This window comes from Python bivittatus, unplaced genomic scaffold, assembly GCF_059951505.1.
Source record: "Python bivittatus isolate LINGU-HERP-01145 unplaced genomic scaffold, Pbiv_v1 ctg000840_np1212, whole genome shotgun sequence".
Taxonomy (NCBI): domain Eukaryota; kingdom Metazoa; phylum Chordata; class Lepidosauria; order Squamata; family Pythonidae; genus Python; species Python bivittatus.
In genome coordinates, this window is record NW_028277113.1 from 41,785,346 (window position 1) to 42,073,703 (window position 288,358).

The following is a 288,358-nucleotide window of genomic DNA, read 5'->3' on the forward strand; positions in this document are numbered from 1 at the left end:
GCAATGGAGCTGGTGAAAATGATTTGGGACTGGACTGAAACTCCATCGTGAGCCAACAGTGTGATATGACTGCAAAAAAGACAAATGCATCAACAAAAGTGTAACTTCCAAATCAGGGAAATAATCATTACATTTTATTCTGCTTTTGTAGCCACCCTCCAGCCCACCCTTTAGTGTGGTGACCGGTTCTCTGCACCTCATGATTCAGATAAATTTAAACAGATTCAGAAAAGGGCAACAAGAATGATCAGAAAACTAGAAGCTAAATCCTAGGAAGACAGTTTAAAGGAGCTGGGTATGTTCAGCTTTGAGAAGAAATGAGTAAGAAGAAATGAGTAGCTGCACTCTTCAAATACCTGATGTTACATAGAAGAAAGTCAAGATTGTTGTCTCTCATTCCAGAGTTCAGAACCTGGAGTAATGGCTTTGAGTTACAAAAAGACAATTCCAACTGAATGTTAGAAAAAACTTCCAAACAGAGAGGTTGCCCAGCGAAACCAATTATTGAGAGTGGTGGTGGACTTCCTTTCAGTGGATATGTTCAGATAGATGCTAGAAGGAATGCTTTAGTGGGAAGCTTCCTTTACATAAATAATATATAAAAGAACTCTTTTACATCCAGCAGTATTGTAATTTGATGCAATACTGAAATTTACTTCCCATCAGCTTTCCTTAATTGTGAGATCTTTTGTTGCTTCACTCTTCCTAGTGCAATTTGATTGTACTAATTATCAGTGAAGCTATACTATTCCCCACCCCAAATTTGTAGTGGGACCATGTGTATAAAGTATAACATTTAGTTGATCTAAGAAAAGTCCAGTGTAAACTTAATCAGTGGTCCTTTTTTTTTTTTTGCTTTTCAGCAAGGCCATGGTTGGAGTTTTAAGATATGCCAATAAACTGCAGCTTATGACCCAGGTATTATATATTTAAATTTAAGAAAAGCATCATTAGAAGGAAGGATATAAACATGCTTTGAAAACACCTGCTCACTCTCTTATACATAACATGCAAAAACAAGTTGATTTCCATCAAGTCCGCATTTGTTTCCCAACAGATAAAACTGGCATCATTTTTTGGCATGACTTGCAAGCTAATTGTCATTCTGGCTGATCCTGTATTGAATTGATTCCAAATTTCTTCTGTGTCCTTGAATAATCAGCAAAATTCAAACAGTTATTGGTTGTTTCTCTCTAAGTTCATCTGCTTGCACAGAATGACTCACTGTATTTAGTCTCTGTGGCATTTTGCTGTCTGAAGCATAACAGGTGAATATACAGGCAGTTCTCACACCTGGGATGAATGCCCTGGGGGATTAAGGGTAGCTTAATCAACTTGGTTTTCACAAGCTGTGGTGGTAGAGAAAACAGAGGTGGGGACTTCCAAAAGACACTGAAGGTTTACATTTCTTTTTAGGCAACTGAGTCCAAACACAGAAATCTGGGACATATCATCTAAAAGTCAAAACTTCAGCTGGAAAAAATGTTCCTCTAGACTTTTTTTAGATCTTTAAACTATTATTCCAGAACGTATGTTGTGAATTTTACCTACATACATTTGTGAATTTCATTGTTGCACATGAATTTAGTAGCATTTAAGTATTTGTGGATCAGTAAAGGTCAGATCCATTTACACAACTGATGCCAATGTTAGAAGGGCTTTATTCCATACTGACATTTATTTTACTAATTAAAAATAATTAGGTAAAGCATGCAGAGCATGCCTTCTGTACTTCTTTTCAGCCCCTTTAAAATAACTCTGCTCTAGTTACATGATTGGAAAGAAGAGGGAGGGAGATTTAACAATGGACTAGTTAGCAACATTCTAGCCCACTACTGAATTGTCTTCCTCTTATAGATACATTGGGATATTTTTCCCTTAAATTGTTTTTTCTCTGCAGTCCATGGCTGGATTTGGCCCTTTTCAGAATCAACCTTTCTTTTTTTGGCCTCTCCTCCTAGACCAAATTTGATCCTATTCTGTTTTCGGAGAGTTATCCTGGTAATGGACAGAGTATCAACCCCTTTATAATTTCTTTACAATATTCTATTGGGTTAAAAATAAAACATGTAGGAAAATTCTTAAAGGTGACATTTGTAACAAATGTTATTTTTATATGCACCTTACCTTAATTTATTCAAGTGTTAATTCATTAATTATTCAAGAACTTTTTTTTTAAAATGTGACTTATTCTGCTATCATTCTTTGATACATACATTCCTCAGATGCAGGTTTCTTTATTGCCAGTTTTTCCAAAACACACCGGGCTTGACATTAATGCATGTGCTCCTGTGAAATTGGTTGAAAACAGAATGTGTAGAACTGCTCAGTGAAAAAAATCTTCACTTTTTTTTTTTACATTTCTAGAAAAATGTATGCAACATGCCTATAAGCATGGGCATCTCCCCATGAAAGAGGGAACCCTCTAATTTCCTGATTTTAGAGAACAGTGCAGCCGTGTGTAGGCATGTTGCAGCCTATGAGCAAGATGCTGTCTTTTGAAGACATCACAAGCCTCTGGGAAAAACTCAAGAGCTTCAGTTAAATAATTAAACCTGTTCAATAGATTTTCTTAAATCAGCATCCCCCTCCCAGAATGCTGGCTGGGGAATTCTGGGAGTTGAAGTCCACTCATCTTAAAGTGGCCAAGTTTGGACAACACTGGCTTAAATCTAAGTAAGAAGCACACATTTCACGTCATCCTTTTGACTGTTTTTTCCCCTGTGAAATGAGATGTAAATCATGAGATTATTAAAGAGCAATCAATTGAAAGATTGCAGCTTTGCATAAAAATTATTCACTTGAAAATAAGTTCCCGTGAATGGGACTTTTCTCGAAATATGTTTGTCAGAGTGCCAGTTATCTCAGTGGCAAAAGCTATTTCCTATATAAGTGATTTTACTCCTTTTTTCCTAATTTGTCCCAGAGTTTTATGTGTATTTTATTGGATATTCTTAATTTAGGCTGTACTGTCATAGGCTGATAAGAAGTATATGAATTTTTTTTTTTTGCAGTGTTACTTTTTCATAAATTATAGTTAGCCATTTAACCACTTTAATAGTATTTTTTTTTAAAAAATACTAAAGAATAATTTTTTGAAGGTTTCTTCTATTTTGTTCATGGACTGGATTCTCTGATTATTTTTAAAGCAAGGAACTATTAAAAATGTAAGTAGCCCTGCAAAATTAAGGTCAAGCTAGAGCTGCTTTGTGGGTGTCTAGGGAGGATGTATGACTATTTATGACCAATGGTACTTTGCTACTGATGAGCACCCATGCTGATTTAATATGATACTGAAGGAAGCAGACCAGCTTTTTAAAACTGACTGCACTGCACATTTAAAATGTCAGTGTCATGTTGATCTGCCATATAAATCTTTCATTACTGCTTTCATTGCTATATGTAAGGATAACTTATTAGCTAATAATCTAAGACAGCCTTCCTCAACATGGTGTCCTCCAGATGGGTTGGACAGCAGTTCCCATAATTCCAAGACCAATCACTAGAATGACAATAATTTTTCATTTGATTATATTCTAGCATGGAGACTTTCCAGAAGAGAAATGTTCATGAGCATTGTAAAAATAATTACTCATATAAAAGGGAGAAATTGGAATATCTGAAAATATTACTAACTGAAATAGTTGCCTACGAATCAGACTAATTTTCCCCATATTGTATGATTGTCATTAAAAATGGATAAGCACTTAAATTTATTTTCTCAGTTATCTTCAAATGTCTTAAGATTGCTTGTGCTAGAGTATGAGATTCAGCAATGAAGTTAAGAGATCTTTATATAAGAGAGTTCAGTATGGAAGGAATTCCTTTGGTCATAAATTTTGTATACAGGATCTCATCATTCATATGGTTAATACCAATTAATAGCTTTATCTATTATGCAAATCCAAATCTGCATCCATAGAAAAGTTCATTTTCCAAAAACCTGGTGTACACATAACTCACAGTTTGATTCATGGGACGAGCCCTCAGGATTAAATGAATTCTAACTTCAATAATTAAACAATAAATAGAATGGAGTCAGAAATGGTCAGTTGCATTTTTAAAAATGAAGCATACCTCATTATCTTCACATTAACTTACAATGGTGGGCGGGGGCTGAAGGATCCCTGAAACTTTTCTGCAGCATGGGAATTTCTGTCAAAACCTTGGATGACCTGATTACTTTTAGATGATGACTCACAGGAGAAGACAGAGTGATGGGTATTTATGTAAACTTCTTATTGTATCTAACATTCTTTGTTCAGAGACAAAGGGGCGAAGATTGGATTCAATATACCTTACATATGAAGCAAAGCTAAAGCATTTGAGTTAAAAGTGTAGCTAAAATGTCATGATAGAGGTTATAGTGACGCATAAGAGTTTTTCTACATCATTGTGTGAGGGATAAAAAATGATTAGAGGTCCATTGCAAACTGGAATTCATAGATGAGAAGCTGAAATAATGCCAAAGAAGTATTAAGCTAAAGAAAATAAAACTATATACAGAGTGCTATGATCAGCATGTAAGGTATTTTCCAGATGATGAAAAATCAAAACTCTATTTGTTTAAAAAGGTCAGGTACAAATTAACAATGCTGCCTTGCTATGGAGAGAATGAAAACGACAGGCTGGTGTCTGTTTCTTTCCTTTAAAAAGTTTGGGTATGGCTCTTAAGCATGATCTGAATTAGGACAATGATGTTAAGTAGGAGACAGCCTTGCTACTGTTTGCAATCTTTTTTCAAAGAAAATATATATTAAAAAGATTGTATTTTTCATGAAATGGAATATCAGAAAGACCTAGTTCCTAAAAATGATCATACAAAATAAAAAGTTATCATCTGGCTGGGGATGGAAAGGAAGGATGCAACAATATGGCCTTTTGCTACAAACTGCCTGTGATGTCCACATATATATCCAGTCCTGTATCCCCAACCATAACAGTAGATGCAGATGACATTTGGGCAAATAATGTTCAAAGTATTGTTCTCCAAGGAACTGTTACGAAAAAGTTGATTTTCCTGCATCCATAGAAAGATTAAATTATCTCAATTTTTTTTTAATTGGCAAGCAAATACTTAAAATGTAAATCAAGACTGTGCTGCCATATTAGCACTGCAGAGAAAACACTGCTGACGCTTAAAGAACAGTACATATTTAAGATTTATAGTGATTTTTTGGGTGGGTGTCTTATCTCTTTTTAAACTTTGTCAGAGTTTAGTCAGTTACCTCAGGAAAGGTCACAGTTTCTCATGGGCCCTACTATAGTAGCAAGGCAAAAACAGACTCTGCTCCCATTTTAAAAAACTCCTGAAATTAAACACCAAGGGTAACATTTAGAAAAAGTTAAACTCTGTGATTCTGTGTCAGTGGCACAGAGGATATTAGTTGGTGTTTTAAACTCTATCCCTATCTCTTAAATTCTTTGGTAGGCTTCTAGAATGAGGTAATTTCTCCTTGTTATAAATTACTGTGAGAAAAGCTAAACCAAAGAGAAACACAGAGCATGGGAACATTAGTTGTACTTCCATTTGGAAAAGAAAATAACCTTAATAACTTAATAACCTTTTCAGTTTGTAATTGAATTTTTTTTTTAATTAGAAAAAGGCCAGTGGAGCTGTGAGATTCCCTTTAAGAACCTGCCAGTAAGCTAAAAGTTTTTTCTTGATGGTAGGGAAAAGTAAAATTACTTTTGAAAGTGAAACTTGACACAAGATATAGAACATTCTTCACTATTTGTCTGCCAACAAAGACTTACCTCTTCAAATAATTAAACCATTATTAAGTGTCAGAATAAAAACATTTTGCCTTTTGTGAAATTCAAACACACCATATCTAGGCTGTAAAACTCTAGAGCAGTGTTGTCCAAACTTGGCCACTTTAAGATGAATGGACTTCAACTTCCCATGCTGGCTGGGGAATTCTGGGAGTTGAAGTCCACTCATCTTAAAGTGGCCAAGTTTGGACAACACTGCTCTAGACAATCATTGGATGCAGAAAACTCCTGCTATCTAGTGGTCATCCATATTTTTGCAGTTCAGATATGAAGGTCCACTCATCACTTTTTTTGCTGTGATTTTTAATTCTGTCTTTACTTACATGGTATAGTCATAAGTCAACTACAATTTTAAAAAATCAGAAAGGTGAAAAAGAGACAGCAAATATCAATACATGAGAGAAAATATGATACAGTGTACCTTAAAAATAGTGACTTTTTTTTAAAAAAAAGGCAGTATCTGACTTGTCTGCATAGCTTGGGTGCCACCACTGAAAAAGCCCTGTCTCTAGTAGCTCTAGTTAAGTATGCCTTTGAAACAAATCTTACTTGCTTTGCAAGTTTATCTTATATTTTGCCTTCCTATCACAGAGTGAAAGGGAATGAATATGGACTTATTTTTTATTTACTTTATTTAAATTATTTATATAGCCACCCATCTTACAACAATGACTCTGGGCATTGCACAAATTTCAAAGCTACAAGAAAATATAGCCCGTGATATCCAAGGTTAAAACAATGACTCCCAAATCAAGAACAACACATCACCAGCACAGCTTTCCTAATCTCCTGGCCCAAAAGATGCACAGTAGCTTCACAAAAGTGCTATGAAATAATTTAGATTGCTGCTGAAACTATGACCATTACACTTAATGACAAACTAGATGTGATATTAAAACTGCATATTTTTACAACTGCTGTTGGAAGCCTCAGAGAACATGATAGGTTCAAGACAATGGGACACAGGGAGGGACGGAGCATTAACTATTTCCTCCTATTCTGAGAGTTAGGATTTCAATGAAAATATTCTTCTGTGAAGCTAGTATATGTATTGGGGAGAAAACTGTTTGTATTAAAATGGTGAAAAAGTTATGTGTGGGTGGGTGCACCTGCAGGCATTTAGATTTTTATTATGGCTGTACAGTGCTTTGGATTCAAGGCAAAAAGATATTTCAGAGCACGTGGAGATGCCAGTGTGCAAGTCCTAAAGCATTTGTGTCTTTTCCTGGGATTGTGCAACTGGACTCTACAGCTGCTGCACAACCCTGGAAAATGAAACATTTGCTTTAAGAAGTGGCAGACATTCACACTCTGAAGAACCATTTTGCCTTTGAACCCAAAACACTGTATATCCAGGGGTAACCACAGGATATGGTTAAAAAAAAAAAAAAGTCAAGATGTCAGATATGATGCACATAAAAACCAGGTAGAGCTTTAGTTGCACCATTGTGGCTATGATTTTGACTTTTTTGACCATACCCTGTGGTCACCCCTATGCACGTGTCTCATTTTTAATAGATTAGTGGTGAGAATCAAAGGATTAAAATCCACCTCCACAGCTCCCAATCCTTAATCTGGCTCTCATAAGAATTTGTTACTGTCCTCCTGGTTGAAGTCCATTACTCTGGCCTACAGATGACTCTGGCTCTCAATTGCTTTCTTACATTTTTAGTTATTAAATCATTTTTTTCTTTTTATTCTTTCTCTATTTTGATATATGTAGAATAGTAAGAATGGCTGAAACACTGGGAAGTTTATTGGACTGATTTTCACTGATACAGAATTTTAAGGATGTGGCTGTTATAATTATTATTTTCATGTCACTAAGTATATAAGAAAAGTTTGGGATATGAAAGAGTGAGAAATACACTGAGAGTTCTTTCCTGTCTTCCCAAGATTCCCCTGAGTCTTCTCTGCTTTCTAAAAATATACCATGCATTTCCCACTTCTCTTCAAACATGATTGTTATAAGATGTTGGTCTTTTATTTTTCTTTTTTTGAAGAAAAGGGACATATTCTTTCCCAATACATAGATTCTGTATCAAAAGTCAGAGTGCTCTGTTTGATGGAATGTTCATGTCCACAGTGATTTGATTAAGGCTGCAGTGCCATACCTAATTACTAGGAGCAAGCCACACTAAATGTAGTACAGCTTACTTCGAGTAGATATGTAAAGGATTATACTGTAACTGTTTCACAATCAACTGGAGCTCTGCTAAAAGGAATGTAGAAAAACTGAAGCTAAAGGAACTAAAAGGCAGACAACAGAAGCATGTTTTAAATTGCTGCCTGAAACATTCTTGGAAATGCTAATTTTTATAGCTTTTGGTAGGATATGAAAAAAATCCACTTCTCTCTCTCTCTCTCTCCCCTCCCTCTATCTCTTTAAATGCATGTTAAAACCACATGAATACCATGCCTCATAGTAGACATGGTTTGTAATCCCAGAAATTACAAGCTGCTGTTTGCATGAATTACTTCTCCTCCTCGATGCCCACCCTCCTTGCAACAATAATAGCTGAACTGTTATTACATTTGGCTCAACCAAGAATACTGTGGAAATGCTGCTCCAAAAGGAAGTGTTTCTAGCGCTGCATCTCTTTCAAGAGTTATTTTCCCATGTCATTTCTGGAAATGTTTCAGGAAACCACATTCCCTTTCTTCTCCCCATCCAGCAGTCTGAGCTTTTCCCTTTTGGAGTAAAAGTCAGATGTCTTCAACAGAAAGAAGTAATGGGAACGGAAAGCTAAACTGAACGGCAAAAAAAAAAAAAAAAAAGTCCATTTAGCACTTTCAACATTTCATTCTAAACTGTGTTTAAGAACAGATATAATTAAAGGTAATGCATTTAGCTTTTATATTTAGTTCTAAGCTGTATTTAAAGAAGCATTTTGTAATTAAAGCTAATGCATTAATTTTCCATTTTGACTGATGAATAACTGTTGATTTATTTTAAATCTTTTGGTATTTCTGCCTTGTACAGCTCCAGGGTAGCTCTGTGATGGTAGAGGAAGAGCATGCTGTAGAGGGTTATAGGGCTTAGGGCTTCCAAGCAGATTCTCTTTTGGGATCTGTCAGCTGTGTGTGGCTGGTCTTGTCACCATTGGGAGCATTACAGGTTTTATGTTGCTTCTGCCAACAAGGGGTTACATGTAACTGTATTTTCTACCAATTTTATTATTTACTTGGGGCTGGGGGATTGTTATTTGGGTTACTTCTTTCTGGGTTTGGCAGCCCTAGGTGCCATGGGGATGACTTTTGCTATTATGCATGCTTTCCATGACCATCCATGAGGTAGTTTTGGCTGAAATGGAATCTTTGTCACTTCCTGCCAGCTCTATGGTTCTCTTGCTGCTCTAATTGTGGAGGGAGCTCCCTTGTTATCAAGCATTCGTTTGTGCTTCACCCTACAACTCTCCTTCATATCTGTTACCTGTCAGCCACCCTATTTCTAAACCCAGGTTTAGCACTCTTTCAGAAGTGGCACTTTAGAACAGTGTTTCTCAACCTTAGCAACTTTAAGATATGTGGACACCAACTCCCAGAATTCTGCAAGTTGGAGTCCACATATCTTAAAGTTGCTAAGGTTGAGAAACACTGCTTTGGAAATAGTGTACCTGACAAGTCACAGGCATGGCTCCACACCATTCTAAACACCAGCTTACATTTCCTTAATTCTTCTCCACTCCATGTTAGGGAGAGTGATTGGTGGTTCTCTTCCATCAGCAGGTGACACTTGGCTGGAAGGAAACTGAAGCCAGGGAAATCCATTAATCAGTCTGCTTAAATTTCCCTGTAAGAGAATAGGGTGTGGCAATGAGAGCAGCAAATATTATGCTGGCATATTGATCTGCTTTCTCAAGACCTGGAAGACAGCAGTTGAACTTGGCTACCTGGTTTTGTCCATAATGTGGCCTTTGGTTACTACCTTTTGTTTCACATGGCAGCCTAATCTGTTTGCCTCTTGTGCTGTTCCTGGCTGTTGCTAAAGCCAACTAAAGGAATTCTAGTTTGGATTGCAGTGGCTTGGCAATGGGGCTGGGTTCACCCTCAGCCCAGACTATGCCTTCCAGGGCCTCGCTTGGTAGTTCCCCTGCTTCTTGCCCTTTCTATCTCTGCAGAGAAGGCAAGCCTTGCTGGCTGACTCCTATGTGTGTGGGTCTAGTTTTTCTGGTTTCTCTTCAGATCATATAAATCTTTCACCTCTTACTAGTGCCTGACTTCTCCTTTTAGGGGTTCTTCTCTCTTCACTAGGCCCTTTTTTGCTTGCTTTCCCAGATCCATACATAGATCCCTCCACTTTCCATTCCCACATTTCCTTTTTTGACACTAATGCAGACCTTTTTGTTAATTTCCCCCCTTATTGTACTATTGCTGCTTCATTAGAATAATTAAAACAAAGGAGGCATGTTGTTCCTCTGTCCCATAGTAGCTCCATAAAAACTTTATACAGTATCAACAAGAACTAATCATTCAGCTTCATAGAAGCTGTAGCTTCATCCCAACATGCCTACATTGCAATTTAAAGATCTTTTTGAAAAAGGAAAGGGAACCATTGCAGTACAGTGGGCACAAGATGGGGAAGAAAGAAGAGTACAGGTAGTCCTCAGTTTAAGAACAAGTTCTGTTCCCAAGGTCTGTCCTTAAGTTGAATTTGTATGTAAGACAGAACAGTATTATTTTATAATACTGTATATGTAGTATTGTGTAATGAACTCAAACCATTGTGTATTTTACTCAAACCATTGTGTATTTAATTCTAATTTTGCTACAATAGGCTCAGTTCTTAACTATGGGTTGTCTGTAACCCAGACGTTCTTAACCTGGGGACTACCTGTATACTTCACCCAGCCTGCCCAGAAACCAAATGGATGGTTGCCAGGAGATATAAAGGTAGAATATAGCATAGTAGCCCAGCACAGAATGGTTATTCAAGGCAGCAAGCAGACACTAGAGGAGAGAGGATGTGCCAGAGGCTGTAGCCACTGACCTGGGGATATCACTAGACTGCTCAGAGAGGTTTATGAAGGCTCAGGATAGAAAACAGTACTGTTGAAGGAGAGCTGTAAAATTCAGGCAGAGGATGTATTTCCAATTGGCTGGGGGTGGGTCAAAATGATATCATCTATTACTCCACTGTCATAGTGGCAATGGAGCAAGTAGAAAGTAAAGGTCTTAGTTTACTTGACTAGAGTTACTTTCATGTTTTTTTATGGTTCTGAAAATGAATGAATGAAAACAGAAACTCAGATAAAAGGATTGGGTTCAAACATCATGCTGTGCCATGGCTTCCTTGACCATGGTTTGCTGACAGCCTGAAATGGATGGGTCTGTGCAACATGCTAAGCTATAAAACATGGTTTACAAAGGAACATATCACACTAAACAAACTTAAATAAACCACACTATTGCTTAGAGCAAAGATGGCTAATTAATGGTCTCAGAATGTGATCAATGAGTTCTTATAATTCTCAGAGTCCCCCAACCACTATTCCTGAAATCAGTGGGAGAGTTAAATGCCTTTCTGAGCAGAGAAACATAAAAAATAATTTAACCTTAACATAAAACCATCAAAATTTCCTCCATAAGTACAGGCCGTGCCATTCAGCCCTCATTCAGTATGATTTGTAAATGGTTTTTCAAGGTATAATACTAAACCTTTCTTTGTAGGGCTACCAGACCTGTGTTACAAAAGTCTAGATGACCACTAAGTGAAAGCAGAGAGGCAGAAAACTCTTAACTCTTTCCTGCCATTTAGTGATTGTGTGGATTTTTGCATCCCATATCTAATAGTTTGAGTGAGGCTGACTTTTTTGATAAGAGAAAATACAGTTTCTACGTTTATTGGCAACTGGCAACCCCTTGTGGACTTTTTGCATAAAAATGAAAAAAAAAAAAACTTGTGATTTATGGCTTTGATGTAGACAGGATAGATTATAGAAAGAAGAGAATCATCATGTAACTTTAGAGAGGTTAAACTATAATTTTAGTTATAACTGCTGTGAAGAATATTGGAAACCACTTTTTTATTCCCTATATTTTTCTTTATAACTTGCACTCTTTTTTCTATTTTCTTTTTCTTTTGCACTTTTAGCTGTTTTTGTCTTTTTTTTCAATTTATCTGTTCTAATTTAGATTGTAGTTTTTATTCTTCTTTTTAAAAAATAATAGTTTGAGTGAGGATGACTCCCAGTTTGCTGTTACAGACAAAATGGCAAACTATGGTTTTTGGAATGGACGTAGTAATTCATATATTGTACTTAATCATAATGCTACTTGATTGTTTTTGGCTAGCATATTGTGTGGTGCCATCCATTATGGTTTAGCATATGTGAATTCAGCCAACTGTTGCTTATTCAACAAATCATGGTTAAAGAGGCAGATGCTCCAAAATTTGAATCATTCTATAGTCCTAATTAACTTTATTTGGTATGCCATATTTACATTTGAGAGATGTTTGTTATTGTAAAATTAGGCAAATTGGTAAAAGCAACCCTAAGACCTTTGAATGCTAATTTTGGATAGTTTTTTTTTAACTTCTTTTTTAAAACTACTGTCACATTGTGGATTTTCTGAGTGGCCACTGATTTGTTTGGAAATACAGGCAGATTTATCTTTGAACAGTATATAGGGGCTGTTTAGTTCCAGCTGTTATACTGTCCATTTCCCTGTAAGTATAGTTCATTACTAAGTGGTACAAAATTCTGCTTCAGTTTTTTATGTATATGTGTGTGTGTGTGTATATATATATATATAGAGAGAGAGAGAGACAGACAGACAGACAGACAGAGATGTTCCCATACATACATACATACATACATACATACATACATACATAAGGAAGGGAACATCATGAAGCTTTTGATCAACTTTCATCTGAATAGATGGAATTGTTAGTTTCACAGGAAAGATGTGGATGATACCAGGTCAAGATAGACTATTGTGCTCTGAAAAGTAGCCCTGTGTGCTATAGAAACTTCTTTTCCATAGAAAGATAGATTGATTCCACTTCAGTTAACTACATTGCAGATTCTGAAATCTGAAGGTATATATTCATTGTGGTAGTGAGGATGATGATGATGATGATGATGATGATGATATCGGTAATAGCTTTGTTATGAAGAAAGCTTTAAAAATGTGGATTTTAAATATGTTTTATTATATTTACATTGTTTTGATTTGACTGCTGGACAAAATCAAAGTTCAATAAATTCTAATTCTAGGTCTAGTATCAGGATGAATATTGGAGCAGTTAGAGACTTCGCTTTTCCTTTATCAGAAGCAGATACAGAGGGAGGGTGAGTGTGCTGTTGAGGAAGCTAAATGTGCACCCTGCCCTGCTTGGCAATCTCTAAACTAGTTGGCTGCTCATAAGCATAGCAGAAGACAACCAGGATTGAAGACACCAGATAGCAAATTGCTTGGCTTATATACATGGAATGGGAAGGGTCCATTTGCTTTTCTGACCTAGCTAGCAAAATATCTTCAGCCAACTCTGAGTGTAAGATTTTCTGATCCTGTAAAAGTGTAAAAATGCACCTTGATAAACTGAACGGTATTTGCATTTCTGAGTTTCTGCTACATCTTCTAGATGTTTGTAGGAATAATTTGGAAAAATAGGCTCATGTAATCTCCAGTCCAGTAGTACTAACACTGGCCAAAACAATTAATGTACAATTATTGAAAAAGAAAGCCACTGCAGAAGGAGAAATACATTGCCTGTTATTTAATGTCCAGATAAGAAGTTAATAAATGGAGCAAAAAGAAAGTACATGTGTGTGTGCGTGTGTGCCTTTAAGTCAGTTTTTTACTCCTGGCAACTGCCTGGACAAGTCCCTGCATTTTTTTTGGCAAGATTTTCAGAAGTGGTTTGCCATTACTTTCTTCCTAGAGCTGAGGGAGAATGACTGGCCCAAGGGCACCCATCTGGCTTTGTGCCTAAGGCAGGACTAGAACTCTGAGTCTCCTGGTTTTTAGCCTGATGCCTTAACCACTACACAAACTGGCTCTTAAGAGTAAATTACCTTCAGTTAAATATAAATAACTCATGGATGATAATGATGCTATCTGTTCAATTGTGTCTGATTCTCGGTAATTCTATGGACCAGCTGTCTCCACATTTTCCAGTGTTGTATGCTTTTTCAGTTGTTTTATGCTCTGGTTGGCATTGGCTTTGATGGTGTCTAACCACCTTGCGTTTTGGCAGCCTCTTTTCCTTTTACCAGTGACTATTCTGAGCATAACTGCCTTTTCCAGTGAGTTTGATCACATGACACGGCTGAGATAAGTAAGGCATAATTTTATGATTTTGCCTTCCAGCAATATGTCTGGTTTTATACACTCCAGAACTTGCTTGTTTGTCACCTTTGCTGCCCAAGGAATGTGCTGGAGCCTTCTCCAACACCACAGCTCAAAGACTCAGTTTTCCTCCTGTAGTTTTTTCATGGTCCAACTTTTGCAACTGTAGGGAGCTATGGGAAAGATAGAGCGGACTAATCTGCATTTAGTTGCCAGGGTGATGTCCTTGCTTTTCCATATTTGATTCATGCTCATAATTGCTGTGCGACCTAGTGCAATTCAACACTTTATTGCTGGACTTCATTCACTGCTTTGATCAATCTGCGATTCTAGGAGAATTTCTTATATGCATTCAATTTCTTCACCATCAATTACTATTTTGACATTTCCATTCCTCACAGTGGTCATGAGCTTGGTCTTTTTGATGTTCAAGAAGAGGCCAAATTTCTTGCTTTCTTCTTTAATCCTTCTGATCAGATGTTTCAGGCCTTCTTTGGTTTCTGAGAGGAGAGTTGTGTTGTCAGCATATCAAAGATTGTTGATGTTCCTTCCTCCAATCTTTACTCTGATTGTTGATTCTTCAGGCTCCAGCTTCCTCCTGATCACTTTGGCATACAGGTTGAATAAGAGGAGTGAAGAATGCAACTTTGCCACATTCCTTTCTCTATCTTGAACCAATCAGTGTCTCCATATGGTGTTCACACAGTGACTTCCTGATTTGTATACAGTGACTACACTAACTTGACCAGATGTGTTGGCACCCCCAGGCCTTCTAGGGCTCTCCACAGCTTGTCATGATCAACACAATCAAAAGCTTTCTTGTTGTCAATAAAGCAGATGTAGATGTTCTTTCGCTATTCTTGAGATTTTCCATGATCCAGTGTAGATTTGCAATATAGTCATGAGTGCCAAGGCCCCTTCTGAAGTCAGCTTGGACATCTGGTAATTCCCTTTCAATGGTCAGTTCCAGATGCTGTTGTATGATCTTAAGGAGAATCTTGCTAGTGTGAGGGATGAGGGCAATTGTGCGGTAATTGGAGCAGTCCTTGGAGTCGCCCTTGTTTGGCGATGGAATGAACATTGATCATTTCCAATCCTGTGGCCATGTGTTCATTCCCCAAACTTTCTGGCACAAGGCTCTGATAGTTGTGGGTGGTACAGGTCTCAGCAATTCTGCAGGGATGGTGACCTGGGGCCTTGTTGTTTGGCAGTTGGCTCATTGACCACACGACTTCTTCCTGAAGGATGGCTGGTTCAATTTCTGCTTCCCTTTCCTCATCATCCTGAGGAGGCTGGGCCTCTTTGCTGCTGGCATATAGCTCTTCTGTATTTTCTCACCATCTGTTCTTGACACCTTGTTGTCAGACAGTTCTTTCCCTTGCTTGGTTTTGATGGTGCTTTCATGAGTAGTAAATGGTGTTTGAATCCTTTTGACTTGCACAGATGCATTCCTGAGGTGGCCCCTCATGCAGTCCTCTTCTAGCCGCTTGCAATGCTGGTCTCAGTAAACTTTGTCATCTTTCCTTGCTGCTCCTTGGAAATCTGCATTCCATCTCCTCACTTCCTCCCATTTGCCTGCTGCTTTGGCTGCTTTTCTTTGCTCGGCTATTCTGATGGTTTCATCTGAGAGCCACTTGCGCTTTCCCCCCGGCTTCTTGTATGGTATGTGTTCAACTGCTGTTTCAATGATGGTTGATTTAATTTCCTGCCACAGTTTGTCAGCCATCTTCCCAGCAGTGTCCAGCAGTTCAAAGCTATTTTTACCTTAACTGCATATGTGGAAGAGATTTTGGTGATGTCAAACTTCTTTGGTGGTGCTGTCTTTTTGATGTTGCATAATTAGACTCTGATCTTAGCCACCAACAATTCATGATCTGAACTGCAATTGGCACACGGATATGCCTTGACATTGAGGACTGTACTGGTCAATCAATGGCTGCATAGGACATAGTCAATCTGATTACGGTGCAGTTTATTTAGTAAGGTCCAAGTCTATAAGTGAAGCTTGTGCTGTTTGAACCAGGTATTCATGATTCAAAATTGATTTTCATGGCAAAATTGTATCAAATGATCACCTGCATCATTCCTTTCCCCAAGTCCAAAGCTGCCAGTGACGCCTGTTTCTGCTTGGCTGCCAACTTTTGCATTAAAATCACCCAGTATGTAAACAATGTCTTTTTGGACACTTGCTTCAAAGTTTTTTCGATGCTAGCATGCAAACCCTCTATTTCGAGTTCCATTGCATCAGTCATTGGGGCGTAGATTTGGACAACTGTGATTTTGAGGGGCTTGACACAGATTCAGATGATCATAATGTGATTGTTTACCGTCAAGAAGCTTTCTACTACTTGGGTGAGTTTCTTGCTTGTGATAAATGCCACTCCATGCATTTTCCTGGTGTCATGTCCTGAGTAATAGCTAGTGAATTCCTCAGACTGGAAATAACCATCTTCTATCCAATGTAGCTCACTGACACCAAGGAGGTTGATTTTCAACCTGGCCATCTTGCATCTGATGATATCCAATTTATCCTGGCTCATTCCTCAGACATTCCACGTTGCTATCCAATGTGTCTTTGTGCAGTGCAGATCCTTGCTTTCACTGATGGCTGCATCAGCAGCTGGGATGCCTGCTGGGTTTTCTCCAGATACGTCATTAATGCCTTGACTACTCACTGCAGGTCCTTGCTCAATAATGACTCAATAGTCAACTTCATATAAGAGACTAAAAAGAGGCTAAAAAGTTATTGTTGTCTGAGAACCTCAAGAATTCATTGCCATTCTTACAAAGAATTACTTGATCAGTCCTTTTATCACAGTCCCAACCAATTCATCTTCCCATTAATGAGAAAAAAGGATATTTTCTCCTGGTATATTAATTTGTTATATATATACATTTGTTATATGAATTCTATTGGTGAGCAAATGTACTCCAACAAAAAGTTGTTGGTCAACACTTTATTTGCCATAGGTAGAGATAAGATTTTCCACATGAATTTCCAACTACTGCTATTGTAAGGATTTTTCATTTTATTGTTTCAATGTTTTGATAGCCTGGGAGGTGAGAATTACATTGGAAAATCTTTATAGGAATGCTCCCTCAAGGCATATTAAACCAAGGTTTATGGTCCCTAAAATGTCATTAATATTAATTGCCTTGGATGAAAGAGAAATAGGTATGATTCAGTAGATAAAACTCCAGTTTTATTTATTTAATATTTTGATGAGGCATCTTTTGTATGTTCAATTTCACTTCTCCCTTTGAAATTCTACCCCCAGGAATTAAGTTTGCAAATCAGGCAGCTCTGTAACCACTTCATCAAATTTATCTTCCACTTTATAAATATGCAACTTCCCAGAAATAGAAGTGCTGCTCATATCAAGTTTAGGTAACAAGAACATCTGCTGGCACATCAAACAGCAAGAGCTATATATCTTTTCCCTCACATTCAGAATATTAATAGGAAGTTTTGCATAATCTGAGTTGGTTACTTCGACAGTACAGTTGAGACAAGACACTTGTTTCCTGTCTCCAGGTCTATTTGTTTTGGGTGCAAATATATAAGAAGAATTGAACTGAAAGCCAAGCTTTAGTTCAAAGGTGCCAACAGTGGGCATACCATGACCCCCTATTTTCAGGACTGAATAATAGCTTTGGTTTTTTTTGTATTGGAGGTGACATTAATCAGAATAGAATCACAGATGCAGCAGCAAAGATATCCTAGTACACAAATAATAGTTCAGAGTAATGTTCAAAGCCTCTTCTTAAATATAGTCAAAATGATAATTGCTTTTATTGTAACTTTTGTTCTAATAGTAACTGAGTAGTAACTGAACCCTGCATACTTAGACACAGATCCACTTCATGGGGTCATGAACAATGAGTCATGAAGTCCTGTTCAGGCATTGTGGGAAATATCAACCTATACATGAACCATAGAATTGTTTATGATGATATTGTCCCACTGTACCTGCACATCTCCCCCATGGCTTGTTCCTGCCTTTTTGTGTATTAAATCAAAACATCAGAAATTAGCTATTACTTGTGTTTACCTGAACATGAGCAGAAGCAGCAGTGTATTTGAGAGTCCTGAAAAAGCAGGATTTCTGATCTCTTAGAACATTTTACACACATTCAAGCCTACAGAAACAGAAGCCCTTCTTGCACAGGAAGTAGGTGACCTTTGAGAGAGGTTAGGAGCATGCCTGTTATATGGATTGATGTTTCTTGTTCAGACAGGCTGAATAGGGCTTCTAATACAAGACTAGGGCTTCTAATATTAGAACTGGTTTTTTTTAGAAGAAACATACTGAGTCCTCCTTTGTCCTCTGTAATGTGCAGAGCAACTTATATTTAGCAGCTGATGATACAGATTGCAGCAGTGCAATATGTATAGTATATATCCATGGGCACAGTATAGTTTGGATAGATTGTACTGAGCGATTCTCTTCATCCATCCCATCCAACATTCAGTTTATTCTGAGATTATTCATCCCTTTCTTCCTTTCTTTCAACATACTTATGTGGATACAGATCACAATGAGAGATCCACTCATCTTCTCTGGTGCCTGTTGTAACCTGACTTGGAAAATGTAGCTAATCCATAATGGCCCTTCACCAAAAACACACAAGAGAAGAGAAGAGACTTCCCTTGTTCCTATCTCCTTCCTGCTTACTGTTGTTCTCAGAGTAAGCATCAGTCAGCTGAGTTACTGACAATAGTTAAGGATAAAATAGGGATAAATAGGGATAAATAAAATCCCTATTTTTTTTTTTTAGTTTGGTATGCACATTAACAATTTTGAAAGAACGTTGTAGACATTCGAAACAAAATGAATAGCTAATCTCTACCTCTAGCTTCACAAAATGCTTTCCAACCTCTCAGCTTAGTTTTGATTTTTGGGTGTCTGGAGGGAATATGCACACTCCCAAACTAACTGTTGGGCTGCAGCCATCCACTATTTTATTATCTATGAATATTTCTGGGGCCTGTGTAGGATCCATTGGAAAAACAGATTATGTTGGAGATTGGTGCTCTGTGCTGCAATATGTTAGCTTCTCATTGAATTATGTCCCATATAACAGTTATCAATGAAAAATCAGTGAGATGGTTTCCTGTCATTTTGAGACAGAGAACACAAAAACTAGTGTAAACTGTAAAAGAGGCTTAAGGTAGTTGAAAAACCTAATCCCAACCTCTCAAATACAAATTCTTCCTTTCTTTCACAGGGGAAAGAAAGAAGAATCCTATTGCCACCTGCCCATTTTGTATCACCTCTCCCCCCACCCCATATGAAGTGTAGTCTCTGCCCATTAAAATGTTGCCCACCATTGATATTTGTATGGATAGGTTAATGGAAATTACAGTGCACAGCCTAGAACTGAGAATGAGACTCATAAAGAAGTGATCTAAATAGCCCCCGGATCATTCTAATCTTTCAGATGATATATTTATAAAACAAATGCTAGAAATTTTCTTGTACATTATCTGTATTTATCTGATATTCCAGTCCATGCATTTTATATAGTAATGGCTCAAATAAAAAGAAAAGAAATACAATGTAAGATAATTGAGTATCATTTTTTCTCATTAATTTGAAAACTTTTAAAAATAAGAAATAAGCTGCAATTCTCCATGTGGTCATTTGGATATATGTTCTATTAATTTCATGGTGATTTCTACATGTGGAACTGAATGCAGCATTTTTTTTCAACCTGCATCATTAGACACTGACTTTAAAAACGCATTCTTATCAATTAATAAACTATTTGGTTTAAATAGTAACATAAGTGATTACCCCACATTCTGCAATTGCCCTTTGAAGTTTATGAACTGGGGGAAAAAAAAAACAAAGTGCAAAGAACAGGTGAAGGATGAGATTTTGTATAAAGCCATGCCTATTCTTTTAGTCCCCCGTATAGTCAGCCAAATAGAATTCAGTCATTCAATATGAAACAAAATCCATCTATAGGATATCCAAATTGGCTTTGTTGGACTATACCTGCAGAGCCTAGGATTTTGCAAATAAATGAATGTACAGATTTCTCCCCCTGTGACCTGATTAAAATGATTACACAGCATTTCCTTTTAATACTCTACATGTGAACAAAGAGATATGCAGACTCTACTGTCAGATGTTCCACATTAAACAGAACCATGCATCTTAAGAACACAGGATTAATTCATGAAAGGTGCAGGTCTCTGGCTCCCTCAAGAATTCCTATCTGAAAACTCACTGTATTTTTGAAAGAATGCACTGGCTGAAAGAAGATACTAGCTGAAAAACAGGAAACCTTGGGCACAATTCACTGGGAATCTCACTAGCATTAGTCCCAACTAAAGGAATGTCATGCATGTCTCAGATGAACTGCCATTCACGTCAGCACCTAGCAAAGAGTTAGTACATTAAATGATGCAGTACTCAGAAGAACAGATTGCAGATCCATTGTGCCACTGAAACCTTTCATTGGAACACTTAATTTGTCACTCTGAAGGTAAAAGATCCAAAATCTGAGATTTGTTAAAGCATATGGCATAAATATTGTATTCCTTTACAGTCGAGAATATCAGCTAAAAAATTGATACTTCAGATATATATATGAAGTTGCATCCTTCTTCCTATAACGCAGGCTCCAGGATTTGTGGGATCTGAGGTCCTCAGAGAGCTCTTCTCTCTAAATTGAGGACCACCACTATTGCTACTCCCTCTGTGCTTGACCAAGAATCCCCATACTTTTGTGGGTCCTTTGCTTCTTCCAAAATCTTTTGACCAGATTACAAGTTGCCCAAACTGTTCCATAAGTATTCTATGAGATTTTTCCAGAACCCATTTTAGTATCAATTTTTCCCTTTGAGCCTCTTCCAAAATACCTTCCTTTAAGGGACTTCTGCGGGAATAATGGTGGATTGAGGACGGTTCCGTTTTCATGGAGCTGATGACCGTGGTGGCTTAGAGGAGCTGGCAAAAGGTCTGGCATTTCGGAACCATCTCTGGACGAAGGAGATGACTGAATCATCCACAAGTACCCCTTACAGAGGCTCCCTCTGAAGAGGTTGCATTTTAGCGATCTCCAGCAGGTCGAGCGCTCTGAGAGTCATGGGAAACATCGAGCCCAAGCTGTTGCTCAGGGCCTTCAAAAGGACGCTAGATTTGCTTTCACTTCCTTTTTTAATTACCACCGGAAATGACTTATTACTGATCTACTTGGACATTAAAAACCTTCTGAAAGGCCAGTTGCCGTACACTGGAAGAATTTCCTTTTATCCTGGAAGAAAGATTTAAATAGATTTAAAGGTTAAAAAGAAAAATCTTAACTTTTAGAAACAGCAATAGGGAGTTAAGGATGCTGACTGGGGACAGTTAAGGGGCCAGATGGATTTGAAAGAATGGTTTTTTTTTTTTTTTAATGGACTTTTAAAATTTTTATAAAAATACAGCAGATGATTTTGGATTTAATTGTAAGAAAACCTATTGTGGGAAAGTTTTGGCTCTGAAAATAAACAGAAGATAAGATTGGGCTTTAAAGGTTAACTAGATGGAACCAGAGGGCAATTAAAGAAAAAGAGATATCCTAACATAATGGAAGAAGATTGTCTTACTATAGAAGGTTTTAAATCTGTTTGGGAACAATGTGTTTAGGAGTTATTTTTAAAATTGGATCTAAAAGAGTTTACAGAAAAAGAAAAGATTCTACTGGGTAAAACAGAGGCTGAGGATGATTTGAATAAGGAGTTTAAAATGGATTTTAAAGAAATACCAGATTATAAAAGATATATGGAAGATATCAAAAATATGTTGTGGATCTGAAAATGGACTTAAAGATGTTTGATTACAAGAGTGACATGGAGAAAGAAGCTGTAATGGATATATAAACTTTTCTGGCTGATGTTTTAACAATTAAAGTGGATATCCAGATTACAAATCAGAAAAATGAGTCAAAATACCTTCCTTTATATGTGTGTTATAACCAACTTCTTTAAATTGTCCTTTGAGGAGAAAGATGGGATACAAATCAGTCAAAATTAAAAAAAGATAAATACAAACTGCCCTGCCTTCTTAATCTTTTCCTAATTATTTTTCCGGGGCTCCTTTCACATTCAAATTTAGTCTTTAGTTTTTTCCCTACAACCCCATTCCCTGAACTTCATTTCTTTCTGTTGCCCCAAGATTTTCCTGACTCACATGATGCTATGTGCTTGCTATAGATAAGGAGATTTGGGTCTGGTTAGAATTGCTTAGGAGCCCTTTGCATGCTGGTTTGAGTTCTACAAGGAAGAAAAGTAGGATATAAACAATAATGCTGAACCTTTCTGTCCATAGCATATTTATTCTTCTTCATACAGAAACTTCATGATTTATACTTCTTTCTTAGGCCAATGAGTGTCAAAACATGGAAAATGAACATGTTATGACATCACAGTAGCTCTACATATAGAGGCATATAGGTGACAGCCAGTTTTTAAAGCATTAAAAGAATAGCTCTCATTTCATTATATATTTCTTTAGTAAAATTATTTGTTTGGGGTTGTATATCTTGCTAGAGCACATTATTCTCATGTGGATCTTCCTGATTCAATCCTGGCATTTTCATTTAAGAGGAGACAGTATTAGGTAGCAAGGCCAGGAATAACATAGGAGATTTTCTGCCTGTCAGCAGACAGTTCTGTGCTTTGTCTGCCATTGGTCTGACTCAGAATAAGGTAGTTTCATTTGTTCCATTCCTTTTATGTAGATAGATTACATCTGTTTCCTAGGTACATCTTCCCATAGGGGTGGTTTTACTCATTTGTATTACAACAAATGCTGAAAGTATTCACTTCTATGATATCCTTCTTGAAAAACATAATGAATTGACTTCTTTGCATCAGAGGCACAGCTAAGCAGTATATTATATATTTATTTTTTAAAACTATTTGAAAACGTTGGCAGATCTGAGCAGTTTCTCATTCTTTCCCTGCAGAAATATTAATCAAACTGCTGGTCTTCAAATATAAAAAGCAGTATAAGATTCAAGTATCACATGAGTAAAAGCAGGAGCATACAACATGAATAATTCAACAATAAATAAAAAACCCCCCACAGTTTTCTTATAAGAAAATATAAAGAATTTAATAAAAGTAGTCAAGAAGTATATTGCAATGTAGTTTTACCCATTTTTGATTACTGCTTTCAATGTAACATGATACTACTCTGTCACTTTGGGTAAATAGAAATGCTTGAATCTAGGCCACCAAGATGTGACTTTGGTTGAAATTCTACTATTAAAATGTTCACTTAGTAATTGAAGTGGGAAGATGACATATTTCCCAAGAATTAGGTCATATTTGAACTGTGTTTCCTATATAATCAAAGTGCTAATCTGGCTACATTTTAAATTTAATGTTTTATCCATTCTGGATCCCTCCAAATTCTCAAAGCCATGCTGATAAACAGCATGCAGTCATATGCCAGTTATATATGTTTGGAGATAGTGAAAGCCATGAACAAAGGGTAGAGAAATATAAATAAGATTAATGAACTGCACACATGTGTAACAGTGAAGGAATCGTGGGCATCTATAGGTCTTACAGAACACAATGTGTTAAACATTTTTATTCATGATTTTAATGATTGTTCCAATGCATAAAAATGAATTTTATGTAACATTTTCAAATATGATTTAGTCAGTGGAGGACTCTTCAGCACAATCTTGTGAAACAAAAATTGAATTTAAGAATTATGATAGTATGCCTTTATTAAAGCAGCAGTAATTTCATTGAGAAAAATAAACACACCATAATGTAGGGAAGCACAGATTGGGCCAGTTGCAATTGCAGTCATGCTGGATAATCACCCAAAGTCCAGCTGTTCAAAATCTGGACCTATCCCTGAGCAGGGAAGTCTAGGTGCAGATGGGAGAGAGTGGGTAGATCACATTTATTACATTTTGCTTAGACTAAACCACAGAATTGCTTGTATAGAAAAGTGGGAAAATTAGGCAAGAGCATCATTGCTGATGTTCTCTTTCCTCTTCAGTTCCTCTTCTAGAGACATAAAAGACCCAGAATGAACATTCACTTTTTCTCTGTCTCTCTGTAAGTGTATTGGAACAGTCAGGCAGCTAGCACCAGGTTGATAAAGTTTGAGCTAGGATATTCTCAACAGATTTTGGGGTGTGAAACTACCCATGTTTAACTAGCTTTCCTTGGTGGTTCTGTTCCTTATATAAAACAGAGTGAATGGCACCAGGGTGCTTTGATTTAGTCAGTAATGTAAATTTAAGAGCATCTCTCTGCAGTGTTTTCCAGAGCAGACTGTAGCTACAGACATCTTTTAAAGGAAGAAGTCTGTCAAAGGCAATGGGTTCATATTGTCATTGCAGGAGGTCACTTTGTTGGTTAGCCTCCCTCTGTGCTGAAGAAATTCCTTTACAGATTCTCTCAACAGTACTCACATGATATATTGGGACACAGTGTGAGGGGTCATGGTATTTACAAGATCTCTTATGTTTTCAGAGAGAGAGAGATGACCAGAAAAGAGATTTCAGGCCCTCAGGCTGAAAAAAAAAGTGTGTGTGCGCGAGTGAGGTGGTTAGCGAGTGGAAAAGAGGGAAAGAGATATTGGCTTGGCTGTCTGAGGAGAATGCAATCCAGAAGGCATATCTAATTGATTGAGAGGGCTTTCATGGTTCTGTGTAAACAGTGTTTTGCACAGTGTAATTCTTTCCTTAATTAAGCATCCTGAGGATTGAGTTAATCAACAAACAAGTGCAGAGAGTCATCACTCCTGAGTAGTCAAAAAAATGCTGTATCTACCAAGATATACTGAAAAGGAAAAGTCTGATTGGCAGGCGTGTCAAAATAAAGGGTTTAAAGCTAGTTTCCAAAGTTCCCATATATTGTAAAGAATTAATGGCCTGGTTTTCTGAAGCATTTAACCTAGTAAAACGTGTATAAAATAATGACTGAATAAGATAAGAGTATGAAAAGTGAGACAGCTTGCCAAATAAATAAGAAAAATGTTCAAAGGCTATGGCTAAGGAGCATTAGACATGTAAATATTCAGTAAATAGTCACCAGAGTTGAAGGCTGAATCTTCATATTTCCAAAACTGGTTTTTGATTACTATTCCTCACCCTCATCCCCCTCCTCAACTATGCATTAACATTTACAATGTTGAAATTGCAACTGTTTCATCTGAAATAAGGATTGATATCTACAGTACCTGATGGAAAGGATTTAGTCCTGTTTATTTATACTCCTGCTTTTCTTCAAGGACTTCAGCATTATATACATAGTACTTCCAAACCCATTTAAGGATCACAACAACCTTGTGAGGTAGATTAAGGTTAGAGAAAATGGCAAGCCCAGGGAACTGAGTAAATTACATGGTAGCTTTGAATCTGGTCTCCATAGTCTTATTCCAGAACAATTACTCTGCTCGCTCTCTCTCTCTCTCTCTCTAACTATCCTGGCAGATCCTCTAATTCTAACTACTGGTCATTTAAATTACCATATGAATTTCTGCATAGCAAGCTAATATGTATATATTAAAGAGGATCAACAATATGATATAGTGACAATAATCCCAATACACTGTAGACACTAAACTCTTGTTCAGATTGCACTGTCCAGTGCAGACTGTAGAACCTGTTATATTAACCACAATTCTGATGAATAGCCAGTCTACTGAAAATTGTCAGTGAAAATGCCTTGATTAAAATGCCAGTTAATTAAAAATCATTGTACTTCTTTTAAAATTTCCATTTATAATTTGTACAATGAATTTTAAAGTTTGAACATTTTATTTAAACCAGTAATTGTTTTTTTATGTTTTAGTCAGGAAGCAAATTCTCAGCCTTGATGCATTGACTCAATCATTTATTTTCGTAAAGAACTGATGAATTCAGAATACATATTTCTTCTTTGAAAAATTATCACTTGCAGGTATGCAACCTTTAAAAAATGCAGGCCAGCAAATGTAAAACTACTGGCACATCCTCAACAGCCTCTAATATTTTAAACTTCTTTTGTATAAGATCACAAAGAGCTGAACCAACTGGATGTTTTGTAACCTTGCCATATTACTTGATATCGTTGATGCACATTTTATGTCATTTAATTGCAGTGTGTATCTTTGGACACTGAGCAAGTATTAACTTGATTTCTACATTCCTAATTTAGTGATAACCAACAGCCAATGCCAGATCTAATATTTGAACATAAGGCTATATAAGTAAAGGCACCTTCAAGTCTAGCTTGACACATGGAGACTCACATGGGCATACCAAAGTTTTCATTTTTATTTACCATTTGTCTCTTGGAGGCTGTGGTGCATGAAACACTCACTTCATGTGTCCATGTGCCCCTTTTATTCTTCCATTCACTTTCAGATGCATTCCTCAGTATACCATAAAATTCTTTCCATACTAACTCAGAATTCAGGTCCACTGAGCTGAATGGGACTCACTTACCGGAATGTGTACAAGAGTGCACTCAAAATATCCCCATTGCATGTGGAGGAAAGGTGAGTAACATCTATTCTGAATGAAGATAGTAAAAAAAAGTTTTTTTAAAAAAAATATTTATGTTGAGATGTATTCTAAATTTTGAAGACCATTATTGGAAAGTCATGGATAAGTTCTACACTGAAGCCTCTTTTGTTTGTGAGATGCTGCAATAACAATAGCTTTCCCAATGAAATTCCTGCTCAGTAGGCATGTGACGAACAATACAGTACAATATGTACTGTGTTTAGAAAATGAATGCACAGCATACGAAACATGTTATTGTGAGAGAAGTAGGAGATCCAAGACAGGATACCTTCTTCTAGTGACCAAGAATTCTGTTGTTGCAGGCTCTAACTGCTGTCTTTCTTTTTTAACTAGAATTTTGTCTCAGAAAATGTGCAGGCATGAAACATTGTTCTCTCATTCTGCATATTGAGGGGGAGAGAGAGAGAGAAAAAAATCAATTCTGTTCTGTACTTTGGGGGAAGCAGAGAACTCTCCTGTTCTTTTCCACTGTCTTTTTGGTGCCTTTGTTCATTCTCTAGTATTGATTTGCTCTAATTACTAAATTAAAAATTTAATCTAACGGAAGGGGAAACTTATTAAATGATTGCCTGGAGAATAATCTTACTCACTATATTTAATTTTAATTAAATTTAAAGATAAATGAAGTCAAATTAGATTTGGGTTTTGTTCTGCCAACCTCTCCTACTTTTGGAATTTGGTTTCCATTAACTACTCCAAGGCCAAATGTTGCTGTTGGTTTAAAAAACACACACACACACATGCACACACACAAACACATGCACGACTTGTATTACCATGCCTTAACCAGTTTCACAACTGACCTTAAGAGAGAACTCAGTATAGTCAGTTTCTTAATAACTTAAGTCAGTTTCCAGTATGACTGAAAACTCCCCAGCTTGATTTTTCTCATTTAAGTAATACATCTTTCCTTATCAGTTCCCCATAAGTAAGAACTGGTAGGACTGCAGCTTTAAAACACATTATATTTGGCAACATATGGAAGCATGTTTACCTGAAAGATATGTAATAAAACAGTGGATTTTTGAGGGGAAATAGCATCAGGTTGATGGATTGCACATCATGTGTTCTATGAGTTCTGTGATGGGATATGAAAGTCATGTAGATTCACATCTGTTTTCCAACTGGGGGAAAACTGTAAGATTTCCTAAAGATAGTGACGTGAGGCAGTTCAGAACTCAGGCCCATTTCTAGGCTCATCACTATAATGGCATTTTTTCAACACTTCTTATTTAGTTCACACACTTTCTGCCATCTCCTAGATTTTTAGATACAGTACATTTTCTGGTAGTTACATAGCATTGCCTGTTCTCAACTGAACATTTGCCTTATTTCTTTGACAGTTACCAACTGTAAGCTTTTTTGAGTGTCTACTGTCTCTCATTTCTACTAAAAAGACATGGAATTTTCTGTCTATGAACCTGGAATAGTAGGGAAAATAATTTGAGAACTTAAGTAATTCTAGACCAGCATTTTGTTCACACAAGTATATATATATTTTCCCAAGGACCCCTATTACCAATAGGGGGTTCTTGGGCAAAGACCCTCTAATGCTTCACCTGCTTACCTCAAAATATGAGAGTGATGTGAACTAAGAGAGTCATGCCGGCTCAGAAGTTGCCCAGATTAACAAGGTCTGTACCAGATGTTGAGGAACCAGGACAATCTTGATGATAAGTGGGCTATTGGAACAAGCCATACATGGATAAGAGAAGAGAATCTGAGACTGAAACTGAACAGTACTGGAGGAACATATGGGAGAAAGAGAAGACACATAACACATGTGCAAAGTGGTTGCAGTATCTGAAAGCAGACCACAGCAATCTCCCAGAACAGAAACCAGTCACCATCACAGTAGCAGACATCCAACAGCAGGTCAAGAACACAAAGAGCTGGACAGCACCTGGCCCAGACATGATCCACACCTACTGGCTAAAGAAACTAACTGCAGTGTATGAATGCCTAGCAGCACAGATGAACCAGCTGCTAGCAGCAGGCTCCGACCCAGACTGCGTAGCACAAGGAAGGACAGTGCTGATCATGAAACCCCCCCCACAAGGGAACAGCACCGTCCAACTACCAGCCAATAATCTGCCTCCCCACAACATGGAAAGTCATATCAGGCACCATAGCCACCAAGCTACAGAACCATATGGGCCAGTACATGAGCACAGCTCAGAAGGGCATTGGGAACAACACCAGAGGCTCAAAACAGCAGTTCCTCATAGATAAAGCAGTCACCCAAGACTCAAGGTCTAGACAGACCAATCTGAGCATAGCCTGGATTGACTACTGGAAAGCCTATGATGCAATGCCACACACATGGATCTGTGAATGCCTGGCACTATACAAAGTCAACAGGACACTAAGGACCTTCCTTAAGAATTCAGTGGGACTGTGGAAGACTGATGTGAAGACCCGGAAGCTCCTCACAATGTATGGAGGTTTCCACCCCAAGTTCAGCACCCAGAGACTGTACACCAGCCAGAAAGAGGTGGAAGGGGTCTGGTGAGTGTCAAAACCACTGTCCTGGATGAAACCCACAGCATCCAAGAGTACATCAGTAAGATGGCACCCACAGATCAGCTGCTGAGAGAAGGGGAGGACATTCAAACAGAGAAAGTGCCATGGCAAAACAAGAACCTGCCTGGGATGTACCATCAACAGATAGCTGAGGTGGCTGACACTGGGAAATCCTACCAGGGGCTGGAAAGGGCTGGACTAAAAGACAGCACTGAGCCACTGATCATAGCAACACAAGAACAGGCACTAAGCACTAGATCCATAGAAGCAGAGGTCTAGCACACTAGACAGGATCCAAGGTGCATATTGTACAGAGAGGCCTCAGAAACACTCCAACACATAGTGGCAGGGTGTAAGATGCAGGCAGGAACAGCATACACTGAACGGCACAATCAAGTAGCTGGCATTGTGTACAGGAACATCTGCACAGTATATGGGCTAGACTCTCCCAAGTCCAGATGGGAGATTCCATGAAGGTCATGGGGGATAAGAGTTAAGATCCTATGGTACTTCCAGATCCAGACAGACAGGCAGGTACTGGCCAATCAGCCAGACACTGTGGTAGCAGAAAAGGACCAGAAGACAGCGGTGGTGATAGATGTAGTGATGCCAAGTGACGGCAACGTCAGGAAGAAGTATGAGAAGCTGGAGAAGTATCAGGGCCTGAAGGAGGAACTAGAGAGGATGTGGAAGGTAAAGGCCAAAGTGGTCCCAGTCGTGATAGGAGCACTGGGGGCTGTGATTCCTAAGCTGGGAGAGTGGCTCCAACAGATCCCAGGAACAACATCAGAGCTCTCTGTCCAGAAGAGCGCAGGGCTAGGAACAGCTAAGCTACTGCGCAGAGCCCTCAAACTCCCAGGCGTCTGGTAGAGGACCCAAGATTGAAGATGACACATCCCACCCATAGGGGTGAGAGGGGATTTTGTTTTTTATAAAGCCAATAAGCAAGATGTTTATTATTTAGGTTAGCAATATTTATAGCCCACCCATTCCTGGTGGATTCCAGGCAGGGTAAAACAAAGTCCAGAAAATATACATTAAAACAGATATAATTAATAACAACACAAGAAAAACAAACAAAACAGATATTTCAAAGGTGCGATTCACTTAACCTGCTGGAATGGTGCTGCTTTAGCTTGTTTTTGAATAAAATGGCTGTAGAGTAAGGGGTCACCCATGCTCTCAAGGGCATAATACTTCATAAAATGGGAGTTACCACCATGAGGGTCTATCACTGGCCAACATCTGATGAACACTGAGGAAGGGAAATCATAATGGGCCTTCTCTAAATTACTAAACTGGACAGGCTGATTTGATTTTGTCAATACATTGCCCAAGTATCCTTTAAAGGTGATAGCCAGTGGAGTAGCCCATTTTCTTCATATTCTCCATCTACCATTATTAAGGACCATAATGCTCCTGATACTAAAAATGGGATTTATTAGCATTATACTCCATGAATTTACTTAATACCATTTTTAATCAGTCCAGATTAATGATTCATATATTATAGTAAGGATTTAACTGTTGAAGAAATTTGTTCTGAATCTCCCACAATTCAGCTTTATCGAAAGCTTCTTTATATGACTCTCGTATTCTAGCATCTCTGTATAGTAAAGAAAAACAGTATTTCTTCTTCCCAATACTTGCATAATTTTATACATGCATACAGTTACATTATAGGTGAATTGTTTCTGATTACAGATTATTTTAGAAGCCTTTTTCAGCTCTACAAATGCCTTTCTGAGGAAAGGAGGAACAGAAACCCGAACTGTATACCAAATCAAATACTTTTGTTATGCTGTATTTCGGACCCACATGATTTAGTGCTTTACAATATTCGTTCCTAGTATAAACAGAATTCAGTCTGTTGAGGCTGAAAATATATGCAAAATTCTGCAGAACATGGCTGTAATAAGATGGATTTCATCACTTCAGTCTACAGGTGGGAGCTACCATTTAAATGGCCATTTGAAGGAAAATTACTGTAGTTGCAAATAGAAAAGTAACAGATTAAAGAGAAAGGTTTTTCCCCAGTCTTTTTTTCCCTTTCTTACGCTAGTTTTCAATTTGGAGAATCATCTTCTTAAATATAAGCCAATAATAAGAATTTTGATTCATTCCTTTCATTCTGAAATGGTACAGTCCATGTGACTACTTAGCTACCATGTCATTGTGGCTAATTTGCATAAATAGTACTTTTGTGGGTGGTGTCAACCTGGGCCTTCTTCCAGCCCAATGGGATTTTGGAAGAAATTATGTCAAGAAGCTTGGGACTATCAGCAGGATAGTACTTTGAAAACTGAACTGAATGGGACAAAAACTGGTGTGAAGGGAGAAGCTGGCAAAAGAAAGACTGAGTTTGAAAATCGGACAGATCAGGTTAGGGGCTGGGGAGAAAAATATTCCAGAATGAAATCCCTTAATGCATCTCAATAATTAGAATATTACTGATTATTATGCTCTGATCTCCTACACCCTGCAGGCTATATAGAGTTGTGACTGAAGAACAAATATAGCCTGCCCTGAGTTGCCCAGTCCATACATACATACAAAGAGATATAGATGAAACATGAGGGGAGAGCAGAAACATGCCACATGTTCTTTCATTACACATAACAAAATACAGATGTCTGTTATGGCCACTGGTACTAAATGAGGTGGAAAGATTTCTAGAAAACATACTATGCACATTTTCCCTACCTTTTAAACATTTATGGAAGGAACTCACATGACAGAAGCCTACATATAGGTACAAATTAAACATTTTAAGGGGATGACTATGCTAGAATTGTCTTTGACAGCTAGTTTCTTTTCTGGAGGACATTTTTTAAATGGAACAAGATTCTCTCAAGGAGGATATCCAGACTGTTGGAAGACCTGAAAGGCCTGGCTGGGGACAGATCATCCTGGAAAAGATGCCAGCCCTTTGAGATAGGCCAGGTCAGGAAACAAACCCCTCAGGAAATACTAGAACTCTAGTTATATAGGCTGAACTAACAGAATCTTGAAAGCCTGATGGTGTTTCGCTTTCTTTCTCTTTTATATCAAAGAGGGTCAAGGTGGGGCAACTTTAAGTTTCTTTCTTACACTTTCTTGAAGTTTCATGGCCTACTCTGACATTTTAAGGACAATACTGCATCTTAAATAAGTCAGTCTACATACAGGTTAATTATTGCTTCTGTTTTTTGACAACAGCTAGTCCTCAGTTGTGTATATATTGATTCTTTTCAGGTAGATGAGATACTGAGTTGTAAGTCAATTTGTAGTGTTTTTTAGTTTTGCTGTTTGGCACATGAATGCCTATGATTACATTTTCATGGGACCTGAAGACCTTTTCTCTATTTAAATTCTTTATTTAAGTGAAAATATCTATATGAAAGAGAATATATGACAAGAGGGTATGAGTTTAAATACATATGTACAAATCTTGGCTAGCTAACTCTTCCTTCAGTGTTAAATATAATAAGCAACTGAGTTTGAATATAATTTTCTTTTATTTAGACATTTCTTACTGAATTAGGAAATAGTATAATAGTGGGCATCATAATCTCCAGAATATATAAGTAATAAACAAAGGTGAAAAATGGTAAAATAATGTTAAATAATTCATTCTTACTTCAGTGTATTTGCAACAAGAGGGACAGAAATTACAATGTATGTACATCTAAAATCTGTCTCCAAGAAAGCAAGCTGAATACTGCACTCATTCGTTTATGCTATAGTAACAACATGTAAATGTTGAAAGGGTAGAAAAACTAAAATATTCACTAAGTGTTGAATCTAACACTAAGTTCACTTCTGCCATATCCCTCAGTGACATAAGTTTCCATTTTGAGGAGGGGGGTGGAATCAGCCACCGAAATGTGAACAGCTTAAAGCCATTACTCTCTCACGATTTTATATTGTAGATGTAATAATTTGCTTAGTTTCCCAAGCTTTTTTATATTTTTCTCACTTTGATTACAATTTGTACTAAACGTGTGCCTCCATGGGGACCTATAGTCAGCCAACATTTAAAAAAGCTGCAGAGCATTCCTTTGGCTTTGAATGCATCAAACATTTTTAAGTAAGTTTACAAACGTATTAAGAAGCTCCACGTCCCTCCATTTTCTGCACTGCTTCTCCTGGCCCCCTTTCCCTCACTCCCAGCCCCCGATCTTTCTCTTGCTGGCTTCTTTCCCCTTCCCTCCTCCTTCACCAGTTAGCAGCACAAATTTCTGTTTGTGCCAGTGGGGTGGCCTGGCGAGACCGCAATTGCTCTACTTCACAGATTGACGAGCCCTCAGATGCCGATTTACTGTACATGGCAGCCACTCTGGAGCCGAGGCACATCTGGAGTGGAGTAAACTTACCGAGAAACAGGGGCCAGCTTTAACTGGAGCCAGTGGAACTGAGAGCAGCCGATGAAAAGCAGCCTTCCCGCCTTCTCCTTCCCCTCATCCCCGGGTAGATTTCCTAATGTAAACAGAGCTGAAGGGGGGATGAACACAGTAACTCTTTGCAGAATGTTTGTTGTTTAATGTTCTTTATCTACTTGAGGTCAGAATAGAGCCTTAGAAAAACAGAAGCACTGCTTTTCATCTAAATAACTAAAAGCCTACATATTACTGTAGGTTTAAAAAAAAAAATTAAATAAAATGGAAAAGAATGGCATTTAGTGTTTATTTGTTCTGTTTTATTATTATTTAGTGGCTAATTTCATCATCTGGAGCTAAATTAGAAGCAAGCTCTTTGTGCTAAAATTCTCAGCTTTTTTTTTTAATATACAGAACACTTCAAACCACAAACAGCATGCAGTTTCTGTTTATAGCTCTATTGTGTTAATGGGATGGCTAAATAGATGCACAGATCCACCATACAAAGTAAAAATGTGGGGCTTTCTCATAAAAGATTACACAGGTTAACCCCCCCCCCCAATATTTCCATGCTTTGTTTTACTAATTGGCAAGCAGCTTATATATTCTTGTGGCAAAAGCTGATTGATTTTTTTTCAGGATTCTGCTATTTGCCAACAAATATAAGTTTTTTAAAAACTAGATTTAATGTAGAATGGGGAATTAGGTATTGTTTTATAGGTAAAGCTAGGCAAATAAAATATGGGAGCTGTGGACAAAAAAAAAAAGGAATTGTAATAGGGGTTTCATACTTCAGAATTATTATAACTACTTGGGTGGAATTTTTGAAATACTAACCCATTAAAGATAATATTAAAACATGCATAGTCAGAATATGCACTCCAGATTTTTGGATTTCAGCTCTTATTAGCTCCAGACAGCGTGGCTCATGGCAGATAATTATGGAATTGTAGTCTAAAACATCTGAAGGATACATTACATTGACTGTATTAGGGAGGCCTACAAAGCACACGAATATCCTCACCAGCATTTAGGAATTTCTTTTCTGTATGGGCCAGTTGCCTTCATATCTTACACTGAAAGAAAAAGTTAATTCAGAATCCCACAAGGATGTGTACAGGCTCAGAGATGTCCATACACTTGAAAGAGCTGCATACTCTATGAGCTTATACACTTGCTAAATAAACGATAGGTACTAGCAACACCAGCCCAATTAATGTGTATATTTAGTTTCTCCCCAACTTTGGGACAGTCCTTTTAGAACAATGAGGCAAAATAAATAACTTTGCTAAAGTTTACTTACTTTACTTCCTTCCCTGGTAAGAAAAAACACTAAAGTGCCAGAAAACAAAGACCACTGATAAAGATAGGAGTAGGAGTAGTTACGAGTTGGAATAATTAAGAAGTACTCTATACTATACCAGCAGGTATAATGCCATACATATCCAGTCTCATGTTGGGTTTATGCCTAGGTAAATTTAATATTTAATCTGGAAAAGTATGTGTTAAATGCTTATATGGCAAGATTCTTGGTAATCAAACACAGGATGAAGAAATAAATATCAAGAATAATTTTATATATTAAATAAAATAGATTAGATAAGTATCTTAGCTTGGTCATTTATTAGACCAAATATCTTCCTAGGAACTCCTTTGTATGTTTACTTACCTGCTATAAATACCTTTCTAGCAGAATTTGTAACTCTAAAAAGGAAATTAAATTATGTGGCTCCTGATTTGTGGGGTTATATGAAGATTTGCCCAGCTGAAGCATAGTATTGATTGATTAGCTGATATAATTTTCTCTTCCTTTAGTTTATACTCTGAAAAGTTCATTTGGGCTTCCCCCTAAAGCCCAGGCATTCCAGGGAGTCTACATTGAGGAGAAATATTTTTTGTTCATAAATTACAGACCATTTTTTTATATGTAAGTAGATTTATTACATATTTTCAAACCTAAACCGTAGGTTTAGTCTGCTACAGGTCTCCTTTTTTTATTTTGGCCAGAAGATTTCCTCCTTATATGAATGATACTTGCGAAGAATCTGGAGAATAGCCATTTATAGTTCCTTTTCTTTGAGCAGGCAGTTCAGAAATGATATAATGCATGTAACATAAAAGGTTGAACAGGAAAACTGTAAGACAAAAATAGTAGAGACAGGCAATCATGATTATTCCATACGGATGAATATAGAAGAACGGTCATTCTGAAAAGCTTGTGTCAGCCATTCAGGAACAGATACTTAATTTCTGTTCCAGACACATGATATGGAAATACTGCAACATCACAGACACTGTGGAGCCATTGCTTTAGAAATGTATGAAACCGCTATCTGAATTTAGTGTAAGACTTCCAATCTGTGAAATGTTTTAAGTATAGTTTTAACTCAGCAAGTGTACAAAAATTATATGTATTCACATTAGTCTTGAGGCTTAAAGCCAAGGAACTTCTAAGTTACTTTGTGGAACATATCCCCAGTATTGAAGTGAGCAGATTTGTTCTGGACTGAAAAGGTTTTCAATATTATTTATTCCTATGGCAAGAAATTATGTAAATGCAGCTATCCATAGGAAGGGATTTTGAAAATGACATGTAAACCTATCCAAAAGATTGAGAGTAATTGAGATATTTGCTGTTCTAGTGAAATGCTGCACCAGGTTGGTGAGCCCCCTTATTTCACACTCACCAACTGGAGTGATAACTGTTCCACTGAAGATGGGACATTGTGTCATATATCATCCAGAACAGCAAGCTAGATGTAAGACAAGCCAGCAGGGCACAGAGTTTTATTGTTCAATGCATACTGATATGCCCCAAGACTTTCTGCCACTTGAAGTGATTGCCCCATTCTGTTTCAGCTGTGTTAAAGTCGTGAAAAGGGTCCATGTCGGTAACCTATGATAGATTGTATCACAGCAGGTGTTTCTGTTTCAAAGGGCCATTCCCATACACATGCATACATTCCCCAGCACCAATGGATACATTGGAAACTTATGATGGAAATTTATAAAATTTATAACCATGGAGGGGCAATAGACTTCTCTTTGATACCCATCTAAGGTCCTGGACTGATTTCTATCCTCTTAATAGTCAGTCACCCTGGTTATTATGGTGATTTTTCTTTCCCAGCTATCCTTCTTGCTTACGTGTAAGGGATTTTGGGACTTTTCTTCAGAAAAGATGTTACACAGAGAAGCACAAATGTCTCTGTTTTTCAAATATAAGCCTCAGTAATAGTGAACTGCCTGGGCAAGCAATTCTCTGTAAAATGTTGCTCGTTTTACTGGAACTTTGCTTCTGATTGGCTCCAGCCAGACTCAAAAGTTCTAATGTACATCATGACAAGGCTATAGGCCTCCATAAATATTCCCAGTCATGGATTTAGTCCCAATTTTGTTCCTAATGTTAATGAGCTGGCAGCTTTAACTAGGCCTCTTGCATCTCTGAATTCCAATAAGGTTTACTCCCCCCCCCATCTCCCATGCAGCAGTTATCTTATCTCACATCTGAGATCAAGTATTTTATCTTTAAAATTATTAAATGTTCTCTGGAAATTAAAAAAACAAGTTAATAATTCTTCTGAACACATCAAAAAGAAATTTGAGTAGAAACAATTTATCCTCTGCAATACAACTATCGGCATACATTTTATTTATTTGTCACATTTATATAGCCACCCATCTCACACAAAGTGACGGTAAATGGTAAACGCTTCCAATATAACTGGGCTGTAATCCTATGTACACTTGTCAGTACATAAGTCAGTGGGACTTATTTCTGAGTAGACGTGCATAGGATTGATTTCTATAATTTAGTTTGTCAGGCTGGTTTGCAGTAAAAAAAATTGGACTATATTTGTCAATTGTAAATAGCATCTTAAAACAAAACAAACCAGACAAGTAATATTTTTCCCAACAAAAATGTATACTTATTGCATAAATTCAGAGTATAATTCCATTCCAAATATAAAATTATCCAAAAATAAAACCACAGTTTAGAATAAGCACAAACTAAAAGAAATTGAGAGATCTAGAAAAAAGACAAAAACTTTAGGAAAGGAAACCACAAAAATGGAGAAAAATGGCAAAGATTAAATAATCTGCTGAGTAAGCAAAGAAGGCTGCAAAGTACAAATAGATGAAAAGAAAGAATAAAAATACCACAAGTTAACTGTCCAATGTCAGATGTAATAATCCCTTTTAGATGAGTCATATTCTATGCTCTTATTAACTAAAATCAGGGTTGGAATAGTAAGGGTGATTCTGTGGTGGAATAAGACTATGATTCCTGGAAATTAATAGGGAAAAACTGCACAACTATTACTGGGTGTGTTCTGTTTATAGCCCTGCGTGTTTTCATCTATATGGCCAGATTCTTCAACAAGAAATCTTTTCAAAGAGTATGGCACACCCATATTAGATTTACATACATGTTTCATTAATTTGGGGAATAGCTACTTCTAAATAGAAAAGTATTAACATAAAGAATCACAAACAATGGAGAAAATAAATTCAATTTTTTGACATTCAAAAGTTATACAAGTTTATTTTATATACAAACACATATTATGTTGGACAGTAATGATATTGTTAATATAGACATCTCTCCTGTATTCAGTGTAATAATCTTATTTTAGAGAAAGATAGAGAATGGGAATAAAGCATTTTGCCAAAGTAGGAGTGAAAGGAGGTGCCACTATGAAGTGACAACCATGCCACCAAGGAAGCTTGAATGCCAGGTAAAAATAGGAGCCAAAGGCAAAGCTGATAAATTTAGAGAGAAAGAAGAAATAATTAACTATGAGTAGATATGCTTCTGAGTGGACCATTGAGAATTATAGAAATAAACTGCAAGTAGGTTCTCAGCTTTCGAATATAAATTTAAATGAATTCAATCACCTCAAATCCATTTAGACATAATCAAGGATTACATTGTATAGAAAGAACCAAAACCCTTTCCAATACAAGTCCTGGCAACAGTAAAGAAAAGATCTGCCTGAGAGTTAACCATTGTTAGGGAATCCCCAGAGCTGTAATTGTTTAGTTAAAAGATGAAACTTAGAACTAAGGCTAGGGATACCAAATCTGGACTAAACAGAATTTTCTATATAGCTTTTCTGCCATCAGGGTTATCCTGATTTTTGCAGCCCAGGTACAGTAGGCCCAAGATTGGGTTCAAAACTTTAGGCAGCAATTTCCCTATGCTTTGGATTCCCTGCTAGACACCGACTATCATGGCCAAGCTGGAAACTCACCCAGAGTATATGATTCCCATAAAGTAGCAAGAAATATTACTACGAGAGTTTTGGACTGAACAACTATTTTATCAGTGGATAACACTTCCTCCCTAGAAATATAAAATAAGTCACTATATTTAGGTAAACTGAATGACAAGATAATTTAAGTAAACCTGTTTTCAGACTTGGCACCTTGGAACAAGACTTAGATTCCTAAATAAGTAGGCTAAAAAAAGTCTTCAAAAGAGATAAAGTCTATGCAAGGTTTTACCACAGGGTAAAGGCGATACTTTTTAAATTGGAGATATTTTGGAGGGAGGGGGCAGGGAAGATGAGCTATTCTGTCCTTTTACCTACATCAACATCATTGGGAAAAATGATGAATTTTGTTCCATTTCTGATATGAAAATACTGTACTTGTGTTCTTCCCTGGTGTTCTTACTAGAAACAACCGTAGCTTTAGTTGTATCATGCAAAGAAAACTTCAGAGAATTCAACTGGAATACAGTATTGCAACTTTATATTGAATGGGGTATTTGCTTTATTAACAAATCAACATTTTTGTCATTCACACTGCATGATGTAGCAACAGGTTTGGATCAGTGTCATAAATAATTATCGTTGTGGACTTCGAGTTGTTATCATACACAGTTTATTTGGCTTTTTCAGTGTTTGGAAATGGTAATTCTCACCTCCTCCACATAAGCTTTTTTCACTCTCTTGCCAAGTTTTTGAAAGGGAAAAATATCTTCATTTTTGACTGAGGTGTTGCAAAAGTTATTTGAGGAGAAACATAGCTGACTACTTGTAAGGACACTAAAAGTTTGCTATGTGGTTCAATTCTAAACAGGCTTTGTAACAAAGTTGTGCAAAACCTGGCAAAAATGAAATGAGCATGTTTCACTGCTGTTCTAGAATTCAACAACACTAGCTACACAACCCAAGTGTCTGTACAGTATATTGGGTAGATATTTGTCAGTCAAATAATAGAGCAACATATTAGGGAACAAAGAGATGATAAATCTGTAGTCAGTGTGTAGGTTTCCTGTTAAAGTTTTCTTACATGGCTTTTAAGTAGAAAAGTGGGATAAATATATTATTAATATAATTAATTAAATAACATTCAATTTTTTAAACTTTTAAAATCTGTGTGTGTGTGTATGTTGTGTATGTATGTGGGTGTATATGACTACATATATATGCACACACACATATGTATGTATGTATAAATTTTATATAGGTATGGGACTATAGCACATAATCACAGTAAAGAGATTGTTGCTAAAGTTAAATGGAGCAGCCATTCTTATAGCATCTGGGCATTGCTGGGAATCTATCTTGCCAGGCAAAAACTGAATGCTTCCACAGTAGCTCTTTCTTATCTTCCATTCATACCCTTTATATGGAGTGTGCTTCTCCTAGTGTTACCAGTTGAATAAATTATGGAATAATTTTGCCTTTTCCTCTATAATATTTTTTCAAAATATTGAATTCAAAAAAGAGTAAAAACTATGCTGGGAAACATGGACTGAATATTTACAAAGAAGATTATATCTGGAGTCCCATAAAATTCCACAGAGGAGGCAGGATTAATATATGATAAAAGCCTTGTCTGGAAACACTCAGAAAATCCACAAATCTGTTGTAATCTAACATTTTCTGTGTTGTTCTCTTGTCTTTTCTCAGATCTGATTTATGGCACATATACCTCTACATCTATGCATATTTAAAATGTATTTCCATATAGCAACTGCCTCCAGTCTGACTAGAGAAAAATCAGACAATTTTTAAAGCTGTTGTGTCCTTAATTAATAACCTTCCTTTAGTGGTGTCATCTACTTCAGATTGTTTCCTTATCAGCAATGGACCATTTATCAGAAAAAGTACATTGTTTCCAAGTGGAGTGAAGTTGACTAGATTAAAAGCTGCTTAATAATGTTCTCTGTTCATATAAGATTATGATAATCAGAAAAACGGAGGCAATAGCATCCTCATTCCATACTACTTTCCATTAGTTTGTACAATTTATAAAATAATGCTGGATCAGGATTAGAAGATTGTAAAAGTGCTTTTGTTTCTCCTACCCTCCCAATGCATGTCAATCTCCATTTTCAAAGAGGGACTCAGAACCACACAGATTCTGATTCTTGTTTGTGTGGACCAACAAACAAATGCATGTGACTTGAAAGCAGCAACTCACCTTAAGATTTATGTTTGTCCTCAGATTAAGTCCATGTGATATAGCACTCAGACAGCACTTGCTGTCAGGTTTTCCAGATCCCGACAGAAAATCTTGATTCCCCAACTTCACACAGCTTAACTTGACTGCTAGGCTTGGATTCAGTTGAAGTCTCACAGACACATGACACAAGTTTCAATAGACTCATTACCCTACATTTCATGCCCTTGAAACTGAGTGGTTGTTGAAATAACTTATATTCCTACCCTGAAAACTTCTGGCTTGGACTTGTTTCTTATACCTAGGTAGGTTGGCTGGAAATTACAAGAGGTATAACCCAATTCAACTATAAGGTACCAGATATGGGAAGGCTGCTCTAGATAATTCAAAAACACTGAATTGGTATGTGTCCCATGCCACTCAAAATAAAACAGAAAATCAGGCAAATACAAGTTTGAAAGGTTCTGTTGCCATGTTGTAAACTTTCTGAGAGTAGCCAGGGTTAATTAGCCAGGCAGCACTAAAAGTGGCCTTGAAATTCGAGTTGTTAGTGTTCTGCTAGCCAAAGAAGGCAAAGGTAGAGATAAAAACATTCCCCATGACACTCCAGGGTTTTGACAGTAGAGAATTGCACATGCCAGTCCAAATGTCAACCTGAATACAGAGCAAGGAACAAGAAAGAAGCATAGGTCTGTACTAGGAGAACTGGTTCTGATGAAAGGGTAAGGTCCTCCAGGCTGCTGTTACATAGTCCCAAGTGCTAGTGTGGCTTGATTAGAGGACAGGTAGTCCTCATTTAGTGCCTGCAATTGGTACAGGTGAAATAGTCACTAAGCAACATGGTCACTAAGCAAACCACATGACAGAGAAAGAGAGAGGCTTCAAAGATTGCTGTATGCTGCTGTCTCATTCAGATAAAATTCTCTGTTACAGTGTCCTGTGCCTGACTCATTTTTCCCCCCTTTTCCCCCCCGGCAGGGCAGAGCGATTGCTTAAACAAGCCATCTCTTCTTGAGCGGCTTGTCTCCTGCACAGCAGCTTCCCTAAAAAGTGCAAACTGCAAGTTAACAAACTCATCTCTGTGACCTTAATTAATTAGTTGATTAGAACCCTCCACAGGCCTGCAGCTGCTGCTTGAAATTGACCAGACCTTAATCAGTTTCACATTGAAAGCTTTTGTTGTCCTAAATGTCTTGGTTGGTTGCAAAGTTACATTTTCATCACCATCATAATTGTGAATGGTTGCTATCCGAGGCAGTTGCTAAACAAGGACTACCTATATTGCTGCATTGTCCCCTCATTGTCCTTTTTACCATGCATAATATAGGTGGCCATATCTTTCATAAGTTTTCTAAATAAATAATGAGACATGTTGATTCTCTTTGCTCTGCCCTTTATAACTGCTATGTCCTTGAGCTAGCTGCCCTGTTGGAAACTGGCTTTTCACTATCTGAATCAGTCTTACCTTCATGGGCTTACTGGGCAATTCTGCAATGTAGCTTATATTGCTTGCCTTCCATTCTGCTTCCAGCTGTTTCTTAAGATAACTCCAAAAAATTCAGTCTGGATTGCAGTGGTTCGGCAACAGGGTTGAGCTGGTGGTCACTATAGACCAGTGTTCCTCAACCTCAGCGACTTTAAGATGTGTGGACTTCAACTCCCAGAATTCCCCAGCCAGCCTGAGGCTGAGGAACACTGCTATAGACTATGGCTACCACAAGACCTGATTGGTTGTTCTTGCTTCTTGCCCTTCCCATCCTTGCAGGAAAAGCAAGGATCACTAGCCAGCTGCTGTGAAGACTGGCCTACCAGCACCTGCCTTGTCCTTTTAGAGATTGTTTCTCATTAGTCCGTGTGTCTTTCTTTTCCTTTCCTAGATACTTGCATACATGGATAACTGCAATCACCTTTCCACATTATCTCTGTTGACACTAAAGCAGACCCCTTTTTTCTTTTTTCCTTTACTGAAGCACTGTTGATCTTAGACTACAATAATCAAAGCTACAAAAGAATAGGTTCTTCACTTCCAAACTTCCTCCGTACATCCACAGACTCTTTACAATAAGGAAGAACAGATTGGTCAATTTCATGGAAACAAAATAGCAATATTATTACCTTGCAATGTAGAGATGTTTTAAAAAATAAAAGGAACAAGAAGGAAGGTTTGCCTTACGGTGAGCAGGAGTAGGAAAGCCAGGGGAGCGTGCTTCACACAGCCTTGGCAGGAATGAAAAGGGTACCCATTGGGAGATGTAAAGGTGGAAAGGAGCAAGAGCTTCTAATATTGAGGATAAGTTACTGACAATAGCAATATTATAAAAATACACATGCACACACACAAGCCAGCAACTGCTGATGAGCAGAGAACATAGCAGTCTGGTAGCCCAGGATCAAATGGTTGTCTAGGGCAGACACCAGCTGCTAGAGGAGGGGCTGCTGTAAGAATGGATAAAGCACTAGACACCATCCACTCCAAAGGGCTTAAGATGGCTCTGGCCAGAAAACAGCAGTTTTGAATTTAAGCTGGAAAACATGGTGCAGAGTACATTTGCAATGGGCTGGGAGTAGGAGGATGATGTCATCCATTCTTGCACTCAGGAAGTGGTGAGGGGCCCATACTGGCAATGGGCCCAGCAGAAAGTGCAGATCTGCCCATTGTCTCCTGGAGCTGCTGCAGGTGTCTGATTGCCGGCTGATGGTCTGTCTGTTTCGCCTCTTCAGCCTCTGACTCAAGATTCAGAGGAGACCATAAGAGTATGCGAGAGGCTTCTGTTCACATTACTTAAAGCTGCAAATTCTCTATGTGGAAGAAATAACAATGTTTAGAAAATACCAAATTCCCATACATAAAGATATGTCTGAGCAGAGTATGTTAATGAATGAAAGGTGTTTGCTAAAAAAGCAGTCCATGTATCTGAGTAAGTTCGTTAGACTTGTGTGTGTGTGATGTGTTTCATATATTTTAAAGTTAGGCTCTCCCCCTCACACTTTTAGCAAAACTGTATGGCCAGTTTTAATAAAAAGCAGCAATAAGTGATTCGTGGCAGTAAAATAAGTAAGACTTCAGCTCCATGTGCCTCTATTTTTTTTTTTAAATGATGAAGTTGCTTGTTTTCCTTAAATGTTCCATTCCCTATCCTGGCTAAAATATATTTGAGCGCATTGATGAGGCTGGTAATAACTGTGGTAACTGTTGAACTGTGTATGTGTGTAGGGGGGAGAGGAAGGAGAGCTGAAAGAGTAAAATAAGTGTTAAGGAATTCATTGTCTGTCCTCCACCTGTTGTTATTCTGGTCCCAATCAACCTGCTAGCCAGGCTGGAGCCAGTGGCCATCTGGAAACACTGCTCTGTTTATAAACTTGGCATGAAGCAGCACTCCCAGGCCCTGACCTCCCACACAAATCTGGAAACAATTACAGCAAGATGATAGGCAGGCAGGCAGGCAGGGAGCGCAGGAGCAGGACTGAGAGGAGGCTGCGAGGGAGAGAAGAACAGAAAGTTCCTTGGTTTTAGACCATGCGAGGACTGTGGATATTTCTGACAGAAATATTTATTCATAACACTTTTGCCAAAAGGTTATCCCATGATTTCAATATAATGATGGTCTACAGACCACTTTAATCTGGCTTTTTCAGTGGGACCTTTTCTATTTATTAGTTCTGAGATTTTCACTCATAGAACTAAGAAATGGAAAGGAGCTACACACCACAACCACAACTCAAAGCAATCTTTCTGGAAGACGCCGCCCCCCCGATCATATGATATTGTTCCTATTCACTTTTACCAGCAGTAAAATCTACCACCCAGGAAGCTCCTATTAATGTTTTTTCCATGGGGGAATGACCTCTCCATCCTGACTTCTGGGATAGAGTGTGGGATCTTTTAGGGGTCCTTATATCAAATTGTATTTATAGCAATACCATATAAAACTTTCACTGTGTGTATCCAGTTGTTATTTAACCCAGTCTAAACTCTGCGTGATGAAGAATCATTAGCCGTGTAGGCTGCTTGCCAACTATGATTTTGATTCAGTAGAGATTTGGAGGGCAGGAGAAGGAGGAGGAGGAGGAGGGAGCCCTTAAAAGAACAAATCAGACAATTCCCTTTCTAGAATAAATTGTAAAAGGACCTTTGTTCTTCCTAAATCTGAGTAAGTTTGCCACAGCAAGTACAGACGCCAGCATGTTGCTTCATTTTTTTGCAATTTGTCAATTTAGTAGAACCCAATTATTTTTTTTAAAGTCAGTTCTTAAAGTAGTTCCTATTTTCATGATTAAAAGAAAGTTACTGTTAGCAGTTATCTATCTATTGTAAGTGAATAGCTGCCTCTTCTTGCATTACATTTAGAATCATTATTGCCTCTCCTTCAGTTAACTTTACTATTCTGTACAGATAAGCAATCACAATGCTATTGAGGCAAACTTCCTAGGAAAAGTTGAAACTGAACCATGGAGCCAGAGATATTTCCAGATGGCCCTGATGTGAGAAACAGGAAAAGCTGTTTCACTTCTTCAATTAAGTACAAAAGAATATAAAAAGAGGCTTGCTGGATCAAACCAATTAGAACAGCACAGTAAAAATGTTAAAAGGATTGAATATTAAAGGATTCTTCTATCCATGCCTCCCAGCAATTGGTACTGGGATGTGTATTACTTTTGATATTCAAGTAAATAATAGTAAATTGATAAATAAGCAATGAATCCTATGGTAAGAACCCTAGTGTCTGCACTGAGCTAGGCTGGTCCATGGAGCAAATATGGGCCATGTTTTCTGACACTAAGCTTTCTACATTCAAGTTGAAAATGTAATAGAAGGCTAGATGTCTGTTTTTTCAGGGTCATTGTCTTGCTCAAACTAAAGTGAAGGAAACTGCTATCTAGATCAGTGTTGGGAGTTGTGTGGACACATCTTAAAGTTCCCAAGGCTGAGAAACACTGATCTAGACACTTTCTCAAGTTGCTGAGGAACAGTAATAGCCCTTCCCTGTCCAATCATACTATATCAGAACAAAATTTTTGACAGAAAACTAGCCATTCAAAAAAAGAAGTCAGCTAAAACTTTCTGTAGATAGTGAGTATTGAGAACCTTCCTATACTCCTTAAGAATCAATCTTCATTCCAAAGTATTATAGGTTCAGGCAGCACATTTGTTTTTTTTTAATGTGTTGTTTTGCCATGAATCACAAGCAAATAATCTGTAAAGTATGTGATATGGAATCCTAATGAGACTAATTCTAGCAAAAGATTGCTAAATATATATTTTTCAAAAAACTATTTGGTTAAATTGATTGTGTCGCTTGCATGTGATATGGATATGATGACAATATATCCATATATTATTATTTCTGAAGTACATATTTAAATGAACCCCAAACTCTCAACACAGATCAATATTGCAATATTTTTAAAGCCAGGAGCATCTGGGAGAGGAGATCTAAACCCAGATTAGCCTCTTTGTGAAATGGTAGCCATGGTGATGCTTGGTTGCCACTTAGGAGATATTGGCAATGCTTGTTGGTGACAAAGTAGTGGGTGCTTCTAATGGCTGATGAGCAGTGCTTCTGGCATTTCTTATATATTTTAAACGGGTAACTTTTAAAATCACTTGATTGGCCCATTAAATATGTGTTGTGACTATTCTGAAATGGAGAGCAGCACCTAAAATAATGGTGGGGAATGGAAGATTTGTTGCTGGACAGGTTAACTATTTATAACAGGGGAAGGGTGGCTGAAAACCTAAAGGCTATAATTTAACAATCAAATTATGAGAATGCTTCCAGCTTCCAAAGAAGCTCCTTTGTAATCCAGGTTGGCTCAAAACAAATTGATCATCCTGGTTTGATAAGATATGAGGAAACAAACTTGGCTGACAAATCTGGTATTGGAACTGGTGTTGGGAACCTCTAAGCTTATAATGCGGAGTGACTACAATATTTGTTTTGAGGCTATATTGTCTCAGGAGTTCATACTAGTTTACACAGGGTTAACAAATGATGCAGATCACTCATGCAATCTGATCTTTTGTTTTGATCAAGGAGGTATTTAGTGATGAGGCTGATTCAAGTCTCCTACTGTCAACCAGATGGGCCACATATGGCTATGGTATATCAGTGGCTCCATTTCATCTCTGTAGGAGCAGAGGATGATCTGCCTAAAAAAAGTTCATTTCAATTGTGTATGAGGCCTTGGAAAGGTTTGTGCTTGGTCCCATCAATATTGAAAAGAAAATGTCACACTTCAGTTTTGAATTCCCCAGATAAAACCATTAATGAAATGCTTTCTACCCAGACCAGTGGTTTACTGTATTTATTCTTAGCCTACACTTGTTGTTCTTTCTTTCTGTTTTTCAGCAACATAATACAAGGCAAAGGCCAAATGCTAATGTCATGGTCTGGCCAAAGGGCTCCTTGAATAGGTCTGTGAGTTGATATTTTTGAAGTGGTAGAAAGGAAGCACCAGGGCAGTGTCCTTCCTGGCTTTGGCTGACTTCCTGTATGCTTCCTTGATGAAATATTAGTCAGAAAGCCCGTTACAATTCATACTCAATCTCTCATGTCATAACTGGATGACTGATATTCTGAGCTTCTCCTTTCTGAAGAGGCATCCTCTTTACTTTCTGACTACAGCATAAATTTACAGGTGGCAAAGGAAAAGGTGAACCTTGATGGAAATTGTTAACCAGGGATCAGGAAAATGATACACTGGTTGGAAATTCTCCTGCTTAATATTGCTACAGCAAACACGGTTTAGTTAACATACAGCAGTTTACAGCCTGCAAGGAGTTTTTTGATTTACTCCATGCATTTAAAGCCCAAAAGCCAACTGCTTTGGTTGACATGTTGCTAGAATCATTATTCAATTTCTTAGGAAATTTTTCCAAACTTGGAAATTCCCATACATGGGAATAATTTTAAAGCAGTAAGAGAAAATAACAAATACAAATAATGGTCAATTTCAGAATATAGTTACAAACATAGGCATCTGTACCTCAAAGTAACCTCACAACTCAGTGAGATTAAAGTAAGCTTTAAAGGAGGGTTTCTTGGATAACAGTTCATTTCCTGGTCTCTGTTTCAGAATATGTTTCTACTAGAAAACACATTACTTAATGCAAATTTTGCAATATGGTTGACAACTTTAATTTTGATTCCAAAAATTATGATACATGAAGTGGGTCAGAGTTACAGATTCATTTGGGCCAAATACTAGAGATAAAGTAAAAATTTTGTGTTAGCCCTTGTGACTGGTGCTGATAGATATAGCGGGCTTAAATGGTTGATTCTGGACTATTACAGTTTCAGCAGTGCCCACCAGCTGGACCAAAAGTAAGAGATACTGGAACTTGCAGTAAGCAACCTCTGTAAGGTTACATCACTACCTTATTTAGCTGCTACTGCTTCCAACTTTTAATATATTCTATTACAACTCTACTTATTTTTCTATTTGTGGGCTACCAAAAGTTGAGATTTGAGGTAGAAGGGCTAAAAGCAGGACCTAAAATTTGTGTAGATGAGATTTCTTTCTGGAGAGGAGCAGGTCTGCATCTAGTATATTCTTGATACATTATTTATCCTTGGAGTCACCAAGAAATGGATCATTTCCAAAGCAAGCCTATCCTGGCTTGAACAGAGTTTCTATTCCATTTATCTAAAGCAGAAACAATTTGTATGTTTATTACTGTTTTTAATAGCTTATTCACTTTTGTTGATGGAGCGTGCCTCCATAATTAAATCATATGTCCTGACTTTAATGGCATACCCTCAGCCTCCTGAACCTACTTTTTGTGTTCCTGGAAATTACTCAGAATATATGTCATTTTTTCCCCCATTTTCATCGCATTAGTGAAACATTTTAAGGAACTTTGTGCTGGGCTTCTTATATCTTTAAATGTACTTTGTATTAATTTCAAGACTATCTTCATCTGTTCTGTTTTAAAATTGTTTCATCTAATTCTGTTCTATTGCTGAACTTAATAAATTCTTAAAGATAAGTCAAATGTGTATAAAGGTACTTATTAGTAGGTACTTTGCTCAAGTGTATATAACACTTATTCAATGTTTGTCTGAACTGTTCTTATAGATTCACCTGCTGCAAGTAAACATTGGACTCTTCTGTGCCACACCCTATTCCAAACCACAATAGACTTGTCCTAATGCAATGTTTTCTCCTGCCTTGTGTCTACACTTCAGCTTCTTTGATTTCTAAGTTACTGTTATGCTGGAATATTTTAACATAGCAATTACACTGATGCCTTCTATTGCAATCCTCTCATATTTTCCCTTTTTTTTTTTAATCTTTTTTTCTTACTAGAAAATCTGTTAAGGAAGGAAAGATGGAATAGCTATTTGGAATACTAGTATGCTGTAACTCTGGAAGAGTCCTAACTTTATCTATTAGTGGTGTTAGCTAATTTCCCCCATATCTCTGCACACCCATCACCTTTTGGGGAGTCTTTATATATTAGCTAATACACTTACAGGGCCTTTTAAAGAGCTGCCCGTTGATTTCACAAAAAGCTGCAAAACAGCTGGGTGTCTGAGGATGTAGGGGTAGGACTTAGGTGTGTGCTCATGACCCTTACCTACTATAATTGTTTTCATATCCAGGCAAATATTTGGGCTATCTGGAAGTAATACTGTAGTATATAAACGTTCTGACATATTATAATTTTGAACAGCTTGTTGATTAAATTAACTCTAATAGGTTAAGTTTAACAGGTGCTTGTTAAATATATTAAGTGCAGCCTTTACTTCTTTATGGTTTTACCCACAATTAATGCACACAGGAAATTCACATGCAACTGTGACAGAATCTGTTAAAAAGATAATTGTTCAGTTGCTATTGACCATTTGTGTTTCTCGTTTACAGGCTGCCAAATCTCTTGGACTAGCTGTGTCTCGGAACAAGGTAGGATTTTTTACAAAGGTGATGGTATTACAGATAGATGTCTAATGAGTTTTCTGGGTTTTACCAGCCCCTGGGCTAATATACTAGCAATTGCTAATAAATGAATAAAGCCAGCCAATGTTAGGCTGGCTAGTGAGAAAAATAAATCACGAATTATTTTTGGTGGGCTGTTTTCACATGGGTGCTGCATTCCAACTTTAGGAGGTAGGGCATGTTTTCCTGACTGCTAAAACACCTTTTCCACTTCATGTAAGTCAACACTTTAGCTGTGTGTATACACTGACAGAAAGAGTGAAACCAGCTCCTCAGAAGTTCAATTTTTAATACTTCAGAGGGTTTTAGGACACAGAAACCATTGCATCATTCAGTTACATAGCATTACATTTTCAATATTACCCAGCGTCTTAAATATTTAAAATAAAATCCCACTTCCAGTAGAATCATAGTGGTGGGGTGTTCCTGGGAGGGATGAATGAAGAATGTTGGAGTGAATGCCAAGAATATATATTCCCAGCAGGGTCACCAAAGGTGTGAAGCTAAAGCAAGCAGGCCGCTACCCATATTGGGCAGCAGTGTTATGGGAGGATGCTGGAGGCAAATGATCACTTTAGTGACAGTGGCAAAGGGATCAATTAATGCTGCATGGGAGAAAGTAATAGTCAACCACTCCTATATTTTTACCAAGAAAACCACATGGATAGAAAATATAAAATTATTTATGATATAGTGCCAGATAATATGCCCCTCAGGCTGGATGGGACTCAGCATGTTATGGAGGAAGAGCTGAGGATCTTTAAGAGTACTAACGGTGTTTATGACGTGGATAGATTAAAGTCTTTAGGATGTGTAGTTGCTGATGTTGCCATGCAGGAAAAGAAAATCCAAAGCTGCAAAGACAAAATTACAGTGGGAATACTGAATGTAAGAAGCATGAACACAAGAAAGCTCAACACAGTGAAAGATGAAATGACACAAATACAAATTGACAGCTTAGGCATCAGCAAATTGAGATGGACTGGGATTAGACACTTTCAGTCAGAAGATCATGCTGTTTATTACTCAGGACATGAAAAACAATTAAGGAACAGCATTGCTTTTATAGTTAGGAAGAGTATAGCAAGAACAGTACTTGGCTACAATGACCAAATAATATCAATTAGACTCCATGGACAAAGCTTTAATATGATCATTCAAGTTTATGCTCCAACCACTGATGCAGAAGAAGGGGTGGATGATTTTTATGATCAGGTTCAATTTGAAATCGACATAACATGCAAACAAGATGTGCTACTTTTGATTGGAGACTTGAATGCCAAAGTTGGAAACATTTAATGAGGAAAACATAGTTGGTTTGTATGACTTAGGAAACTGAAATGAAGCAGGAGATCAACTTATCAATTTCTGCCACTGTAATGATTTTTTCATGGCTAACACTGTCTTCAAGCAACCAAAACAACACCTTTATACATGGACATCACCAGATGGAGTGCGTAGAAATCAAGTTGACTATATTATTGCTAAAAGGAGGTGGAATAGCTCAATTATAGCATCAAAGACATGGCCAGGTGCTGACTGTGGAACAGATCACAAACTGCTCATGTGCAAGCTCCAAGTTAAGCTAAAGAATAAGAAGAAAGCAAAACAATTTCCATGGTATGAGCTTGAGCATAAAGCCACAATTTTCAAGGGGAACATCAGGAATCACTTTGAAGTCCTGAACCTCATTAATAGAGAATCAGAGGAATGGTGGAATAAACTTAAATAAATTATGAAGGATGAATGTGAAAAGAGACTGCCAAAGATGAAGAAAGAGAACAAAGCAAACTAGATGTCAGAACAAACCATGGAAATTGACAAAAATCTCAGCAAGGTACTTAACAAAGAGTTTCAAAGAACTGTTAGAAGAGACAAGAAGCAGTATTACAATGACTTCTGTAAAGACCTTGAGGATGGAAACAGATATGGAAATTCTTTCAAAAAGTCTCTGAACTCAGAAGGAGGTTCTAACGTGAAATTGGTATGCTAAAGGATTCCAATGGACAGATAGTAACTGATTGAAAGGAGTTCAAATGAAGATGGAAGGAGTATACAGAAACAATGTACAGTTACCTTAGAAGATTTTGCCTACTTACAAGAACCTCTAGTACTAGAAGATGAAGTTAGATAAGCATTCTGGTCATTACCAAGTTGGAAGGCTACAGGAATTGATGGAATATTCACAGAAATATAGCAAGCAACAGAAGAAGAATCAGTAAAGCTTCGAACTAAGCTATGCCAGCAAATCTGGAGAATGACACAGTGGCCTATTGATTGGAAGATGTCAATCTACATTCCATTACCAAAAAAGGAGACTTAACAGAGTCTTTTTCATATGCTTGCAAGATAATGTTTAGGATTATCCAACACAGATTAGAGCCCTACATAGAAAAAGAGATGCCAGATGTTCAAGCTGGCTTTAGAGAAGGTTGAGGAATATGAGACATTATGGCTGATGCATGCTGGATAATTGAGAAAGCCAAAGAATACCCCCCCCAAAGTCAGTATATGGTTCATTGTTTATAGAAATATCTTTGATTATGTTGATCATGTCAAGCTGTGGAACGTGCTTAGAAAAATGGGAATCCCAGAACATCTCAGTGTCCTCATGAGAAACCTATATACAGGTCAGGAAGTTACAATACAGACAGAACATGGTGAAACAGACTGGCTCCAGGTTGGTGAAAGAGTGAGACAAGGCTGTATACTCTGCCCTTATTTATTCAACCTATATGCTGAATACATATTAAGGGAAGCTGGATTGGAAGAAGATGAGCATGGTTTTTAAAACTGGAGGAAGAATATCAATGACCTGCACTATGCTGATGGCACTACTCTAATAGCCGAAAATGCAAAGGATCTGCAAGGTCTAGTAATAAAAATCAAGCAGCATAGTGAAAAAAATGGGACTAAAATTAAAAATAAAGAAGACCAAACTAATGACAACAGGTACAACAACCAGCCTTAGACTTGATAATGAAGATTTTGAAATGGTAGACAGCTTCTGCCTTTTAAGGATTAACAGTAAAGGAACAAACAGTCAAGAAATATGTAGCAGACTAGCACATGGTAGAACAGCCATGAAGACCTTGGAAAAGATATTCAAATGCCATGATGTGTATATAGCCACAAAGATCATCACAATGCAAGTCATGATATTCCCTGTGACAATCTACAGAAGCAAAAGTTGGACTTTGAAGAAGTAGGTTGAGTATTGATGCCTTTGAACTTTAGTATTGGAGAAGACCCCTGAGAATATTGTGGACAACCAAGAAAACAAATGGATGGATCATCCAACAAATCAACCCAGAGTTCTCACTCGAGATACAAATGACCAAGCTCAATTTATCCTACTTTGGACATATTATGTGAAGACCCAGCTCTCTAGAAGAGCAGCAAAGGCAGACCAAAGTTCAATCAGTGTGCCTATCTAGACACTGAAGGAATTTTGAATCTCATCTTACCTGCAGAATGACTGCATGAGCCATACCATTCAACCACAGAACTCAGCAGATTGCCAGCTACCCCTTCTGACAATGAACAAGGAAGTGATTGATATGGAATATAGCTGGATGGAAGAACAGAACATCAGACCTGTTGGAATTCCTAGTTTAATCTTTTTTATGGCTTCAGAAACTTCCCTTATTGTTACAGGTCTGTTGACACTGGTGATGAAGTTTATTTGCCAGGCTTTAGATGCTGATCTACACCAGCACAGAAAATCAAGACAAAAGGGTGGGCCTCAGGGTGATTGTGTATACTCGCTAAGGCAGAGTTGGGCTGGCAAGGGGAGGAACTGGTCCTCAGAGAAGACCCTTTTATCTTCTAGTTATCCAATTTAAATATAAATCATCTGAAGTTGTGCTGCTATATATGACAACTGCAGCGAGACTATTATATGCTTAAAAGTAAAAAGGTTTGACCCTAACCACAATGGAGGAATGGTTGGTGAAGATGATGGAACTTGCAGAGATGGCTAAATTAACTTCCTTGATCAGAGGAAGTTATGTTCCCAAAGAAGGATGCAGTTTAATTCTAAAGAAATTGAAATGCTCTTTTATTAGTGTTCAGTTGCCAGAGCCCTAAAGAAAGGAGATCATGGCCTCAGCATGGCATCGGGGCAGGTCACTCACCCTTGAAGGATGATATTGCTCATATATTACCCACATCATAAGGACAAGTACATAAATTATTCCAATGTATATAAAGGAACTGACATCTCTCGAGAGAAAATACATGCATATCTAAAGAAACAAAAATTACCAAGTATTACAGAGGAGCAGAGGCAGAATATGAACAGACCTGTAACAATAAGGGAAGTTTCTGAAGCCATAAAAAAGATTAAACTAGGAAAAATGCCTGTATTATAAGATTCTTATTATAAATGTTTTACAACTGGCATTGCTGGGCAGAATTTCTGTGATTCTTGCCTAGAATGATGTTTTGGTTTCAGACAATACCTGTTTTGACAACTGATGCACAATTTAAACAGTGGCAGAAGGATATATCTAAATTTGTGTGGCAGGGGAAAAAAACCATGAGTTAAATATATGATGTTACAAGATGTAAAAGAAAGAGGATTGGGTTTACCTTATCTGAAATTATACTTTGCAGCTTGTTGTTTAGTTTGGATAAAAGAGTGGGTGTTGCTGAGAAATAGAAGGCTTTTGGAGCTAGAAGGACATGACTTGAGTTGGGTGGCATGGATATTTATGGTATGATAAAGCTAAGGTTAATGTAGATTTTAAAAATCATGGTGTTAGATGTGCCATATTGAGAGTATGGAACAGATACTGTATAAACCCAAGGTTGTGCCTGAAAATACCTTTGTGGCTCTCAGCACAAGAAACATTTTATAGAAGAGAAATGATAAGTAAACACAAATGGCTAACTTATTATGACATATTAGAATTTTGTCAAGGGGAATGCAAAATAAAATCATGAGAATTTCTGGCGGCAGGATACACTTGTCAATGGTTTTCTTATGTACAGTTATTAGAAAGATTTAAAGTAGATAAAATAACTTTTGGTTTTGAGCATTGTAAGACTGAATTTGAAATAGAACTTTGTACAAATGATGAACATGTTATTGCTAAAATGTATAAACTTCTGTTGAAATGTGAAACAGAAGGACAAGAGAAAGAATGTATGATAAAGTGGGCTAAAACTTTTGGTTATAATATACAAATGGAACAGTGGGAGAATATGTAGTTGAAAGGACTGAAATTTACATTGTTATAATCTTAGAGAACTTTTATAAAATGATGTATTGTTGGTATATGTCATTGGAAAAATTGCCTAGAATATATAAAAGTACTTAAAATGTTGGAAATGTAAAGAACAAGACGGGACATTTTACCATGCTTGGTGGATGTGCAAAAAAGCCAGAAAATTTTGGACTCAGTTACATATACTAATTCAAAAGATTTTAAAGATTAATATACAACTGAAACCATAAGTTTTTCTTTTGGGATTGAGTGATAAACAGTTGGAAAAAAGGCATGGAACTTTGTTTTTATACAAGATAACTGCAGCGAGATTATTATATGCACGAAGGTGGAAAGATTCGACATTACCCATAATGGAGGAATGGATAGTGAATATGATTGAACTTGCTGAAATGACCAAATTGACAGCTCTGATAAGAGAAAAAACATTATCTAAGTTTAATGCTCACTGGAAACCCTTTATAGACTTTTTGCATGAAACAGAAAAAAATGAAATTATGATATATGGTTTTGATGATTAGAAAAATAATAGATTATAGAAAAAGTGTAAGTCATGCAGCAACCATAGAGTAAGAGGTTAATTTACATCTATAATTAGAACTGTGGTAAAGAAAATCAGAAGTTACTTCTTTATATTTTTTCTTCTTTTCTGCACTTTTGACACTGTCTTTTTCTCTCTTTTCTTTATTTCTCTTATTATTATTTAAATAATTTAGTATTTATCTTTCTTTTTAAAAAAATTAATAAAGTTATATATAAAAAAGAAAAAACATTTATAAGAACATCAAAAGAATACTGGAAAAGGAGAACAGTTTCAACGTTATGAATGAAATGTGACCATGGGATCCTAGTGTTGTAGGACTCGGGGGCTTGCCTCTATTTTGCTACTTCGTATCTGATATTACTATAAAAAAAATCTAAGTTTCAATCACTTCCACATTGTTTGGATGAGGACCAATAATACTTTTCTTCCTCTGATCTTCTGCACTATTTTCTTTTCACATCTTATTGTCTTTAGGTTTCCAGATTTGGGAAGAAATATAGCGTTTCACCTCTGTCTTGCTTAGGAGATGAACACATTTAGATAGTCAAGAGTTTTCTTTATTTGGGAACCCTTGTCATTTGTTGCAATATATATTGGCATTAGGGATTCATATGTATCATCTTGTTTTGAAGTGTATTTTCTTCAACTATTTTATGGAATTACATGAAGAATAATTGCCATGGGGAATTCAAATATTATTTCAGTAAAAAAGATGACATAATCCCTCTTGTAGATCAATATTCCCTGATTAGTTTGCTTTCACTTTTTTTTTTTTTAAATAACTGCATTAAAATTAGTATATCCCAGAGATACCAGTTTTGGATTTAAGGAGATCTTATTTGAAACCCTAGCTGAGTTTTGGATTAAATAAATCATGACTCATTCCAGTGTTACAGCATGATAGTTCTTCTTGTGAACTTTCCAAGTGTTGCTACATATTTTGTTAGAATGGAAATAATTTTTAAAGGTGAATGAGATAAAGAGTATAAAGAACATTGCTAATAACTACATAGAAATGATTAATAATATTGCTGATTACATTAAAGTTCATGTTGTATTTTAGGTCCTATTTCCAGTTATTGTAGTACCCTGTTAATTATTTTTCTTTTGTCAGATTGATGTTCTGGCTTCACAGTATTTAATCATGGTACAATTTCTGTTTTTTTCAGGCTTGTTATATGTTGGCCTTCTTCAGCTGCATGCCCTCTGGATATCTTGGGACTATAATGTCCAGAATTCCTAGTCTAGTGATTGGATTTCTAGGGAGGGGGCAGAAATCAAGGTCTGAAATTAGTGAAGGAGGGTATGTGAGATGACACACTGAAGCTTAATTCAGATAAGATGGAATTATTGATAATAGATAGGAGGTACCAGTTCAGTATCTTCTGGATTGGATACTCCTAGTAAAGAAAGAGATACCAAGCTTTACTTCTGATAAGGTAGAGGAAACTGTGGACAGAGGTGTTTTACCCAGCATCTCTAGTCTATTAAATATGGGCCAATTTTGTTAAACATTATATATGCTTTGATTATACACAGACCACTTTACTGTGCTATTTTAATAAATAATACTTTACGGCTATAACAAAGGGCTTTAATGTTTACTTGGCGTGGTAGTTACTTTAATCACAAAAGGCTTTCAGGCTTGAGTAATGCAGCATCATGGCTTGATGGCTGAAATCTAATTATCTGACCATATTTTCTAAGTATCATATTAGTTGCATTACTCCCAATTTGTTTATGGGCCATGTTTAGAATGCTGATTGTTCTTCTCTTTAGGACTGTTTCATCCTAAATGAATCTGCTGTGTGCCCTGTGATCACTGGAAGGGACCTTTTTACATCCAGCTCCACTCTATGAGGGCAGAGGTGATGGGTGCAGGATCAGATGTTAAAATCAGTGGAGATCCATGGGTCACCAGATCTGTATATCTCACCTCATTGTATTTACATTTGGGGATTGACATTTCTGAATGCTCTCTTTTATGTTCCATGAAAATAGAAAATGTACACAAGAAGAAAATAATTGGGCTACAATAATTCTTTCTGATGTAATTCTTTTTATCTTTGGGGAAAACATTTTTAAAACTGAGAAGCCATTCAAAAGGAACATCCTTAACTTCTGGCTTGAAATGAAAATTCATTTTACTCCTGAGTCTGCTTTATGACACAGTGAACTTGTTGACTTCTGGGGTAAAGAATGCTATTTTCCCAGATGTGCTATTTGAAGCAATACTTCTATGAGTATAGTTATGTAGATCAACAAGACAAACAACAGTAGTATAAATATATGACTAATGCTACCAAGATGTAGACAGACTATTATAACAGAGAAATAATTTGTAATGACTATGTTGACATGTGAAAGCAGAAGAATAGGCCAAATAGATTGGCCAAGCAGATGATGAATGTGCAAACCTTGCTTTTCTGGCAGTAGAGAAATAAGAAATCCCTCTAACTAACCTGTCAAAAACAGGACATTTAGGATACTGGGTAGTCACCCAGTAATTATATCCACATTTTAAATTCAGTGTCAGAACTTAATACTAAAAGGAAAAAAACCCATTTGATTTCAAAAAACTGTCATTACATTTCATAGGGTAGAGACATTTTACTTTGTATGCTTATCTGATTACTAACATTTTCTGAGGCTTTTTTCCAACACGTCTTTGAAGCTGCTAGACTATTTCTGTATAAAGAAGAATGATAAATGATCCGTATTATAGAGTACTCTGTTCTGCATCTTATCCCTCAACTTAACCTGATGCTGAGGGAAAAACATGGCACAATGATATTTATAAGCATGTGCTGGTGATAATGGAAAAAGCTTTGGCCCTGTTGGTTTTCCGTGGTTGGAAAAAGAAGTACTGTTTTAACTCAATAGATGAATAACAAGAATGCTATGCAATTGCTGTAAGGTAAGATATTCTTTCTTTAAATGCATTTATTTTAAAACTGATTTCAGAGGCAAATTACAAAATAAAAACTGTGAATAGCCCAAATATAGAAATAGATATAAGCTAAATGAATATGGCATGTATCATTCATCTGTGACTCTGACTTGACTTTCCAAAATGAGCAGTCCCATAATAAAAATCATGAGATGTTTCATAGTGTAAGTGCTCTAAAGACTCAGATGGAATTTTATAGCAGAATAGCAGTGTTAAAAGAAAGTTAACATTCTTCGAAGAATCAGCGGGTAAAGTACTACTTGTTATAGGACTACTACTGAAAAAAAGAAACAAAGGCCACATGTGAACAATTAGGGAAATACAGCCTTGGACTTGAGTTTCTTCAATCCACGTAAGGGGCTTTTACTTGAGAAAGAGATAGGGAAACACTGATTTTGCCTTTTTTGCTTTTTCCTATCCTTTCATTACATTCCAGAGGGCCCCTTAACTCTCTAGGGCAAATTTTCAAGTGCGCAAAAGACTGCAGGAATTAGGTGGGGGTGTTGTGGAGCATTAGTTATCCCCTCTATAGTATCTTAATGTAATAGGGGAGATTGCAAGCATATACTGACCAATGAATCAACCCAACAATAGATCAACCACATTAGGTAATATGGATAGGTCTACAAAGAACCACACAACCAACTCTGTTTTTTTGAAACCTTTGTAAACTGCACTAATTAACATGCATGTGGGTGGCCATCGAATTTGAAATTATAGTCACTGTGTCTTAAATTTCTTCACCAGGTACCCCACATGCCAAGCTGCATTTGAAACCATTGTTGCACTGTTTTTTAAAAGCCATTTGTTGCAATGCTTACAATTAAGTGTTGTGCTGGATACATCTTGTCTTTTGGCATGTATAAAAAAGCTCTTCTATTGTGGAGTGTAAGTAGGGTGTTGTACTAGGATCAGGAAGACCCAGGTTTATGTCTAGTTTTTCATGGTATTTATTGGAAGATTTGGAGCCAGTTAATATCTCTCAGCCCAATCTGCCCCACAAGATTATTGTGGAGGAAAAAAATCAGAAGAGGAAATATTATAGAAATTTCTTTGAGCTCCTGGAGTAAGGAAGGGTATGAATCTAATGAATTCATGATATAAGTTCTAAATGTAGCTATCGTTTGCACGCAACTTTCAGTAGTATACTTTTTTCCATATACCATTTTTGGGTGGATATTTGAAGGAAAATTGACTTCTACTGGATATCTGTTAACATTCATAAGATCCAAATGTGCTTCCAAGTGGAATTTGTGGCAAAATTCTTTTGTCTCTTTAATGTTGGGAGATCTATGGTCCTACATAAGGAAGGAACAATGGTTCAGGTTGCTGAGCAACGAAAGCTTTAACAAAGATGTAAGCATAGAGATAACTGGGAAAAGAAATTGTGCTGTGAGTCTATACAGAAGTAGTTGTATTCCATGATCTGTAGAGAGAGAAAAGATAGAGATTTCATAGAACAAACCCAAGAGATACGTAAAAAGTACTTGTGCTATTAGGTAGAAAATAACAAGTTTAAAATGTCAAATAAAAAGCTTTCTCCTTTCACTATAAAGATACAACCTTCTTTATTTAGGAAAACTGTAAATGGTATTCAGAACCATTTGTCATGAAGACTGAAAGCTGTCCTTTAACAATTTCCCATTTGCAGGTATAGAATCTGTAAAACTTGACGGGGTTGGAATTCTTCTCAGACCCGCTAAGGGCAATGAGATAAATCTGACCACAGCTATAGCAAAAAAAAAAAAGTGTTCTTTATGTGTGATTTAGTTTTAGCATATTATAATTAAGTCTTCAATCCTATGCACACTAACTGGGAATAAAGCCTGTGGAGCTATCATTTGAGTATACATACATAGAATCGCACTAATAGTTCATTGTCATCCCCTCTCCACCAAATAAGACATTGTCTTGAAATGGATCAGAATTCTGGAGGAGCTCAGCCAGGATAAATTTTAACTGGAAATGTACCAAATGTTAACAACTAGGAATGTATTTACTGAGAACCAGATGCATTGTGAAATATTCTCAACTTGCAGTCTACTCTAGGTTTAGGTTTAGGGTTTGTTTTTGTTTTTGCTGGATAAACATTGTATGCCATTTTTAGAGGCCCCCAGGGCAACAGTGTTAATAGACTTTAGTTTTGCTACTTTTAGTTTTATTTGTTCTGCATTTTACTATCCTTCCTTTAGTACTGAATCAATCTCCACTTATAAATGATAGACATTTATAACTGACATTCTTGAGGGACTGGTCAAAAGCACACAGAGCAAGGAAAGGAAAGTAGAAGACAAAATTCAAAAGCATGCATTTTTTCCAGATATAATTGCTTTAAAAACATTGTTAAAAATGTTGTCACACATTATTTTATCATGGGAATACTGCTATCCCAGGATATCATTAAATATTTCAGTACGTCAGTCTGAAATCTCAATATTATCTCTCAGACCTCCCAAATTGTTCAGAAAAACTAAACAGGCTAATAAAACAAAACATCATTGTCTTCCAAATTTTCTGCAATCCAATTCCTTGTTAATAAATAAATATGCATCTTCCTTGATCCTCATAATCTTGGTTGCTGAACCTAAAGTCAGGGAATAAAGTAGCACATCACATTATTGTCTCTTGTAGTTTTGCTACCAGCTTCTAAAAATAGGATTATATGTAGTACCAAGGCTTTTCTATTGTTGTCAATGTTCTAAGATCTGTAAAATTAAAAAAAAAAAAGTATAATAGGGACAACTTGTAACATATGCCTAAAATTTGGTCAGAGATACATAATCCACGATGCTAATCAATCTACCATAAGTGTGCACTTCCAATGCTCTTTTGCACAGTTGTGTAGTAGGAGAAAACACCAGTTCTTTCATCAGAGTTGATAAGATAGGACTATTATCCATTCTTCCTCTCTGACAAGCCCATAGCTTCCCTTATGTCCCCAAGGATCAGCAAATAGCCTCACAAGAGAACAATCTGCACTACCATTTTATCATTACGGTGTGATATCTGGATTACTCATAGGGCACACAACATACTTCCCAACCTTTTCTCCTGGTACTCTTCCTTAGTTTCTGTTGTCCTTCCTGCTATAAACTACTTCTATTGGGCTTCTTCATTAAATTTGATTTTACTATTCTACCCCATTCTGAGGGCTTTCATCATTGTAACTCATGGAGGATGGACTTTTCTTCGTCTACAACTACCTCTGATTGTTTTATGAATTAGCCATCACTGAGTTAAATATTCACCCAATGGGCTGCTCCCAGGCATGATACAGCTAGGTAACTTTAGACCCTGAATTTAATGGTCTGACAGAGGTCTTCCTTTATTTGGTCAGTTGGCCTCATTGTATTATCTCAAGAAATGCCCCAGTAATATTCAGACCTCTCTTCATACTTGGCAACTGTTTCTATGTTCCTGGTATGAAGCATAATATAAATTGCATACTACTTTATTGTATAAATATTGCATTATTATTGTACACTGCTTAGAACCCTATTGAGGTAAAGGATTCTATAAATTTTATATCTATTTCAAAGCAAGCAAGCAACCTGTCTGTTAAGACTGATATAAGATTCTGAATACGTGCATTTTAAACTTGCCTTAATTATTATTGTAATTCATGGTTACAAGAATGACCTACGAGACCCCTAGAGGTCTGCAGTCTTCAGCCCCAGATCCTTCATCTTCTTGGACTCTCTTCCTCTTTTTTAGTAATGTTTTTTAAAATTTTTATGTTTTAGGTTTTATGTATGTATGGTTTTAATGTTTTGTGTGAACCTCCCAGAGTCCCCCATTGGGGGGAGATGGGTGGGGGAGAAATTTAATAAATAAATAAAAATTTTGATTTTCTTGAGAAGAAGCATGATTTTATTGCAGAAAAAGACGTGTTTAAGTAAAAATAAGCAAATGAGCCTGGTTGCATCCCCCCATCTATAACTTTTTAAAAATGAAGCAGTGGTACTTACTATCTTCACCAGGGATGTTGGCATGCACTTGCTGGCCGTTGGGCTTGTTTACCCCTGTCCCATTACCTGCTGTTCTGAGTTAGGTGGTATTCTGGAAGGCTAAATTCAGCAGGGAGGCCAGCTCAAGCTCTACAAGTGAGTGTAAGGAGGTTAAACCTTACGGAGACTGAAGCATTGGAAGAGTTTTAAATATGCTGATTATATATTTTATAATTATCATTATCATGAGGCTGAATGGAGATGTAGGTATGGGAAAGGCACAGTTAATTTGTAAGGGTTGAATCAGTAAGAAGCTAGGTACAATCTCTGTTTCAGCTATCGCTACATAAAGGCAAATAATTTAAAATTGTGACTTTTGCTCTCACTTTTAGGAAGGAAATGTAAGATTCCCATGCACAGCTTTTGAATATGATTTTAATATTTGCAATAACTTGTGACACAGGGCAGTTTGTGCTTCCCCTCATTTATGCAACTGTTCATGTAAATTGTCCAATAATTTTTTAAAAATACAAATACTTTGTTTTTACACACATGATACAAGCCTTCCTCTAATTTATATAACTACTCATGTAAATTGCCCAATAACTTTTAAAAATGCATTATTTTTATATACAATATGTGATGCAAGCTTTTAAAATGATATTTCTCCCAAAGTAAAAATTACTACTAATTTGACTTGGGTGTTAGTAGCAAACTTTTTCTAAGCTTTTTTTTTGGGGGGGGGGGAGGGCTGATTTTTGATATGGAAACTTCAAAGATTACCAGAATTTGATACTAATGTTCATTCCATTGCAAAATCAGTGGGAACAGAATGCCCAGATATGCTTCCAACAGAATTCACAACAAAATTCACTACTACATGCTTTTAGTTTTTTACAGTTGTAGTTAGCACAAACATGTAAATCAAATGAGAATAGAAATTCATATCTTAAAATCAGTATCAAAACATTGGCCTAAAATGATGCAGTCTCTCTTGCTACACATGAAATAGCTACTCAGTGTTGAAGCAAGCAGCACATCCTTCTTTGCTGTTGCGAAAAAGACATAGGCAAAAGACTGGAGCACATAACACCAGCTGCAAACCAAATCCCCCAAGGAAGTCCAGACAGGTGGTTTGAATTCTACTGACAGGTGTTACTAGTTCCTGTGTCAAGGACAGCTGGTTTTCTACCTCTTGCACGGATGCTGGAAGTGAAATTTCTTGTTTGGAAGCAATATTCTCAAGCCAAACAAATGTGTTTCTGACGTTGTCTACTTCTTGGTCTCCTCAGGGTGCTCATTATGGCTGTCATGACACTATTTCTTCTTTCTAATTTGCTAGCTTGGCAGCTCACGTTGTACTTGTGGACTAATTAGATTTGTTTTGGCTTCCTTGCATCTGCTTGCTCAACAGTCCAAATGTTGGCACCAAAATGGGAGTTTAAGTTCAAATACTTATCAGTTGGAGTTCACAATGCGAGCAGATGTGGAAGGTTTGCATCTGTGAGATATTTTTGAGGTTGCTATTAACGTATGTTGCTAAAATAACCTTGGCAGATAGAATTAGAAAGAGCTTTGAAAAAAGCGGTATAACAAATTATAAAAGTATACTATGCTTTCTGGAAAAAGGACATGAACCATTGAATGCAGTTAATTTTCTATTTATGTTAATATAATATGGATGGTTAACATTATTATAAAAGAACATTTGTGGAAGCTGCGGTCCTGTATTTTCTTGGTCCATTCTTCCACTGCTCTTTGTTGGCTGCTAAACCTTTCCCCATTACCTGTTACCAGGGAGATATCACTGTTATCTTAGTTGACATCACATTGCTCTCCTAGGTAGAAATAGGGCAAAGTATATCTATCCATGTCCTTGTATCCCTTTCTCTTCATTGACTACCCTAGATAGGGGCAGGGAAAGGTTCAGGATAGTGATGCCACAAATGAAGGAATTGTTTCTACATGTTATAGAAGAGCACTCAGGACAGGGATCTTATTTTTGACAGCATCCCTAAATTTCCCATTGTATAAAAGGTGCTTTTAGGAACAAGACAAAGAATTAAAACATTTGCACCTTTACTGATAAAAAGGAACACAGAATTAGGACCCAGAAGATGTATTTAAAAAGCAGCTGTACTACAAAGTTTTCTCATCATACAACCACATCAATAGATCCTGGCATTAGCCTTGAGCAAAGATCCACAATCAATTACATTTGATGTGAAAGTGATACATATTTTCAGCTATGTTAATAAAAATATAAATATGAAAAAATACACAAATCAATTCAGTTCTTATTAGGCCTAAACAAATAAGACATAATTAACAATTAATTAATTAGAAGGATGTGATAATGTGTTGCTCTATTTCCAAAATAATGTATTTTTATCTGGGCAACAAAGAAGGCAGAAAAAGCTATATATTCTATGTAAATTAAATTTTGGAATAATTATGATTCTTGATTCTTAAAATCAGCCACTGTGAGATAGGACCAATGACTCCAACTGTTCCAACATTCTGTCTTCAACAGCTTCCAACTGGATGACTTGTTGAAGGTCAGAAATGGAACAATACTTAATGTTTTGAATCCACTTTCTCTATAAATGTGGAACAAAGATTTCTTATACATTTTAAACATGGTTTCATTAATATCAAATTATATAAAGCAGAGAAGAGTTTTAATCTTTTCTTTAAAAATATTATTACTATAATATATTTTGATCTGAATTACCATGCAGTGCTGCAGCTTCCTAACCAAGTTGAAAATGTGTCATATATCCTGATTTTTGCATTTAGAAATGTAAAAAGAATATGTCACACTTTTCACATTGAATTAAACAAATTAAATAGTACTGCCTATTTCCTCTTCCAGGAATATATTGTGTACATAATTACTAATTGCCTTCATCTTTTAAAATGTCTGAGAGATTCAGATATTATCTTGAACTTTCCCCAGGGGAAAATGTCCCAATATTATATAACAATGCTGGAAATATGTGAAAATGATAATGAAAATGTGAAATTGCCCAATGTAAGATAAACAACTCAAAACATGGATTGTAACATGGGCACAATTATATTAAATATCAATTAGAGTTCACGTAAATAATATCTATCATAATGTTATACCCAGATTGGTTTTTTTAAAGTGTAGTAATGAAATATATGAACATATGGTGACAGCCAAGGATGACTGTAAATAATAGGGCTGTTCCATCAAATAATCTAGGTAACCATCTACAAATAATTTTTATCAAATTATTATTGAAAGGCTCTGTACTTTACTAGAAGCCTGAAGCAAGGGATTCCTGTGCCAAGTATTACTCCTCTGAGTTTGGGTGCTTAGTGTCTTTACTTGTTTAATTGCATGTATATCCTGTCATAAACTCAGGGTGATGTGCAATGATTTTTAAAAATTATCTTACTTGGAAACATTGATGAGATTTTGAGTTGCTCAGCTGAGTTTGAAATGTTATTTCCTTCAAGTCTTGCAAATGTAGAGTAATATGAATGGTCACATTGTAGAAAATACAGCAAATGTATTAAATTTGGTTTCATTCTCTTTTTATATTTTTAAAATGTTGTTAGCTCCTTTTAGCATTTTATAAGTGGAAGGATGGATTCTAAACTGAATAAATAAAACCTAAAGGTTGTCAGAGAAGTTCCTGCATGCCTGCTTCATATAAGACTCAGAAGCATGGGAAATCCTGTTAAAAATTATACTGTGGTCATGATAACATTCAGCATTCTCCTATATGTGGTTACATTATCATCTTAAACTCTGGTAGTTCTATGAGGGTTGAATGAAAAATAATGCCTCCACCTCCATACTTTTAGTTTAAATGGGATATTTTAATAAATGAAACAGGAAAATAATCCTTGAAATAAACTTTTTTTGTTACCTGTATTTACTACTTCATATAATTACTGCTATTAGCTACACATTTCTGCTAATGATGGACAAGCTTCTTTAAGCTGTCATGAAAGAACTCCAGACTTTGTCTCTTCAATCAGGTCTTGACAGTCCTTTCCATCTCTTTATTTGAGTCACATGGATACCCACAAAGGTGTTCTTTCAATTTTGGGAAAAGGTGGAAGTTGCATGGTGCCAAGTCTGGACTGCATGGCAGATTGGATAAGATGGTGAGATTCAACTTCACAATTGTCTCTTGGGTAGTTTGTGAGGTTTGAAGAACATCATCTTCATCCTCCAAAATTGTAACCATGAGCTTTCCAGCTCATGGAAGGCATCAGGGTTAGGCAAACTGCCATGACAACTTACCTAAACTGAAAACTTGCTTTACCAACTTTACTTGAAGCTGAATGTACTTCCTTATTTTATATAAATGCCAGATCTGTTCCATATTTTACTAAGGTTTTGTTTTATGTTTGCCAACAAGTACAGCACCAGGAAGCAAGTAGAGTTCTGGGTCCCAGGCAAGCCTTTTAGATGCCCCCCCCCCCCCCATGTTGAGAGTGCTCAGGAGCCAAGCACTCCTGTGTTGTGGTAACTGAGGTATGCAAGAGAAAGGGGTCATCTTACCTGGCCAGAAAAATTCTGGACAACCATTGGATGGCAGAAAAGATGACACTGCTGTTGTCTAGTAGTAATCTGAACTTTTGTAGCCCAAACATAGGGAACTCTTTTCCCTCTTTTGTTCACAAGGAAGAGAATAGTGAGAAGTCAAAGAAAGTGGCCAGCAGGGGAAGCTACCACATGAGGAGATGCTTGCTGCCATAGTGGCAGTGGTTCTTCCCTCACTTGCTCCCTCCTTCCTTTTATGCTGCTCTTCTACTACAGCTACTATTTGGGCTCCGAGCTTCACTTCCCATGTGGGCTGCAAAAATCTGGACAACCACTTGACACAGTAGCAAACAGATTCTTTACTGCCATCTAGTGGTGATCTGACTTTTGCAGCTCAGATGTAGTGGGTCTGTTCCACAAATCAAGTTTGTTGAAGGTGGGAGTAAGACATTTATTTTTTTGTTCAATTTATATAGCTCATCACAGATGCATGACTGTGGGTGGCTTACAACAATTAAAAACTACAAAAAGAACAAAGTGCAATCTTAAAACACATAGAAAAGCATACAAAACAATATACAAACTAAATAGCAGAATCCACAGCCAGATCTAAAAAACAGTCTGTGGAGTCCTTGGTGCTCTCTGAGCTTGGTTGTTTGCTTGCAGAAATTTCATGAAATACCTGCAAGCAAACAACCAAGCTCAGAGAGCACCAAGGACTCCACAGTTCAACCCTGAGCTACATATATTCTTTTCTAAAAACAAGTTGTATATTGGTTATGTTGTATATTCAACAAAACCATTGTATAGGCTCTACTGCACATATGGATCCCCATGCCTGGTTGCAGAGCCATGTCTTTAAGGCCTTACAAAAAGCCAGTAAGATTGGGGCCAATCTGATTTCTGGGGGGATGATGTTCATGTGAGTGCCATGACAGAAAAGGCCCTCCTCCTGGACCCCACCAGATGACATTCTCTAGCTCACTGTTTCTTAATCTTGGCTACTTTAAGATGTGTGGACTTCAGCTCCCAGAATTCCCCAGCCAGCCATGCTGGCTAGAGAATTCTGGGAGTTGAGGTCCACACATCTTAAAGTTGTCAAGGTTGAGAAATGCTGCTCTAGCTGATGGGACCAGAACATGCCTCTCCTTCCATATCTAATGGGACAGGTAGATGTAACTGGGAAGGAATGGTCCTTCAGATAGCCCATTCCCATGCCATGAAGGGCTCTATAGGTCATCACCAGCATCTTGAATTGAACCTGGAAGCATACTGGCAAGCAATGCAATTCATGGAGCTGAGGTGTAACATGTGTCCAGCGAAGAGCACCCTAACTGCCCATGCAGTTGCATTCTGCATCAGTGGTAGCTTCCAGATGCTCTTCAAGCACAGCCCAATGACTACTGCATTGCAGTAGTCCATTTGGGAATTTGAGTTTGGTGAGTGCCGTTGTATGAGCCCCCAAGGCAGCCCCCTCCCCTGCCTTCATTATATTTACTCTACTGGTAAGAAATATCTATTCTGAATGTTTTCAATGCATATGGAGGAGGCAACAGTTATACAGATTATTGTGAAGTTGCATTGACAAATTGCCCTGGACCTTCATATGGCTACTAGAAAGTAACTCCCTAAAACTCACTTCAGATTAAACAGATACCTTAATTGTGCTTGCCAAAACTTTCTATACCAGATATGTCTTATATGTTGATCAGGTGGAAACATGGGTCCAATAATTTGTCTTTTTCCATGATTTCCCATTCTCTTATTTCAGGTCTATATATGCATGTTTTACCCATGAATAACCTCCTTAAGCCATCTTTTTTACTGTTTCTCTTAAAACAGTTATATTATTAAAGACGACTAAACTCATAGACATAAAGCTCTCTGTAGATAATGTTAACATTGACAGAATCTGACACAGAGCCTGGAAATTCAGAGCTGCAGTTGGCATCTCTTTCTGAATTCAAGCCACTCTGCTCTTTATTTTCCACAGGAACATTTTTTCCAGCATTAAGTATGGATTTTTTAGTTGTTATTATAGCAGTTATTTAATTGGTGGGCTTTTATTTTCATGTTATTTAAACTGTTGCCCTCTCTGGATGACTCCTATTTAGGAAAAAATGCCCCAGGATATCTAGAGAATATCTTTCAGTATTAGCAGACAAAGCAATTTGCCTTGATAAGGAACAACTATATGCTTGTCCAGTCTACTCAAGATGGAGATGAAGCCATGCAATTTGTTGGACCTACCTATAGAGAGATTGGAAAATTTAAATGCTAGGTAAAGATGTCTCAAATTGAGCTACAGTCCTGGTGACCACGTGGAAACATCCTGTCATCGTTTTCTTGGCAGCAGTAAAGAAGTGTTTTGCCATAACCTCCTTTTGGAATGGTTTTACAACTCCCCAATCTAGCCTAAGAACCTGGATTTCACTGGAGATCTCCTATTCCAGTACTAACCAGGCCTGACTCTGCTTAGCTGTTTTTAAGATCAGTAAAGTCAGCCTAGTGCTTCCATCTGCTGTGGGCATCAAATTACAATTCTTAGCAAAGTACTATATCCTGAAAACCATAAAGAAAGCTTAGGGGTCTGGTTATGCAAATATAGGTCTATCCAGAAAGCTCAGTTAGATTGCCAAACTATGGATTCTATTCTAACATGTCCAAGTTTTTGTTCTGAATTCTTGTTTCTACAATGACTGAATCCTAGTAAATGGAAAGGCAACTTTACACTGTTATTTTTCTTCAGCAAAGGGCACCATTCTTTTTAGCAATTAGCAGATGAAATAAAATACTATTCACAAATAAAGGGTCCAGTAATAGAAGCCTAGTGTGCTTAGACATATCTACAGTAGACATATTTAAATACATGAAACATAACATAGTTAGGATTCAATTTATACTGTTCTTTGAACTGTGCCAAATACAGTCAAGCTTTAAAGAATCCGTACTGCAAAAATGATATCTTTCTGGTCACTTCTTGAGATACCTGAATCTACAAGAGAGAGTTTCACAATTTTTTTTTTCATGTATTCATGGTAGCTTTTTTAGAATTAACTCCAGAATTTGTAAATGATAAATATGAAAAACAGATACCACTTTGTCACTAATTCCTCCACATCATATTTAAAAGTAAGAATAATAATCCCATACTAAGTAACCTTCAGATCCCAAGAAGGCTTTGACCCACCTGGGAACAGCTGACCTCCAGTTTCCCTACTTGAGGACAGTTTTACCTTTGAAATTAAAAACAATTGTTATTAATGGGATATTTTTTATACAGGCTATAATCAATTATTTCCAGCATTTATATCCATGCTGAAGATTCAGGATACCTCTTGACAGAATTGTGCACGTTTAGGTTGTTCTGTTGTTATCTGACACAGAATTACAGAGTTCCATTTTTGTGAAATAAAGTCTTCTTCAAGAGTTGAGTGACTTCTGTGGACTTCATGAATCTATGTATTAATTTTCTTGGCAACAGTACAGAAGCAACCTGCCATTGCTTTCTTCCAAGACTACTACTACTACTACTACTACTTTTCTTCTTCCCATCTAGCTTAGATAAAGCCCTTGTATTTCCTAGAGATCCAACCAGCCCCAGTTCTGCTTAGCTTTCAAGGCCAGACAATGAGTAAGGTATGGCCAACTGCTGAGGCTCCATGTAAGAGGGGAGATAAATATCTTGTGTCAAGAGGCTATATCTGTGCAACATCTATTGTGCAAGTATATTTCTATGTGAAGGTTTCCATTAGTCATCCTTCTCTATATTGGGATGTGTCCTCATCAGTGCATATTGTGTCAAGCTCAATAATGGTTCAGGTATGGACTCTCTTAGTCTTATCTGATGACAATAAAATATACTTTTGAGTTGGGAGAGAACAATGCATCCTGTCTGGTGAAACTTTCTTCCTGTCTGTAGGAAGGCATTGCCTATCCCATGGGGCAAGTGTTCCTTGCCAGACAATGCAAAACAGCCTCTCACCTTTCCTTAAAACTAGAGAAAGGAAATAGGACAGCTGCCAGCCAGAGATCAAGAGGAAAAACATGCCACATCATTTAGGGCTAATAATTACCAGAAATTCTTGATAGTTGCAACATATTCTTAGCATTTTCCATTTTAATAGAAAACATTATTGTAACTATCCCATGACAAATTTTTAAAACTATTGTCCATTATCTCAGATCAATACAAGTCTTATGTTAGCAAGTATAATTCATAATGCAAGTGTAATAAATAAGGCAGCTATTTGAGAATAAATATATTGAATTAACAACATCTAAATGCAGAGAACTGCTGAAAAGCAACCCAACCAAAATGTATGTCTGTGTTCCTTTGGTAAATCACTCAAATGTTGACACTTAACCAGCAGGGTACCAGTGTAGTTTCAGACAATAAAGTTACATTGTCTTTAATTCTGGTTGGTTAATTTGTTGTAGCTTTTTGTTATATGTGGCAAATCTCAACAATATCCATGATAAGAAGCAGCAATGAAAAGGGGGATCAAGATTTGGGTCATTTAACCCTGCATCAGAGGTCAAGTCTAAAATATATAAATGAAGTTCATGGTTAGATAAATGAAAAAGAAAATGAAAAATCGGGGAGACAGGTGCTTGAGGGAGAACATTCTTCTGCATGAAGAACATCCATCTGCAATTTTAGAGCTACTCCAGAATTGACAATGCTCTACTACATTCCCATCAGGGGTATCCATAAGGTTCAGTAAAAAAAGTCAACATGGTGGTCACAATGGTGCAATCAAAGTTCCATCTGGTTTTTATGTGCATCATGTGTGAGATACACATAAAAACAAGGCACAGCTTTGACTGCTCCACTGTGGCCACCATGTTGACTCTTTTTTTACCATACTCTGTGGACACCCCAACCTCCCATGATCTTGTCTTGCTTGGGCAGAAATTTTGTTTTCTGACTCAACTTCAGCATAGCTCAAACTGCAACATTTCTGTTTTATAATTTGCAGTACTTGTATTCCATGGAATCTGGGAGCGGACAGATTTCCATTTTCCTCACCATGCCTCCAGCTGCTGGAAATCAGAGCTCTCTAGTAAGACTTCATAGGCAGCCTTATCAATGAGTCTGATTTTAATCTTTCTAGCTTACTTCTAGGCAATTTCATGATTGTTTTTTTAAAAAAGGAAATGTGTAGCTCAATATTTTCTGTTTATTATAGATACTGTACACCAAACCCTTGCCTCCATCTACTTCCAGACTCTGTGCTAAACACCATCAGTTCTTTTCCCCAACATACATAGAGGCTCTTCACTGAGCCAGCAACAATGATTGGAACTATTATATTTGGCCACAAAGCTACAGTATTGTGCCATCACTACAGTTTTCAATTTATAAGCAGGAAAAAAGATACATTAATAACCAGCCACCTTTCCCTTCATAACAACTCAGTTTTTTTTTTTAAATGCCAGTACATGGCACATACTGAGAACCCATGGAGCAAATGGGTATTTGTTACTCCAAGAACTGCTAGAAGTAGGGCCAAACGATGGTTTTTTTTCACTCTTCTAATGACAAATGAAGAGACCACTGATTGGCTGATGGTGTTGCCTGCCAGTTCTCGGGTGTGTGTATGTGTATAATTTTTTTCTTCTTCTTTACAATTTAAAATGATTTCCTCATACTTAAGCTATTATGATTATATTTCAGTTGTTATCTGCTTGCTGCTGGAATTTTCAGATAAAACAGTGGTTTATAAATATATTCAACAATGTTACTAAATTATTAAAATATCTACAGAACATCATTTATAAAAATAATCTGAGCCTGAAAGTAAAATCAACCACCCGCCACTCCGTTCAGATACTTTGTACAGTTATGTGTGTATAGTCTGATGCTCTATAACTTCAGACTATTCTATTGGTTGTCTTCATTACAGCTGTATTAACTTTTCATGTCCTAGTAAAAGAAGGAAAATAAAAATTAAACCAAAGAATTTTGGATAATAAAGACTATGGCTAGAGCCATAGTAAAACATAATTATCTAATGAAGTACATCCAAAGAATATGTAGCAAGCTTGTCCTCTCAGATGGGACTTTTATCACAATTTTATTTGCATTTCAATTTTCCATGAGCGTGATCTAGTTCTGCTGGTTTTTAACAGAAGAGCTGAGCCAAGCCATTTGTCCATATAACCCAGAGTTAATCAGCATTCTAGGGTTTCAAAGCGAAGTCTTCCCCAGGATTATCTGCAAATGTCTGGGACTCCTCCTGTAGTAAGCATGTGCTATGCTACTGAATTAAAACTCTTCTCTGTTAGATAGGGCAGCTGGATTTACTCCTGTCTATATTTTACTTAATCTTTGTAACCTGGCTCATTCATATGCATAAGTCATCATTATAACAGATAGTTTGTTTCACATACCTAAGTAGGCAGTCACTCTCTTTTTCTCTATAGCCCCCACCCGCATCCCAGTCTTTTATCTGGGTAGGAATTCTACAGAATTAGGATTTGTTTGGAGAGGCTGAAGCTTTCTGATTGGTTATTCTTAGTGCCAATGAAGCCTGGTAAATCCATGTATCTAACTGTTTTCATGATTATGTAGAAATTCCATTTCATGACAGAAATAATACATTCCAGACAGAGAATTTCAGGGTGATAATTATACTTCTTGGGTGGTTAAAGTTACTCCACCTTAGCTGAGTGAACAGATTTGCCTGTTGGCAAAGATGGTAAACTCTTTTGGGTTTCAGCTGACTCTTAAAGGAGGATGGGGCAGAAAATTCAGTGTTAATTGTACTTCAGTATTATTGGCTACATAAGAATAACTGATAGTAGTCCTGTGCATATAACCTACATATTTATGATAAAATCTGATGAAACCTCAGTCTGCCTTTTACTTGTAAGAATTATAACTCCATCCTTTCACAGCAGAAACTGTGATGCAATCCAAATAATGAGGCTATTCTTTGGATGCAACGAGGGCCATACCACAGTGGCTCTTGGCATTGCTATCCATGAGCTTCAACAGAAATAAAATAACACACATTTATATGTTAGGCTTCACACCTCAGCAGTAAATCTCACTACACTTAACCCCTTATTCAGCAATTGGCTTAACTTGGCAGAAGATTCAGAGACAACTAGATTTGTCTTGTACAGTGCAAAATTAAAACCTTAATATAGGTCTGTGACCTAAAGTTTAAACTCTAGGCTTTTTCCTCCTGCCTTTCTGAATTGGCTGTTCTCCTGATAGCCTTGGGGGGCAGCTGAATAACATAACAGTTCTTTGTAGAACTGCTGATTGTTGCCTTTCCATATTCAGCCCTTCCATTATACATGCAGAACATATTGAGTTCATTTTCTATACCATAAACGATCTATTTATACTTCAAAAGCAGATAAATCCATGAAAAATGCATGGGTTTATCTGCTTTTTAGCCACTCTGGAGGACCATTTATGTTGAGCATGGCCTTTTGTTGTGGAACTGAGAAGACAGTGGGCTTTTTCTAGGAGCTTGGTACTTGCTTTAGGATCACACAGGCAAACTAAAGGAAAGTGACTGCTCCCAAGCTAATTTCCAATACAAACGTGAGCAAACACAAATTCATGAAATCAAGTTATAATCTATCACATTGGCCCCTTGAAGCCTGGAAAGTGGATTCTCTGTTGGAATCTTCCCTGGCAGTGCCATTAAGAATTACAAGATCCAAACTATCTGCCAATTGGGCCAATAGAAATCTTGTCATGTTGCAATGCTTGCCTTTAGATTGTTGGATTTGGAAATAATATGCTCCCCCTTTTGGAGGAAGAGAGCAAATAAATGAGCTGGTAGAAAGGTGTCATCATCCTCAATGCTTGTGTTCAGGTCACTGACAATTGCTATTGCAACATTTGAGTATACATGTAGTAAATTAGCTATATAATTGTCAAGAAGGTCCCATAGATAGTTGATGTCATTATGTAGACAAAGTGGAAGGAGATAAATGTTAATAAACAGTTCAAATATCATGAGGCCCGAATTGGAGAAGTTTAGGACCATGTTGGGACATGGCTGTAGCATGAACATAAAAATATTGAATTTAGTGCAAACCATTGTATTCATTCTTCCTAAGGGGCTCTCCTTTTTTATACTAGAAAAACTGTATATTAAATCTGGTATTTTTTTCCATTTATTGCATTAAGTGACTCCCGTATTGATAAGCTGTATGATCTGAGTACATATATGGAGAGATAGAAGCTCAACCCACTCCTCAAACCATATCTAAGTTTAGTACTATGAATGTGAAGATATCTGGAATTAGGTATTCATGGATTAAAAAAGGCAACCTATGTCCATAACAAAGATGCTGACTTGGGCATGCAGACATATATTCTTGTTTTATTTTAGCCCATCACATCTAGCATTTGCTATCATCAGATTACATTATTGTGCAATTGCTTGATTAGTCAGATAAACTGCCAGTAAAAGCTAGTAAAATGTGCATTGCTTTTGAGGTCACAAAGTTGCATGCAAAAGTTGAGGCCAAATTACTTAATGAATGCCTAAGTGGATAGCAGCTGACATAACCTCTACGTGGTACAAGGCTAAACCTGATCTATTTAAATATGAATGCAAACTTACTATTTATGTGCAGTTGTTCATAGTTTCAGAATAAGAAAACAGGGAATATGGCAGATCCAAAAGTTTGGAGGCCCGTGGTCAGTGTTACTTCTTCTTCTTTAACTGTAAAGGCCTCCCAAAGTGATTGATTCATTAGGACTACAGTTACTCAGGTAAAGACAATCTGGAAGATGAGCAAATACCCTGACCTTTCTAAACTTGTAGGCTATGAAAGTTGTTCTTTCTACTTGTGGCAACCATGAGCTCCTCTAAGCAGCTACCTGAGCATTTGAAAATGAAGATAATTCACTCTTACAAAGCAGGGAAGGCTATAAAAAGTACCTAAATGCTTCCAGTGAGCAATTTCAACTGTGAGAAATCTTGTTAAAAAATGGAAGACACAGTACACGGAACTAATGTCCCACAATCAGTGAAGAAACCAGAACTGAAAGGAGCTTGAATATTTCAGCAAGTCAACAATTTGAAACATACATCTAAATCAACCATGAAGTATTTACAGGAAAGAAAGGTTCTGTAATGGCTTTCACAGTACCCAGACTTGAATGTTGTTTAAAATCTGTAAGGAGATCTCAATAAGCAGCAATTTCAAAGAGACCTAAGAATATTTCTTAGAAAAGTGGAGAAAAATTCTAAAAGCAGGAACAGACTCAGCTAGCTACAGGAAATGTTTGGAAGCTGTAAATTCTGAAAAAGAAGTGTTATAACATACTGACTGAAAGGATATCCAACATTTTGCCCCTGCCATATTCACAGATTTCTTACTTTGAATCTGTGAAGAACTACACATAAATACTAAGCAGAAAGATGTGTTTAACTTTGTAGTCTGTAGAGGTGGTGTACCAACTCCAGTTCACTTAGGATTAACTGAAATGTGCAATTTGACCAAAGTGCCTAAACTTTTGCATACAGCTGTATAAATTGTCTGTGAAATTGCTCTTGCCTTTGAAGACATTGATCATATGAAGGGACACAGGGCTGTATTATCCTTTTCTTTCTGATACAGCTTGATTCCTTGCCTCATATGCACTGGCCACAGATGTCTGCAGTTCACAGAGCCCCCAAGGTATTTTATTTATGAAAGGTATACAGTCTCAATTCAGTTTTGATTCATGGGTAAACATGATTTTGTATAGTATAACTTTTTACTTTTTAAAAAAAATAAATCCTAGTAAGAGTATAAAATTTATTTTGAGATTCAAATTCTGTCAGCTTTCCCCATACAATTTTACCCCAATCTTTCAGTGATATTGTGAGTTACTACTAACTTTCCTGTGGACCTAGGAGGGCAGTAATAATAGAGGTGCAGCTTGGGCCAGAGGGAAGTTGCCTTCCTCTTCTCAAAATTCAGATTTCATGCCCAATGTGCAGAAAGTTGTATGAGACAGTTCTCATAAGATCAGCAGACAATAGCCTGAAACCAGACTACCGTATGAGAAAAACAAGGGACAGGTAGAAAACATCCTTTCTGTCGAAAAAGAATGGTTTCAAACCCATTATACTGCATGGGTTGGAGAAACAGACACAAGAATTTAAACCTTGAGTTAACTGTGTTGTGTCTGATACAGAATAGTCATTGGAATCCATAATGGCTTTTCTACAATATAACTGCTTATCAGAAGCAGTTTATATCCTTGAATGCCTGTTGTGCTTGTTTCTAGTCCAGCCTGTTAAGAGGTTTGACAGAAGTGATGGTGCCTGATAGTTAAGTACTGCAGCAAACTACTCAGTGTTACACAAGACATGCCCTTTTTCATGAATAAAATAGTACGTTTTTTATTGAGTGGAAAAATGAATTTTACTATTTTATAATTCTTTTAATCGAGAGCGTTTTTCCTGAGCTCAAAACATGCTTTGCCTCTGCCTTTCTTCGCATTGTTTGTCTCTAAAGCTTCTAAGTCAAATACTGAATCTGAGTAATAAGGACAAAGATTAGGACCATGAAGTTCAAGAGCAACACTGTTTATTTGTATAAGAGAGTTGTTTTCAGTGTTTCTCTCTATATTTTGAGTCACATGCTCAGACTGAAATATAATGGGCTATAATATATTGTTTTGAAAAGAAAAAATGCTTGTAAACAGCAGTACAAACTCATCAAAATGTCCACGTTGTTATAAGTAATTTCACATTTAGATAAACTATTCTCATAATCTTGGCTTTATTGAGAAATGTCTTTTGCTAGACATTTGTCTGTTTTGGAAAAATGAGTTTGAAGACCCAGAAGAACTTGTGCTTTAAAGCATTTCATAAAAGTGAAGGAGATCCTCATTAGATTCTCAACATTTTCCATGTGATATATGAGTATACATATCTATTCTATAAGAAATATGTATAGGTAGGTAGATATATAGCTAGATGAGGTTTAATAGTGAGGGGAGAAAAAAACAACAGCCAAGAAGAGATTTGGCACCCTCCATGTGTGTTTATGTCTTTTATTCCTTACATTTATATAGCCCCCCCCCCCCCATCTCACAAATGTGACTTTGGGTGCCGTATAATAAAAACAACCATAAAAAACAAACATTAAATTATTCCATAATAAAAAGCATCAATATTATTAAAAAAGGCTAAAAAAGAGAATCTTCAGTGTTACAAACAGTGTAGTCATCTCACCAATTCTCCATTTGCAACTGGAACTCCCAAAATTCCTAAATATCAGATTAAGAAAGACTGGTGAAAAAGAAAAATAGCGCAAGACTTCTGACCAGGACAAGTACACAAAAACAAGTAGTTTTGTTTTGTTTTTATATAAAGGAGTACAAATTGACTTTCTCCTAGTAACCTGTGCTAAGAATTACCCCCAGGTGAATACAATGAAAACCTTACAAAAGCAGTGTTTCTTCCTTTCTTTGAGGCCACAAATGGCTAGCAGTGACACAGGCAGAGAGACAAAAGGATCTTTCTTTGTCTAGTGATTTCTGTGTGCTTACTTAAAGCTTTGCCTTTATCCAAGATACTCCTTTATGTTCCGCCCCCTACTCAGTTCTTCAATATTTTTCTCCCCAAAGCCAACATTTCAGGGCTGTTGATAACATCTTCATTGGGTGTTTTAGAATTTCCCACTTTCCCTTTGAGTTTTTATTTCTAAAGAGCTCATGTATGTGTGCATTTGCTTTTACTCCTGTAAACCTTGTTGCTTCTTTCTGCTTGCTGATAAAATCCCTCTTGTATGTTAATAGTGCCTTTTTGTAAGTTCTCCAGCCATTGAAAAGAAAAGGGAGTAATATTTGGGCTACCGCTGATTTGTTCTCCCAAGAATAAACTATAAAAATTTTAGTTAGTATTCCGTAGGAATGAGTATAAATCCGATCCTGGTTGCAGGTGTGAGCACCATTATGACTTATCCCAGATCAAATAGTGTTGGATCTGACTGAAAATGACACTTGAGCCGAGGCTTTTGATTTTGAGCTTTCCTCATTCATTTATGTTTATGAACTGAACTTATATTAGAGTGGACTGCCACTACATCACCACTATATTGAATAATTAATCTACTTTCCTTCACTGCAAAATAGTTATAACTAAAAATAATTTGATTTTCTTCATATCAGTATTCTCCAGATAATACACTATTTCCTCTACTGGATGATTTTAATTAGGTCCACCCCTATTTCCAAAGTCGTGCAAATCACAGCCAAGAGTGAGCGGAGAAACCTTATTTGGACGCTTCCAAATATAAGTTTCTAGGTTGTTTTGTTTTTAAGCTTGAATTACTCTTCTTTTAATGGATTGGTTGCCAGATTTCTTAAAATTGCACATTTGCTTCCTGTTTTCAAGGTCAGTCCATATTCAGACAGCTACCAGACTAACGAAATATGCCTATATTAGACCGGTTTTGTCATAGTGCAGGTGCCTTAATGATTACACACAGACTCATGTGGGACAAAACAGGAGGCAGTTACATTAATTTTAAACAGGGGCTTTTCAATAAGACTTCATGCATTTGTGAGTCAGCTATAAAAAAGAGGCATTGGTTCCATAGGTATGATTTTATTTTGTTGTCTTCTGTCTATTCTGATCTCACAGAATACTTAACTTTTTCATGGCTTGGCAGGACCACATTTATAAGAAAATGGAGTTTTGGGTAAACACAATATGTATGTATAGCATATTTTTCTCTAGTGCCTATTTTCATTTGAATTAATGGGCTTTGGCTGACCCAGTTTGTTTCCAATTACTGGTATCTTTTGTCCAATTGGCATAAACAAATTCCCAAACTAACTAAATTTAATTCAGAGGCCTGGGGGTTCAAGTGCATCCTCAGCCATGAAAGCTCACTGGGTCCCTTTGAGCTAGCCACTCTCTCTCAGCCCAAGAGAGTGCTACCTCACGAGGGATATGATGGGACATAATGGGATATAAAAGCTGTGGGATATAATGAAGGGAGATGTCAATGTAAGCAACTTTACATGTAGATAAAGGGCAACATGCCAGTAAAATAAAAGTGTACATGTCTCTGTTATTATATTTATCATTTATGGTAAGTTTTAATTTAAAGAAATCCAATGATTTCTCTGTGTTCCACCTAAACTACTTCTAAGGTCCACCAGTGGTACTTATATCACCGATTTAGAACCATTGTTCACAACAACCCAACAAGAGGAAAAACATCATCAAAAAGAAGTCAAAAGAGGAGGAAGCAATTTACATATCCTAAATATATGTATAGTGTCCAATTAGAAACAGAGATTAAACTATATTATAGCTATACTTCTTTAAAATAGAAATACATCTCATTGTAAGGAAGACTATGGCTAGAAGAATATATAATCTGCTGTACTGGTGCTAACAATAGTTGGGCAGGTTCAATTCTTTCTCTCTTTTTTGATGGCTCATTACCTTTAATCCAGATTTATATTAGACAGTCCTTTACAGTACCTAATACCTTCAAATAGAGGCTTTTATGTAAAATGGGAGACATGATTACTGTGGCTCATTCCATGCTGTCCTCTAATTCAGAGTCGAAATACATACTTTAAGAAACATAAAGTTGTCATTTTGGTAGTTGTATATGTCAAGTTCTTAGTCTCTTCTTGTCTTTTCCCTCTGTTTCTTTGTGTAACATGCAAACTATTTATTAGGTTGTGAAATTCCCAGGAATGAATGAATGAATGAATGAATGAATGAATGAATGAATGAATATATATAGAGAGAGAGGGAGGGGGAGAGAGAGGGGGTAGGAAAATATAGTTGACCTTGGCTGATCTAGAAAGCTAAATCTGGTTGTCTCTGTTTAGAAATTAGTTGGGGGGGGGGTCCTCTGGAAAATCCAAGGTTGTAGGCTGAATTGGGAAATGGAAAAAAGGAAAAATTCTGGAAGAAGGCAACGGCTAACCTCTTCTGCATGAAAGTCACCAGGAGTCAAACTAGATGCTAAGATGATTTTATTTTTTTAAGGGAAACATATGGCATGTTGAGGGCAAAACAAGGGGTATATTTTATACCAGGCTGGCTGGGGAATTCTGGGAGTTGAAGTCCATCTGTCTTAAAGTTGCCAAGGTTGAGGAACCCTGTTTTATACCATATTTACAGAAAGGGAGAACCTACCCAAGTTTTTGACAACAGCCGTTTCCTTTTCTGCTAACATGAATTTCTGTTCTTAGAATAGCTGGACTAGGAAAAGGTATACTTTAATTCAGATATATCTTAGCTGTAAACTTAATTCAGAAACCCAGCTTCATAGTACCTGTCCATATGTGCAAGCTCCTTCACACACATAGACAATATGAGGTGAAATTTACTTGGCTGAGCATATTTACCAGTTTTATCTTCTCATATATTGGATGGGCAGAAAAAGATTTCTGTCTGCAGCAATACACTTATTATTTAAAATATATTTTAGAGAGCTGTTTTGTGTAGTGGTGGAGGTGCTGGCCTGAAAACCAGGGGACTGTGAATTCTAGGCTCCCTTAGGCCTGAAAGCCGGTTGGGTGACTTTGGGCAGTCACTCTCTCTCTCAGCCCAATGTACCTCACAGGGTTGTTGTTGTGGAGAAAATAGGAGGCAGGAGTATTAGGTACATTCACCACCCTGAGTTGACCAAAAACTATATTAAAAAGGGATAAAAATCTATTAATAATTGTATTTATTTTATCTCTTTGTTGGGAAGGGTGGTGATTGGTGCTTTCCCACAAACCTTTCTTCAGGGGTAGAGAAAAAGAGATTCATGTTTGAATATATCCACATTTTGTGAGAGAGGAGAGCTCAGCCCTACAAGAGTTATAATAGTACATGCTAGCCACACCTTTGGACAGAGTATATTCAACCAATGATCTGTACAAATAATGATAAATTTAAGAAGAATGATCCAGATGAAAACAAATATCCAATCAGTAAAAACTGCAGTGCATTGCCTTTACCTGATCCCAGTTATCATCTGCTGACCATTTGAAACAATGAACATTCATTTCTTGATCTGTCCGCAGATAACAATTCCTGCATCTCAGCTGCCTTGGTAGAACCTGTATATGTGATAGGTAGGTAGGTAGGTAGGTAGGTAGGTAGGTAGGTAGGTAGATAGATAGATAGATAGATAGATAGATAGATAGATAGATAGATAGAATAACCAGAGTTTTCCATGCCGGTTTGCCTTGAATTTCAGACTCTGCTGCTGGGCTCAAGCGTTCCATTCATTTTGATCAATATGTTAACCAGCTGTGTCATGGTGAACAATGCATCCTATCACAAAAACAACAGATTTCACTCCATGTATATCTGACTTGGTGTGACATACACAAATAATAATTTGAGCATATTCTCTGACGGACAGTAATAGTGCTGTCAGGCATAGTTACGACCGTGCATATCCTTGTTCTGAGACTTCCGTGGAAGACTAGGAAATCCCTGTCATTACTCATCACAATTAGGCAATCACTTTCCTTGGGAACCTTCATTAGCAGGTTGACACAACTGTTCTTTTTAAAAATGCAATTCTTCTTTCTTTTGTTTACTGGGAATAATTTGTCACATCCTGTATAGGGCAGCTCTTGCAAGTTGCCCTTAAGCTATTGTCTGGTTGTCTTAAATTTGCTGTTTATAAAAAGTTATTTATTTTTCTAAAAGCCAGGGGCTACTTTCGCAGGTAGTGAAACTAAGTAGAAAAAGATTTGCTAACATAAGAAAACATCTCTTTGTTAATGCAGAATGTCCCTTAGGAAGGGAAGAGACAAAGCTACCTAATATTCATGCAAGTTTAGATTGAATAGCATATAGTTAAAAGGGCATCGCTTGCATTCAGAATCTTGTCAACATTTCACTGAAAATCTTTATAATCATCAGTTAATGGCAAAAAAAACCCTTGCTGCAATTTGGCATGCACAAGAACACTGATTTTAGGAACTGTTGTTCTCCTAACTCCCAACTCTCCAACTACAGTATATTTTGATCTGACACAGCGCCAGCATCCACATCCAGGTGCTTTTATTAAAATCAAGGTATATTCAAAGCTGTGGCCCTGAGCTACTCTGCTGGCATGGGCATTTGTGGGTGAAGGATCATTTTCCTTCCTGCCAGCACACAGCTGAAAATGAAGTAGACATCTGGCATATTAGAAGGGAACAACGGAGACAGCCAATAGTTTTCTAGAAAAGCAGATCTGGTGGATGGGCCTGAGAGCTTATGATTCCAATCTAGCCTGTCCTCAGTTTATTTAAGTGTTTATTTAATTTATTTAAGCAGGGCCCTTCTTGGAACCCTTTGCAGTCCAACATCCAGTTAGAGAAACTTTCCCTTCTTTCTTAGTATCTGCCTTGTAAAATCTTTTTATCAGCATTTGCCTAGGTCTAAAGTTTGAGGAAGAAGATAGGTGACAACCTCTGACTTGGAATGGGGGTCTCTGTTAGGGGCTAAAGTTTCCAAGGCCTCAGACCAGGTTAGGGGGCGGAGAGCTGGAGACGCTGACTTCTCAGTCCTGTAAATAAAGGATGTGATTTGCTCATGCTGAAGTGAGGGACATACCCTGCCATCTTTGGAGGCATTCTGGTATATTGATTGAGAGGGATAGCAGATGGGCTAGCCAAGCATAGAATTCAAATCTAGACACTATGCTGCACCGAACCTCTTGTAAAGCTGTAACAAAGTTATTTCCAGCATATCCCAAAAAACCAAAATTTGCTGACAGGTGTTCTTTGCATGTAACTCCTGTCCCCTGCTAGCATCTTCTGTTTCCTGTCTGTCACTTTCACTTGTTTTTATCCATCAGTCTATCCCATTCTATTTTTATTAGTTATTAAACTAAAAACTAATGGCATAAATATGGTTCATAAGACAAAACAATACAAGATTAAAGATTTAAAAAAGTAAGGAGATTGAGTAATCTCATCTCCATTCCAACAAACATCTTAATCATTATTTCATTGCATGAGCTGAATTTGCAAAAATGTGCTAGACTAACAATCAATTACAAATGTAATTAGAAAACCTCATTTAGATATATATTAGCTTCTCTGGATTGTCCTTGCAGGACTTATACACTGGAAGGAGGGCATCTAAAAACTTCAGTCTGCATAAGTTACTCTAACTTCTTTGTTAACAGACATATAGGAAAGGACTAGCCCTTATGTACTATATTTAGAATTATAGCCTGCCTCTCAAATGGAAGTGTTGAAATTTAGTTTTGATCCATAAATGACTACATTGTGTGCCATTGCATTTGGTTCCAAGTTTTTTGACTTAAGTGGATTGTGAGTCAGTCAGTAAATCTAAGAGACATATGAAATAAAACATAGTTGGAAAGCTCTCAGCATGAGTTGTGAGAAATCCTAAACCAGTTCTCCAGCCTGGAGCCTTCCTGATGTGCTGGACTATTCTAAAGCATGTATGTATTGGCAACTATTTGCCACACACACACACATATGCACAAATATATCTCCAATGTTGTTTCATGAAAAAAAAGAAGGATGCATGGAATGGACAGTGTTATTTTGTCATTTTTTTCTGATACATCATAGATAGATTTGAACATTTAATCGATAGTAGATTCTGAAATACTTTTATCTTGGCCATTCTGGGAATGGAAAGTATAGAATCTAGTCTCTTCTGTAGATTCCCATATTGCCTTGAATGTTGTTTGGCACAGTTCCTGCACCTTCCAAAGCAGCATTGTAGGCAAGGGGAATGGCATTGGAACAGTCATATAGGATATGAGCCTCCAGGACTGTGTCTTAGATGACAGGCAACACTTTGGTTTCATGAGTTGGTTTTCTCGGTGTTTATGGTTTGTATCTTAGCATGTTTCTGACACAAAAGTATTTCCAGATGAATGGCTGATGTCCAAATATTTGCTTTATGGCAATTAGCAATAAAAACAGAAAAGAAATTCTCTCACGGTCAGTCTCCTTTAATCCATTGCACCAGAAAGCTGCAATGGTATTTGCCATCTAATAAATCTGAAATAACCAATGGGCCAATATGGGACAGAGAAGTTAAAAATCTTACCTCCTGTGAGAACTTCTTGGGATAAGCTTTAGTACCTCCTTTTCTGTATAGTTTTTATATATAGCTTTATTTAAAAAACTAATATTTAGCATAAAAGAAGCCACAGGTTAAAATTAAATTAGAAATTAAAACAATGGTGTGGACTAATAGTAATGCTGAGTAAAGCAAAAGGAGCAGAACTAATAAGCAAGGGAAAAATTCACTAAGAGATTGTCTAAGACATAAAGGACAAACCCTGCACTCCGAAGGCTGTCCAGGACAAAGGGGTCTTCACCTTATATAGGAAAAGCTATAACAACGGTTCATGTTACAAGAAAACACTAGGAACATGTTTGCGATGCTGCAACCATATACAGTAGGGACATGAATGAGTGTCTTGGTGCAAGAAGGGAGAAACTCGATACTTTGCTCAAAGCTTTAAAATTCCAGATGGCCACTACAGCTGATAAAAAGGATATAAAGAAAGGTAATGCAAAGCTCGTGTTCTTCATGGGCATTGCTTTGTATGAAAATGGATCTGATGTACCCCATGTATAAAAATTATTTTATTGCCTGCCAGTAAATGCTAATAGAAGATAGGGCTTTGGGCTTGCTTAGGTTCCCTACTCGTTAGTAGTGTTAAATTGGATTAGAACAAATTTGCACTGTCTTGTCAAAAGTAGAGAACAAAAGGATGTATGATTAAAGCCAACAGAGCTGCAGAGTCTGAATGCCTGTCGGTTGGTTGTAAGAAAAGGTCAAGACACAAATTATTGTCACCGATGACAGGCTGCTGAAAGTGATACCTGCTTGCTGTGTTTATGAGTACTCAGCATGTAATACTGTAAGTTTCTCTGTTCCTGCTTTACTGCTGTTATTGACAGTAATCCACATTTGTGGAGAATTTGTGGAGAATGGTAACATGATGAGGGCATGTCATGTATTTATTCATATACTAAGGTTTGTTGATGAAGAATATTTTCTACAGCATCTCTGTGATGCCTCTCATCCATATTTTCTCAGCTTCTTAAATTCCACTCTAATTTGGGTCATGTAGATTCACCCCAAACACAGCAGTATTCACTTCTGAGCGTTGTGTAGTGATTCTATCCACTAAAATTACTCCCACAGACATCATCTTTTTCTATGATTCTGCAAATTTGAAAACAAGGTAGGTTTCATTATCAAATGTTTGTTTTCCTTATAAAAATGCTGACTGGTTTCATGAGCTAGAGAAATTATTATTGCATACTGCTATGCTATATTAATTTAAAGCTAGACATAGGTCAGTGATTAGGGGGAAAAGGCAGTTTAATTTTGCTTCATATTGTTGTATAAAAAAGAAATGATAAACTATATAGAACCTCCCTCTCTTTCTTTCTCTCTCTTTTGCTGTTGGGTTCCTTACAAATCATAGGCTTTTTGATTTGGATAGTCCGAGATATCAAGAAGCTAGGATAGACAACAGAACATTCTGTGATGGGATTTGATTCTCCAGCCAAAATTATATTGCATTATTAACTCAACCTAGTTTTGTATTTGTTTTTTTGTTTTGCTGGAGGGAACTCTATTCTTGTCTGCATAATCCACCTTTCACTTAGCTACTACTTTTTTAGTTAGGCACCACATTGGTAGTTTGAACTTTGTATAATTTCTGATTTCTCCTATTTTTGCAAAATCTTAATCTCAGAAGCATATATCTCTACTGACCATTTTAGTGCAGTTCCATACAAACATGGAATAATTTTCTCAAAGAGTGGTAAGATATTGATATTTTCTAATGTTTTCATCAAACTTCTGTTTGAATCATTTTATGCTGTTTTTAAGTGAATATAAAGAAAGGAAGTTGCAGCATATTTGATATGTAACACACACAGATTAAAGAAATAGAAGCAGATGGCTAAAAATTGCAATAAAAAAACAAAATAAAATGGCTGTCAAGCAATCTGCCCTTGTTAATGCAAATGATCTTTTCTGGGCAAGGATAAAAGAGGTCAGTTTATTTAGACAAGCAATACTTCTTAATAATAACTATAATATGAGCATCTAAAGGCTACTTTATAGTGTTATTCCAATTTTGGAAACCGACCCACTCCCTTTGTTGCTTTTTATATTTAGCCTTTTTTCCTTGTGCTGTGTAAAGTCTGCTGTCCAAATGCATAATATTTGGATCAGTGACCCTAATAAAGAATTTATTATGATTTGATTTGAGCAAGTTTAGGTACAAAACTTCTGAGTGAGTACAATTTATTATTTATTTATCTCATAGCATTGATTTGCTACCTCAACATAATGGTAGCACGTTGTTATGGTACTTTAGCTGCTTCTATCCACCTTTCTGAATTGCTAAGACCCATGTTTCTAAACATGTTACTAAAACAGTGGCAGGGGAATAAAGAAAGATCACTCCTAAATACGTCATACAACAGGGCACTGGAAGCCGATTGCAACTCCCTTATATTTCCTGATTAAGCATGAAATGGCAGGGATGTGCAGTAGTTCTTCAAAGCTACTTCATGAAGCAATGTAACTCTTTTCCTTCTAAGAGCCATGAAGCAGCCATGTACTTTTTCTTCTCCTCTCTTGACCAATACGTGAAATAGCTGGAGGAAACAAGTTGTCAGTGTTGATCTAGGTGAATGAAGCAATACAAAGAGGCAAAATCTGTCACCTCTTCATTTCAACACATTAACAATCAAATTGCCGCTTTGTTGAAGCAAAGCCATAATATCTTTCAGAGGCCTACAAAATGGCTCTTGTAAACCACTAAGACACTTCAGTAAGGTGGCAGTCTAATAAATTTAATAAATAAATAAACTGATAGAGGACAGCATGGGCCATAGCAAGCGGAAAATGGACTTTTCCATTGGCTATAGAACAAGAGCTGTGTGTTTCTTAAATGTAAGTATCTGCAATATAGCAAAATTGAAAGTTAAAGGAATGCGTTCCTTATTTCTGAAATGACAGGAGAAGGGAAACATATATTATTTTACAGATAGGGTGGCCTTTGGGTTGTGAGAACTGCCAGTAGGTGGTGCATTCAGTTTTTCAATTAATAAGGCTGCTTAGAAGCGCTTTATAAGATAAAGGTTTGAGAGGAGCACAGTTGGGTCTCAAAATATAAAACCAAATTGAGAAAGGATCATTTGAACAGTTTGAACTTCAGTAGTTAACAATATTTCAGCTAACATGTTGAAAAGGGAAAAGATAAAAGAAACTCTGTATCAGCATATTTTGGTTCTGGAAATAAGCATATGAAACCAAGCTGCATTTCTTCTTAAAATATGGAATGCTATTAAACAAAACCAATCCCACAATTCTTGGAATTAAGGAACACTTTGTCCTCTATGTAATGCCTGTATTTTGCTTTTAGACATTTGTGAACATCTTTGAGGAAATGCCAAATATTTCGGAAGTGGGGGAGTTATAGTCATCTCTGAAATATTGTGGAGAAATTGGGGTGGGGGGAGATGCTGGCTCAAATGAACATATGCAAACACTATTTTGTGGCAGGTCATTCTAGCTCTCGTTGACCTTGGCATAGTTGCAAAAGTCATATTTTAGATACATTAACTGTCCTTGAACAATTTCTCTAGTGTCTTGGGTACAAACCCGCTTTCTTCTACATGAAATATGCTCAACTATTTCTTTCTTTCTTTTTCTTTTTTACCTCTCCATACTTTGCCAAGATAATCCAGATAATAATTCATGTCCCAGTCACTTGATCTTCACTTCTGATGATTTAGGAGATTGTAGAGGGTTTTTTTAAAAAAAAACCTTAGTATGAGAGAAAGCAAAACATAAAACAATGTTTTATTTTGATATCTTCCATTTGCATCCATAATGAAGTAATTCACAAAGGCATAAAGACATAAAGGACTTTCTTTTTTTAAAAAAAACAGCAACCATGTGATCCATTTTGGGTGCAGGAAAATGTCCAAGTCAAACAGTATACCGTTCAAGGGAGCCATCCAGTATGTGAATTCTTCTGCTCACATGGATTAGCTTCTGCTGTTGAAGTGAAGTTTTAGGTACAGATACAAATTATCAATTTATTTCATTTGCATATGGTGATATATATATATATATATATATATATATATATATATATATATCACTATTTATACCTTATTTTTGTCTGAGAATTCAAGACAGTGTACATAAGGGTCTCTCCTAATTTTGAACCTCCAGAACAACCCTATGGGTTAGGTTGGGCTGAGAGATAATGACTAGCCCAAAACCACTCATGAAATCCATGGTCAAATGGGGACTTGGAGCAGAGTCTATCTAAGTTTAGTACCTTAAACCATTAAACTATACTTCATGTGGATCTTTGAAATAGAAATTTGGAAAAATTTGCAATTTCCAAATTCCATTGGAAATGGAAAAAGGAAACCTCCCTCTCAAATTTCCTGCTTTACAGAACACATAATCTTGTTGAATCACTGTAGATATCTGATCAGTTGTCAGCATAGGGCCTGGTGTAGGTCTTTCTTGACAGTTTTTTCCCCCCATTAGCAATAGTTACAGGAGAATGTTTCCATAATTCTTCCTGTCAAATAGATGTGGCCTTCCAAATATGGTTCAGCTACCACTCCTAGCATCCTGCACTATTGATTTTGCTGTCTGAAAATCATGGGAATTCTAGTGCAATCTGAGGGACTATCTCTGATATTTCTGCCTTTCCTATATGATCAGATAGAGTGAGCTATAGATAGCTATAGATAGAGTGAGCTCCGAGTTCCACAGCTCAAACAATGTCACCTGTCAGGATGCCAGAAGTGTGCCTTTTTATGACACAATGCCTGCCTCTGGAACAGCATCCCCCAGAGATCCATAAGGCTCAGGCGTCGACAGTATTTAAAAGTCTCTCTTTCTCCAGGCCTTAGTTAGGATGCAAGGTGAGCTCCTTACAGGATTCTACATATTAGTTTGAATGTTTCTCTTCTGCAGGTACATCATTCTTCTTGTTTTATTATTATTGCTCTTTTTAATACTGTATGCCACCCAGTGTTTTATGGAGTTGGGTGGCCTTCTACATCTGATAAATAAATACATGCAAAGCCATAGTTAGTCACTGGTTTCTCTTAAGAAGCTTTCTTTAACTACTTTGCTGCTGTTACTCTGATACACATAGTATTACTGATATTTTTCCTTCCCTCAAGGTAAATGTGGAAAACCAATGAATTTGACAGAGGCCAGGACCCAGGCTTCCATACTGAGAATCAGGACTGCATCTTATTATATACTCGGTCACTGCAGCTAGTCCTGGAACTATGGTTCTTTAAAGGAGGCAATAATTTTGAAAGAGGTTGGCAACCCTAGACATCAACGCATTTCTTGAACATAGAGCTTTGCACAAGATGCAACCTCAGCTGAACTTGAATTAAGCAGGAAAAGCCACATTAATTCAGGTATTGTCATTTTATATATGAAGCTCACACACCTCAAAGCTCTTGCAAGACAATACTAACAGTAAATAAACCATCATGAATTCATTGCAGATCCAAATCCAGCCTTATAATAGCATTATTAAATCTTTAGTCACAGTCACTGTGAAGAGCTTTGCTGCTTCGTTCCCATGCTTTTAGTAGGATTTCCAGCTTTACTTTATCAAGGGTGATTCCAACAGCTTACTTTAATTACTTTGCATATATAATACAGTAAGGCTACCTTGCTGTGAAACCTGATGCCTTTTGCAGATTTATGCACTTTTCTCCAGAAAGAAAAATGAGCAGGGCCACAGGGGGGCACTCGTATTAACAGATACTGCCAATAGCATGTCTTTTCCAGGTATGCTGTCTGGTGGCACACCCAATCATGTGGTTCTCCAGGAAATTTAAACAATCAGAGCTATTAGCCATTCTTTATTATTTGATCAGAAGATGAGGCAGTACTTAGTTATAAAGAAAGCCATAAGAGGATGGCTTTACCATTTGATAGATCTGCAGACAATGTGTTGTTGGAATGCCTATCCTGTAGGGAATTGCTTTTTCAACCATTCATCCTGAACAGCAATGGCTGAGCTGTCCCTGGCTACTATGAAAATCTGATAGACTGCATCGAGGCTGAATGACAATATTTTACAAAAGCTTATGTGAAATGTGATTCTAAAGAAGCCTCCAGTTGTGAGGGCTAATGAAGGGGGTATGGGGTGGGGGAGGTGAAATTAATTTTCAATTAATTAGAGACTTAGGTAGGTATTTCCCTTCTATATCAATGATTCCATCCTTCATATTCTATTTGCATAATCAAATAAATAGGTAATACCATGAATATATGATAGACATTGCACAAATATCTGTAGTTAACTGATAATTAGATTGGTTCCATATTTGCATAATGATTTTAATCTGTCAAGAAACCCCACCTGTTTCAACTGCTGTTAATGCTAGTATGACTGAAAAAGAAATATTCAATATTTTTAATATTTCATTAAAAAAGGAATAATTTTATTAAATATTTTTTAAAAAAGAAATATAAAAACGAATACAAACGAATATAACGTAAGAAAAAGAAAAAAAAAACAGAAATCAAAGAGAAAGCTAAAAGTGCAAAAAGGTAAAAGAAAAATAAAAGAAAAATATAAAAAATATACAAGAAGTAGCTTCCAATCTTCTTTACAGCAGTTATAAGTATAATTATAAGTTTACCTTTTACCTCTATGGTTACAACATAACTCTTCTTTGTATAATCTATCCTGTCTAAATCATGGTTTTGATGATTTGAAGTTAGCCATTTTTGTTTGCCTATTATTGTTTGCCTATTATTTCCTGTCTATAAACTGCTTCATGTGCTGAGATCCACAAAGGGGTTTTCGGGCACAATCTGGGTTTGTATCTATTCCATATTCTCAATATGGCATGTCTAATATAATGATTTTTAAAATCCACATTAACCACAAATATCCATGCCACCCAAATCTCAGGTCATATCCTTCTAATTCCAGCAACTATAACTCAGGTCATAGCCTTCTATTTCTCAGCAACACCCATTCTTTCATCCAAACCAAACAGCAAGCTGCAAAATACAATTTCAAATAAGGTAAACCCAATCCTCCTCTTTCCTTTGCATCTTGTAACACCTTATATTTAACTTGTGGTTTTTTCCCCTGCCGCACAAATTTAGATATATCCTTCTGCCACTGTTTAAATGGTGCATCAGTTGTCAAAACAGGTATTGTCTGAAACTAAAACATCATTCTAGGTAAGACATTCATTTTAATCACAGAAATTCTCCCCAGCAATGCCAGTTGTAAAACTTTTATAACAAGAACCTGATAATTCATCTGGTCCGGGCACTTTTCCTAGTTTAATCTTTTTTATGGCTTCAGAAACTTCCCTTATTGTTACAGGTCCATTCATATTCTGTCTCTGTTCCTCTGTAATTCTTGGTAAATTTTGTTTCTTTAGATATTAATCTATTTTCTCTCGAGAGATGTCAGTTCCCCTATATAAATTGGAATAATTTATGTACTTGCCCTTATGATGTGGGTAATACATGAACAATGTCATCCTTCAAGGGTGAATGACCTGCCCTGATGCCACACTGAGGGCATGATCTCCTTTCCTTAGGGCTCTGGCAACTGAACACTAAGAAAAGAGCATTTCAGTTTCTTTAAATTTAAACTGCGTCCTTCTTTGGGAGTGTAGCCCAGTGGAGGGCTTCTGCTTTGTTTGCACTATCTCTAGTTGCCAGTTAGGGTGTGGTAAGACTTGTGCCTGAGATCATGAGGTCACTACCGGGCTAGATAGTTAAAGGCAATGACCCATGGAGGTTGGCTTCTGCACCAATTATAACTTATTGGTGCAAAACCAGGAGCAGTTTTGGATCCATATAGCAAATAGTCATGGGCCAAATACAGCTGCCTACCTTTGTCAAAGGTGTGATCTTTCATTCAGCTAGGAGCTGCACTTAGCTTTTGAATGCTGTGGTGTTGGCCACACTCCAAAAAGTTGGCCCAGACAGAATAAAGTAGTAGTACGGCTGGTATAAAACTAAATTAAATGAAATCAAACTAATTGCCTACAGTTAGTGCTGTTAATCCCTAGGCATTGTAGTTTTCCTCTTTCTTTCTTTTTTTTTTTAACAGGATAGTTCAGCAGCAAATTTTTTAAAGGCTCGTGGGCCATTTCCAAGGATTTTTGGAAGGTTTATTCTGTCCTGGAGCTTCAGATTGTGATAGAAATATAATTCTTGGAGGGTTCTTCTTGAATAATTGTAAGTGCTGTAAAAGGTCCTCCAGAGAAGAAATGCTCTGTTTTGTAATCTGGGCAATCGCTTGTTTGCCACAACTACACTTGATACCTGTGATCCTATGCCAAAAAGGGTAGAATGGGGGCAAAAAAGAATTTAAATGATAAAATTTAAATTTGATTTGAATAATTAAATAATTTTAAAATTGGAATATTTTAACATTAAACATAGTTAAATGAAATGCTTTCAAAGTATTACTACTTTGCAAAACTAAGTTGGCCGGAAGCCTTCTGCAGAACGCTGAAAGGAATGCAGGAGAGGATATGGGGAGCGGCATGTAACTTGCTGGCTACGGGTTGGCTATCTGTCTTCTAGATTTAGTCAAACTTGCTTATAGAGACCAGCTCAGTTGTGTATAGCAGTGTTTCTCAACCTCAGCCACTTTAAGATGTGTGGACCAACTCCCGGAATTCTCCAGGCAGCATACTTAAAGTGGCTGAGCTTAAGAAACACTGATGTATAGGATGGTCATGCTAATGTTTGGAAAAAAATCTCATATGTCCTATGCTATGTATGTCCACATCAGCAGAGGAACCTTAAGCCTGAGTCTGATGCCTTTGTGATTTAGTGAAGGCACTGTTGCTAATCTAATACATAATTAGATCTGGAAAGCAATCATACTCTCTCTTCCTTCCTTTTATAAAAAAGGAAGATTTAGACCTTCTATGTTTTATAGAAGATGCAGAATTTTTATAAACCATTTACAGGTATCTTTGACATGCCATAGTATGCATTAAACAGCTGGAGAATATCTTAGACTCTCTAGCAGTGCTAAAATGAATGAAATGGAAAAGAGTTACCAAAATTTCAAGCATGTATCTTGTTTAAAATATTATAAATCCATAATTCAGTATCCCATAATTGTCCATGGTCAATGGTTATATATATTCAATAATGAACTTAAATATTAGTAACCATATAGATGTGCATTTTTTTTTTCACTGATTACATTTAGACTTAGTTCTTCTGCCTTTAGCATTGCTTCTCAACCGTGACAACTTTAAGATGTGCGGACTTCAATGCTAGTTGGGGGATTCTGAGAGTTGAAGTCCACACATCTTAAGTTCCCAAGGTTGAGAAACACTGGTTTATAGAATATTACATCAGTAACAACAATACACTTAAAAATCAATATTAATTAAAAGAAGCTTATCCAAAATGTTAATTTTAGAATTAGTTTAAAAAGAGTACTAAAAGGACACTATTAAAAACTTGTTGAAATGAACTTGGTTTGAATGTGTGTTTAAAATATGGTAATGAAAGTGCCAACTGAATCTCAACCAGAATGTTATTCTACATTTTGCCTTCATCACTGAAAAGGCCTTGTTTGTCATGCACGATTACCATGGCCTCCAAGACAGATCTTAAAGCCTGCCCAGGTCTTTTTTTTTCTATATAAACTCATTGCTGACATCTTAGAACTGCTTTAATAAACACAGCATCTTTAAAGTGAGAGGTAGCAAATTTTTTTTAAAGAATTCTTCAAAACCTTTTTTTTCATGGCCAAAGGCTTCAGAGAATAGTGATGCCATGACATCAATGGCTTTTTGCCCCCCTCCCCTTTTGTTTTCTGTGCTTTTGAGTTTTAAAAAACTTTTATTAGCATGCCAAGTGTATATTGGAGGCTTACCAAACCTATTCTATTTGATTTTCTCATCAAAAACTGGTAGAAGATGTGCTGCATATATTTGGTCATTTGTTGTTAAACTTTACTGGTAGAGTCTCCTAGGGCTCTGAATGAAACAAAAGGTGTTTGCATGCTGCATGTGGCTGTGGGTCATGGTTATCTGTACCTGCTTTTTCTATTACATTTGATTAGCCATCTGTTTTCAGCCTGGGAAAATAGCAACCTTAAAAAGATGTAGAAGGAAAATATAGTAAGAGGAGTTCTGAATCATCCTCATCATCTCATGTCGTAAACTTTATCTGGTGCAATGTTCTTTTTGACAGACGGATGTGGAAAAAAAATTAACGAAGGATGCATCAGCATGATGTGGCAAAGTCAGATTACTAGGCAAATATCCATGCCATTGCATGCACATTTTGAAAAGCCTGCCATGTTTTGCTGTGATGCATTCATTCTGAATCAAGACAATTCTGAAAATAGCACCTCTATATTATCATTGCTAAAGTAACAACATAGTCTGAAATTTTGGGTTCTCCTCAAGTTTTCCTTTAAAAGGGTGTTTTCTTAGCTATATTACCACCACCACAACCCGCAAATTCATGTACATATTCCTGACTCCTTCAGAAATCACTTTGTCTGTGTCTGATTACTGCAGTCAGCCAGCAACACGACAGGACTTGCTTGTTTACATAGCTCTGAGGGTTATGACAACATATCAGAATGTACAGGTGCCATGCACTGATGCAGTATCCAATTATGATCACCAAAACAGACAGTTTAATAAGGAATTCCTGAGTGTTCAAATGCTCATATCTCTCATTATGCTTCAAAAAATAATCTGCTTAGTTTCTTTTGTCTCTTTCAATTGAAGTATTTTAAAGCATTTTTTAAAAAGCAAATGCAAAACAGTTGTGTTAATTGAAAAAAAAAATCTCATAAAACATGTGGTTAAGTGCAATTTCCTCATAATTGAAGCAGATGTGCTGCCAAGTCCAAGACTATTGCAAAACACTTTTGTTATGCTTTGGCCCATTCAGTGGCATTTCAGCCCATCCTTGTAGCATCAGGAGTGGGTCTGGAAGGTATTGTTCACAGTTAGAATAGATTACAGGCCTATGTTCCAATGTTGTCAACAAGAACAATGCAGATTCCAAATGTACAGTATTGTCAATAGGACCAAATGTGTGGAAGTTAATTCTTAAAAAAACAAAACAAAACAGTGGAGATAAATCTAAAAAAAAAAAAAAAGGAACTTCTAGTTACACCTGGTGTTCATTTCTCTTCTGGACTAATCTCAGGTGATAATGGTGCCTGCATTTTTGCAGTTCAGATCTGGTAGTCTTACAGGAGAAAAGTAGCAAAGATAATTCCAGAAGCTAGAATGATCCAGATATCCAGTGCGTTGTAGCAGTTAAGGTGCTGAACTAGGCCTGGAGGGACCCACATTCAGGACTACCAGTAGTGGAGGATCACTGGAAGCTCACTTTGGGTCAGTCATCTCTCTCAGCCTATCCTGCCTCACAAAGGACTTGCACAGAAATCTTGGAGGAGGAATCTCTGGACCCACTGCCCTGAGCTCCTGAAAGGAAGATGGAATATACATCAAATGAATAAAAGTTGCAGTTGAACTCTTCCATCTTTTTCACCGAACTATTACCACTAACTATTTTATGGGGAAACTTCATGAGCAGGGATGAATTAAGCCAGGAACATCTCAAAATCCAGCTCACTCTTGCTACTTTCACATGGATTTTCCTGTCCTAAACCCTTCCTCTCCTCACAGGGGCATTCCTGCAAATTCCGCCCTTCCCAGGACCACTGCTTTAACTGGGGAGGAGCCCAGAAATGGTTATTCTTAAAACATTACATATATTTTAAATTTATAAATAATTTTAAATATTTATTCATTTTTAAATAAATAATTTTAAATATCTATTCCTTCTTTATTCTGCTTTTATGATAGCTGGTATTTATTGTAAGCCAACTTTGTAAGATTTATGTCTTGAAAGACAAGACATAAGTAATTTAATAAATGAATGATAAAGGAAGGGCAAGAACAAGAGCATGAACATTAAGATTTGATAGTTTGGGGACAATACTTTTATTTCACAAGTTGATGGAGATATTTCAGAAACATTTAATACTGATCAACAGCTGTATGAAAAATGTGACTTACTATAGATTCTCATATCAGCTTCAAATCTGAAGAGTGATTTAATGTTATATAAGAATAGCCCAGTTTGAATACAGGTAGTCCTCGGTTAATGATGGTAATTGGGACTGGAATTGCCATCATTAAGCAATGCAGTTATAAAGCTTTACGATTGTGCTGCTTAGTGATGGCAGTTCCAGCAGTCCTAGCTGCTATTGTTAAGCGAAGACCGCATGGGTCGTTAAGCAAAAACCTCACATAACTGCGGCTTCCAATTTCCAACTTCCTGCTGGCTTCCCAATTGACTTTGCTTGTGGGAAGCTGGCAGGGAAGGTCACAAATCGTGATTGTGTGACTGCGGCTCACTGCGATGTCACAATTGCGAGCCGGGTGCCAAGGGTCTGGATTGTGATTACGTGACCATGGGGATGCTGCAACGTCTGGGACTCCAAGGATCAGTCATAAGTCCCCCTTGTTTAGTGCCGTCACAAGTTTGAATGGTCACTGAATGAATGGATGTAAGCTGAGGACTACCTCTATGTAAGTATGTGAGAGAGTCCATTTGGCCCCCACCTTCTCTCCTCAGTTCATTTGTGGTTCCATAGATTGATATTAAAATTTTCATAGAATCATAGAGTTAGAAGGGGTCTCAGAGGTCATTAAGTCCAACTTAACTGCTGATGCAAGGAATGCATTGTTCCAACATCCCTGTTAGGTAGCAATCCAGCCTCTGTTCAAGAACCTCTAACAAAGATATGTTTGTTTCTGAGGCACTCTCTTCCCTGGTGAAAACCATATCTTGCCAGGGAGGATATGTATATGTATATGTCTGTTTTCAATCAATTATGAACAGCTGTTGGAATGATCTAAAGTTATTCCAGGAAATGACGACTGAATGTAGACATAAAAGACGTTTTTAGGCTTTTATTTACTAAAGACTCTGTGCCCAGTGCTTGCATCATAGGCCTGGTGGGTGGGTGAATGAGAAGGAAAGACAGGTGCATTAATAAGAATGCCTGAAAGTGCTAGCAAAAAATGCTAACACCTCGAGGGCACATTATTTCAGGGAAACATTGTAAGTTGCTGCAGTTAGGTTTTCTAATTTGCTAAGACCTTTTATTGCGGAATAGAATTCTAAACATTTATCAGCTTTCAGGTAATAATGATTCAGCCACATTTTGAACCATCTGAACCTTCAACTTTTTTTTTTTAATGAAAAGATCTGTTTTCCTGTCTGTTGCTCATACTGGCAAGGGCAGTGACTGAAAATATGTGTGCAGGTCAGTGCCTGCCTCAAGGTGCTGCTGAGCTTGAGCAATAGTACATATCTCAAATTTGGCTACATGTTTTTTCCCCCTCTTTTTTTCCTTTTTGGGAGATTGTAGAAAACATGTTTCTGGCTATATTTCATCCCGAGTAAAAACAACCTGTTACACATTGAATTTCTTCTCTTCCTTTTCTATGTGTCCCCATAGTTACCTCATATGAGTGTTGCATTCTATAATCATTAGATAGCTAAGATGTAATTTGTAAGGCACAAATTACACAATATATTCACTGCAGGTATATTCTTAAAAATGCAAATAGCATCAGCTGAAAAGGCTGATGATTATTAGAGATACAGCAGGTGTGGAAAAGTTTACCTCTTTCTTCCTTGTTACAGAATTGAGGAAAACCCCTCCACTGAGGCCTTCTAAGTTCTGATAGTAAAAACCCCATTGATTCATGGGAAATCTTCCTCCCAGTACTAATAATGGTTTCAGCAGAACAATTTTCATAGCATCTCAGGTGGGGTAGAAGCAGGCGTATTATGTAGCTAGTTTTTCCCAGTGTAGGCAAACTGATCTTCCTGAGGAGCACCATGGTGGGTCTGAACCTGCATGCCTACTCCTGACAGCTCAAGCCCTATATCTCTTCAATTTCTTGGAGGAAACAACAACGCTTGCAGTGGGAGGCCAGTATGTAGTGCCATTTGGGGTAAATTCACTTACCTTATAGATCAGTATGGAACTGGGGGTGGGGGAGGACGCTAGCCAGACTTCAGCGCTTGGAGGTGGGGAAAACAGAGTAGTGAATGGGTTGTTGCCTAATAGAATAGAATAGAAGTGTACTGGTTGTTGACTAATTTAGGTAACACCTCTGGGTTATCTTTCTCCACACCTGCTGGAGTCCTGGTACTTAACAGCCTCCTACTTGATGCTGTTTGCATTAAAAAAAAAACAAAATGTGTATTAAATGCAAATGTGTAGCTTTTTTGTTAGAACTGTGAATTTTTTAATATAATTGGGAAGAAGTGCTTTTGGCCTGGGCAAACACAGCACCTCTCTGCTATTCATTAAAGCAGCAGTAGCTTTCTTCAAACTTGCTTAAAAAGGGTGTGGCTGTTTTTAAGGAATAGTAGAAAGGTGTGCTTGCACAAGGCCCAAAACACTGGCTCCAAATCCACAGATGTCCTTCTTGTGTGCTCTGAAGTATTAATATGATATGCAACCAGTCCTGCGTCTTTTCCTGCTGCTGCTTTCTCACTCCTTTAGATTGTGAGACAAAGTTGGAGTACTGATCAGACTTCGGCCTTATGTATACTGCCTGGTTGCTCAATCACTAAAATGGGAAACCTACCATTTCAAAACAAAACAGATAACATCACCCTCTATGAATCCCCCACTCATCATCAAAGCTACTCTAGGGCACATTTTTGTACTGTATTTCAAATATGCACATTTACATGTTATGTTGCCCTAAGTGATTCGTTCAGTTTGGGATAGCACACTTCAGCTTCACTTCAGCACACCTCAGCAGTTCACAGAGTAACCTCACAGAGGCTACTTCACAAGAATGCTCCTTCAATTGAGTCAACACTTAACATGATCTCTAACACCTTTTAGGGCTAACTTTACCATGAATGCCGTAATAGCACAACTATAACACTTTCTCTGTAAAGAGAAGTTTGCTGGTGCACACAGCAAAAATGTTGTTTCTTTACTTACTAATTTTGCTTTAATCTTCCTATTTTTTCCTGTTCTGTTCTTTTTAATGTCCCGTTTCTTCATTTTCCAGTCATCTGAAATAGAAAGGTTTCACACTCCTCCACCTCCCTGTGTATTTGGGAGATGAAACTGAATTCCTTCTTTCTCAGATGACTAGAAAAAAAGATGAAACAATGCACTGCTCAACGTATTACCCTCCACCCAGGAAAAGTAGCCTAGATAGGCTGAATACACACACACACATTCTCATAAATACACGCATATAAAGTTTACATGTCTAGGAAGATCCTCCCATGGGAAGAAAAATAGATTGGTAATTGGTTTCCTAGAACAGAATGATAGAAGGGAACAGCAGCTGAGGACTGTCCAGTGAGAAGACATGGGAGTCTGCTGTCTGCATGAATATCTTGCAAGCTATTGCCACCATGCCTCAGTTGGAACAGGATTTTCTTAAACCAGCTTAGAGTAAGTCAACCTGAGTACTGGAGAGAAGCAACTTAAACAGTAATTGTTGTTATGTCCTAAGTGACAGAAAAGGGTTGGTAATAGGAAGAGCTAGCCCTATTTTTTTTTTTATCTGTGCTCAGTCGTTACCGATCTGCAGGGACTGCTTGGACGAGTCCTTGCAGTTTTCAAGGCAATTGTTTCGGAAGTGGTTTGCCAGTGCCTCCTTCCTAGAGCAGAGCCCAGCTGGCGAGCGCAGGAGGCGGGGTTTCCGTTGCTTCCCGCCCTTTTCGGGCACGCGCAGTTTTTCGTGCTTTACCGGCAACTGCTCCCAACTCCTTTTTTGCAAGGCGCCGCCAGCATTTTTCCTCCCACTGGAGTGAGAGTACCCATTTATCTACTCACGTGAGTTTTCGAACTGTTGGGTTTACAGAAACTGGGGAGGAAACAGGAGCTCATCCTGCTAACGCGAAGGCTGGACTAACTGTTGGGTTTACAGGAACTGGGGAGGAAACAGGAGCTCATCCTGCTAACACGAAGGCTGGACTCGAACCGCTGAAGCGTCAACCATTTCTGGCCGGCAACTTTCAGCGTCATTAAGCCGCTGCGCCACCGTGTCCCCCTAGCCCTATTGTTAGAATGAGGCAAATGTGTCAAGTGGCAGATGCTGGAGCTGAAGGGCAGGGCTATGGAGGTTCCCCAGCCTCTCTGACTCATTTGCTTTTCTCATGGGTGTGGATACTATCCCTTCCTCAGTGCAGATTCAAGTATTAGTCCAATCAGATTGTGTATATAGGATAGGAAGGTCAGCTATTCTCAGGCAGAAGATTTTCAGACAGTCTATTGTGGTAGGCATGGAGGAGGGTGTGGACAGAAGCAGCAGCCCAGGTAATGGATGGACAAGAAAGGAATATGACTAAGTCTGTTGAAGAATTGAGAGCAGACTCAGCCCAAAAGGAAGAAACATAACCAGCACAGAGGAAAGGCTGGGTTAGAATTATACCAGCTTTTCTCTACAGATATATTGACTCCCAGAATTACCCAGCCAGCATAGCCATTATTAGAATTCTGCAATCCCTTTAAACTGGCTTGAATGTTATTCAGTACAGCATAGATCACTGGGGCAAAATTTGGGGGTAATTATTGGCGTTATCTCTGGGTATTATGCTTCTGAAGAAACAAAATCCATGTCTGATATCTAAGAAGTCTTTGGACAGGTATGTTTGGACATCATACCAAGTGAATAACATATTGTGACACCACTGTATGTCACTGAATTAATACCTCAGTAAAATGATTGTGCCTTCATATTAGTTGTCCCTTCAGATTGGCATTTTCTCATTCTCTTACCAGGACTGAATATGAGATTGCTCTGAAATGCCCAAGTCAGAGCACAGACAAAGCGTAATTTGAGGACATGGAACACAAAATGCATACTTGATTTCTATATGCATTTCCAGTATGCTAGAAACAGTGTAAATCTTGTGCCTAAACTGAAATTGCACTTGGAAATGGCTACTGAGAAAATACTGAGCTGTGCCTATTCTCTTCTTTTCCCCTAAACAATGTGTGGATACTATCCCATCCTCAGTGCAGATTCAAGTATTAGTCCAATCAGATTGTGTATATAGGATAGGGCCAACTATTTTATTCTCAGACAGAAGATTTTCAGGCAGTCTATTGTAGTAGGCATGGAGGAGGGAGTGGACAGAAGCAGCAGCCCAAGTAATGGATGGACAAGAGAGAAATATGACTAAGTCTGTTGAAGAATTGAGAGCAGACTCAGCCCAAAAGGAAGAAACATAACCAGCACAGAGGAAAGGCTGGGCTAGAATTATAGCAGCAAAAAGAATTGTATTCTTTTTAAGATAAAGAAATAAAAACTAACAAGAACTAATAATTAATAAATAATTTACTTTAATTAATAATTAAGATAAAAAGTAGAGGGGAGAAAAAAGTGGAGAATGAAAAAGAAAACAAAATCAAATTACCTACAATGGAAGAATGGATGGTGAAGTTGATGGAGCTGATTGAGATGGCAATATTGACAGCTTTGATTAGAGAAAAGACATTGATGAATTTAAATGCTGAGTGGAAGCCCCTTCTGGACTTTTTGTGTGAACAGAAAATATGAAATAATATATGGATTTGACAATTAGAAATAACAGACAATAGAAAAAATGAAAGTTATGTTGCAAACTTAGAGTTTAAAGCAAATTTATACTTATATCTATTGTAAGAAAGTCGGAAGTCATTTTGTATTTCTTTTTCTTTCTGCACTTTTGACTTTGTTGTTGTTGTTTAGTCGTTAAGTCGTGTCCGACTCTTTGTGACCCCATGAACCATATTGCGCCAGGCCTTCCTGTCCTTCACTGCCTCCTGACTTTGTAGCTGTGCCTATTCTCCTTCCTACCTTCATGTTATACTATGAAATTGTACAATGCCATTTTTCCAAGAACATGCCCACTTATGGAGTCTGTAGAACCTTTAAGAAGCTAGTTAAAAAAAAAATAATCAGGTTATGAGAAATGCTTAGGAAAATAAGGATATCAAGTAGCCAAGGCTTCCTGCCCTCCTCTAAAAATCAGTTACAAAATTACAGATGCCTGGATATCCCCAAGGTTATAGAAGCTACTTTATGAAAGCAGAATGTTCACTAGCATTTAAGGTTTTTTAAAATTCTAACTTCACTTTGTTCTTTACCACTACCACCACCACTCACATCCTTGTAAACCACAACTGTGCTTCCAGGCCAAAAAAAATAAGACTAACCTGAAAGCATTTCAGGGGAAGGTAGGTGCAGGGAGAAGAGAGACAAAGCAATGAATAATTGTTGAGAAGCTTAGAACGTGTCCCAACATTCACCACAGGTTTTTTCTTTTCTTGAGGCAATCGGAGCACTGCCTGAATTTTGCACCTGCCATAGGCAAGTGTCTCTGTCTGTCAGTGAAATCACTGGCTGAATGTGTTTCACGGCAGGCCCTGGCCTGCTCCATATCCTGCTTTACCCAAATGATTATATCTCCTTTACTTCTCAATAGCCTTCTAAAAGAAAAGCTGTCACTCCAATATCTGCTATTCGATATTTGGCAATCCGATTAGGCCAAGTAGAAAAGAAATCTCTCGTCTCCTTACCACACAACCCCTTATTCTTAAACCATGGTCGGATTTAGCCAGTTAATCTTTATTTCAGTCTATGAGCAGCCTAAAACAGAGGCAGTCACACAAACAACTATGAAAGAAAAGAACTCATCAGGCAACACCATCTCAGGTGACATCTTGGATATGGATATATAATCTAACAAAATAATATTATTACTAAAGGTGCAGTTCTAATGCTAAGATTATACTAGCATTTAAAGCTAGAAGAATGACCCTAACCAATACCAGTCGGATTGATTATGTTTGTCTGTCCCTGTGACATGATCTGAATGCTTCTTCTTAGGGCTAGTAGTAGTAGCGCAAGCTTATATGATGCTTCATGTATAACTTTATTAAATTTCTGTCCATAAATGAACTAAATAAATATAATCACAAAATTAAGACTCATATGTATATTTTTTTAAAAAAAATCTCTGCATAGAAATATTGCTACACTTGGATCATGGTTTTCAACATAATGTTAAATCTCAGCATTTAGGGTTTGAGATTAGAAGATTTAGCTGGATCAAAATGGTCCATAGCAAAGAGAAATATGTGCTATGTTGCAAGAAGAAGGAATCCACATCAATCCAGTATCTTTCCAAAATCAGAGATGGGGGTGGAAGGAAGGGCTATCTATGCTTCTGCTTCTTTCTCTTTGATGCTGCATTTCTGTAAAACCTAATTACTTATTTTGGCTTGGAAAGCTTAGCTCTTATTGCCACAGTCAGTATATAAGCTTATTTTTGGAGCAAGCCATATGTAACTTTTAGCATGGATGGAAAATTTCACGTATGTAACATTTCTCAGAACATTCAGAATCCCTAAAGAAAATATAAGTTTGTCTCTGCACTCCGAAGCCACATGTCAAAAACATTAGTGTCATAGATGTACAAAATACATTTTATTTATTATTTCTTCTGCAGATAAAAAGAGTATCTTTAATGGGCTTGCCAAGGACTGAACTAATTCCAACTTTCCAAATGATCAGGATAAATTAAGCCCAGATGATCATTTCTAATTTAAATTCTTTATTTATTCAGTTTACATAGCCGCCCATCTCATTTTTACGTGACTCTAGGCGACTAATTCTCCAATTCACATGACAAATTTCAGGTCTATGTCTGGAAGTCAAATCAAATTGTGCAATTCTGACACTGTTTTTGAACATGTTAATATATTTAAGCTCTTGGTAGTTTTGCATCTAGCATGCTAGTCAGAAAATGTATCTACGGTACCATCCATACATAATCAGTAAGGATTACTGACCCTTACTGTAGAACCATATTAGATCATTCCTTTATTCTCAGTGGCTTGTATTCCCAAATAAGTGTGGATAGGAGTACGGTTCTGGATAGCTGCCTGAAGGCATCCTTAAAAAACACGCAGAACCTTGGCAGAAGCCCTTCAAGGGCATGGAACATTTCTTTTTCATAGTTCACTGTCAGAACCTGTTTAGAGTTGGTGGTAAAAGTTTCATTTGGCCTCCCAAATAGTGGCCCAACCTATGGTATAAAACACTCCCAGTTCTATAATCTTGGCATTAATTATACTAATCTTTTTGTTTTTTTGGTAATGTTCAAGCTGTTAATTTAACCAAGTTGTCTAAACTTGAATTGGAAGTGGGGCTGGATTTGTTTCTTTTCAAGAGTCGGCAAAAATGAGCTGAAGGTTACTTATCAAAGGGAGTAGAAGATAAGAGAGGTATGACTGTAGAAAATTAGAAGATATTTGTGATGTATTTTCTCAAATTGTCAAAGGTCTGCTTTAAAGTTAACTTTCAGACAGGTGTAATTATTGCCCTATTTTGTCTATTATCACTAGCACATTAAATATTTTGATGTATGTCTACCTACAGTTATATACTGTTGTATAGTGAAATTTAACAATGGTGCTGTAAACCAACTTGTCTACATATTTTTAAATAGCATATCCAGAAAGAGTTAAATTAGTTTTTTTAATCTGAAAAAAATCTAGCTGTTGTTATGGATGTTTGAAAACAATTGCCTTAAAACAAACATTCCTAGGCAGAGAATTGTATGTCAAGTAACCCTTATTCCTATTTCCCTGGTACAAGAAAAATCTTAAGGGATAGAAGCTTGCTTAAACCAGAGCACACATATCTTCTGGTGTGGTTTGGCCTTTAATACCAAAGTGTAGAACATATTATACCAAACTCTTGAATGGCATTGTGGGCATAAGCTATTTGGTTTATGATATCAGTCTTTCCATTTCTCCCCATTCTAGTCTTAGAACAGGACCAAAAGACTGGATTATTTGTAAAATGATACAAGATTCCACAAACATTTTAAGTAAGTGGGACACATCTATACACTAAATAGATGTTGCTTTATAATATATTCTGAGCCAGTTAAGAACTCTGGAAAACTTGTTCAGAAGAGAGAGAGATGCAGGAATTTGAAGCAAGAACTGAGAGGTGGTGATAAACAAATTCCAAATGACTTGGTAGGTTTGACGAATATTATCTGTTTCTTTAGAAAACTCTCCAGCTTGTGATATATTAGTGCCTGAGTATTAACATGTTTTCACAACACAGTGTCATAGCTCCCCTTGATAATTCCAATTCGTTTTCACCCAGTCTGTACCCACTTTACAGCATCAGTTATGATAGTCATTCCAAAGTTGGATGGGGAACCACAACAATCACATGATGTTTTGCACAGAAGAATGAAAGAAAGTAGTTGACCCAAGAGAAAACATTTTCATTAAAATGCTTGGTCAGGAAGACTTGCCATGTAAATTCAAAGCAATCATTGGACTTCTGACCATATGCCTATAGAACAGTTGGCTGTATAGTTTAAATAGTTCCTATTTATCAAGCAAAATTAAACATTTCTTCAGATGCACCTGCAACAAACTGACTTTGGATATCTGTCTGTTGTATATTGTACTTAACTGTAAATCATCAGGAAAATAGTCCTGAAGTTATGTTGCTGAACTTTGAGCTTGATTAAGGTAACCTATCAAACAAGTAATTGTGAATGTCAACTGTAGCAAAATTCTTGTGATCAGGAGTTAGATGATTTTGAGGATTCATGCACATTCTGCTACCTATGGATAATTTGCAAAACATGCTTGTAAGTATGTGTTTATTCAGCTTGAACAATATACTATTGAAAAAGAACTCTAGCATTCACCACTGCATCTGACTGGGTTAAATTCAAAACTGGTGAATAAAGGAATTCAGTTTCATCCACTTCCAAACAGCATGTCTGTGGGTATGACATTAGCCTATTGTCTTCTGAAGAATGCCCTTGTGCTAATGCTTAAGGAGATTGGGACTGTAGCTGACCACTTGCTGTAAAGAAGCTGGTTGGGAGCCATACTTTGAATAGCTGTTGCTGGGTGAGATCACATAACTGTGATTTTGGGCAATGATTTTATGCCACCCTGTCCTTTCACACATAATGCTGTGTTTCTGCTCTAAGTGTTGCTGTTGGCTGCTTTTCCATCCGCCTGGAAAAGGAGGGAGTACAAATTAAAAAAGAATGCAGCTCTTAACGCCTACACCCAGAAGCTTTCAAAACAGGAGGCTGCTACACCTGTGGGGATAGAACAAGTGTATCAGTGTCTTGGGCTCTGCCTCAGCTCGTCCGCTTTTGTTAGCTGGAATGTGCCGATGAGACAATCAGGTGCAGCAGGCGCGTGGCAGCCTGCTTCAAGACGGCTTCTTTGGAGACAGGGAGAGGTCTCTGACTCATGCACTGTATAAGCTCATGATAACCATTTTCAAATGCTGCGATTAGGGCATCATGAAAGTACAGTACCGTTGCGAATGCTTGTACTGTTCACTGGCTAGAGAAGCAGGCCATGGATGTATCAGGTATGAAAGAAATATTGGGAAAGATAGTGCTTACTACGAAAAAGATAATTGTAGAAATAATTTGGGATACCGCTTTGGTCACCCAAAACAATAATTTAGTATTATTAATCATAAATATAATTCACTGAAAATTTTCCCTGTATAGCCCATTTTTAAAAATGAATGGGAACTTCTGAGATGCTTTAAACAGAGCTTGTTCCAACTGTGAACTTACTAAAAATTACGTTCCATGTTGTTTGGAGCAATGTGGCTCCTGGTATGTTGTGCTAGTATTTAAGAAGTTAGGTTCCAAAACAATGAAATAACAGCAAATTTAAATGTTTATACATTTTAGTCCTTTGAACATGAAGAGAGACAGTGTAGTAATGACAGCATTAGGACTGGTACCAGAGAGAGCCAGGTTCTAGTCCATCATCAGTCATGGAAGGTCAAGTAACTTTAGGCCAGTCGTTTTCTCTCAACAAACTCTATATTACAGGATTGTTGTTATGAAGAAAAATAGGAGGCCAGAGGACTGGGTATACTTCCTTGAGCTTCTGGGGAAAACAGATGCTGATTATTCTTATGTTTAGAAGAGTTTCCACAGGACAGTAGTAGAGCTCAATTTTAATTTAATAATACTTCAGGTATTAGGCATACCTTCAGTTCTTCACATATCCACCTAAAAGAGTACCATGTAGAAGGATTAGAAAAGACATTTGGCCTTATTGTATAAGGCAGCTTCATATTTTGTTGTACTTCACAAGTGAAGGTTAATTTGTTCTTGTTATTCATGTTATAAAGGTACAGATAAAATAAAATTTATTTATATCACAAGTATATCATTACCAGCATTTATATACTTACATGGGTGGCCAAAGGAAAATGTCTACTGCTCTCTGGCTAGGAGGAAAAGCCCTATGTTCATTGGATGACCTTTATTCCAGACGAATAATAAAAATTTAGCAGTCTACTCCTTTTCCTAATCTGTTGGATGGCTTTTTCAGCGGTTACAATATTCAATGAATATGAAGGATAAAGACAGAAAATTAAATAAAGCAACAAGGAAGTAAAATTAAAGGTCTTTGTAAGGGAACATGTAACCAGTATTTTTTATGCCAGTAAAAAGGGGATCATTTTCTAAAAAGTCACATGTTACTGCATTCACCAATACACACCTAATTGTGTTTACTCACATGTAAGACAAATTCTCTGAAATACTGTATACTTTTCAAATTCAATTCTTCACCATAATCCCTAATTCCTATGGGCACAAACCAACTGTAGGCGAGATCTCTTGAAAGGAATACAATTTAGGCAGGAGTCACTGTATTGTTCTGTAGAAGTGTCAGTGTAGGAGGAACTCATGCAAACCATTTGGATTTTGAAACTGTAAAATCCAAATGGTTTGCATGAGTTCCTCCTACACTGACACTTTATATAACATGGATGGCTGATTTGGGTTAATGAAGAATTATTCTTACTTATACATAGCAAGAGAAAATAACCACATTTCAAGTGCAGATGTTCTGTTCCTTAAAAGAGCATTGGACTGGAGACAAAATTGTGATTTTATTGGAAATCTTCATTACAATTTAAATCATTTTCTAGGCACTAGCTGGGATCAAATGAACTCTTAAAATTACAAAACAAACAAACATATCTGGCAAGCTGCTGCTGCAGATGGAAAATGTTTATAGACTGCACCTGCCTTGGTTTTGCCAGTTTTTTAAAGTACTACCTTTTTAGCATGCTGAGTGCACATTATGTTCAAGCCCAGTATTAGGAAGAAAGATTTGCAAGCCTGCACTAGTAGTTAGCAGCAGATTTATAGGAAGAGTCTACAGCTCTGAACAAAGAGCACATAGGCATCTTACTTTAAGTTTGCTTAGGAGCATCGCATAATAGGAAGCAATGTATTCTCATTTTTCAGACTGAAATGGAAGACCAATCAACAGTGCCTCAGAGAAATGGAAATGATGATATAAAAGGGATATACCAGACAGCTATAAAAAGTTCTGGACAAATTCACTCAGCCGAGAAACTTGTCAAGAGAACGGAAGTGATTAAGTTCTGAGCAACAGTATATCAGAAGAATGACTAAAAAATAATAATAATAGAATCTTCTATTCTGCAACAAGCAAGTTTCCACTTTCATAGTAGCATTTTAATTATTTTTCCTTCATAGTGGGAAGTGGGTGTAATGAGTGCTATATTATATCAACTATTGGTTCATAAGGATACCTTCTTTTTCTCTTATTTCATTTTTTAAATTTCAACTTACTGTTTATAATTATAATTGAAATTCAAGTTCTAATTAGAATTTAGCTTTATTCTAACAAATCAGTGCCAGTTGTTCTATTGCATGAACTCCAGCAATGTTCCCCCTCTTTTGTTTTTTAAAAACTAAATGTAAATTCAGCATCTTTGATGCTGCAATCCACATTTTTATTGCACCACAGAACACTATTAATAATCTCAGTCTAAGCAAAAGTTGAGTAAATGAAGGTGGTGCAGGAATTTTCCATTAGCACCATAAATTTTAGTGTAGAATAAACTTTGGGGGTATAGAACTTTATTGTGTCCCAGGAACCATCTGATTGTTCAGATACCCCTCTACAATGTTAGAGGGAGCATGCTACACCATAGAGGGGAATCTGATCTCAAGCCCCATTTTATGCCTCCCTGCTGACCTTCAAGTCTTTGACCTAAGAAATCCTCAAATAAAGTGTGGCCACAGTGGGTTGGGTGTCAGTAAGGGTTACCTGGTTCTCTTGTTTATTACAAAAACATATTTTATGAAAATTACAGTACATTTATATAGTACTAAATGAACATAATAGAATGCATTGCTCACAAAGTACATGTTTCATTCTTGGCATGCTGACACTTTTTTTCCTGGCAGGAGATGCTATAGTTAAGTATCTGATGCAGAGATAAATCTGAATCTCCTGAAGTTACATATTTGTATAACAGCGGGCACTTAATAATAGTGTTTTAATATCATGCAAAATTGAGATGATGATGATGATTTTTTTGCAAGAAGAGAACTCAGCTTAATACTCTAAAGGGTCCCCTCTTTTCTTTTTCTATTTTTTCTCTAGATGTTCCAATGAAAGTGCATTTGTATTTTTCTCCCATTCACCAATTTTGGGATTAATTCACTGAAATGCAGTCTGTATTAGAACACTATTCAAATCTTTTAAAACATTTATCTGCAGGATAACGGGAGTTGTTTAACTTGGTTATAGAATTACATGGAGATAATAACAGAGATTTTCTGTTGAGTCACCCTTGACTTGGATACTAAATCCCCTCATTTAGGATGCAGTATAATTATTCCTGAATCATGTTAGCAGGTGGGTCCAATTAGTTTTGGCAAAATAAAATAGAAAGGTAGGATGGGTTTTAGCTTTGTATAAGAGATATGTAAGGGCAAGGAGGTTCATTCAGAATCCTATAGAACGGCAGGCACAAGAACCCTAAACTTTTCTCTGTTGCAGTGACATTATGTATGGCTTTGCATTAGCTGTATGTAGTAGTAGTTCATACTGTGACTTTTCTGCTTCCAATTCTCACAGGGCACTTAGTCCTATAGCAGGGTATATATGCATTTGGACATTGGACATTTCAGCATGGGAAAAATGCACATAGGGCCCTTTTGCAACACAATGGCTGATGTCCTACGCATTTACTTTTTTACTGTTTCTTGCACTGTATGAAACGGTTCATAGATAGCATATGCTCTGCTGCTTGAGTCACTTACATTTAAGGCTTTTGATTGGGCCTGGGATGCTATTTCAGAATAGTGATTTTTAAACTCTATGCATTTAAATTATGGAATCCTAAACTTGATAGTTGTGCTGTGAAACCTTTATATTTTATAGGAGATTCTAGGCATATTGTACTTTATATGGACCCATGATTGGGCTTATTATATCCCATAATTGCCCAAGTTAACTCAAGCTTGTGTTTTAGAATGCAAGCATCCTCTTTCCTGTCCTGGGGGCAACAAGGTCCATGTGACAGCAGTTCATTTTCTAATGAAGTCTGGACAAGAGCTGGAGCTTAATGAACTTCTGCCTCCTAACCATCATCCTATTGGATGGCTTAAAGGGACAAGCCTCTGGTTTGGAGCCTAATACTGTGAATTTCTATGTTGCTGGGATGAAATGAGGATGATAATCCTTGACATAAAAAGGCTGGTTCTTTGGTGAAGGGGATAAGATCTGGGCACATGGATTCTGGACATCTTTACTTTGGGATCAGAGACTTGATTTCCATTGGCATGATAGTTTGGACTGCTCCCACTCAGTAGTTGGTACTTAGGCAGATGCTTCAGGTAGGGGCCCTCATATTTGTCTCCAGTGTTATTTGTATGATGCATCTGGTTGTCTGCTCCCTTTTGGAATATGGACCCATGCTGTTCTAAACAGGGTCCTAGCACCTCCTTTTGAAGAGGATGATCAAGCTCAACTGCCATTCTGTCAATGCTTGTTTGCCTTTGTATTCAGTTAATAACTCCTTTAGGTTTCTTCATAGTGAACCAACAGCTTTTCCATTTGCTGGCTATTTTTTTCTGGAAAAAATGGTATCAAAGAGCCAAAAGGTGAACTGTGTGCATTGTTTTTATGTTCTGTCTAAGTGGCAGACACACATATATGCAAACACATGTTTTGCTTTGCTATGTTTCAGAAACAAGACCTTTGGTGCATCTCTCCTAGGATTTGTTCTTTTCCAAACAGAGTGCCCTGTGGAAATATTATCCATAGCCATAAAGTAGCATCTATAAAACATTGCATATAAGTAACCCAGTCTTTCATTAAAATGAATAATGCTCAACAGTTGAAAGTACACACTGTCCTCATACTTTCCAGGTTCATACCTGTGACTTCTTGATTCATGTTTGCAAATAACTGCTAATATTTGTTGCAAAGAAACAGGTAACAGAAGGTTTAGAAAGCATCAGAAATCAAAGTCAAACCTCACACACACTATCAATTGGAAGCTATTTTATATACTGTTTCTAAAAGAAGGTGTATCTGTTTTTCTTCCTATGATGTTTTAAACTGCATAATCTGCAATTCTCTTCTAAGACACAGCATCTTATGTGCAAAAATAATAAGATTTGTTAAACATTGTTATGCTACATCTCATTATCAGATCAACTTGGTTTTGGTTAGAATTTATGTTCAATTTTGCTGTAAAAAAATGTATTTACATGGATATATTTTGCTATTAATTAGAAGTTGTATGTGACTAAAGAAGCCACAACCAATAGAATTTTTTCACTCCATATTTGTGGAATAAAACAACTGCTTGTGGTTATTGTATAAAATGCGTTGCCTATGTAAGCAATGGATCATGTTTGAACCATGCATACAAGCAATAAATGCCTGCACAGATGCTCTGTGTAGTGAATATATACAAATAATTATTTTGTAACTGGTCAGAGCATAAAGCCCTCTCTCTGGAATCCCTGGATAATGATATGACAATGGGCAATGTGAATGATATGATTTATTAATATTATTATTATTATATAGTAATTCTCATGCAGTATCTGCTTGCCATAGTTTCAGTTGTTGTAAGCATTTTGAAAAGCATGATCAAGACTTATTGGGTTGGACTTATAGCTGACCATTGGGAAGAACAAATGCAAAATTAATATATAGGTACATTATATGTGTAATACAAGGAGATTTACTTGGGCAAAGTGCCATGCCCTTAGAGTTTAACATTGCAGGTAGGTAGTGGTATTTGCCTGGGACTGAGATCCCTGATATATTACTAAGACATTACATTACTAATACAGTGGTACCTCGGGTTACAAACTTAATCCATTCCGTGACTCTGGTCGCAACCCGAGTTGGTCGCAACCCGAGGCAAATTTCCCCATAAGGTTCAGTGTAAATACGGTTAATCCGTTCCGCCCTCCGAATTTGGTCATAATCCGAGGCAAATTTCCCCATAAGGTTCAGTGTAAATACGGTTAATCCGTTCCGCCCTCCGAATTTGGTCGCAACCCGAGGCAAATTTCCCCATAACGTTCAATGTAAATACGGTTAATCCGTTCTGAAACATATGCATTTTATTTTTAAACCACAAAAACATGAAAAAAAGTACAGTACAGCACAGTATGAAGAGGGAGAATGGGGTGGGGAGGCAGTCCCCCTCCAAAAGGACATCGGGGAGATCTCCTTCAGGGGTTTCCTCTCTTCTTTGCCTCTTAGCTGCAGGCTCAGTTCTGGGGAAAAACCTGTCTAAAGTCAGTTGTTTTTTCCTGCGCTGCATAACCCTCCGGAAATGAGAGAACACGTTATCGTTCATCATATTCAACACTCTGTTTGTCACAGTTCTGTTGGGGTGGTGCTTCTCAAGGAAATCCTGGCACTCATTCCATTTCGCCATGATGGATTGTATCACTTCACTGCTCACCTCCTCCCCGTCCTCCTCTTCCTCAGTGGAATGCTCCTCGCCAAGTGCTTTCTGTTGCTCACTCTGGAGCTCAGCAAGTTCTTCCATGGTCAGCTCCTCCTTATGGTCCTCAACAAGCTCCTCTATGTCTGCATCATCGACAACCAGACCCATGCTCTTGCCCATGGACACAATTTTCTCCACTACCTCTGCATCAGACCCTTCAAAGTCACGTTCAGTGACACATTCTGGCCACAGTTTCCTCCAGGCTGAGTTTAAGGTCCGGCAGGTGACATCTTCCCAGGCTTTGTCAATGAGGCTGATGCAGTGGAGGACATTGAAATGTTTCTTCCAAAACTCTTTCAGAGTCAAGGATGTTTCCTCAGTGACATTGAAACACCTGGTGAAGAACGCCTTTGTGTAGAGCTTCTTAAAGTTGCAAATCACTTGCTGGTCCATGGGCTGCAGAAGAGGTGTCGTGTAGGGGGGGAGGAACTTGACCTTTATAAAGTCATACTCAGTGTCCATATCATCCACCAAGGCTGGAGGGTGTGCCGGAGCATTGTCCATCAGAAGAAGGCACCTTTCAGGCAGCTGGTTGTCAGACAGGTATTTTGTAATGCTGGGTGCGAATACCTCGTGCAGCCATTCCATGAACAACTGCCTTGTGACCCACGCTCTCGCATTGGCCGTCCACATGACAGGCAGTCTGGCCTTGTTCACATTGTGCTCCCTGAACGCACGAGGGGTCTGGGAATGGTACACCAGTAGCGGCTTAATCTTCAGGTCGCCGCTTGCGTTCACACACAGCAAAAGGGTCAATCTGTCCTTCATGGGCTTGTGCCCTGGCAGTGCCTTTTCTTCCTGCGTGATATAGGTTCTGTTTGGCATCTTCTTCCAGAAGAGCCCTGTCTCGTCGCAGCTGAACACTTGCTGAGTGACGTATCCTTCCGCCTTCATGAAGTCCTCAAATTCTTTCTTGTAGGCTTCTGCAGCAGCCTTGTCAGAACTGGAAGCCTCACCATGTCTTGCCACACTGTGGATGCCACTTCTCTTGCGGAATTTCTCAAACCAGCCTCTGCTGGCTTTAAATTCCTTACTTGCTGCGCTGGTAGAGGGGTTTGTCTGCAGTAAATCACTGTGCAGTTTCCTGGCTTTTTCACAGATGATAGCTTTACTCACGCTATCACCTGCCAGCTGTTTCTCATTCAGCCACACTAAGAACCGCTTTTCCACCTCTTCCAGCACTTGTGTCCTCTGCCTCGTTAAGATCGTTACTCCTTTTGCCACATCAGCTCCTCTGATGGCATCTTTATTCTTCAAAATAGTCGAGATGGTCGACCTCACCATCTTATACTCCGAGGCCAGATCAGTCACACGAATACCACAATCGTGCTTTTCTATAATGTCCTTCTTCAGTTCGATCGTCACTTTTTTCTTCAAAGCCTTATTCTTGCCAAGCCTGCTCTGCATTTTCTTTGGAGCCATGCTGACAAGCACACCAAAAACCTTCCAAAATGCCACAAAACACACCACAAGCCTCACCGAACGTTTCCTTGCTACCGTGATCTCGCCCACAGGAAGCCGCGACCGTGTGGCAGCAGGGAAAATGGCCGCGAATCCGGTTCGTAACCCGAGGCAAATTTTTGCGACCGGAGCTGGTCGTAACCCGAAAAGTTCGTTAACAGAGGCGTTCGTAACCCGAGGTACCACTGTACATATATATTCAGAGTCACCCAGTGTAAACAAGATTTGATTGAGTAATGAAATATATATACCACCTCAAACTCCAGGCAGTTTACATGATATAAATATGAGGGGTAGGAAGATCACTTAGGGAAGCTTTGCTTATTTTCCAAATGTAGGGCCTGATCAATTCCTGGTGACTTCCAAAATAGTTTGGAAAGGAATTTTATGTTATAAAGAATACTAAACTGAATAATATGGCCACAACGCAAACACTGCAATTCTGAGCACTGTACAATAAACCAAAGAACAGATACAAAAACAAAATAGGCAATTCCAGTAAAAAAAAAAATCAGTAAACTATTAATAGGTGATAAGGAAAGAACCAATTTTTAGTACCTTGCTAAAAGCTAGGATGGGCTGATACCATTTGAGAAAGGTTGTCCCTTAAACAACCTGGTCCTGTGCCATGTAGGGTTTTATAACAAACATATTGAATTGCCCCTGAAAAGCTATTAAGAGCCAGTGCAGCTTGTGAAGCGAGATACACCCAATAACTATCCATGCCACTGCATTATGGGCCAACTGTAACTTCCAGATAGTCTTTAAGGGTAATTGGCATAGAAGATGAAGTTGTGGAAAGGCCCTCTTGGCCACAATTGCCGTTTACTCTTTGAATAGGAACTGTAAATCCAGGAGGACCCTCAAGTTGTATATAGGATCTGAGTGGGGCAATACAACCCTATCCAGGGCCAGATGGCTAATCTTCAGTCCCCGGATCTGCAGGGCCAAACCCCACAGCTACTCAGTCTTGGTAGGGTTGAGCTGGAACCTGTTCTTCCCCCTCCAGATTTCTTCCCACCTCCACATTCCATACACTGGGATAGAACCTTGATTGTATCACTTTATCGGCCAGCGATATAGATATATAACTGAGTATCATTAGTATACTGATGAAACTGCACCCCGTGCTAATGGATCATCTACTCCAGTAGCTTCATGTAGATATTACAAATGTTTTTTAAACAAAAAATTGTAACATTTTTATTATGAAGAGTTTGCAGGTATGGGCACAAGTCAATTCTGACAGAACCGCCGATTTGCAATTGATTTTTAGAGTTTAACTGGAGACTACATAAAAATTCCAGTAAGATAAAGATTAATTTGCTTGAACCAAAATTATACTTATTATGGAAATAGTTCATCTCTTTTTCCTTTTTGAGGAAATGGAATTATGCACTTCATTTCATTGCCATGGAGAACTGATAAACTCAGCACAGAAAGGAAGTACAGTTCTTTAAAAACAAGTGTATCTCTTTGGAGGAAAAAGCACCAATTTGTAGCTGTATTAGTTCTTTTTTCTTTTTTTTTTAATCTGTGCTCAGTCGTTACCGACTCTGCAGTGACTACTTGGACGAGTCCTTTTGCAGTTTTCAAGGCAAGGTGTTTCGGAAGTGGTTTGCCAGTGCCTCCTTCCTAGAGCAGAGCCCAGCTGGCGAGCGCAGGAGGCGGGGTTTCCGCTGTTTCGCGCCCTTTTTGGGCGCGCGCGGTTTTTCGTGCTTACCGGCAACTGCTCCCGACTCCTTTTTTTGCAAGGTGCTGCCAGCATTTTTCCTCCCACCGGAGTGAAAGTACCCATTTATCTACTCACGTGAGTTTTCGAACTGTTGGGTTTACAGGAACTGGGGAGAAAACAGGTGCTCACCCTGCTAATGCGAAGGCTGGACTCGAACCGCAGAAGCGTCGTTCTTCCACTTGGTGTCCTCTAGACTGTTGTAGCACAAATCCCATCTCTTGCACATATTGGTTGGGAGTGATGGAAATTGTTGTTTACCCCAATTGGAGGAAAATAGGTTGGGAAAGGCGGCCTTATCACTATATCAAACAGGGGTGCCAGGAATATTTCGTGCTAGACAAAAATACATAGCAAAAGATTTGCCATTTGATCACACTCTTTTAACAGATCTTGAACATTGTTGTTTAATGAGGAAAGTCTCCAAAAGGAAATTTAAACCACATTTTTTTCCATAAGGGATATGTATGCACACACAGAACCTCCGCCCCCCATATTTACATATTAATTCCAGGCTAGTTGTGATTTCTGTTGGTACTTCTATTTAAAAAATTGGAAACATGATGCAGTGTTTTCATATCAAAAAGCAAGCAATTGTTGCTGAATATCCTTTTTGGCAGTGAGAGCCAGTTTGGTCTAGTAGTTAAGGCACCAAGCTAGAAACCAGGAGACTGTGAGTTCTAGTCCCACCTTAGGCATGAAAGCCGGCTGAGTGACTTTGGGACAGTCTCTCTCAGCCCACAATGTCGGGCTCGGATGACAAGCCAGTCGGTCAATTCCTGTCGCAACCAATGGATCAACATCTGGTTGATCTGAAAAAAATGGACTGTGCACCTGCGGGAAAAACACCAGGAAGAAAAAAAATTTTTTTTTGGCAGTGACAGATTGTTTTATTTTAATATCAATATATTCTTACTTCAAGGATATACTTTCCTCCATGAAACATGCCTCTGATACAGAAACCAAGAGTTCCCAAAAATTGGTAAAAGGCTATATTATTTCACTTTTAAATGTCATTACATATTCCCCTTTGCTAACTCAGTTGCTTTGCCTTAAGTTAAAATGAATGAAATTATCTCATTCAGAAACAGCCTGCATATCACACTCACCAATGGAAAACTTTCACAAGGAATTTTTATAATAGTAGTTTTGTTTGTTTTTTTAAGTAGGGCAGGCTTGGATTGCATCATACAACAGTTTTTTACATTCATAAAATTGGATATTAGCAGTAATAAGTCTATACATTCAAAGATGAACAAACTTTTATTGAAAAGTTGAAATGTTTAGAAGTTCACGTATGCAACAAAAAACATGGCAACCCTAAGCTGTATCATATGCATTATATATGCTTGAAAAAAGTTTAAATCTATTGGTTTGCTATGAAGAATACTTCCTATTAATTTTGATTAAAACATTTTTTTTCCCTAAACAGTCAGGCACAACAGGGAGCCTGAACGGTACCAAGGGAGGTGTTTCAAAGCACACTGGTGACCATGGAGATCATGTTGCCATCTCTGAAGTGGGGCAACAGCTAGCAGAATTGGTAATAAAAGCATGTACATGTATTTCTGGCTGCTTGCAGGCAAAAGATTCCAAAGGTTTATAAATGGGGAAAAAAAAGAGGATGCATAATTTGATTTCCCCAGCTCAGGTCCAATACAGGGTTGCCCCACCAGTGCCTGAACCTACAGTGGATCTTAGCATTCAGGGATTGAAAAAAATGGAATTGTACATCGCACTAATATATTGTAGCCAGCTCCATGAATAAATTAGTACAAAATGTGGTATTAAGTTGGTAATCCATTTGTGAATTCAACTCATTTGTTTTAAATAAGCAGCAACTGAAAATTTCAAATACTTTAAGAGGAAACTGCACCCAGCAGACCATCTATATCTGTGATACAGAGAATACTTCAGTGCTACCAACAGATTTTTCTACTAACTTGGCCAAGAAGCTTTAGGGGAAATACATTAAAAGAATGTTTCTGCAGCTATTCAATGTGAGCTTATGATTTATCTCTGAAATGAATGTTATTGCCAATAGCTCAGGTTAATTCCACATATGAATACAGCTTCAAAAATACATTTTACTGACAGTTAAATAAAATAGTGAAGAGAAAGAGAATTAAACAGAATGCTTTGTGAATCTTGGAACAATATAAGGGTAATTATTGTTGCTATGTGCATATTAAATATGTACTAAATATATTTTGACTTAAGAGATATAATGAGAGGGGTACTATGCCTAATTTTTAATATCCCATAGCCATAATGACAATATTTAAAACTGAAACTGTGTCTTATGTGCATCATGAACAGTAATGCAGGTGTTCTACTTTCTCTGTTGTACAGTATGATCTGGATACACTATTTTATTTATTTATTTATTTATTTATTTATTTATTTATTTATTTATAGGACTTAATATGTCCGCCTATCCCTTACAATGACTCTAGGTCAATGTTGTCCAAACTTGGCCACTTTAAGATGAGTGGAGTTGAACTCCCAGAATTCCTGGGAGTTGAAGTCCACTCATCTTAAAGTGGCCAAGTTTGGACAACACTGCTCTAGGTGGCTCACAACAATCCATAAAACATAGTAAAAAACAAAGATACCGTTTGTCATTCACATGTCTTCGGAACAGGCAAATATTTCCAAATATAATTTTTGTTGTTAAAAAAAATCCTAGTGGAGAAACATGGCATGAGTAGCTGATTTTAGTCATAGTGGTGCAGTTAGATGATTACAGAAGCCTTTTTTTTTTTTTTTTTTGCTGTTTTCATTTTCCACTCTTTTATAATGAGTTTTATAACCAAGGTTATTTTATGTAAAGTTGTGAGCTTTCCCGATGAACCAGCAGGAAGCTTAAAAGTCCTTTATCTACAGCTGTTGGTCTAAAAAAATTACTAAAAATATTGGGTGCCTGTTTTTTTTACTTCAGCTTGTACCTTCCATAGAGAAAAACATTGAGTGTCTTCTTTGCAGTGAAACACCCTGGGAAACTGGGAGGGGAAGGTAATGATATTTCAAACTCCCACTCCTGAATATCACTAAATAACATGTTTAGTTCTCTCTTTCTCTTTTAAAAATGATTCCTTGATCTGTTCTGATTTGTTTCGTTTACCTGGCTATGAATCTCAATCATGTAGAGATTAACATCCTCCTTGGCTCTTGAATAATAATAATAATAATAATTAATACATTTTGTTTCATAATGTGCTTTAAGACTTGGCTGATTTGTATTGCACACACATCCCACCTCTCCCTTTTTTCTTGTGTAGACCAAGAAAAAAGAGAGTATTTTAGAAAATGTTGCTTTTCCATGGTGTTGAGTGTGCATGTGTGTCTGTTGTGTAAATTCTCCTTGGTGGCAATGAACAAAGTCCTCTTCTGTGGAGGTTGCTCTCCTGTCTCCTTCGGCAGACTCAGTGTCTGTGCAGGGAATTCCTGTTTCTGGACCAAACCCACAGGCCTTCGGCACTGAAGGATGAGGTCAGGCATCTCACATACACAAAGTTTCCTTCTGTTGATAGCTGATCTATGCTCTGGAGAAGCACAGGAGTGGAACACATATACAAACGTGTGTGTGAATGTGCACATGCATGTATGTAAGCTCATACTGTACATCCAGCTACACTTGATTGAAAAAAGGAACTTGTTGCTTTTCTTCAATAAACAAAAAAGACATAGATTTTGATAGCGTCAAACCTTATCCTTCTAATGAGTCAAAACTAGATTTCAATCAAAAGACCTGCTCCAGGCTTATATTGGCGAGGGAATGAAAATGTTTTCATCAAAGTTAAATGTGTTCTTAATGTACACTTTGACAGTCATGCAGGAAATACTCTTAGGATTTTAAGATTTCTGCATAGTTTAAGAAGAACCACAACTGCATTTAGTTATATTATTTACTTAAGTCTAGAATAAATCATCCAAGAAGAATAAATGCAGTGGGATTAATGTCTAGAAAGAACAGAATAGCACCATCTGATCCATTCTGTATGTACAAAATTTACATCACACAAAAGCACGATTAGAGTTCATTTCAAAGCCATCTTCTTCTTTCTTCCTATCTCATAGTTATTATTTGTAACTGCTAAACATTGTTACAAATATAATACTTTTTCAAATGATTTTAAAATGGCTTTTGGCTTATAAGGAGAGGCAGGCTGCACCAGACCAAAGTCATATTTATGCCAGCATTCTACTCCCACGATGGCCAACTAGATGCCTGTGGAAAGCCCACAATCAAACTATGAATGCATATTCCCCAGATACAAACACCCACACACATTTACACATATAAAGACTCTTTAAAAATGGTGAAAATCTAGCTTCTTTTCTTCTCTTGACATTTCTCTAAATATATAAAAAGACTTTTGGCATTTTAGTATTAAACATATCTGTTGACTGCTCTTCCTAGGTAGATTACATTCCCAAAAGCAAAACAGGCAATAGAATTAGTATGAAATTAAATGAGCAATGGAAGAGGAAGAGGGAGCCAAGAGATCTGGACAAAGCTTTGAAATTTATCTCTTCCTTTCTCTATCAGCCCTTTTAAAACAATGATAAAATGTAATTATAACCTGGTAAAAAATACATTACATATATCTTAATGAGTGCTGGAAAAGATTTAAGAGTAAAAGAATATCCATTTACCATTTGTTGGGCAATTTGAAAAACAAATGCCAGTAAACAACATTTATTAGCTGCAGTTATATTTCAGCTGCTTTCAAGGACAAGCTATGACAAAAGTATGGGGCAATGGACAAGTTACTTGGGGATATGCAAGAAGTTTGACCTCAAAACATCTCAACCTTGAAATGTTCTGAGTTGAAACAAAACATGCATCTTTCAAGATTTTTTTTTTTTTTTAAGTTGGAACAAAACTTGCCATTCTGAATATCTTTTTGAATGTTCTGACCGTTCTAAGTGCTGTGGTTGGGCTGTGATTTTGACACTTGAGACATTGCTTTTCTTCAAACGTTTTGTAGCTTAGCAAAGGCTAATCACGCTTCTGCTTATATTGGAATGATGTGGTAGTGGACCATTGAGGGGGAAGTAGTAATTAAACATGGTGAGCTGGAAGAAGACTGCTCATAGCAGCATGCTTCCTAATGTATTTAAACAATTCTTTGCTATGGGAAAGATTATTAGGTAAGCTTAATAAGCGTTATGCCATGTTGTGTTTTCTGAGCAGGAAATGTAAAGGTTTCTGTTTCTGTATGCACTTGAGTACTTTAAGACAAGTGTTGCTAATGCTTTGTGGGTATATAAATGCTCAACTCCATCCAGCTGCACTCTTTCCTGGATCGGGAAGCCCTTCTTTCAGTCACTCATGCCTTGGTCATCTCCCGTATGGACTATTACAACCCAATCTACATGGGGCTACCCTTGAAAAGTATCCAGAAGCTGCAACTGGTGCAGAATGCGGTGGTGTGGGCAGTTATGGACATCTCTGGGGCTGCACATATAACACCTCTGCTGTATGAGCTGCATTGGGTGCCGGCTTACTTCTGGGTCCAATTCAAGGTGTTGGTTATGACCTTTAAAGCCCTTCATGGCATGGGTCCAGGTTAGCTGAGGAACTATCTTGTCTTGGTTACATTGACCCATCCCACCCAGTCTGGCAGGAAGGGCATGTTATGGACCCTGTTGGCTACAGAATTTTGACTGGCAGTGTTTAGGAGAGAGACTTTTCTGCCATTGCCCCACCCCATCCCCTGAGGTGAGACTGGGACCCACTCTTCTGGCCTTCTGGAAGAACATTAAGACCTGGCTCTGTCAACTAGCATGGGGACTCAATGGAGGTTCCCAGTACCGTGGGTGGTTGGTGGTTTGGAGATGCTCTCTCTCCATCTTTAAGCTTTGTATATTTTTGTAAAGATTTTTATTGTTTTTTTAAATCACTTTTTTTTTTAAACTTGTAAGCAGCCTAGAGTTACGTATTCAGGGTGGTGTATAAATTTGAGTAAATAAATAAATAAATAAATAAATAAATAAATGCAAAGGCTATTAGCAGCATGTTAATTTGTTGAGCTTCGGTGTGTGTGGTCTCTCCATGCATTTCCTTATAGCTGTTGATATTGAACTTTTAGACAGCATTTAAAAATGCAAAGATATTTGAGCTATTTTGTTTAATAGTTGTATGTGCGTCCATTCTCTGCGTGCACTTGTATCTCTTTTTTGGAGCCAATAACAACCACTGTATAGAAGAAAAAACATCAGCAATGAGCAACCTTGCTTTCAAGTACTGTGCAATAATAAAGTAGAATTCCAGGAATCCTTATGCAATCTGTTTCCTGATCTAGCTTATCTCAAAGGACTGACATAAATCTTGAAAGCCTCACAGAGTTTCTCTTTTCCCCCTCTTATACCACAGAGTATCAAGGCAGGGCTATCTTGAACTTCTTTCTCACTCCCAGCTCCCTTCAGGGCTAAGCTGGTGTTTTTATATAACAATTGTGGAATATCTTCTTCAAGGCCATCTCCATACTGCTTCACATGTTCTCATCTTCCTGTGCCTGCTTTAGAAGTTTTAGTCTCCATTTTGTGCTTGTGTGCTATTCCATTCTCCTAGACTGAACATGAATTTTGTTTTTCATCAATACAATATTGCTTCAAATGAACTGCACTTCCTAGTTGGAAGGGATCAAACCCTGCACTTGAACTTACAAAGTCTGCACATTTTAGGAGCTGTGGTAGTATTGGATTGTTTATCATATAATCTTTTTCACTCTTTTATGCTGTTGAAAACAGTGGAGGAGGGGGTACAGATGTGATTCAAGAAGTATCTGGAAGATGCACTCATGATTATAGGTGAGAATTGTTGGAAAAACTGCCTCACGTGTTTCTTTTACTTCATCAAGTGTCAGATGTCCCTTTGGGCAGCAGGGGGAATTGCTTTGTATTTTTATGTGTTTTGCAGATGTGGCTATAAGAACATCTTCTACTATAAGAGAGTGTTGATGAGCTATCGTTCTGCAAAATACTGATTGCAATCAGGCTTGCTGAAGGCCTTGGCTCTGTATTAGTGTGTGTGTGTGTGTGTATGTGTGTGATGTGTATGGTGGTATGTGACTGCATATTTAGGATAGTAAATTCATGTACTTTGGCATTCTTCACATAATAATATATGCGCCTCCACCAGAACATTAACCCCATATGTTTCTCCTAGATAATACAGTCTGTATGAGATGAGTTGGAGTAATGATTAAACACAAAGTGAATGGAAGATAAGCAGATATTTGGGAGGGATTTTAGTTATGACTCTTCTCTCTAAAATGGAAAGAGTTCAGCTGTTATTTCAATAGAACCAGAATTTTATTCTTGATCATTATATTAAATTGACATACGTTCACTATACTTGCTCTGAAAGAAAGATATGTAGTGGTTAGGCCTGCACTAAGCAAAGAACAGTACTGCATGATGAACATTGGGAATTGCCTTTCACCAAGTCAGACTGCTGGCATTTCTAACTTTATATTCAACTAGCAATAGCAATTTAGAATATTCAGTTCTTTCCTAACCCCGCTCTCTGAAGTTTTTTAATTATCTTACAGTACTCATAGACCAGTGGAACCAAACCATAGCCAGTGCTGGACTAATTTCCTAAAACATTTTCATATTTTTCCTACTCCCTAGAATAAAGCAAGCTTGTCCAACCTGGGTGCCCTCCAGTTGTCGTGGATGTCAACTTTTGAATTCTCAACAGTAAGCAAGCTGCCTAGAGAATTCTAGAAGCTGAAGTTCACACCACAGGAAGAAACTCAAACTGGGAAGGCTGGCATAGAGAAGTCCAGGAATGTTGGATCAGATAGCTGTCATTATTGTTAATTTATGTCCCTTTTATCTAGGGTTCTGAATTAGCATCTGTCATATCCCAGTTATACTCTTTTCTAAAGGGATTTCTAAAACATGTATTTAGATTTATTAGTATAGAATTAGCATCTGTCATATCCCAGTTATACTCTTTTCTAAAGGGATTTCTAAAACATGTATTTAGATTTATTAGTATAGACAGTGCAATAAAACTCCGTGCTCCAATTAATAAGATGTAAACATATCTTATCTTTTCCTCGCACTGCATACGGTATTCATCTTAGTCTTATTTCCCTAGGAAACACATAAACATATACATGTATTTATTTATTTAGTTATTACATTTTTAAAAATAATGCTTCTTATTGCAAAGAACCCTGGAACATACACATAGAAATCATATATGTAATGCCTACACATACTGTACATACACAAAAAATTTATATTCTTGACTCTTATTATTATCCTTGGAATAGATGATCTTGCTGAAGTTTCATGATTTTGACTACAAAGGAGACATCTTTGAATAGTCTAGGATTGGGGGTGGGGCTGACATTTGCATTTCCTAACCTTGAGCTCAGATAATCTCTAATGTTGTCTTGTGAGAATTCATTCTGTCAAGATTTCTGTCTGGCTTCAATCTGCAATACTTTGATCTTAGTTATCTAACATTCACAGAGCTATTTCATGAAGTACACAAGACACATTTCAAATTGCAAGAATTTTACTTTGTGGTGCTTCTTTCCTTTAAAAATGTGTCATGCATGAACATGAACTTTAGCTTGTAATAAAGTTCAAGGGCTTGACGATGATCAGTGATGAATTTAATGAATATCGCCCACTAGTATGAGCTGACTCAGAAATCATGGTGAGTCAGAGACATACCTCTAAGGAGTCACAATTTCTTACCTATACTTTCTTTGATCCAAAAAGAGTTGTAATAGTAGGTCAAGTAATCACTATGCCTCACCCACTTTCAAACTGATTGGTGGTATGAATGAGACATGGCACAGTAAACCATCCATCAGCAATCCTGACTGATTATTCTAACCACAGGATCTCCGTCTATAGATAAGGTGACAATTCCAGGATGCTTCACACAAATCCCCTTCAAATATTTAAAACATATATGATCTTTGAGTCACCCAAGGTAGCCCTGCCTGAGATTATTTTTTATACAGAGGGACCCTATGTGGGAATGCTGCACATGCTTAGGGTATCTTCAAATGGCTCTAATAGTATGCATAATCTTTCAGAAACATAGATGCTTATATGGTTCCTTAGCTTTCACTCTTGTCATCAAGAGTGAAAGAGTCTTCAAGAGTGAAAGTGCAGGATGTGTACAGGTCTCACTGTAGAATGTTGGTACTGTAACTATAGATGTACATTGCTAGGGGACAGTGAAATGTTCTATCACTATATGCTTTTCCTCTACCAAAGGAGGGCAGTTCCTAGAGCTTGCTTCCTGTATGTGGATAATGTGGTGATGTTTCTGAAAAGGGATTTGGGGCACTGAGAGGCTTTGGAGGGTTCAAAGGTGGGAAAGCAAGAGTATGAGTTCCCAGATTTACACTCCCATTTTTTAAAGCAATAAATTGCAGCTCTGCAATTAAGTCATATTTTTATCAGATTTCAGCAGTGCAATTGAAATGCAGTGCTGCAGCTGCTGCATAATAAATAGATAATATTATTTATTATGTACAAATATCTGTTAAAATAATTTAAAAAAACATTTCTTATAATGGAATATTAGGTAGCACTAGACAACCTGTGACCTGTTGGGTCATCATTTCAGAGATATTTCCTTACCTTAATAGAGAAGCAGAATGACCAAGGGCAAAAAAGCAGTGAGAGTGTGAGCGACTTCCGACTTGCTACTGGCTTTGTCATTGACTTTGCTTGTGAGAAGCTGCCAAGGAGAGTCAGAAATCTTCATTTTTTCCTTCCTTCCTGCCTTCCTGCTTTCCTGCCTTCCTTTCTGCCTTCCTATAGGCTTGCACCATTTGCTTTCCCCTCATGACACTCAGGAGAACCTTGGAGAAGCCTCCTCCTCCTCCTCCTTTTCCTCCTCCTCCTCCTCCTCCACTGGCCTGTGGAATTACCTGGCAGTTTGCTGGGGGGAGGTGGAACAAAGGGAGCCACAGACCATGTGGAAAACTGCACCCCTGCTCCCCATTCCAGTGTGTCCTCAAGGGGTCCCTCCCTCAAGGAAGGAATAGGGCTCACCTGTTGACCACTGGTGCCCCCCCCCCCCCCAGCCAGCCCTACCTCGCCAGCAGGCATCCAAGTCATTCCCTCATCTTTCCCTCAACACCCACTGCTGTTAAGAGATTTCAGTTTTCTGCCTCATTTCCAAAGCAGCCAATCGCCACTCACCTCTTGGGCCTTGCCGCAATCCAATTGGGCACAGGGGACAGAGGGAGGCAGGAAAGAGATCAGGGGTATGCCCATGATGATTATGTGACCTGTGCTGACTACAGCGGTGCAGCAGCACAGGAGTGCTGAGGCAGCCACAAATTTCCCATATTTCAGTCCCACAGGAGTCATGGGTCCTGGATTTTGGACACATTTGAGCCCATTTGAGGTACCTTAGTTCAAAAATTGTTGCCCTATGATGCACTGTTTTGCCCAGTTGAAGGTTACAGGCATCAGAGTTTTAGTAGTATACTAAATAAATAAAAGACCACAATCTCATAATGCATTGTATTCACAAATAAAATATGACTTTTTATGATACTGCACTTTAAAATTAATATGCACTTTTGAATAGCCTCAGGAAAAGAGGAAAAACCTAATTTTTAAAATTAATCTTCCTATATATTTACAGTACAATAATTTCTTATTATAAATGTGTTATTGGTCTAATTTGTCCAGGGGTTGTCTTCCGTATGTAAGGCTAATTATGAGAACAAAGGAGAGTTATGAGTAGAACAAGGAAGAATACACCTTTTCCCATCTACCCAAACACCCTTACACATGGAGAACAAATTCTGAAGAAGACTTAAAATGGTTACTTGTCAAAGGCAACTCTGCAAAAATAACACAGTGATAACATCTAATAAAATAACTTTTAATAAGTATAGGATTATGTGAAACTCAGCAGGTGGCTGTGCCTAGTCCTGGAAGTTAAGCAGAGTTGGACCTGGTTAATACTTGCATGGGTAGTCAGCATGAAATCAGGGCTGTAGACTATATATATCTTGTAAATTAGAAGGCAATGATAAACCATTTGCAAACTACATGGCTTAGTCCATGCACAATAGTTACCAGGACTCAGCTCAACTTGAGTCTTCATATAGCATTAATTAGAACCTATCTTATTTCTCAATCTATTAAAGCCTGCAAGATCATTGGCTCTTACAGAACATAGGCTTCTTCTTTGAAGACATTATACTCACTGCACAGATTTTAATGGATGGTATTAGTGGTGTTGGGAGTAGGGCTAAAAAGCTACAGAGGATAACCCCAGAGGAAGAATTTAGAAGTTGAAGATGATTCAAGTGGTTATGGGGGTAAAGATTATGTAAGACAGAGACCTGATTCTGCAAACTCCTAAGGATAAAATTCTGGCAACTTTTCCATGTGTAAGGATTGTGAAAAATAATATTAAATATATAAAATAAAACTAATCCATAGGCTAAGCAGAGATACTGATTCTACTGTAGTCTCTTTCCGAAAAAATTATATAAGTAAATGTTGATTTCAAATCATGTTTCTCACCAACTGATGTGTTTAACTTTTAAAAAATATTTCACAGCTTATGGCATTTTGAGTTTTAGGTCTAATTTAATAAAAGGCTTCACTGTATTCTTCTGAAGTTTACTTTACCATAAGAAAACATTTCCAAATAAATTGTGAAATCTCTTTGATATGCATATTATTTGTGGGTTCCTTGGCTATTGCTAGCATTAGAAATTTATCTGATTGGGGTTTCCAATGAAAAATATAAGTTGATTGATTACTCTAGCATGTGCCACCCCAGTTGAGTTCTTTTTCTCTCTTTCCTTTACTCTGTACTACTGCTAAAAGATACGTTCAGACTTTTCCTTAGTTTGATTAATTAATTATCTTAACAACTTTGGAAGAGAATAATCTATGTGCCAGCTGTAAGGCAAGAAACAAAGTGAACTCTTAATGGATTGACTGGAAAAATACAGCCATAAATATTCATTCATCACAAATAATCAGACAGAGTACTCCCCTTTCCTGTTAGATTAAAAAAAATTATTTTTACATTTTAAATGTGTATGCCTCAAGATTTATAGAATTTAAAATGTAAATTATACACAGTTAAAAGCATGTGATTCTCATAGTCAGGCCTCCATGATTACCTAAGTATCTGGAAATCTCTCTCTCTCTCTCTCTCTCTCTCTCTCTCCACCCATCATCTTCCTTCCTTTCTTTTGGAAGACCGTACACTCTAATGATCAGCAATATTATTAACTATGCTGACCTAGTTGGTTTGGTTCTGCTGGAGGAGAATCACCATGCAGGGAGCAGCTTGAAGAGAAATGGAGATTGGAAATGTATGGAGTGATATGGGTAAGGGATGGGGAATTAATTGCTATATACTTGTTTTATCTGCATTGTTATTGCAGAGCTATGACATAGAGTTGCAAATTCTACCTTGCCAATTAATGTTACTGTCTTGTTACTTACAAGAATAGTTGAATAATAATTTTGAGAAATTAGAGGAGTATTTAGATTATGTTGCAAGCATGAAGTGCACAGGCTGGGTTAATTTGGAGTAGTTGTATTTTAACCCTATATTTGCTGTGGTTCTAAGAAAAGAAAACCATTAAAAATTCAGACTTTGCAAATTTTATTCCAAATTGGCTCCAAAGAAAACCAGGCAGAAATTACAATGACTTTATAGTAATTATGCTCCTGTAGCAGTGATTCTTTACTGTTTTGGGCCCCAGACTTGCTAACCATGAAGCCAGTTTTGATTTCTCAGAACTAAGTTATTTCCTTTTATCCTCTGAATCCTGTTAAAGCTTTAAGAGATATTATAGTAGAAGGGATGATTAGTTTGAGGTCCATACAAGGAAGTCTTAGCCAAATAGATCAGAAGTGATTTTACTTATAATTTTGTTGCCCTCATCTGCCTTCTGGATACCATCCTAAATTTTCTGTTCTGGTTTCTTATGTTACCCACTATCTTCACTGCCTGTTCCCACCTAAAGCTAAGCAAATAGTAGAAAAAAGTTTTCATAAACATTTGCTCAAATAAACACCGCAATTTGCTTACATGGTACCCACAGATTCTTTTATTCCCTTTTGGCAAATACAGGGACAAGAAAATGTTTGTTCATGAAAATACCTCACTGAAGAGAGAAATCTTGAAGCATATATCTCTGTCAGAGTGTGTGCTTGGCCATCTTGAAAATACCTTTAGAGTTTTGAAGTGATGTACTCAGGGTGCCATACTTGCCCCTTAGATTATTCCTGCTCTGTGGAAAGCGATATTTCAATAGGAAATTAAAACATAAAATAGTGGAAATGAAATGTAAAACTGAATAATTGAGCTGTCACAGTGTCAATCTTTTATATTTATTAAATATAAAAAATGAGAAAAGAGAGATAGACAGAAAGAATTTATGCATGTGTGTGCAGGTATATACAGAGACTAACATGTGATTTCTAAGGAGCCTTAATTTATGATCTGACACCATGTCATTCATTTTAAAACACAAATATCTGATTCTGGTGTTAGCCATACTAGTGCCTATCTATGCAAGCCTGCTCCAGCTGCAGTCTTAACACATCTGGAGGGAACCAGATTTGGAAAGCCTGGTATTCATAGAACTAATGAATATACTAAGCAAAAGATCTTACAGGCAATTGAGGAAGGTCTGGAAGATGCTAGGATGTGGAAGTTTGGTCTATGCTCTTTCCTTCCCGGCCACCTCTTTTCCCCCCTCCCCCACTTCCTAGGGTGGCCACTGGGTCTTTTTCTGATCCATTTCAATTTCTCAAGTGTATATCCATAAGAAATTCTGACTTTTCTGCATTAATTCCCCACTAAAAATATTGGAACAAATAATGTATTTGAATAGCCAATTAAATATATGCTTCTAATTATATAAGGTGCAATTCTACATATATTTTCCTTCAAATACTGGGATTGTTCCGTTTTTATATTTCTCATATATTGTAGTAGTTAAACCAGCGAAGTCTTCCTTTAGCTCAGGAGGAGTAAATGATTTAAAGTCAGGAGCAAATGCTGAACAGATTAATCAAATGTCCTTGGAAGTAAATTGTCAAAGGTAATCCTGATGGCAGCCCACTGCTACTTAGCAATTTGGCAAAGATATTTCACTGTGGTTCGTTTTTTTGTACTGACATTAATTCCTTTTAGATTCCCTGAATTTATCTTCTAACAAGCTTTATAGAGAATGTCTCTTCGCTTTATAAATATGCAATATGCTTCCTGCTATAAATCAATGAACTATACCAGTTTTAATGGATACATTAGAAAAGTGTCAAGTCATTGAAAATGTTGGCAGATCATATAAATACTGTCTAGTTCAGGTGGCTGAATGTGGGTTTTATGAAAAGGATGAAAGATTTACTTGTATCTTTTATACTCGCCATGTTGCTTTGATCAGAATCGGAAGAAATGCTTGTGGAATCTTCTGCCTCATATGCCAGGATAAGTTGTCCATTATGTACTTTGTGTTAAGTGGGACACAACCTGCTGCCCTCAGGCAAAAAAATATCTTGATTTCCAGTCTTTTCCTCAAAGACATTACATTAATATAATGTAATATAAAAAATGTAATATAAAATGTAAGTTTATAAAAAGTATGAATACAGTAACATGCCAATGGTTCAGTTTGCATCTCTTCCATTATTCTATTTAGAATTTTCCATTTATTCTAAAGTGTAATGATAAACAAAACAAACTGCAATCCACTACCAGAGACAGTATTTCAATTCAAGGATTTATTAACTGTGACCGATGACTTGGATTTGTCACAGTGATGTGTTTTGTGCTGCAAAAGTGATATGGTGCTCCTTATTTAGGCTAAGAGGCAATCTTATGTGCTTCAGTGAGATGCTTTGTGATGCTCTGCTGCCTTTACTGGCACTTGCATTTCTATGCATCTCTGTAGCTGGCTGGGAACATCAGGTGCAGCTTCTGCATATTAAATACCTCTTTCAGTTATTGAATGTCCCAGAGGAGGCAAGTGCAATAGCCCTTTGCACTTTGTGTGGCTTCGCAAAGCACTTCACTCAAGCATTCATCAAAGGGAAATATCCCCTGAGTGATTTGTCCAGCTATATTATTTAAGATATGGTTGAATGCTACCATTACACTATTATAAAATAAAAGTGTACAAATACTGAGTTCCAGTTAGTTGTTTAGTAACAGTATTTTGAATGAATGATGTTTCTGGGAAGTTTTCAAAATCAGATCCGCCTATGATATATTGTGGTGATCTCACATTAGATGTTCACCAGGTACAGTCAACTCAATCTAGGTGCACAGGGAACATATGCTGTTGGCCATATTAAAAAAGTTAACATTTCTTTGGCAAAAGCAGCACTATTACAGGAGAAAAGTACCCGTTCATACACTTCTTGCATTGTCATATGAGCTGGCTTGACCTGGTTCTTGAAGGGGTTTTTTTTGGTTATATTAATTTCCTTTCATTTAGCTGGTATGAGCTCAATCATAACAATACACCAGCTGAATCCTCTACCAGAAACTAAATTCTTCCTCGTTATATTTATGCTTAGCTGACGTTTTGTGTCACAGCCTTATCAGAAGGCATCAGAGAGCAGCTTCACCAGCAGCTTATCCAGAAGGCATCAGAGAGCAGCTTCACCAGCAGAAGATAGCTTTTGCATCATAAAGGCCACTTAGGTATCCAATGATGGAATTAGATCAATCAATACAGCAAACTAAAACTGCTAAGTCAGTGAATTATAACTCTGTTCCAAATAGGCAGAATAGCCAGATGAATCAGCAACCGGAAACACCTCTACCTTGTCCTTGTCAATTTTTAGCTCTTATCTGTGTCTAAACTGAGACACTAGTTTATCATTTCCACAAAACCAAGAAGCAAAATTTGTGCAAATGTTAAGGTGTACGAAGGAAAAGATGGAGCCTTATGCGACCTCAGATAATGAAGAACCATGGTGTAGGATGATAATCCTTCAGCAAACATATTTAAGAATTAGCCTTTTAAGATGAGGGCAGTTCACAGTGGCAGCTGTAGGCCAGACAGGCTATCTATCCAGTAACTATTTCTGTATCACAGCCAGACTGGCTAAACCCAGAAAAAAAGTTGTATGCTAAATAGGTTGGCCATCTAAATAGATTAAATACATAAATGTATAAGTAAAATAGTAGTAGAAATTGTTCTCATTCAAAAGAGCCTGGAGCTGCGCAGCCACCATCCAGTTGATCACCTTTCTTAAGAAAGGATTTTTTGGTGATTGTCTGAGACTTGTTGCAATTCTGGGTGGATAGCTGAATGTTCTCTTAACTTTCCTGCAGATGGCTTCTTACAGAAGTCCAAGTAGACAATGGGTTGGATGCAGGATGGCTGCTCTGTTAATGGCTTCTCCACTGGAGAAAGCGGGGACTGAAATAATTTTTGCCAAGGCCTTCTTCTCCTGCATCTTATACCATGGAAGAGCCATAAAATCAATGGAAAATGTCTGTTTTGTTATGAAAAATGATTCGACATCTTACACAATGTGAGCCTATAAATGGTACAAAACAGAAGTAATTAAGAGAATGAGAAATTATTTATGATCTACTGGTGTATCCATTCAAATTAGAATACCAAGACATTTTCACGAGCTGATATTTAATAATAATGCATGGAATTAGAAATGAGGTATCCTGAAAGATGAAATTTCTTAATTCAAAAACAGAATGGCTGTTAAAAACATATGAAACAACTGGCCAATGAACAATATTCAAAACACGACTTGTTTAAATGTAATCCCTGTTTGAAGTGTATGTACTTGTGAAATGGTTAATTGATTAAAGAAGAAATCAAATGCTGGTTCAGTATATTTTAATGTACAAACTGTGATACAGATTGCATTACAGATTACAGTTTTATACCTATCAAAGAGCTCCAGCATCATAACTATGCAGAGATTGTACATATGCTAATTAGATGTCATTGAACCACTGATTGCAAAATTGGTTTAATTTGTTTTGCTTCATATGTAAGTTTTATTTTGAACATCTGTTTAACTGCTTTGTCATCGTTAATCCAGCAGCTATTTATTTAGAGAAATTATTAACAATTAAGATTTTAAAAAAATTAAATACTAACATTAAAGTTGCAAATGGAATGTCTACGCACAATCATTTAGAAGTTAGTTCCAATAAAAGCAGCAAGATTTCCTGCTCTATACCCCTCCTGTACTGCCAAGGAACTGTGTTATAGAGTATAAATCAACCGTATTTGGGAAGATACTTTGCTTACAGGGCTCAAGATGCGTCATGTGACATGTTTACAGACAAAGAGACCTTGTAACTCCAGTAATGTAAAAAGCACATTTTAAGTTATCTAGGATTTTCTACATTAACTCTCTCATGTTCATAAACAAACTGTATGACTGTTTCATTCAGTACTAGGAAACTTTAGTGTTAAGTCAAGAATACCTAAGTTCTATAATGCATTCTGCTGTGTATAGTACATTTCTTCTTGCTATTAATTTACTGTGGCATGGCATGAAGAAGATTGCATCACAATTACAGGATACAATTACAGGAATATTCTGCCTGTACTTTGGGCTGGAATAACATTTGGCTTGGTCTTAAAATATTTTTTTGCTTCATACTTTGACCGATTATAGCCACAAATCTAAAGCAGGCTAGTGATAAAAAAGATCACTACATTTTGCAGATCTAGTGTCTTCTCTCTCTCTCTCTGTCTGTGTAAGAGAAAGACAGAGAAAGAAAGGTAGATTGCTGGGTGTGGGAGAGGGTGAGGGGAGAGCTATGCCAACTTGTCCAGCCATAACATAGATCAGTGTTTCTCAACCTTGGCAACTTTAAGATGTGTGGATTTCAACTCCCAGAATTCTGGCTGGGGAATTCTGGGAGTTGAAGTCCACACATCTTAATGTTGCCAAGGTTGAGAAACACTGGTGTAGATACTTCAGCAGCCTATTTCTGAATGGAAATCTTCATGGTTACACCTTGTTATGACCACAACAGGGCTCAGCATTATACTAAACAAATCACAATTGATTGGGTACTTTAGCCCAAAGATGTCATATTTGAAACTTCAGGGGCTTGGATGCAGCCCTGAAGACCTTCAAGTTCTTACCACATTGCTATTTTTAATGTGATCAAAGTAAATGTTTGAACAAGTTTAATTTGTTAAATTAGATGTAATTATAAATGAAATCAAGTCAAAGTTAGATTTTGTTCTAGAGTTCAACCTCAGGATGCCTTCTAAAGCCTGTTAAACATTCCCCACCCCCCAATGCATATTAGACCACAAACCATAGTTTATAAAATACAATGGATGCATTTATGCAACATGCTTAGCCTAAACCAACAAAGTTAGTGTGTGTACTATCTGAGCTGAAGATAAAGACATTGGATGAACTTTATAATGAACATGGCTACCTTCATTATTTTTGAAAAGTTAGACCCTATTTAATCTACCTGCTCATAATGTCAGGGCCCAATTTAATTTACAGCTTCAATATAATAGTCACCGACTTACCGTTTTCCGATACGGTGCTTGTTAACTAAAGTAGGAAGTGCATTATTGCTATGTGCAGTTACATTTGAGAAGTGAAATAGACTTCCAAATAGAATTGGGATTCTCTATACTTAAGTAAAAGTCCCAGTCTAGATTGTGGTTGAACTAATTTTTCAAAAAGTATGGATTTTCATTTTAAAAAATGACTCAGGAGATTGTAATATTTATTTATTTAGCTTATTTATTTCTTCATTTAATTTACATGGCTGTCTCTGGGTGGCTAACATCAATATAGGAAAACCATAAAAAATACAATAGTCCAAATGAGAGGTAACTAGGGCAGGAATGACTGCCAGTACGGCCTCCCAAAAGGTGTAATTGGCAAACAAGATGGATTTGTGCAAAGACCCTTTTAGCCATGGCTGCAACTTGCTTTCCCAACAGGAACTAGGAATCTAGGAGAACTCCAAAATTTCACACTAGTTTTCTGTGGGGTTGTGTGACTTCATATAGAGCTAACAGTGGAAGGTCACTGGGTTTAGGTAGCCTCAAAATCCACAGCCGCTTAGTGTTGTTAGGATTGAGCTTTAGCTTGTCTCCACCCAGATTCCCAAAGCCTCCCCTAACTTGACAGCATCACTTGGCCAGCCCAGGGTTGAGATATATAGTTAAGTATCCTCAGTGTACTGATATCTAACTCGGTGCCCGCAGATGACCTAACCCAGCAGCTTAATGTAGATATTAAACCAAAGCAGGGAGAGTATTGAGCCCTGAGGCATCACACAAAGTAGGGATCTCTCCACCCCACTACCAACACCATCTGGAACTGGCCTTGTAGGAAGCAGGAGAACCACTGAAGGACTGTGCCTCCCATTCCCAACTCCCCTGAGCTGGTCCAGAAGGATTGATGGTATCAAAAGTGTCTGAAAAATCAAGGAGAGCCAGGATAACAACAACAACAACAACAATTTATTAAATTTATGTGCTGCCCGACTCTCAGTGACTTAGGATGTACTATCCTCATCCCAAACCTGCCAGAGATCATCCACCACTGCAATCAGTGCTGTTTCAGTACTATGCTCAGGTCTGTTTATGAAAACATTCCAACTTTCACATATGTATGTTTGCAACCATAACTTCCATTCACTGCTGCTGCTTTCTGAAACAGGAATGTCTTAGTATATAATGTGAACCAGGCAGGAATCACAGCATGAATATGACATCATGGCACTGCGCAGCCAATCAGTGTAACTTTGGTATGTTACAAAATTTGTCAGTGAAGATAAATAAAGCCCTTCCTTATCTTCATTCTGAATAATAGTTTAAGAACAAATGTACCTATTGCCCACATAAATAACTCAAACCATAATCTGTCTTGCTATGCTACGCTGCTTCTTTCTTTCATGCACAGAATTGTGTGGCATGACTTTTACCCCAATTCAACTTCCAATTCTATCACAACAGATGAGCTGTATTCATTTTCAGATGTGCTTACTGACTGACATCCAGATAATGCAGATGCTGGCCTTCTGCTTTGCATTACTTTAAACAGGATGTGCATTCAGATATGTATCAGAATATATATCCTCATTTTGTTTCAGCCAGGCTACTTGGAACTAGATTGATTTGTTGTCTTAACAATGGATGTATCTTTTGTGAAAACATTCCAGAGTGATTTCTATATAAAACTGAATTGCACGTTCATGCATAGTATGAAGCTACATTTCTCTCTGTCTCCTTTTTTCTTGAATTAATTATTGGTGTCAGGGAGCGTGATTATCAGCACTATCACTGGCACCCATAGATTTTTCCTCTCCAATGCATTAACTCTTGGGATAGACCATTATTTGGATTATGACTGGTTATCAAAGGGGATAACCCTGGTCTTGCCATGTGCTGTAGTTCTAATGACATTTTGTTTTTCTGAAGTCAGTAACGAATGAAATTAAAAACAACAATAATTACAATTGTGATTTAGTGTAATGTGTAATTTGGCCAGCATTCTATTTCCGCTAAACAACAAGAACAAAATCCAAACCAAAATAACATCATTTTGTTATACCATAGAGTGTCATGAACTAGAATAGTTCATCATATGTTGGACTGTGATTTTGTGTAATCCTCAGCTGTGAAGTTTATACTGTATGTCAAGAAAGGAAACAAATTTAAGTTTTGAATCCAAATAGGAATGAAACTCTGTGTAACAATTCAGTTAGAGCTTAATGCATGATACTTCACAAAAGCAATTGAGAAAAACATTGCTGAATGTGGATCTAATTGGTCAGTGAACCAATGTGTCTATTCAGATACAAATGTACAATATTAGATGTTTTGATAGCAATTTCATATTGGGATTTTGCTTTACATTGTTTTGTTCCATGATGATCATTTCAAGGTTCATAAGACTTTAAACGTGTTGTCCTATTGCTTTCTAAATATTGGCATTTTTAATGTCAGGTTTGTAAACCCCCCCCCCCACAATATTATAATTTAATAATTATATTATTGCTGGAAGGGGAGATTTTCCCAGCATTAAATTTCCAGAAGTTACTGCATTACAAACCTTACAATTTCTGATAATTAGCACTGATGAATTAGTGTTGATGATCCCCAGATGCGGAAAAGCTGATCTACACATATTCTGAATATTGATACTTCCTTCTCAGAGCCTATGAATAATTACCTCTTCATATTTATAGATAACCTCTCATTCACAAACAGCAGCTACATAAACTACAAAATGAGGCAAAACCCACAGAGAGTACTATAAAAATCCCAATGACAGCACTTCCAGCCACAATACCAACAGATCATTCATCTCTCATCATTCAGTATTATATATGTCACTGTCAGCTAGCAATACCCTTCTTTGTTCTGCACTGAACAAACAGGGCAGCCTCTACACAAAAGTAGAAGTTGTACAGGTTGGAAATTGAAATTGTACAAGTAGGAGAAAGTTTCAACCAATTTTATTCAATAGATTTATTATTTATTTAAATTTCAAGGCCACTCAACTCCTCAAAACCTCTGGCAGCTGACTGATAAAAGGAGAGACAATGCATATAAAACAGAACCCAGCCATCTTGAACAGCAAATGCCCAACCTTAAGTTAAGCAAAACAAAACTAAGTAAAAGAGGCTACACAACCACGTTATCTCAAAGCCTGGGAGAACAACCAGGCTTTTAATAATTTCCAGAATGTGGGAGCTGCATGAATCTCCAGGGTGATATTATTCCAGAGGGAAGGCACTGCAACTACATCTCTGGAATTCCACAAGATGACTTTGCTTGACAGATGGCACCCAGCCTACTTGATGGCACTGGATGGGCAGAAACAAGTGGAGATAAGCAGTCCCTCAGTTAGCCATGCCGTGAAGGACTTTAAAGGTACCTAATAACCAGCACCTTGAATTGCACCCAGAAACCATCTGGTAACCAGTGCAGCTCATGGAGCAGTGGGATCACAGAGCGTAGCATGTCTTTCTCATTGCTGCCTGTGCTGCTGCATTGTGGTTCAACTGTAGCTTCTGGTCTTCAAGGGCAGTCCCCGGTAGAGTGCATTACAATAATCCAAAAAATCTTAAGGTGCCACCTGAAAATGGAGAGATTTGGGAAATGAGAATGTTTCTAAGTAACAAAACTAATCAAAGAACAGCAGCAACAGCAACAGCAGCAATATTATTAGGGTTAGTATTAATATTTGTTTTGATCATAGACCAGAACACACAACTATTAATTTGTATAGTGTACTTATCAACAAATGCTACTGAAGGAACCCAGTCATAGAAAATCTCTGAATTCTTTGAAAACCAAGAAAAGTAAATTCAGTGGTATGATGGTGTATTTCTGAAATGATTTTTAAAATACTATTTTCTGAAAACTGTCCTTGTGGTTTCATAGCAAATGTATTCAACAGACAATACAATGTTAAGATTTATTAAAACATTTCTTCTTTCAGGCAATTCCTTTTAAATGTATGTGTGTGGGCCTATCCAGATTCCCTCATGTATATGTGACTCTGCCCACGTGAAAAGGACTGACTGGGAATGGATGACAACAGTTGTGAATGGCACTGCAAGGAGTGTGTATTTAAGATAAATCTCATGCTCCCTTAAAAGATAGCTCTCTCTGGAGCAGAAAAAAGAAAGCCAGTAGTTACTGATATAAATATTTATTCTATTCATTTTACACATGTTTTCATTTTAACCAAAATCCATTAACTTACACAGCAAACAGTGCCATTAAAATCTGATGTATTATCTGTTTTTTTGTAATGAAGAAACAGGGTAAAATGGTTAAATAAATTAATGAAGGATTATGCTCATGCACGAACTGAGGTCCCAACATCATGTACACCCCATGAAATCCTCCAGTGCATACCCCAAAGCCTCTACAACTACTGCCAACAATTTGTAGTTGTTAATGTGACAGAAGGGGGAAATGTTCAAGAAATGGAGAGTAATTATATTAATGATATTTATTCAATTAAACTACAATTAAATGTAAATGTAGTTAAATTCAATTTTTGTCCTGCTTACATTTTCGGGTGTAGTTTTCATCAAGCCACTTAAAGATCAAATACTGCTTTCAGCCTAAAAAATGTTGCATACCTGCATGGTATTAGATTACATAAGGCTAAATCCAGACTTAACAGGGAGGGTGGTAGAGCAATATTTATGGAATCCTTTTGCTGAAAGAAGATAGGATAACTTTTTTGCTTTTTCCTCTTTCAAAACTGAGTTCTCCACAGTGCTAAGGAACCCAGTAGGAATCATGAATGCCTATTTTCACTTTCTTCTGTCTTACCAGAAAAAGAATGCTGCTAGGTGGAATTTTCTGTGAATATTTTCCATCATTTCTTCGGATAGCAGTAGAATGAATTTTCCAAAACAACCTAGTCTCAGCATTTTAGCATTCATCTCTTTGTTAACTGGAGTGTCCATTGAACTGATGGTGGGCATAGCACCCTCATAAATCCCAAAAGAGCTAAGGGGTCATTTGAGAAATACTAGCTATAATGCAGTTGTTTACTTTTCATGGATATTAAGCTATTGAAACAACCAGTGGATGTTCCCTATTTGATTCCATGTTGCAGGGACAAATTCAGTTCTCTTGAGCTGGAATAGGAAATAATCATATTTATTGGGACTCTATCTACAATTAAATCAACACTGGAAGAAATAGAGAGAAAAGGAAAAAGTGGAATTAAGTGTAGACCTTTAGTACTTCCATTATGACTTCTATTACTTTTTGCTTTAAAGCCCCAAGGAACGCTTTGTGATGGCAAATAAAATGTCATGTCTACTCTTGTGGTATTTCTACCATTGGAAAACTGAAATCCCATAAAAAGGCCAAATGTCACATTATATGAGTTCTATAAATATTGAATGCAGCAAACATTCTATGAAGAATTCAACTCATGGGATAGGCTAACTTTTTCATGCTCGTAATTATTCCTTTAAGAATTTTGTAAACTATTTCCCAAAATATGTCCAGCAGTCATCCAAGACCTTGCTATCACAAACTTTCCATGTGCAAATACTGTGAACAGGAAGACACACTCCTCTTTTCGAGGAATTCATATATGTTTTGGTGGCAATTTTTAATCAGTCCATGCCACTTCTTACAAAATGTCCAGAAACATTGCACATGAAACTGCATTTACATGCTCAACATTTGAAGTTAGATCCTAGTGATTCCTGCTGAGGACAGTGAGACTCTTCATCTACTCAGAGGACATAAAACTGCACTCTGCAGCATGGCATAGAGAAATTCTGCCCTTCTTACCCTTCGTTTCTGAAATTTTGGATTGCACTGTTATTTTCAAACTCTGAAATAGCTAGACTCTTCCTCATGTAGGAGAACGTTTGTGTGTATGTGTGCGTATCTGTATATGTTATGTACATGGTGTTGCAGGGGCAAAAGTCCCCCGGGGCAAAAAGATTGCTTAAAATTAGATACATCAGGAGGACAAGAGATAGAAACCATTAACTTTTCAGCTGAGAAACGCTCATGTCTCTACAGCTATACCCAAAATATCACAGTGTTGATTTTGTTATGGGATGGAATAGCCTTTTGAAGGATAGTAAAAATTTCCCCTGACCCTTAGCTAATATATGTACTCTTTTTTTTCTACATCCTTTTTGGGCACTTGTTTGGGGTTTTTCTTCTTCCCTGGCTGTTGCTGCTTCAGAGCAGCACTATTTTCTTCTCGTTGTGTTCTCGGTTCTGGGCTAGTCATATAGTCATTTCCACCCAAGTCCAAAGATTGAATGAAACAAGGTCACACAGATGACCAGCTAATCATCCTTGGCCCTTTCTTGAAAAGAAATTTTCAGCTAGAAAATCTAACAGTTACTTATCTCATAAAATTTTGAAGATGCTATCAATATAGTTTATAAGAGTAGATACCGAGGCTGTGAAAAGCAAGGAAACTGGCACAAGGACACACAGGAAGGAAAAAGCACATCTGGAAAGAGCATCAGGATTGCCTGAATTCCTACAGGCCTACTCCTTTTCCTGGCTGAGGTTAGGGTTACAAGTACAGCAGGTCTGGTTGCCCCAATAGGCATACTGTATCCTTCTCTCAAAGAAAGCAAACTTCATTTGTAGAAGATGACTCATTATTGCTAATGAGTAATAAATATCTGGAGAAGATATGAATCATTCTAGGCAATGCCTTTTGGAGAAATATATTTGTGAAAAGTGTTTGATTTTCTGTAGTTGAGCTATCCTGATGTTTTCTTTCCTCCATAAGTCTCAATTCTCTGTTGTAATCAATTTGTTTTAAGTATCTTGCAGATGTAGTGGGTATTTCTCAGTAAGTCTGATAGTTGACAGAAGTTAAGAAGGCTTATCGGTAGCTCTAGGTCCTTTTGTAGTGGTTTATAGGTTAAATGTGCCTAGAATGTTTACTTGTCTGAATTCAAGGCACGGCAGAGCATGGCATGATAGACACACTCACAAAAGGTCTAAGTAAGCAATGCCATCTGAAATCACACCATTTCCTTTTTTGATTTACTTTTAAAAGAATGAATCACAACGTCCTACTCTTTAATTTAATCCTTTTATAACATAACCATTGCATAATGAGGCTAATAAAATGATAAATGAAATACTCTTACTCAGCTCTGTTCCATGGAAATTCTTCACCTGGAAGTACTTCTACTGAGTTCAATAGTTGTTAGAAGATGGGCATGGCTCATCTCAGCTTTAATGGATCAATCAAAATATCTGAAAATAACTGATAAGGAGATTTGGTTTGGATTCAGTTTGTAAAACAACCTTATTTGATTCAAATACGTTTGATTCAATTTGTGTTTTTAATTGGTTTAATTGATTTTATTATTGTTTGCCATCCAGAGTCACTTGTTTGAGATGGGCGGCTATACAAAATGAATGAATGAATGAATGAATGAATGAATGAATGAATGAATGAATGAATGCCATTAACTATTTTTACTCTATTCCTCCCTTTATTTTTAGAGTCATCACATTACTGAATAGCACTATTAACATGTTCTTTCTCTCACCATCCCACCCTCTTAAGGTGAGACAGAGCAGACAAAAAGTACACAGCAAACTTCAGATCAGTATTAAGGTGCAACTTGCCCATAATGCACAGTAACTGGAGAGGTATGGTAAACCATTCTCAATATCTGGAAGATATCATGTCAGTCTTAGCATTCTTATCCCAGCCTCTGCCATTTTCCAAATATGGAAAAGTGAAAGTAAAGTAACACAATTTAACCAACACAGTGCTCCTATTCCAAGACATACTTATCTGGATCAATGGGGTGGAAATTAGTGTGTTATGAGAATACTAAAAAGGGGTCAGTTGATCCAGTCAATCCATGGCAATTAGGTATTTAGCCACAAAGAGACTCAGCTTTGCATAGAGTTAAATGAACTACACTCAGCCAGCTATAAGAACATCAAAATCCAGATGAAAAAGCAAGCCCATCTATTGCAGAATTCATGCCAAGGCCTTGCTGCACAGAAACACTTCCCAAAGACTGACAGCAGTGCCTCAACGATACCTGCTGCTGCCCACCAAGCCAACGTGGAAACGGCTAATGATATTACTGTTGTTGCACAGTCAGCCAGAGGTTTAGACTGGATTTGGCATTTTTATCCACCCATCGAGTCCTTTCCAAGGACCTGGGGTAGGCAGATGTTGTTGTTTGATGGTATTAAAGGTATCGTCACAGGATAATAAGCTGTTTCAAGTAAAGCTGCCTGTTGCAATTGACTGATGGTGGTTTTGTCAGTGCCGATGGTCTTCAAGTGGTGCTCCAGTTGTTTTGGGATTGCACTCAAGGCGCCTGTTACTATTGGTCTATTTCTATTTGCAGGTCTTTGTATTTTGTGATTTCCTCCAGTTCTTTCTCTTCTATTCTGCTGTCCCCAGGTATTGCAATGTCCACTATCCAGACTTTTTGTCTTTCTTATCAACAATTGTTAAATCTGGGGTGTTATGTGGCAGGTGCTTGTCTGTTTGAATTCTGAAGTCCCAGAGCAATTTAGTTTCTTCATTTTCTATCACTTTGTCTATTTTGTGGTCCCACCAGTTCTTGCTTGCAGGCAAATGGTATTCCTTGGAGATACTCCAATGTACCATTGTTGCTACTTTGTCATGCCTTGTTTGTAGTCAGTCTGTGTGATCTTCTTGCAGCAGCTAACTAGGTGGTCCACTGTTTCTTCAGCTTCTTTGCAGAGGTGGCATTTGCTATCTGTTGCTGCCTTCTCAGTTCTGGCTATATACGCATTTGTTCTTAAGGCTTGGTCACGTGCAGCCAGAATTAGCCCCTCTGTCTCTTTCTTCAACCTTCCTCCTCTTAGCCATTGCCAGGTCTTTTTGTTATCTGCACTGTCTGCTAGTGGCATACTGGCCACGTAATACTTTGCATTGCCATGTCTCTTCATTTGGTCTTTCTTGTAGGCCAGTTTGATCTCTTTGGTATTCAGTAAGCCTTCCTGGTATATTAGCTTCAGTGCATCTTCTTCACTGTCCTTCAGATATTCTTCCAATGCCCTTTTTTCTTCTTCAACAGTCTGTGTACTTGCAACATTCCATGCCCACCTATGCTCCTTGGTAAGTAGAGTCTGTCAACATCACTGTGTGTATGAAGGGCATGATTCATTGTCATTATTTTTCTGGTCTTCCTATCCAGGGCTTCTAGTTCTGCTTGAGTCCAGTCTACTGTTCCAGCTGTGTGTCTAATGACTGGAATTGCCCAGGTGTTAATTGCCTTGATAGTATTTCCTCCACTGAGTTTGCACTTTAAGATCTTCTTCACTCTCATGATGTATTCATTCCTAACCTTCTTGACTTCAGTGTGCTTGATGTTGTCAGCCTGAAGGATGCTCAGATATTTGTAGTGATCTTCTTCATCCAGACCCTTGATGTTATTTCCATAGGGCATCTTGATTCCTTCAGTTTTCACTATTTTTCCCTGTGAATGGAAGGGTGGCACATTTGTCCAGTCCAAACTCCACTGAAATATCTTGGCTGTATATTCGGACAGTGTTTAGCAGTGATTCTATTTCAGATGGTGTTTTTTCATACAGCTTCAGATCATCCATGTAAAGGAGGCAGGATAGCCTGGCAAATGTTTTTGATGTTTGATAGCCATGGCCTGATTTGTTCAGTATTGCTGACAGAGGAATCAATGCAGCGACAAACAGTCTCCTTGAAAGATTCCTTTCTTGATATTACAAGTAGTCCTTACTTAGCGACCATTCATTTAATGATGATTCAAAGTTATGACAGCCTTGGAAAAAGTGATTTACGATCTGTACTCGCACTTACAACCATTGCAAATCATCGCACCACCCCCCACAGTCACATGATTGCGATTTGCAACCTTTTTTATGATGGCCGTTAAGCGAATCACATGGTCATTAAGCAAATTCCAGCAAAAAAGTCCATTGGGGAAGGTGGACTCGCTTAACAATGACATGATTCACTTAAGGATTGTGTGATTCACTTAATGACCATCATAAAAAGGTCGTAAAATTGGTCTGGTCATGTGGTGACTCGCTTAATGACCACCCTGCTTAACAACCAATTTTCCAGTCCCTATTGTAGTCGTTAAGCGAGGACTACCTGTAACCTCTCCCAGTCTATCACCATTGACTAGTAACTATGTCTTCCATTGTTCCATTGAACTTTGCCCAAAACTTCTGATGTTTCTACTGACTCATGTTATTTCTAGGTGTTTGATTGTCCAAACATGTGGCAGGGAGTTGAATGCCTTCTTGTAATCAATCCAAGCCACATTCAAGATGGTCTTCCTTCTCTTGCAGTTTTCCAAAATTATCTTGTCAATTAAGAGTTGATTTTTTGTTTCTCTGCTGTTTGGGCAGTTTCCTTTCTGCTCAGATGGAAGGAGCTTGTTTTCAACTAGGTGATGTTGGACTGCCTCAGTTACCACACCAGTTAGCAATCTGAAAGTTGTTGGAAGCAAGTAATTGGCCTGGAGTTGCCTGGTGCTTCCCATTTTGTTGGATCTTTCATTATCAGTAGGTTTTGCCAGATGTTAGCCAATCTTCAATTTCATCTCCTTGCAATATGTTGTTAAACTGCTTGGCAGTGAGTGGGTGCAGAATAGTCAGAAGTTTCAACCAAAAGCCATGCAGTTCATCTTTACCTGGTACCAACCAATTTCTGTGCAAGGGCTTCTGGAGTAACACAATTCCTGGAGAAAGTGGGTTGTGACTATATGTTCCAAATGGCAACTATGAATTGTGTACTGTCAGGCCTGCCAGCAAAGAGATCAGACTGGGTTACTGTGTTATGGGGGATTGATTGATTTATGAAGAGAAAAAAAAAATGGACTTGTATTACTTGAAATAAAGGTGAAAATATTCTTAAAACACAGAAATTAAAGATGCTGGCAGATTCTGAACAATAACAATTACATCTATCATTTAGCTATGAACTGTGTCTTTGAATCCAAAAAAATAAAAATAAAGAAATGAATATGTGAGTATACTGTGTATGTATGTGTATATGCATACGTCATACAAACATCACACACACACAGTCCACACAACAAAATGAACACAATAAAAATATGATGATTATAGCTTAAGCAGGGAAGCAAATGTAAGTTTGCCAATGTTTTTACTGTTTTTTAAGAACAGCATGACATACAGCAGTGGAAGCTTTCCCTGCAAGGAGATAAACAATGAAGAAAACTTCCTGTGCTTAATCTCTATGGGTCAAACTGCTGTTAATGGTATAGGAAAAAAAAATACAAAAAGTTGGCAGGCATAGCAAGGACTCTGGGTGAGCACCTTGTGCTCCTATAAACTACTTCAGTTTGATATGGATAGTGCTTTTAAAAGTATCAAACTCAAATCTTGGTTGAAGATCTTGTAATTTTAGGAAGGATTTGGGTTGACTCTCCTGCTTTTCCTAGGAGAATCAACAGTAGAATGAATAAACAATGTACAGTTTTCTAGCCAGTCCAGTTCTACATGATTTCATGCTTTTATGCATTTTGGACTCAGTCCTATAGGTTGTTCCCCAGACATCCCCTATTCTGCTGAAGTCACCATATTGGATATTTGCCCACCCTGCTGGACCAAGCCTGATCGGAATATATATAAAATGTTGAGCGTTTGACTGATGAAGAAGTTGGCCACCTTGAAAGGACTGCTGTAACTTTGCAGCCTTGTATCCTCAATGGAAAAACATCTTCACATAATTGGAAAAAGGTGAGTCCAGGGGTGAACGTAAAGATTTTTCCCCAGATTACTCTCAGCTTTATAATTATTGCAATTTCACTGTGAGGTTATTCTTTCCATCCTCACAACCATAATGCTGTGGGTGAAAACTACTCTCCAGCCAACAGACTTTCCACTTTCCCTTACTGCCTCTACCTTACCAAGGCAAATATATTCCAAAACAGGCCAGTAGATAAACAAAACTCAGGCAAACTTCAAAGCCTAAAACCAGCTGATAAGTCTCTCCTTGGTTTATTTTCCACTCTGAAAAAGAGGTATATGTTTGGATTGGAAGGTGCACATTTGGAATAGAAGGGCACCTGCTGGCTTGTGATTTGACCAGGCCATTTGGTTGAAAGGCTCAACGAGAGAGAAGAGGGGTGGTGGCGGTGGCATTTTTTGGAGTTAGACAACCAGCAGGGAAGATTCAGAGGAACAAAGAAACCCTCTGAGCACAGAGCTCCGGCTGCGTTTTGTTAGCTTCGTATCACATTCCCTGCCACAGCATGGTAGACAAATGGGAGGCCAGATGATGTCTGATAGAGATCAATGTTACTCTGATGGGGTCTGTGCTTGTATTATGTGATGGTAGCAGATGCTGATTCAACGTGGGGAGAAAACTGATGCCCATTTGCTATCTTTGCATAATGCCCCATGGGAAGTGTCACAGTTCTGAAAAACGTCATCCATATCTGACCAAAGCGAGATGCCCTTTTTTAATATCCTGGGACTGAATTCTTAAAACCTGATTGCCAAGTAGAGAAATCCAGTTCTCCAGTTCTAAACTCCTCACTGTAGCCTCCATATAGCACAGCGTTTCAATTGTTATGGAGCCAAGGTAGTTATAATTGTTTTTTGCTTTTGAGAGACACAACAGCTTGGGATGAAGTTGGGATCTTTAAAATCCAGACATAGCCTATAAACTACTAAACAATTTATTCAGTGGTGCAGTTAACATCCCCCAGTTTAAGATTAGACATAGGGACAATTTGAGAGCCAGTATAGTTTAGTGATTAAGGACACTGGACTTGCACTGAAGAGATTAGGTTCAGACCTACTTGATCATGGAACTCACTTGATCATTTTTGGCCAGTCAGTGTTATTGCTATGGGTACAAAATTAGGAGAGGTCCAAAATACACTGTCCTGAGTTCACTGAGATAAGATGGAATGTAAATATAATAACCAATCAATTCAGTGAGAAGTTGACCGTCTTAATGGAATAGTGATTTGAAGTCTAGTCTCCCAAGTCTTCAAGTGAGGTTTTGGAGTTTATATTAATTTTAATTGAGATTTTAACTGTTTTTATAAGATTTATATTTTTTAAAGTTAGTTTTTTAAAATGTTAAATATTCTGTGCACAGGAAGGCAAAATATAAATATTATTAAAATAAATAAATAAATCCTCTATACTTTATTCACGACGTCATCTTCATTTTCAGTTGTTACAGGGTTAGTTCGAATATCACAAAACTGGAATTCATTGTGATTGTCTTCTTTAGTGGCCCAATTTTAATGGTGTAGTTAGGTGATTACAGGAATTCAACCTTTATGTAGTAATCTATATTACTTCAAAATATGGTAAGCCAATAGCTGTTATGCTCATTGTCCAAATACTGCTCTGAGATCAGCACTGCCATATGCAGGCTTCTTTTTCTGACAGAATGACAGAAAGTTTTCACAGGTACAGTGAATGAATCTGCCTTAGAAAGGTTTCACATGATCAGGTTCCATGACATCATAGTGTAGTTTGCCAGGAAATGCAATTAATACAAATGAAGAAAGGAATTTGGAGAAGTTCTAAGAAGCCATCTATGCTTTTTAAAGTGTTAGGTATAAGCTTTAGCATTAAATAGCTATTTTTCAAATGTCTTACTTTTAGTGCCCATGAAACTTTATACATTGTACCTTTCTATCTATTCCCTAGAGGAAATTGAATTTGCAGTCTTTGTGATTCTGAGTTTTCTCAAAATGCTTCCATGTATACACATGTAAGGTAATCCCAGCTAAATCTTGTGTGAGCAGCTTATCTTTTGAGCATTTTTCTATTTGAAGTCAAAAAGACCCCATCACCCAAAGACTTTAAAGTATTATAATAACTTTAAGTCTATCATAATTTGCTCAAATTCACCTTAATCTGTTTTAATGGAGTAATGACCATTCTGACATTCAAGGCAAGGTTCACTTCAAGAAAATTTATCTGATATGAAAAGGTTGTCAAGCAGGCCATAAGATAAACATAGCTTTGGGATTTGAGTGTTTATTTGGTTGGTTGCGAGACCCTCAGTCTTACATCTATGTAAATATTCATGTGGTTGCATACCTACACATATTTGCATAAGAACATAAAAAACTGTGAAATAAGATCAAAGGCCTTATAGTGGCTATTACAGATGCTAAGCAAAGACTTCTTTATTGTCCTTTAAATAATAGTAATAATAATAATAATAATAATAATAATAATTGGCATTGACAGGATCACCATCTGCAAAAGGCAGCTTTACTTGGAACAGCTTACATCCTGTGACAATATCTTTAACACCATGAAACAGCATCTGCCTATCTCAGGTTTTTAGGAAGGATTTGATAGGTGGATATAAATGCCAAATCCAGTCTAAACATCTGGCTGACTGTGCGACCAACCATGATGATGATAATGGATGATGATGATGATGATGATGATGATGATGATGATGCCAGAACTGAGAAGACAGCAACAGACAGCAAATGCCACCTCTGCAAAGAAGCTGAAGAAACAGTGGACCACCTAGTTAGCTGCTGCAAGAAGATTGCACAGACTGACTACAAACAACGGCATGACAAAGTAGCAACAATGGTGCATTGGAATATCTGCAGAAATACCATTTGCCTGTTTTTCCCCAAAGTGCATAATGTTATAACCTCTGTTGTGTCCTTATCACACACCATTTTCCCCCTAAGTCCCATTCATAGTAATCTTTCCCCATAGGGAAATTGCTTGAGCCCCTTGAACATTTTGAACATTCATTTTGATATCTTTTCCAATTGTATAGGATCGTTTCAAGATATAGTTAATACACCAATACACAGGACTCTATGTGTATACATAGATTCTTTGTAGACAATTTGTTAATTATCTTTACAGGTAGATATTAACATAACAGCAATATGAAATTGGGAATTTCCAATTACTTTCTTAATGATCGCTAACAAGAATTGCTGATTTCCATTCTACAGTTTGCACATGGAATTAGATGAGAGGGATAGAAAGGAAAGGGGCACAGTTTTATTAGCTGAAGCAGCTTGCAATCCTAGCGACTTGTATGTGATAGAGCTCAACTTGTCCGTCTTACACTCCAGATAACTGAGGAAAAAAATGCAGTTCCAGAGAAGACTCAGAGCAATTCCAGATGATTAGTCTGTTTCTCAGCCTTTTGAATCCAGTTTCAAAAGTACCCTGGAGTAATCCAAATTCTTTAGTTATTTTCAGATTTCACAAAGTCTAATGTGAGCACAAGCATTTTTAAATATCTGGTGTCTGTACAGCACACAGAGAACAGCCAACCAATTTCTTTTTGCTGCCAGTAAAGAGTTCCATCCTGCTCCTTGCCTGTGCCTAACCCCCCCCCCAATAGCTTTTCCCTTTTAACAGAAATAAAAGTTCATAAATGGTTAGCATTTCCTTGTGTTTCTCTTTTCTAGAGTCCATCTTAGTTCTGAGTTAACACGCCTTATCAATCTGTTAGCTCTCATCCAGGCAAATAACCTCCTTTCCAGCAAAATATGGTGAGCATTTTATCCTGTTGCTCCTGAAATGGACTAGCAGGCTTACAACTACCTTAATACATCTTAATATATCTCTTCTCAATAGCTTGGTTATCGCAATTCACATCTAAGCTGGGGTTTCATAAGCAAAGACTTTGTTAGTCTTTCTTCTGAAATGTGAGAATTAGAGTTTGGAATTCTTACATATATGGACGTTTTTTTTTTTTTTTAATAATCCTGAATAAAGTTTATTCATATAGTATGAAGAGGGGAGGGACTGGGGCTGCTGCTCTGGAATGTTTCCTCAAAAAGATCCAGGCAGGACTATTATAGATATACATTCAGAACCAAAACAGAACAGAAAAGCAAGTCTCCATTCCTAAACCACCCCAACATCACTCTGTCATATACACATCATATAGGTATTATTTCTCTCTTTCAAAATTGCAGGCTGCAGTTTCTTTACATAAGTGGTGAACCTATAAGATGATCTGATCCTTGGTGAGGTTTTAGGAGCAAAGCTGTTTAATAAATACACAATATTTCATAACATGGTTGTTAAATGCACTGAAATCTCTTTGGACTTGATGGGCCAGGAGGAGCTCATCTTTTCAGAGGGCCTTCTAGGCATGCATATGTAGTTAATCTGTAATCTGCAACCCTTTGCTAACCTTCAGTCCTTGCACTGAGATAAAGATATGTTCTCGGTCCTTATTTATATGGCTCTTCATTATAATCTGAGCTGAATCTGTCCTAGTTCTGACTGTTTGGCTACTGGAGTTTCACTACCAAGGTTCCTGTTCTTCAAGGAATAGAATCCTATTATTTATGGGAATGAGGTTTTACAGCATAAAACTAATCTCTCTTGACTTAACTAAAGCATTTAAAGTTTGCTACTATTTATATTTAGGTTTTTTTTCACTGATTTTACTGTTTGAGTTAGATTGTTCTAGGGACTCTCATCTCATCCCTTTTCAAGAACCAGTTAATAACCATTCATAACTTTAGACATTCCAAAAGCAAATTAGATTATGCTTTTTGAACTCATTTATTCACTCAATGGAGTTATATTTCCATTGTTTTATTTTTCTTGTGTACTAGCTCTCCAGAAAGAAGCACAGCTTCACAATTCCAGCCCCTCTGGGTGGAATATCCTTCATTTTTTCACCTGATGTGCCAAGATGTTAGGTGTCTCTTTTCTTCTCCAACCTACAAGAAAATTAGTCTAATAAAACTTAATAAATAAGCAATTGTTGGCATGATACGATCCTTCCAACAGCAAATGATTGTTGTGGATGTTTATTTCCTTCCAGCTGATTATTGAAACTCCCTTTTCACAGAGTGGCTCCATGCTGCTTTGTGGTATTACTGGCTAGTTGAGTCTTTTTGGCTGTACAAGTCCTGGCATAGATAGCGTATTCCAGTGTTTACAAATGGTTTCATAGTCATGGTTTTAAAGATGAAGGGGTTGATTCTTCTTTTTCCCTTACAGTTTTATACCAGTATATTTCCATTGCCTTAGGCAGAAGACCTGACTGATTTGCACAGTAGCAGAAGGAAAGTACAATACTGGGAAAAGATTGGAAAAATACTGGGACAATGAAAACTCTGGGATCTTGTCAATGAGGCACAAATAATTAGATTGAGATCCTGACCCTTGACCTGTATTGTGAAGTCTGCAGTTTGTCAAGCCAGATCTCACTTCTGGATATTCACATCACTTTGATGGATGTGATGGTACATTCCTCTTCAGCAACCTTGTAAATATTGCTTGTTTTACAATTACCTCTTGTGAAGATGTTATTATTTGCAGATTCTGATCATTGCTCAGATCAAGCAAAATGAGGGTACTAGAATATGTTTACAACACTGTGTGTGTTGATATAATTAGATCCCTGGCTAACATATTCACTTCAGGAGAAGGCCCAGAGTAACCCATCTTCACCATTATGATTCATAATTTTTCAGGTATTAGTCCTTCACACATTAACTGTTTATATTATAAAAATAGATGTTAAGCTCTCCTGGGAGTAATATTTTTTGAATTTGTATTCCGATTGTATAGTCCTGCACATGCATGCGCCTATTATTACATACTGTAGCTGAATTCTTTGTCTCCTTTTTGTCAAAGAATTCATTCTGAAAGAAACTTTCAACTTGCTGTTGCAATACATTAACATATAAAAAACTGTGAATGTATACATCATAAAGAAAAAGCATAGTTAGCTATGATTCCTTCATTCCTTCTCTGCATAGGAGGAAATTTGTATGTAGGGTTTATAAACTGCAGTTCTCCTACCCTTTGTTAATTTCAATTTATTCATTTCCTTCTCAACCTGACATTGCCACACCCACTGTGCATCATTGACCTTCAGACTCTTGGGGATGTTGCTGCCTCCCAAAGTGTTGCTTTTGGTCCTGGGTCACAAATGTTTGCCCACCCTGATCTACAAGATTAGTGCCTTATTCCCATTAATAGCAAATGTTCACATTCTTATTATTACCAAACCTTTCACAACTCCTCTTTCTGAGGAGTTAACCATAGACCAGTTATGAAAGGTTTATGTTTTTGCTTTATTGTTGGCTGTCCTTGCTGAACCCTCCCACCCACCCAAAAGGAAAATGCATGGATCCAATAACAGTGAAGTGTTGGAATGGTTTTTCTAACATTTTTGAAAAGCTGCACATTCCCCTCTGTGGTTCCAACCACCCATTTAAAAAAAAATTTTTTTAGAGCTGTGAAATGTTAATAACATACAAATTTAGGGAATTGTTCTAAAGTAGCACACATAAAAAAAACACTTAAATGCCAGATATCTTGCTTTATTTAATAATAAAATTTGACCTTCATCTTTAATCTAGTGAATGGCAAAATACGCATCATGTTTTGTCTGGCAAATAACGCTTTAGTTGAACATACTGAGACAAGGTATGAAAAAGTAGAATAAAATACTGTTTGGGGTGATTGTTCAGCCTTTGTCCCTCCCTATGGCAGAAGGAGAGCTCTTTCTTTTCCTTGCCAGTGTTTCTACCAACTTCTTCAGTTGGTCCTTTCTCCCACTTCAGAAAGCTTTGAAAGGGGGCATATTTGGGTTGGAAAACAGATGTCCTGGAAAGGTTGAAGATCTGAAGAATCCTCAGTGTTCTCAGTCCATTGACATGTCCCCAAATGTTGTCTGTAGTTGGAACAGTTTTCAAGTCTGTCCAAATGGGAAGTTTTTGATAAAAAAAAAAAAAGCATTGAGAAGGGCAGCAAATTATACTTCTCCTCACACACTTTTTCTGGTGCAGTGCCAAGAGAAATGTTGGGTTGATGGAACACATCCAGAGATGCTGGGGTCTGAAGGAAGAAATAATCTTGCTTATTTTTTTGTTGATCTGTTTAATGGTGAGATTGCAGCTTTAATCTGTAGCTTTAATTGCAACTTGCCATTAAACGCAAAAAAGGATTTAATTTTTTTCACAATTTTTAAAATCTTTTTATATGATAAAGTGATAACCATTACCTTAAAGACAAGGTAATGTGTCAATGAATAAAACATTATTTCACAGAAAATTTAAATTAGCCCTTTGATGTAATGCAAAGATAACATGAACCAGTGTTTTGTATCTAAATATTTGAAGTGCATGATTATACCTAGCAGGGAATGTAACTGAGCTTGTGAACAAATTTTTGCAGAGAATTAAAATTGATTGTTACCAATCATCTTAGTTATATGAACTTTGGCAATTATATCCCAATAACAACTCTGGGAAGTTAATCAAACTGAGATATAATAATAACTGCTCTAGTAGCATCCAGAAATTGTAAATGAGTAAAAGTTTATAAATAGCTTCCTTGATTTAAGTCTGATCTTCTATGTCTTAACTTCCTTATATTGTGGAGATGATAACAGCAAGGACACCATGAGGGACAAGGGAAGGGTAAGTGGTGACATCATCAGAGAAATGCCACAACATACATACTTGTGCCATTCAGTGTTGGCAAATAAATGAGATTCTCTTGCAATATTCAGCAAGGCTGCAATCTTGACCAAACTGGGGTTAAGACCTCTTGAGAACAGTGGGAATTATGTCTAAGTAAACATACCTATAATTTAAACTATTTCTGGCATGTACAGTGGATTGCTCTGCAATGATGAACTTTCTCTAATCTTACTGCATATCCCTTAACTTTTAATTTTATTTAATTTGTTTGGACAAAACAATACTCTCATTAGGACTATTTAGAGAGGAACATGCCTTCCATGCACATATATATATTTCAAACTCATATTCCCAAAATTACATGACAGAATCAGGCAGCTGTTCTAGACTATATAAGCTGTTTTGCCAGTTCAGCATTTCATGAGAAAACCTGAGATGAAAGAATAAAAAGAATTTTTAAAATCTCCCGGGGGGGGGGGGGTATGTGAGGGGAGGGGCCAGGGAGAAGCAGCTAGTGCCTGAATAAATTTATAATGGCATTTCCCTCTCACTTCCTAAAATATGTTAGTCCTTGAACCTGCTTCATTCTATGAATGTGGTTATACTTAGAGCCTTAGAGTGCCTTTGATCCTACACTTTAATCATGGAAATTAGAGATGGAAAAGGCCTGTTAACTCCTTTAATCTAGTTTCCTGCTGGTTCTTATATATCTCATTGAGATCAAGAGAGGTTCTTACAGATCAAGAGCAGCACATGGATCATAACTTCTAAAATACTGCACTCAGTTTTAAAAGGTATACAATGCAGAGTTAAAATAACAACAACAAAACACAGAACTCATTCTTCTTGTTCTTTGTTTCATCCAAAACAAATGCTAAAAGCCTGAGGCCTTATTTATGTATCTGTTTGCTTGTTTAATTATTTATCAAATTTATATAGCCTTTCAACTCATAAATATGACTCTCGGCAGCTTTCAAACAATTATAACATAAAATCAACAAATTGGGGGTTTTAGAAGTAACTTTTGCATATAAATTTATTTGAGGTATACTTTGTACTCTGAGGTGTATGTGTGAGGGAGAAGGACTGATACATTAATTGGACTGTAAATACTGGGTGTTTTATTAATCTAATCTGTGTTTTTAAGTAAAGAAATATGGTTAATTATTATCTTATTCCAGCAATAATTCCAGCTATCTGTTTTTCACCTGCTACTCAGTATGCCAGACTCCTTAATAATGATTGCTCTAGTCCCCCAAAAGAGATATGTGGACAGAAGGAGACTTACTCGTAAACAGGCAATGAAGAATTGTATCTGGATCCTCACTTCATCTAGATTGCACATCTTCATACTTCACTATTTGTAGTTAGCAACTAACTATACCCAATAAGAACAGAAATGTTGTTAATAAATCCTGACTCCATCTTTTTATCCACATGAGAGGTTTTGAGCCATTCTGATAGGCCATTAGTTCCTATACAATTAGAAACGTCTTCAGAATTGGGCAATGTTGGGCTTCAGGGTTAGTGACCATGGTTTAGACAACAGATTTCCTGGGGTTTTACCAGCAACCGTGGCTGGCATCTTCAGAGGCCACCTATGAAGCCTACATAGTATATAGTCTTTGTGATCTATAGAGTATGCTTCCAATATGTAGTTGCACATCGTGATTTCCAAGTTCTCCATCACAAGTTGTCATTGGTCAAATTGGTGTTATTATTATTTATTCAACCTCTTACCTGAATTGGTCTGATTTGTACACACATACTTATTAGGGAGGCATGCACCAATACAGTACAATAACACACAGTATAAAATTCAATCTTCATAATCAGAGTACTTTGGGACAATTACGAAGTTACCCAAAACATGAAGACATTTTGAAAAAAATTAAAAGAAAATGGGAAAAGAGTAAAACAATAAATAAAAGCAGTGCAGTGCAATTTGTAAACGGGAAAGACAGAAAATACATATAATCCACTATAAAGAAAGCATAAAGAAAGCATGTGAAATCCAACTAGAAAAATGCCTGGGAGAAGCATTTTTCTCAGGGTCCAGCAACTGAGAAAGATTTTCTGTTTTGGGTACCCAACTCACTTCACTTAGCAGAGGCACTGATGTTGGGTGTTTGAAGATAACGCATGGCAGGAAGCATTCCTTGAGACAGTCTGGTTTATAATCCAAATTAAGATTTATTCCTAACTCTGGAGCACTCTAACTCATTCACTTTCCCACAGGGTAAAAAATGGGAAAGGTGAGAAATGGAGCTTTCCAGACATACACGCACTTCTCTAAATTACAGTGATGCTTATTTTTATAGTACTTTTCAAGTAAATATTTTGTGTTTATTTCTAATATATACAGTGGTCTTAGCTTAACAAATTATACATATATTTCTATACAGAGCTTTTTACAATTTCTTAAATGTCTCACTTATCTCTATTTTGATATGACAGCTTCAGCACATTCACTTCACTGGCTTGTTTTTAGCCTAGAGAGGCGGAGGGAAGGGGGAAAAATAATTCTTTCCTGAACTTCTTGGAATTCCAGCACTTTGGCCAAACTTTCTTCACTGACTCCTGACCTATTCTTTCCAAACACAGCAGTCTTTTCCCCCAGCCAGTCTTGCTCTGCAGATCTCCCATTTTCTGATCCTGCTTATGCCTATGGTTGCAGATTCCTCCTCCTACTGTGCCTGGATTTACACAGCACCTTTGGTCCACACAGTACAAATACCATGCCAGCAATGTCCAGTAACCTCCAACAACCTTCTCCATCGCCTAAGAGATCTCTCCCTGGATTTCTATTATAAAATATATTCTCATCAACCTTTTGGTTTTATCACATAAGACAGTGTTGTCCAAACTTGGTCACTTTAAGATGAGTGGACTTCAACTCCCAGAATTCCCCAGCCAGCCATGCTGGCTGGGGAATTCTGGGAGTTGAAGTCCACTCATCTTAAAGTGGCCACGTTTGGACAACACTGACATAAGACAACATATTGGTGGGGGCTTTGGAAGAGTTGGATGGGCAGGATAGATTTCTAGAATTGTCCCTTAAAAACCCTACCTACATACTGGTTTTAAAGAAAATGTCAGTTTATTTTGAGAGATACCCCATAGCTTATGCTACTAACTTTCCAATCACATATAAAACAGCGTGTTGCAAATGACATTCTAGCATAGTATATTCTGCAAATCCAATATGGATTTGTGTCAATGTGGTTCATTGTGTCATGAGAACCTGGAAAATTGTGATAGTTGAGTAAGCAAGCATAAGGTAATCCAGTTTTATGGATTAAGTATTTAGTGGAATCCTGTGGAGAATGAAGCATGCATATTTTATAAAACATGTAAGTATATTTGGAGCAATAGACAATTTTTTTCAGAGGGACCAAAATTTTGTCCAGCCCCATTATGCTGTTATGATTTCACAGATGCAAAAGAAAAAAAAAATGGCTATGTGTGAATATAATAGCAGTTTTTCCTTCCCTGCATGTCATACATGTTTCTTATATATGATTATATCACTTTGCATGGGGTAGCTTGATCCCTTGTAGTGTTTGTCATGGGAAGAGAAGGTTTTCTATACGTTAGGCATAGATGTGTGTATGGATGGTAACATTGTTATCTGTCCATCCACTGCTTTCAAAAATGCAGAAATGCACTGCCTTACCTTTTGTGTAATTCAGTGTCGTCCAAACTTGGCCACTTTAAGATGAGTGGACTTCAACTCCCAGAATTCCCCACCCATGCTGGCTGGGGAATTCTGGGAGTTGAAGTCCACTCATCTTAAAGTGGCCAGGTTTGGACAACACTGGTATAATTAATTGGCAATTAAGGAACAGGTTTCTGTGGACAGGAAAGGTGTGAGCTAGGATGATATTATCACCAAACAATTTGCTAGTGTAAACAAAATGTAAATATTTGACTTAGGCCAAAGATTACAATAATCTGCTTTCTCCTGTGATAGGATACTACAGTGAGTTTCCTGTGCAAAATCTTGGCAGCTCAGTTTGCAGGATCCATAAGGAGGCCTAAACCATAAAGAACCAAGGAAATTTCAAGCTCTTTCCAAGTCTTGATTTTATTTGAGTTTATATTGCTTTTATTGCCTACAGCTGTAATGTTTACCAAACAATGCTTTGCATCAATTACAATTGTGCCTTATCCTTCAACCCAGGAGGGGGCAAAAAGAAAAAATACATGATATAGTATAGCATATTTAATTATTTTTGAACCAGATTTAATCTGAAATCCTTTCCTGATTCTTGCTATGAAAAAGATTTGCTTCATATTGAGAAGAACAGAAGTTTTTCTGGAATACAAATGTGATTAATCGCTTACAGCACAATCCTATTTCTTCTAACAAAATTACATTAACCTGTCTCAAAGGTAATCTTATAGAATAAGGCAAAGTAAGCTAATATTTTAAAGTGGAATTTAGGAAATTAAAATGGTCAAGGGAATGGAACAAGTCACTGCTGAGAAAAGCTATCATTTAGAGCTTTTTAAACAAGGTTAACATTTTGAGGAAATGTTAAAATTTAGAGCTCTTTATCTTAGAGATAAAAATGTCCACTTTGGCAACTTCCAGATGTGTGAACTTCAACTCCCAGAATTCTCAGTAATGGTCACATTGGCTGGGGAATTCTGAGAACTGAAATCCATACACCTGAAAATTGCCAACATTCGGCATCATCTAGAAAATCTAGATAGCATTAAAATCTAGAGTCAGACAATGAAATTATATGGTGGGTAAGCCAATGTAGATAAAGGTGATGATGATGATGATGATGATCAGTTTTGGTGATGAAAATGCATAAACCATGTAATACAAACAAGGGTATAACTTACAATTTGAGAAGTTCTATCAAAGTTTGAACTCACATGGAAGCCTTTGTATACAGTGATTATCTTTACAAGGGAACACTTGCCCACTGCACACAGTGTCACTGCTGTTGTAAACCATTTGCTGTCATCGTGGCACAACTTACAGAGGAGAAGGGCTGCTCACTGATGCTTGCATGGTGAGTTCTATATTTGTTTATATTTTTGAAAGAGGCTATGGGGATAAAGCTATCAATTAGGGATGCATAATACATTTCAACCTTGAAATGTTCTGACTTTAAAATAGAAGGTTATATTTCTGCTACTTTTGGTTTAGGCTGGATGTTCAGAGAGTGAAGGGTAGAGAAGAAAGCAGCAGTAAGCATACGGCCAGAAAGAAAAAGAGTTCTCATAGTTTCAGGCCAGCCTGCCTAGTAAGTTACTACTTTAACAACAACAAGAACAACAACAACAACATACTTTGAGAAAGCTCATGTGGTTGTTGTGTTATGCTTTATTTTTCAGGCAGATAATGCATGCCTTTGTGTGTGTGTTTTCATTACTAGGCTTCATGCACAAGGGTTGCTAATGCTGTTAGGACTGTGAAATGGAAAGAATACTAGTATTTATTGATTCGTTTTGTTTGTTGAACTTTAGTGTGCTTATGCCCTCTGGGCATGCTCATGTGATTGGGGATGCATTTTAGATATTTGTATAGGTAGTCCTTGCTTAATGACCACAACTGGGACCAGAATTTAGGTGGCTAAATGATGCGGTCATTAAGTGAATCATCATGTGACTGGACCTGATTTTACAACCTTTTTGCAGTTGTCGTTAAGCAAATCATCATGTCCGTTAAGTGAATCATGTGGTTGTTAAGTGAATCATGTGGTTCCCCATTGATTTTGCTTGCTGGAAGCTGGGTGGCAAAGTTGCAAATGGCAATCATGTGACCCCAGGATGCTTCAACTGTCGTAAATGCAAGCTGGTTGCCAAGCGCCTGGATTGTGATCATGTGACTGCAGAGGCTCTGTGACAGTCATAACTTTGGGCACTAGTCAAACCATTATTTTTAGTGCTGTTGTAACTTTGAACAGTTGCTAAACAAACAGTCGTTAAGTGAGGACTACCTATATCTTATAATGTTGATGTTATTGATAGAATTGCTTTGCTTAATTTTTTTGCAGCTGACAACCACCACTATATGTGACCAAGAATGTTAGCAAAAAGCAATACAGTTATTTTGCTGGGCTTGAAAACAATACAAAAAAGTGGCAATTCTGTTGCTAAACCAGTGGGGTGGTAGTACCTACAGAAAAATGAGGGGCACGTATGGGGGAACATTAAAAAAAACTCATAAGGATGGAAAGAAGTATAATCTGGATCTGAATGCCTAACATTTAAAAATGCTAATTGAAAAATATGTTAAAGAGATTAGTTCTTTTACTCTGTTAATATATTGTCTTAGGACCTTACCCTTATTTAAGGATATAAGAAATTATATGTTGGAATAAGAAATTAGATTTGATATCTCGGGTGCTCCTATTGCCTTGTTAGAGAGTATGACACTTTGAAAGCTCATGGTCCCCAATCTTTTGGAGTTAATGCTCTGTTGCTCTAGTTAATACAACTATATTGAACGTATAGATTTCAGTTCTGTTGAGAGCAGCTGGGATCAGCAGCAGTCAGAGGAGAGCAAGGTAATTTTTGGATACTAGCCTAATTGGTACTATGCCCTCTACCCTCCCTTAGGAGGTCATATACAGTAGCTGACTTGGAAATAGGCATCTTTGCCCTGAAAGGAAGATAATATCTATTTCTGAATAAAAAATAATCCAAAGATAATCTAAAACTATGTAGCCTTGCCAGCTATCTCCTGACTATAATGTATGTGTGTTTGTTTTAAACATGAAAAAGAAAGGAAGTCTGGGAAATAGTATCTCTGCTAATGGCCCAATAGGCTAGTATCAATTGTTCTAATGGTGGAAGGATTGCTAGCTGCTTTTAGAATCAGTGGACACTTTCTGAGTGTCACTTGGGATTCTTCTTGTTCCATATGTCCTGAGGATTAGCCTTAGCTGTACCACTGGTAACAGCATTAATGCAATAACACTGTTCTACCTTGGAATGCAGAGCAATAATTGGCTCTTGAGATAATATTATTTAATCATCATCATCAACAACAATAATAACAACAGCAATTACCAGCTCACCAACAACTTTCAAATTGCTAACTGGTGTGGCAGCTGATGCAGTCCAGCAGCATCTGGTTGAAAACAAGCTTTTTCTATCTGAGCAGAAAGGAAACCACCCAAACAGCAGGAGAACAAAAAATCAGTTCCTAATTGACAAGATGATTTTGGAAAACTGCAAGAGAAAGAAGACCAACTTGAATGTAGCTTGGATTGATTACAAGAAGGCATTCGACTCCCTGCCACATGATTGGTTAATCAAGTGCCAAGAAATAACAGGAGTCAGTAGAAATATCAGAAGCTTTGTGCAAAGATTAATTGGACAATGGAAGGCCCAGTTGCTGGTCAAGGATGATAGACTGGGAGAGGTTAACATCAAGAGAGGAATCTTTCAAGGAGACTCACTATCACCGTTATTGTTTGTCATAGCATTGATTCCTCTGTCAACAATACTGAACAAGTCAGGCCATGGCTATCAAACATCAGAAAGATCTGCCAGGCTATCCCACCTTCTTTACATGGACGATCTGAAGCTATATGGAAAAATATCATCTGAAATAGAATCACTGCTCAACATGGTCTGAATATACAGCCAAGAAATTGCAGTGGAATTTGGACTGGACAAATGTGCCATATTTACCATCAACACGGGAAAAATAGTGAAAACTGAAGAAATCAAGATGCCCTATGGAAATAACATCAACAGTCTGGATGAAGAAGATCGCCATAAATACATGGGCATTCTTCAAGCTGACAACATTAAGCACACTGAAGTCAAGAAGGAGGTTAGGAGTGAATACATCATGAGAGTGAAGAAGATCTTAAAGTGCAAACTCAGTGGAGGAAATACCATCAAGGCAATTAACACCTGGGCAATTCCAGTCATTAGATACAAAGCTGGAATAGTGGAATGGACTCAAGAAGCCCTGGATAGGAAGACCAGAAAAATAATGACAATGAATCATGCCCTTCATCCACGCAGTGATGTTGACAGACTCTACTTACCAAGGAGCATAGGTGGGCATGGAATGTTCCAAGTACACAGACTGCTGAAGAAGAATAAAGGACATTGGAAGAACATCTGAAGGACAGTGAAGAAGATGCACTGAAGCTAATATACCATGAAGGCTTACTGAATACCAAAGAGACCAAACTGGCCTACAAGAAAGACCAAATGAAGAATAGAAAAGAGACAAGGCAAGGCAAAGTATTACATGGCCAGTACACAAAAAAACTAGCAAGCAAAGCAGGACCTGGAAATGGCTAAGAGCAGGAAAGTTGAAGAAGGAGACAGAAGGGCTAATTTTGGCTGCATAAGACCAAGCCTTAAGAACAAATGCATACAAAGCCAGAATTGAGAAGGCAGCAACAGACAGCAAATGCCACCTCTGCAAAGAAGCTGAAGAAACAGTGAAACACCTAGTCAGCTGCTGCAAGAACATTGCACAGACTGACTACAAACAACAGCATGACAAAGTAGCAACAACAGTGCATTGGAATATCTGCAAGAAATACCATTTGCCTCCAAACAAGAACTGGTGAGAACCCAAAACAGACATAGTAAAAGAAAATGAAGAAGCTAAAGTGTTCTGGGAATTTAGAATTCAAACAGACAAGCACTTGCCACGTAACACCCCAGACTTAACAATTGTTGATAAGAGAGACAAAAAAGTCTGGATAGTGGACATTGCAATACCTGGAGACAGTAGAAGAAAAGAGAAAGAACTGGAGAAAATCACAAAATACAAAGACCTGCAAATAGAAATAGAAAGACTGTGGCAAATAAAAGCGAAGTTAGTACCAATCGTAATAGGTGCCTTGAGTGCAGTCCTAAAACATCTGGAGGACCACTTGAAGGCCATCGGCATTGACAAAACCACCCTCAGTCAACTGCAAAAGGCAGCTTTACTTGAAACAGCTTACATCCTGCAACGATACCTTTAACACCATCAAACAACATCTGCCTATCGCAGGTACTTGGGAAGAACTCAATAGGTTGATAAAAATGTCAAATCCAGTCTAAACATTTGGCTGACTGTGTGACCAACAATAATAATTTATTATGCTTGTATGCCCTCCAACTCTCAACAATTCTGTGTGGCTTCCAACAATGAAAGAAATTATGATAAAATTAATAAAACATAAAAGATAAAGATGGCAAGCACAAGGAAATGAGGGGTTTCACTTTCTCTTGCTGAAGGCTTGGGTGAAAAGCAGGTCTTCATGGCTCTTCTAAACAACAGTAGAGTGGGAGCCATCCAAAATTGGGTGGAACATTGTTCCAGAGGGCAGGCACTGCTACTGAGAAGACACACTTCTTGGTAGATGACATTGTTTACTGAAGGAACCCAGAATGTGCCAACCCTTCAGGATTGAAATGGCTGGGCAGATGCTATGGGAGACCAGTGGTCCCTCAGGTAACCAGGCCCTATGCCATGTAGGGCTTTATAAGTAACAACCCAGGACTGGGTGGCCCTAACACCCACAGCCACTCAGTCTTGGAAAGATTGAGTTGGGGACAGTTTCTCCCCATCTCAATCTGCACAACTTCCAGGCACTGGACAGGAAACTTCCATGACGACAGCTAGGAATCTGTATGATGAAAACAATGATGCAGCTCTGTGCTATTGTTGCAGAGCAATAAAAAATAAGAAACATGCGGAAAAGCAGAACAGTAGAACATACTTATGAAATTACTGATTACATTGATCTAGCTATTTCCAACTAAGAGTCAGGCTGCTATTTTTTTATGTGACCTTTGTCAGGATAGGGTCAATTTAGATATTGTTTGAGTGTTCCTACATTCTCAAATGAACAACACAATATAACATTTGAGTGGACAATCACAATAATTAGCCTGCAGCAACTTCTTCCACCTTTAACACACACCTAGACTTTATTATAGAAAGAATTACCGGCCATTAAATCTAGGTGTTCAGTTCATAGATTACTTGGTGAATGGGCATTTCTGAGGTGCCCAGGACAATTTCAGTAAGCAACTTATGGATGATATTCCCAAATGAAGTAACATGGAAATTTGAGAAGTTAGTTTTATGGAAAGGTTTTCAAATCTATGTTTTTCTAAAACCCTAATTAGTTTTTAACTCTAGATCTTGGTGCAATCAAATTTCTCTAGCAAAAAGAAAACTTTAGTATTGGCTAATTTAATTAACAATTTTCAACATTTCAGTTTGGCACTTGAAAAACATGCTCAAATATTTATTTGAGAACTATGGGATGCAGAACTGAATAACAGAGGTTTGTTTGTTCTTAGCAACTCATACGCAGTCTAGCACGTGACCACTCAGCATGTGGTCCATGTATGTATACTACTGAATCATTTGGGCTAAAATTTGTCTCAAGTTATTATCAGAGTGGTTTAATGTAGGTTATGCCAAGAGCTGTAAGAATAAAAAATGGGAGAAGTAGCTTGTTTGCAAGATCCTTTGACCTCATCTTTTTGACAGTTTAATGGAACTCACCTATTGGACAGTTTTAGTAGTACATATGATCTTATAAATCGCTTTCCATCACCACTTTTGTATTATTATGTTTTATTGGAGGGAGAAAAATGCATGAATTTTCACCCCCATTGTATTTTGATATAAAAACACACCAGTTTTTATATGTACTTTAAAATGTTTTGTTTGCCAAGTGTTTGAGCTTCCAGAAGCCATTTAAAGATTGGCAACTAAGGCTAACTGAATCATTTCCCCAAAGCCACACAAAATATGACTGAAACTTTTGAGTGAAATCTCCCATATCTAAGTTTAATTTCTGGCTATTGAATCACAGGGATTCAAATGTTCTATATGAGTTATTTTTTTACTATTTAAATTAATACCAAACTATTCTAAAAGTTCTTGAAAAATAATTATATATGGAGTTGAACCATTAATATTGTATTACTTTGTTCAATTACACTTTTGCCATGCAAAAAGCATAACATGAACTGACTCTTCCTGATCATTTACTTCCTTGGATAGATATTGTTTTAAAGAATGACAACAAAAACTTAGGGATAACTTTTCCGAAGGTACTTCATCAGTTCATGACTGAAAGATGATTGAAATGAGATTTGCCAAGGCAACATTCAACATATGATGGGATTTTGTTTTGAGATCTAAAAACATTAACAACACGGTGGTGAAATAGGCTTCTCAACTACTGTGGATTTGTTTCTGTCTATAACTACTTTTCATGCCATCTTACATGCATGATAGAACTGGAACTCCAGCATATTAATGTGGTTTCCAGAAATGAAGAAAGGATACATGAAATTAGAAAGTTAGAGTTATTGATGGATTTCCATAAGAAGCTAACTGGTAGTAATTTTCAGAGAAATATGTAGATTGCATAGGCACCTGCAAGAAGTAAACAAGGGATGACAAGTGATTGAATGTGTGTTGCAACATTGCAATGCAAACTCAGCTTCTTACATACTTATGTGTGATGTTGTGATGCAAGTACAAATGGACAGAATCCTAAGGATTCTCTAGAATTGATAATGGAATACAGACAGCAATATAGTTTGGTGTCAGGATATTGGATCAATAATGATAAAACTCAAAAGTTTGCTTTCCTTCCTCAGCTAAATTCTATAAGCAAAATTTGTACCAAATAATGGGGTTTAACATTACTGCTAAAAAGGTTAAATATCTGGGAAATTATTTGACAAAAAATAATAAAGATCTATTTAAAAAAGCCTTTGATTGTGTGGATCACAACAAACTGTGGCAAATTCTTAAAGAGATGGGGGTACCAGACCACCTTACCTGTCTCCTGAGAAATCTGTATGCGGGCCAAGAAGCAACAGTCAGAACCGGTCATGGAACAACCGATTGGTTCAAAATAGGGAAAGGTGTACGACAAGGCTGTATACTGTCACCCTGCTTATTTAACCTATATGCAGAGTACATCATGAGAAATGCCAGGCTGGAAGAATCACAAGCTGGAATCAAGATTGCAGGGAGAATCATCAACAACCTCAGATATGCAGATGATACCACCCTAATGGCAGAAAGTGAAGAAGAACTAAAGAGCCTCTTGATGAGGGTGAAAGAGGAGAGTGCAAAAGCTGGCTTGAAACTCAACATTAAAAAAACTAAGATCATGGCATCTGGACCCATCAATTCCTGGAAAATAGAAGGGGTAGAAATGGAAGCAGTAACAGACTTCATTTATTTGGGCTCCAAGATCACCGCAGACGGAGACTGCAGCCATGAAATTAAAAGACGCTTGCTCCTTGGGAGGAAAGCTATGGCAAACCTAGACAGCATATTAAAAAGCAGAGACGTCACCTTGCCGACAAAGATCCGCATAGTCAAAGCTATGGTTTTTCCAGTAGTAATGTATGGCTGTGAGAGCTGGACCATAAAAAAGGCCGAGCGCCGAAGAATTGATGCCTTTGAACTGTGGTGCTGGAGAAGACTCTTGAGAGTCCCCTGGACTGCTAGGAGGTCAAACCAGTCAATCTTAAAGGAAATTAACCCTGATTGTTCATTGGAAGGACTGATAATGAAGCTCAAGCTCAGATACTTTGGTCACCTAATGCGAAGAGAGATCTCTTTGGAGAAGACCCTGATGCTGGGAAAGATTGAAGGCAAAAGGAGAAGAGGACGGCAGAGGATGAGATGGTTAGATAGCATCATTGAAGCAATGAGCATGAAACTGAGCAAACTCAGGGAGGCAGTGAAGGACAGGAAGGCCTGGCGCAATATGGTTCATGGGGTCACGAAGAGTCGGACACGACTTAACGACTAAACAACAACAACAATTCACAGTTCTGAAAATATTCAGCTTTTTTTAAGATGGAGAAAGTTAAAACTGTCTTGCTTAGAAAGAATTGCAGCCATTAAATGAAAATTCTGCCAGGCCTTAATTTTCTGTTCCAGATTATTCCAATAAATTTTTCTGTTCTAAATTATTCCAATAAAAATTGAAAATAAAGTATTAAATGATGGACAGAGATTAGTAATAAATTTTATATGGTCTAATAAAAGACTGAGAGTTAAATTCTAGATATTACAGGATTCAAAAGAAGAAGTTAGTCTGGCAGCCATAAACTTTAAACTGTATTATCAAGCTAGTTGTTTAACTTAGATTACAGATTGGATTATATCACCCTATGGTCAGGTTACCTCCCTAGAAGGGGCAGGATCCCAGATGGACTGCATCAATATCTTTGGATTTATACAAACAGAAACAAACAGTTTATAAGAGATTATGCAATAATAATCAGCATATTAAAGTTTGGAATAAATACAGGAAAAGAATCCATCTAGAATTATGAACTCTTTATTATGGAATATATATTTATGTGAAGCGATTCAAAGAAATTCAGCTGAGAAGGTCATACAGACTGCAAGATTTAATTATTGATAAGACAAAGATGAGATCTTTTGTGAATTTCTCTTTGGAATAGTTAGAATCATCTGACTGGTTTTGAAATCTTCGAATAAGCAGAATAGCTTTAAAGGAACTGCAGAAACAAGGGGAAACACTTAGAAATTTGACTGAATTAAAAAACTTAGTAACAGACAATTTGGAGCAATGACTAGGCCTTATTTATAAATTGTTGGTGAAATATGAGTCAGAAACTGAACAAGTTAAAGACTATATTATCAAATGGATGCAGAATTTAGATACAAGAACTGATACAATAATTGATATGCAATAATGAAATTTAAATTGAAGAATTAATATTAAATTCACCAATAATAATAATAATAATAATAATAATAATAATAATAATAATAATAATAATAGAAAAACCTGGTATGTTTTACCATACCAGTGTTGATTGCTAAAATGGACAGTTTGTTTTCTAAAAAATGTTGGGAATGCAGTGATCAGGTTGGATCATGTTCCCATATTTAGCAGCAATGTTGTAAAGCTCAAGAATTTTGGAAAATGATTTATAATAGATTGAAATAAATATAAAAGTTGAATTTTCTTTCCAACCTGCTATTTTTTTAGAATTAAATACTACTAAATCTCACATTCCCACAAAGCATACTGGATTTGGTAATTGCTGCAAGGATACTCTGTACTTCCTATTGGAAGGTACCATCAATTCCTTCTGCAGAAGAATGGCTAATTAAACTCTGGGAGTATACCTTGATATTTAAAATAACCCTATATATCAAAAGTAAATCCGACACAGAATTTAATGCAATTTGAAAACCATCTTTGAATTAACACTATATACAGGCCTGTACCACATCCAAAATTTGGGTTTCTCTTAATTTAAAGTCTTCATTGCTCAGATAGGAATTGCTGTAATTCTTAATTTCATTTTATAATTTATACTTTGCTGTCTGCCCTTCAAGGTAGGCCAGGTCAAGAAATAGATATTGCAGAGATTCCAGGAATGCTATTTTATTGTTGTAGGGTATATTAATAGAATCTTGAAAGCCTGTCTCAGTTTCTCTCAGTCCTCACTTATGCTAAAAAAACCAAGGCAGAGGAGTTATTCTGAGTTTCTTTCTCATGCTTCCTTCCATCTCTAGATTGTATAATCTCTTCTCCAAATCCGTCTTGAAGGGTTCGCTTTTTCCTTACTCCCTTAATGGCACTCTCATACTTTCACCAAGGTCATCTCTAAATTCCTTTACAGGGAGTTGACTATTGCCGTTGATATTCATATATTACTTGGATTTTGATCATGGTTGGTGGTTTTTTGAACAATATAGTACATTAAATTACTGAAACTAATTAATAAAACGTTGAACGTTTTCGCTTATTCTTTGATGCCTCATCATCTAGTGTGTGATTTATTTTTATTTGCTTCTTCTTTACTTCTTTTTGCCTTTTGCCTTTTTTTTTCTCTTTCTCCTTTTTTTAAAACTGCTCAGTAAAAATGTAATTAAAATGTAGTAAAGTAATATAGCAGCCTGTAAACTGCAAGAAATATTTTATGAAAAAATAATGAAACATAAAAGGGCGGAAGATATGTTGTGATATCACAATGCACATTTCATCCTTTTGGTACCATTGTAGTTAAGAATGGACTGGAGCTTATTTATTCACTGGCTTTCTCAGGAACAATTTTCAGCTGAAAAATATCTTAAAATGTGCTTCATATTTGTATCTGAGAAAAGTCATGCTTAAAATGCACATTGAAATATACTTTTTTTTCACAAAACAAAAATAAACAGCAACTTTATGTAGGAAAAAGATAGAATGGTTTTATGAGTGGAAACATGTGAAAATAATGTGAGCCAGAAACCGCAGAGTAAAATATGGTGATAGATTAAGAAGATAAATGCTACAAGGCAACATACATGCAATATATGCCTTTAGACATATTTCAAGTATTGGTGGTCTGTCTATGTTTGAGAAGACGCTGTTTCAGGCAATGATGCAAAAAAAAAAATTTTTTTTTTCCCCTACAGACAATGGGAGGAAGTTTAATGGTGCACACATCTTCCTTCTGGCAAAAATACTCCTGGAACACCTGTGGCAGTTTATTGTAAGGATTGCATTTTTGTTTGTGATTATGTAATGCAATCTTACACTGCACAATGTGATGTAATATATCAGATAACATGAATGAATTGCCTAAGTTAACATTAGCCATTCAAACAGTTCTATACACATTGCAGTAAACTATTTGAATTTGGGGGGAGGGGGCAAATGCTGTCATAAGAATAGCTTGGAAGCTGCTAGAAGAATTGGAAAATGGGACGATTTTGCAATGGACAGGCTACAACAAGCCTGAACAGAACAGAGCTAGAGTCTAGAAGACAAATTTTATTTATAAAGTGATTTGGCATTTCAGTGCCAAAACCTTAGAAAGGATCCTTGAAAAAACAAACAAACAAACAAACAAAACCAGAATTTATGCGGGTTGGAAGCAGAAATAACTGCCTGGTGTTTGAAGCAGAAAGACCATGTGGTATTGTCCCTATGGTAGAAACAATGCAATAACTTAAATAATTGACAGTTGCCCAACTATATTATACCCCTATCTGTGGCTTGAGATAGACTCCTTCCACTTCCTCTTAGAGATGCCAGTCCTGGACAGAATAAAATGGATGTACCATCACTCTGGAAGCCCATGGTCTTCCTTATGCTGGATCCAGCACTTCCATTTTCAAAGAAGATGGCGGAAGATTACCATCATTCAAACTCAAGCACGGTGTGTTTCACAGAGATCATGAGTTTCATTATTTGTTTTACAAAGGAGAGAATACATGTTAAGGTATTACATGCAAAATTCAAGAGTTATTTCCATCACAATATGGATCTTCTTTTTTTTTTAATTTGCTCTTTAGATGCATGCAGTGGGGGATTGATTGAACGATTCAGTATAAGGTTCTAGTCCTGACTTAGGCACAGAAACTGACCCGTGGCCTTGGTCTGGTCACTCTCTCTCAGCCCTAGACTGGGAAGTCACAAAACATCTTTCTTCCAGTCTGTACTGAACCAGTGTGGTAGATTATGGTCCATAGCTTTCAAAGAAGAGATCTTCATCCCTCAGTAGATTGATTTGGGCTCATAATAATTATGGTTTTGTATTGTAGATATTATATATATTCAGGATATGTGAATAGTATTGTGCAGAAATGATAAAATGGGGGTGTAGTTATATGTCATTTTTAATATGGGACTATCATATTCCCTATTTTGTGTACTGCTTAAATACAGTATTTTTAAATTTATATTACCCACATAAAATTCCCACTGGAATTAAAAATGCAGTTACTACACAAAATAATACAAAATTATGAATTTGGTGCTGTATGAGCAGCAAGAATGCAGACTAACACAAGCATCTCTTTTCTAACAAAGATGTTCAGAAATTACCTAGAAAATTAAATTGCAATCATATTGCTTGTATATCAAGCAATATGAACATAAGAACATAAGCTGTGCTCTGCTGGATCAGACCCCTGGCCTATTTAGTTCAGCATTCTGTTCTCACAGTGGCCAACCAACTGTACAAGGAAGCCCACTTGTCTTCCAGAGGCAGCCATACTGCCAATGTACAATTGGTAATTGTTATGTGTTTCCTGATTTTTAAGTGGCATGACACAAACCTGAGGGTAAAATATGATTATTTCATAATTGCAACAATATTGATTTTGTAGTTGTTTTTTTAAAAATAAAAACATAATTCAGAACTGGTATATTGTACTAGAATGACATGGTAATATTGAAATTCTCTGTCATACTATGGAAACAAAGACTTTGAAAAAGCAGAACAGAAAGAATATCGACACCTTTGGACTTTGGTATTCGAGAATAACCCTCAGAATACTATGGATAAGCAAGAAAACAAACAAACGGATCATATAACAAATCAATCAGGGTTCTCACTTGAGGCACTCATAACTGGAGTCAAATTATCATATTTTGGCACATTATGTGAAGATCTCTTGAAAAGTCTATAATCCTGAGAAAGATGGGAAGAAAGAAAATGAGGTTGTCCAGAAGCAAAGTGGATGGTTTTGATTACAGCCATGATGGATGCATTGTTGGATGACCTGAAGGGCTAGGTTGGGGACAGATCGTCCTGGAGAAGGTCTATATCTACAGTCATTAGAAGATGATGCTGACTTGATGGCAATTAATCAAAATGGGAGCTCATCTTCAAAACAAATATAACAAAATATGTTAACATTTAACACAGATTCACAGCAATGTGTCTATTAATTTTCTTGTTTAAATTAGATGAGGAATGTCCTGCTTGAGTCAAAGACTGAACTAAGACTTCATCCTGAGTTGTGCTATCCCTGCAGTAGGGATGCAATGATTCTCCCATGTCTTTCTCCATGAATGTGCATATATTGTTCGCAAATATATTAGGTTGTACAAAACTTCCTCTATATTTACCATATTTATCAGCTTTCTTTTCAGTATGGTTTCAAGATGGGATACATGGAGACCTCCCAGCTGATTTTGTCTCTCAGAAGAAACCCTGTGATGTAAGTTAGGCTACTTATTTATTTATTTATTAATTTATTAAACTTGTCCCTGCCCATCTCCCCCCAATGGGGGACTCTGGGCAAAATGCATTTTAGAGTGCATTTTGAGTAGAGAACTGAATCACAGCATTTGAATAAGACAATTAAAAAACAATAATTGACTGGCTGGCTGGGGAATTCTGGGAGTTGAAGTCCACAGATCTTAAAGTTGCTGAGATTGAGAAACACTGGTCTAGGAATTATGAACTAAGGTAATTGACTTTAAAAAGATGGGTGGATAGCACTTCAGCTCAGCAGTGGGAAAGGCCATGCAGTTGTTAGCTCCAAGGGGAACACAAAAATGTTTATCTGGAAAGATATGTCCATTTTAAATTTGAAATACGTGCACACAGTGCAAACTATCAAGATTAGAGATAATTTTATTTGTCCATCTGTATTTTTGATTCATTTTCATTCTGGAGATAGAGAACTGGATGAAAGAAGGGTGAGTTAATTTAACCAAAATCAATGATTAGATTATGTCTATTAGGATAGGATGTGATTTATGACAGATAAGAAACTGAAGAATTGAAGGACCCTGTTGACTTGAAAATGGGTTTCTGACATGGGAATGATATTTCTTTCTAGGTCTTGCCTCCTCATCCTCTTTTTGAACATGGTTTCTGAAACACAATTTATTTTGATCACAGAGGTTAATCAGTAGCTTGTTTGAAGATGAGCTTCTATCTCTGCTTGCTGGAAATAAACTTGCTAATGGAAACCCTCACTGAACCTTTTGATTATCTGCTGCTAGGGTTCAAAAAAGTGGCAGAAACAGTTGCCTATCCTCTTCTTTTTGAAGGGATTTAGTTTGCCAAGAAAAACAGCACTTAAGATTTTTACCAGCATAACTGTTTGCTCAACCAACCCCTGAAGGAGAAAATGAGAAAAATTAAGGCAAGGTTAGGTTCATATAGAGGCTATCCTGGGAAGCAAAAGAAAAGAGAAATACAGTAATAGGATACATGGTAGCACTCAGACATCTGAGCCCATCAGAATATGAACAACTTAGGCTGAAAAGTAGCTGAATGCTGGCTACAGATCTTGCTCCCTGAATTTTATGTAATCAACAGCTTATGTATCCAACAGTTTCTCCTATCTTCTTTGTGACTTATAAACACCTTTAAATATGCTTGAGTGGCTCAATGATACCGTAGCTTCATGTAGTGGCTCATTTTCTTCACTGGGCAATGGCTATGCAAAGATGGCTGTACACAGAAGTAGAGATGTAAAAGAAAACAAGTCCTTTTTGAATAAAGTGGTGTACAACACAATGGAATTTTGTCACAGCACATAATTTGCAGAGTCTGCTAGTATGCATCTCAAAATGTTTCCCAGTTCATGGATGTAACTGTGGAAAGGAAATATAATTTGAGAAAGTTATGTAGAGAAAAACCAAGAAAGAAAACTTTTAAAACTCTATGAATTTGAGAAGAGTGCATACATAAAAGCATACATTGGATAGGCTGCATACAAAAATGTGTATACTGGAGAAAATTAAACATGCATAAATCAGATAAAGATATGCACAGAGAGAAAGTTGACAGACAGTAAATACCAGATGTATTTAGTTGTGCTGTATACACTTAAATTAACTTTGGATTAGCATTAGTCTGGGTCTGCTAATAGCCTTAGGAAAATAATCAATACCCTCCTATTAGTGTGCAGATCAGCCTCGTGTTCCTTCATCCCTGGTGCAAGGAAATCTCATGGACTATCACAAAAGAGGTTTACTTCCGCTCCTTCCCTAGATATAGGATATGCTAATGCAGGAGGTTATAGAGGTAAGAGGGGTGGGGTGGGAGTTATATAATTTGCAATTATGACTGTAGTTTGCTTCAGGACAAACGCCTGGATGGCGTTTTTGGAACAACCCAATCCTATTGTGCTAATACTCAACACCCTTTATGGGCTGCTTCACCTATGACAGGCAGTAAAGAAATTTCAAGCTTAATATGGAGCTTAATATTGTTTCCTACAAATCAGTACTGTTTGTGGTAGAAAACAGTAATCTATTTTTAAAGGAAAAATAATAAAAGGGGTTCCTTTACTGATGCTTAGCTTTTCACTATAAGCTGTTTTTAAAAGAGGAGAAGAAAGAAAGATGCTGAGGGGAATGGTGACAGCCCTGTGAGGACCCAGCCTACTAGGGTCAACACATTAGCAAGGCTGGACCTGTTTGCCATTCTAGCTAGCCAGTTTGGGCATTGCCATTGCTGGGTGTGAAATATAATTTGACCTGAATTGCTCTCTGTTACCATCCTAAATCCAGCTAGAGATGTACTTCACACTCAGCAATTGCTATTCCAAAGCTGGCTAGCTTGAATGGCAGCAGTGGGGAGCACAGCAAAGAGGCCCAGTCTTGTTACTGAACAGAGTAGAGCAGTGTTTCTCAACCTTGGCAACTTTAAGATGTGTGGACTTCAACTCCCAGAATTCCCCTGCCAGGTCTGCTGGCTGGGGAATTCTGGGAGTTGAAGTCCACACATCTTAAAGTTGCCAAGGTTGAGAAACACTGGGGTAGAGGATACGTGAAAATAGGACCAAACTGTTGACGGTGCTCCCCTCCTCTGCTTTCCCAATCTCTCCAGGGACTTCTAATTGCATTTCCTTGAAATGCAAGTGAACATTTTTTCAGGACAGAGAAGCTTGCTTTTGCTACATTTTACAAAGTAGCAATGGGTCTGACTCATTTTCAAGTGAACAGGAATACAGTAGAAAGCCTTCTGCAAAGCTTACCAGAAGGCAGGAAGGTCATGGACTCAGAAGTAGGGCCGCATCAGGTGAGGACATTGCATATGTAGTCAGCCCAGAAGCTCTCCTATTATGCACATTCCTCCTGGACCCTATTTATGCTTATTCTGAATAGGACTGTAGAGGCTGCTGAAAATGGCTTTTGCATGGTGGTCTGTCTCATGGAAGTACTAGCTGATGTTTATTGAGAAGCGCATTCTTATCCTGTGGAGTCATGCAGAACATCTTCAACAATATAAGTGAGGCTAGAAATGGTAGATCAAACACTTTATAAGTGATTAAGCTAATGCAGTCAGCAATGGAGTCCCAATCACCGTGACTTTAACATAGAATAAGGGTACATATCTTTTTTTTCAGGCAAAGGATTACATTTAGCTTTGAAGTGACGTGCTGGGGATCACGGTACAAAAAGTAATGGTGGGAGCAGGACAACATCAACATCTAAATTTGGTTTTCTTTACATTGAATTAAAATGAAATATAGTGATTATTTTTCCCAGTTGTCCATTTAAGCATTTTCCCTTTAAACATGACAACCTAGTAATAACTTTTGGAGGTTGCATGGGATTGTAGCCAAGGCTTTTGGGGGTCAGTGGCCCTGAAGCCTCAACTTGCACGTTTCTGATGTGACATTTGAAGTCTTTCGCTAGAACACACTAAACAATCTCATACTGAATCTGACCAAAGCCCCTTTTTATGACTCTTAATGATGCCCAATCAGATTATGATTGCTAAAAACTGGCAGGATGGTTTCCTGCCATTTTAAGATATGGAAAAAAGGAAAACAAGGTGCTGTTAAAATATCCCCCATAACCCACTCACAATATGTGAGCCTCTTTGTGGTCATTTGTACCCCTAAAATGTTAAATTAAAGTTGCTTTTTAACAAGATGGATGGTGACAAATTTGATATAAATAAATAAATAAATAAATAAATAAATAAATAAATAGATAGATAGATAGATAAATAGACAGACAGACAGACAGACAAATAAAATGTGTCTGTTAGTAAGCAAAATATTGCCTGTCCCTTCTTTACTCCATCCAGTATAGTCTGCTTTGACTGATAGGAGATCTCCCTGGTCTCCAATTACCTAAGATTTGTTAAAGACACAGCTTCAGTGCTTGGCTTTTGTACAGTATGAGAAACCTATGCGCTGTCACTAACTAATAAATAGACATGCAATCACATCAGTGAGCAGCCATTGCAATGTATAGATGCTGAAGAATGAAGTTGATTTTTTTTCTCATGACTCCCTCCCTCCTGCTTTGTATTCTTCGACTTCCATTAGGAATAAATGCTTTTCCTCTCCATATCTAGCCTCTACTAAAGAAGATGTAAGTATAAAGTGCAGACTCAGCTGGGTAGCTCTGAATTAATTAATAACAAAGCAGAATTCATTAATCCACTACTATGTTCTGAAAGCCAGTTTGGTGTAGTGACTAAGGTACCAGGCTGGAAACCAGAAGGCTGTGAGTTCTAGTCCCACCTAGGCACAAAGCCAGTTGGGTGTCCTTGGGCCAGTCACTCTCTCTTAGCCCTAGGAAGGAGACAAGGGCAAACTACTTCCAAAAAACCTTGCCAAGAAAACTGCAGGGACTAGTCCAGGCAGTTGCCAGGAATCAACACTGACTCAAAGCACCAAAATATATGTTCTGCTTGAGGTTATAAAAAAATACTTCTTCCCTTATAATGTGTCTGGTAGCCAAAATATTTCAGTTACACAAACATCTATGAAATAATTCTGTACCTCAATAGGTAGTAGTACCTATTAAACTTTTGTATCACAAAATCTCTTCTCCCTTTCAGTGCATCAGTAACTTGCATTGCATGGAGCTAAAAGTGGATACAAAAAGATTACAAAGCCTTTTATTTCCCTCGGTGTCATAGTGAGAATTATTAAGTCCTCCTGAAACCTGTGGCATTATATCTCATATCAAGGGACTATGCCCATAATATCTTCTTCTAAGTTTTTTTTTTAATTTGTAAAATATACAGAGCAATGAATGCAACTTTTCAGTTCATTTATTATTATTTTTTTACATAGTTGAAATCCCATAACTTTTGCAAAAGCAAAAGCTGTTGAAAACTTTCTTTTTCCTTTTGCATTAAAGCCGTTCCTTGAAGGATGCCAACATTCTGTCTTAGGAAATGGAAACTGAATAGGAACAGAGTTCATGGACAATGACTCTTGCTTTGGGCTAGAGATATCTCTCCAGACATGTTTATTATCATTTTGTTCTGACTTGACTTCAGGTTTAAGAGCAAAATATAAAAGCTGTTCCATTTAAAGGAAGATGTAATTCATTTCATGATTAGCACACCATCTAACCCCAAACAGCTGCTCCCATATGGTGCTACTATCAGAACCAAAGCTTTGTTCCTCTGTATCTTTAAGATTAAAACAAGTGCTAAAAAATAAACAGCATGCAAGAGTGCAATAATTAAACTCAGAGATCATCTCCAGTAGAAGACAAATTCCAATTTTGCCTAAGGATGGGATGAAGCTATGTGACCTAGACAGAGGGTACTAATGTTGGCTAATGCTACTTTGCGTGATATTCAAAAGTCATGTAGATATCTTGTTTTATGTTGTTTTTTTAAAATCCTAAATGTGAAAAATCAAGTTTGTTTGAAACGTGATGTTGTTTTCTACTGTGATTGAGTGGCCATGTACAATTGTGTTTCCCCCCTCATATTGTGACATCTGATTCATTTCCTCTGCATCTCATGTGTTTCTCTAACCCAAATTTCTGGAATAATTTCTTCCTCAATATTCTGTTGTTTTTTTTAATTTACACTTCTTTCAGAATTGCCTTCTCAGCTATTGCAGTTTCCCTAGACTAGTAATTAATGTGCGTGCCAATCTTTAACAACTTATGGGATAAATTTTTAATACAACAAAACTTCTTTATAATATCTCTCATCTTTTTCTTTGGATTCAGGGATATGAATGTAAGATATCTTTGTGTTTTTCCACTGGACTGCTGTGCAATTACTAAACTTAATAAATAAAACATGACATTTGTTTTGCTGCTTCTGCAGTTTCAGGTGTGCAGACGACTGGTGGTGTGTGCTTGCACTAAAAATGTAGCTGGGGGAGGGGGGTGGCCAGGAGGGAAGAAAGTTACTTCTCCAGAAATTAGAACACTGTACATTCATATAGACCACTGAAGTGGATTATAACCATGATAATGGACTAAATTTATTAACGTGTACAACCAACACAGTAGTGACTTAGAATTACATACTGTCGGTGAACTGATTAGCAGGCCTCTTAACACCGATAATTGAGAAACAATAGCAGAAGCTGATTGTGGGCTGCCCATATGTATCTACTTGACCACTGTATTTTCAAGAATGCTTGATAAGATAAGCCCCTTGGTTGGTTTAGCAGAACTCTTATCCATATATCTATTTCTGAAAAGTCTTGGAACAGCTAGGTAACTGCAGTAACTTCTTTCAGGGCCTGTTAGGGGTGTGTGATGGACTCTAGATGTCCCACCAATAATTAGTTTTAGGAAGAGGCATTAGGACTCCCTTCAGCAACACCTTCCCTCTTCACAAATAAACAATCAGGAAAAGAAGCTATAGAATGTTCAGCTGAAGGATCCAAAAATAAATCTATAAATCAACAGGGCATAATATAATATACGTAAGAGGGTGGGAAGGGTAGGAAGAGAGAAGACCCCGAAGCACTTTGGGACACCAACACACATGTATGCATGGACACACACAACAAGAAATAACTGAATAGCAAAGTATTTGGGGACAGTTGTGAGGCTTTAAGGTATTTTCCCCCCATGTAGTCTAGAAAATGATGACTTTCTTTTCCAATCTGAGCTGGGTGACATTCTCTTTATGCCAGAATATGACAGTGAAAGCAAAATACTTGCCCCATCCCCAGATTATCTGAGGGCACAAGCTGCTGTCAAGTTGTTTTAGTGGAGCTCATCTGGGCATATAGATAAACTATTCTGTAGAGATTTTTTTCATTAAATTCTAGTTGTGGGGCTACAAGAAAATGGTTAAGACTGCTGGTCCATGATGGTCTTATTACAACGCTCCTAAAGCCAGCCCAGTATTTTTCCAGTATCCATAGGCTTTGGCAGGAATTTTTCCTAAGGGAAGGGGAAAGCTACAATGTAGGATGTGGTTGTCATTTGCATGCAAAGCATGTGTTGCTACAGAGCAATTGCCCATTCTTCTTTCAAGTGTGCTTTGTTGCTTAATGTTATATACCATGATAAAAACTTGATACAGTAAACATAAGAATGTGTTGGATATTTTTTGACAGTATTTTCATACCTTTGACAATGCCATATAATTTCTCAGGAAAGAGGGCGTGTGCTAAGATAGTTGCATAGGAAACAGCCTTATACTGATAATTGGTTCTTGCAGCAGCTTTTCAGGATGCAGACTTTTTTGGCTGTAATGGAAGGATTAGGAATTAAGTATGGGACCTCCTGCATTCAGGAGCAGAAGGTTCTTCGTCATTCCCACTAACCACGGTGAGAACATGCTGTTTTTCTGCCATGTCCTCATGACATGCCTTTGTCTCATTTCCCAGCCCACAGTAAACATCATTCTTACTTGTTTCAGTTTTAAAGTAGCGTACAGTATTCCCTCTTATGCCTAAACACTTTTTTTTTTTTTGGTTGATATGATCTAGCACCCTTCATTGCTGATGTAGTCTGGAATTGGGACCTGCCCAGCATCATCTATTGGCCACTTCAGCTACTCTAGGAATGCTCCTTCCCTTCCAGATGCTTCAAATTGCCTTCCACATCCCCTTTAGCTTGTGCTGCAGGAGAGATGAGACACTTGTATTCTGCAGAGGATCTGTCTATACAATGCAGGACCAACACTGTCTAAAATGCTTATCAGGTCTCATGGGGCTCCTTGTAAACATGCTGTTTTGAAGGAGCCTTATATCTACTTTTTAAACATGGATTCAGTACTTTTGAAAGAGTGCTAGATCTGTATTTAAAAAACAGACCTCAACTCTTTTGAGAAAACGCTAGTCTGATGCTGCATAGAAGGCTGATTTACAAAAGAAAAGAGAGTGGGATTCTGGATGCATTTCAAGTTTTGTTTATTTATTTGTTTAGACCACCTAGACCGGGAGTCCCCAAACTCTTCAGTTCAACAACTCTTTCATGACATTTCAGATTGTTCATCAAACCCCCAAACATTTATTATATGAAAATAATTTAATAAATACTACTTTAATAGTACTATGAATAACAACAATAACAACACTGAACCCTTGGATAGTCCCATTTACCCTTGGGGGTCAATATTGACCATTTTGGAGAACCCTGGCCTAGAAAATGCTCAACATGGCATACACTAAGATTTAAAAACATCATAGAAACAATACACGGCCAGTACAGAGTTTTCTTCTGGATTTTCACATGGCCATACTTTTTATGCTTTTATTACTTTGGTGAGGTGTGGGGGCAACACTATGTTGCCATTTGGCACAAGTCTATCACAATGGGATATTCTCCAAGACTATTTGCTGGCTACTTTGGGGCGCCGCTTGAGATGAAATCACAACTGAACTCCTTCACGTTCACTATCAGAACTGCAATTCCTTTGCAGCACTGACTGAGGGTATTATTTGAGGGCAGTATCATTACTTTCCAGTTCAATCTGCAGCCATCCTCCTTGCCTATTTTTGAACAGGGGTTTTGCACACTTTCAGAAAACTGCTAAACCCAGAGGCTGACAGGTCATATGTGCCGAGATGGAGTTGCAGTCAACAAGAGCATGGGAACAGATCCTCCTACTTCATCTCCCATACCCCCTGCACCTGTGACATTTCAGTATGGCAGCTTGACAGGTGGCTGAACTCACTCTACTAAGCACCTGCCCACACTCACCCAAGCCTATCCCACTCCATGTTAGGGGAAGTGATTTGTGGCTCTTTTCCCTGCAGCAGATGCAAGGAAAAACAAAACCAGGGAAATCCACCAAGTTTTTTTTTAACTTGGCCTGCAACAGACGCATAAGGACAGTACCTTTTGCCAGCCTCATTACTATTGCAGAGTAGGGATTGACATTGGGGTCAGCATAATTTATGCTACAGATGCTTCTCTTTATTCAAGGACTGGTGAATAGCACTTTAACACAGCTGATTGGAAGAGTCCAGAAGTGCCTCCACTGAGCTATAACACTTTTCCTTCGTTCTTGGAGATGTTAATGCAAGCTTTGTAAAGGATAGGAGTAGAGTCTGTTCAGAGTCTCTTTTGCAATGGGACTAGGGAGAAATAGTTAAACTTGTCCAGGGTTTAGCAAACACTTTACTTTCAGGCTGTTTATCAGCCACATTTTCCATAGCACAGCATTTGCTAACCTAAAACATTACATTACTTGAATTTTATATTGCGTAAATGCTCTTGGAACCATACGCTTGTTCTTGAAACTATGGATTGTGTGTAATCACACACTGAACGACAAAACAGACCTGAGAGTGTTGACTATTTCTTAGAGTGACTAAGCAGTCTTGGCAGCAGGTCTTTGAAGACAGATAGGCCTAATCTTTGCAAACTTGTATATTAGGTCTATCAGTTCAAATTATAAATCTGCAATCCAGAAAATATATTTCCATCTATGGCTAAAAATCTCAAGGCTTTGTTGACTGCATGAAGAGAAATAAATTGATGGTGAATCTCAGCAAGAGAGGAGAACAACCAGTCAAAGGCAGCTGAAAGAATAGTTGGCTACTTTTGAGGGCCATTTTGGAAGGAAGACGGAATACAAATCTAATAAATAACAATATGCCTGAGTTCTTTCGATTATGGAATACCACTTAGTCTTCTTTGAAGTAAACCACAGGCTTTGTTTTTAGTAATGCTCAAGAGATTCAGATATTCTAACAACCAAAATTATAGAATACATGATAAGAGTCTCCATGCTAAATTCTCCACTTTTAAGAGAAAGGCAAAGGTTCCATGCAGGAGGAAAGGGAAAGAGATACTGCACATACATACACGATCATCCTGTACATACATACATGCATACTTACATATTTCTTTACTTCTTAAACAATTGCATTGCCATTGCCATTGCAATTGCCACCACATCTGCTTCTTCCCCTTGGATAATAGAACATGCTGTACCCTGCACCTATGCACATAAGTACACTGGATCTCTTTTTAAAAAATTTGTAATAATTATGGACTTTATCTGCACAAGTTTAGAAAATAAAACAAAAAATTAAAAGTAAGAGCTGAGTTAGGGAGAATAGAAACTACTGTCCTTCCTCATTTTTAGGGGGTGGGGGGAAGGGAATAGATACAGTATTGACCAATATATATATATTTTTTTCGTGCCTTTGACTCAGTATTGACTCCTGGAGACTGTCTGGACAAGTCCCTGCAGTTTTCTTGGCAAGATTTTGGAAGTGGTTTGCCATTGCATCCTTCCTAGGACTGAGAGAGACTGACTAGCCCAAAGTCATTCAGCTGGTATTGTGCCAAAGATGGGACTAGAACTCACAGTCCTTCAGTTTCTAGTCTGTTGCCTTAACCACTACACCAAACACCAAACTGGCTCTTTGGCCAATCATAACTACACCAAAAGGCTACATTTCTGGATTTTTTAAAATCTTGAGGCATTTATTGTTGTTAATCACCTGAGAGACAAGGGAGGACAAATGATGAAACACATGTGAGGACCTTATGGCACAAATGCCATGACTTATATCAGGATCCAAGAGTGAAATGGTGCTGATATCACTATGCATGTTGTCATTTTGGCATCATTGTGATTTACTGTGGAATGTGCTGATCATTTCCCACTAGAGAAGGTGAAATAAAAGGTTTCATTTATTTGTGTTTCAATCAGTTATTTCTAACACTGTCCATTCATTGGTTAAAAACACTGAAAAGCAGAAAGATGTCACTCTTAAAAAATGGGCCCAGTGGGGCCTACACAATTTGCTCCACATCTCAGATTCTACAAGAGCTGGAGATTTTTTTTCAAAATGAAATCCAATACTTATAATTAATTTGGAAGATGGAGAATTCTCCTTGCTCCTGTCTTGCGGATGCCTGTCTACTAGAAGAAGAAGAAGAAGAAGAAGAAGAAGAAGAAGAAGAAGAAGAAGAAGAAGAAGACAGGGAATCACCTCCAAGAAGAAAAAAAAAAATCCACCTGTCAGATGTGAGCAGTTTAAAAGCTTTGTGACTATTGTTATTCTTATTGTATGATTATGGTGGGGATGATGATTCCACAATCTCTCAATGAGAAGAGCCTTACCTCTTTATTTTAATGATTTTCAGCAGTATGGAAATCTTACCTTCACTCTCTGTTGATGTACAGTATGATGACATATAAAGCAACCAGAGAAACAGTGGTTCATTTAGATTTTTTAAAATTATTATATTCTGGAAATTATTTTGCAGTAGCATCGTGTTGGCCAACAATGTGTGAAGGGCATTTTCTAATCATGCTATGCTTTCTGATAGCTCTCTGCCATCAACTGTCATTAAGGCTGCTTTCCGAATGCACTCTGTAGATATTTGCTGTTGTTTTAACTAACTTGGTGGAGGAAGGGAATAACATATCTAAATCACCAGTTTGGTCTCCATTTCTTTACATTAAAATACCTATTTTTCTCTGGGACGCTACCTAAAGAAGTGAGGTACATATTGCAATGTCATTGGGGGAAAAAAAACTAAGTAGGATTCTTTTCTAGATCTTTGCTTAAGCAATTTACTTTTCCTGTTCTAATTTCCACTTCCTCTCTACCTCCCAAATATCATCCTTAGACTATAGCACTACAGTCTAAGGAAAGAGATTCCCCCCCTCCCGTTAAGTAGGAGGGTATGTGACTTATCAGCTCTGTGCCTCATTTACAATGAGACTTAGCAGCTGCTTTGCAACCATGTGATACATTGAGCTTTGTATAATAGTTCACTTGAAGGTCTTTGCATAGTTCAGGCATGTCAGCTGAGTAACTTCAAGCAGTGCAGGGACTTGTAATTAGACAGCCTGAGGCTCCTCTCTTTTCTGAGGAGGCTTTGTTTCCTGCTGGTTATCCAGTTGGTATCCTGTTTCCCCAAGAACCTCTATTAGAATGCTCAGCTACAGGGCTGGGGAGTTGGGGGAGCTCAAACTATGCAGGTATGAACACTCAAGCCTAGACAAGATGGTTTGTTAGTCACTACAACACAGAACGTGCAGTACCTCGTCTGTTTGTTAGAGAGCAGCAGGTAAACAGTCAACCCCAACTGCACCAGGAGATTTGTTGCAAAATAAATAAATTCACCAGATTTGCATTAATGATTTCCTCCTCTCAGTGGAGCACTTTAAGTGTCACATCTCTTGTCCAGGAAATCTATGTAATCTCAACTTCATTTTATTTTAGGAAGAAAAGCCTGCAAAGGATTATACCTTGCTTACAGATTTCTTTTTTTAAATCAAGATGCTCAGAAAGTAAAAGAAAAAAAAATTCAGTAAGACCTTGTTCTAAAATGAACGTGCAACCAACCTTAAGAACTTTCAAAAGAAAGAATGATCACAGACCTATTTGATGACTAGAACAGAACATCTTTATTATGGTCACTGATCAGAATTGTATACAGATCTAAGTAATTGTCCAGTTTGAGACATAACAATATTATAAACTGAGTTTTACTTCTCACAGAAATTTTGTGCTAGCTAAGAATAAAAAATGCAGTCTATCCATGCATATTCTGCATTCAACATGCCTCAGTGGCTGTACGCCTGGCGGACAATAGGTGTCATGGTCCAAGTTTGGGGAAGGTAGAATTATACTGGCAGTTGCTTGCAATTAATTATTCCTTTCTTCAGGGATTCTCAATCTTTGTGCTATATTGACCCGCTAAAAATATAAAATAATGTGGGCGCTTTCCTTCATGAATAAAGCTAATGATTTCATTGGGGTTAGAGTTAGGCAAGAAAATACATTTCCCAGTTACTTTGAATAATTACACTTTAATTTGTGTGTATTAAAGGGGTTCTCAACCTTTGGACTTGTCCAGTGAAAATAGGCGCATCTCAAAACTTGCTCTTGTTGGGCCTGAATAAGCCCTCAGTTGTCTTGCAGAGCCTAAACGAGGAACGAATCTTGCAGCATGTTTCGATAGCCCTCCCCCTCTGATAGCACCAGCCTGAGCAGGCAAAGAGGGAGAATGGTTAAAAGAGCAAGCTCATACACACAAAGCAGAGCAGCGCAAAAGCAAAAGCAAACCCTCTCTTTCGGGGGAAGCAGATTACACTCTACTGTATTTCTGTATTTCAGTACTCTGTGGAGTCCTTGGGGTTCTCTGAGCTTGGCTGTTTTCTTGCAAACGTTTCATTACCCAGCTAGGTAACATCTTCAGTGCTAGAATGGAAAGGGGTTTGCTCTCTGTTTATATACTGTGGCATGCCCTGCCAGTGTTGGTGGGGGTGGGGGTTTTGTTTTGTTTTTTCCTTTGGTAGTTCCTTGACTAGGGTGTTGTTTATTGTATGTCTGGTGATAATCTTGGTATTAATCTCTGCTTATCCGGGTGATGATTGCTGGTGAGGAGATGTTCTGGTCTTTTGATTTCCTTTCTATTGTCTCTTTTGAATAGTGTGTAGATGTTATTTATCTCTATGTTCCTGTTGATGGCTGCTTTGTCTGAATACCAAATTTCCAGGAATTTCCTCGCATTTTTGGATTTAGCTTGGTCTAAGATGCTGACAGTTTCCCAGTTGGAACTATGGTTATATCTGTCCATGTGTTGTGAGATTAAGGAGTTTTCATCATGTCTTCTGACTGCTAGTTGTTGTTCATGGATGCGCTCTGCTAGTCTTCTGCCTGTCTGTCCTACATAGTGGTTGTTACAGTCCTTACACTGTAAGTTGTAGATGACTCCTGTTTTTTCTTCTTGGGCTTCTTGGTCTTTTGGTTTGCTTAAGATGTTTGGAGGGCTTTAGTTGGTTTGTGTGCTATGGAGATGCCATGTGGTTGTAATAGTCTATTGGTAGTTTCTGAGACGTTTCTGATGTATGGCAGCGTGATTCTTTTCATAGCTTGTGTTGGTTGTGGTGTAGTAGGTTGACTGGCCAGACACTTTTTGATAAAGTTGCGTGGATATCCATTTTGTTGGAAGATGTTGTATAGGTGGTCTGTTTCCTTTTTCTGCTGTTCTGGGTTGCTGCAGTGTGTTTGTGCTAGTTTGAATAATGTTCTTACATAGCTCCTCTTGTGGGAGGTTGGGTTGTTACTTTGGTAATGGAGTACTTGATTAGTGTGGGTTGTCTTATGATAGACTTGGGTTTCTAATTTGCTGTTGTTTCCTCTGCTGCTGAAGATATCCAGGAAGGGTAGCATGTTGTTGTTTTCTTCCTCTCTGGTGAATTTTATTCCTTTGAAGATGTTGTTGATAGTTTTATGTGTCTTCTCTAGTTGTTCATTTTTTATTATAATAAAGGTGTCATCTACATACTGGATTCATACTTTAGGTTGTATGTGTGGAAGTGCTATAGTTTCTAGGCGTTGCATTACAATCTCTGCTATGAGTCCTCACAGTGGTGATCCCACGGTGTGCCTCTGATTTGTTGGTGTATTTGTCCATCAAACTGAAAGTAGGTGGTGAGGCAGAGGTTGATGAGGTCCATGATTCTGGGTATTTTGATCTGGGTGTATTTGGTTAGGTCAGGTGTGTTGTGTAGTATGGCTGATATGGATTCTTTTGATAGTTCTGGTTTATGGATGTAAAGAGTGCTGTGACATCAAATGAGACCATAATTTCATCCTCATCTATGGGTACATCTTCGATTTTCTGGAGACACTGTAGTGAGGAGTTGATAGAATATTCACTGTTCTCTGTGAGATGTCCAAGCTTTTTTGTCAGTTCTTCTGCTATGTTGTATGTTGGAGTCCCTGGTAAAGATACAATTGGTTGGAGAGGTATGTCAAGCTTGTGTGTTTTTGATCCTCCATAGAACATGGGAGGATGGGTCCACTGCTTTTCATCCGCTACTGTTTTTCTTTTGTGATCTGGCCTTTCTTGGTTAGGTCATTAAGGGTTTTCTTGATTAGGCTGTCTAGTTTCTGTATTGGGTTGGTGCTGACTGGGAGGTAGGTTTCTAAACAGAGGGCAAACCCCATTCCATTCTAGCACTGAAGATGTTACCTAGCCAGGTAATGAAATGTTTGCAAGAAAACAGCCAAGCTCAGAGAACCCCAAGGACTCCACAGTTCATCCCTGAGGTACACATATTCGCTTCTATTCGAATATTTTGTTTTATATTCAGTGATGCCCTGACAATCCTAGTAACTGCAAACATGTTAATTAAATAGATGCATAAGGCAACCTGTTGAAAACATTTGATTATAAATACTGGGCTTGTTAGTTCTCCATTTCTGGGTGTCCTTGTCCATAAGTCAAAAATTGTTTCAGTCTTTCTGATTTCATTGCTCATTAGTTATATTGTAAATATTTTCTTGGAAATGGTTTATGAAGCACCTGCTAGCATCCATTTAAATCTCAGTTTGCCTCTTCTAAAGTATATTCTTTATTGTGGGAGAATAAGTGGGAAAAAGCAGTAGATTTTGAAGGAACTCTCAGTCCTAGCTGGTCATATGATGTAGCACGTGCAGGGCAACTATAGTTGTGAGAGGCTATAGATTACAGTACATGTGACATCAATATATATGACACATTATGAGCCAGAAGCTGTCCCCTCTCCCTCTCCCCCATTTTGGTGTTTTCTGTGTGTGTTAGGGCAAGCAAAATGTCTTTTTTCCCCCATACTACATTGAAATTAACTGTTCCAGGACCAAAATGGAATTAAGTTTTCAGTACTACTATTTCTTCCTCTTTTTCACTTCTGTACCCCCAAGGTTCTTGAGTTAGTCATGGGTTGTAACCTCACGCTTGGATTTCTGTGCAGTATTTTGAGCCTGCTGCCATTTGTTTATAAACACAAGCATCCTGGCTCTTTGCTCATCCTGCTGTCTCATGGCCAAATTTGCTTTCAAATGCTAGATTTTCTTAGCTTTTGAAATTCTACCCTTGCTTTCCCTTGTTTCAGTGTTATTGGATGATGGTTACAGTGTAAAGCTGTCATCATCTGTAATGTCATTCTTACAAACTGGATACTATTTTAAAGGATGAAAATGATTCTCATTGATGGAAGCAGCTTTTGTGACAAATGGAAGAAGAGTGAAACTCTTATGCCTTTCATTAGCTTTCTAACAGATACAAATAAAAACAAGCTGAAGTCTCTTAAAGTTCAGCTTCTTATGGATCAACTTTGTCTCATCATTTTGATATTTGTAGTTTACTTGAATCCCTTTTTCCTCTCATCAACAAAGCATTACACTGAATTACAGCTTTGTTACTTAAAGGGAGTTGTGTGATTGAGGTATATTTTTCATGGGGCCTGTTGGCTAAGTGGAGGAGGTATTAATATGAGAAAGTATAAACAAAAGTTGCTTTTCTAAACTGCAACAGAGTGATGGGCTCAATTTGTTTCTCAACTGCCATCTTGAAAACTAAACTCAAGCATCCAAATTAAACAGGAGATGTAAATAATAGCCAGATGTTCCCTGGTGTTTGAACCTGCTCTACTCTGCTAGTTCTATTAAATGGGTACATTCTGCCGACAACATAAGGCACTCTGTTTTGCTTTCCAGTTCGGGCCTAATGGCTTTGAGCATATGATTATGATCTCATCCAATCATCTAGGTGTCATGAGATATTTTTCAGCTTAGCTGGAGAGCCAGATGTCAAGCAAGTCAGGTGAGGGTGAGCCATTTGTCCAACTGTCTTAAAGTGGGCACTGAACATGCAATTTTGGTAGAAAATGCTAACTGAGACTTAGACTCTCCTTGCCAAATAAAATAGAACACTCACCACAGACTCAGACATGTTAAATCTTCCTGGCAGCCCTGACGAGAAAAATAGAACACTTTCCCCCACTTCTTCCTACTACACAGGTTGCAGCAGTTACTTGCCCTAACAAGAAACCACACAGAAGATACCTAGACCTCAGAAGTTGCCTTCTACTGAATCAGATTATTCAGATGCCCTTTAGGTATTTATTATCCCAGCCTTTCCAAACCAGGTGCTCTTCAGGTATGTTGGAGGACTTCAAGTTCCATGGTTAGGGATGATGGAAACTCTAGTCTTATATTATCTTTGACTTTCTAAGCTGCCAGATGGGGTTATCTTCCCTTTCCTAGCCAGGGATTAAGCTACACTTCTTGCACTGAAAGGATGTCATCTTCCACTGAATTATAACCCTTTTGTTTTGGAAAGAAAACAGCCCTTCAATATTGTTATCTCTAGAAACTTAACAGAATTGATCTCATCACCATTTTGACTGTTCAAAAGTGCAGTTACAGGAATTGGGGGCATGGGACAAATGCTTTGATCTTTATCTTGCTTGTTTTAGAACACTAATTGAAAATGGAATGTTTTGTTGATAACACATATCAACAAAATAGTACAAAATAGTGAATACTTGAATACTATTTTGTATGGATCAATCATTATAATTCAAGTTGACAACTAAGTATATGTTTCTGGTTGATTAGCCATTGCTTTCTGAGTGCTCAAGTGGCTGATCAATTAAATTTAAAAGCGGATCTTATGGAAACTTACAACGCTGCTGTCTTTTTGAGAGGCTGAAAAAATGCTGACCTAATACAGAGCTGCAACAATATCAGAATGCATTGCTGTCTTTAATATCTTCCTTTGAAATTCTTTTTATTGTAAGATCCCAGGACTAAAGTATCTCTAAAATTTATAGTTTTAATGTTATACTTGCTTATCTGAGATTACATTTAGTAATATTTATGGGCAGATGTATATGTGATTGCTCTGTAAGATATATGGGGGAAAAAACAGAAAGGAAAAAAGCCAATCTTATAGAAAAGGACACTTTCCCAAGAGAAGTCTGCACTTACTATTTGCTTCTAACATTTACAAGAAACATGTTATTGTTGTCACTAATATCAATTATATTTTGATTATGTGCCGTCATGTCAGTGTCGACTCTTACTGACCACATAGGTAGCCCTTCTCCAGGATGATCTCTTCCCAACCTGTCCCCAACCCTTCAAGTCTTCCAACAGTAAAGCCATCACCACTGTACTCGAGCCCATCTACCTTATCCTCTTCTCTTTCTTTCTACAATTCCCGATTATCTATCTATCTATCTATCTATCTATCTATCTATCTATCTATCTATCTATCTATCTATCAAGACAGCTGGATCCAAAATGTGTCCAAAATGTGATAAAGTGGGCCTGATAATTTGTGCCTCAAGTAAGAATTCTGGATTGATATGTTCTATGATCCTTTTTTGTTTGTTTGCTTGCTTGCTTTGGCTATTCATGGTACTCTCCAACACTAACTTTAAATTCCATGGGGCATTGCAGGAAAAACCATTGTCTACATGATTCTGATCTTTGTAGCACTTCAATATTGGCATCTGAACATTTTTTTTTTCAAGGCCTTCATTGCTACCCTACCAAGTGCTAGTCTGTGGTGTATTTCTTGACTGCTGGTTTCTTTACTGTTGACAGTCAATCCTGAAAGGCTGAAGCTATCCTTCACTTCAGTATCGTTATTGTCATTTCTAAGGCTGCTTACCGTACCTGTTGTCATTAGTTTGGCCTTCTTTATATTTAATCTTTGTCCATTTTTTTCACTATGCTCCTTGACATTCATTACTAGAGCTTCCAGATCATTTTCATTTTCACTACTGCAGTAGTGCCATTAGCATAGCAAAGGATATTGATGTTTCCTGCTCCAATTTTAAAACCATGCTCATTTTCTTCCAATCCAGCCTCTAATAATATATATTTAACATAAAGGGTGAATAAATAAGGAGATAATATATAGCTTTTTCTCATTTCTTTGCCAATCTGGAGCCAGGCTGTTTCACCATGTTTCATCTACATGTGGCCTTCTGTCCTATGTGTAGTTTTCATATGAGGACAATGAGATGTTTTGGTATTCCCATTTTCCTAAGGACATTCCATAGCTTGACACACTCAAGACAATTGAAGGCCTTTCTATAATCTGTACTTGCTGTATTTTTTTTCTTTTATGACTGGTCTTGGACCATAATTAAATAAAATAAAAAGTAAAAAATTACAATCAATGAAGAATCTATTGACTTACTTTTTTTGTATTCTTTGGCTTTCTCAATTATCCAGCATCTTTCAGTAATAATGCCTCTTGTTCCTCATCCTTTTCTGAAATCAGCTTGAACATCTCGCATTTCCCTTTTATATAGGGCTCTCATGTGCATTGGATTATCTAAGCATTATTTTATTAGCATGTGAAATGAAGGATATTATAGGATTGTTTAACACACTGTTAAATCTCCTTTGCTTGGTATTGGTATATAGAGTGACCACTTCAATCTGTTGGCTAATGTAGCATTCTCCAGATTTGCTGGTATAGTTTGGTTAGAACTACTATTCTGTTGCTTGTCATATTTATTTATATATTCCATCAATTGCCATATTTTCTGTAGATATTCCATCAATTTCTGTAGCTTTCTAACTTAATAATGACCAGAGTGCTGATCTGAATTTTAATACTAAACATTCTTATAGATAGGGAATATCTTCTAAGGTCTCTTTGGATATTGACATCTTTAGTGTACAGAATTTCAATATATTCCTTCCACCTTTTATAAATCAGTTACTATCTGCCCATTGGTATCCTTTGGCATCCAATTCAGGATTGGCATCTGAATTGGAATGTTAAACTCCTTCTGAGTTCAGAGAACTTTTGGAAGACTTTCCTTGTTTTTCCATGTTTTTTCATCTTCAATGTCTTTACAGATGTTGACGTAATATTGTTTCTTGTATCTTATAACAGCTCTATGAAACTCTCTGTTAAGGTGTTTCCTGAGATAATTGTTTTTCTTGACTTTGTCTTTTCTTTTCTTTTTGGTACTCTCCACCATTTTTTTCAGTTTGATTTCTTCTGTTTCTTGGTCTTTGGCAGTCTCTTTTCACATTCATTTTTAACAACTTCTTTGATTTCAAATCAAATTGAAATTATTTTATTTATAACCAGTTATTTCATTCCACAGTTCCTCTGGTACCCTGTTAAAGAGGTTCTGGACATTCAGTTGATTCCTGTTCTCTTTGAAAATGATGGGTATATGCCCAAGATCATATTGTGGAAACTGGCTTGTTCTTCCACTTTAGCTTGACGTGGAACTTGTACATGAACAAGTTGTGATTTGTTCCACAGTCAGCATCTGGCACATTTTTGCTGTGATAATTGAGTTCTTCCAACTTCTTTTACCAATAATATTAATGTGATTTCTGTGTATGCCATTGGGTGATGTACACATATAGAGATATTATTTTGGTTATTTGAAGACTGTGTTAGCAATAAAGAAATAATTGGATTGACAGAAAATGGTAAGTCATTCTCCTGCTTTATTTCTGTTTCCGAGATCATACAATCCAACTACATTTTCCTCCTTACTGTGTCCAATTTTGGCATTTCAGTCTGCAACCACAAGCAGCACATCTTGTTTGTGTGTTCTGTCAGTTTCAGATTGGGCTTGATCATAAAACACGTCAAGTCCCTTTTCTTCCGCATCAGTGGCTGGAGCATAAACTTGGATAATCATCATATTAAAGTGTAGTTTGTGAAGCCTAATTGATATCATTTAGTCATTAACTGCATTGTACCCAAGTACTGTCTTTACTGTATCCTCTGTGATTATAAAAACCATACCATTCCTTCTTTATCTTTTGTCTTGAGTAGTAAACTGTATGAACTTCTGACTGAAAGTCTCCAATTCCAGTCCACTTCAATTTGTTGATGACTAGGATGTCAATAGGTAGTTGATTCGCTTCATCTTTCATTGTGTTAAGTGTTCCCATGTTCATGCTTCTTATATTCTATTGTGATTCTGTCTTTGCAACTTTGGATTTTATTTTCCTGCAACATCAGCAACTAGACATCCCAAAGCTTTTAATCTACATCATAAACTCCATTAGTACTCTGAAAGATCACCAACTCCTTCTCAGTAGCATGTTGAAGGCCATCCAAGCCAAGGGGCACATAATTGCAACTATCATCAAATATTTTATATGGTCTATCCATGTGGTTTTCTTGGTAAAATACTGAAATATTTTATCATTGCCTTCCCCTATGCAGTATAAGTTGATGCCTTTGCCATTGTTACTAAAGTGATCACCTACCTGTAGTATCTTCTTAGAGGTGCCTGCTTGCTTTAGCTAGGTGTCTGGGATTATTTGTGTGCCTTTAGTAACCCTGCTGGAAGTATAAATACTCCTGGTGTTCTTTGCTCATCCCTTTTCCAGGAACATCCCCTGACACAATGAGACAGTGTAATAGGACTTCAGGGGGCAAATTATGCACTATAATTAATTAATGGTATCTACCTCACATTGATTGTTTTTAGCTTTGTTGTACACCACCTAGAGTCGCCTGTGGTGAGATGGGCAGCTATATAAATTGATTTAATAAAAATTGATTGTGTAGACTTAAGTCAAGAATATGACATTTCTGTTACATGAGCACTGTGTCCCACTTTTTAAAATATTACAAATCAGGAAATAAGAAAGCTTTATGGGAGTCACATGGTTATGCCTTAAGCAAAATAATTACTGAAAATAATGTAGCTATTTCTTTGCCACATGTAGATATAGTAGGCCACATCAAGGCCAAGAAACTGACTACTTCTAGAATTCTATTATCCTGTTTCTGATATTTTAAGGAATTGGTGTGATTATCTTGTTTGAGTTGAGCATGCACCAACAAAACCATATGAAAAAAAAAGAGATTAAGGTACGTATATTAGCACTGTACATTCATTAATACTTTAACTCACCAAATGATTTCTTGACCTAATAGTAACTTGCAAAAGTATTTGAGAACTGATCAAATCTTACCATATTGCACTGTTTTTCTTTGTAAAGACTTCAGTATGTAACAAGGTTATAACTGCAAATAGCATTCAGAAATGCCATCCAATTCTTCACAAAGTAGGATTCCATGGTGGTGCTATACAACTATCAACAGATTTATAAGTATATTTGCCTAATTAACAAATTGTGGAAAACATAGTATCTCTTCCCTCTTAACAATTGAATGCTTGGCTGCTGCACTGTATTTATTTATTGTTAAGATTTCTAGGTCACTCCTTTCCAAGCTGGCTCTGAGTGGTGCACAAATAAGCAAAACCTTGGAAATTACAGAGCATAACAGAACCCCACCCCCACATAATAGTTGCCCCATCTACCAGGAGCAGGCTTAGCCCAATATTTCCTCAAACTTTATCAAATGGTCAGGTTTTTATGGCCTTGTGGAAGCCAGTGGGGAGGCAGCAGTCCAAAGGGTGACAGAAGTGGGACGACCCCTGAGAAGGCTGATTGTAGTGTCACTGTAGATGTAATGGAATGTGATAATGACCTTGGAAGATGGGAAGAAGAGATGCTGCCTTAGGGAACCATCAGATAAAGGGGGGAGGAGCCCGCAACTGAGTAACAGGAAGAGAAAGAAACTTAGAAAGGACCCACCCTAACTGATCAGGCAATAAATAGGGACAGTGGGAGATTTGTACTTTCAGACTTGCAAGATTCTATTAATGTAGCCTATCAATAAAGTAGAAGTAGCTCATCTGGTTGTGTTTCCTGTCTGGTTTACCTGGAAGGGCTGACGTCAGATGAAACTTCCACAATGAGTGGGATGCTCCATAAGCACTTTCTCCCTGATCTCACTGGATGGGTAGATTCCTTTCTGAGGAGGTGGCACTGAAGAAATCCAGGCCCTGAGTCACACTTCGCTTAGAGTTATCCTAATATGCATTTCAATTAGCTCTCTTCAATTCTATTGAAATTACTTTGAATCATACTTTTCAAGGTTGGGCCAAGGGAAATTGGTACAATATATTTATGGTAAGTGGACATAGAGTTTCATGGACTGGCAAGTTGGTATTAAAGACAATGAACAGGCACATTCTTGCATAGAGATTCTAACGAGGCTTAATCTTTGTGGAGATAGGTGTCCAGTTACAATTTTGATTCAGTTTACACTACCATTAATTGCAAACTAGTTTATAATTAGGATTGATATCACACAAATCAGTGCAGATGGCATGAAGGCTACAATATTAGGCAAAACCTTGATAGATGCCAAACTTTTGTAAAGAGAGTGAGAAAAATAGCCACTGTAACCATTAATCAGACATAATTTGAAGACAGTAACATAGGGGAATCACTGTAACTAGCAAAGCTTCTGTGCAAACATCTTTAGTTGTTTAGTTGGGGCAGATGAATCAGTGCAGATACCTGTATATTCCCAGATTTAAAAAAAAATCATTCTCACTCTTCTTTCTGTCAGTGAACCTTTGATTATGCCAAGGTAGTATCACTTTTATAAGATACTGAATGTCTGGGTCCTGAAGAATTTATAACCTGATGTTCATCCCAAGACTTTACCTACCACTGGAATCAACCAAGAAAAACAGCAAAAATGTAGTCAGCAGAGGCCAGTACTGTCCCTGCTTACTGCCCCGCAGGCCCTGGAAAAGGAACCTAGGAAACAAATTGTTTATTATAAGCCAGTCCATTCCTCCAGGGGATTCATGGAGTCATGCAGTGGGACAGAACAATCACTGTACTGAAATGGTGGATAATTTTATTTGTTCCATTTGTTGGTCACAGCAGCATCATGCTGACCAATTATTCTTAAATCAGCAGGTTTTAGAGGTTATGGCCTCCTCATGGATTGCAACACCGCAGGCAAAGTAGCCAGGTCAGATTGAAATGCTTTTAAGCCTGGCAACATCAGCTGTCTTTCTCCTTGGAGATCTCCTTTTATCTGGAAATAGGGAATACATGTGATACAATAGCATGGGTGTTGGCATGTGGCAAAAAAAAAAAAAAAAAGGGCAACTGGATAAAACATAACATGAAGTCTTGCAAAGCTTCTGTTTGGTATAACTGAAATATCTATTATTTCTTCATGTACCTATTAAAGCCTGAAAATAAAGCGGGTTTTCTCATATCTTTATCAAAGGCAAAACATTCTGTAACGACTTCATTAATCTTCGGCTTTTGAATGCCAAAGTAATTATATACTATATTCAAAATAGGGTGCTCTGTGAAGCAGTTGATCAGAAGGGATGATATAAAGCCTGATTATTCAAAGAGAAAGATTAGGGAGAGGTAGAGATAGTTAAAATTATTAAAAATGATTCTGCCCCTTTTTGCCATTTGTGGAATTTGTATGTAGAACTTAAATTTTGCCAGGAAATGGGGCTGGCAGGAAAAACAAGGGGATGTTTTCATTATTTGCTGTTGCAATTTTGGCAACAGAGGAAGTTGTTCTCAGCCTATCTTGAAATTTGCTAAGCATGTGACATTCCATCCCTAATACATGTCTAGCATATACTTCCTGTCAAAGCTACAATGAGAGACTTTTTCATTATCTGTAAATATGCAAAGCAGAAGGAAGGCCTGGGTTATAACATTTCTAACCAATATTATGCCTCTTTGTGGTTCCTGGATAATGTTCACAGAGTTTTAAGCACAGGATACACATAGATTATGGAGATGAATAGCTCTGCCATTAAATCCAGACCAAATCTTGGGAACACAGAACTGATAAGTTTTATTCTGTGATCTCGTAAGGTGGAACATTTTCAAACACAGGTCACATTTGACCCTAGTGGGAGATGCTTACATCAGGATTAATTTTAGAATAGCAGTTGTATCAGTCTGTTGCAAGATCATCTGAAATAAGGAATATGAGCATGTTGCAAAGAGAAGGGATGGGGGGAAAATTCCACTGATAAATCCAACGGGAGATACAAAAAAGCCAGGTAATTTTTCTGGTCTGACTCACATTCAGTTCAATGGATTTTACAGAGGAGATCTTGGTGTATTATGTCTAAAGGGTGAATTTGATGGCCCTTTGTACATAGATGTCAAAATTACTTGTCAGGCTTAAATTAATCTTTTGAAAAAATGCAAGTAGCTTCAGCTGTAGAAGGGGAATTGACCAGAATCACAGCAGTAGCTCTTTCCTTCTTTCCTCTGGAAACTCAGCTCTCTCCTTAAGATGCTTTTGTATTGGAAAGAAATCTTGAGTTCTAGCATGAATATTGTTTGAAAGAACAGGGTGCTAAAATTTTCAGTGAATTGAGCATAAGAGTATCTCTAAAGAAAATAGTTAAAACAAGCTGGACTTCATGAAAATAGTTTTTCCACTTTATACCTCCAGTAGATTTAATTTTTTTCTTTCTTTCTGGAGACTGAATATATCCCAAGAGCTTCTGAAGGCATCAAGAAATAGCAGGCAATTTTACAGAGAACCAGAATCAGGTTGAAAAGGGAAATTCTAAAATATTACCTTTTAATAACTGGGAAGAATACCATTCATTTGATATAATCCAAATTTCATTTGCAATTTCTTTCTTAGCCTAACAATTACAGGCTACATTTGGTTAGCAGTGTCGAGTATCTTGATTAAATCATAGAGCTAATAGTTTAATTCTACACTTTGAAAAGTATTTCCTTTTAGCAGTCCTAAAACTCATTACATTTAATTTCAGAGGACAACTTTGACTGCTAACATTTGAGAGAAGGAAAAATGCTACTTTGGGTCCTCATTTTCCACACAATGCATGTCTCCCATTCTCTGCTTTGATGCTGGTGACACTTTTATATTAAGACTAATATATTATACTTCAGAACCAGTTTGGTGTAGTGATTAAAGGCACCAGCATAGAAACCTGGATACCATGAGTTTTAGTCCTGCCTTAGGCATGAAACCAGCTGGGTGATGTTGGGCCAGTCACTTTCAGGCCTAGGAAGAAGGCACCGGTAAACCACTTCAGAAAATGTTGCCAAGAAAACTGCAGGGACTTGACTGTTGCCAGGAGTCAAAATGGACCTGATGCTTTCATTGAATGGAAATAGCTAATCTGGACCCAACTGAGTGAAATGTCTCAGGAATGAATCTATATTAAGTAGACTAGCATAGAGTTGAATGTTACGAATGTACTAAAAAAGTACAATATTTATAATGTTCTAGAAATATAAGTGTACTGCAAATTTGAAACATTGTTCTTATTCTTGTTACTGACTTTTATTTTAAAAGGAAGAGTTGATTCTAAAAGATATTCTTAACTATTTTCTCTCTTTTTTTTAACCATGAAAAAGGAAATATAAAAGATCCTTGTGCAATTTTTGGCCTGAAAGAAATAACAAAGCAGAATCATTGGAGCTGGCCTGTCAACTGAGATTAGGACTAAGAAATCTGCAGCTAATCAGCCCAGCTAAAGTAGCAAAGGTCATAGCAGTCAGCATGAGTTATTGCAAAGGTGCTACAACATACAGCTGATCTCCTCAGTAAAAGAAGTCACGAGGAAAATAAAGTTGCAGACAGATAAAATTCATCTTTTCTGCTTTCGTCATCTCATGAATTAGTCTTCAACCACAAAGCTTTATTTCTTTGCTGTCCTACGTCATGTCACATTCCTATTTATTAGTTCTTGCTACAGTGTTAAACATGAAAATAAATAAGGAGCTAATTTGTACTTTAAAGCCTGGCATTGCCAATAGTAAGTTCTCCACTCCATTCCTGGAGTGAGATGAGTGCATCCTTTTGAATATTCCCCAGATTTTGCATGATGATGAGATGGAAAAGGCATTTACTGGTACATAATGTTTCTCAATCTCCAGTTTTTCTTATATGGTTGGGAAAAAGATATACTGGAAATGATTCTGATGTGTGTGTACTGCCATGCATGTGTTATTTTGAGAGAGGGATAATTCACTGGATGAGATATATTTGGCCAAATCAGTTTGGGATGGAATGTGTACATTGGTTTTGGCTGGTGGTTGCCTTGAAGTTTGGCTCTTTTGAGTCCTTTGACTTTTTCTTCTGGCCTGCAACACAAATCATTTACTTAAGTCATTGGTTCTTATTGATTCATTCTGTTCTTTTATTGACAAGCATCCATGGCAGGGTAGGAAATGTGGTGACTTCAGCTTACTTTTAAAACCACTCCAAAGTTGTTATAATATTAATTTACAGGAATGTCTTTGAGCTGCTTCAATGTCCCAATAGGATGGCAAAGAGTCTAGTTCACCTTTTAATAAATGGATGTTTCATGATTGATCATGATTCCTGTGACAGCCATTTTGTGAGTGCACCATATCATGGCCTCAGAATTCTAAATGTCTCCCTGGCCCCAAAGGGTAACTTACCCCTAGTCTATGGGCCTAGGGGTACCTATGAAAGGTACATGGGCTCACAAAATGATTGACAAAATCTCCTCAATACCATACACTTTCCGTTGGGAAACAGCATAATCTCTTCTGCTCATGACCTTTCTCTTTTACCTACATCCAGACTTCCAGCTGCTTCAGTGATATGTTTGCCTGCATGACTCACCAAAATCTTACTTTCAACATGTCCAAACAAGATCTCCATTCCAAGCTGTGTCCTTGCCTCAGATTTTGATGTCTCCAGCATAATCTGGTAGGAATTCACTAAAGCTTCCCCAGCCAGACCATAGATAGAAAATGTTGAGCTTTAAAGATTGTGGAGAAGCTGGTGTCCTGGTAACGTTTCCTACCCGCAGCATCTATCTTGCCGTCCTTTGTTGTTTTCTGTCTTCAGGGAGGCATTTAGATGCTGTCCTAATTGTTGACAGGGCTGGCCCAAGATACTTTTCTGCATGAGATGGAGCAGTGAATAGCATCTCACATAGACCCAACTCACAGGACATTTTTTTTCCTTGTATCAGGCAGCTCCCCCAAACCTCATTTCCATCCCTAGCAGTGGTAATGCAGTAAGAAAAAAATAATTAACAATTGCCATCCTTTTATGATACTGCAAATTTGTCTCCTTAGGTAGCTGCTTCAGTCCACTTAACAGGTCCTGATTCTTTAGCTGTAGCAGAATTTTCCCCATGATGCAGCTTTTAAGGCTAAAAGCAGCTTCATGTTCTTCAGCAAGCAAATATTTTGCCCAGTTGCTGAAACTCTCCTAAGGAGTAGATTGTGTGAACTGCAGAACATCTGGGTCACAGACAAGACTGCTTATCTGCATATTAAGGGAAAGATTGTTATTTATGTACTAGGGGACAGTTTTACTTTCTACCTGACTTCTGAGCTTATACTGTTTTCTGTGTATATTTAATGACAATTATTCACAATGTTATTTGACCTTCTTAGGATAAGGAGAAGGAGCAACATTTGTAGTGGTCACACTCTTCCCAGTACTCAGCATTTTTAAATGAATTTAGGATTTGAAGGGTTCTTCCATAAGATGCCCTCTAGTGGTATCCTTTAATACCAGTAAGACTCCCAGCAGGAGTCATTTTTATTTCCTACAGTGCCCCTAAGACTCACAGTACTCTATGTTAATTGTGGGATATTTACAAGGCAGTTGATGCACTGAACCCCATGGAACCAACCTCTTTGGTCTCTGTTAGGAAAAAAGTTGCAGCTTAACTACAAACCCTAAAATAGGGGATGAAACAGAAATCCCAAGGCAAAAATACTGAGACACGTACATACCCAGCCTCATCCAGCACCACCATGTTAAATGTTAGCTAGAACTGTCACAAAATGGTACTCCAATTTTGCCTAAACCCTGAGCAGGAGGTGGATGCACATACAAGCTGTGGGTTTTGTTACTAAATAGACAGCATAGCCTGGCCCTGGAGATACGATCTCTTTGGGATAGGATTACCTATCCTCTGAAATATCAGTTCCCCGCATTGTAGATCATCTTAGATCCAACAGAAGTCAAGTGGTGGTGGTAGACAAGAGTGATTTTGCCTGGGTTCTTCTAGTGTGCCAGTTGCATCCTTTCTTGGACAAGGAAGGTCTGACCACTGTGATTCATCCCTTAACCACCTTTTAGATTAATGTAATGTATTCTGATTGAGGCTGCCCTTGGAGAGTATTCAGAAAGCACAACCGATGCAAAAAGCAGACTTTTGTTCAGAATGAGCTTTGTAGATAACTGATTTTAGAACAACTTCACTGGCTTCCACTTTATTTTCAAGGTTTCCTTTGGGAAGGGAGCCTCCTATAGTTTAGGCCAGTGTACCTCAACCTCAGCAACTTTAGGATATGTGGACTTCAACTCCCAGAATTCCCCAGCCTGGCTGGGGAATTCTGGGAGTTGAAGTTCACACATCTTAAAGTTACTGAGGTTGAGATACACTGATTTAGATGAATCAATATATCCCACTACTAGAAAACTAAGTTAGCAGGTACTTTAAAACTGGCCTTTTCAACAAAAACACTCAGTTGTGATTTTGTTTCCAGAAGGCAAGTTTATTTTTTCCTTGGACTCAGTAAATACTGATCAGCACCATCAGGCATTAAAAAGCAAAGCAAAGGAAACTCTTTAATGCTGGTATTAAATGTTATTGTATTTTCATTTCTTCATTTTATGGTATTACTTGATATCATCTCTGGATCTGTAGTGGTTAGGACCAGTGGGACCAGATTCAGGTTCCCATTGATGATCAAACTCATTGGGGGGACTCTGAACCAGTCACTTCAGGGCTTGTTGCTTTGAGGCAAAGAGTTCCATATAAGCCATTCTGAGCTCTCAGAAAAAAGGCAAGATATTTAGTGGCAAAGGTTTGTGATTTCATACAGCAAATATTGGTTTAGTGCCAGAGACTTGTGACCTGATATTGCAAAGCCTGGTTTAGCTCACAGAGACCTGGGATTTGGTAGAACAAACAGGGACTTCATTTGCAGACACTTGTGATTTTACACTCAAAGCGCTGGTTTAACTCAGAAAAAGTTGCATTTTCATTCAACTAAAAAAGTGGGACAAGCTTTTGATTTCATAGGAAACAGCAGCTTACACATGACAAGAGACTTTTGATTCTGAAGCACTGCTTCAGACGCAGTTAGCTCTGGTGGGAGAGACCAGAAGAACCATGACTGATTTAATGAGCTGATTGCAGTTTGACTGTGGTAGAGGAGGAAAAATAAATTTTGCACATGGTGCTATGTCTGCACGGCCCATAAACAGCCACCTCGCCATAGCATCCTTTTTTCAAAAGTTGAAATTTAGTAACTCTTTCTTTCTGACACACTGAAATAAATGAAAATAACTGGTAAATAGCAGAATCCCTCTTGCTTTGACAAACACACAGTTTGGAATAATAAGTACCATTATATTTGCTGGGTAATGAAAATAATATTTTTTTCCCTTTGTCATTTGAATATACGAACAGATAGAGGTGGCAGAATCGTCTGTTGCAGGGCTCAGTGAGAAAAGCTGGAAGATCAGAAAAGTGATTGTAATGAAATGCCATCCTATTGACTAAACCAGATGCTTGCTTTCAGTCTCATCAGCTTTCCTTACTGACCTACTTTTTTTTCTCACTCTAAGCCCTGCAGAGCAGATTCCAGGGCCTTGACTCATGCTATGTAATGTGATCCGGAGTATGTCAAAATGTTATTTTGCACTTCCGATACAGGATTTGCTAATGTCATTTGTTGTACCGCAGTGACAACTTCAGATCTTGGAAAACACAGTCATATTATTGGTATACTTGGGGGGGGGGGGGAATCAATTGTTTGTTGCTTATGATGTGTCCAGTTCATTGAGGCTTTGCTGATGGTTCCCAGAGCCTGGTAACCCCTTGGGCCTTCTAAGGTTTTAATTTCTCATCATGTATGAAGTCACTACTTCCACTGGCAGTTGGTGTCTGTTGTGGCTAGCCCTTGAGGCAGGCTCACTGTAGTGGCCCTCAAAGCAACTCTCCCTCTGTATCTCTTATAGGACGACAATGTCATCTCCAGGATACAGTCTACTGGGAAATACAGCTGGAAGTAATGGGAGTTGTTGGTTGTTTCATTGATTCTCCCAGTTGTGCATCATAGCAGTTAAACACCTGCACTAGTACAAACAGTTTTCAGTTCCAAAACTATTATATCATCTTAAATCTCATAATACTGGCCTACATTATAGGGTTCTTGTAAAAGCCACTTAAATCAAAGGTACAGCCTGTGGCCCATAGGAAGACAATGTGATACCTTCCAAAAAGTTTAGGTTACAATTCATGTAATCCCTTACCGTTGGCTCTGCTGGCTGGGTCTGCTTGGGACTGATATCTAAAATTTTAGAACACATCAAATTGTGTCCTCCTTCAGAGGCTGCCCTATTCTTTGTCTGTCCAAAAATTGTTACTAAACTGTAATTTTTAATGGGTCAGAAGAGGAAAATATACTTCAAACATTGGAGTAATTGTATAAACGTACTTAATAAATTTAACTTAATGTAATTTACATCAAATTTAGTTTTTGTCCTGGTCATATTGCTTTATCCTGGCCCTGCCGATAATTTCAAGTACAACTTCTGACATGCTGCTTAAGGACCACGTTTGGCCCTTAGCCTGACCTAACAATTTATATGAAAAGCTTTATGCACTGAAGAAACATGATACATGAGTACAAAAAAGCACAATGAAACAAAAAGTTAAAAAAAAATGCTCATGCTTATGTCTCACTGCTTTAAAGTAGAAAGTTAGGCTTAAACCACTTCCTCTGAAATCAGGTAATTAAAAATAACTTAGTGTTGGTTACATCATACTGTATGCATCATTCCAGTGATTTAATCAGGAATACTACTATGGTGATTTGCAGAGTGCTTAGCCATGGGATTTCACATACCAGGCGCAAAATGTACAAGTTGCAGCAACTTTTCCCAATCTGGTATTGGATGTTGGGTCTACCTAACAGATGGCTGGACATTGAAATCTGACACATCTGGAAGTTATCTAATTGGGAAAGGCTGATGTTACAGTACAGTGATGCCTCATCCCCAGTCCTAAAAATATGTGTACTGTAGATGGGAGACAACTCAGCCCCATTCCCTGGTGGGATCACAGCACTGTTATCACTTCATCTGCTTTGAAAGATCTGAACAGGCTCATCCTATTCCTACGAACCATCTAACGCAATCCCATTGAAAACATTTTTTTTTTTTTACTGTTATCTCAGGCACCTTGGATTGCACAAATATGGCCCTTTAATAACACTGTTAGCAAATCAGAGTTGCCAAAAATAGATTTTTTCTTCTTGCCTGGAAAGGAAAGCACATTTTAATATAGTACATAAAAAGTGTATTTTTAAAAGAAGACTACAGAATTTTAAAAGATGGAATTGAATGGTTATTCTTATCAAGTCATTATTAGTCATTGCTTCAGTCCAGTGACTGAGAGCCAAATGCAGGAAAGAAGCAGGGACACAGTTACATATCATGTAACTTGGATGTATATTTACATTCATGGCTTGAAACTCATTGGTTCCATTAAGGTGGTTTGATAAACCTTTTTACCACTTGCTGTGGGTTCAGTTGAATACACAAATACACACACACACACACACAGAGTTCTTCTGCCTGCACAGAAGCAATGCTTAAAATTCCTCCTTTCCCCCTGCAACCTCCTCCGTTTCAGAGAACACCTGTTTGGATGGAATGGGGCCCTTGTTGAACTGTATAATTTGGGAGGCGGCTGCTGAAATAATTGAAGACCATTGCCTCACTGGGGTAAGGAAATTCTACTAGATACCAGTACTTTCTGTGGTTGGAAGGGAGCCAAGCCTTCTCTTCATTGATTGGCCAGTCTAGATCCAGGCCTATATTTTTTCTAGAAGACCAAAGATGTACATTGCTATCTGTACTATATTTCTGATTAGTTCACTATGATTTTGAGGAAGGGACGTAATTTATATTCTACCATCATTCCTCCAAAGAACAGAGAAGTTCTTTGTCAAAGTTTAATGTCCAAAACAGTTTCTTATGCAATGATTGAATTAGCCCAGATTTCTTTAACTTCAGTCCCCTATTGATTATTCTTTGGCCACACAGACTAAATCTATACTCTCGACTGTAGATACTGCAGCCCTCCGATAAACCACTTAGTTTCTCACTCATAGTTAACACAGCATCTGCAATTGTATATATGGCTATGAGATGATCCAGAGTATGATCCAGAGTCTTAACTTGACCTAATGTGACAAACTACACACATATTACTTCAAAATGTTTATTGTACAAAAATTAATTCTAGAAAACAATATAAGACATTTAGCATCACCTTTTCAAGATTCCTATAGACATTACAATAGACATTTCATTTTATTTCAGAACACATTCGGTCATATAAAAATATAATTATTTACATTATGTCTACATCCTTAAACAAGGTTATCCATTTATTTTTTTTTAAAAAAGGCACTTGAACGGTATTGCTCATTTGGGGATATTGCTCATGATATTGCATTTCCTTTGTGCATTTAGGAAAATAAAGCGTTAAAGATATCCATTGTTAAACTCCCACCAACCCTCACTCTTGCACTTATTCCCATTTTAACAATAAGTTCACAAGCACACTGTTTTTGTTAGAAAAAAGGAAGCATCATCAAACATGTTTGTCATGGCAGTTTTACAAAGGCACATTCTGTTAAAACATTGTAAATACATTCTTCTGTTCCTTTGAAATGATGCAATTTTCAGACATTTCAGATCACTGATCAAGAAGCCTGCTATGCTAAAAAATATTTGACATTTACTGACTTCATGTAGAAGACTCTGAAAAGCACTTGTGACACTTGGTATGTAGCAAAATTTTGGTTCTTTGGGACACTTTGGCTGGAATGGTAATTTTAACTGTAATACTTTGCTATAAAAAAGCATTTGGCATTTGCATCTTCTTTTACATGTCTTGTTTTTGTTTCTTTTGTGTTACAGAAAAGTCATGCTTGAACAAGTGAAATAAAACATTTTTGGACCTCTTGGGGAACAGAAGAGCAAATGCATGGAGAGGGGTGGATGTCTCTTTAGCTTGTTGCAAAGGAATGAAAGCAGATCAACTCAGTGAGCTACACAGCAGCCAGATTCCTCATGTTTGTGCAGAAGAGACATTCGAGAGAAAGTTTTGGAACAATTTTTGCACTGGTATTTCTTCACATCCGAATGGGTCTGCAGGTGGGCCCTCAAGTTGGACCTGTCTGCAAATGCTCTGTTGCAATGAGGGCATGAAAAAGGCTTCTCTCCTGGAAATAAGGAAGGAAGGAAGGAATTTAATCATTTGAATGCTACAAGAATGAAACTGTATATTAAGTGGGGGAACTGTTAGCACAGCGGAAGAAGGAGATGGGTGGATTCTAAATGTCATTAAAGGTTCTGTTCTTTACACTGTGGGCAACTCAGAGCTTGCAGAGAATCATGATGCATTGAATGACAAGCCACTAACATATTCTACTTCAGCAGGTGCAGCCAGCACCCTGAAGGTTGGGCTCCACCCAATATTTCCATATGTTTCCTCCATTCATTTACTGTATCCTGTGCAACGCCTTCTGCTGCCCAAGGCTGTGATTTGTATGCCGTTGATGTGAATGGCAGGGGTCCCATCAGATTTAGCACTCTGCTTTTGTGAAACCAACATATAGCTTCATACATGTGACTTGAACAGTCTCATGAAGGAACATTATGGGTAAAAGTTTGCATTAATGAACAAATCACTGATATTTGTGAATGCTGTTTGTCCATAGTTTGAACTCATGTAATTTACTGCGGACTTCAATTTGCTTGCATAGATATACAGTGAAATCCTCTCTGGAAATTCCCTTAGACTGTGCTTGGCGGACCCTGCTGCCATGTAAGTATGCACTGCATTACACCTTGGGGAGTTTAGAGTTGTTGAAGACAATCCGAGATAAACAGGAGTCATTTCTGTATAAACTGGACCAGTGAGTATTCTGTCTTAGAACTAGTTGTGCTGTTCATATATCCACAATAATATAAGACTTAAGGTCAGTGAGACTTAATCCCAGCAAATAATGGTTAGGATCCCTGTTTAGGCTGCAGTCCTAAATCAGAAACAACTGCAGTCTTAATCTCATTTATCTGGAAGCCGCTACACTAGTGTCATCTAATGTAACTTTTTTAAAAAGTAAAGATGTTTATGTTCGGGACCAAAACAATTCTTCTAATTTATATTATTTTAAGGCCAAGTAATTGGTTTTACCATAACTCATTTCCAAATAACATTCAAGAAAAAAACTGCATTCTATGTCCATATGCTGACTAATGGGGTTTACTGTATGCACTGCCTGGGCACAACTCTTGACTGTGCAGATTCTTGTTGGAAACTTGATCTGTTTGCCTCTATGTGTCTGTTTCTTTCCTCTTACCCCTGCATGGAGTCATGTTCCAAGGCATTTTTATGGCCAGCTGGATCCCAGTCTTTTGACACCATGCTGAAGAAAACTAAATTTCTTCAGAGAAATTAAAAGGTGTCATGGCAGGACAAAATCTGGCCCACTCATAAAGTTTTTAAAAAGGTTAGTGGTGGTGGAAAATGCCCGTTGAATATCTAAAGACCAAACTGGAATTAATGTCTATGTTCATGCAACTAACTGAAGAAGATAAAAGGAGCAATCAATGAGATACAAAACAAAACCAACACAAAGAATGGTTGGACAGCTACATAAGACGTGTGTGTAAAACCATATTTCTCTCTTACCAGTATGAGTCCGGATATGTCCTTGAAGTAACCAGGGTCTAGAGAAAGCCTTGCCACAAATCTTGCAGACACAAGGTAGTGTGTGGGTCCTGATATGCATCTTTAGAGCTCCCAGGCTGACATATTCCTTATCACAGTATTTACAGCTGAAGGATTTCCTCGACTGGGCATCACAGTGCAACTGCTTATGTTTGGCAAGTCCAGAGAAAGTTGAATAGGTCTTGTTGCATAAGCTACACTGGAATTTTTCAGCTTCAATTGCATGGGGATGGGGAAGCTTGGGCTGGATTCTTTCCTCTTCATCGCTAATGGGGCTTTCTGAGCCACTGTGATCCTTGGACGAAGTGTCAGAATGGGGCGGTGGGCTGACTCTTCCCAAAGATGAAGGATATCCAGAAAGAGGAGAAAGATCACTGGGTAAGGGGGAAGGCAACAGCCCAGTTGTAGTCCAGACTGTGAGGGGATTGTATGCAACTGAACTCAGGATTTCTGGTTGTGGAATTATCGGCATTGGGTAGCTTTCATAAAGGTATGGGGAGATTATCACTGGAAAGAAGACAAAGAGAGGAAAACCATTAGAAAACGAAGGGGATAATAGCAATTCAACCCCGACTTACCCAGATGGGAAGTGATGAAATTGTAATGACATTGACAAACATGCACTATTGAAATGTAGAGAGTTCAGTGAATGCAGTCCTCGATATATGCAAGTTTACACTGTGCACCAGAAACTGGGAGGTCCGGTTTGGTCCAAGGCACACTTCTCCCCCAGTTCAGTCAAGAAACCCAGCAGTAAAATCCAGCTTATCCTCCTAGGTTTCCAAAACTTTTAGCAGTTAAGCAAAAAGGTAGAAGTTTCAAATGGTTGGTGCTGACACGTTCGTAAATAGGACGAAAAGAAACCACTGCCAAGGGGGGCGAAAAAGTTTGTTAAGGTGCCCACGCGCACATTGGTGCAAACAGGCAGGGAGGTTTACTTCAAGAACGATCATTACCCCAAATCAAGCCAAGCTTCCAGTTTCCATGCAGATTTCCCTCTGCCATTACCTGTATGCGTATCCAGTTCACTATAGTTGGGCTTTTTGGACGCGTTGAAATGTTTCTTCACCAAGAAGGACCGTGGCATTTTGAAACGCAAGGACTGCTTCCCCCTTCCCGGATTTCCTCCCGCTGCGGAATAACGGTTCCCAGTTTTTGAGCAGCAGAACAGAGAAGAATCACTGCAGGAACATTGGTCCTCTAGAACATCCCCTCCTCTGTTTGCCCCATGCAGCAAAATTATGTAGTGCAAAGAAGTCCTTGAAAAGTGCAGTAAATACCCCACTCATCAGGTGCAAGAGGGGAGGCGTCAGGGGACGCCGTTTCAGCCAATCCGGAATTCGCTCAAGTTCTTTTGACAAACTCAGGCTTCTTTGGGCCGGGGACTTCTCCCGGCTCTTAGCAGGGAGGATCCAATCCCTTGAGTGGCTCAGGACTTGGATCAAGTTTCAACTCCTCCCCCGTGATGGCTGCGAAGAAGGGAGGACGACGCTCTTCTCCAGCGGCAAGGCAAGGAACGCACTGGAGTCTCTCTGCCTGCTCCTCCCGGGCGAATTCGAGTCGGGGAGGTGGGGTGGGGGGGGGGGCGCGCTGCCGATTGAAGTGGACTTTTTGCCTGCACTCCCGGAGCTGCGGAGTGACGAGAAGCCCAAGATACTTGTTTCAAACGCGCGCGCCTGCTTCCCAGATGTGCGCTAGGGCAAAGGCAGAGGGGAAACGCTTCCCTCGGCGGGGCAAAGAGGAGAGAGTAGAGCGGGCACGTCAAACAATCCGGTTGAAGACGTTAATGAGCGAGGCTTTGCTTTGCCAAGGCGGTGCAGTCTATTTTTGGAATCGCTGAGAAATGTTGCATAGCTTAAGGAAATACCCCGCGCTTGCCTTTTGAATGGCAGAATAGCCCCGATCCAACTCCAAGGTAGCCAAGGACGTGAGACTGAAGATAAGTAATGTTTAAGTTGGATCGGTGCTATTTTGGATGTCTTTGTTTAAAAATAAAACCAGCAAGACTCAGTTATTCTGGTCTGCATAAGCCTTGTGCTTTGAACCAAAGACTCCATTGTAGGGCATGCTTACTTGGGGGTAAATCTCCTTGAACTCAGTTGGATTTTGATCCTAAGGAAAAGTGCCATGGAGGGCACAGAAGCCCTTTCTATTTTAGAATTTTCTTGCTGCAAGGAATTTTGCATTTCCTTCCTGGAGGAAATTGAATCATTCCTGTAAATGCCCTAGCATAGAATTAAGAATTTGCAGCCCAGTGTTCCAGTTAGCTGAGATCCTCTGTGGAATATAGGAAAACTAGCTAACCCCACCCCCCATCCCAGCTCTTCTGGCTCAGCTTTTTCCAATCTTGTGCCCTCCAGATGTGTTGGATGTAGGCTTTGGATATCTGGAAGGCACCAGGATAGAGAAGGCAGATCAAGACCTACTTTCCCAAAATATAATGATGTACTTTACACCTTGGGAACACTTAATTCTCACATGATGCATAATTGGGTTGTTCATAAAATGCTCCCTGCAATTTATATGCAGTTTTAACTCTATAAACAGACGCCCATCCTGTTTACAACTGACATTTATTTCTAGTTCCATACTTTTACGTTGCCACATTCACCTTAAGATGGCATTTTTGCCTACATTTGTACCACCACAATGTGTGTCAGTTGATCAAGGCATATAAAGTGGAAGTAGAAGGTGTAGGGAAGTTACACTGAGACCACCCCAGCCTCCTTTGCAACAGGTGTTGGAGTGGAGGCATGGAAAAAAAATCTCTGTGGTTCTGTCAAGACTTGTAAGAGCAAAGTGCTTTGTCAAGCTGCATAACTTCTTTATCTGGGAGATGCCGAAACAAGTGCAGCAGTGGAGTTAATCTGCTTTCATGTAGAGATCCAACTGTTAACAGACTCCAAGAGAGTCTTACATTTTTGTTGTTGTTGAAAGAACACCTATGCTGCAGACATTTGATTGGTTTGCTAGCACCGAGCAGGATAGCTATTATTGTTTTTTTACAATGATACAGTGTGGCTTCTCCTTTGATGCAATGAAGTCAAGGAAATAACTAGAGATGCTATCCTAAGCATGTTTTCTTCTAGGTAAATATACATGCAGCTGAAGATATTTTAGGGCATAGTAAACAAACTGGTGCCCTCCAGATTTTTTGGATTATAGCCTTCCCAATCCCTGATCACTGGCTCGGCTGACTGGGGTTTAGTCCAAGTAACTGGAGGGTACTAGATTACTTACCCCTGCTTTAGTGGTTCAGCTCATTTCTTTCTGCTTCTAGGCTGCCATTCCCGGATAACAATTGTTAAAATGTTGCTTCATTTCCTGCTTCTGTGAAGCCTTCCTTATGACTACTACTTTCTTTGCCATTGATCTCTTATATTTGATCGTTTCATGCAACTCATTTTTCTGGGCCAAGCTATTCACTGAAATGGGAGTATTCCAAAGTAAGGAGCTTCTGGTTCAGTGTTTCTCAACCTCAGCAACTTTTAAGGTGTGTGGACTTCAACTCCCAGAATTTCCCAGCCAGCCATGCTGGCTGGGGAATTCTGGAAGTTGAAGTCCACACATTTAATTTACACATTATTAAAAAGTATGACCAGACTCTTCCCTATTTTTTGCTACCACAGACTAACATGGCTCTCCTCCTACGATGACAACCAGGAGTAGGAATACATTGCATCTTTTTGGCATAGTTGTATACTTGGTGCAAAAAACACATAGAAGCAAAAACTACTCTGGAGTCCCTTCTGTGTGTAGCATGGTGAGGCAATAGTCTTCCATAATGTAGTTGTGGTTTGTAATCATTTCTCAGCAATATGAACTGAGTTTGTAATGCGTATGAGATCCATACCTGAGTAATGTGGAAGAATGAGGAGATGAGTCATGTGGTACCATCTACCTAGGTTTTTTAGCTAATTTTCTTTCTGTGAATATGCACAGCTTTGAACCAACATGCTTTTTTCCTGAGTATTTGTTGTAGGGTTTTTTTTTTTTAAAACAAGACTTCAATCCTTTCCTGCCCATCATTTAGGAAGCAGAAGTTGGGGTGCCTTCTTCCCATATTCCCTTTGTGCTTTGTCGATTCTTTAGTCATTTTCTCAACCTCATGTGATCCGAGAACATTAAGCCAATAGGAAACTTCCCAGCTTGATTTTTCCAGAAAATTGACACAGTGTCCACCTTCCCCCAGCATTGTCTCGCTAGTAAAAGGGATAGTACTAAATGCTGACACATGCTGTATCTCAGCAACATGTCTTGATTAACCTAAAGAACAATCATAAGAGCAGTACAGGAAAAACAAGATTTTTAGGAAAAATAGCATGAGGACCACGTTGCATGTGTTTTGTGTGTGAAGCACTGGATAGTCTGATAAAATATAATGTGTAACTCTGTCTCAAGTTGCAGATTAATTTTTTTCATAGAACGTAACAACAGGAATTACTTCACAGACTATGTGAAATTCCCCAGTAGACTATCAATAACAGCAAAGCAAAGCAAATTCTGCCATGTGGGGTGCCTGAAATGCTTGCCCTTTGCTCAATTTCCACAACTATTTGATTTCCTTGCAGTGCAGAAAATAACGTTAACTCTAGCTTTTGTGGGTATCATTCCTAAAATGTGACAATGCTCATGTGTACCAGCTGATGATTAATCAATGTGCGTATGACCCAGAAGACAGAAAGAGCCTTATTCTCTACTGTCTTATGCTAGATGCAGTTGCATCAGGATAAGTGTACTGTGGTGAAGTAGGGCCTTGGGCTTCTCTAGTCAGACTTCTGTATAAATCATAAAGTCCTGACATGTCAGGCGAGTGATGGGGGTAGAATGAATGACGTTGGGCAATGGGTGCAAGGCATGTTATTACATGGCATTGGAAGGATATTAGCAGAATGTTGTTAACCTGAGTGAGGTTTTCTGTCAAAAAACTGGGTGAGTCTGTATGAAGACTATATGAGTCAGAGTCAACAGGTGTTTAACGTGAATTTGGAGGGAGAGACTGTTCAGTTGAAGACAGCCAGAGAAACTGCTTGTTAGAAGGAAAGAATTGGCCTGAAGAAAAGATCACAATCAAATATAAATCACAGTTAAAAGCAGTGGATCCTTTTGAAAAATAGAGACACGAGTGTTTTGTGTAGATTGCCAGGCCCCTCTTTTAATTCAGAAATCAATTATTGGCACTGTTTCTTAAACAACTGGGATAAACCCATCAATTGCTTTATTGGCAGGCTGACTAATACAGCCATTAACTCTTATTGAAATATTGATCTTATATTGTGGCAACCATGCCTGGCTAAGGATGATGTGAAGTAGCAAGTTTTAGAATGCAGTGAAGATGAACTTCACTCAGAAAGTACAATTTGAAAGGCTTTTCTTGATCCACTGTTCCTTATTACTGATGAAGGAAAGTAGTTGGGTCTTGAAACCCACTCCTAATTCTGGAAGAAGCAGTTCTTCACTTACTGTTTTATTAGTAGATCATTACTTGTCCTACCTTTTCCAGGGGCTTGAGAAGACTGGTGAATTGGAAAATGCAAATAAATGATCATGCCAGAGCATATGTCAGTGTCAGCATTGCAAACAGTGGAGCAGATCTACGAAAAGGATGCCTCTGATAATGACATCAGGAGTGCAGTATCCATCTTCTCTTGACACAAAATCATCATTGTGTACTCCTAGCTGATGATTTGGAGTGGAGCAAGGAAATTATCAGCAGAAAGTTATTCAGGGAAAGTGATATACATTTGGGGAAGAAATATCTGACTTCACATTTAGGCAAGTTTCACATTAAGCCATGATGTGCTATAAAGTGTAGTTCATATACAATATGAAGCCACACTAGGATGTATGAGCCATAGTGAAGATTTAAACTAAATTATGGTTCATTTATAATAGTAAACCATAAATGATGGTTTAAAAAACAGGTAGTATTGATGGATTGGGCTGTCAAAACAATATAGACAAATGCATAATAATATGGTGTATTATTATATATGTATTATTAATATGGTATATATTATGAGTATGCATGAGGAGGGGGCAATATTTTACTGTTCTAGTGGTAGAGCATTATTTATTTTATTTTAATAACCCAGTGTATTTATATTTGGGGAACACATTAAGATTATGATGAAATAAAAATTGCAAACTGCACAACCTTATCTGTGACAACTCAGAAATGACACTTATTAAATTTAATGGGACTTACCACCAATCAAGTGTGTATATAATTAAAGTCTGGACTCAGTTCAGTGTCAAATTATTTAAATACGCCTTGAGTAGGGAGATAAAAGTATGGCTGAACAAGGCCATTGATCTATTGTTCGGGTCTGTGTATGGGTGAATGAGATTCAAATAAAATAATACACAGCATGATACATTTCAAATCATTAGATGAGTTATGCATTATTAATTTTCCATAGAAGACTTAGAACCTTTGAATGCTTCTGGAAAGGAGCTAATGTAGTACTAGCAGGGAACTAGACACTAGATGGTGGCAAAAAGAGACTTCTGCATCTGTTTTCAGCTGCTTAGTGGCAGTCAAGATCTGATACCAGTTTATAAAGAATCAGAATTAAAGGAAGTACATATGCAACCAATAATATTGAAGAAGTCACTTATTTCAGTTATGCTGGATAGGAATTCTAGGAGTTGTAATCCCAACACATCTGGAGGACAGGACTGGAGAAGACTGTTCTTTCAGTTCAATCACCAGTTTTCAAAGCAGCCAAAAGTCTTGACTATCACCTATCTTAAAATCATGAAATAAGGATGTGAATAACATGCCTTAGAATAACAAATTCTCCTGGCCTTCCGGAGGAGGGATTTGAAGACCTGGCTCTGCCATCTGGCCTGGGGTGGGGAGGGAAGACATCAAGTGTGGGTTGGCTAGCCCCTTAGAGGCCTGGCGTTTGCTGTTCTGAACCATCGGCCTCCTAGACTCTTTCCTTCTTTTTTTAGTAATTGTGTGTATAGGTTTTTAATTGTATATTTATTTATTGTTTTTAATGAGTTGTGAGCTGCCCAGGGTCCCCCATTGGGGGGAGATGGGGGGATAAATTTAATAAATAAATACATACATACATGCATACTCCTTTTTATTTTTCTCATAAAACTGAGCACAGAATTACACATTCAGTAAATTCCATCTAGAAGTCCTATGTCATCAAGGGACTTTCAACCCCTTTCCCCTCTGTGAACCCGCCTGGCTCCTAAGATCAGCAGAAGAGGCTTTTCAAAAGGTGGTCTCATTGACAGAAGCTCATACATTGGAGAAAGCATTCTTTTGAATGGCTCCCAGGTTAAGGAAGGTTCTCCACAGAAAGGTGTGTTTGGAGCCTACTCTCTCAATATTTAAGAAAATGGGCAAAAACCCATCTCTTCCACTAAGCCTTTGATTATTAACTATTTCTTTTAAATCCTGACTTTAAATCCTGGATTTAATTTTTGGTTTTGATTTTAATTTCATCATTTTTATTATCAGTGTTATTTTTAATTCTATATTTTTTTAATGTTAATAAACTACTCTGAGCGTTATGTAAACAGAAAGGCAAGATATAAATTCAGTAATAAGTAAAAAATGGAAATCAAACTTAAGTTAGTCACATAATGTTGTTAGGATTTTATTGAAACTGCTTTTGTGTGGAGGCATAGATATCAATGATGATGTCATTGTAGGCTTGCTTTGGTTGAACTACAAACCTATATAAATTTACATGGGAGTATCACTGAAATCATTTTAAAGACATATGAATAAGAAGAACTGGTAGTAGTTACAAAAAGAAACCAAATATAATAGACTAAAAAAAATAGATGCATTGTTAGCAATGTATAGAAACAATATTTATTAAATACATTATCTTAATTCATCTTATTCAGATTTATACCTTCTAAATTTCCAAGGGCATTCTGCAAATATACTCTGAAAAAAAGTGGCATTATACTGTTTTAAAATTTTAGCTACCTAAATTGTGAAAAAATAAAAGATACTTAAATAGTACCACCTCTGCAAAGTTCTATAATGATTCAAGTTTCATTATAGAACCTACACACACACATACACAAAACATAATTTTAAAAAAATTAATGTGGAAACTGGAGGTAGTAAGAGCTTGGATGGGAGAATTATCCTACCTTTATATGCCAAAGAATAGACTGTTTTTTTAAAAAATGCAATAAATACTGGTCTCCAATTCAATTTTCGAAGTATTTCCAGACATTTTAGCCTACTAGTTAAACTGGAGTATTAAACAGGCATTGGTTACTGATTGGAGATGCCTGAGGTAACATGTTAAACTACATGCAGTCATTCCAAATTATAGCCAGTGATAAGACTTTAATGCTAGGATCCCATCAGCAGAAAAGGAGTACCTTCTGACTGAACATATTCTGAAGTAAGTGAAGTAATCCATTTAAAGAAGAGCACATAGCTCAAGATCTAAAACTTCTTGAGGGCACCATAGAAGATAACACTATGAAATGTAGGGTTGGGTTTGATTTACCCTGTCAAATGCCCCTTATTCTCAAGGCTTGTTTATTATTCTGAATGTCTAATGTCCTTTGTTCTTCATTTCAGTGTAAAATCAGATATTGATCATAATTAAGACAAAAGATGCCCTATTGCTGAAATGTTGACTTCAGAACAAATTTCCATTTTTTTTTTTCCTGTAGGCACTTTCCCTTCCTTAATGGAATACAGGAATGGGCCTTTCTTTAATTCAGTCTCAGCAGGTAACAGCATTTGCCTGACTTTTCCTGGGCCAAGTTATACTTGTATGGGAGACCACCAGGGAATATTGGGTATCTGCAGAGATCTCTTTCTCTCTCTCTCTCTGTGCATGTCAAAAATGAATGTGTGTAAAAAAGGGATGGACTTTGATCATGTAGCTGTGATTGCCATTTTGATTTTTTTGACCCTTCTCCTGTAGATGCTCCTGATGGGGTTATAGCTAGTTTGGAAGATTCAACTCTGGTTAGTGCTTGGATGGCCAATCACCAGGGAATATTAGGACTCAAGCTAAGCTGGAAGTTGCAAAGCATCCTTAAATGAGCTGAAGCTGACACCACCTTTACACAGTACAAAGTTAAACATGACATTTTTCTACAAATTTGAACACATACTGTTTATGTGCAGTTGTTTATAGGATCAAAATAAGAAAACTGTGAATATGGCAGATACAAAAGTGTGGATATCTTTTTAGTCTGTACTTTCTAATATCTCCTTTGGTAGAAATAACAGCTTCCAAATGTTTGCTATAGCTAGCTAAGAGTCTTCTCTTTGGATCCCCCCACCCCCACTCTTCCTTGCAGAACTCTTCTAGCTCAGAAATATTCTTAGGTCTCCTTGCATGCACTGCATGTTTGAGATCTCACCACAGATTTTCAATAATATTGAAGTCTGGGAACTGTGAAGCCCATTCCAAAGCTGCTTTCTTTCTTGTAACCTTTCTTAACCTTTCTTTCTTGGAGGTATGTTTCAGATTATCTTTTTGATATATCTAATATCTTGGTCTGTGCTTTATAGGGATGGAGAAACTAGGGAGCTCCATATGTTGCTGAAGTACAGTTCCCAGCAGCTCAGCCAGCATGGTCAATGGTGAGGAATATTGGGAGTTATAGTTCTTTATTGTTCAGATGCTCAGTTTCTACTTCCTTGTTTTAATGTTTGAAACTGCTTTAGCTCTGAGATCTTAGGGCTTACCAGAACTTGGCTGACTACTAGTTCACAGCAAAGAGTTAGCATTATGTATCTCTTTCCTAGCATCTAATGGTCCTCTGAATTTCTGCAGTTGAAATCTGGTAGCCCTCCTGGATCTAAATGCACAGAAAGGCCATTTCCATGACAGCACTACAATCCCTCTGTATCTCATTACTGTCAAAACAGAGGATTCTATCAGGCATCACAGTGGGAATGTCTGGATCTGGGGTTGATTTCCTAATATAGTGAGTTACAAGTTAAAGTGGGACTTGTTATGTATTTAACCCTTGTGCTAACATACCCATTGAGATAGCTTGTTGGATTCCTCTGGGCAGGAAGAACTATGAGTTGGCTTTCCATTGCAGTTTAAGCAATTTAAGAGCATGAATAAAACAGTATGTAAAATTTATATAATGCTGCATCATTGTTTTTTATTCTAGAGTGGTGAGGGAACTTAATATTTCTCCTAGCTCTGGTAACCTGGTAAAAGGGAATCCTTCCCCTCAATCTCATGGCACCCATGTATATGTGTCTGGAATACGAATAAAGCAGATGGATCCAGCCACCATGCCCTTATATTAGAGTAACTTTTAGGAAGAGAAGTGCATCATGCTGTGAATGTTAGAGACTTTTTTCATTCTAGCTGTAGCCTTCCTAAATGTACTTTTGTAACAGTGAATCCTGCTGGCCTTATTTAATTCTGGCTTCTTGTTTGCCCCTACTCAGCAGCTTACTGCTTCTTCTTGCCTCCTGGATTTTGTCTTTGGCTTCTGATTTGCTCTTTGGTCCTGAACAAGGACTTTGCCCCAGTGATCCTGGGCTTTTGTCTGCACACAGCTGCACATGATGTAGTACTTTATATCAAAGCTCATGGGCAGCTGGCTCAGGAATTCTGGGAGTTGAAGTCCACACATCTTAAAGTTGCCAAGTTTGAAAAACACTGATTGAAATCTAAGAATCTCACAAGTTCTCTTATCAATAAAGTAAACTAGCTTAATGTCTGACAACCCAGAGTAAGGTGAACTACTTCCAAAGCTTCCTAAACTATGATCTTTAAAAAAATCTCCAAGGGAACACAGGCCTATTCCTACTGAGAAATCACCAAGAAAGCTTTTTAAAATCCAGTGAATCCCTCTGGCTCTAATGGATACTGAAAACAGCACAGCTTTACAAATCCCTCCCTTCTCCCTTCTCCACATTAATTTTTAACTTAACTTTACCTACAATTTTATTTAGCCAGCTCAAAAAGGGCAGATGTAAAAACTGTCAGCATTAGTTGGACAACAGATTTTTTAAAGTAAGCAATGAGCCAAATGTCTTCTCTAATTGATACTGGAGAATTATAAAATAATGCAGTTAAATTCTGCTGTACTGCTCCATGTTGCATACATCTGGACCTAAAAACCAGTTGACAGATTTATTGTGGAAGGATGAATCAGCTGGATTGAATTTTATGCATCATATTGATTTTTGTTAATGATTTCATGTCAGTGCAATTCTTCCCCAGAAAGATCTTGAAAAGGGTTCCTACAGAGTGAAACAGGCATTTGAATCATTATTCTACAGTTGGGAAGAGACACCTGCTGGACAATCCATGCTGCATGCATGAGTCTCAGTTGTTCTTCATAGAATAGTTTTTGCTTTAGTCAAAAAGAGATGTGTTATGCCACCAAGTGGTCGGTCACAGAATTTCATTTAGAATGAGCCTCAGATTTAAAGTACTGCCAATCCCCTAATTACTTAAATGAGGAACCATAGTGATGAAATAACTCTGTTGTTCTGAGAAACAATTGTATTGATTTAGTAAAGTAATGTAATTTCTGGACAACTAAGATTCCTTTTTTCGTTAGTGAAGTTTTTATAATCCTATTTAGGATTACAGTATTTGGCTCTCAAGTTAATTTCTCACACCTTTATTTATTATCAAAGTAAGAGCCAGAAAACATGGCTGAAATTTTAATGTAGGCATTTATTGGGCACAGTTTACTTGTATACTGTCAATAAGAGCACAGCCATGGATTGGATCATACTTGGAACATCAGTGTAAATTAGCATATTTAATTATATTGACTTTTCCCATTTGTAAATTCTGAGTTAGACGTTCATTTGGCAGGTCTTCTTGGAATTGAAATCTGATTATTGATTATTATGTCTAATTATTCTAATGGGTCTCTAAACTGAACAGTTTGAATAATTCATTTCCATGATTTGTAGAACTGGAAAAAGGAGGCAAGTTTGACTAAGGCTAGGGTCTCTAGGACTGACAATTGTTTCTTCAACTTCATGACAAGAATTTATTTCCTTTTTTTATATACAATAATTTTATTAAAGATTATTTGTTTAGTTGTTAAGTCGTGTCCGACTCTTTGTGACCCCATGAACCATATTGCGCCAGGCCTTCCTGTCCTTCACTGCCTCCCTGAGTTTGCTCAGTTTCATGCTCATTGCTTCAGTGATGCTATCTAACCATCTCATCCTCTGCCGTCCTCTTCTCCTTTTGCCTTCAATCTTTCCCAGCATCAGGGTCTTCTCCAAAGAGATCTCTCTTCGCATTAGGTGACCAAAATATCTGAGCTTGAGCTTCATTATCGATCCTTCCAATGAGCAATCAGGGTTGATTTCCTTTAAGATTGACTGGTTTGACCTCCTAGCAGTCCAGGGGACTCTCAAGAGTCTTCTCCAGCACCACAGTTCAAAGGCATCAATTCTTCGGCGCTCGGCCTTTTTTATGGTCCAGCTCTCACAGCCATACATTACTACTGGAAAAACCATAGCTTTGACTATGCGGATCTTTGTCGGCAAGGTGACGTCTCTGCTTTTTAATATGCTATCTAGGCTTGCCATAGCTTTCCTCCCAAGGAGCAAGCGTCTTTTAATTTCATGGCTGCTGTCTCCGTCTGCGGTGATCTTGGAGCCCAAATAAATGAAGTCTGTTACTGCTTCCATTTCTACCCCTTCTATTTGCCAGGAATTGATGGGTCCAGATGCCATGATCTTAGTTTTTTTAATGTTGAGTTTCAAGCCAGCTTTTGCACTCTCCTCTTTCACCCTCATCAAGAGGCTCTTTAGTTCTTCACTTTCTGCCATTAGGTGGTATCGTCCGCATATCTGAGGTTGTTGATGATTCTCCCTGCAATCTTAATTCCGGCTTGTGATTCTTCCAGCCTGGCATTTCTCATGATGTACTCTGCATATAGGTTAAATAAGCAGGGTGACAGTATACAGCCTTGTCGTACACCTTTCCCTATTTTGAACCAATCGGTTGTTCCATGACCGGTTCTGACTGTTGCTTCTTGGCCCGCATACAGATTTCTCAGGAGACAGGTAAGGTGGTCTGGTACTCCCATCTCTTTAAGAATTTGCCACAGTTTGTTGTGATCCACACAATCAAAGGCTTTTGCATAGTCAATGAAGCAGAAGTAGATATTTTTCTGGAACTCTCGTGCTTTCTCCATGATCCAGCGAATGTTGGCGATTTGATCTCTAGTTCCTCTGCCTCTTCGAAACCCAGCTTGTACATCCGGTAGTTCTCGGTTCATGTATTGCTGAAGCCTAGCTTGTAGGATTTTGAGCATAACCTTGCTAGCATGTGAAATGAGTGCAATTGTGCGATAGTTTGAGCATTCTTTGGCGTTGCCCTTCTTTGGAATTGGAACGTAAACTGACCTTTTCCAATCCCGTGGCCACTGTTGCGTTTTCCAAACTTGCTGGCATATTGAGTGCAGCACTTTAACACCATCATCTTTTAGTATTTTAAATAACTCAGCTGGAATCCTGTCATCTCCACTAGCTTTGTTGTTAGCAATGCTTCCTAAGGCCCACTTGACTTCACTCTCTAGGATGTCTGGCTCAAGGTCAGTGATCACACCAGCGTGGACATCAGGGACATTAAGATCTTTCTTGTATAGTTCTTCTGTGTATTCTTGCCACCTCTTCTTAATCTCTTCTGCTTCTGTTAGGTCCCTGCCTTTTTTGTCCTTTATCATGCCCATCTTTGCACTAAACGTTCCTTTCATATCTCCAATTTTCTTGTAGAGATCTCTAGTCTTCCCCATTCTATTGTTTTCCTCGATTTCTTTGCATTGTTCATTTAAGAAGGCCTTCTTATCTCTCCTGGCTATTCTCTGGAAATCTGCATTCAGTTGCTTATATCTTTCCCTTTCACCCTTGCTTTTCGCATTCCTTCTTTCCACAGCTATTTGTAAAGCCTCATCAGACAGCCATTTTGCTTTCTTGCATTTCTTTTTCTTTGGGATGGTTTTAGTTGCTGCCTCCTGTACAATGTTACGGACCTCCGTCCATAGTTCTTCAGGCACTCTGTCTACCAAATCTAATCCTCTAAATCTATTCATCACCTTCACTGTGTACTCACAAGGAATATGATCTAAGTCATACCTGAGTGGTCTAGTGGTTTTCCCTACATTCTTCAATTTAAGCCTAAATTTTGCAGTAAGAAGCTCATGATCTGAGCCACAGTCAGCTCCTGGTCTTGTTTTTGCTGTCTGTATAGAGCTTCTCCATCTTTGGCTGCAAAGTATATAATCAATCTGGTTTCGGTATTGACCATCTGGTGATGTCCATGTGTAGAGTCGTCTCTTGTGTTGTTGGAAAAGAGTGTTTGCTATGACTAGCTTGTTCTCTTGACAGAACTCTATTAGCCTTTGCCCTGCTTCATTTTGTACTCCAAGGCCAAACTTGCCTGTTATTCCGATTACTCCTTGACTTCCTACTTTAGCATTCCAATCCCCTATGATGAAAAGGACATCTTTTTGGTGCTAGTTCTAGAAGGTGTTGTAGGTCTTCATAGAAGCGGTCAACTTCAGCTTCTTCAGCATCAGTGGTTGGGGCATAGACTTGGATGACTGTGATATTGAATGGTTTGCCTTGGATACGCACTGAGATCATTCTGTCGTTTTTGAGGTTGTACCCCATTACTGCCTTTCCCACTCTCTTATTCACTATGAGTGCAACTCCATTTCTTCTAAGGGTTTCTTGCCCACAGTAGTAGATATAATGGTCACCCAAATTAAATTCACCCATTCCCGTCCATTTCAGTTCGCTGATTCCCAAGATGTCGACGTTCAATCTTGTCATCTCATGTTTGACCACATCCAGCTTGCCTTGGTTCATAGATCTTACATTCCAGGTACCTATACAATATTGTTCTTTACAGCATCGGACCTTCTTTTCGCTTCCAGATACATCCACAGCTGAACGTCCTTTCGGCTTTGGCCCAGCCGCTTCACTCTTTCTGGAGCTACTTGGAAATGTCCTCCGCTCTTCCCCAGTAGCATATTGGACACCTTCCGACCTGAGGGGCTCATCTTCCGGCGTCATATCTTTTAGCCTTTTAACATTGTCCATGGGGTTTTCTTGGCAAGGATACTGGAGTGGGTTGCCATTTCCTTCTCCAGTGGACCACATTTTGTCAGAACTCTCTGTCATGACCTGTCCCTCTTGGGTGGACCTGCACGGTATAGCTCATGGCTTCACTGAGTTACGCAAGCCCCTTCGCCACGACAAGGCAGTGATCCATGAAGGGGATTAAAGATTATAGTTATACAGATAAAAACTAATACAAATTACAGAAAATAAAAGAATAAAAGGAAAAAATAGTGCAGAGAAAGAAAGAAAAAATAAGAATATAGCAAAGGAAAAAAAGAAGAAGAAATATGTAAAGAAATGGCTTCCCCCTTCATCACAACAAGTAGAAACAATTTTAACAACTTATCATCTTCTCTTAAAATGTAACAAACAATCTCTATCCCATATCTCATTTTTTATCTATAAACAGATACTTAAAACCTCATCATTCAGTCCTGGTTAGCAAAAGTCCATTAAGGGTTACCAGAACAACATATCTATTTTAGCCCTGATCAGATAAACCCACTTTATATTCTTTTCTTTTACTTTTAACAATCTTGATCTTTATTCCCTTCAAATAATGTCCTGGAGCTTTTCATTTTTCTTTTTTTTTCTTTTCATTTTTTCTTTGTCCCTCTCACAAAACCTTGCAAAAGTAAGATTTGTAGATCCAATATAAGAATGTTATCCAAGTCGTTCTTTTGGTTTGTCATTTGTATATCCCTTTTAATTATGAAAACATCAGCTGGTTTCATTTGTTAATCCAGTGTAGCATCTTTTTCTATATCATTCTTATAGCTTGTCATTTTTAAATCCACTTTCAGATCAGTCTCAGTCTTGTCCAGTAAAACTTGTCCCTCTCCCATAACATCTTTTAAACACAGTCTATAATGGCAGACACTCTTAAAATTAACTTCTGGGTCCATTGCTCAAAAATATCCTCCAGTACATCCAACATTAAAGTATTTTGTTCCATTCTGTGTTAGTGAGTCAAATTTAAGTGCTCTTCCCCTTTAATTGTAATCTTTAATTCCTTCTGGTTCCTTCTAATGTCCAGCATTTAAATTTCTATCTTATCATGTTTTCTTTTAAGAATTCAAAACAGCAGCATTTTCCCACGGGAAGGATTCTTATGGTTAATTTCAAAATCTTATTTCAAATCCATCTGGACCCTTAGTCTATTTATACCTTTCCAAAATCAATGTTCTAATCACTCTTGATGTTTATTCCAAAAAAAAGTTTTTTTTTTTATGCCCTTAAACTTCTCTTTAAAACTTCATTCACTAAGGATTAAAGTAAATTCACCTGGTGCATGTTATCAGATTTGACGATTGGAAGATTCTTACTAGTTGAAAAGCAGTTAAGAAGCAACTTCCAAAAGTGATTAAGAAATGAGGTTTGGCAGAACTTTGTGTCCATAAGGCGACATCGCAGCAGTGAGCTTGGTGGAAATCCCCTGACTCCCAGCCACTCAACTCATGAGGCAGCTGCAGAAACCTCAGTTCCTGCAGTTTACTTGTGAGGAGCAGCTATCTGGCATGCAGGTGGGTGATCTCACCTTTATCTCTCCTTTATCTCTCCTTTATCTGTAGAGACTTGGCCGGCCAGAAAACTTTGTCTGGTTGCCAATTTCACCGCAATGTCATCTCCACTCCTTCGGAGATGTCTAGTACGCCATTGAATCCTCACCGGAAGTCTGACAAGAATTTATTTCCAAGCAAAAGTTCAGTGAGGCTGCGAGCGATTTCCTACAAGCGGGACTAGGTACCTGGCTGGGCCAATTTAACATATTTTCCTGTCTGAAGATAAGGACAAGGCAGCCATCCAGTCTGACACTTTATTTTGCATCAGAGCATATACTTATGCCAGATAAAATATTCATGTTTCCACATTGAAAATGAAGATGAATGCCTCAGTCAAAAAATTATTCTTTGGTGACTTGGGGTACAGCTTTGAAATAATGAACTGATTTGGACATATTATATCAAAATGGAAAATAGCTACTATTGCAGCTTATTTTTAGAAGGTGAAATGCTTGGATGGCACGAAGCATCAGAAATTATAGCAATAAGGGCATTAGAACCTGGTTATTACAGCAAACGTTGACGACTGGGACTTTGCAATACTGTTTCTTCTGATAGCAGAGGTTCCCCCCCTCCCCACCAAGTAATAGATGTTCCTGATATTGTATTTATTGTTGTATTTGATGTTGATTTGCTTTGATATTATTTTGTTATTTTATGTTTTAGCCCAATTTATGTATATTGTGTTGTATGCCACTGAGAGTTGTTCATGACTGGAGCGTCTATAAATACAGTAAATTAAATAATTAAATAAAATGGCTTTGGGATGTTGTATTCCTTTAACCATCCTACACAGTTCTTGGATAATTATTATGCATTTGTTAAACTCAAATCATTTTCTGAAATACAATGTCTGGAATCTATGGATTAAATATTAAAAAAAAATCATGATTATAAATGGATGATATAACTAATACCTTTTAAATCAAATGCTTACATTTTTCACAAAAAATGTACAAAATGATGTGAAGATACAAGGTTTGCTGAATAAATCCGCCTCTGGTAAGCACTTGGATACAGAATAAAAGGAAATTATAACCACAACAGAAATAGAATGGCTGTTGGCATGACGCCCAAAGCAACCATTCAATGTGAAGTATTTTTGAATTACTTTTCAAACACTTTTTTTGTATCTATGCTTCTCCAGGCACCAGACTCAGTAGTAATCTTGACTGGATCAGAAAGAAAAATGGCACCATTCTTTGAGTCAGGAATAATTTCAGGTCCAGTAATATCTACAAACACTTGAAAGTTGTGGTAGACTGAGTATTGCTTCTCACTTTGTCTTTCCACAGAGAAACCAGTTACTTTAGCAAGATGGGGGTGATTGGCCAGTTTAAAAAAGCTTCCCATTGACTTAAGCATCTGTTTAAACAAGCTGTGAACACTGTTTTGGTCACTGAGCTGTCAATAGAGAAAATAATCCAGTCCTGTTCTAGCGATTGTCAGTGGTGTAAGAAACCAAGACAAGGATTTCAGAAACCCACTCCAAGTGCAGATCGAAAGAATGGCTGTGTAATTGGCTATAACTCGTTGCTTCTGCTCTTCTTGAAGATGCCATTGCTAATTCCGTGGAAGTGCATCAATGGAAGCCATACATTGAGGTAACATTGAGAGTAATTGGAGGCTTCTTTTTCTATTGCACTTTTAGTTGTTTCTGTTAATTCCTTCTCTTTTTTTCAATTTTTCTGTTCTAATTTAGTTTGTTGTAGTTTTTATTTTTTCTAAAAACTTTAAATAAATGTGTGTGTGTGTGTAGTAACTGGAGGCTTGTATAAGAACTGAAAATGGTTGACTTTATATGTATCATGTCCATTCCCCTTTTAATTTGTTTCTTGTATCTTGCTGCATTTGGACAACATAGCTACATGCATTTTTAAAAACGTTCGGATGCAGTGGGAATTAAATATTGTGTGTTACAGTCAAACGGTTCTTAAAACCATGTCAGAGTTGTACTAAAATATGAATAATGGGGATGTATTTAAAATGACTTAAAGGGAAATAATGCTAAATTGCATGATCTGTGAAGAGATTTTAGAGCTGCCTGCCACTAGTCCATTCTTATCCATCCTAGTGCCCTCCAGATATGTTATTTGATAACACCCAGAGTTCCCAGCCAGCATGTAATGAGGCAGAAAGCAAATGGTCACACAACATTGCCAAGAATTCAGAGAAGATTTTGCATAATTTTGCACATAATATTCCAGCTGTAGGGCTTGCCAGATCATTAGTGCCACTGCCAATCATGTGTTTGAAGAGCAGAGGCAAACATAGAGCATCTGTTTGGAATTCCCTTCCTTGTTCCCCTTTTGAATGCTCTGATTAAGATGTCTGCTCTATTCCGTTCTGAGTCAGTTTCACACATTAATCCTCATGGCGCTAGGGATGCACAGTCACCCTGCCATATTTTTATGGAAACAACTGGTCTGGTATTCAGTCCTTGAGTTTCATTCTGTCAAGTCAGTTCACTTCTAAAAACAGTTAGAAATTTTGCTGGTTTGGATATGACAGACAAATAAGCATAAGTGCCTGCAAGAGGGATTTGGACAAATAATGAAATGTGCATCATGATGTCACAATGCAAACCCTATAACTTCAGTGGTTGCATCAGACACGTGCAAGGGCAGGGTTTGTGTTCTGACATCACCAGGTGTATCCCATGGTGGTTTTTGATCATCGTGTGGTTTTTAATATTTTTATACTTTTTAAATGTATTTATTGATTATTTTTAAGCCTGTTGTATGCCACCTAGAGTCACTTGGAAAAAGTGAGATGGGCGGCTAATCAATGGTGCAAATAAATATATAAATAAATAGGTTTTTTTTAAATGACAATCCTAATCACAGTTGCAGACATGGATGCATACAGGCTAAATTCTGTATCATTACAATCTCAATATACAATCTGTCATTTGGCAGAGTTTTGCTCAGGGTGGCAGCAAAGAGTGAGGAGGCACTCTTTACAATACTTCTTTGGCAGCAACCTGTGCCTCCCAAAAAGCTGTTTTGGAGAACCACAGTATCATCTACAATAGCATTAAAAGCCAACAGAAAAGGAGAGATAGGCAGAGATTGTCCAGTCTCGCCTTATCCTGTTGTCTATCATTGTCTGTCATAATTGGTATGATAGACTCTTTCAAGAAGTGGCTCTACAATCGAATAAAGCAGTGCTTATGACATGAGATAGTAATTTAGAAGCTGCATGGAATTTGTTTCTTAGTGCCCTGCCTAATTTGCCATATCCACTATAAATTACTATAGTGTCCAAATTTCGCATTTTTTAAAAAGAGAACTCTTAACATTCAAGAAGATCAGGCAAATGTTCATACTTAGGGGGATAGTCTGTAATGTCAATAGCTCATTTTTGTATGGTCACCTTAAATAAACCTTTAAAGTGTTTTTAAAATACTGTAGACGTCATTTCTATTAAATGCCCATTCTCATAGTTGTGTCAGCTCATGTAACTGTGATTAGGATTGGCATTTAAAAAAAAACAAACTAGCTGTTCTGGTTTGTTTTTGGAGAGCAGTCTGGCAGGTATAAAGATACTTAGCTCATGAATTCCAGTCTTTCCCCAAAAACCACAGGCAGAAAACTCAGTACATTTCTTCTTTTAATGCCACACTCAGTTTGAGGGTACCAAAACAGGCTAATAAACAACAAGGCTGTCCTAAATTGTGAACATTGTGTACACATCACCCTCCAAATGTATTGCCTTTTGTATAATATTTCTCCCCTTGCCTCTGAAGGATTTGTTTGCTTTCCATATGTTGCTCAAATAGACAAGATTACTTTTTCATGCACAGGAATATCTTACTCTATTAGTATCCCATGATCTGTATCAAAAGGACCTGAAACTGGTTTTCTCTAATATTTATGCAGTTGAACGCTCCTAGAAAATGTGTAAGTACCTTAGTATTTCAGGAAGAACAACATCCAAAGCAATAAACGATGTAATATATAAAGGAAATTGTGGCTTCAGTCTTTTAAAAGTATAATAGTAACATATAAATTGCTTTTGTCATAATGTAACATAAATTTAATCATGCTTAAGCTATTGAAGTTAGAGATTAAGTGCGGTTCAGAGAGTTGTACTATCTTAAACACTGGCATGAAGAGATGATCATTTGTGATCAGTCATTATAATCAGGATGTGCGACCTGGTTGGGATGAATGTGGGTCTTTAGATAATTAATAGACCTATATGAACTTGATCAAGACCATTTGGTTTTTATAAGCTGGGAGAACTATTTGCTGAGTAAAATATTGGATATTAAGATTGTTTTCAGAGGACTTGCTTTGCGTGTATGAAATGGTGAGGCATAGGAGAGAAATGGTTTGGCTCAGGAACTTACACGATCATAGAATTTAAAATGAACACTTTACAATGAGTCAAATCACCCAGTTCCACATATTGAATGTCCACAGTATCCCATGTACCCCTTGCAATAGATTTGGGAAAGTTATCTGTCTAACTAAGCTAGTTTTATGTAGTTGGTGTATTAGCTGAAGCTGATAAAACATGCTTGAAGCCATAGTAATTTCTTGACCCTCTAATGACAATGCTGTATTAGAAAGCATCACTTTATTATGGAATTGATCTTTTAGAGGGAATATAATAAACCTCTCTAGAACAGACTGAATGCTATTTGCCTAAATGAATGAACCATCGTCCAGTAATTCCTCTCCCTTGTCCAGGTTGAGTTTTAATTTGTGTAGCTCTAACGTACATGTCCCCGCTCCCCACAACAAAAGATGAGAGAGACCGAGAGAGAGAGGGAGAGAGAGAGGCTTATCTGTATATTCAGTGGCATCTGTAGTTCTTGCTGCTGTTGTCAGGCTGATGAAAGCAGTGCTGCAGCGTCGCACGGCAAGCTTTTGGGGCATGAATTTGACATTCTGATACAAATAGAAAAGGGGTGGGCTAGCAATGCTATGCCACACTACTTCTTTAATCAGCCTGCCTCCCCTGCAGATGGTGCCGTGCATCCTCAGATCAAATTTCTAGACAACCTCTATCAGAACTTTAATGTAGATGTTAAACAGGGAGGGAGGGAGGGAGGGAGGATCAGGATAGGGAAACCCTGCCAGAATAACATTTCAGCTTCTTTGCTTTGTTCTCAGTTATGCAAATCAAGAGGGTTGTCACCCACAATTAAAACATGTATCTTTGCACAGGCCAGAACACCATCATTATAGGCCAAAAGTTGATATGGTAAAATGACCAGGAAAATTTCCTGTGGAGAGATGAACAGAAGAAGGAAAAAATGTATTTACCAAAGGATAAGGCACTTCCCATGATAAAAAGTGGTCAGATGTTTTAGTACTGAAGACTGAGGAGGGGGTAGGGAGCAGCAAAGGGTGAACCATAAATTGAATGTGCAGCAAAGTACAAATGTATAATATTATTATAAAAACCACCTCATTATTGCACTTTCTTCAGAACTTACAAATACTCAAACGAAATGTGGTCTTCATTTTAAAAATAAGATTCCTACTATGATTTACCAGCAATTTCTATATATGTGTGTGGAAAGTGATATTAAAATAATATAAATGATTTATTAAGGCCCATCTTCATTAGTTATTTTGGAACTCAACATACATACATTATTTGAGTATTACTTTAACATTCCCTTTATTAGCTATATATGTGCAGTTGTATTGTTCATAAAGGAATAAAAAGTAGTAACAATTCTAGACTCTCTGTGGGCTCTGTAACCAGCATGATAGTCCCACAAAGCCTGGCTTTGCTTCGTATACTCTCTGCAAAAGTTCTGCCTTGTTTTGTGAGCATTCTCATTGCTTGCTGTCCTCCTCCTGAACTGCCCAGTGATCCCTCCAGCTGACCGGGGGGTGGGATGGGGTGGAAAATGGTAGCCTTGTGATCTTAGTTCTTCCCCCAACTGTACTTCTATTTTGCTGCAGGGAAAAGTGAAAGCAAATGTCAAAACCTCAGATGGCCACTATGTGTGGGACCAGCAAAGCAGCCTAAAAAATGAATGAGAAAGATAGGGAAACGGTATAAAGGCACACGAGAGCCAATTTGGTGTACTGGTTAAGGCATCAGGCTAGAAACTGGGAGACTATGAGTTCTAGTCACACCTTAGGCACAAAGCCAACTGGATGGCCTTGGGCCACTCACTCTCGCTCAGCCCTAGGAAGGAGGCAACGGCAAACCACTTCCAAAAAATCTTGCCAAGAAAACTGCAGGGACTAGTCCAGGCAGTTGCCAAGAGTAAAAAACTGACTTGAAGGCAGCATTTTTATATATATATATATACACATACATACATACATACACACACACACATACATACATACATACATACATACATGACAGCACTTTGACTTCAGAAGAGAAAGGGAAAGTTCTAGACACCAAGGAGACAGGAGGTCTCATCAATGGGAAATGGTCTACCCTGCAGCTCCTGAGGAAAGGATGCAAAACTGTTGTTGCATTCTTTTCTCTGGAGCAGCAGCTAAGCCAGTGCTTCACAACCTTGACAAGTCTAAGATGTGTGGACTTCAACTCCCAGAATTCCTCAGCCAGCCAAGGTTGAGAAACACTGAGCTGAGCTGAAAGTTATACAGCAGGGAACCCTGCAAGCTGCATAGGATTATGGGGAAAGAGGGGCACAGCTAAAGTCTCAGATTGGGGCAGCCCTTGTGTATGGAAAATGCTTTGTTACAGCTTTGTTACATTAGAGTTATCAGAATTTCAGCTTCTTCTACTTTCTATCATAGTTTTTTGTATTTAGGTCTGAATTCATCTATCAATGGAGGGGAGATACATTTTGAAAGATAAGTGAAATGTGACTATACATGTTTGAGGAATTTACCCAGAGATCATTACGGACTGCAAAGATTATTATGAGCATATCTTCTTTCAAAAATGTAAGCACTGAAAAAATGCTTCCCATAGTTTATGAATCTTATTCTAACCATGCTTCCCATTCTAAGTGTCTTTCTTACCAGGAATCATGGTTGATGATACCCAAAACAGGAAAAATGGTAAATCCTGATCAGGTTTAGAAGTCTTCTCCTAGAGAAAGAAATAGTCACAGATTTGCTGTTCCTCAAGACACAAAACTAGTAATCTGAATTTTGGGACTGGTCTACTGATTGTCTTGGACAGCTGCTGGAATGCTTCCATTTTATAACTGCTGCCAATGTTCTCAACATCTCCTTTCTATTTTGAAGGACTGAAGAGAGGAAAAACAATCTGTCCTAGTTTTGTAATAAACATATTCTCCTTGCTCAAAGGGCAGTGCAGTCAGAAGAAACAGAGCACTATGCTTCAGCCTGGGAAATGATGATTCACTGCAGAAATTTATGAATGTCAAATAACTAAATTCAAATCTGTCTTGAATTTAGGCAATGGCATATGTTTGCCAGCTGACCCCTTTGAAGCCTTTGAAAAAGCATCTTCATCTGAATTCTAAGAGGAACACCTGTATTGTAGGTTTATATGAATGTAAAAATGTAAGAACATGCCGAAGCACACCATGATAAACAGCAAGATACAAAGGCTAAAAGCAGGGGGTAAGGTCAAAAGTCCTCTCCCAGTGTATTTCTGAATGATTGGTATTCAGAGGCACATGGTATCTGACCCTGGAGGTAGTATATACTGTAACACTCATGTCTAATAGTCATTGATAGCTTTACTGTATCCCTACCAATTTGTTTCATCTCCTCTTAAAGCTTGTTTTACTTCACACTTCAACTAAGTGCTGTGGGGAATAAGTATTTCCTTGTGTCTGACCTAAATCATCCACTATTTTATCAGATTACCCCAGATTCTACCATTATTCACATTTTCCATACTTTGAATAAACTTTTTTCAATAAGCTGTTTTTTTTAAAAACATGTTACACTGCCAGCTATCCACATTTCTTCTCATGCCCCTGTTCTTATTACTCAACTTAACCAAACACCCAACATTTCTTCATGGAGGAATTGCCACCCATTCATTTTTGTGGTTGCTTTCTGTACCTTTTGGTTCTACAATACCATTTTATAGATGCCTTGAGCAGCAGAAGAAATTCATTGAAGCCATCCAGCCTGAAAACACTTTGGCTATGGCGGGGGGAGAAGGTGAAAGTGCTTCTGGGCTGGAAGGTTTCAGGCTGGAAGGTTCATTGAAATTTTTCAGCATTGGGGGAAATGGCTCCTCTTACCTTGATAAAAGCTGGGCGAAGTGCTTCCCAGGCTGCTTCAGGAGCATTTGTTGAAGGCAGCTAGCACCAAAGCACTTCAGACAATAGTGGGAGAGAAAGCCAGGAGTTCTGACATCCTGGGAAGAGAAGTTGAAAAGACTCAGCTGCTTATGCCTAACTATGATGACCAGGAGCCTAAACATCTCACTCCAAGCTGGCCAGCAACTGACAATCTGGGTAGCAGGGCTGTGTGGTGTGCCAGTCCACCTCCACTCACATGGGTGCTGCTCCACTCAGACACTGAGGCTTTCAGAGAAGCACTTTACCAGACCTTGAAGCACTTTCATTTTTTAAAATATATTTTTATTATTAAGATTATGAAATACTAATGAAAAGAAAAAAATAGGATAGAACAAAGAGAACTAAGTATGAATAAAAAGCACTGTGGGAAAACTTTCTAGTGACACATTCTCTCCTTCTCTTCTGTTTGCATCCTCAACTGCTAACTGCAACTTTACACTGACTATTAGGGATTGTTATTATTTTTGTTTAAGTACTTTAATCTATTAATTGGTCTCATAACATTTTATAGAAACCATATTCCAAATGTCTAAATTTGCCTTGCTGGGTAATGCGTCTTATATAAGGGGGCCATCCCTGCTTAAATTTGTTTAAGCTCCTGTTATAAACTCCTATATACTGTCAATTTTTCCATTTCAGTCTCATATCGTCGGCAAGGTTCCTCTTCCAATGTTGTGCCAAATTTGTTCTTGCAGCAGTCAACATATATCTTAGTAAACTTTTATGTTTTTAATGTATATTTTCTGGAATTAGCCTAATAAGAATATCTGTAGTTTTGGGTTAAATTTTATTTTTAGGATTTTTTGAATCTTCTGAAGTATTTCCTTCCAGTTTTGTTTTGTTTTGTTTTTTCATAACCACCACATGTGGTAAAAAGTTCCTTCTTTGTTATGGCATTTCCAACATTTGTAATTATATCATTTGCCTTTTTGGGTAATTATTGATGGAGTTTCATACCATCTGTAAAATATTGTATACAAAATGTCCCTCAAATTAGAGCATGGAGGGAGTTTATTGAGTTTTTCCATAATTCTTCCCATTGTTCTACTGCGGTTACTTCTTTGAGGTTTTGCTTCTACTTTCTTGGTTTAATATATACTTTCTGGTACAGTAGATTATCTTGGTTTTGTATAAGAGTTTAAAATTCTTTCATCTTCCTCAAGGTTCATCCTTCTTTCTTGAGGTCACTTTTTATTCCTCCAGTAATCTGTAAATATATCAACCATGGTCACTTCCTTCCTCCACTGAACAATTTTTGCTATATCTTTAATCTGTTTTCTGAGTCTGGATGCACTGTATTGGTACAGTATATGTGATTAAACCTTTCTTACTCTAGTTATCTCTGGAGTAAAAGGCATTTGATGGTGAAGTCACCAGACTTTGAAGCACTTTTCGGACATCTTCTGTACAGCCCTACTTCCCTTTTTTGGAGTGGGTGGGTAAATCAGGCAGGACTAGATTACAAACCCAAGAAAATCAATGTCAGACCAGCACACATTGTAAGTCTACCTATTTGTTTTTAAAAATGCATATGCCACCCATAACCATGCCATTGGAGGCTTACAGGTATTCATATAAAATAATATTATTAAAACCTGGCTAACAAACTCTTAAAAATGATTTAAAACTCTAAAAGGCTTGAGTTTAGAAATATCTAAAGCCCCCCTTCTAAACTGTCACAAGGGGGAGGGTCTGGTATCTGTTGCAGTGGCAAATTGTTCTATTGTCTGTCCGTCTGTCCATCCGTCCGTCCGTCCGTCCATCCATCCATCCATATATCAAATGTATATCAAATTTCTATAATCTAGGTCTCACTAGAGAAAAGCATATTCTAAACAGGACCTGCAAAAGGCTCTTGAAGATCACAGAGTGTGGTGTATGTGGCCATAATAAGTCCTGTAAATCATCAGGGCCCAAGCTATGCAAGGCTGAACTGGGCCCAGAAGGCAATTGCTTACCATCTGGAGCTTGACCAGGTGTCAAGTGGCACTTCCTTGAACGATTATTCCCCATCCGTGCTGCTGCATCTGGCCTAGTACAGTTTCTGAACAATCTTCAAGGGCATTGCAATATTCTAACCTTGTGTTTGTTAGTGCTTGCATCTCCAGTGCCAGGTTTCTCTCTTCTAGGAAAGGATCCAACTGGTTTAACTTCCCACAGAGCCAGCATTAATATTGTATCCAGGATGACCCTTTTGCTGTAAACCTGATCTTTAAGGTGAAATGCAACCACATCCAGATCAGGCATATTTCCCAAATCTTGAAATCCAATTATAATGGACTTCCTGGAGCTTGGGAAAGAGGATTGCAGTTTGCAGACTATTACATGTTTGGAAAACCTTTACGTTCCTCCTTTATTAGGAAAATGGGTGGCCATTTCCTCACTGCATCAATAGGGGGTGAGCAAGTATATCAAGGAATTCCCACTTGAACAAATTTAAAGATGAATGGGGTGCTAATGTAAATGCATTCATTTATCAAGATTTCTGTAACTTAGCCCTCTTTTCCCCTTTTAATAAATCTGGCTCTAAAAAAATCCTGTGAAAATCTAGCTTTTTGGTGGTAAGTGGCTTCTTAGGGCCTTGACACCAGCCTGGGACCAGCAATGAACTTGGTCTTATCCAAAATCAGCTACACACTGAAGCATTTTTAAAAATGTTGTTATGCTAAATTAATTAGCAAAAGGATAAAATAAATGCATAAAACAGACTTGGTTAATAAACTATTACAGCTTCAATAACAACAATAAAGGGGGTTGAGCTGGAAAATAATATACCATAAAGAGAAGAAATCCAAACACTTTCCCCTATTTTAGGCAAGCTTTTTTCTTTGCTCTGTTGCTGGGATTAAAAAAAAAAAAGTATTGACAAACAAATCATTATCACCAGTCCATTGCTGAAATCAGATATAGTCACTCAGGCAGTTGTAAGGTAACAACTACTCCAGCATCTTTTAGGGTAACTTTCAGGTGATTTTATAAAATGAAACTTGCTTTAATTTTGTATTTGTTATTGTCTTTTAGGATTGTTGGGTTTATTGTTGATCGTTTTGCTGAAGTTTGCTTTTGCTATTTGTTTCTAAACTGCAGCGAATTCTTCCTGAGGGAAGAGAAATGTAGAAAACATCAAGGTGATCATCACTGTCACCATCTAAAATGGTTTGCAGGCACCTAGTTGAGAATGAGGAAGCACACAAGCAGAGAATTATTTCTATGCTCTGTTCAGCAAAAATGGGTTATTCACAATGTTGTGACTGAATTCTTCAGGAAAGAAGAATGTTCCCTGAGAAGCAAAAGAGACAGTTTAAGAAGAATTAAAAGTAATCTTCTGACACATGTCTCTCCTCAACATTCAACATATGAATGTGTAAAACTGGTGTAGTATTTCTTATGAACGTACTGTTTTAACCTCTTGTATGTTTCTAGTAAAAGCAAAATTCCACTTTCTATATTTATGGACTATGCCTGATGTCTGCATAATACTAAATTCAGCTAATAATTGACAGGATAGGAGAAAAATAATCCTGAAAAAATTGCTAAGAAAATTAGGACTAGGAAAAAACTTAAAAACTATGTCTGGTAAGGACCCAGATGTTCTTAAAAAGCGTTTGGAAGAGGTGAAGCAAATGAAAGCATCAGTATATTCTGGTATCTTGGAAAACTAGTTCTTTAGCCCCTTTGCCCACAAGAGGGCATTAATAAATTAAAGATGATGGGCAAATACTTAAGATCACGAAGACGTTGCTTAACTGCTGCTAGAGACTTTATCATTGCAGCACATACCAATTTTATAGTAACATGTACAGATGAAACAAGAAAGATGAATTATGAGTTAAACAGCTCTTCAAAAAACATTGGGAAATGAGATCACTGATCTTAAACTGAAAAAAGTATCAGACATCTTCTGATTTATAACACCAAAATAAGTATTTCACCTAACCTCTCAATCTTTCTACTGTTATAGTAATGTCTTACAGAACTATAAGTCGATAGAAAACTGCCTAGCAACCATGATTCTAAATAGATTTATTTGAATACATGTAAACAAGGAAGCTAAAGAGGTTTCATGATTTTCCAGTTTGGAAACTCTTCTGTCCAGATTTCTAATTCTTCGGGATTTTTTCTTCCATGGGTTAAATACCTCTATAGTAGGCAGCGTCTTACGTTCAGGCTGTTTTGGTTGCTACTCTTGGATATTTACATTTTTACAATTAAAGGGTGCTTGAAGGCTAAAACAATAATCAGGGATCTTTTAGAGGAACTTCTGTTTCATCTTATGTTGTGTTCTGTTCTTTTCATCTTTTTTTTAATGTTTTTTTTTTTTTTAAAAAAACCTTATTTTGCTGCAGTTTGGTCTAGTGGTTAAGGCACTAGGCTAGAAAGCAGGAGACTGCGAGTTCTAGTTCTGCCTTAGGCATGAAAGCCGGCTGGGTGACTTTGGGTCAGTCTCTCTCTCTGCCCAATCCACCCCTATGACTGAATTAACAGCTGCGTGGACATGTAAGTAATTTGGCAAGCCAATTCTGGCTTTTGACTTGGTCTTCCAGGGCTATATAATCTTTTTTTTTTTAAATGTCTAGAAGTTGCTAATTCAGAGCAGCTTGGAAGGCATTATATAACCTGTCAGCCCTGGACTGGAGAGGTCTATAAAGGAAGCAGATAGATTTAATTCCGTTTCATTAACCATACATATTGTCTGAAAAGACATGTTTGAGATGGATTTCTTCTTGGCCAAATTTGTCACTGGTTAATTTCTGTTGACTCCAGATTTAATTTCAGCAAAGTTAAAATAAATTATTCATCAAGAGTTCTCAATGGAATTAGGGACTGCAAATCGACTCTAGCAGTTCCCACTTAATAAATGGGATCACAGAGTAAAATGGATATAAACTAGAAAACATAGTCTTGAACTCTGTCAAGAGTAGTTGCAAGATTTTCCTCATGCAGTGGCTGCAATTTTATCTGTGCTACTAGCATGTGCTGTTAAATTTCATGGAGCACCCACTTCTTTTTATTTTATTTTGAATTTCTCTTAAAGAGTGGTATTTTCCAAATAAAATATAGTTGTATTCATGTAAGGGCCTATGTGGCTCAAAGATATTATCAGAAGAAACAGTTCAGTTGTTATGTAAGGACAATTATTTGTTTTATTCAATTAATTTGTATTCTGTCTTTCCACTTAAAGGCATAAGGTAATTAAACATTAATAAGATGCAAAGTAAATAAAGAAATAAGTGAAACCTGACCAGTGGGAAAAATCAAGAGTTCTGATAAAAGCAGTTATTGACCAATAAAAACAATTTAGCAGATTGTACTATATTTATGGGCTAAAGACCTATCTAAATTTAAAAACTGCCTGTTGGTGGAAGGTCAACAGAGAGGTGGCCTGGGCTTCATTGTCAAGGGATTATGGAGAAAGCCACTGAAAAGGCCTTTATCTGAATATTTATTTATTTATTTATTTAACCAATTTTTATAATTGCTCATCTCACCATAGGCAACTCTGGGTGGTGTACAACAAAGCTAAAAACAATCAATAAATACATTAAAAATATAAAAATGCATTCCAAATATTGGTGAGATAGAAATAAGGCCCACCTTATTTTGAATGCTAGACTAGTTTTTATGGAACAATGTGATTTTCACCAAGCTTGACCCTGGAAGACCCATGGTAGATCACAACTAGTATTTTAAATAATGCCTTCAACTGACCATTTCTAATATTGTGTGAAAATCCACATACTAAGTGTTAAGATCTGCAACTAACATGTTAATTAAATATATATGTTTTCATGGACCATCTCAGAAACTATATATTTGTGGAATGCAGTCGCTTTGATGTTTGATGTTTTTAATCATAAACATGAAGATTGCATATAGCTGTTATATATTTCATGGGGCCATCTTTGTACCATCCAGTATCAAACAAATGTTATTCTTGCTATTAATTTAAATGATCCGCTTTTATAATGACAGGTTCACACTGTATCTATTGATCCTCTTATAAAAACTATATAGTTTAGGAGAACTATTAATAACACTAATAACTGAACCATATCTATCTTTTCAAAAAATTGAAAAATCCTTGAGATATTTATAGCATTTAGGAAAGGCGTTTTAAATGTGACTATCTTTGTTAGAGATGGTTGAAATACAGGACTTGATTTACAGCTTAGTGCTTAATCTTAGTGGTTAGTGAAGACCAATTTAAAATCGCTGTTCAAATCAAATAAAAAGCTATTTGAAATGCTATTATTTTCCCATAGTAGTGGCATATTTCTTCAGAAGCACAATTTTAAAAGGCTGCCAATCCTGCATTGATATGGCATACTTTGTTTGAAGCAGTATGGGTGTTTTTAAGTCCTAGATATGAGATCTAAGTGATTTAGATTTTTTAAAAAAACTCATTGAACCAAATGTTTTTTTCCCCACCTTTGGATCATGCAATAGCTGCATGAAGGGCATTGTATGATTTTGGAAAAGTCATGGCTATTTTAAGGAGCTGAAAACAAGTGCTATGTTCACAGCACATTTTTATCTTTGAATCCAAAACACTGGACAGCCCTATTATTGAAACAAAAGCTACATAGATATAGCTAAGTAAATGAATATCCTCCTTACGTTTTTTCTGCCAAAGAACAAATAATGAAGATTGTAATATAAAATTATAGGTTTTATGGATTGGAGGTTTGCTCATGGAGTAGAATCTGACTTATAGTTTGGAAGCCATGACCCATCTTGAACAGATAAAATGTCTGTTTTGAAATGGATGTTGACATTACAACAATATTTTTCCCCCACTATTACCTACATTTAAATATCCAGTCACATATCAGTTGGGAAGTGAGTTCCAACACAGAACTTCCATTTAGCTGATTATAAAAATGCTGTTTAAAACCAGAAAGAATGAAGCAAACATCCTCTCTCCCTCCTACACATGCCTATATTGATTTTAGTCTCCCTGTTTCAGTAACTATAAATGCTATTTTATCTAAGCTGGTTTGACCAGACAATAATTCTTAATTTTGCATTTAATGTAAATGGAATTTTGTGTATCAGGTTGTCAGTGTGTCTCAGTTAAACTGAAAAATGTAAAAATCCCATTCTGTCCCTTATTGATCAGGATAATACTTTTTTTTTTTAATTTCATTACACGAGAGCCGGGAAGGAAAGCAAAATATTATAAGAAATGTGTTCTTTTATGAAAGGAAAAAGAAGAATTATGGCTTTTTGTCTCTTTGAAGTAAAGCTTGATCCTTTTCTTCAACTGGAGTAATTTCAAATTTGTTTCTATGGAAGTTTGTGGCAATTATTTACTACATTCTCAAGTCTGGAACATGAGATTTCAGAGGCTGTGGAATAACAACTCACAATGTTCATATTCATCTTTTTCACACCCTCTTTTTTATCCAACAGGCTTCCTTTTTAGTTCCTCATCAATAAGGAATTTTCTTAGTATGATAATAACACTCCTGTATATTAGAAACTGGGAAATGAATCTTGTCTGGATAGTATGGGCTTCACCTCTTGATGTCAAATGATTCAGTCTTTCGCTTCTAATTCTAGCAGTCAAGTTCTACGAAAACCACTTGCATATGGTTTGCACAGGAAATGCATATGGAAAAGGTATGCCTGAATGTGCTCTCATAGTCATCAAAACAGGATTCCCCCCCTCCCAAAAAGGGAAAGCTGGAGTACTGGAGTGCATGTTAGAAGAGGAGAGGGATTGAAGGAAATGACAGGTGGGAGATTGGTGCTTTTTAATACTTTTTTAGTAGATTTCTTTGTAGTCATTCTGTGCGTTGGTAAAAGTCCCTCACAGCCATTGTGCAAGAGTGCCCTCAACATATTCTCAACATTCCAAATGTGTCCCCCAGCCCAAAAAGCTTGGGGACCCAGGCAGGCCTTACCATGTAGAGAAGTAGTGGGGTCTGTGAAAAACACAATCAGCTTCAACTCACAGAGCTAAAACATACTTGCCTTTGGTGCATTCACTGCTTACCCCTCATGTTAGCTATTTCCAGCATCTGCAAGAATATTCTGCTTAGCACAATTGCTGCCTGTCTATTGGCCTGTCTGCTCTTGCAAATCGTGTCTTAAACAGACTTGTGATGATGGATGGATGGATGGATGGATGGATGGATGGATGGATGGATGGATGATAGGGCTCCCTTTTTGCATTTCTTCCACCACAGCTGGTGCATGCCTCTTAAGTGACCTTGATGCTTTCACATCAATGCAGTGACACTATTTCAATGGCACTCTAGCAAAGTCTTACAGCATACTAATAGAGGGACTATGCCTTCCTAGCAAGGCTATATTGTTTCTTACAGTGAGACGTTTCTGTCTCACGCACTTTTCCTTCCTTCCTCCTTTTGGTACAGTGCCTTAATGGTTGCCTCAAGGGCAGTGACACTAAGGCCTATTTCCATCCAGCACATACAGTACAATGTTAGTCATCAGTTGAAGCCACAGTTTCATCTGACCCACACCTGCTGCCTTCTTGCTTTCTCTTTCGATCTCCCTATAGCTTAGCCTGCTTGGAAAGATACATCTGTTTCTTACTAATTGTCACTGTGAAGAACAGTGGTGATTCACTGGTATTTGGCACTATTGCTGTGTTTGCAGAAGCAGACCAGATTCAATGACCAGGGAGTCAAATATTTGCCCAACAGAAGTGTTTTGGTTCAAAAACTGACATACAGAGTACAGTCATGGTTTAGGAGAAGACAAAGAGGAACTTTCTGTCTTTGAACCAAGAAGAATTCTGTGTAAATATTTGTAAGTGTGTCAGTCTAAACAAAGCTTAGTAGTTATTTGTAAAAGCCAAAGTAGGTAATTGGAAAGAAGTTAACTTGAAGATCCAAACTACTTCTGTAAATACTTGCCCAAGAGCGATATGCTGCTACTTCAGTTGTCTGCCTGTAATCAATGAACTGTGACTGTTCTCACTTTGATAAGTATTTTGAAGTTGTTTTGAAATAAATATAAAATTTGAAAGGTGGGTTAGGGAGTACCTGTATGTCCAAACTATAAGTTGGTGTGCCTTGCTCAGTCTCTTATCCCTCCCATACCATGACTCTTGCCTGCTCTCTTTTGAAGATGCAAAGCCTTGGAGTTGTGTAGCTTACTGTATGGCACAAACGTGAGTTTCTTGTCCTAATAGAATCTACCCAGTGCATTCACTAGGTTTACACTGGTGAAGTATTTTAACTGATTCATTATATTGGTCACTTACCCACAGTTTTCCATTTTAGATATTCACAGAAAATCTGGATACTTACAACCAAGGTCATACTGTCCACTCTTTTTCTGGATGAGCCACATCTCCCCCAGAAAGTTGAAGCTTTTATACAAAGGGTGAAGACTGATCCAGGTTTGTCACTGGATGCAGAAGTAGCCCTCCACTGTACTTGAATGGTATGGCAGTTTGTAGTCCCTCCTGGACAGACATAACTTCCTGCTGATTATCAGACTAGATTAATCCCATGCAATCTTGCCTAGTGTCCTCCAGATATATTGGACTACTACTCCATCATCTCTAAACACTTTGGCTTATTTCACAGCCTATGACCTAATAAAGAAGAGCTTCTTGTTTTTATCGCATGTTTTTGGTGCTCACTGACAGTAAATTGGACAGTAACATAAGTCATCAAACACAAATCAGTATCAATCTGTTCTTTCCCAGAAATAATAGTATAGCTAGGATTTTCAGTTGCACCGGGTTAAATCATTTTGTTGTATTCATCATACAGTAAAACATTGTGCGAAACTCAATATAAACCAGAAAAAAATGTGGAAAAGAGTTGGTAGTGCAGATCTTGTCAACAGCAGAGCCATGATTCACAGTAGGATCCATATGTTAGTGCTGTGCATTTAAAAGCTTTCACAGTGTATTTTTGTTTTTAACTGCTTCCTGTATAACAGTATTGTGATGCAGTGACATACAGAGCTGTAAGAATATAATAGAGAACATAAAATTCAATGTGACAGCAACAATAGCATTTATAATCAAATGAGACCACTTTTATTCTAGTTTCATTATCTTAATGAAATGCATTTGTAATATAAATTTCAATGATTTCTATTTGCATAAGGTGATGAAATGCTTGCAAAATCTTGCTCTTATCACTTGATTTTCTGTATCTATGGATGGCAAAATAGAAAGTTATGGAATACTTCGGCAAACCAAATGGCAAGAGCCAATGCAGAAGCCAAAAGCAACACTATCTTTTAGGATTTGGGGTCAGAGAAATCCATTTATTCTTGTGAGATGATGTGATGCCATTAAGTCATATAATCATACTGTTGAACGAATAAGAATTAATATCTGCTACATGATAACAGGAGCTGTGAAATTATGCTACGTTAATTTGCAAAATCGTATTGACTTTTTAACACATGCCATAGCAGTACATTCTGCTCACTATACTGTATTGATTAAGATCTCACCCTGGCCTCTCTTTAAGCAGTGCAGAGCAGTATTAGGTATAGAATAGCATGGCAACTGTGTATAAAGAAATTTACATATGTTTTCCTCTGTCCCTTTTCATACCAACAAAATCAAAGCCTGGTCATTCTGAGTTTCTCTCTCATGTTTGCTTCAACCTCTAGACTATGTAATTGCTTCTCCAAGTCCCTCCTTAAGGATTCTTTCATGCCAAGGTCATATCTAAAATCCTTTACACTTTGGGAACTGAATACCTGGAAAAGAAAATGTTTACATTGTGACCTTTTATCTTGTATTGGTCATTGGTCACTGGAGAAGAAGCATTATTTTGGGGGGTTTTCTTGGCAGTTATCTGATGCTTAACACATGTTGCATCTGTTAATCCAATCAAGTCTGTCTGGGAAAAAGATAGATCTGTTATGATACAAACTGTTTTTGCTGCGAATAAAGCTCTCCTAAAGCTAACATTATATTATTTTACTCTCAGTTAACCTATGTAAAGGACTTGAGCAGAACAGAACTCAATATTTTGGTAGCAGAACAGTATCACCTTGAATCACACCCAGAAGCAAATGGCAATCAGTGCAGTTTGCAAAGCAGAGATGTTACATGGGCATACTGAGACATGCCTCTCAATGCCCCACACTGCTGCATTCTGGACCACTTAGAGCTTCTGGGTGGTCTTCAAGGGCATCCCCAGGTAGAGCTGCATTTTAAATGCAGCATCACAAATAATCCAAATTATTGCGGACAAGACCCTATAAAACTATTTTTTATTTAAAAAAGCCAGAGAGACAATGAAGAGCAAATCTGATGTAGGTCTTAAGACATTTCAGTTACAGCTAAAATGTTATTTCCAGACTGATATTTACATAGCGTGAGAGACAATGAATTTCACCCAGTGCAATGTTGAGAAGAACAACACACAGCACTGATGACCAATTATTTCCATGTATTGATGTGCAGATGAAATAGATTATTTGCATATTACACGTGCCTTCCATCATTACTGACTCCCGTGAAACAAACTGCAAGTATCACCATTGCTATGCTTTTACTCAGCAGTTAGCATACTTGCTCTGTATTTTGCAGTGGGGAGTGGGTTGCCCAGTGAAATCATGTATTTCAGCAAAAATGCAAGCACAATATTACGCTTCATTCCTTAATGTTTTGGTTGTCTCCTGTTAGTACAGTGGTACCTCGGTTCACGAATTTAATTCATTCCGTGACTCTGGTCACGACCCGAATTGGTCACAACCCGAATCAAATTTTCCCATAAGGTTCAATGTAAATACAGTTAATCTGTTCTGAACCATATGTATTTTTTTTTAAAACCGCAAAAATATGAAACAAAATACAGTACGAAGAGAGAGAATGCTAACCTTGCTAGATGTGACTTCGGGCGTGGAGGACAGGAAGGCGGGTGGGGAGGCGGTTATTGCTTGGAGGGAGAGTCCCCCTCCCTACAGGAAGCCATGACCACGTGTCACAGGAGGGAAAATGGCCGTGGATCCTGTTCGTCACCCGATCCGGCGTTCGCGAACGGAGGCAAAATTTTGCGAACAGAGCTGTTCGTGACCCAAATTGGTTGTGAACAGAAGTGTTCGTGACCCGAGGTACCACTGTATATTGGTGAGTTAATATGTGTATTATTATAGCACAACTTGTTGAATATAGCAGAAAATAATCCAAGATAGTTTTTCACAAGAGAGAACAATCCCAACTTACTTGAAGGAGTAGTAGCCACAAATCTTCTCTTGAGGAAAACTACCTGAGTATCTGAGGACAACAACACTCATTAGTGGGTCATAAATGTCTCCTTATTGGGCAATGTGTTGAAGTTGGTAGTTGACAGTTCTAGGTATTTTGGAATGAGATGGCCTGGATCTCAAGGATTTCAGCCTTGATTTGGCACTGAAATGTCCTTATATATATTGTGGTATGACACCATCTTTCCAGAAGGTTTTTTTTTTTAGGGATTTGGAGGCATGTTTTAGCAGTACAGCTTATATATAAGGAACAAACTGCCAAAAGTGATCCCAGAATCTAGAGCTCTTACAAAGTCCTACAAGATTCCAACTTGCCAACTGTTCTTTTTAGCTACACGTGAAAATACTGAGCATAATCTTAATAATTGTTTAGACAATTAATATAGAGAATAAACTCATTCTGGTGGTTTTTATTGCATAACCACCTCTCCTGTGGTCGGCAATTGCCTTGGTTCCATGCACTTCAGTTAAATCCAAGGGGAAGACACAACTTGTGATTAATGTTACCTATGATTACTTTACAACTTAAGGCTATGGTTTATGAAGCCAGCTTTGTGGAAGCAAAAGCATTTGAATTTCTTTTGTCCATGCAGGGGAATGAAGGAATGGGAGAAACATGTAAGTCAGGGAGAAGATTAGATTGATTTGAACAATAGTAAATCATAATATTGGATAGGACTAAACAGGCCTAAGACCTGTGATGTCACTGAGGTTTACTCCCAGATAAATGGATATAGGACTATAGCTTTATAAGTAAATAAAGGTGCACTGGAGTCATGGTGGTTATTATAAGACTATGGGCTATAGCTCAGAAGGCAAAATCAATTATTCTAGGAGAGATCTGGGTTCAAGTCCCTATTCAGTTCTTGGACTACTCACTATGGCCTAATTTAAAATATTTCACAAGGTTGAAATGTGAATGAGGGGTAGAGAAGAAAATAGGTATTATTTGACACTTGTAGAATAAAAATTGGAGCAATATATGTATGGTCTTCCATTTCATATAGTTGAATCTGGTGCATGTTTGATTCTGCACAATACATGTTGGCCCAGTAAAAAGAAGTCATTATTTCTCTGTCCCCTTTTGTGCAACTTCTACAGTAAGAAAAAATTGTTTGCTTTTAATGTGTTTTAATGTGCAAAACTGTAAAATCCAACCACTGAATTGTTTGCGTTTTTTCCCATGAGCTTGGTACTAAAGGCTCCCTAGCTTTAACGCTTTAGAAAAATAATCAAATTCTTATTAAACAGTCTCATCTTATATTGGATCAGACTATAAACATTTTTTTTAATCTGTAGACCAATCATTTTCTGTTGAAAACTCTAACCTGGTTTAGATATCAGTTGTAAGTTACTTATCAGTGAGATTAATCCTACAAGGCAACTCATTTTTTAGGCTTTTCAGCCCACACAAGCCACCTTTGTCCTACAAAAAAAAGATTGGTTACCAGAGGCTGCCGTCAATGCAGATATAACATGCCAAAACCAGAGGAACACATCGCACCAGCCTATTTTAAGAGGCTACTGAAAACTGGGCCAAAGTTCATTGCTGGCCAGCAAACAGCTTGACTGTGCAGGGAGAAAATGGAAAGTCTCAATGCTGAACTCGGCATAATCAGAAAGTACTCCAAAACATATTAATTTTTAAATAACCTAAAATGCCATGCTCCAGTGGCACATGCATAAAACAGCGTTCCTAAGATAGATAATAGATAACACAAGGACTTGCTGACACTCGTTTTTGTCTTTATTGAAAGGTGACTGCTATACTACAGCCATTCATTGAAGGAAATGGCCTTTTGAAGTACAGCTATTAGGGGAATGGGCAATTACAGAGAGGGAACATCAGCCTCCATATATCGAGCATTGCATGTCTGGCCTTCTAATAGCAGCCCCATCACCTGAATGCTACTAATCGCTCTAGGAGGCAATGATTTGGATGCTGACAATTGCTCGGTTAATGGAAGGCTTCTTGTAGAAAGAACTTTGATCCAGCAGAGGATTTTGCTGGAGAAAGACAGAGGTAATATTTTGCCCTCCCTGGTCAAATCTTTTTAAACTCTAGCCCCTGAGCCACTCTTATACTGTATCCCAAGCATATTTGTAGAGATGTAAGAAGTTATATTGCCCTGTCTGCTGATGACTTTCCAGAGAATAGATGACCTAAAAAGCCTGCTAAGATAGTTGAATATTTCACATAGATTTTCCCCATGGGATCCTTTATGCTCTGAAAGAACCCACAAGGAAGGTTGTAGGGCCACAGAGATGAACTTTATCCTTCTCACTGTTTAAGTCTATACTCTAAGCACTTCAGAAGAGTTTCTATCAATATATTTCCATACAGCTTCTAGATAGGATGGTATATGAATTGGGCAAGGATTCAAGATAAAGATTCTCTACATGCACAAATGAAAAGGTATACAAAGCCCTGTCTGATCTACTCTGAATATGGTGGCCCAAAAGTAGGCCTCAAGCAATTTGGCACCTTGAGAGCAAGGAATGTGGGTTCTTCCTAAGGCTCTGAGACACTTCCATGTATTATTTTGGCAGTTGCGTGCAGACTGTGGTGGCCATTTCAGTGTTGCTTTTGTGACACCAGATAAAGTAGATAAAAGTGCTGGATTCTATCATCTCAACCAGCATGATATTTGAATGTAACAGGAGTCAAAAATAGCATGGTCCTCATGATGAGGGTATAAATTAAAAATGAAGGGTAGAATTGTTCTTGGACTATTGGAAAAAAAAAAAAAGGTTCCACAAGCTGTTCATTCTTCTTTTCATCTTGTTGGAAATATCCCTAACTATAGCATGACAATATTTTAACATTTGTGCAGTTAATATAATATCTCCAGGAAAGTCAGAAAATAAAAGTTATACTAAAGGGAGAATAGCTCAGTATCTGAGGGCCTATAAACTCCCAGCTTTTCTTTTAGCTTTGTTTTCAAGTGCAATTTTCTGGAAACTTCTGATTTGAGCAAGATGTTCAGCAACTCGTTTCTACAAAATGACTCCCCATGTAAGCCTGGAATCACAGGGAACCATTAAACTGTTGGTACCAATAATTAATAGGAAGATTTTATACTTCATGAGGAATAGTCTGCTTCCAAAATATTGTCTTCCAGCTTCAGGCTTTCACTGGAGAATAGTAAATAATTCTGAAGATTCTGGATGGACAAATCTGGTCACGCTCTAGAATTGTGTTCTCAGAAGCAAAAATGTCTGGTTTATATTTGATCTTGTTACCACATTTCTCAGAATTTTATGAGAACTGTCCTCCTTTCCCTACCAAGTATTGTTTAATTTGGCCCAGAGTATCATTTAGGGACAAGGTAGTAGAATGTAGCGCTGGTGGTTTACACAGTACAGTAGATTACACTAATCTAATGCAGCATTTTGGTGTTTGGGGGGTAAAATCTGGGGTGGGCTGCCAGTTTGTTAATAAGGGGCTATTCAGTCATATATGGTGGGGAAAGGGGGAAAGACAAAATCTTTGCTTGGTGGTCTGGAAAAACAGAGGATCCTGTTTCTCTTACTTTCTCTTTCCTATTGTTTGTGAGAGATTAGAGTGATAAATGCCATAAGGTAACAATGTGTGACCCCACCTTCTCTCAGGTCTTCTCCAGGCATTCTCCCATCTGCCCTCTGTTGCATGGGATTAAGTTGAACCCCATGCAGTGTCTGCCTTAGTCTCTTCATCCCCATGGGCAAGACCAGACAATCATGAGCGGATCCTTCTTCTGTCCTTCTCTTACCACACTCCATGACTGTAATGTTAAATGTTATCAAACCATTTATTTTAATTATTATCCCTCCATTTAAGAAAGTTAACATTATTTAAAGGAGGGCTATAATGTATTTGACCAGAAGACTGATTTATCGGAATATGGCAGGGATCTCCTTATAAAAATTGTCTTACATGAAACATTTCAGTAACTATTTGTCACAAATGGCAATGACTAAGGGCTTTCCTGCGCTCTTGTTGCAAGTGATAGAAAAGGTAGAGGAAGAGGATTCAAGTCATGTAAGACAAATGGGTTGGCCTAGCAAACATCAGAGACATTAGGGACCTACTGTGGTGCACAATTCAGCTGGAGACACAATCCTTTTATTTATCCTCATTTTTGAAGTTTATTTGCCTACTCTCTCTGAACAAGAAGTAGCATCATGAGAGGCAATTAGCATGTTTACCTTGCTCTCTTCCTCTGGATGACCACAGGGATTGGAACTTGATGGAAAGGTCAAACACATGGATGACAGCTTTAGAGCAGGAAGTCGCCCACTCAGCTGAGACCCTTTTCTCAAGGGTTTGTAAAAGCCCTCAGTGAGCAAAGCTAGATAGATTTATTTATATAGAAATGTCAAGATAGTCAGGGATTTTTATGAAACCATGCTAAAAATAGATGAGATTCTACAATCAAATACCGCTTTAGTTGAGTCTTGTGTGTTGTTTGAATTCATCCACTGAGAAGGCTATTGTGATTTTGTGTAACATAAACGGACATAAACGATTTCTGTTGTAGTTTTACCAGCCAGAAGGGTGTACCAAGTTTTCTTCATTCATGCATATGTAAATTCCCATGTATATACAGTTGTGTGAAAAAGAAAGTACACCCTCTTTGAGTTCTATGGTTTTACATATCAGGACATAATAAAAATCATCTGGTCCTTAGCAGTTCTCAAAAGTAGGTAAATACAGCCTCAGATGAACAACAACACATGACATATTACACCATGTCATCATTTATTTTACAAAAAGAAAGCCAAAATGGAGAAGCCATGAGTGAAAAACTAAGTACACCTTATGATTCAATAGCTTGTAGAACCACCTTTAGTGGCAATAACTTGAAGTAATCATTTTCTGTATGACTTTATCAGTCTCTCACATCAATTCCTCACTGTGGAGGAATTCTGGCCCACTCTTCTTTACAACATTGCTTCACTTCATTGAGGTTTGCGGGCATTTGTTTATGCATAGCTCTCTTGAGGTCCCGCCCAGCATTTCAATTGGGTTGAGGCCTGGACTTTGACTGGGCCATTGCAACACCTTGATTCTTTTCTGTTTCAACCATTCTGTTGTAGATTTGCTGGTGTGCTTGGGATCATTGTCCTGTTGCATGACCCAATGTCGGCCAAGCTTTAGCCTCACATTTGACTCTAGAATACTTTGGTATACAGAGAGAGGAGTTCATGGTCGACTCAGTGACTGCAGGGTGCCCAGGCCCTGTGGCTGCAAAACAAGCCCAAATCATCACCCCTCCACCACTGTGCTTGACGGTTGGTATGAAATGTTTGTGCTGATATGTTGTGTTTGGGTTTTGCCAAACGTGGCGCTGTGCATTATGGCCAAACATCTCCACTTTGGTCTCGTCTGTCCAAAGGACAGTGTTCCAGAAGTCTTGTGATTTGTTCAGATGCAACTTTGCAAACCTAAGCTGTGCTGCCATGTTTGTTTTAGAGAGAAGAGGCTTTCTCCTGGCAACCCTTCCAAACCAACCATATTTCTTCAGTCTTTTTCTAATTGTACTGTCATGAACTTTAACATTTAACATGCTAACTGAGGCCTGTAGAGTCTTAAGATGTAACTCTTGGAATTTTTGCAATTTCTCTGAGCATTGCATGGTCTGACCTTGGGGTGAATTGGCTGGGATGTCCACTCCTGGGAAGATTGGCAACTGTCTTGAATATTTTCTACTTGTGAATAATCTTCCCCACTGTAGAATGATGGACTTTAAATGGTTTGGAAATGGCCTTATAACCCTTCCCAGATTGATGGGTGGCAACAATTGCTTCTCTAAGACCACTGCTGATGTCTTTACTCTTTGGCATTGTGTTAACACACACCTCAATGCTCGAGACCAGCAAACTCCTAAAACTTCGGCTTTTATAGAGGTAGTCACACTTGCTGATTGATCAAGGGCATTTGATTAGCAGCACCTGACTGCTACTTAGCCTCTTCATACCTATGGAAGCAGTAAGGGTATACTTACTTTTTCACACATGGCTTCTCCATTTTGGCCTCCTTTTTGTAAAATAAATGATGAGATGGTGTAATATGTCATGTGTTGTTGTTCATCTGAGGTTGTATTTACCTACTTTTGAGAACTGCTAAGGACCAGATGATTTTTATTATGTCCTGATACAAAACTATAGAACTCAAAGAGGGCATACTTTCTTTTTCACATGACAGTATCTGAAAACATATATACGGAACAATTTATGCAATTTGCATTATGCTGGAAGAATAATCACTCTTGTAACATTGCCCAGAAAACTATATGGAAATGTCCTTTAAATCACCAGGAGTCAAGCTTAGCTTAAGGGAGACTTTACTGAAAGTGGGAATAATAGCTCAATAATCAAATACACCGCAGAGCAAGATTGCTGGAACAAAATAAAAACAAAAATGATTAGAATGTTGTGTATGTGGGTTTGGGAACTACTGAGTACAAAAACAGCAGACTAGTGAACTGTATTTAAAAAATCCTTCAGATAGGAGAAGAGAAAAGGGGCACTGAAATCACTGTCAGATTTTGGCCAATTAAATAGTTACTCTATTGATAAAAGAGCTTGCATAAATGTGTATTTAAACAAACAAATAAACGTACATTCCTTGTATGCCCTGATCTGTTAAACTGCTTTTTATGTCAAAAGAGGGCACTCATTCTAAGCATGCTTTCATAAATATGTTTATAATGTTACATGTGATTCAACCCTGAAACATTAGGAAAGACTTATGGTGCAAGGAATGTATTGGCACAATTCCTATGGAACATGAGATGGCAGTTTTGTGACTGAAGAAGTGTTAAAAGCTCCCAATATTTTGACTGTGAACAAAAAGTGTGAATAGATGAATGAACTTACATTGCACTGTAAGTAGATAAAGTTGGTTGCAGGAAGATATGTGGACTGTCAATAAGTGTAGCCAACTACAAGGACAAATATGTACATTTATTGCTTGCTTTTTAGCAATGCTGTAGGAAAGCTATGTCTAGGTATAGTCTATTCAATCAAATAAAATTGAACTGACTACCGCAAGATAGCCATCTGTCATTTTTTAAAAAAAGCAACATAAAAAGAAGCATTTCATAATATATAATCAATCAAAGGAGACAGCACCAGGCATGGATGAGGTTTTTTTTTTCAGATGATTTTTTTTTGGAAGAATCCAGATAAGAGTCAAGAAATAAAATTACTCTGTACTATTGTCTTGCATTGGAACAGGATATTAGAACCCTTACTCTTGTTCAGAAATGTATAATATTAAGTTACTGTTAGATCTGCAAGGAATTTGAGTCTGTGAGCTAGGCTGGGATCTCAGAAAATAAAAATAAAATAAAATACAGGTGAAACTCGAAAAATTAGAATATCGTGCAAATGTTCATTTATGTCAGAACGGCAACTCAAAAGGTGAAACCAATATATGAGATAGACGCATTACATGCAAAGCGAGATATGTCAAGCCTTACTTTGGTATAATTGTGATGATTATAGCGTACAGCTTATGAAAACCCCAAATTCACAATCTCAGAAAATTAGAATAGTGTGAAAAGGTTCAATATTCTAGGCTCAAAGTGTCCCACTCTAATCAGGTAATGAATCCATAACACCTGCAAAGGGTTCCTGAGCCTTTAAATGGTCTCTCAGGCTGGTTCAGTAGGAATCACAAGCATGGGAAAGACTGCTGACCTGACAGTTGTGCAGAAAACCATCATTGACACCCTCCATAAGGAGGGAAAGCCGCAAAAGGTAATTGCAAAAGAAGTTGGATGTTCCCAAAGTGCTGTATCAAAGCACATCAATAGAAGGTTATGTGGAAGGGAAAAGTGTGGTAGAAAAAGGTGCACAAGCAGCAGGGATGATCGCAGCCTGGAGAGGATTGTCAGGAAAAGGCCATTCAAAAGTGTTGGGGACTTTCACAAGAAGTGGACTGAGGCTGGAGTTAGTGCATCAAGAGCCACCACACACAGATGGACCCTGGACATGGGCTTCAAATGTCGTATTCCTCTTGTCAAGCCACTCCTGAACAACAAACAACGTCAGAAGCGTCTTACCTGGGCTACAGAAAAAAAGAACTGGTCTGTTGCCCAGTGGTCCAAAGTCCTCTTTTCTGATGAGAGCAACTTTTGCATCTCATTTGGGAACCAAGGACCCAGAGTCTGGAGGAAGAATGGAGAGGCACACAATGCATGATGCTTGAAGTCCAGTGTGAAGTTTCCACAGTCTGTGTTGATTTGGGGAGCCATGTCATCTGCTGGTGTTGGTCCACTGTGCTTCATTAAGTCCAGGGTCAACGCAGCCGTCTACCAGGAGATTTTGGAGCACTTCATCCTTCCTTCCGCAGACGAGCTTTATGGGGATGCTGACTTCATTTTCCAGCAGGACTTGGCACCTGCCCACACTGCCAAAAGTACCAAAACCTGATTCAATGACCATGGAATTACTGTGCTTGATTGGCCAGCAAACTCGCCTGACCTGAACCCCATAGAGAATCTATGGGGCATTGCCAAGAGAAAGATGAGGGACATGAGACCGAACAATGCAGCGGAGCTGAAGGCTGCTATTGAAGCATCCTGGTCTTCCATAACACCTCAGCAGTGCCACAGGCTGATAGCATCCATGCCACGCCACATTGCGGCAGTCATTGCTGCAAAAGGGGCCCAAACCAAGTACTGAGTACATATGCACGCTTATACTTTGCAGAGGTCCGATATTGTTCTATTTCTAATCCTTGTGTTATTGATGTCATGTAATATTCTAATTTTCTGAGATTGTGAATTTGGGGTTTTCATAAGCTGTATGCCATAATCATCCCAATTATACCAAAGTAAGGCTTGACATATCTCGCTTTGCATGTAATGCATCTATCTCATATATTGGTTTCACCTTTTGAGTTGCCATACTGACATAAATGAACATTTGCATGATATTCTAATTTTTTGAGTTTCACCTATAAAATAAAACAAAACAAAACACACACATTCATACCAGAAGATGGCAATGCAAACAACTTGTGTTGTACTGCCAAGAAAGCTCCATGGACATGTCTATGAAACAGAAATTGATCTTGAATTGATGGAGATCTTACCCTTTTTTTTTGGCAACCAAATTATGTTACTAAAACAATACTTTTTTTTTTCCATTTCAGGGATGATGGCTGAGCTAAAGAACTATTTCAGTGTAAGATATTGAAACATTCACTCATTCCTCTTTAATTATTGACTGAAAAGGATTTCCGTAACATGATTTCAGGAAGCAACATCTGAAGAATTTATGCTTGAGAAAGTGCTGGTGATCATGAAGCCATGCACTGATCCTGGTGACATCACAAAGGAGACTTGAAAACAAAGAAACATTATTTTTTGCTTTGGGGTGATGTCTCTCCCTGCAGTCCTCCATTAATATTTTCAAAGTTGCATGATCCTATGACCATCTGCCAAGAAAGTATCATTTCAGAGTAGGTGATAAAAGGGATTAGAATAGAGAGTACTGCGTATTTCCCAAATCAGAGATAGCATTGCACACAGTCTGATGCGATTGGCGCTTTTATTTCCTGACATCATTGGACATCCCCTTTGTGCTTCTTTGGCAGATAAGTTTCATGAAACATAGACACGTTTAGATTCCCTTTCCCCAGGATTGATCCAGAAGGGCAGTGTATGGAAATCAATAGGACATTCAGAAAGTACCCCTTATGTGTAAAGCTAACAATAGAATTAGTTATAATTAGCACTGGAATGCAAGAATTTTAATTTGTAGTTAATCATTGCTTTATCCTATTTAGTTAATAAAGGGTTCTGTAATGTCTAATTAAGGTGAAATGAAAATTAAAGATTGAAAATTAAAGATTGAATGTATGCATAATCAGTTACCTCCCAATAATCTCCAAAATTGCTGTCAGATTGCAACTTCTAAGATCCTTATGTAGAAAATTACTAAATAAATGAAAGGAAATCATTTCCCTCACTACATTCCATTTTCAGTATACTGATGGCATGTCACTTAAAAGCCAAGTGTGTTCCATATATGAAAAGAAAGTTGCATATCCCTGCTCTAATGTGAAGGGTAGAACTATTTGGAAAATAAGTTTGGAAATAAGAATGCATGAAAGGAATGTCTATGATGAAATTAAGATTAATTAACATAAAGAGTGTACATACATTTGTAGAATATTAATTGTTCAAGAATCTTCTTAATGTTTCAGTTACTTTGTCTCATCTGCTGCTATTTATACATTCAGTTCACACACAGAATCTATACATGATGGATCAAGAATTATGGATTTTCAGAAAATGCAATGAAAATATGATTACCATAGTATTCTCATTTTCTGCCGTAGAATACTGTATACTATAGGTTATTTTTACTGCCTCTGACAAATATTTGATATCTGTCAAAAGATTCTCACTACTGAGATACTAAAATCTTGGCTTTTAGAGAGCTGTCATGTAGACTGTTGCAGCATGCATGCATGCATGCATGAATATTTAGTAATACAGTGGAACCTCGGTTTACGAACTTAATTCATTCCGTGACTCTGGTTGCAACCCGAATTGGTCGCAACCCGAAGGAAATTTCCCCATAAGGTTCAATGTAATTACCGTTAATCCGTTCTGGCATGGAGGACAGGGAGGCGGCTATTGCTTGGAGGGAGAGTCCCCCTCCCTACGACCATGTGTCAGGGGTGGAAAATGGCCACGGACCACGTGTCAGGGGCAGAAAAATGGCCGCGGACCACGTGTCAGGGGTGGAAAATGGCCGTGGACCACGTGTCAGGGACGGAAAAATGGCCGCGGACCGTGTCATGGGAGGGAAAATGGCCGCGTATCCTGTTCGTACCCTGAGGCGGAGTTCGCAAACCGAAGCAAAATTTTGTGGCTGGAGCTGGTCGTAACCCGAAAAGTTCGTTAACAGAAGCGTTCATAACCCGAGGTTCCACTGTATCTTAAAGGCTAGCACATCTATTATGACATATTTGGTTTTATAGATTACAGCCCACTATTGTTAAGAAGTACTGTATGTTGAATATAATACTATGTCAAATGTTTGTTTGAATTTGTGTCATTATGCATAATACTCTTGTGAATTTGATGTTTTCTATGTTACTATGATGTTATGAATACTTTGGTGTTCTGAAAGAATATATGAGGAAGGTTGTGTCTTTATGAGTAGAAAAGGGTTATAAGCTGCACACTATTTTATTCTCTGTGTTATTTTTTTAATCATGGAAGTATCCTATACAATTAAGATACTTAGAAGATCCGGTTTATTAAATATATCAGCCTACACTATGATAGAGATTACAAAAAAAATAAGAAACCATGTGATGATGGATGCAGGAGTTAAATATTTATGTTATCACTTTATGGGTCCATAAAAAGAACTATAGATATTGAGAGGTAAGCCTGGTTCACATATCCTACTAAATCATGATTACTTTAACCATAGTATATTGAATGAACTCCAGTCTGAGTTTGTAGAACACGCTAAGCCATGAGCTCTAGTTCATAAACCATTTGCTAAGCCATAAGGTACACTGAGTTTTACTTTCAGGAGTTATGTGAGCTCATCCATAGAAAGAGGGATTAGATGCAGGTTCTTCATTCAAGTGCTGTTCTAACAATACTGCCATGGGATGGAGGGAGGGCCACAATAGTTTTTTTGGTAGTTTATTAGCTGTAGGCACCACTCTACTCCAAGATGACTCTGGGCAGCTCACAATTTAAAACAATTGGGTGCAAAAGGCACAATTTAGTATTTTGTGTTCAAGACATATAATGGAGCCTATATCTTTGGTTTTAATATAGTACCCACAATACATTCATTTCTAAAGTCTTCCTTGTTGATGGTGTTGAAGTATTAATCTTGAATACAGGTAGTCCTCACTTACTGACAGTAATTGGGACCGGGAACTCCATCGCTAAGCGATGCGGTTGTAAGGCATAACATCATGTGACTGTGCTGACTTACGACAGCAGTTCCAGCAGCCCGAGTTGCCATTTTTAGGCAAATCCCATGCAGTTACAGTGTCCCACTATCACATGATCACCATTTGTGACCTCCTAGTGGCTTCTTCATTGACTTTTCTTGTTGGAAGCTGGCAGTGAAGTTGCAAATGGCAATCACATGACCACGGGACACTGTGGCATTGTAATTGTGAACCAGTTGCCAAGCACCCAAATTGTGATCATGTGACTGTGGGGAAGCTCTGATGGCCACAACTATGAGGACCCATTGTAAGTTCTCATTCAGTGCCATCATAACTTTCAGTAGTTGCTGAGTGACTGGATGTTAAGCGAGGACTACCTGTACATGCAACAGTAGGTCTGTAAAAGTCACTGGAAAATCTATTCTTTGGGTTTCCCATCCTGCAACAACTCTATTCCTCCTCCTCCCTGCCCCCTTTACTGCCTATTACTCTGGAGTATAGCTAGAATTTGATTTACTATAGTTACCATATTTGGGCCATAAAAATCTGGATGACCACTAGTTGGCAGCAAACTGGATGGAATGATGTCTCTAGGATTGACAACATTTTGCTTTTAGTTTCTTGCCAGCAGAGAAAATTACAGGAAGACTGTAACTCTAATCCTAACCCTAGCCCTAGAAAAATACCTGATTAGCTAATAGGCCAGATCAAATCATATATTAAAAAAATGATCAAAGTAAGTGTCTGTGTTCATGTAGCTCATTAATCCAAAATGTAGTCTGATAGTTTTTGATTCTGTTGCTTGAACCTAGATATGATAGTTTATTCAATAACCATGATTAGGCAAATGATGACTGAGCAGCATATTGTGTGAACACAATCATTAAGGCTTGTATTTGCTTCATTGGAAGAAAAGGATATTTATAATGAGAAGTCATGATGGCTAGAAATTTCCTTCCCTTTTGGAGGGCATATATATCTTTCAATATCAGCTAGTGGGGGGACCTGAGTGTGAATAGGCTTTTGACCTGATCCAACTTGATTAAAAAAAACCAAAAACCTCTTAGATCCTCTCATCATACATGAATTATTTGTTTTGATTTATCCCCTACTTCAGATATACTATTCAGGTTCCAGAACAATATTAAACCCATTACAAAGTGATTGATATATTAAAATTAGCAAACAACAGTAAAATTATAAACCTGCATAAAGCATTGCAGCGGGCTTGAGCGCTGCAGAATGACTCTCTGCCCCACAACTGTATAAAAATATTTAGAGTATATAGATCAAAAGATGAAAACTGCAGGAAAATAGCCTCAAAAATGTAAGAAATAATATTGAATGTCCAAATATGTTTTTGGAACAACATAAATGCAAACTATCATTCATACAGTCCTGCTCCTCATCACCTGCAGAGCATGTGATGACTTGCCATGTTATAGACCTGAATGGAGATTTCATGGCACCTTAATCCCATCCCACATCAAATACAATGTTTTTCTTAGGCGTTGCTTTAGACGGTTAGCTATGACTAATCAAGAGAAATGATCAAAAATCAGGTGACAGACAAACAGAAGTGAACCATTCCTTAGTATTTTGCATTTTCTTTTTGGAGTTTTCAGCTGGCCATGGACTAGACTGGGCTAATCAACGATTCTTGTCATTATAAATGGCATGTTGTTATGTACTCAATAGTGGGGCTCTTCATCTGGATGGCAAAAATCCGGATCACCAAAAGATGGCAGTAATGTGGCCAATGTACTCTCTCTCTCGTTCTCTCATATTAAATCTTGGGAATTTTGTATTCTACCTGGTCACACTCTGATTTATTATATTTATTTTGGTACATTTCTATTGTTTAAAGCTACTTATCTGAAAACATTTGAGACATGCAGGCTCAAACAATCCCAGGTAATACTGCAAAGCTCTGCATATGCTGCCCTAGAAAAGAGCAAAGGAAAAGACAGAGGGTTCCCGGTGTGCTTAATCAATCTTGATTTTATAATTTATACATCAACAATAGATGGCGATGGATTGGCTCTGAAATGCCCTGTGGAAACAAATATAGCAAATGTTAAACAATGTTATACAGTAGTCACTTCTGTCTCAGATAACATTTCCAAGAAGGGTCTCATCAGATAAACTGTTGACATCATGATGTATTTATAAATGTGCATGAACTTTCCTCTCAATTCCTCTTGAATGCAAATATTTAGAGAGTTGGGCAAATCCTGTGTTAGACTATGATAAGATTTTGGTTTTTTGCAGAGATTTTGGGAAAACGGTTTATCATTAAAAATGATCTTGCCTATCTATTTACCACAGTGTTGTTGTAGTCTTATATTAGAGGCTCAAAGTTTTGTTTAAGCAGTGTTGTCATGAGGACCAGAGAGATGCTTGCCAATATAAGAAACAGAATAGTTTCCTCTACTCCAGAGCTTTACAAACGTGATAGATCTACAACTGCCAGAATTTCAGTCTAGATGGTCCTGCTGGGGATTTGGAGAGATAAGGTGTCAATATAGGGTCAAGTTAAGGAAGGCTGCATTAGATTAATGAAGGCTGAAGATTCCATGGCTGGACACTTATCAGAACAACAAGAACAACAAAACCCATACTTCATTCTTTCTATACTTTCTTGACCAAACTAATCAAGGAGAATTGCAGTGGGGATTGGGAATGTTTTTACTGTGTTCTCCTAATTCTACTTCTAAAATCCACCATGATGTACAAACAAATCCATGCCGAGTGATGTTCGATAGTAGAGCTATGCAAAGCTTACAAGGGATATCTAGCTTTGACAAAAGTTTGTGAGAAGCTTCCTTTCAAAGATGCTTCATGAAACAATGCTTCCTCTGCTTTTAAAGGCAAAAACCTTTCCAATTCTACTATCCAAAAAGGCTTCTATACATGTATGAGGCAATACTCAAGGAGTAGCTTCTGAAGGAGACAGTTCCTCATCAAACTGGGGTGTCTGTGGGGAAGGTCAAATTTGCATGATGGCAGGCACAGTACTGTGATCAGAGCCCCATCACTTTTGTGGGGCAGACCCACACAAAGGCAAAAGGGTGTTATTTGATCACAACACTGCACCTGTCATTTTGTAGATTTTGATACCTCCTAATGGATACCCCTGTCATCAAGGCTAAACTCAGCCATCTTGCACAAGCCTACTGGTAATAATTTCAGTCTCTCTATTATAAAGAAAATTATGGATGTTCAGCTCTCATAAAAGTAGAAACAAGCCACCATTTTACTCTAGCTCTTCTGAATAAAAAATTATATATTTCTTTCTGACTGAACCAATCTCTGCCATATCAGCAAGCTTAAATGTCCCAAAAAGGTAAATTCCCTTCAGAGTGAAGAAAGATTACATGGCAAATGGCTGAAACACTGAGCCAAAAACCAGATAAAATTAGTGCAGATTTATTTTTGCTACCTAAGAACATTGCTACAGACAGTGTGAGAACTAACCTTCAGTTTAAATGCAAGGTGAGAAGTTTGATTGTGTTAACAATGTCTACTGGTTACTTTACCCAGTGGATGGAATATCTCCCAGAGTATAAATAAAATGAAAAGGTAAAACCTGAATTAATTCAACGTACTAATTTTAGCACAGACCTTGCTTCCAGACACTCTGCCCGCTCTACTATGCTAACCTGGGGCAAGTCTCCAATTTTCCACTCTGGAGTGGTAGTTTATAACTTGCCATTTGAAACTCTGACAGAAAGTTGGTGTAAAATACTACCAATACTGGGTTCATGGTTCTTGTTTAGCAAATCTAAGTTATGAATGCTTATATAGTTTTGTGTAATACCGTGAAAGAGACATTACTAAACCAGCTCAGAGGTTTCAGAGAAGGGACAGGACGTGCCATTCAAGCTGTTGCAAAGCCAAGTAATGCGATCTGACTAATACATCAAGATGTACCCTATCCTATCTCATTATAGTTACAATTTTAAAATGTGTAATGAAGGGATTTGGGCCCTGACAGGTTATGCCATAAGAAATGTGCTAGTCTTTAAGATGATACAAGAAAGGGGGGGGGGGGATAGGGATGAATCACAATTGGATGAGTTCATGTTATTTTAAACCCTGAACTATGGTTTACAAACCAGAGTGAGTGGGTTCACATAACCTACAAAGCCAAAATTAAATAAACCTTGTTATTGCTCAGTGTGGTTTATGGGCTCAACACCTTGCTATTTTTGGTGCAACAGTATACTGTATTTCCTGTGGCAATAGTTCTTGTCTCCAAATAAGTCATTTTCTCCAAATGCATTAGGGTTGCTGGTTGAGAACGCTGGAAATGCAGTCTCAGTTTATCTGAAAATTTTCTTTACTTTTGATTGACAATGGTCAAGTTGACATGAATCAGCATCTATGACAGAGAACTACATTTTAGCCTGGTGTGTTGTGGGTGTAGTTCAGTGTTGTCCAAACTTGGCCACTTTAAGATGAGTGGACTTCAACTCCCAGAATTCCCCAGCCAGCATGGTTGGCTGGGGAATTCTGGGAGTTGAAGTCCACTCATCTTAAAGTGGCCAAGTTTGAATGACACTGGTGTAAGAGCAGTGTTTCTCAACCTCATCAACTTTAAGATGTATGGACTCCAACTCATGCTGGCTGGGGAATTCTGGGAACTGAAGTCTATACATCATAAAGTTGCTAAAGTTGAGAAACACTGGTTTAGAGATTAGCATGTTATGGGAACAATGAAACTTGGCGTAATTAAGAAAACCAGGATTAACAATTGGTTGCCATGCTGTGTGGTCACAGTAATTATCAGGAGATATTCTGCCACCACCTAACTTCCAGACAGGTGCCTCAGCTGGCATTCTTCTCCTAACTTCAGTGCAGGGGAGAGATAGGCTCCCACATTCTGTGCTGCTTTTCTGGCAAATTAAAAGGGCAAAAGGAAAAGAAATGAAATTAATTCTATAGTCCCTCCCCCTTACCCTGTGATAATGAGGTACAGAGCTATGGAAATAAGGCTGCCTTCCCTTCCCTTTGGGAGACAAACTCATCTCACGAGAGTTAAATCCATCTGGGGGGAGGCAAAAGCTCAGCAGGAGCTTCAGTGCAGTCACCAGAATCTAGGCACCTTTGCAAAGATTATCTGTGATTTTGACTGACTACGTGCCATCAAATCATTTTTGACTCCTACCTCACTGCCGTGGGGTGCTAGACTAAGACCAAAGCATTCCCCATGGAGTACAAGCGGGTAGTGCCACGCAGCTCTACAGCTAAAGGTACCGACAATATGTCCCTTCTAGTTCTACCTCCTTCATATCATTCACAGGGATGCTAGCATGGCATCCCCACCACCTACCACTGACCTGCTATGGCAGCGTCTAGGGCAGCTGACTGCAATATGCCATCCGGCTGGTGCTGTGACCTCCATCCCATCTCCATCCCAAGTTCTGACCATGTGCCCCTGTGATGGTTTGGGGGGATGGATGCCTTTCCACACTGCTGGACCACTGCCCATGTGCATGTGCCTGAATGTGGGCTTGGGCCATATGGCTGCACTCATGGTACTCCCCATGGCTTGTAGCAGGATGGAGAACTCCTTCTCTCTCAGACCCAAGGGACTCATTTGGTTAGGTGCATGATCAGTTGTGGTTTTCCTGTGCAGGCAGCCAGAACAACACTGTACCTGGGTCCTTCTCCTGCCCTTTGGCCTCCAGTGGAAGACCAGGAGGAAGGAGACCTCAGCATGCCACAGCACCCAAGGTACTCCCAAATTCCGTACTAGGAATACACACGCTGCATATGAGATTGTTATTTGCACCTGCTGACCCTGTAGGCAGGAACTGCTTCTGCAGTGGTGGGTATGAGAGGGCGAGCTCTGCACTCTCTGCCCTCTCCTTGTCTTGCCTCTCATCCAACCTGGGCAGGGATGTCCTTGCTTTAGAGTGGAGACAAAGAACTCCTCTCCCAGCCCCTTGCCCAGAAGCCAAACAGAGAACATAAAAGAAGCAAAGGAAAGGAGGCCTGTAAAGGCCTGAATGGTGTGGGTCTGTGTTGCACCACTGCTAATGGAGAAAGGGAAAGAGGGAACTAGTGTAGGCAGTGCACTGTGTGAGAGCTTCTCCCATGATCCCACATAAGCTGGGAGAAACACATTTTGATGTGTTTGCATTTGCTCCAGACATGCTTCCTGGTCTGGGGAAACTTTAATCTCAGCTCCCAAGTCACCCTCTGGTAGAGGGCAGTCACTGGCATCAGGGCACTGCACATAAACCATGTTCTCTCTGGCCAGGAGAAGATTCAACAAAGTCCCTGTTTCTTGCTGCCTTCCACAAATGCTGACCATTTTGTAGCAGGACAGCCAAGCTGGTTCTGAAATCCACAAGGAAGTCCCTGGTCACTAGAACCACACATGTCCCACACATGCATGCCCCTATACCAGTTTGGGTGGGAGGGGTGCAGAGGACGGGGGATCCACCAATCAAGATTTGCTCTAACTGCAATCTAAGCCAAATACCCAGCCAGCATTACTGCCTTACTGGGGGAGTCAAAGAGATATAATTCCGTCTCCTGGCTTACTTTCAAGCCGGGTGCAGCAGAGAAGACACACACCTTAGGTGGCAGTGCAGAATTGCCCTCCAACTCTCACAATCTCTTACCTAGCCATTTCATAGTGGGGCTACAAAAGCTAGCAGAATATTAGTTAGCAGCCCAAAGAGTTCTTTACTTCCATCTAGCGGTCACCCAGATCTTTGCATACCAGATATGTAGCCTAAATTTGCCTAGCACCAGGCTGCTGTTGGTGCTAAATTGAAGTTCAAACCATTCGGAGGGCACCAGATTACTTATCCCTGGGTTTAAGAAAACAAAACAATGGCTAAACCATAAAGGCCACCCAGAAACCCATCTCCTCCTCCCCATCCCACATGAACTATCCAGGAAGCAGGTAGTTTCATCAATTCTCCCGAAGTTACCGAAGCGCACGCGCTCCTCCCCAACGAGTCAATCACTCAGCGCGTGTCCAGAGGGTGGCCTCTGTTTGTTGTTGTCGCCCTTGTCATCATACAATCGATCAGCAGGGCTCGGGGAAGAGGGAGCAAACTTTACCCTATTGAGCAAAGGAAAAGTTCCAGGGAAGAAGAGAGTTCGCGCACCCCACCCCTGTCAGACGCCAGATCAAGTTTCAATAGCCTTCGCTCCTCTATATAAAGCCAGCCCGGGAATCAGGCGTGGGAAGTTGAGGGTGTGCTTGTGAGCGGTTCGTTGGCAAACTCGCGCAGCCTGCGTCCCTGCTAGATTTCTGCGACCGCCTGCAGCTGAGCCTTATTGTTCTGCCGGGAGGTACGACGGGTTGATAGGATCCTGCTCTTGTTGCCCGAAAAAGGCGAGGTGTTCGGGGACGTCGCTGTGCGAGGCGGTAACAGGTAATCAGAACTCTGCTTATGCTTTGCTTCCTGTTCCTGTTTTTTTCCTGGGATGCTGTGAATGCAAATCCACATTTTCAATTAGGAGAAATTCTTTCCTGAAGTTTTCTTGCGAGGCGATTTAAGCCAAAGACTTCATATGCTGCTTTTCCGTTGGAAAGCGATGCGGATGTTCGCAAGTTGTTCTGCAGAGATTTCACGGAGACTGAATGAGCGTTGCGTGTTGGGACTAGTTAATCCAAAACAGGGCTCTTGATGTATTGTGCTTTGAAGGGAAAGCTATAAAAGCAGCTTGGCCTTTCGTTTGTTAAGGCTTTTGTGGGACAAAAGTATTGCTTTAGAATTAGTATTTGGTGGAATCTTTAAGCACGTATCCTGAGTATGGGAGTGGGAATGGTCTCTCAGCAAAGAAATCACTGCTTGTTCAAAGAGGTAATCTGTTAGCAGCATATGGAATATACTTTGTATTCTGGAAGTATTGTGTCAGCCTGCCCTTTTGAGCATCTTCAGCTACTGGGGAAAGAGATGAAAGTTGGAGGACACTTTCAGTCAGAACAGACAGGACTAACTGAGACAGACAAATCCTCTAAATCAGTGTTTCTCAGCCTCGGCAACTTTAAGATGTGTGGACTTTAAGTCCCAGAATTCCCCAGCCAGCCATGCTGGCTGGGGAATTCTGGGAGTTAAAGTCCACACATCTTAAAGTTGCCGAGGCTGAGAAACACTGCTCTAAACTCTTCATGATGGCTGTTGTGGGACTCCAAGGAATTCTTCCAGTTACAAGTGTGTTTATTTACTGCACAAGACAAATTGAGGAGGACAGCTAGCAGGGTTGGTGGCAAGGGATTGTGGGAATTGTAGTCAAAAATAGCCGGAGGCATCAAGTTGCTGTCCCCATCTTAAGTTTTTACAGAAGTGGAAAAAATAGGGTGGGGTTATTTTCATGTAACATAAATAAATCTCAAGACTTTGGGCACTGGTGAAAAAGCTGGGGTATAAATCAGATACGTTCACATATGCTGTATGTTAAGTATATTCTTCCTAGAAAACTTATAGGGTATAAGATCAGTTTTGTTATGCAAATGTGTAATATAATTTCCTATCCATGAGCTGTGGTGTTCTAGAAAACTAACAGAGTTTCCCCCTTTTCTTTCATCCTGCAGGGTGCCCTGGGAGTTTGTTACTCTGCAATAATATAACAATGGCATCTGTTCCTTCAGTTGGCTGCCTTTTGGCCAAGAACCAGTACTACAGAAGTAAGTTTTTCCCCTAAACTTGTGGATGTTTCCCTGTGTCTTGAAGGAGATTGACATGATCTTAAAACCTATTTGCTTCTGTGCTGAAGAGAGTAGCCTCTATGGGCTTATATTGCAACAGAGTTTGATACTTAACCTTCCTAGCTAGCCTGGCTCCAGCCAGGAACTTCTTCAGTCTCCTTCTGGATTCAATTTGTGAATAATTTAATTTTCTACTGATTGCAATCTATCTAGGTCTTTGATGTGTGATCTAGTCTTGCCATACAAATGATACATTTGTGCACTTAAACATAATGAAAGCCAGTGACTCGCAGCACTATTAATTGATAAGTTACTAACGCTATATGTTCATGAATAAAAATAAACCAGCAGCTCCCTGTTGGCCATGAAGACCAATATTGCAAACTTCAGAATGGAATATGATCAGTTTGTAATGCTAATTCTAGCTACTGAGTGTGTTATTGACAGTCTCTCAATCCTGATGTTGGTTAGGTCATATGGCCTTTATTTCTTGAGTTATGCAAACTTGAACAAAGCAGAAGTTGGGTTGGCATTCTGTTTCTTGAAGAAATTTGAAATAACTTTTTTCCTTTCATTCTTATTTGACAATTATGTTGATCCAGCCCTTTATATATAAAATGGCCATCTCTTTTCAGAGGGAATTATAATTTGAATGGCAAGATGGGCATAGTATACAGGTTATCTGATCATCTTCTATATTATCAAGGGTGCTTCAGGTTTTATACAGAAATATATAAAATAGTTGGGCTTCTTTAAGGACAGCTTGGATCCTAAATACTAGTCTATTTTTTAATAATACAAAATGCTCCCTGCTTTCTGAAATAGAACATAATAATTCTGTTTTCACACACAGCACGACTGAATTCTGATTCCAGTGTTTCTTCAAACAGTTCATCTTGCTATTCTGACCCCGTGCCACTCTCAGACCAGGAAAAAAATCACCATGGTATTGTACCTTTATTAAAGTTTCTAGCTATTGTCCAGAAAAAGCATGAAAAGCAATTCCACCATTCTCTATTGTGCATTTAATCCCTAAATGTTTTCAGTGAAATTTAAGCCTGATCTTTCTCTAATATTGCTGCTTCATTAAGAGTAATAGCCTTCTTTTTGCTTTGAAGCTTTATTATGTAGCTTTATTATACAGTGGACATTGTATCACCCATTTATAGGTCTACCTGAAATATTTGAAAAGTGCTGGTGGATAAAAAGCTTTTTTCACTGTGAGCCAACGCCTCAGAATGTAGGCAGAAAAACCTTATCAGCGAGTAGGTAAGAACTGCTTCTCTCCTGGGATACACTATTTATTTGAATTAATATTCTTTAGGATTTAGTCTAAGGCTAATGTGTCAATTTGACGTTCATTCTGATGCTAATTTTAGCTGTAGTTTATACAGAATGGTTGAATCCAGAGTAGAGCTTAAAACAGATCTGCTTATACTGGACAAAGGCAGACGTGATTATTCCTTCTGCCTTGTCTCCTAAACAGCTGCATTAGTTTCTCCTGAAAGCTTGGCAGTAATTCTTTACACTAATCTTGGCTATAAATTATAATTTCTGTCTTGACAGTGCTAACAGCTGATTGGGATATCAAGTTGAAAGTTCCTGCCAGGAACACAGTCATTTCTTGAAATGCATTCACTTATGTGAAGAAAACGAACTGCTTGAGAATTCAGTTGTAGAAGTACAGATTACCAAGGATTTAATCAGACCTTATTCATCAAGCAACCATCATTTCAGTGTCTGCTGCAAGGATTCTTGATAACGAACAGGTGTTCTACATTTCATAATAATTTTTGCACTTCACAAGAGAAAATGCAAATGAAAAGTCTAGCTGATATGGTATGTCTGATAATTGTTTGGGATATCTTTTGCTAAATTGATAAGCTGTAGATTGCTTGGGTCAAAATCGTTTAAGGTTACCATGTCTTCGGTACAATGATGCCTTTCTAATTAGCAAAGTAAACCACCTTTTCCCACAGAATTTAAGTTTTGAAATGTTAACTATGATAACCTACTTTGTGAATAATTTACTTAAGAGAAATTTGTATTTGGCATTTATTTGTCAACAGCTAGAAGAAAACTGGTTAAGGCACTATTTATGGAAGACTTCCTTAAAAAACAAAAATGGAAAGTACTCAGTACTAAACTCCTTACATGGAACTAATTCCACTATTTGCACTGGAGTTTCCTTCCACAGTTCTGTTACTGTCATGTGAAATGCTTTGACATTAAATAGTGTACAATTTATACCACTTCTTGAGATTGGAGAGCTTTGCCATCATTTTATTTTTCTGATTACTCATACACGAAGTTCTGTAGTATCAAGTAGTACAAGTAGTCCTCAACTTACAACCATTTGTTTAGCGACCATTCGAAGTTACAACGGTGTTAAAAAAGTGACTTACAACCAGTCCTTGTACTTATGACTGTTGCAGCATCCCCACAATTATGTAATCAAAATTTGGATGTTTGGTAATTGGCATGTATTTACGACAGTTGCGGCATCCCAGGGTCACATGATTACCATTTGCAACCTTCCCAGCAGGCTTCCAATAGGCAAAATCAATGGTGAACCACATGATTCACTTAATGACTGTGGTGATTTGCTTATCAAACCTTGCAAAAAATGTCATATCAGGTGTGGTCATGTAATGCCTCACTTAACAACTGCATTGCTTAACAACAAATTTTCTGGTCCATATTGTGGTTGTAAGTCGACTACCTGTAACATCAAGTTTTACATGCTTGCTTTTTCACTGTGCTGCTTACCTGGATGCATAATGCTGTTTAAAAAAAAGCACACACACACACTTCTAGTGGGAAAAGATTAATGTAGCACAGATAAAGATAAACAAGCAATAAGCCAATTCTTAAAGTCTGCTTCCATTTGGATAGTCATCTTTTTGCCGTCTGTTCAACTTCTGTACATAGAAGCTTATTTATAATATTGGCCAAGTGATGTGTTAATGTATATAACTTTTTTATGAAGTTTTGTATTAATAAAAATTAATAAAAATGTCTTCTGGTTATTTCTTTTGAACAAGATTCACACTGAATGTCTGTAGAACCCTGGTGGCAGAGAATTGAAGCTGTAAGCAATTTTGTATACACAGATCTAGTAAATGCTTTTTCTTTGTCCTGATAGTTCTGTATATAGTGTCCAATGACAGATGAAATATTTACTTGAGAAATAATAGATTACTGACAATATGCATTTATGGCCAGTGTACCTTTACCAGCCTTAAGCATGGGTTTGCAATTACTTATTGCTCTTCTGTGGAACTGGATCTTCAGCTTAGCAAAGGCACCCTGCATACTAAGAAGAAAAAACTTTGCATTATTTGGATTGACTGGGACATTTCAGATGTTTTTCTAGTTGACAAATTAGAATGACAGTACAAACATAAATGATAGGAAGTTATGCTGTTTTTAAGCCATATGATTCTTCATAAAAATGAGTCTATTATAACATAAAATATGCATCCTTTATTTATTTATTTTATTTATTTATTAAATTTTTCAACCACCCATCTCAACAAACATTAAAAACATAAAATATATAAATACATAAAACCTTAATTAAAAACATTACTAAAAAGAAGGGAGAGACCAAGAGGATGAAAAATCTGAGGCTGAAGGCAGAAGGCCTCTATGGGGCTAGCCATCCCCATGCTTGAGGTATTCCCTCCCCACCCCAGCCAGGTGGCAGAACCAGGTCTTCAAAGCCCTCCGGAAGACCAGGAGTGTGGGGGCTAATCGCACCTCCAGGGGCAGAATATTCCAAAGAGCAGGGGCTACTGCAGAGAAGACCTGCCTTCTGGACCCCGCCAGTCGAAGTTCTTTCACTGAGGAGGTCCGAAGTATGCCCTCTCTGTGTGATCGGGTGGGACGGGTTGAAGTCATAGGGGAGAGTCGGTCCCTTAGATAACTTGGTCCCATGCCATGTAGGGCTTTAAAGGTGATAACCAACACCTTGAATTGGACCTGGAAGCAAACTGGCACCCAATACAGCTTGCGGAGCAGAGGCATTACATGGGCCCTCCTTGGGGCTCCAACAATAGCCCGCGCAGCTGCATTCTGGACTAGCTGTAGCTTCCGGATATTCTTCAAGGGTAGCCCCATGTAGAGTGCATTGCAGTAGTCTATCTGGGAGATAACAAGGGTGTGAGTGACTGTTCGAAGGGCATCCCAATCCAGGGAAGGGCGTAACTGATGCACAACCTGAAGGCCCTCCTTGCCATGGCTGCCACCTGCTCTTCAAGCAAGAGCCGTGAGTCTAGGAGGACCCCCAGATTACACACTGGGTCTGTCTGGGGCAGTGCCACCCATCCAGCACCAAAGATGACAAAATCCCAGATACAGAGGAGCCATTAACCCACAGCCAGTCCGTCTTATGAGGGTTCAGCCAAAGCCTTTTATTCCCCATCCAGACCCTTACAGCCTGAGTTGTCCGAACAGGATACTGTGGTTGACGGTATCAAAAGCTGCTGAGAGATCAAGGACAGCAAGGATGGTCGCACTTCCACCATCCCGCTCCCACCAGAGGTCATCCATAAGTGTGACCAATGCCGTTTCCATTCCATATCCAGGCCGGAAACCTGACTGGAAGGGATCCAGATAATCCATTTCCTCCAGAACCCTTTGGAGCTGTGATGCTACCACTTTCTCAACCACCTTCCCCAAAAAGGGGAGGTGGGAGACTGGACAAAAATTGTCCAGCACAGTAGGATCCAGGGAGGGTTTCTTGAGGAGGGGGTGCACCAATGCCTCCTTAAAAGCAGCTGGAAACACTCCCTCCTGCAAGGATATAGTAACCATAGCCTGGATCCAACCACATGTCACCTCCCGAGCTGCTTTCACCAGCCAGAAGAGGCATGGGTCAAGATGGCAAGTGGTGGCCTTCACAGTCCCCAGGATCCTGTCCACTTCCTCATGAGCAACAGGATCAAACTGTTCCCAGATAACTGGGTAAGAAGAGTCCCTTGGTGTTTCCCCAGACCCTGCCCCACGCTCGGAGTTTAACTTGGAATGAATCCGAGCGACTTTGTCCTGCAGATGCTCTGAAAATTCCTCTGCTCGGTCCTGCAAATGAACCCGCACATCCCCCTTACCAAGGAGGGACCTAGTGATCCTAAACAGGGCCGCCAGGTGGCATTCTGCGGATGCGATAAGGGCGGAGAAGTAGAGGCGCTTCGCCGCTCTTATTGCCACAAGGTAGGCCTTGATAGCAGCTCTAACCTGTGTTTGGTCGGATTCGGTCTTTGTTTTTCTCCAGCGGCGCTCTAGATGTCTCTTAACCCTCTGTGAACCACGGGGAATATCAGGGCTGATGTGGCAAGAGAGGTCGCATAGGCGCGATCCTGTCCAAGGCCCCGGCCACTTCCCTATTCCAGGCAGCAGCTAAGGCCTCCGCTGGACCATGCAGCAGATCCGTGGGAATATCCCCCAGCTCCTTCTGAAACCCTGACCAGCCCATCAGGCACCGGGGGGGGGGGGTGGAAACTCAGGGTCACCAGGACGTGATCTGACCATGACAACAGGGAAAGCTGTAGATCTCCCCTCAGATCACTTTGCCATTGCTCTGACAAGAAAACCAAATCTTGGCATGTGGCCACTGTCTCAGGTAGGGTCCCGCACAATTTGAGATAGGCCCATGGCTGCCATGGTAGCCATGAACTCCTGAGCTGCCTCCGAGGACCGCCCCAGGGATGGTAGGTTGAACTCCCCCAGAACCATAAGCCTGGGGAACTCCAGCCCTGAGATGGCCTCCAGCAGCTCAGGCAGGGAGGCTGCCACGCAGCAGGGAAGCTGGTACAATAGCAGAACTCCCAACTGTTCACGGGCGCCCAACCTAATAAACAGTGTCTCACAGCCAGAAACTTGTGGAGCAATGCCCCTGAAAGCCACTAGAGATTCCTGGATCACAACAGCCACCCCTCCTCCCCTGCCCTGGCCTCTCGCCAAGAACCCGGCTGGGCACATTTCTGAGAGGGTTACCCCCCCTCGGGCCCCAGCCAGGTCTCAGTAATGCATGCCAGGTCAGCCCCCTCCCCGGTGATCAAGTCACATATGAGGGAGGCCTAGTTATTAACCGACCTGGCATTAAGCAGCAGCAGCTGAATTTATGCACTTTATTTATTTTATATATTATATATATTATATATTATATATTAAATTTATGCACTTGAGAGGCTTTACTCAAAACTGAAATAAATATAAGTTATAAAGGATACTGTCATTGAAAAATACATGGAAAATACTGTAGAATGTAAAGAATATCAGATGGATTTATCAGATACAAATAAATGCACATTACTTTTTTCAATATAAAGGCTAATTAAATACACTGATAAACCTATATCAAAATCTTTTTTTTTAAATGTGAAACTCTTGTGAGTAGACAAAAAATTGTGCAAACTCTAGCAAGGTAGAGTGGCTTTGGGTCCTCAAATCAACTAACTCTGGGAGAATACCGAATCTAACTCTTAAATGGATTACAGATAGTCCTTGTTTAGCAACAGCTTTGTTTAGCGACCACAGTTATGCCACTGATGAAAAAGTAACTTTAAGACCAATCCTCACATTTATGACCTTTGCAGGTCTGTAAAGCAAAGGAAAGCTAACGTAAGATCATAAGCACAGTTGCGGTTTTGTTTACCAACCAAGTTGGCAGTCCCAATTGTGGTCGCTAATCGAGAACTATCTGTCTGCTTCCATTTCCTGTTGGAACAGCAGATGGAAACCATGGCTAATAGGGCCTTCACCCAGCTTTCACTGGTGTGTCAATTGTGACTAGGAGAACCCAGTATTATCATATAACTTTAATATAGCAGGAGATGCATTGACTGCTGGTTCATTTCCAAGCACAATTCAAGGCATTGGTCACCACCTTGAAGGCCCTACATTGCTCAGAATCTGGCTATCTCTGATACCATCTGTTCCAGGTAGAATATGGCCACCCAAGGCATGCCTTTGGAGAGTCTTTAGGGAGAGTCCCTGCTTGGTCTAAGCTGTGATATTACATTTGAAGGCAAGTTTTTTCTTCAGCTGCTTCTGACCTTCAGCATGCCCTCCCACCAGAAATAAGAAAAGTTCCCTCATTCCATGTATTCCAGAACCTTTTAAAAAGACGTTTTAAATGGGCATTTGGGAACTAAGGTGAACATGAGAAATGTATCTGAACTAAGATGAACTTGGCTGCTTGGTAGTATGTTATTTATTTGTTTGCTTGTTTCAATCAATTTATACAGCCAAATATCTTGCAACAGTGATTCTGGGTGGCTACACAGAATGAACACTCAGTGAGAACAACCAGTAACAACCATAATACATAGTGCCAGCTGAGAACAACAACAATCACTACAAAATACATTCATATTACCAGTCCCGTTAACTTCCCAATTACCATGCCTGGGAGAACAGGCATGTTTTTAAGGCTCTATGGCAGTGTTGTCCAAACTTGGCCACTTTAAGACGAGTGGACTTCAACTCCCAGAATTCCCCAGCCAGCATGGCTGGCTGGGGAATTCTGGGAGTTTAAGTCCACTCGTCTTAAAGTGGCCAAGTTTGGACAACACTGCTCTATGGAATGTCATCTGAATGATGTTCCAGAGGAGAAGGCCTGCTTCCTACGTCCCACCAGATGATATTCCCTGATAGACAGAACCCAGACCATGCCCCTACTGTTGGACCCAGAGGGGCAGGTAGAAACAATCGGAGAGAGGGAGTTTCATGATATGATGATGATGATGGTATTTATTGCAATTATTGTTTGATAAATTTGGATTTACTATCATGTATTCAATGTATTCTATGATATGCTGCAAGTCGCTTTGAGTCATGTGATTGAAGCAACATCGAGGAATTTGCAATAAATAGAAAAAATACCATTTTTAATATATGTGTAAGTTAATTTAATTGAGTTTTCAATTTAAACAACTGGATTCACTTTTCAAATAATTAGGCAGCATGCCTCCAAAAGTCAGAATATATGACTAAATTATTGTTGGTACAGAGTATGTATAGAATTACATTGCTTACTAACGTGCTACTGAAGTCTGCAACAACAGATCGTTTTCTGCAGTTAGAACAAGGTTGGGGATTTTTATTTTTATTTTTATTCAAGCACATCTTTCAGTACAAGGCATAAAGAACTAATTTTACAAAGCTTAAGCATTGTATAAAAATAGAATCATATTCTAACTGTATCGAAGAAGTTAATATTCAGTTATTTGGCTGTGCTGTCCATGCCTTCTGCACTGTTTCTTTTTAGAAAACGGATTTACTAAAGGGGGAAAAAAATCTTCTATAACTTAAAAATGAATTAACATTGAATTATTGGAAGTGAACTCTGGCCCATAAATCTTGTGCTACAATAAATGTATTGGCTTTGAAGGGGCTGCGATTAGGGTTGTTTTGTATCACTCATATCTTCTAGGAACTCAGGAAGAAAAGAAAATTGGAAAGCACAGCAGCGCTGAGAAAAAGCAGCACCAGTTTACATTCTTCTTCTCTTCAACACATGAATTAATATGGACCATACATAATATTTCAATTTTATTTTAATGTCATTGACAAGATCATTTCCATTTGGGGCAATGTATGAAGTGAATAATGTTCAGCAACAAACACTGTATGCAGGTTTGTAGGCTAGACTGGGGAAAAAAAGACAAGGACAAACCACTGACATATTGTTGCTAAAAAATTTGCAGGGATGTGTCCATGTAGTCCCCAGGAGAAGAGCTCAGCTTTATCTTTCCCAGAAGGTCACAGTTGTATTGCCCAGTGGTGTAACGTAGCCTTGGTCTTTCTATACCACAAGGAATAGAAAGCAGGGTTGCTGCATAGAGCAGACTACTGAATTACTCCTCCTAAATGCTGCAGGGACAAAGAAAAAAAAATAAAATAACCAAGCATAGCAGTTTGTGTAGTTCTTGAGTTTTGTTGCTGTTGTTTAATACTGGATGAATTTAAGATTTTAGCTTTAGGTTTCTATGATTAAGCCGTAGCTGCTTGAGAATGTCTTTGGGCAGCTTTATGGAGTGATGCTTTTATGAAGATCAATATTTATTATTCTGCTTCTTCCATGTAGGATTTATCATTGTAGGAGTAGCCTGGGTAAGCTGTTACTTATGTCTCCCAAACAGTGTTTTTTGGTGGAAGCATTAAGCATGGCCATATGAAATAGAAATATGCATAAAACAAGAAATCATATCATTTCAGATTGTAATTAATGCTTCCTTTTTATTGTTTTTGAACTTGTAGATGTATAAATCATGTGCCTTACATTTTGTACTTTAAATGAGATAAAACTTACAAAACTTTTCAATGGTTGAGCTACAGTGTTTTTTTCCTAACTGTATAAACATAATATTGACAATTGCGCTTACTTGGTATAATTCTCTGTGGAAGTTGAATGCCTACAGCAATTTCACTTCAATTTTTGTTTTAAAATAAATGTGTTGCACAGAATTTTTTTCTCAGCATCAGGACAAATAAAATTAGAAAAATATGTAAAGGCTCTAGGTATCAGAAAATTGTTTACTGCTGTTTGCTAATCCACTTGAGTACTTTTCAATCATTTTAATGCACATTTAAATCAGGCTGACAAATCTAGTTCCCATTTGTTTGTTTAGTAGTTTGAAGCCTAAACTGAAAGCCTTTGGTAAGCATGGAACAATTCCATGTTGAATTTCCATATAAAATACAATGTGCTAACTGGAAGTGTTTATATCAGCCTCTAACTCTCCTGATGTTGCTAAACTCCAGCTTGTATTCTGGCTGAAGTGATGGCAGTGTGCTTCAGTAACATCTGGAAAGCCAGTGGTTCCTCATACCTATTTTATGCCATGCAAATGAAATTTGCTACACAGGCATGACTTCCATATTCAGCCTTCATCATATTCATATCTAACAGCATGGAATCCCAATTAAGTTGTATTTCTATGCTGTAGGCTCATATAGCACAGAAAATTTACCAGCTATATTTGAAGAAGATGTTGTATAACACAGAGTCAGGAGAAATGGAAGCATTACTTAATCTGCAGACACTTTTCCTGAATGCATACAGTGCATATCCTATGTGGGAATAGTTGGATAGAGCGTTCCCAAACCTTATTTAGGTGGGAAGGTTGTAGTGGCTGAGTTGGCACATAGTTGTGTTATTCAAATATATTCATGTATGCACCATATAGGAATGGTGACATGTCACTGTATGCATTTGGGAGAAGTGTCTGCAGATCAAGCAATGCTCCCATTTCTCCTGACTCTGTTCTAACATCAAGACTTTCTTCAAATGTGGCTGGTAAATTTTCCATTACACTTAAAAACTGTTCAGCTGATCCCGTCTGACAGTGAAAATGATGAATTTCTACTCATCTGTTAGGCAGTGCCTTACTTTTCTCAAATTGAGGAACAAGGTGGACCTGAATCACTTCTGAACAGAGTTTTTCTCTGTTAATTTTAAAGAATGCAGGATAATAGATTCTCTGCCAAAATAGGGCTCCTGTTCAAAAAAGCTTATCCAAAAGTTATTTAGATATATGAGTCAGTTTTTCTTCACCTCAATTCCTATGCTGCAACACTAAAATGATTAAAAATAAAAAGCAAGGAAAAGCAACAAATTGTAACAAATTGAGGAATAGTTTCGGTAAATGCTTTCCTCATATTGTCCTATTTATCAGCCTTTAGAGAAAAATCTGTTCTGCAAGAAAGAACAAGAAAGCCATGTTCTCCGTTCTTTTTATGCTAGTACTGGTCTGAAACCCGCCTGTCCTGAGGAAACACTTTATTCCTTGTAAAAAAGGCATTTTTTTTTGATGGCCTTAAAGAACACCTTTACAAATTTGAGGGGGAGGGTATGAGAAGTTTTTTTCCCCCTTTGCAGAAGATGGCCAGTGAGGGAGCTTATGTGTTAGTTATTTAAATAACTTTTCCATGCTTATTTCTCATTTATCATTTTCAGAAATAGCTGCAAGGAAGAGGGGAACCCTTTCACTCCATCACCAATATGAGTAAGCAAACCCACCAATGTTTTATTTTGTTTTTTTTTTAATTAAATGAAAAGTATTTCTCCCTTCAGTCTTTTCCTTCAAGCTAAGGTGATTCTTCCTCCTGTCTTCTGCACTGAACTTTTTAAAAGAAATGCTCCCCTTAGTTTTTCATTCCCCTCCTATTCAGCCCACCTTTTATAAACAATTTGGCACAGGGTTACTTATAACCTGCCTGCTTTGTTTTTTCTTCAAAACCTTAAGTTATTTCCCTGCCCTTGTCTTCAAGCAACTACAGTAGAATGTATCCTGTGCTATATTTTATTTTATTATATATATATATATATATATATATATATATGATATCTTGTGCTATAATTAAAGAGGCATAGAGTTATCAAAATCTGGACTCCAGTTAGTATAACAATAAGGCCCTAATGCAGTTGGTTCTCCTGGGTCTAGGAAGCATCTCATGGGAGAATGAAGCTAAAAGCGGGAAAGCATAGGCATAATTCCTGATTCAGTATGGACTTAATTTTGCTTTCACTTTTGCCATCTTTCACTCAGAATGCCAGGTTTATTAATAATCACTATCTGGACTCAGTGGACTTCATAACAATCCCTATTTAGTACAGAAATGTAGCAATAGCATATGAGATCTTGGATCTTTTCTTTTCTTTTCTTTTCTTTTCTTTTCTTTTCTTTTCTTTTCTTTTCTTTTCTTTTCTTTTCTTCTCCTTGGCCTTGCAGTTATGAAGTTGGTTGAATCATTTCCACCTTGGTTGCTATGCATTCTCTCTGTCCTTGGCTCCCATCTATCAGGATTAGCCATCCCCAAATGCAAAGTATTCCTAACAGTTGCCTCTTGATGAATTGCTTTTCTTCTGTTTTTATATTCTGAAATATTTATTATTTTTATATTATTTATATTCTGTTTCCAGGTGCAATTCAAGGTGCTGGTTGTCACCTTTAAAGCCCTGCATGGCTTGGGACTGGGTTACCTGAGGGACCTGGTCTTATCCCAGTTGTTTCAACCCATCCAATCTGGTTGGGCATGCTGTGGGTCCCGTCAGCTGAGGAATGTCAGCTGGCAGGGATCAGGGGATGTGCCTTCTCTGCTGTAGCCCCTGCCCTTTGGAACATCCTCCCTTCAGAGATTAGGATGTCCCAAGCCCTGTTGGCCTTTCATAAGGCTTTAAAGACCTGGCTATGTGCGCAGGCCTCGGGCCCTGAATGCGTTAAGGGCCCTGTCTCTTGGCTCTATTGATAATTATTGCGTTAATTTTCTCGGCTGCTTTATATATTATTTTTGTATTGTTTTTAACTGTTTTTATTGTTTTAGAATTGTTCGCCACCCAGAGTCACTTGGTTGAGAGGGGGGCTATAGAAATTAAATAAATAAATAAATACTTTTGCTTACTTCTATTCATATTTGTGTACTTGCATACTTGCTAGTAGTTATCACTGAACATATAAGCATACTTCAATAGATTTCTTATTTCATGGTGAATGGAGCTCATACAGACTCTGAAGGATGAGACGGTTGCTTAAGATTTAATTGTGAGGCTACTTCCAGGTTATGACAGTTCATTTTTTAAATATTTTTTTATCCTGCCTGTATTATTTTTATAAATAACTCAAGGCAGTGAACAAACCAAATACTCCTTCCTCCTCCTTCTGTTTTCCCCACTAAAATGATCTGTCAGAGTGAAATTAGAAATGCTTCCCTGTTTTATAGACAGGAACATTTTTTAGCACTAAAACAGAGGCAACTTGACATCTGAAATGAGAGGAAAGCATACCTGTGTGCGGGAAATGTAGGCTGCAGGTTGAATATATTTTCTGTCAATATCTGCATGACTTTATGATGTTCTAGGAATTCATAAGAAATACTGCATGTCTTCATAAGATGATGGGTATAATCAGGTAAACAGCCAAATTAATATGATCTTCAAAGTTGTCAGAGTTTAGCCCATATACATTTGAGCTACAATTACTGATCAGTGTCTTAATCAACCCTCTTATTTTGAGGAATTTTTACACTAATTGAAAAATCTTCCTTAACAATTTTGAAAATCTAGGAAGAAAAATATCTGTCACTACTGGCAGGCCTCTTCTTCAGAATTAGAATTAAGTTTTTTAGTTCAGAATGAATTAAGATGCTACTGGACTCAAGTTCTAGCGGTGACATGGAAACATGTTTGCCATCTTGACCTGTGTCCTCTCATATCCTATATTTCTCCCAAGGACATTCCAAGAATGTCTTTGATCCTATCCATCTGTTATTTCCTTGTTCTTCTCTTTCCTTAAAACCTGCCAGGCACAACAGTTTTATAGAGTCCGTTATCCATTCATGTCACATATCCCAAAATATAAGTTTCTGTTTGCTGACCATTGCTTTAAGAGCTTATTAGTTGGTTCTTGTAGTTCATCTTCAAATTTGAAGGTGTTTTTCTTCTTTCTCTTGTTCTTCCTCAGTGACCATTGCAGCTGAGCATTACCAGTTGAAAAAAAAAATGCCACAATTTTTAAGAACTTCAGTGTCACTGAAATGGTGTTAACCTGAATGATTTTATCTAAATTGACCATTGCCTTCCTACTGGAATCAATCTCCTCTTTACCTTTTCAGTTATACTCTTGACCCAAAGGGAAAACAGTCTTCAGTTCTTTCTTCTCATTTTTGTCTATCAGATCTTTTTCATGATTACTCTTCAACATTCCTACCTTATCTGTAACCTTTTCTATGATTTCTTGGGCTTTCTTAAAAAAGACCTCTCTTTCCTTTTCTTGTACGTTCTTCCCTTTATTGATATTCTTGTTGATATATAGTATCTTTCCTTATCATTTCAGACTTGATTTTGGAATCTGGATTCAGATATCATACATTCTTCTTGTTGCCCTGGCTTTTATCCTCCAACTTTCCCCGAATATTATGATATCTCATTCTGAAAGCCACTTGGATTTTTTTTTTCTCTTTGAAATTTTCGGAATATTATTTTCTATTTCAGTTTTCATAATGTCTCTTATTTGTTCCATAGAACCTAAATTCATTTTTGCACAAGTCAGGCATATTAAAACTGTTCTTACATGGATCTTTTATTTTTACCATATGTTCTTGGTAAGTTATATCCTGTTGGCACATGCCATCTCTTTAGTTTTCAGTTGCAACCCATATACTTTATAATGTATGGTCTGGTCCACCAATAATGTATGGTCTATTCTGCATCTGGAATGATCCTGTCTGGGTAGATTTCTGATCTCCATATTATATTTTCTACTATGTATTTAAATTGATTCTGATGTTCTCCATCTGGCGATATCCATGTACAGAGTCTAAGTTTGTGTTCTTTTAAGCAGGTGTTGACAAGAAACAAAGAATTATCTTCATAAATCACTATTAACTATCTCTTGTCAAATCTTAGGTGATTCCAAGTTCCTCTATTTCTTGAAAGTTTGCATTATAGCAGCCTATTAAAAATGCCGTGTCCTTTGTTGATGTTGCAATTATTGTAATCTGCCATAAAATTCCTTGGTGTCTTCCCCTATTATATCTGTGATATATTATAGAAGAGTGATGTCCTTTTTGAATATTATTTCCACTCCATTCCACTGTATGGATTCATGCCCTGTATAAGACATCATTTAATCATCTGAGTAAAAATAGCCTGTTCTGGTCCATTTAAATTCACTTATTCCTAAAACATCCAATTTGGTTCCCTTCATTTTTGTTTTGACACTTTCAAGGTGTTCTTGGTTCAGGCTTTTCACATTCTGAATTCTGATTGCATGTGTCCTTGTAAGTAAGGAACTCCTCTTTCTACACCAGCACTGACACTGACCACATTTCACTGCAGTTTGATCTAGCATGTCATCACCTCTAAAGCTCAGAAAGTAAAGGGATACTTTCTGACTTGGGCACAGCATCTTGTGACACCCAAACCTGTCTAAATGTTACAGCTATCTCTATAGTTTTCATGGCAGCAAGACCAAAGTGGTTTGCCACTGCCTTCTGGATTTGATTTTGGAGCTCCTTCTAATTCACTGCACAAATTTCCCTCGCACATGTAGAGCCATGCATGCCCTCACCCACACTGTAAATTACTTTTCATTTTTCTCATCCCAGAAGCTCACAATTTCATTAGCATTACCCCCAAGATGGATGAGCTATCAAACCCTTGCACCATGCCAATATGGTAACTCACTGGGCAAGAAAGTTGTATTCCCATTCTAATCTGAATATTCTATTTTATCCAACGCGGGGAGATTTTAGCAACAATGAAGAGGTACTTTTTGCTCTGGAATAATAATACTATACTATATGATACGATACAATACTAATAGTAGGGAATCCTTATTAAAAACAGTGCAGAAAATTATGTTTTATTTGTGAACCTGCATCACCAAAATACAAGATATGTGAAACTGAGAGACATTCTATTTTGTTATTTTACTACTGCATACTCCCATTATTGGTTTTAATTATTAAATACAGTTCAGCTCAACTCCTGGTGACTAGATAGACGCATCCATGCAGAAGTCTTGGCACCAGTACCCTAGCCTTCTTCCAGAATATTTTTTTTGCCTCCCAATCTAGCCAACTTCCCTGCTTTTTCCTGAGAGTTTCCCATCCCACTATTTACCAAACCTAATGCTGCTTAGCTTCTGAGTCCACACCAACTCAATGAGGTGCTGCCACCTGCTGTGGCTTTCATTACTGGCCATACATTTGCTGGACAAATAAAGAAATAAATGAAAATAAAAGAAGGAAGAAACAAAGAATGAAAGAAACAAAGGCAACCAACATTTTTGGGATTAGGAAATTAAAGAGTTTCTGGCATGCTGCTGGCACACTTTTCTCTGATTGCAATCCAGGAGTTCACAGCAGGAGGATAACGAAATGGAATGTGCTTCCATCCCCATAAATCATCAGTGATGTAAACCTGGTGATTCCGCTTTTAATCAGCTGAGATGAAGGCTTTAGAAAAATCAGCCAACATATGCAAGCATGGGGTTTTTATAATGAGACACATAAGAGTTGAATATTAACCAGGCTATTTTACTGGTTCATGTTTTTGTTTACTGCATTCCATTCTCCCTCCCTTGCTTCTCAATAGAGATCATTTTGTCCAGCTAGCACAAGCACTGCCACCATAGGTTATTTGAACAAGAGATTCTTGTGTAATATCTCTGGAAGTGAGACTTCACACAGAGACAGCCCAGTGCAGAAGTACTGAGCCTGATTTTAAAAATAGAATGTATCTGCAGAGGTCCAGGTGGAGAGGTCAAGTCTACCCAGTAGGATCATGGGTGGCCACCCGGGCCTAAATTTAGACCTAGAAAATATATAGCTTTCTTGGAAGTGCTGGTTAAGGACTAAGTATACTGTATATTCCAGATAAGTCTCTATTAATGAGGCAAGGGAAGAAATGCATAGTTTTGTTAGCTTTTAGAAAATGCAGATGTTGAAAGCTGAAAAGTGATTTAAATGCAGTATGTTGCTGCAGTGGCATAGAGAAAACAATCCAATTTTATTTTTTCAATCTTTTCTTCTGTTCTTTAAAGTTTCTGTTCTTTATAGTTCTTTTGCCTGTTAGTCAAGGGAAACTAATTAGAGCAGGAATTAGAGGAATATAATTCAGCTATAGAGAAAGGATGGGAGATTGTGGTCTTAAAAATGTGAGAATAATATGACTGAGATTACCAGAAGATTTGGAAGACTTCAGAGATTTCCTATTTAAAGAAGGGCTTTCATGGCCAATACTTTCTATGTGGCTGAGAAAATAGAGAATAGGGTAGGATGCTCTGTAGCATCTTGCGCTGATTCACAATGAGATGGATAGCTGCAATGCACAGACTACATACAGTGGCATGCCTGAGCTTTGTTTTAGTGCTTTTAACCTGTCCTTGCGGCAGTTGAAGTGATTTGTGGATTGAAATCTTGGTGATCAGCGTCTCAAGCTTCTCTTGGTTTCAGAGAATAACAGGAGCTTGAGACACTCACCAGAAACATGGCATTGATAATGAGTAGCTTCTTCTAAAGTGCAAAAGAGATGCTTTTGAGAGCCACCAGAATGGCCTTTTTCTCTGAGCTTCCTTAAAAGGCAAAGGATACATATTTCAAAAGTGTCAATGATTAGTCTTGCTAACGGTGGCGTCATCAATTTAATTATATGAACTGAACAGAGTACCTTGGAAAGACCATGATACAGTTCAGGATAAATTCATATGATACATCATTACAGTTGTTGAAGGACAGTGCTGTAAAATCTGACAGGATGACAATCTGTCCCTAAAATGAGATGAAAAATAATCGGGAATGTACTTGCAAATCTTTATTACAAAACTGATAAATGGCTTAATTGTAAATATACCAATGCTCCAAATTACATTTGATAAAGTGCTGTTATCCTTTCATGGATGCAATGCACAAAAACAAAATGAAGAAATAATTCCCATAATAGTCCTAAGAATACAGGTCTCCATCCAGAATTCCATACACATGATTTGCGTGTGAAATTGCACCTCCGTATGTACTTTTATGGAAGTAAGTCTCAGTGAACTAAAGGATACTTACTTCTTAGGAAGTATCCTTTACTTACTCTATACATTGCATCCAGATGTAATCATATTTTGAGAACATTCACTTCAATCACTTGAGCAGATTAGTCGTGACTCATTTAAGTCCCACAGGTTTCAATGGGTTATTCCAAGCATGACTAAGACTGGATCTTAACCAAGTTCCTTTGCATGGTCAATAAAGAAGATTTCTGTGGCTTCTTCCTATCATAAAATGAAATGAGAATTTAGAGATACAGGAGTTCTGAATTATTATGATTTGCCTTTATGGAATAGCTCCATGAAAGCTACTTGTATGAAGACAAGTTTCATTCTAATGAATGGTACTTTCAAGTAAATCTCCATGAGAAAATAATATTTCTTAGTATTTTTCCAGTGAACTATTTTTTAAAAAATACGCTTCCATATTTTTGAAGGTGTGCAAATCCTCCAAAAGAGAAGCTTCATAACGCAGAAATACATATAAAGTACCTCTTTTGGGCTCATTAAAGCAGCTACAACTTTTTCCAGGCTTGTGTGGCTACTTTGCAAGTTGCCCTTGGCTGTCTTTGCATGTATGTGTATGCACCACTACTTCATTTCATTGGGTAAACAGGGCCTGGAGAAAGATGCAGATTCAAGGAAATGTACTTTGTAAATACTTCCACACAATGCAAAGCATTTCCACTGAAGGATGTATACAGCCTTAATATTTATTTTATAATAATTTCACTACCATTGTAGTGCTAATAGTTGAAATGTCTTGAATTCAATAATTCATGTCCAAGCTGGATAGTGTTCTTGGCATTTATTGCTCAGTGCACCAGTTCCACCTCTAAATATTGTAATGAATCCTAAGTGTGTATCTATACACTGTATATGGAGTCCTTGGGGTTCTCTGAGCTTGGTTGTTTTCTTGCAGACATTCTGTTACCTGGCTAGGTAACATATTCAGTGCTAGAAAGGAGTGGGGTTTGCTCTCTGTTTATATACAGTAGCTTTCCCTGTCACTGTTGGTGGGGGTGTTGTTTTCTCCTTGGTAGTTCCTTGATTAGGCTATTGTTTACTGCTTGAAGTAAACAATAAGCAGCAAACAATACCCTAATCTAGGAACTACCAACTCAGACAGACAATCAAGCAGTTGAAGAGGTTTGTTCACATAAACAGAATGCATGAGGACTGTTGTCACAAAACAAATGTATGAAAGAAGAGTGAATGGGTCAAGAGGAAGAGGAAGACAGAAAATCTTGATGAGATCTTCAAAAAGAGAGTAGTGTGAACAAGGCACTTGTTTAAAGAACAAAAGGCAATTTTGTTGTGATGTTTTAGATGTGATGGAAGCAAGGTTTGCTTACCAAGATAGAAAGGTATGGAGCAGTACAGCAAATAGTGTAAATGTAAACTAGTTTTGAGAGCTAGTTTAGTGTAGTGGTTTATGTACCAGGCTAGAAAACCAGAGATTGTGAGTTTCAGTTCTGCCTTAGGCACAAAGTTGGCTGGGTGACCTTGGGCCAGTCATTTTCTCTCAGCCCTGGGAAGAAGGCATTGGCAAACCATTTGTGAAAACCATGCCAAGAAAACTGCAGAGGTTTATCCAGGCAGCCACCAGGAATCAACACTGACTTTAAGGCACCAAAACAAAAAAGCACTAGTTTTAGCTGTATTTCCTTCTCTTTTTCTTCTTTTACTATTTCTTACAACTCTGGCTAATGTTTGCTTACCCCAAAAGGAAGTAGCATGATGTGTATGTACAATTTATACTATAAATCCATAATTTCAAAACCTAAAGAATGTTGAGAGGTATATCTTATGAGGACTAAGAGTATAAAGACTTAATTGTGCTTTGCATATTGAGGTTGGCATTAAAATTATGCACTTTTAGTTTGGTCACTCTCCTAAGGAGCAGTGAGTATGTTCAGAAAGGCATAGGCATCATCTATTTTTTAGTTTAATCTCATCAAACCAAAGATGAAGATGACTTTTTTTGGAAACAAACATTCCAAAATACATGATGTTTATTTTGCAGGTGAAGAGAAGTAACCATTCTAAACTTTATAGGTAAGCGGATTTTCAAGGAAAATAGTTGGAATTCATTTGACAAGGTTGAATAAAAAAATTATATTTCTCTGATGGCAGTTAATTACTTGATTATCACATCCCATGACCCAGTGAAGCACAAGCGATTTTCACAGAAATGGAAAATTACATTAAACAATAAGGAAGTCTATAAATATACTCTGTAATATATAATCCTATGCTATAGAAGTACAGAATGACCATGTGCTTCTGCTGGCTTCTGTCCAACTGGGATGACATAGGCAGTTTTACTGCTGTGAGGAACATTTAATGCTTGTATGGCTCTAACACTGTATGTAACAGTGAAGTGATACCGACGCTGCAAATAGGGCTTTCAACTGACAGTAAACAAGCAAGAGGGAAGAAGAGAGAATTTAGGGAGTTGTAAGTGAGTATATGCTTTATTTTATGGACAATCCAGATGGCTAATGAGAAGTAGGTAATGAAAAGTTTCACTAGGCGAAACAAGAAGAGGAAATAGGTTTACAAATAGGCATTCTATTCATAATGAGCAAGAAGACAGAAGGTATGCACAGGGGAACTGCAAGTTTTGATTGGTCTCGGTGGATAAGTTTCAAAGGGTGGTTGATAGGCCTTTATCTTCTCCTGCCATTGGAAAGGTAACTCAGGAATGGGGCATATGGACCGCTTCTCAGCAAACTTTCCAGGGACCTTGGCCAACCAGTGCCGAGGAAATTTTTGACTTCCCTCTTCTTCTTTCAGCTTCAACACTTCATGCCTATGGCTTTTCAGGAACTTTAGTAAATAACCCTCCATCGTCCAGTCAATACTGAGTTGGAGTTGGGATTGATTCCTCCTCCTACCTGCAAGTCCAAAGTGTACTAGAGGATGTTGGTATGTATGCAAGTGAAAACGTAGAAGCCTAAACATGAAGTTGGAAATTGAGAAGTGAGTAAGAAACAGCCTAATTCATATAGTATTAAAGAATATGTGTGAACTATACAGGAAACAACTCTCCCGTGTTACAATTTCATGTAATGTAATTGTCAGGGCTGAGACAGAAGCAGGTCTGGGGAGAACCAGGAGCAAGAATCTTGGATCAGGGCCTTAAATTCCCCCTCTCCTCCTTTTTCAATAAAGAAGATGCCTATAGTTTTGGTTTTAGACAAAACTGGGTAACATACGTTGGGATATGATCTCTTTTGTGTGATTAAACAGACAGATCTAAAAATAGATAGGACCTGAGGAAATGTCAAACCAATTGAGATATTATAAGTGGGAAGTATTAATTTCTCTTATTGCTTGGTTGACAATGACAATGAAAACTGAAATCTTCTAAATCTGTCTTTTAGCAATATGTGCATAGATTTTGTACCTAGAGATATATTCCTTTACATTTGATCAAAAATGGTTTCTGACAAAATTAAATGTCATTTACTGGAGGCAAAGAAACCCTGAAAGTTCAGTGATTAAAGAGACCCTGCTTTGATATTTCCTGTCATTCAAAGGTATCCTGTTCATCACTCATCTCATTTCACTACCTTTCCTCTCCATCTTCCATCTCCATATATGCACAGAACAACCGTAAGTTTTTTGGATGTAGATTTTTTTTTCCCCTAGGAGAAATAATTTCTGCTTTTTTACCCCCAGAGCTCAGAAGCCTCAACTTGTGCATCAAACCTCCTGAAGGATCCAGGTTGTGTTTGAGTAATTCTGTAGAGATCCTGCTTTGTCTTATGAACCAGTCTACAGCAGCCAAATTTGATTGGGGATTCAGAATACAACTGAATCCAACACATACTCCTATTTTCTACCAAGTTCTTTCTCAACATTATCTTTTTTTGCCCAGTTGATGTTTTTCTCATACAATCAATTTGATGAACAACTATATGGCATTAAAATACAAACTCGCTGTTTTGTGATTTTTACTTGAAAGATATTATCATTGTATTTCTTTTCCTTGTATTTCATTACTGATACTGTTTTTTCACAGTGATCTTCTACTGTGTATATCCTATAGTAATATTCATATCTTACCTACTTATGATAACTTATTATTTATTCAGTGCATTTTTAGCCTGTCAAATAACCAAGTTCATCTAAACGACACCTGTACCTTATTAAAAGTTGGCCACTCAATAAAAATCACTTAAGTATGCAGAATAAGTTTAACTTAATTAACCTATAATTGATGTTTAATCTATTGCAATCTGCACTTCATCAAAGGGAATAAAGTTAAGTTCTCACTTCTGACTTTATTGATGGCACTCCTACTCATAGTGATGAAGATATCTGTTGCTGTATTCCTTCTGAATCATAGTAATAGAATTAAAAGAGCCACTTCAATCTATTTGGAAAATACTGAACAGAAGAAACTCAGAGATGCTTTTACTGAATGGTAAGTTGCCATTTTGATAGTAGAGGAGCTCTGCACTGAATAGAAAGAATTCATATTTCTCGGATTTTGATTTCCAGAGCAGTCTGCTAATATTTCTTTCTTATGTTATCAGCATAATATTGAGACCACTTGGCACAGATTGTCCTGAATTTATTTTCATATTATGCCTTCAGTTTCAATAGCTTGAAATATGGAGATTTAAACAATGTTCTAAGCATAACAGCTTGAAACCATCTGATATAAAAATACTGTACTTTAACTCAGAATTATGGAAGAATCA

General features: G+C 37.8%; 2 protein-coding genes and 2 long non-coding RNA genes across 6 annotated transcripts; 2 read left to right on the forward strand and 2 right to left on the reverse strand.

Annotated features, from left to right (window-relative positions):
- Window positions 1–6,077: 6,077 nt before the first annotated feature.
- Window positions 6,078–33,608, reverse strand: LOC112540696 (uncharacterized). The gene is made up of 3 exons (XR_003084770.2): window positions 33,486–33,608; window positions 9,441–9,568; window positions 6,078–8,526 (listed from the first exon to the last, which is right to left on the reverse strand). It is a non-coding gene; the product is annotated as an uncharacterized LOC112540696 (long non-coding RNA).
- Window positions 8,488–151,150, forward strand: LOC148213738 (uncharacterized). The gene is made up of 4 exons (XR_015794038.1): window positions 8,488–8,614; window positions 49,773–49,811; window positions 147,188–147,394; window positions 149,879–151,150. It is a non-coding gene; the product is annotated as an uncharacterized LOC148213738 (long non-coding RNA).
- Window positions 151,151–205,853: 54,703 nt separating this feature from the next.
- Window positions 205,854–209,706, reverse strand: SNAI2 (snail family transcriptional repressor 2). The gene is made up of 3 exons (XM_007438533.3): window positions 209,407–209,706; window positions 208,360–208,905; window positions 205,854–206,887 (listed from the first exon to the last, which is right to left on the reverse strand). The coding sequence occupies exons 1-3, from the start codon at window positions 209,483–209,485 to the stop codon at window positions 206,706–206,708; spliced, it is 807 nt and encodes a 268-aa protein (XP_007438595.1). The 5' UTR covers window positions 209,486–209,706; the 3' UTR covers window positions 205,854–206,705.
- Window positions 209,707–209,849: 143 nt separating this feature from the next.
- PPDPFL (pancreatic progenitor cell differentiation and proliferation factor like) lies at window positions 209,850–269,120 on the forward strand. 3 transcript variants are annotated; one of them, XM_088130618.1, is made up of 6 exons: window positions 209,869–209,907; window positions 254,643–254,674; window positions 265,987–266,079; window positions 266,954–267,046; window positions 267,270–267,369; window positions 267,667–269,120. In XM_088130618.1, exons 3-6 carry the CDS (start codon window positions 266,025–266,027, stop codon window positions 267,677–267,679), a joined length of 261 nt encoding a protein of 86 aa, XP_087986744.1. In that variant the 5' UTR covers window positions 209,869–209,907; window positions 254,643–254,674; window positions 265,987–266,024; the 3' UTR covers window positions 267,680–269,120. The 3 variants fall into 3 exon arrangements, with proteins under 3 accessions (XP_087986743.1, XP_087986744.1, XP_007432595.1); XM_088130617.1 differs by lacking the exon at window positions 254,643–254,674 and having other exon boundaries at window positions 209,850–209,907; XM_007432533.3 differs by lacking the exons at window positions 209,869–209,907; window positions 254,643–254,674 and adding an exon at window positions 264,434–264,823.
- Window positions 269,121–288,358: the final 19,238 nt, after the last annotated feature.

Bases quoted from the DNA above. Each gene is read 5' to 3' on its own strand.
- SNAI2 (XM_007438533.3), bottom strand. From the start codon at position 209,485: ATGCCACGGTCCTTCTTGGTGAAGAAACATTTCAACGCGTCCAAAAAG. The intron at 208,906-209,406 runs GTAATGGCAGAG...TCTTCTTTCCAG, and splicing joins TGAACTGGATACGCATACAG to TGATAATCTCCCCATACCTT. The intron at 206,888-208,359 runs GTAAGAGAGAAA...CCTTATTTCCAG, and splicing joins ACATATCCGGACTCATACTG to GAGAGAAGCCTTTTTCATGC.
- PPDPFL (XM_088130617.1), top strand. From the start codon at position 266,025: ATGGCATCTGTTCCTTCAGTTGGCTGCCTTTTGGCCAAGAACCAGTAC. The intron at 266,080-266,953 runs GTAAGTTTTTCC...TTTCACACACAG, and splicing joins CAAGAACCAGTACTACAGAA to CACGACTGAATTCTGATTCC. The intron at 267,047-267,269 runs GTATTGTACCTT...ACCCATTTATAG, and splicing joins CCAGGAAAAAAATCACCATG to GTCTACCTGAAATATTTGAA.